Below are 249,544 nucleotides of genomic sequence, written 5' to 3' on the forward strand. Positions count from 1 at the left end.
AGCTGTGGTTAAGGTGGTTCTTGAGTGCAGTCTTTGTCCAAGTAATTCAAAAAGAAACATGTAAACTTACACCTGCAAGAAGCACATTCGTGTGGGTCTGAGTCAAACCCCGTGGAAGTCGGGAGGAATCTTTCCACTGACTTCAGTGGGCTTTGAGTCCAGGTCCCCAGTGATTGGTTTGAAGTGACACATAGGCTATTTTTGTCTGTCAATTTTTTTTCCTCTCTGTATTTTCCAAGAGTACCAGAAGAGCAAGTAAAAACTTCATCTGTTTTGCTAAGGAAGAACTGAAGGCTCTATTATTCACCAGTATCCCAGGGCTGTCTGAAGAGATCATGGGCGGCATAGCTGCAAAATTGAGAGGTCTCTCTTTTTTTCTTTTAATGAGATAAGTAATCTAAGCTATTTACATTCTTGTTCTACAGATTGAACCAATGGAATGGAAAGATCTCTGGGAACATAACAAATGTGGTGTTTACTTGCTTTAGTGCGTTACTGATTGCAGTAGGAGTATGAGATTTTTCTTTTTCTAAATTTGTAGAAACAGCTAACAAATTCTGCAGTGATTTATGAAATAGGACGCTGGCCAGAAGTAGTCTAACACAATAACTGGCTGTATAGGCCTCACTGTGCCTTTTGGTTCTGTTTCCTTGAAGTTTCCTTTATCTTTTCTTCTCCACCCATATGTGGTGTTGGCTCTTCTGCGGCCATCAGGAATATGGATTAGCAAAGGCCTCCAATTCCATGATTGAGGCATTAAACATCAAATTCTTCTCTACTGCCTCTGTGTAGGAGTTTCAGAGGAGTTCAGTCATTCTTTTGTGGATTGATGTAGTTCTAATGGATTTTACAGTTGAATAGCTAGAGATGGGTTGGTATACAGACTTTCCTGTTGATATAAAAGGAATATATAAGAAAGCATTGACTGATGCATCTCTGGAGACATCATGCAAGAGCTTAAATTAGTCCTCTTTTTTAAGAGAAACTTGGATCTCAAGCACTAATTTTGTGTAATGACAGACCAAAGGAAAAACTAACAGGCTTGCTTTCTTTAGAAATCCTTCAGTAGGCTTTGAAGAGGGGCCTTGCTAACAGCACCATGTACAAGGGCAAAAAGATGACCAAAATGCTGCTGAAAAATGTTTTAAATTCAGAGCAATGGGATAGATGAGTAAGCTGGGACTGGCAGCCTTTCCAAGCAGTATGTGAGGCTGTTTTCTTATGTCTAATTATTGGAAGTGCTTTTCTCAGAGACATGGTGATCTGAATGACCAGTTAGAGACAGTGGCTCCCCTTGAGTCTGGAGGGGTGTCAGTGGGAGCTTCAACCCCTCTCTTTCGTTCTGGTCTCCTAACCCCGCTTCAGCTGCTGTGTGTCCACCTGCATGCAGACCTGGTGCTGGTGCCCACAGTATGTGGACCCCTGTAGCAGGGCACACCAGTGACAGCCCTCTCACAGGACAGCAGGTCCCAAACCTTTCCTGCACATACTACTTCTAGCAGAAGATTGGCTTTTAGAGCCTGTAGCTGCACCCTTAGCATTTTTGCTAAATCATGCTCTTCCAGTGTATAGTTTACACTCTCACAATGCTTTGCAACTCTATCCACAAGATACGTCTCTACATTGAATGTGTTTTGTCCTTTGATCAAAGCTTCTGCTGACAGCATGCTTGGCTAGGGACACACCAGCTCACAGACCAGGGTATATGATGGCAAAAGCAGTGTGTTTTGCTCTGAAAGAGCTATTATTACTGCTTGCATTTCCAATCACAGAGCTGGACTTCTGCTTGCTACTTTGGATTCCAAAACCATAATTACTGGCTGCTGCCTCTGCTGTGAAACACTTCATTAAGTCTTTAGAGTCATTAAGGATTTTCAGGAAATTTATGGGAGCTCAGGTCATGTTGCCTGTTTGTTTATGTAGCCCAGGATCTGCCAAAAATGTGGCCTGTAGTGTTTCTGTAGTGAAGCCTGCGCTCACCCCCATCTGTTTTAAGAGACTGATGGAAATGGCCTGTACCATCTTATCTTGCCTTCTCTTTGCATGAGCTGTTGTAGGCAGTGGAGTGAGCCCTGTATCAAAGAGCAGAGAATGATCCCAGCAAAATTAAATGAAGCTGTTGGATTTCTTGCTGGAGACATTGACCTCTAGGAGTAGGCAAAGTCTGGACACTGGTGCTATAAAGCTCAGCTATAAAGCTGCCGCTGCTTGCAGAGGGAATAAGGATTGAGCTCAGAAGTAAGTTTCTTACTTACTCAGATTGAGTAACTAAGAAAAACTTACTAAGGATTGAGTAAGAAACTTGGGAGTTGGTAATCCAACCATGACACAAGTGTTTTTAGGGACCATTGTTTTCTCCTGCCTTGGATCTGAGGGAGGCAAGGGGAGTTTGGGGCTCAATGGTTGTGTGAGTCACACAAGGTACACCTTTATGTGGATTCCCGCCTGACTGAGGAGCATTAGTATTCAGCAGGATGGCTCAAAGCTGCAATTCATGACCTAAATCTCATAATTTAATTTATCTGCTCCTTGTTTTTCTTTTTTAAGACAAAATATACACTTTGGGCTTTGCAAATGCTCTGTTGTGTCCCAAACATGTGGCATCAAACATGACTTGCCCAGTTGTCACACAGACATGTCTGCCATGCTGAGCCAGCTAAGCAATGGAAGTCAACCTACCAATATATTGTACTGTGATGATAGCATTTAGGGGCAAGTTTGCAGTCCATTTGTAAGGTAGGTGTTATTACAGATCTCAGGGCTACCTTTTTACTCTGCTGTTAGAGACCTATATCTTTAAAGCTGGAATCAGGTGTCCAAACTGGCAACATTCAATGTAAAATAATTGTGTCTTGGTCTGTAGAACATTCATTTATTACAGGATTAAAAGCACTCATACTGAGGAAGGCCAGTTTCAATTACAGTCTCTCTATAATCATGTGCAGCACAGTCTGAAGATAGCTTTACAGCTACTGGCTCACTTCTTCTGACACCAGTCCTGTATGGTCAGTACTAATGTCAAAGTGCAGGGACTGAAGGCTATCCCTACAGAAAAGGCTTTTGGAACAGAAAATCCCAGTGTTTCTGCAAGCAAGCCAGACTAGTGTGTCTGCATCTACACTGCTGTGTGGCTTTGCAGCCAAACTGCATTATTTATCTCTGGGTGCTCCCTGGGATAGAGTTGTGGGCCTGCCCTCTGATTTTAAGTGCCCTTAGCAGCATAGATACCTGCTGCAGGCTGGTTCTCCAGCTGACTTGGAGCCGATAACCTCTGTCTCTCCCATTTGGACATGCAGTGACAGCACATGTACAGCATCAGACAGATGCAGTGGTCTGGGGTCTTTCCCAGTGCTTCTTGGGATTGCCTGCCAGGTCAACAGCCTGAGCTCAGCTAGATACGGAAACGCTAGCATCCACCTCTGGATCCTGGTTCTGCCTCAAGGTGCTCCAGAGACTCCAAAGGTAAGTACAAGATTGGCACTTGTCCAGTAATACAGACACATTTTCCAGTATTCTTGTGTTAATGATAATTATAGCCAGCTATGGCCCAGAGCCTATAAAGCTTTCCATCCTCATTTGTCTTTACAGATCAATAGGTGTGTAGTGTAGGCTAGTAATGATGCTATTATCTGTGAATTTCAAGGATGTAAAAACCCATGCCAGCACAGGATTACATAGCTCCTGACTCTCAAACCTTTAACAGGCCACTAGTTTCTCTTTCTCACCAGTGTTAATCAGCACAACTTTGCTGACACAATGGAAGTGTCTGCAAAAGCAAAGGCGGCTCTGCCTTGGCAGCGTGCCTCAAAGAGCTCCAGGCAGGGGAGGATGAGATATACCATACGCCTCCGTTTCCTGATTTGCAGTATATCAAGATATAGACAGATCTTTATTTTTTGATGTGAAAGCAGAATGAAAAACTAGGTTAAATCAGTCTTGAGGGATATTAAGCCAGTTCTCAGGAAGCCTATGCAATTATTATGCCTCATCCCAGCCTTCTTGATTGGGAACATGCCTTTAAGAACATGATCAGCCCCAGGAGATCTCCCCCGTAGCCTGGGAATTCCATCCTGTCTGCTGACGAGGAGGGAGGCTGGGCCACAGAAACTCTCCATTCAGAAGGGAAAGTTTTCCTTCCTAATTTTTTTTCCCTTTCCCTCTCTCACTTTTTTTTTCTTTTTCTTTTTTTTTTTTTGGCAAATTACAAATGCGCACGTTGGATTCTTTTGTCAACCAAATCTAATGGGACTGGCCTGAGCTGAATGGCTGGTCTGTGTGATGCTCAGACTTGGTTTCTTTTCAGGTGCTCATTGCGTGTTTCCATGAGATGACGGTTAGCATCTGCCTTTGGGCTTAGAGCAGCTGTGGGCACTGAGCTGTGTCCCTGGCTGGAGGGTGCTTGTGGGAGATGTAATGTCTCTTGTTAGACTGGCTGTGGTTTGGGTCTGGGGAGGTACCTCTTCAGCCCCTGTGTTACCACAAGGCTGTGAAAATAGCGTAGGCTCAGCAGTGAGGGCTTTTTTCTCTTTTAAAAGGAGTGGAAGGCCTTCAAGGCTTGGCTTTCACGTCTGTTCTCTTTTTTCCCTGCAAAGAATTAAGCTCCCAGTTCAGATAGGATGAACCGGTTGTGGGGGTGATGAGGGGAATAAAAAAGTTAATCAAATCTCAAGCAGTACCGCAATTTTCAAGGCCAACATGCCTCTGATTTCCTTTGCTTCCTCATGAAACTCCTGGGCTACCTGGTCCCAGGCTAGCTGGGGACCAGCTCCTGGAGTCTGAAGTTTTTTTTCCATTTTGAGGACAGGTTCCCAGGTGAAACATTTTATTGATTTGATATTCTGATAAAATCCACCCAGATCTGAAATTAAAGTGGGGAAAAATAACTCCAGCCACTACAACTGAAAGAATGTGAAACCTTCAACTGGGCAACTGCTGGACTGGGCTTTGCTCCCGTCTCCCTTGTCTGCCCAGCAGCCCCCAGCCCCAGGGAAACATGTGGTTCACACACACACACGCAGCCTGTTCCGTTGGGAAATTTACAGTGTGCCTTTGGGAGTGACCATCCATTACGGTTCAGTGCAGCTGTTCACGTGAAGACAGCTTTAAACGTTTCCAGAAATTGCTGGCACACATCTGTGGATGTCTCTCCCTCCACCCCTTGCTTGCTCCATCGGGACAGGAGTGCAGTGCTGCTGTTCCCTCCACCCTTGGGGGCCACAAGGGAAGTCTGGTGGCTCTGCACACATCCCACCTGCACACCCGCTTTTGTTGGCCACTTTAATGCCAGTTCTTCTGTAAATGTAGTATTATGCACGCACATCTCCATGCCCTCATTGCTGAACAAGGCAGAGATCTGCCCCTTGTTATAAACCTCTTGTGCATCTTACAATGTTTAACTTTGAAATATCAGCTTTCTGCAGCTCTGCTCTGATGCATCCATCTCTGGATCAGCTATTGTATCAGGTGTTGAGATGACATCAATTTTTAGTTCACGCTGCAAGCTCTCAGCTCAGGATCTGTAGTCCTCCATATGTCCAGGGCATATAGACATCTCTGCACCATTATCCTGTGTATCATCATTCACCCACCTTCTTTTTACCACTGCATGAAGATATGAGTCTTCCTAAGCCTGTTTCAATGGGGCCTTCTTGCCTAAGTCACCAGATGGTACAAATATCCAAAGAGGGCACGTTAGCATCTGTGTTCTCCAGGAATAATCTTGTGCCCATGTAGTCATTCCTCCACCCCATAACTTCAGGAGGAAGGAGAAGACACTTACGCTCAGCTTACTGAATAATGTTTCCCTTCCCACACTGATTTTGTCCAAATGAAGTTATTGACATGGCAGTGAGTTCTCTTTGTCACCCTTGCCCTGACTGGGTGACAGGACACCCACCCATTGGGCTGCAGGGATTGCTGCAGTGCCAGCAGGGTATACACGGCTGTGGCAGACCTAGGCAGCATCAAATTGCTTTTAATCCTTGGTGACACTCCCTTCTCCCCAAGGGCAGTGCAAGGATGCATGTGAATTCAGAATTAAGGCTCTGCAAGGGGCGTGAAGTCAGGAATTACATTAGCACATCTCTCAATTCCATGGGCAGTAACCTGTGTAGGCACATGCATGGCCCAAAGGCCATTTGGGTTGCTGTGGCTGGTGGGAGACAGGGTACACAGGAGCATCTTTCTCCCTGCATTGCAGGGTTTGGATGGCTCTGATCAATATGCACAGCCCATAGGAGAACCCCTGAGGCTGTGCTCAGCTCCACATGTTGAGCAGTCCAAGGCCAGCTTGTAGTCTCTGCAGAGAGCTGAGCCTCCTCTGATGGTTGGCAAGGTGGCACTGGTGTGAGACGGTGGCAAGGGCAGGATTACTGCAGCCCATTGAGAGCAGTCGGAATCCCAGAGTGGAAGAAAAATGGACACCATATAGCCAAGAACTATACTTTAAAATGCAAAGCAATCCAGTCGTTTCCCACCAGCGGCTTTTCCCCAGCTGTTCGTTTCCAATAGAGTATTATGATCAGTAATTGATACTCTCAGATGTCTCTGTGCAATCCCCAGAGAAGAATGGCCAGGGCAATATATTTTTTTTTTCCCAACTCACTGGAAAATTGAGCCCCAGCTGGGGCTAATAAGTGCTTTCATTAAAATACTGATCTTAATCCAAAGCTGAGAATAATGTCTCCTCTGTGTTGCAGCTCTCCTCAGCTCTGACATGGGCTATGCTTTTTAACAAGAAATGAAAGGAGGATAAATAGACACTTCTCGCCCCAACATCATAATAACACCAATGTTAGGTCCCAATGAGGTCAATGTTTTTTTGATTGCAGCAGTGGAATGTGTTCTTGTTTTTTCCATGTGAGGAGCTGTTTCCAGTGACGGAGGTGGGGTTTACGGCCGGCATACCCCTCCATCCTTCTCCTAAATCCAACCTGCTCCACTGACATAGGTGGTCTCATCAAGAATTAAATGGGGAGCAAGAGTGCCTTTCTGGGTGCTGTGTGCATGCCAAGATGTGTGCGTTGGACTGCAAGGCAGAGGCAAAATGGTTCCATGATTTCAGTGCAAGGGTTTATTTTGTCCTCCCACTTCTTCTTTTACTTCTAGCCAAGACAGAGAGATTATTACTAATGTTTACTCATCCAGAGCTTCTTAGATGGAGAGATGATTTGCAAACCACATCTTGAAAGATTGAAGGATTTTTCCCCTATTGTCATATTATCTTCATGCAAAGAAAGAAGAGAGAGCTCCCATTTTTTTCTAGGAATAGGGCCTGTAAATGTCCAAGTTCGGTAAGCAGATGTGAGTGACAAGAGCCTAGTTTCATGGTTTTGGATGCTGTCCTGTTTCCAAGGCTGGATATGAGTTGTGTTCTGATCAAGAGCAGGATCATAAGACGTGTTAAGTGTTCATGTTGTTTGACAAGCAAGTGTAACATAAGACACAACTCCTCTTCTTTACTTCCCTTGCTCCCATTCATCCTGTTATCTCTCCATTCTAGCTTTAGCTTGAAGATGGTCCTGTCTCTGTTCATATCTTTTTTACTTGTGTTGTTCTGCACCAGAGGCCACAGCAGAGATGCTCTGTGAGAAGCCTCAGATGTTGTGGGAAGAGAGAATCCTGAGAATTTTTGCAAGTCTGGAAATCCCAGGAGAATCTCCTACACGTGCATCAGGTTTAATACGTATGAAGCTGGTGGCTATTTGAGGTTGAACTACTGTGACTCATTGCTGGAACAGGAACATGTATCCTGGTGTTCCTGTGAAGAATGCTCTAGGCATGTACAGTTAGATGAAGTCCTGATAGTTGAGGTACAATATGAGGAACAACTGTACTGTTGGATGCTTCCCTGAAATGAGCCCTCTTTTTTCCATCCATTCCCTCCTAGCCTCTTCTGTCCAGCCTTTTGACTACAGTTTTTCTTGGGGTGGGCAAGGGGAGTAGGAGGGGAAAGGACATTCTGGGTAGCAGAGTTACAAAGCAAAGTGAACAAACCCAGAGAATTCATCATATCCCTCTGAAAACGTGATCATTTGCTCTCTGAGAAGTCATACAGCTCTGGGAAAGGCTTTTAACTTCTTTAATGAATGGCTGCTGTGTGCTTTATTCTTTTCCCTACTGAATCTAGGATATCCTCTTTGAACATCAGCACCATTTTTTTGTGCTTGCTTGCAAATGAAAGTGAAGGGCCAGGCTTTGAGAGTTTCAGTGACCTCAGATTGCTGTTATTTCTCAAGAGCTGCCATTCACTTCATTAACAGCAGCCATAACTAGTGCTCAGCACAGGTAGGGATTTCAGAGTCTAGGTGTCATCCATCTATAAAGCAGTGTAATGCCACAGTTCATACCTGATAGAAGAGGCCTCACGCAGCACGGGGTGCACCTTGTAATATGAAGGACCAGTTCTTCCTGTCCTGCTCATCTTACTGAAGTAGGTTATCTAATCTCAGTGCAGGTCACAGATCCTTTTTTGAAATCCTCTTGCTTTATGAAGTCTTCAATGTAAGAATATGGATGACATCCTGTGTGTTGGTTTTAGCTCTTTTTCTGTGGATCTATGGAGCTGGCAATGCTTTATGTTTTCCCACTGAACCCTCACAAATCCACTGGATTTGTGCTACACTGGCTATTCTCAGGTAAGTGAGATAAAGGTCAGGCCTGTTTGACAAAGACAATGGTAGAACCGTAGTTAAAAATGAAGCATTAGGGATGTTCCATGTGGATTTATGAAAACACAGAAACAGATTTTACAGCGAATCTCAAACATTGCACTGCTTCATCAAAACTAAAGTTAAGAGCTGGGCTCAGATGTCATGTCTGGAAACTGCTTTCTTGAATTGCAGTCAGAGACAGACTGCCACAGAGAGCTACCACCCCTGCTTCCAGGACTTCCACGTGCTGCAGGACTTCCACTGTACCCAGGTCTGGCTTCGTAACAGCCCTCTAGCTCACAACATCCTATCCAGATGTTCATCCTACTACTTTAAAATAAGTCTGCACATTTATCTTTGCCTGTAGCATCATCTTTCATTTAGTCTGCAGGGTCTTCAAGGGCAGACACTGCCTTGGTTGGTGTTTTTTTTGTGGAGCATCTGACCCTTCTAAACCTGCTCTGCAGTGCTGCAGCACCACTCTGCACTTGCTTGAATCCTGTTTGGGAAGGCATAGGATGTCTTCCGTTACCGTTAAAGGGTAACCTGCAGTATCTGCAGCACAGCTCTGCCCCCATGCCAGCTGAAATCTGTTCAGCTTCTCAACCAGCCTGAGAAGGACAAGCCATTCATTTAGATTGCACATAACCCTTTCTAAGCCAGGAAGCTGAGAATAGCAGGAAAGGTTGGCAGACTCCCCTGTGGGTTAAGAAGGAGCTATTTGTTCTCATAATTACTTGTCTAGGAGAGGGGTCTGTTTGACAGTGCTTTCCTGCAAAGCATCATGTTTGCTCTGAAGCCAAATAAAACCTTGGTGTAAACTTCTGCCCTACAAGAAGAAAAGGCAACTCAGAGGGAGTTTATGTGAATAAAAAGGCTGTAGCTGTTTGAAAGCATTTCTTCTGCATCAAGCTAGTGTGATCCCTAATATCGCAGATGCCTGAAAGGCTCTTTAATATCCAGGAATAGACATGAACATGGGCTCGTTACCCGTCCCCTTCACTAAGGATTTTTAATTCCACTTATGTCAGACTGCTCTCCCACCTTGCTCCACTGCTCTCTTGGGTTTCCTGACATCTATTTCAAAAGATGCCAGTGTTGAAAACCTGTGTATTCCTTTCCCTGGACAGAGCCAGCCAGGAGACAGTCTTCTGGGGTAGCTGGGGGCCGCGGGGGGGGGCGTCAGGTACTCTCTGCCTGGTGTTTCCCACAAATACAATGGCTGGGATGGCTGAGAGCAATTTGGGCAGTGTGGCTGCTGCTTGGCTGGTAATTGTGGCTTTTGGGTTTTGTGTTACCCACTGCCTAATCCTGGGCAATCTTCTCAGGTTTCCAAAGCTTAGTTCAAGTCAGACTGTCCATCCTGCTGCTCTCTTCAGGCTGTGATGATGACATTTGTCTTTTGTATGGGAGGGAGCATTTCACTGCAGACCTGACCTCTGCTAAACTAAGGGCATGGCATCTGCAGTGCTCACACTGCAGAAATGAGGGCTGGGAAAATGGCTTTTGATTTCAGAGGTTTTCTTTTCCAAGCTTTGGAGACCGGAAAGGAAAAGATGCTTGGTGATGTGATAGTTGTCTCAAGGTGATATAACTACTGCTTTCCTTGGCTTCTGTGAAATGGTCGGTGGAAAAATGATGACTGGGCCAAATCCTTTTATTTTACATCAGCATAATCAAAGTCATTGCTTCACTGGCTATTTCCTCTCTGAATAAGGCAGTTTGACCTCCAGTTTCTCTCCTGTTTGACAAGCAAGTGGGTTGGTGGCTGCATGTCCAGATAAAGTACCTTCAAATTAAGCTGGGCATAGATTTCTGAAGACGTTTGGCTGTGTAAGACTTCATTGTGTATGTGCCGAAGTCAAAGCAATACCAGCAAGTCATTAAAAGGAGAGCATGAGGGGAGGACAGTGGAACTGAAATAAAATGATGGACCTCAAACTGATAGCAAAATGATGGACCTCTGAAGGATGTTTCAAATAGGCATTTTTAAGTTTGGGTTAACATTTTGGCCATTGACTGTTGTTTAAAGCTGATGAAATGCCTCTGGTTATCAGTTTACTGTTTCTACAATATTTTAATCAGCTTTTCTGTTTAGATGTGTGAGCTTTTATCGATGGTAAGTTATGAACTTTGTATTTCCATGTCCAAAAAGCTTTGGCTCCCTTAAGGATGAGTTTTTGCCTTTTCTCCAGGAAAGGTTATAATTTCCCTGCTGAGGAGACCTTTGTTGCACAAGAGCGATTAGGTTTCCATGCTGATTTAGTCAAAGGATTGTATTTTCAGACAGTAATCATAAGATTTTTGTGCCTCAATTTCCTTTTCTGTGTATTAGTTCTCCCTGTTGCAGTTGGACAGAAATGCTTAGCTCTCATAAAGTGCTTTGGGATTTATTAATGGGTCATTACATCTGAGATGGAAGTAATCTTTGACATATCTTGTTGTTAGGCTCTCTTTTTTATAAGAGGATATTATGATTTTTCTTACCTTGATATAGGATTCTAAAAAGGTGGGAGTACAGTCCTCTCTGCCTCTTACTAGAGACCTATAATGTAACTCATCTGCATTACCTAGGCTAAAAGAAAGACAAGAATGCATCTTTAATATTGTGTTAAAAGATTTCTAGTATAGCTGTCCCTGGTCTCCTCTAGCCTGTAAGAAAAACCCCCTTGCATGGAACAGCCATTTTTTTGACTGAGGTCTGTGCTTTAAAACCCACAGTTAATCAGAGTTTCAGAAGCCGCATCTGGACAGCACCCCAGCCTTTCAGAGCTAGGGTGTGCTTAGGTGCATCTTCAGCTCCTTATGCAACTGAAGCCCTTCAATGGTACACCTTCTTCATCCCAATAGGTGCTATGCTATGAATAGTATCAGTCTATACAGATGGAATTTGGCTTTTTGTCAAGATTAATATAATAAAGACAGTTGGAAGATTTTGGAGGGAGATTTTGCTCTGTGCTGGGCACAGATGGTGGCTTGTTGCAGTGAGGAGACAGTAAAGAATGAAGAGGTGGGGCGGGTGGTTCAGCAGCAAGTTACTGCACTTGTTTGTGTAAGAGTTGCTGTTAAGAGGTTCGCCATCCCTCTTTGGTGAAAACACCCAGTGTCCTTGCCTTTCACAAGGACTGGTCCTTAAAAGACCCTCTTCTGCTTTTCGTGGCTGTGGTCAGATATCCAGCAGTGACGAGCTGGTTGTCTGTGTTTGCTTTCTTTCTCACGTTGAGCTGGCTGCGTTGAGTGCTGCGATTGACTGAGCAGCCGAGCTGGCAGCGGAAATGTCCAGACAGCCCGTGAACAACAGCTTAACGCATGTGCAGGTACGGTATGTATTTATAGCTGAATGCATCGTCTGTGTGTGCACACATGTGTTCCTGGGAAAGTTTCTGAGTGAGTGGCTAATGCATCTCAATTACACCCCAGTCTGGAGCAACAGCCTTGGTGAGGAATTGGAAATCTGTGAAGAATCCACACAAGTTAAAAACACCATTTGGTTTCCTTCGCCAGAGGGACAGTCATCAATATCTCTTTTTGTTAATATCAGAGGGTTAAAGCCTTGGCAATGTTCTCAGCTGCCAGATGCAGGCAGAGTTCAGATGCAGGCAGAGTTTTTTGTAAAAGGCAATTTCATTGCTGCTGGATTAGAGCTCCAATTCTGCCTGATGCTGCAAGTTTCTTAGCAGCAATAAAGTGATTGATATATAGACTGCTGGCTTCTTTCCTTTTGTATGTCTTGTCAATGGACTGGCCTCTTGTTCCACCTGCATCAGGATGGATTTCCTTACAATTAATTCCCCGCTTGGGATCAGGTGAAATCTTGGGTTCCCTGAAGTGAGCCACTGGTGCTTGGGTGTTTATGCTGCATCTCTGGATAATGCACGGCACTTTGTGAGCAGCAGTGATTGCTGTGTCAGAGGACCTGACAAACAGGGAGAAGTTCCTAAATTAATCTTTGTCAGTTCATACATGGTGCAGGAGCAGGGGTCCTAACTCAGACTTCAGCTTTTTCCTGCTTCAGCCTTAGATACAACCTCAGCAGTGCTGAATCCTGTTTCTTTCTCTAACATATCTCTAATAAGAAATCATATTTTCCTTCCCTGTCTGACAAAGGGCATTCCCTCCCAGAGCCAGCAATACAGTGGTTTTCTTCAGAGACCTGCTGCCTCTTAAAAATTGAAGCCACTTACCCAAGGTTACACAGCAACTCTTTGGCTTCACGCTAAGTGACTGAAATGCCCCCAATAGCATGCTGGTTGTATTCCAATTTCCAGGGTGAGGAATTTCCTCTGGTGCTTCTCAGTTCATTAGCATGCTGCTGTCTGACACCAGCTGCCTCCAGCCCGTGCTGCTGCAGGGGCTGTGCTGCACAGATGGGGACATCTGGCCAGTGCAAGGCCCCTGCTCCTCAGGGGCTCTGCACCCAACCACGGACATCTGCTCTGAGCTGAGAGCTGCACTAGAAGGGTTTTGGTCTTCGAAGGAATATATTTACTTTGTACAGCTTTTCAGTAAAGAAGCATCAGACGGAGAAGCCCAACAATCTATTTAGTCTAGCAACAGCAGAGCATGCCAGTGCTTGTGGAAGAAACCCCCCCCACCAGCACAGCCTGTCATTTGTATAATACTTCCCTATAGGAGGGAAAAAGAATACTTTATTCCTCCCTCTTTTTCATCCTTTCCCCACAGCAGTAGGGCACTGTAATTTTGTTTGGCTTGGTGAAGTATCTTGCAGGTTGGGGTACAGGGAAAGAACAGAACCTTTTGGTTCTGAAGAAACAATGATATTTTTATTCAGTTTGGGAGAAAGCTCTCTCTTTGGGATAAATTCTATTCTGAACAGGATCTGCTGCACAAATCTCTCAAATGTTACTGCTACTGTCAGTCATGGCTAAACTTGATGGCATCCTGCTCCAGGCTTTGCTTTTATAGAGTGACTTTCAGCCAACTAGTTATGATAGCAGAGCAAAGGTTTACTTGTTGGGATCAAGTGTGAGAATGAAAAGCAAATTCATTTTAATACAGAAAAAACATAGCTGCGACTGTTGTGTGAATGAACCTGACAATAGGAACATGCCTGTGTTAGGATGCTGGAGCCAGAATGGGTGTGTGTGATGCCTCATCAGACTGGGAAGGACCAGACCACAGCTACTCCTTGGAGTTGGAGCCTCCATCCTCTGTCTTGAGCCCAGAGCTAATCTCCCAGGATTTTATGAAGTCAAGGTCCCAGGTTATCTCAAAGAAACCACTGATTCCTGAAGGAATTGCTGGCCTGTGCTGTGGCAGAGCAAAGAGGACACGAGGAAGGTGCCTGAACTAGGAAGAGGGACTGTGGGGAGAGGGAATGGAGAACAGAACATCCCTGAATAGGGAACATAGGGCCAGAGGGGTGCCCTGGGGAGATACCGTTAGGAGAGAGAGCTTGGAGCTTTGAAAGAGCACAGCCAATGGGAGCAGGGAGGAAAGAGAGGCAGGGATGAGAGGCGCTGTCTGGCTGATCCCATGACAGTGAATCCTTATGATAGCTGGAGGGTGGTGTGGAGGAGAGGTGTGTGTGGGGGGTTTAATTAGCCTTTTGCAAAGTATTTGTGTAGCAAGCTTCAGTTATCCCATATCCCTGAGAAGCAGATTTTCATCTTGGGGATATCATAAGGCTGGTGCCCTGGAAATGGGTACGCGTTGGCCTTGGAGAACAGGCATAAAAGCAGGATATGGGTGTCCTGCCAGGATGAGTGTGTGCCTTGAGGACAGGGTGCTGGCCAGACCCACGGGACACCTTGAGGCTGGCTGTATTTAGTCTCTCTGGATTCAGAAAGCCCAGAACACACATGCATGGCTTGGAAACCTGACTGCAGGCTGGTGAGGGTCCAGGAGAGGCTGTGACCCACCTAACGCTCTGACACCTCATTTAAACCCACCAGACGCAGCACGAGGGGTTTATCCTCTGCAGATGGGCACAGGCGTGAGGGCAGGAGCAGCTCTGCACTAGGCAGGGCTGTGCTGTCTGCAGGGGGGTGGCATGGGGCAGAGGGGACGTGTCTGGTGTTCATGGCATGGGGCCAGGAGGAGCGGCTTGGGGCTGTGCTGGCCCAGTGGGGAGCATGCAGTGCCTGCCTGTGTTGGGTTTGGCTCTGCACAGAGCTGACGTCTCCTGGTTTGTGTGACATGCATTATGTGATAATTATAAAAACGTGAACATAGGACTCAAAGTACCAAGCAGGCAGCACGGAGCTTCTAACAGTCCCATGTGCGTTTTCCTGCTTCCCCCCAGAGTATAACTGCCCCTTTAGAAAAAAGCCTCCTGCTTAGTGTAAGTTTCTCATTACTTTGTAGGGGTTCTTCCTTATAGGGCCCTTAAAGCAGGATTAACTGGCAATGGGTGGCATAGTTCCCTTAGAACATACTGATCTAGCTCTACATCCAAAAGGGCACAGGGCTATTGCAGTTGCTTATTTACTGCAAAGTGCCAAAGGGGGATTGATGTGAGCCACTGTAAATGCTTGGCCAATCTTGGAATGGATGTTACGGGCTAAGCTATGGTTTGCCATTTGTTTCTCCCTATTATCTATACAATGGCAGGTCCCCTCTGAGCCACCTCCTTAGGGAAATCGTTAATCTTCTCTTACTGGGTGGCATCAGTTTGGTTTTTAGAATGGGTTTCCTCTTTTTACTGGCAACTTCCAAAGCCAGCATGGAGTGGGAGAAGTGGATCAGGAATCCAGCTGGGATGTGCTGTGTGGCAGGATGAATATTTCTGTGGTCCCAGCAGACAACAGGACGTGCTGGTTTCTCTTGCCAAGGCAGAGAGGAAGTGGTAGCTGATTGCAGTGCTCCAGACATACCCCCAGTGCTCTGTGGGCTCCCCTCCTGACACTTAAATGCTTTCAGCATCAGGATGAGACCTCTGAGGGTGCTGGGTTCTTGCTCACAGATTTTGGACAGCAGATTTATCAAAGCATAGGCATGAGGTTTGCACTCATCTTTCTTCTAACTACTTTTTGATCTGGGGTTAAGAACCCAGATTCATCATGGGGGAAGATAAATCTACTCCAAGACTTGCAGAGATTTGGTGCATCAATATAAATTCTTACTGATGTAATATGGTGACTCTAAAATTTGCAGAAGGATCGGCAACCATGAGCTCAGGGCTGCAGCATATAATAGTGTGATTTGCTTGGGAAGTACAAACAACAGGTTTTCACACAGGAGAGGCAAACAACTGCAGTGTGCTGTCCTATCCTGAAAGAAGTGCTGTGCTTGGCAAAAAGGGTTAATGTTATAAATGAATCTTTGTCCATTATGCGCATAACAGGTGAGGGTCAGTCAGTTGTGCTTATTTCAAGGGACATTTAAATGGATGCATCTGGACTAGCCTGAGGGGATTATCAGAAGCAGAAAAAAAAAGAAGTGTATATGAGACAGAGCAATTCTGGGAAGCCATCCAAACAGGTAAGAAAAATGACCGAACGAAACTCCTCAGATGCTGCTTCTGACCTCAACTTCTTCCCCTTGGAGATATGCAAACTTCCAGTCATGGAAGAGATACAGCAGTAGTTTTCAGCTCCTATTTTCCCATCAATTTCTGTCCTGGCCTGTCAGTCCCTATTACAATATCATCACTTCTAACCCTTTTCTAATAGAATATATTGATGCTTGTACTGTGAGCTATATAATGAGGAACATAGCCCGATTATCTGGTTTCTTGAGGAATATTGACCTGTACAATGCTAGGAGAGTTTTCATTTAGTACCTGTACCTCTGTGTCAAAAAATACAGGTTTTGGCTGTGAGCTCTCTTCTGGATAAATTCAGGATAGTCCTTAGTGAGCTGAAAGTGCTCTATGGAGCTGTAAGTAAAGAAGGGGTTGATGTTCCTTGCTCTTGAAAGCAGTAGCCCTTTCTGGGTGGGAATGGCTAGTGTTGCAGTACTGAGAACAGGACTGTGCACTGCTTGGCTCTTTCAGGGTGAGAAGGGATCCCCTATATTGAAAGGGAGAAGGAGAAACTGGAAGGAGGTGTGTCTGGTTACTGCTAACAGGATCCCCTATTGCTGTAGTCAGAGGATCTCTTTACAGAGAAAACATTTCTGGCTGTGCTGGAGGTTGTGTTATGGACATGGGACATCCCTCCTTTCTGAGCTGGGTCGGATTTCTGTTGGCACAAGTTCCCAGCTGTCCCAGATAAAACCTTGTCATGAATTGTACTGGCACTGAGCAGAGCCTCAGGATACTGGTTGGGAGCTGAAAGGGCTTCTGAGCCTTTTCAGTGCCCACCTGCAAGATGGGGGTTTGACTCCCTGCCAGCAGATTGTGTTGCAATGGAGCAAGGAGGAGCTTGGTGTTAACCTGCTTTTGAATGGGATGGACAGTCATGCTGTGGCTGTTGTATAGCATAGAAAGGGAGAACCACAGCATTCAGCTCCCAGGTTGCTCTGACCATTTCAGACCACCATGTTTCTGAGAGATGGCCTCAGAAGAGCTCTTCTAGAGACCTTGAGAAAACATGGCCAACTGTGCCCCATCCTCATACCCATTCCAGCACTCCTGTCCCAGTTCCCTGATTCTGGACAGAAACATGGCTGAATCAAGAAGATTCGAGGATTACATGTCAAGTGTTAAGACTGAAGAAGGCACAACTAATTATGTCTTGAATGCCAGCCTGTGATACACATCCTTCCAAGGACAGTGCCTGTGCAGTGTTGGGTGGTTGTGGGGAGAAAGACCAGGAGTTCTGAGGGAGTCACAAGACTTTGTATAGGTTTGTGGCCATTCAAAGCAGCTGAGCTGCAGTCATTTCTGCCTCCTGAGAACCAAGTGCTAACCTGTTCCATTCTAAGACTGACTGAAAAGAACCCCTTATGTTTTTCTTCAAGAACAGCAGCGATGAGGAGAGGAGAAGGGCTGCTGCCGTTCAGGCTCTTGTGCCTTTGGGATCTCCACCTGCTCTTTGCTTCTCTCATTAGCAGTTCCCATGCTCTGTGGACTCTTTCTTTCATAGGGAGCATGCTGCATCCATCTTAGGTCCTGAATCCCATCCTGAAGGCAAACAGCTTTTCCATGGGCAAAGCTACCTAAAGAGGTTTTGGGTAGGAGGAGCGGTCCTTGAGTGTCATAATACAGCTTCTTCCAAAAACTGGAAAAAATTTGCCCCTTACCCTGCATCTCACTTTGTGTTGTTAGGTTTCTGCTCAACACAGACACCGTGCAGCTTTGCAGTATCAAGAGAAGGATTCCAGGTACAGATCTGTTCACTTCAGTAAATATACCCCCTGATTTTTTTTAGCATTCCTAAAATAACAGCAATAAGTCATTGTCAGGAGACAACGATTTTCTTTAGCTCCGTGGGCAGACTCTGATTACCTGAAAGGTTTGTTTTGGAAGAAATTATTTGAGAGAAGGAGAAGCAGCATTATGAAGGATTATAAAGCAGGTTCGATCTTCCTACCCACTGATGTAGGAAGCTAATATGTCATGTGTGTGAAAACAAATGAGAACTTAACAAGAGGAGGCTATAATGACTCAAGAGAAGTTTTCATTTTTACACAACCAGAAGTCCCAGGACCTCCAAAATGTGCTATAGCATAATATTTTCCCCTGTTCTTTCAAACAATAAGCACAGTCTCCCTTTTAACATCCAATTCAGAGGTAATCCAGCACTGTCTTGCAGTTCGGAACTGCAGTTTGTATGTTATATGGTCTTACATAGTTGTCTGTTGCACAATTTTCAAGCTAATTGAGGGAAAGGAAATAAAATGCTGAGATTTTTTTTTTTAAGAAATATTATTCCCTTGCAGTGTGTGTAGTCTTTGCCCTTTCTGATTTGTTGCCAACCTTGAGACGTGAGGTCAAGGAAATATGGTATTGGGACTTTGTGATGGGTAAAAGGTGTCATTATCTTATTCCTAATGGAAAGACCAGTCCTGAGACCTTTGTCCAAGCTTCCTAAAATGAGTTCAAGTGATAAAGAATGGAAAAGTGAATTGAGAAAGTGTTGTTATGCACTTGCACACTATCCTTTAAAGGGATACAGCAATACCATTGTGACAGCATGCAGAGAAGGGATGGGATAATTTCTTTTCAGAATGATGATAACTTTTGTTTAAATAAATGAATGCCATCCCAAAGGTGGTGGATCCTTGATAAGGACCTGTGGGCAGTGAAGCTGCTGAAAGTGACAGTTCAGGGCAGTGCCAGACCTGATAGTGAGCAGGGTTTGAGGCACGTCTCCACTTGCTTCTGGGTGAAACCCTTTGGCCAGGTGCAAGGATGATGAGGTCTCACTTCCAGAGACAGCTGAGTGTGGTCGCTGAAGCTGTCATCAGATGTGGACCTGCAGACAGCAGGTCAGGCAGCAGGTCTCTAAGCCATTGCTGGAGCTGCTGACTCCAAGAGCATGGAGCGATATGGTAGCACAAGATATTTGCTTTGTGGTGTTGCAAGTCAAGTTATGTTTAGCCTCTTGGAAAAATTCCCAGCCCACCAGGAGTCATTTCTGACTAACAGGCACCCCTTAATCTGTCTTAATCCCCTTTATAATTTTACACTTATTTATCCTCATCCAATTAAAAACCTTCAATTGCTTAAGTAACAATTGATAAGGCTTCCCATTGCTGCTGGGAAATAAATATTATAATCTCCTTTTCTAAACAAGCAAACTGTCCTTTGATAAGACAAATTAACTTCGCAAGTGAAGGAATACTAGGTCTGATAACAGATGCACTGCCAGTGCCTCCAACCAGTCATAAAACCCCCAGTGAGGACAGGCATGATCACTTCCCCACAGAGCTCATGCCGATGGGCTGGTTGCAGCGCAGGGAGCCAACTGTGGAAGGGGACAAACCACCCCTGATCCCTGATGGCGTAAATGTGAACAGTTCTTGTGCATTCCTGGTGGTGTGTTGGGAAATGCTTGTAAAAACAGAATACTCCAGAGATGCCACTGAGTGCAGACTGTAATATCTGCAGAATCCAGCATTGTCAGCAAGCTATAAAACATCCCTGGTAGTTTGCTAGCAGCTGCTCCCCATTTAAAATTTGCCAAAGGTACACAAACATTGGAGCTGATTGCATGGGACCTTGTGCTGCCACTCGCTCTTGTTCAAACCAGACAGCAGGATGGCAAAGCTGGGATGCTGTGATCAAACAGAAAGACTCTGCTCAGGAACTTTTCCAAGTATTTCTCTTTTTCAGCATCAGATAATCACAATGTGACCACTTTCCCTTGGTGCTAGGAAAATAGAGCTTGTATTCTTCATCTGATGCTCTGCAGTGCTCCTGAAATGAGGGCTCTGCCATGCTCTTGTGGGACTAGACTGTACTGTCCTGAACTGGGTTGAGCTTGCATGGGCTTCCAGAGAAGCTGGGCCCATTTTCCACCCATTGTGAAAAATATCAAGAAAAGTTGCAAGAGAAGTTGTTTGTATTGTGTTTCCTGATGATTACAGAGTAGCAGCCTCGGAAGGAAAGGAGTGAAGCCAGCTGTGCTCTGCAGGCGCTCACCAAGAATAGATGGGAGCAGCAGAAGCAGCATCCATGTGGAGCACAGGATTCTGTTGCAGATAGTCATCAGGAGATTTGCTATTCCCAAATCCTAACCATAATGATGTTAAAGATAGCTGAGCTTTTAGAAATGTCCCCCGGAGAGGACTCACTGCTGTACATTCGCATATTATTTGCCTTGATTACACAGCAAAACAAATAGCATTGCTTGGGGAAGCATGGAAAAGGTTTGGACTCTGTCACATAGACAACACCTGAATCAAGTTCTCCCTCCTAGTTTTATCACCTGAATCCTTAAGTGATAAAGTTGCTTATGTACAGCTGAGAGAGGAATTCAGCCTCATTGTGCAAAAGTCTTTCCTGGTGTGGTGGCTTTCTGCAGCACAGAAAGGATGGCAGATTAAACAGGTACTAAGTCAATGGCAGTGGCTGACAAACTTGTGCTCTGGCCTTCTGGTGTGAGTAGAGTCTCCTGCCATTACTCCCACCTGGGCAAAGATATCACGATTGACCTGAAAGATTTTCATGCTGATGGAGAGTGGAGCTCAGGGCCCCTGTAGGTGACACATCCCTGCTGGGTCTCACTGCCTTTGGAGGGGGTCACCTTGCTGGTTGAAAGCTCAAGGGGACAATGGGATCCTCCACCAGGCAGGATGCTTTCACAGTATCAATTTTCCTGAAGCCCACGAGCTCTGCTTCAGACACAAATCTGCTCATGCCCTTTGCCAGGCTACTGTCCCTCTTTGATAAAGGTGGCATCTCACTTACTAGAGGAATGTTTTATTGGCTTTTTTATAACAGGGAAAATGGCTTTTAGACAAAAAAAAGGTAATTTTATAAGAACATTTTTTCACTCCCCAAAATGTTGCTTTTTATAAAAGTTGTCAAATGAAAATATGAATACAACTGGAAAATATTTGTTTTGTTAGGAACTTTTCATGGAGAAAAACAAAAGATGGTTTTTTTTTTGTTTGGTTTGTTTTGTTTTAGCAGCCTTAGAAAACATGGGAATTCGTGGGATTTGAGTTGGGAGATCACCTTTCTTCATGTGTTTGTTCTAAAACATTAGACCTGGTTTTGTTTGCTATCTCCTAACCTGAAAACTCATGGCTCTGGTAGTTAGAACTATTTAGAAAGCATGAAGAGGACTAGGAATGACCGTGTGAATTTGTTCTACATCCTTCTGGCTGAAGACACAGGCATGAAGTCTTGCCCGAAAGAAAACTAGCTGCAGGCTGCACTTGTGGATGACACAGAAGACATGGCTGTGCAGCTCTGTCCATGAACCTCAGCTATGAATGCAGCTTCTAAGTCACTGCATCCAACATGTGCAGCAGAGTATTGGTCACAGTCTGGATGCAGCCCTTGGCTGAAAAATTTGAAAGGAAAGTAGTTAAAGCGGAAGAAGCTGCTTCATATGAATGTCTGGAAGACCGAAATCTAATACTGGCCTTAATCTCTTACATCCCCGTCGCAGTGTCTGGGCTGGCTCTGGCTGCCGCGTGCCGTGCTAGACAGCCATCTAGAGGTATGGCTGTGCTGGCAGAGGGGAAGAGTTTTGGGTTGCTCGGATGTGGTGCAGGACAGAGCAAGAGCAGGAAGGGACCTTGAGAGCATCAGGAGACGTGGCTGAGAAGGGAACCAGCTAATGGCACAGGAGCATCCACTGCCAGTGGTGAAACTCAGTAAGTGTCAACAAAGAGAAGACCAAAGATGCTCTGAGGCATAGACTGGGGTCTTCAGAGTTACAGGGCCAAGAACTGGCCTGACCAAGGTATAAAAGTTGTTCTTGTATAGAGCTGATGCTGCTTTTAGGATGTGTCTTTTTCTTAGGTAAATGCCAAGTGTGGTGTATGTGTTAGAGCTCATACAAGATTACGGTTGGGCTAATAATATGTTTAAAAGCTAAGGCCAAAATTTTAAGTCTTGGACAAAAGTAGGAAAACGTATATGGGATATTCCGCAAAATGTAATAGCTGGCAGAAATGCTTTCAGAAAAGAAAACTTACTCTGGATGGTGAGTCCTGGACCTCACCTAGTGTCCACCAGGAGTTAGCTTTTCTTCCTTGAAGGGAACTTCACTGATCTATCCCAGAGTCCAGCTCTGATGCTATAGCCTGGCTTTTCCCTTTTGCTGTTTGTAAACCAAGTATGTTTGGGAAGTTTAAGAGAGTAGTGCAAGCCCTAGGTATTACTGTCATCCATCTGAAGGGCCAAGTTAGTGCTGACAAGTGCAGTCAGACTGGAGGTTTTCTAATATGTTGCAGAGCTTGCAAAATAACGGGAATTGGAGCCACCTAAATCCCAGGGCTGACCTGGCACTTGATGTGATTCCATGAACACACTGGGGCTCCTGTTAGTTCTTACAGTTGCCAGCGGACTCAAGGGAGTGATGTGACAGTGGGGAAATGCTGAGAGGCAGGTACAACAGGGCTCAGTCTCCAGCTGCTGTAACATGGGTTAGTAGCTTTGTTCCTTACTTTTTTTGATGAAGCCATTTTGGGGATTTTTTTTCCTTCAAAAAAATCTTTGAGATACTGCATATTTTTCAGCATTCACTTGTTTTTTACTTTGTTTAAAAATGCTTTAGCTGCAAGTATATTTAAAAAATGATAACTTGGGACTAGCCTGGGGTCAGGAGCAGTTATGTGTCCCATTAGTGAGCTGAGCATTTTGCCTTTTCAGTGATATAAAATTTCCTGGAGATAGCTGCCTTATGAGTCAAGGCCAAGCATCATCTGCAGATCATCAAACCTGTCAGCCCAGTGCTGCTTTGTGCAGAAGGAACTGGTGACTGCCTGGGAGGTGTTAACAGATGAGTGAAAGATGGTTGTCCCAGCCTGCTCATGGGGTGACTTCAGGAGGGCAGTGGCTCCTCAGGCAGATGACATGGTGAAATATGCGCTCAGTGTGCATCACAAGATACAACTTTAGTCACATTTCAACCCCATGGAGATGAGGTGTGCGTCAGTGCTGCTGTTTATGCAGCCACTAAAAGTTTCCATCGAAGAGTCTGAGTGCATGAGTGAGCGGCATGCTGGAAAGGCTCTGCAAGCAACTGCAGAGACCCAGCTGGTCAATTAGTTACTGTGTTAACGAAGTAGGTTCAGGATTCAGACAGTGTGTCATGGACCTTAAATGAACTGCCTAAAGTCACCCATCAGCTTCCAGATACCCTCTCTTGCGCAGAACGTGATCTAACATCAGTATCTGGGGATCTGCTGGTTGGCACTGCTGTGGGATGCTCTTGACCCTCAGAAAATATAGCGAAGTTGATATAACTCCCCAAACAGGGGCACAATTACAGAAGTTCTACCCTGGCTTGGGGAGAAACTGTTTCTCCTCTTTGAAATACTCTTACCATTGAGGTTATGAGAAAAAAACAGATGTAGGCTTGCCCCCAGGCATGCAGGGTTGGAATTAATACAGGAACTAAATTTCAGGGGCGTTATGTTAGTCTCTCCACTATTCAGAAGAGGTTGTCTGTTTACTCACTGACTTTCAGTGATTTATAGAGGGTTAGTTAAATGTCCGTTAAAGTCAATAGGAGCCTTTTGATGTCAGTGGACTTCAGTTAGGCCCACAGTCTGCCCATTCTTGTAGCATCTGGGTACATGGCAAGGGAAAAGCATGAATGATAAATCAGGCAGTAAAGTAAGGGAGGGCTGAAAGAAAAAAGCCTTCACTTGAACAAAAGCTTGTCTCAAAGGTACAATGTTTCTCAGAGCTCTCAAATGCACAAACTGTAGCTTTCTTTTTTTGGCTTTTCAATGTTCTATTCTGTTTTTTAACGGACAGTCTGTTCTTGTGGCTGTTAATGCTTTCAAGTACTGCAGCCTCCATTGGTTTGGGGTGTTGTAAAAATGACTTCATTAGCATTTATTTGGTTGTCTGTCTTAGGAAGCAGCCATGATTGATGTGCTCATTGTCCGGACTTTCCAAATGACTTATCTCCATTGTGCCATTCAGTTTTAAGCAACTGTGATGTTTTTTGGGTGTGTGTGGGGCTGGATTTAATCTTCAAAACATTCTTCGAACCTTAATTCTCACAAAGCCAATTTGGGGGGCAGGTTGTTGATGCATTTCCTGTTTTATAAACTGGGGTAATGGGTGCAGAGAGGTGTTACCCCGAGTCAAGCATGACATCCCAGCTGGAGCTGGGATCGGAACAGAGGAGATCCTGGATCTATCCTTGGTGTTGAGGATGTTTTACTTTTGTACACTTCTAGCCTAATGAGGCACAGATTCTAGATGCCATGTGGACAAATGAGCTTAGATAAAAAACTGCTATCTGACACTCTCATCCACACCATTGCAAAGGCAAAAAAACCCCACTTCTCCATCATCAGCATGTGAATGTCTGGATCATCTACATCTACAGTCCAGTAACAACCACTTTGACTAAGCTGTGTCCCTACACAGTGGATGCTGAGAAGGTAGACCAGACGTCTGTGAAATGTGGGTCATTTAGGGGCAAAAGGCCATTCAAGGGTGGCTTCATGCAGAAGCCAGGCTTATTTTGGCATCTGCAGAAACTCTGAGGGAGTTTATCACCTCTGAGTTGCTGGAGCCTGAAAAGACTAGTCCTTTTTTCTATGCTGATAACAGCAGTAATAACTCTATGCCCAAATACCTTTCTTTATTTTCAAGACCCTTTGGTCATTAAAAATAACCCCCTGCTTGAAAACAGTACATGGCAGGGAAATAAACTTGAAAGGCTTTTTCCTACACAAAAATTTTGTTGCCTCTCCTAAAGCCAGTGGAGCTCTGTACTTGGTCTTTTGTAGTCAGCAGAATTAGAAAACACAAGGATAACAGATGGGGGGGGGGGGATCAATTCCTAACTGCCCTGAGTTTGATATCAGCAATAATGTCTCTGTTTCACAGGTAGTTCTTCGCAGCACACTGAAGTGGATATTAAAGAGGCACAGGCATAGCAGTGCTTACACAGGAGTGAGTCTGCCATGGAAATCTTGCTGCTCTAGGAAGCGATGTCGCTGGGTGGTGGCAGTAAATGGCTTAGGAGAGGTTACCAGCCATCCATTGCCCAAATTAGCAAGTCTTAGGGCTAGCTAGTGAGGTCTGTGGGCTAACACTCTGCATGGTTTACCATGGAAGATCCTGCTTTTCCAATGAGATGTACAACTGAGGTGCCAACATTATAAAACAATGAAGACCCCACATTTTGTGTGTATTGGGCTATTGCTGGGTTGGGTTTTTTTAATTATTATTTTTTTCCCCTTTTAATTCCATGCTTAATTCCAGTTCCTGTTCACACTCCCTCCTAAATTGTTATGATTTATTTGTGTTTTATGCCTGCCCTTCTCTCTTCCCAGTGGTGTCTGGATTTCAGGGAAGGATGAAGCAAATTCCACAAATGAAGTCTGATTCTGCAGAATACTACATGTCTGCAGGCAGCTTTGATTTCAGTGAACAGGGTTATCAGCTGTTTGGCACCTTGCAAGTCTGGAGCCCATGTGGGGTGTTGGCTGTAAAAGATGCTATGAAAAAGGGAAAGTACATTGTGCTTGCAAGAACTAAATTTATCACAGTATATTACGTGGCTATTAGTAGAAATTAGTGCAGGATTAGTACCTAGAGAAGAAAAGAGGAGAAAGCAAGTGGATAAGGGACACCTTACATTAGGCACATGTAGCACAGACTGGTTCACAGGGACAGCTGAAAATTCTCGCTCTTTCCTGTTGTTGGATCAGATTCCATTGGTAGAAAGAGGGCAGAGTGCCCCGGGGAAATATCTCAATAGCCCATGGCCCCCTCTGACATCAGGTCAAATATTCCGGGTCACATAACTGAAGGCTGCCTGATGAAACTCAATATTACAATGGATGAAGTGCTTCTGCCACATGGAGCTGATGGGCTCCTGCCCTAACAGACTCAGTACGCTCAGCAGACGCTCAGGGAGAACAGAGGTTTCAGCCCTGGCTGAGCACAGGGCTCGAGCAGGAATGATGGATGAATAAACCTGTCTGGACTTAGGTTAGCGCTGGTGGTCAACAACTGCCAATGGAAGAACAGTGGTGGCAGATGAAAATGTGGCTCTGCTGGGATGGAAGGGAAACAGGGAAGCAATGTTGTGGTTTGGGGAATAGTTTGTACAGAACAAGGAAAAAAAGCTTGAAAAAAATGGGAGCCCTGATGTGCCCAAAAGAGGAAGTGCCACCCTCATCTTGCCCAATGCCACAGTAAATTAAAGCCTGTTAAATGGCTAGGTCCAAAGAGTGAAAAAAGCCAATATTGCACATACTTGAATATGGCCTACAGGCATTCCAGTGAAGAGACTGATCTTGCACCAAGAATATGAAGTGGTCTCCTTTTCCAGTAAAACAAAGCCTAATGTTGCCTCCAAACCCCATTTTCAAAGCTCAAATCACTGTAAATCAATTTCTGCTGCAGATGTCCAAATAAGCCCCATTTCTATCATTTTTTTTTTCAGTAAAAATAGCTTATCCTCTGACATCTGGGAAAGGTGAAGGTGTTGCCAAGTACTGAGCTGTCATAATTGCTGTCATAATTTGCTTTCTGATTGTTTAAAGTCCCGTTAGATTTTCTTCTATTATGCTTATTACCATCTTCTTCTAGAAATAAGAGAGTGTGGCTGATGGGAAGGACTCCCATATTCTGCAGAACTGGCACATACTGTTTTACAAACTTATTCCCTGCCTGCAGCCCGAAGCGCATTGCAGGCTGAACTCTTTAACATCTTGAAAGCTCAAAGTAATGTGGAAAAGTAAGATTGAACAGCAAAACCCAAAGCTATTTTTACTGCAGAATTGCTAGTTCAGCTAATAAAACACTCAGAATTTCTAGAACTTTTGAGACCTTCTGAGACTTCATTGCTGCTTAGCTTGCCCCCGATTTTCGTAGAAATAAGTCAGATCTTCATGATGATACGGTGTCAGCAGTATTAATGTGTGTTATTTTGCAGAATGAGACAAATGCTGGTGGAAAGTGCAGGATGTGAACGGACTGGTCACAGGCAAGGTGCTGCTACAGCACAGGCGATTTCAATCTTCTCATTTTCAGTCTCCTCCTCCCCATATTCCCCAGCCTTTTTTCTCAAGAACCTTGTTTAGGGGTCTCTGTGCCTATTCAGGCTCAATTCCCTCCAATGAAACTGGTAAAAGCCTCTCCAGTTATTTCTGATGAAAGTCCTGGGATTTTGAGCAATTCCTTGCTATATATCACTTAGCTGCTTTTCAGTGAGAGTGATTTAATTACTATTATGAGCCAGTATCTTGTAAACTTGTTTCTTTTGGATCCCTTTTCCCATCCCCAAGAACATTATTTCCATGCCTTTATTTCTTTTGGATGGGCTTTCACATTGCAACTGCCCTGGGTTAATGCTTGCAGAAGTCTGAACTGATGGTTTGGCTGGGAATATTCTCCATCGATCACTTTCCAGTAACTCCCAGTGACTCAGTGTCCTGCAGGCTGGTATCTGAGCTCTGCCTTCACTTCAGCCCCGTTTCATTAGTATGCTTTTGATTTCACTCTCTGCAGTTAAGTAGAAAGCTCTCGCAGAGGTAAGGGATGACATACATATTACAGCTGCAAAAAATACAAATTATTCATCACAGCTAGATTCAAAGCCATAAAGGCAGCTCTGTCATCTGTCCTACCGCTTCTCAGAGCTGCTCTCTTCGAGATCCTCAAGCCTCCAGAGTAAAGCTGTTCTTCTGGCTGGAACAGGTTTTTCTTCTAGGCATAACAGAAGGAGCTGAGCTTGAGAGGGACAGACTGGCAGGTTTTTATCTGTCCTGGTTAAGACTAATGATTAAGGTGGCTAATCATCTCACAAATGCTTCTAACGGTGAGATGAGTGATAATCAAAGCAAAACCCAGATTTTTCCTTAGGCTTGGAATAATCTGGCTCAGGAAATGCTACAGGGCCACGTTTCTTTATTATGAGGTTGGAAGATTTCCCTGACTTTGGGATAAGTGAGAACTTGTCTCAAATGGCTGCTCACGGGGGACTGATAGTCTGCAGAGGGACCTAATACTTAATTGAAAACATACTCAAATGCATGCTTCCCTGAATTTCTTGTGTCTGCAGTATTGGCCAAGAAATCAGTTGCCTCTTTATACAGGTGCTTTCATGGCCTTCATATAGGCTTCCATCTGCTCTCTGTAGTGGTGCAGACCTGACAGTCCTTGCCCTAACGATACCATGGCATGGATATGGTTCTTCCACCACGTGGCAGAACCCCATTCACTTTCCTCCTCAGTTTTCATGCACAAATTCCCACTCCAGCTTACTTCAGGCAGCTATGCAGGGCAGTGAGGCCGTGGTAGGGATGTGTGATCCCCCCCAGGGTCTGCATGCCAGCCCCAGTGGTTCCATGAAACCCTGACAGTAAAGCCTGCATTGAAACAAAACCTATTAAAAACTGGCTTGACCAAAGGGACCATGGTGAGCTTTACCCACCAAGCCTCCACTTTGTTCTGCAGAGGAGACTGGCTTGCCAAAACACATGACTTGTGAGAAAATTTGATTTGAGAGTCAGCAAGTCTCTTACCCAGATAAATGTTTTACTTCTCACCTAAAAAGCACTGCAGCTTTTGGGATAGCTGTGCCCTGAGGCAACCAACCCTGTTTCAGCCCTGTGGTGAGAGGATGGTGCCAAGTGACAAAATAGCAGCATCTTGGGGATGGAGTTTGGTTTTGATTTGAAAAACTGTGATTTTACGTTCCTCCAACAAAACAAACCACCCCAAACCCATCATGTTTCGAATAATGTATTTTCCCTAAACCCCTTCCTCACCTGTTTGCCCTGCCCTTTGCAGAGGGCAGCCTGCAAAGGGGAAGCTTTGCAAACCCACCACCCGAGAGCCAGCACCTAAATCCTGCGGCTGCCAAATCCCACCCGACAGCCGCGGTACCCCCGGCCGTGCACGTCAGCAGTGGCGGCTTGGGGGGTGGCAAGATGGGTTAAATAACAGTGGAATAAGGCACGCTGCCTCCTCAGCACCGTCCCCCCCAGCACGCTGGAGCGGGTGTCTGCTGGACCCCTGTGGCTCTCTGGTGGCAGCTGGAAAGCTGATGTAAAGCTCTTCAAGATGGAGCAATGTACCCGCTGGTACAGTGCCAGTACCCCAGAGAAACGATGCTGGGCTTGGCCCTGTTTAAAAAGGGAAAAGAAATCTGCCCCTATAATAACCACTGAGGGTGGCTGCTGGACACCCCCACTCCTTGTACCTCCGTGACATCCCTGGAGGAAAGGGGTGGGATATTTTGGGGAGCAGAATTAGCCTTGGGGACCTGCCAATTCTGTGTTCCCAAGCCAGTGGCAACATGGAACCTTCAGGTATAACCTATGCAGCCAGCTGGTGCCAAATTCCACTTTTCCGTGCCATTTCAGGAAAGATGAGCTTTTGCAGCAGATTATGGCGAAGTCCAGGTTCCCCTGAAGGAAGTGGAAACTGAGGCAGGGTTGCAGATAGCTGGTTGCCCTTTTTGCAGGTGAAGCAGGGTGGCTTTTACTCTGGGAGGTGTTTGGGGTGGGGTGGGAAGGGAAGATAATGGCTCAGGTGTGCCCTGGGTGAAGGTGAGATCAATTGCTTAGCAGAATCCCTGCAGCAGACAGATGGGGAGCACAGTGTGTGCGCCAGTGTCTGGGGAGTGAAGCAGATGGCTCTCCAGAGCAAGGTAGGTTTGAATTGGACTTTATTTGGGTTTCCTATGTTAGTAGGGTGCTTTTTGCAAAGTCTTGCATTTGTAACATGGTTTTTGCTAGCTGGAGAAGCCATTGAATGGAAGGTGCGGAGGTCAGGCTGGTGCTGGAGACCAGTCAGGAGCTGGTGTTGGAGACCTCTGAGCCTGGTTCTCTTAGTTGAAGCAGTCCCTGTTTTACTGTGTTTTGATGGTAGAAGTTGAAGAAAACTGCGTGGAGGAATAAGTCTTAGCAGGAGGAGCTGGTGGAGGTGAATGCTGTTACATGAGGGTAAGGAGGGGGGTGATTAACGTGTTGGTGTCTCACAGGGAGTGCTGTGGAGGAAGAGTTATGGCTGGGTTTTCCTTTCTTTTGCTGCAGTTGTGCTGCCCCCTTGTTGAAAATGTGAAATTTGATGAGTGTTCTCTGAAGCAGGATTGTTTTATCTCCCTTTTGCAGAGTTGCAATGGAATATGGAACTCACAGGTATCATGGCTTTCTAATTCTGCTACAAATCCCTTCCAAAATGGATGCATTTACTTTATGAAGTTGTTTGGACTTCCCAAAGGTCCCAACTCTGCAAAGTAAACTGCAGCCATCTGATTCTTTGTAGGGCCAAGACCTGGTTTGGGGATTTTCTTTTCTAAGTGATCAGGTTTCTGTTATCAGTGCACAAGGCACTGATTTCCTGGGATGAGAATCAGCATGATACCGTCAGTGAAACATGAGGTCCTCACAGTCCTTTAGCCTGGTCGGGTGGGTTGGACTTGTTGCATTTTGCTGTGGTGCCTTTCCCTGGGCCTGGTCCAGTGCTGGAGGGAATTTCTGGTGGAGGCAGCTCCCAGTCTGATGGCTGAGGTAGCACATTTCTCTGTGCCGTGGCTTCTGACGGTGTCTAGACAAGGGCAGTTACTGCTGGGCTGGTTACTGCCCAGTCATGTTTCCGAGGCTGACTTGGCGCTGATGTGGGCTCAGCCCTTGAATCACAAAAATGCAAGAGCTGAAGCTATGATTCCGATACCATCTCATGGCACTACCATTTGCACCCTCAGGCACTGCTACTACTGCTATGGCCTCAGTCTTGTTCACGCTGGACCAGATCAGTGAATTACTGATTGGGGCAGGTCAGAATTTACAATTTCACATCCTAAATCTGTGTTCTCATCCATGATCACTTAGGCTGTTCACTTTTCTCCCCAGGCTCTCCCTAATCCCAATTGATACTTGTCTCTGACTATTAATCCACTTGAGAAGTTACAATACCTGTTGTGTGATTTGCTTTAGACAAGTACAGTCAGAGTTCATGGAAGTGCTTTGTGAGAGCTGCCTCCACACCTTGCAGAGCTGATTCACTCCGGAGTCAGCAAAGGCTTTGGAGTCCTGTATCTGCTCAGGTTTTGTAAGAAGGCATCAAGGCTGAGAAATGAAGTAATGGTTTATCTCCCTCTTATGGCCAGATTCAGAATGGCTACGCTACAGAAGCTTTTTGGTAGGGAGGAAAGGGAGCAGGGAGTACCTGCACTTGTGAGCTTTGGTGGTGTGGACATGGGGAACCCTGACTGCTCGCAAGGAGTTAAACTGACCTCTCTTTAAGAAACCTGATAAAATATATTTTTCACTACAGTATAAACAGGAAAATATCTGTGAAAGAGTTAAACTGCTCCAGTACCTTCTGAGTTTGAACTGGTTTCCAGTTAGCAAAAAGCTCAGCAGAGATTGTAGCTATACCTTGTATGTTGAAAAAGAAGGTGCTGTTAGAAAACTTGGCTGGTAACCAGTGATGCCCAAGGTCCCAGAGTAGTGGTGCTCTTGAAGCAGGTGGCTTATGAGCAGCCTTGAGACCATGGGTGCTGCTCTTTCTCTTCCTACTGATGTGGTGAAAAGAGAGTAAAATGGTCCATTAAATATTCCAAGTATGGTTTCTAACCCTCCTTGTGCCCCTTCCTTTGGCCAAGATCAAAATGATATATTCAGAGCCCTCTCTTCCTGGCGTACTGGCTGTGCCTCATTAAAACCAGTCATGCTTGTCCTAAAACCAGGAGAGGAAGTGGAGCTGGATGCGGTTTGGGTTCAAGGCCTCTATGTTGTTTCCAGCATGGGTTCAGACTACTTTGGCAATGACTAGCTTGGTATCTGGGGCAGGGGTTGTTCTGACCCGCTGCCCTGACAGGGGCCAAGTTTGATATTTCTCTGTGCCAAGGATTCAGAGTTGTGGTTTGGACATGCCTTCGATAGGTCAGGATTATTCCCCTTTCCTGGAGAGGGGTTTTGTTGCCTGACCTGAAGGCTGGGAATCTGGGAATGTGTCACTCACTCATCTGGTGTCAAGATTCAAAACTGGTCTGGTTCCAAAATCTGTAATAAATTTTGAACTTGGAACTGCATTTCCATGATGTGGCAGTACTTGAGGGATGAGTAAGGCCTATGTACCACTGAGTGAAGGCAGCAAAGATGAGTGATCTAACATGTTACTCTTTCTCATTTGGCTGTTCTCCTTCACCAGATACACTTGAATTTAGGTGTTCAGTTACAGAGGTCTGATCTAACAAACCTGCTTGTGGTTCTTCAGGGATGGATTTGGAGACTTGGGTTGGGTTCACCTCTGCCAGAAGGAGACATCATGCTACTTCTAAGATGGGATGTGGTTATAAACATCAGAACTGTTGCTGGAAAATATAGGCTGGTTTAGACAAAAGCTAAATATATAATGGCAGTTCTGATTCTACTTCTTTTAGTGAAGTCTGCTTGAGTCAGTGTCTGACTTGCCAATGGACTAGATACTACTCAAATAGCTGATGAGGGCAGGGAACTGGTTGGGCTTGAATTGCTCTGTTGCTAATCTGTTTCAGGTAAAACTGGAAAAAGCATCTCTGGAGTTGTCACAGAAGAGCTACATAGATGTAGGGGTACCCTGCTCTTCCTTATTCTTCCCCCAACTTAAGATCAGGGTGGACTTTTTGCTTTACTGTATTTTAATCATATGGAATGTGGGATAATTCCTTTTATAGCCAAGCAACAGCTAGAATTTGACACATTACCTTTATATGCCCCTTGGTTGTGATTGATAAGTGCCAGGATGATTGACATGGCAACACAATCCTTCTAGGTACGTTTGTGGCTTTGGGTGGGCATTTTTCCCCCTTCATAGGGCTAGTGATGAAACTGGATTCAATCCATCTGCTTCCAGTTCTGGAGTCAATCAAACACTAAATGGCATAACAAAAAGCTAGTCTGGCCAACAAGATGTGAGTTTCAAGATTATTCTGTGGGACTTCAGCTGTAGTATCTAATCCTTAAAACTTGTATGGTAAATCGCACCTTACTGGTCTGTGTATCTATATTGACATGTGTATTCCTTTCATTCCATTTTCATAATATTGGACCTAAATACAGCATCTTACTCCCTCCCCACTCCAGAACTTACATAGGAGGGTAAAGTTGGCTTCCATTTACAGGCAAGCAAATAGGTAAAACAACAGCCACAGACGTGGCTGTAGACCAGCAGGACTCTGCAGAGAACTTGTACTCCCTAGTTCCTAGTCTAGTGTCTACCTGCTGAGCTAGGCTGGCTCCTGGGGGTCTGGACTCTGACGTTTCCATAGGGCAGAGCAGCCATGCTCAGGCTCATGTTCATGCTCGTGCTCATGCAAGGCTGGTTTTCCAAGAATGCAACACAAACTCTCTGCATGTTTTCTTTAAACTTCAGCTGGTCTCTTGTGACTGGGCAGAAGCAAATGCACAGGACTGGGGCCGGCAGAGCCAAGGAGGCAGAGAATCTTTACAGCTCCTTCACATTAATACTGTATCTGATGAAGAAATGCTGCAGTCTCTTGAAACTTATAAAAAGCATGAACCTATTCATCTGAGAAAGCAAATTCAAAGTACTAAATGACTGTCCAGGAAACAGGAACAGCCAATTTCAATGTGAGAAGGACTCTTGAGATCAAAGGGAAGGCCCATTTGATCCACTGAGGCTCACTCTCCTAATATACTGCCCTGCCCCTTCAGGTCCACAAAGGCAACTAATTGCTTCCTGAATTGCTCAAGTGTCTTAGACCTGTGTGCCTCACAAGGCTCTTCAGACTTTATTTACCATATCCAGTGTAGGGATGTAAACTGACTGATATGCTAACTTTAGCCCAACATCCTACTACACAAATGAACAATTTGAATTCTACAGTAGGTACAAACTTGTTCTTTTGTTCTGGTATAAAGATGTCTCTAGTATCATTTAAGGCTGGAATCCAGTTTCTATCAGTTGCCAGAAACGTTTGTATATAATCAAAAGGCACTACCTACTGTTTCTTCATCATTATAAGGACTTTGTGGCTTTTTTCACTGCCCCATTAGATGTAAGGCATGCACCCAAAGCTTGTTACTTCCAAGGCTCTGATCCAAACCAAGAACTTCAGAGCCCAAACATCAAAGACTATGATCCCAAATGTGGTTTGGCTGTCTAATATCATTAGGTGCCTCAGTTCTGATCTGAAAGTTCCCATAGTCACTGCAGTCATGCACTGTGCCTAGGCTGAGACCAACAAAGGCACAGCCCTACACACAGAGCAGTGGCACAGCATTAGTGTTTAGTTCAGAGTTTAACACAGAGTTTTCACATTCAGAGAGAGAACAACAGAAAAACCTCTCAACTACAGTGACTGAATCTTTTCTCCTTCACTCATCTGTTACAGCAGTTCTCAGAGGTAGAACACACAGGTTCAGATTCCTTCTTCACTGCAGTAAATCAAGCTCCACTCCCTACTTTTTAATGTCTCTGCTCCCTAAGTACTGCTGCTGTAATGCAGAATTTGTTCTCGGAACCCTTTTCACTTGCTCTTTCTAGACTCTTGGAACTTCTTTTTCTCCCTACTGCATAAATGGCTCAGTTTCAAAACAGTGGTCGAGACAAGCTACCAGGAGGTAAAAGACAGATCTTTTCCTGCCAAGAGCTGCCCTTAAGGCTCCAAGAGAAAATACCTACTACTGATTTGGAGAGCAGTCTTTAACCACCAAATCAACATGCAGTTGAGAGCCTTTTCCTCACATACCCCTCATCCTGTTTTATAGCAGGAACACAGACTATGAAAAAAGATTCAAGCCACACATCCCGAGTTTTTCAAACTATATCAGGAAGGTTATAGCCAGTACGTTACTGAAAAGTACAGGCATTTAAGTTCCCATTTTGACAGGAATGGAATAAAAATATTGATGGAAAAATCATGTGTCAGCAGGACTACACAGCACTGTGCAGAGTACAATCTTACTGCAGTGAAGTTCTCAGAGCTCTCTTGTGAAGGGTTTAAAGTACCAGGTGTTCTTGTCTCCATTTCTGCATGTAACTGTGTTGAGACGAGGTACTAAGCAAAGTAAGTTAGCTACTGAATTGAACCACAGCATTGATCTTCCCTACAAATTACCTGGTCTGAAAGGAAGCAGAGTATAGCAGGAATTGCATCTATTTGCATACAAGGTCTATGGGTAAGGCCACAGCTAAGGTATGTAACCCATCAATAGCAAGGATTCAGACATTGCTGTGTTATTCAATGACAGAAGCACATATTAGTTTCTTAAAAGACTGCTGTCTGAACAGAAAAAAGAATAGCTCTAGCCTATTGCCAAGACTGTTTTCTTTTCAAAAGGCAGAACATGCTATTACCATCACTAGCACAAGATTGAACTTACTCAAGATTTATATACATCATTAATGATGTGAGATAAAGTCAGTTCATTTCTTTGATACTTTGTATTTTTTTCAGAGACACCTTATCTGGATAGTAATACCAGTATCCATCTTATTTCATAATAACTTCTACTAATAACCCCATGTTGTCAGATGTGGATTCATCTATGAGCTGTGTAAAGCCACATTTCCACCAGGTTTCCAGCAATCAGGACTCCTGGATTTCTATAGTTTTTTCCTTGAGAATAAAAACCAAAACCAAAAACCACTCTGGAAAAGCTAGGAGTCAGAGATGGGTTTTGAAGTCTTTTATTGCAAAAGGTATGGACATTTGCTGGCAGAATACTTGATCACATTCTCTATTTGACTGTCATCCAGAGGACACTGCATGCATTCAAGCTGAAAGCATAGGACAGTTTCCACTAGGCACCTGAGAAATTTCACAGGAAAGAAAAGTCTTTCAAGTTGAAAGAGAGAAGTTTCAAACTGATCACCTACCCTGGTGCCCTTTGCTCCCCCCCCAGTTACCTGGGAAATAAGAATTAAATCAGCTATAGTCATAGCCAACTGTAAACATTTCCCTGCAATGCAACAGAAATTATTTACATAATTGATCCTGAAGTGTTCTTTCCAGTTTCAAACAGGAAATGTCTTTATTAAAGCAGGCAGTGCAATGAGTTGCACCTAACTTGGCACCTACTACTCAATGCTGCGCTATGCAGCAGAGGTGTATGATGCTTCCTCTTACCTGGCTTATATCAAAGCAAATCTGACAGCTCTTACTTGGTGTCTAAGAGACTATGCCACCCCAAAACATCTTTCTTCCCGCTCCCAAGTCTAGTATCATCTCAAGCCACTTCCCAACCCTCTTCAGACACCAACTCCCTTTCTCTTCCCACACCCTTGCCTGAAGGCATGATTAACAAGAATACATGCTGCTCTCTGTACTGCAGTTAATAACAAAAGTATCTTCACGCTTTGTCTACCCCTCCACATGCAGAACTCCAAGTGCATCTGAACTTCACTGATTTCAGTGCCTTCCCACAGGTCTGATAAAGGTTATTCATCTTTGGCAGACAGCATTCCTGCACCAAATGGAACAAGTAATCCATTGCCAATCTAACAGGACACGCATTTTGCAACGGCAGCTGCTTAGTAACAGGAACTCGCTGCAAGAAAAAAAGAGAGTTTAGAGGATGGTGCCTTCACAAATAAATGCATTTGAATAAAGAATAAATTAGAGTATATTAATTAACAGCTGCACTTAGCTGTAGGTTATAATGGACTTCAAATAACTTAAACCAAACAAGGTTCAAGGTACTAAGGCTGCAAGTCACAGATAACAATTCACAATTAACTTCCTTTCATGCAGCATGATTTTACATTCTCCAGCAAAGCTGCGGATTGTAATTTTCCATCAAGACAGTGGTTCCTCAGTAATAAGCATGTGGGCCTCAAATCAACACTATGATACAGGGCCTTAGCAGAGATGGGTGCATAGTCATTTGTGTTAAGACAGAGTAGCAGTTATAGCCCCCTGAGGTCCCTTGAGTTATTTTAAAGCCACAATGAACTTGTTTTCAACAAAGGCATCTGGAAAGACATAGGTTGATCTATTTAAATCAGTCAGCTTGGAACAAACAGTTATTCACTTCCAGAGATATTACCCTTAGTCCAGCAATGACAATTCAACACTCCAGTGTATGTTCTGAAGAACAGCTACCTAAAACTTTCAATGCGAAAGCACAATAACTCATCACCTCTACTTTCAGTTGTATTTCAGTATATATATTTTTAATCCATTTGATATTGTTCTAAATGTTATCCAGCCAATTCCATGAAAATTACTGCTGGATATGCTTTTAGTGGAATAAATGGCCTTTTGGCCTGATCCAAAATTGACACTGGAAGAGTCTAGTGTTCCTTGACAGCTGTTTTACATCATACCTATGTCTTCAGTCCTAATCTGTTTTTAGCAGACACTTCAGTGGAAGCAGCTCAGAATGACTGTGACATTGACAACATGCTGATGATTAAAGTGTTGTATTTTTCCTGGTTTGACAGGGAGGACATCTCTATCTTGCATTCTGCAAACTACAGAGATGAGGTACATGAAAGATGTGAGTAATAAATGCAGGGATACAAGACCTTTAGGAGGCATCCTGAGATGGAGCAGGAGGATCCTTGTTCTCAGGCTCTGGAGGAGGAGCTGGCACACTTTCCTCTTTCTTTTGTGCAGCCAAAAATTCATGAATTGCCCTCTCTATCTGGGGCCTGAAGATGTGGTTTAGTTTTGGATCCACCACCTGAGAAATAATTCTGTCCACTCCAGCTTCCAGCATTCCTGACCTTGAACAAAGACAAAGGAGTCATTCAGCTGCTCTGAAAAACTTCTCCCCAAACTCCTCCAGTAATTCTCCAGAGCCCTCCAGTCAACTGCAATTAGCATTAACATGGTGAGAACTGCAGCCCACTCAGTAGATCCTTAACAGGGGGCTGTTTCAAGCACCTATTTTCCACCCAACCCCCTCTGACTTCTCCCTACAGAATTAACAACTGACATCTGGTCCCCCAGGTACTCAAATGGCACGTTGGACAAGAGCCACTTTAATAGGGCTCATGTAGAAATGAGGTCAACATGAAAGCAAACAAACATATTTTGGCACAAACAAGGGAAACAAGCTATTCTGAGGAGGAGGGCAGGTGAAAGTGCAGTCTTTTTTTTTTTTTTTGGCTGTCTGGAGGGAGAAAAGGCCTGCCCCCTAATAACATTGCTGTCACTCATTCCTTATAACTGTTAGTCTAGACAGATGGGTATTAATTATAAAAACAAGCACATGTAGCATACAGAAAAGTTTCTGGAACTGAAAACTAGTAACTGAAGTGACTTATTACTTCAGGGGCTGCGTCAGACTCTTGGATTGTGGGGCACAGGCTGCCTAGCAGGCTTAAGTCATGTCTGCAAGGGAGCAGGGGACAGGAAATGGAGATGTTGCCTGCTGCTTGGAAAAGCAGCCACAAGACTAATAAGGCCATGAATGTTGTGAGTGAGTGGGTACAGGGTCACGGCACATCATGTCACCTCCAAGTAACAGCACACCTGTATGTATGCATGCAACGAAGGACATACACATCTGGACAGCCTAAGCACTCAGCCGTGCAACTACAGGAGTGATAGGGACCCTCCAAACTCCCTAATACTGTCTGCCTATGGCCTACTTAAAGGGAGCATGCTACATTCTTCTCATTACAGGCTCCCTGATTTAACATTTTTCAGTTGTCCACTTCATTCTAGTGGTAGCCTAACATGAAATAAAAGGAAGCATTTAGTGACAAATATGTCTCAAGGACAGGAAATTCTGTACTTCCAGTGAACACCCCCTTCTCTAATTACAGATTAAACAAACTAATAGTGATTTACAGATTCCATCAAGTACTCTGAAATATGGTTTCTTCTGTGTGTGAGACAATCTAATAACATTTCCTTATAAGCATAAAGTTCCATTATCAAGTTCCCTACTGCCCCTCTACCCACAACTTTTACTATTTATCTTTTATCTACGATTTTTAGTTAAAGAAGCTAAGGCTCCTACTTCAGGCTGCAGTGAATTAGTAGCAAGAGATAATAACCCTAAGTCTCTAAGCAGCATAGTTTAAGCTGGCTTTCCTGTAATGCTGGAAATGTAACATCTTGAATAGCTGTACAGAAGCTATCCTCTGCTGCATGAAATCAGCCTAGCCCAGTGCGATTACTGCCTGCTAGTGGTCAGAGTCTACCTAAACAAGCTTTGGCACTTCAGGATTTTTTCTTTAAGTGATGTAGGCTCTTTTCTGAAGATAAAGGTCATTCAGGTCGGTACAGTTTTGCCAGCAGGCACAGTGATGGCTATTTGCAGTAATAACTTGGCTAGATAGCTAAGTATTTCATCATGCTACTCGAACTCATCAACATACAGATTTCGGGTAAAGCAGTACTATAAGCATTTTAATGAGGCTTAAGACTGCACCCACAATTACAATGAAATTTGTGAAAGCACAAGAGAAACTGTCGTGAAAAACTTAAATCTGTACATTCTTACTTGACTTAGATATTTAGACATTATTTATGAAATAGCATCATTATTTTACAGAATGTTGCTTACTTACTGAATCACACTCTGCCTTAGCCCATTTCGTAACTGGTTTTTGTTCATTGCTGGATTCCATTCCTGTTTGTCCAGGTGGGTCGATACAAAGTTGTCTACTTTCTGCCTCAAATTTTGATAGGCTGGCTAAAAAAAAAGGAACAGGCCAGTTAAACAGCTTAATGATCTCAAAGAATCCCCTGCCAGAGTCCTTCATAATACACCTTTTGTCATGTACACTACTGTTCTCTGTCTGTATTCCCCAGCCTTTCAAGTTCTGAACAAAGGTAACCTTGTTTTACCTAAGAACACAACTAGTAACTGCAAAGAACAGTCAGTGTGCTATCATAATAATTCAAACAGCTGGGTAGACTGCCTTTAAAATTTTGTCTACTTGTAGTATTACTTGGTGAAATGCAAACAGCCCGTGCAGACAGGAATTTAACGTTACAGCAGAGTTCTTGTTGTCTGGAAATGCTCCATCACAGAATTCCAGGAAACTGGGCAAGTAATACTGTCACTAACAAAGAACTTGATTATTTGTTTCTGTGATACTAATAAAAAGATGATCAGAATTATGCGAGTTCTATCAGTGGAGACTTAATTCTAGTGAACAGGAAATGAACTAACAAACATATATAAATACATAGGAACCTGGTGCTGTGCCAGGAAAGGCCAATAAAGTGGCAACATTTGTATTTCAGAATTTGAGATGTATATGGGATGATGAATGAAAGGGCTGGTAACAGAGGTGCAGTATCTGCCCTGGGCAGTGTATATCTACCCTGGCAAAGCTGCTCAGTTATGGCTGCTCTGTGCAGGTGACCTGACAGCTTCAGGAATGCCTTTGCAATGGCCACTGGTGAGGCCTAGAATGATAATTGCAGGTCCCAGGAGTTTTGTTGGAAGTTTAAAGATTTTGGACAGCAAAACACCTGTGTTCACTTTTGATAGGGCAGTCATGAACAGCCCAACTTCAGTACTGCCAACAAATGCTCAGGAGCTCATGCTGTGACTGAGGAAGAAATTAGTTTAAAACAACAGCCTGAGAACATCATGAAAGAAAAGTTAAATGTTTTGGAAATGTGGGAATTATGCTCAAGAGGAGGGGTGTTCTTAAGGGAAACCTAATGAGGACTGGGCTAGAAAAGGAAGTCTGAGCCTATGCTCTGGTCTGTTTCTCCTCTGGGGTGCTGCTACCACCTCAAGCCAGGAGCCGCTCCATAGAGGCCTAATAAGCACCGACCGCAGGGCGGGTGTGCAGCCCCACCGCACAGCAGCTTCTGCCCGCCACCCTGGCGGCCTTCCCCGTCTCGGGGGCGGGACACCGTGCGCAAAGGGGAAGGGACGTGGATGTTCCTTCGGCCAACGGGAGCCGGGTTCCAGCGGTGCTGCCCTGGGAGGACACCCAGGGCTCCCTGGGGGCCGGCAGGCCCGCCCGGTCCGGCCGCGGTACCTTTGTGTCCACGTCGGCCAGGCAGTCCCTGCGGAAGCCGTCGAAGAGGCCGCGGCTCTTGAGCTGCTCCACGATGATGGCGATGAGCTGCGCGTCGCCGGGGGGCAGGGAGGCCGGGTCGGTGGCGCCAGGCCCTGAGCCTGAGGCCGCTCCTCCCGCTCCCCCTCCGCCGCCCGCTCCTCCGCCTCCCCCGCCGGGGGCTGCCCCGCCGGCGCCGCCGCTGTCGGACATGGCCCACGGCCTGCGCCCAGGGCCCGCCAGCGGCTGCGGCCCGCTCCCTCGCGGTCCCCGGTACTGCGACCGTCGCCTGCGGCGCGCTGAGTTCTGCGTAATCCTGACGGCGCGCTGCATCAAGGGGAGGCGAGTCCTCCCAAGGAGGTGCAGTTACAGGCCACAGGGCCGCTGAGCTCGCATAGCCACGGCCCAGGAGAACTACAAATCCCAGGGTGCAGCGCGACCGCACACCCACAATGCGGCGCAAGGGTGGCCGCGCTGGTTTCGTGACGCATCTTGGGAATTGTAGTTCGACAGGGTGCGTGCCGCTCCGGGTTGTGCCGCAGCGCAGTCGGTCAGGCTCCGCCGCACGGGTGCTGTCTGCGCGGAAGGGGGTTCCGGGAGATGCGGCTCGGTGGTTCGGGTTCCCCGTCCTCGGGAGGCTCTCAGGTTCCTCAGAGGATACCTGTCAGGCTGTGGCTCCGGTGGCGTAGTTAGCACTAGGTGTAAATACAGAATAGAGTTCAGTGGCATCATCCTGGATTTCCGCCGGGATCCGAGTTTCGCTCATCGCACTGCTGGCAAAAGGGAGGGCAGAATCAAAAGCCTGCCCAGTACCAGACCCTGCAGAGGGAATAAACAACGGCTTCTGTTAATGGGGCTTTCTCTGTTGTGTGTGCATAGACTAGGGGTGTCATTTATTGTTCTGTTTACATCTGCAAGCTACAGCTAGTGCATTAGTTTTATTTCTTTCCTACTCACACTGTAAAGAAGAACTGAACTCATCAGGATACTCCCATCCTAACACAGGCGGATAAGCCGTGTGCAAATGTAATAATACAGTCCTCCACAAAGGTGCACTGCGTGGGTGCATCCTCACTTTTTTTTCTGTATACTATTCAATGAGCAGAAGGATGGCAACAGTTTGCCTGCCACGCATTGTCCTCCTCTACCTGATTAAAATTCAGCAGCTCTCAGAAGCGGTTTAAGCTGTCCCTTTCCATCTGGCAGCTTTGAGGACAGAAGAGAGTTAAAAACGGTAGTGTGTACAGAGCCTGAGCTTCCTGCTGCAGTAGAAAGACTGTCCTTCCAGCCAGACACCTTGTCACTGTCACTAGTCCGCACTGGCTATCTCAAAGTGGGGTACAAAACCCCCACAACTCATCCAGGCACTAGGAAACATCCATGGAATCACATTCCTGCCGGACAGCTGCCAGCAGTGCTTCCTCCCCGCCACTTGTGACCAGCTCACCAGCACGGGTTTGCTGGCATCGCGCTGGCGCAGGCATTGCCCTTTCACATGGAGATAACTCCGTATAGGAATGCATTAATCTCGCTGTCCTGACCCCCCACCGAGATCCACAGGGACACTTGAGGGGCCGTGGGACGTGTCGCCTGGGGTTTGTTCCAACCCTGTGCTGGTGCAGGAGGCTCTGGTTGCTTCCCCAGCCAGCACGTAAACGCTTTACGAGATAAAACCATCGCATGAGCCTAGGGTTCCTCGTTCTGGAGTTCTCGGGGACACGGCCCTGGCTTCCTCCGCAGGCTGGGGACCCCGGGAGGGATCTGACGGCAGGGTCGGGGCAGGAGCCTGCTGACAGGAGCCAGCCCCGTGTCCCCGGAGGGGGAAGGCAGCGGCGGCCCCAGCAGAGGGCAGCGGGCGGCACCGGCACGTCCCGGCGTCTCCGCGGGGAAGGGACGTAATTAATCGATTTGCCTCATTAGGGAGCAAGCAGCAGAAGCCAGGGGATGGCCTCTCTCTGCTTGCGCACAACGCAGCCACTTAGGGTGCAGCAGCAGCAGCAAGGGAGCCAAGGGAAAGTTGGCTATTTTTTGAGCGAGTTTCCTGCTGTCCTGGGAAAGGCTCCTTCCCTCTGCAGCACTGGGAGAGGGCACCCCGAAGGCAAAACCAGCCTCTTGGTAGTGCCCCGCGTTCAGAAGAATCCAGCCCAGGGTTTACTGGGACTGCCACAAGTGAAAATTCCTCCCAGTTAACAAATCACTGAAAGAGACTCTGAGCATCCACATTGCAGGAGAGGTAAAGCCTCAGTGCAAACCTCTCATAGCCAGGATGTTTTCCGGCTGCAGCACTCAGAGCAGCTTCTTGCTTCAGTTAAATGCTGTCACTGTCCCCAGCCATGGCAGCTTGTCTGGAACCACCTCCTTGATAGTGCTAAGGTGAAGGACAGTGCTGATCCTGCCACGTTAGAGAAGCACTGCTCACGGTGCCTGTGTTAAGCCTCTTCCATTACTTGTAGGTGGATGCAGTGATCTGTTGCTCAGGATGGCACAAAGGAATGTGCATTTGATGTTTCAGGGCAGGGGGAAGGGGTAAACCTGGCAGTTAGCAGGGATAATGAGGATTCATCGGTTTCTCTTACAAGTTGGCTGGATATGTGATCTAAGGCAAGCAGTATTTCATAGTTTTGAGATCTGTAGCTGGGGTGTGAGAAGAACGTAGCATTTAATCTAATCTATCTGGGTATTTTTGCCCAGCATCATAGCACACAGGCAAACATGAAACTGTAGTGTCTTAGATGAAGCAGCCTATCCCCCAGGGAGGAGAACTGTGGACCTCTCCAAGCATCAGATCTCTAGTACAAAATTCATGATATCTGTGAATTCTCTCTATATTCGTGCCCTCAAGGAAAGCTTTAGGCAGTTTGCACAGTTCAGGTCAGTAGGACAGTCAGGAAGGGCGAAAACTTACCTGTTTGTTGCTGCTTTTGAAGACACAGTTCTGATGGTGGAATAAATGGTTAGGCTGTGGGGGAAACAGACTTGTAAACCTTAGGGAGAAAAGTTATTTGAGAAGAAATAAACGTGCTTAGAAAGTTGTTTGTATCAAAGTGACGATCAAAGCAATGATTTTTAGTCTTATTTTCTTATGTTACAATCCCTCTGAAACCTGTTCATTTGGTTGACCAGGGGGATGAGGATACTTAATCATAATTTCATTTTGTGAAGGACCACCCTTATGGAGTCACACTTTCTATCACAAATGACCAGAGCCAGAAGTCAGTCCTTTTTTTGTCGTCAGTGTTTGCCACCACAGCCTTTCAGGGTTCCTCTTTTCTCAGCCCTTGGTCTCAATTCCCCCTCCCTTTGCCGTTATCACAAGAGCTGTAACCCAGCACCTCTTTCCATGGAAATTCTGATATCGCAGGGAAAAAGTTACCCTCTGCTACAGCTGCCTACAAAGAGTTCATGGACACTGCAATTGGCTGAGGAAACCAAATTGTTCCCTAAAAGTGGTGTGAATGAAATCTGTTTTCATGGGTGCTCGATCCTTTCTGCTCCTTAAGGCTATCGCTAAAGACTGCACCGTTGTGTGTATGATCCTGTGGTGCAAGGGGTGGTGTGGTTGGCAGCCTGATGCTCACTATGCAGAATACACAGCAGTGGAGTCCTCTGTGATGACACCCATTTATGTCCCTGTGCACCCAGCTTCTAATTTTTGTTAAGTCTGTAGTAATGGAAATAATGTTGAGGGATCTGTTCTGGGGTATTTGATCTCTGCAGATGTGAGATTGTTCCCTTCCTTGGCAGTAGAGATGAGCTTTCTGCCTTTGTTCATGCTTTGGCCTGACACCAGGCCTGTTATAATCTGCCCATCTCCAGTGCTCAGGAACAGGTCAGCTGCTAGAGAGGCAGAAAAAGCCAACACACCACAGTATATCATAAACCCTCTTTCGTGCAGCATTGTTGGCTTTTGCATGTTTGACAAGGTTTCTGCCTTAGACAACATGTGCAGCTTTATCCTATAGGACCATTTGAGATACAAGCCCCTGATGGTGAGGATTTGGGGTGAGGGCAATCACTGGGGCTGGGCAGAGGGGAAGGTTCATTTTCCTCTCTTGAGGTTTTGCTGTATCGTTAAAAGACACAGACTGTATGGAAGAGACATAGTTGGCAGTTTTCTCTTCTTTGTCCTGACAACCTCTGGCCAAAAAATTAGAAGCCAGTTACTGAATCTAGTTTCTAGCAGCTTTGCCCTTGCCAATGATTAGACAGAGAAACCTGGAATATGCGGCTGTGGCCAGGCACTGTGTGTGCTGAAACACAGATTGAATTACCATGGGGACGAGAAGCAGAAGGTGAACCTACATATTCACAGACTCCCACTGCTTCTCTCACGTACACACATGCAGATTGCCAGCAACAAAAGGATTGAACTCTAGCCATTTTAACTGTAAAATTGTAGTGTTCAAGTAACAGTGCTGGGTTTCTTAGACTGGGCCACAAAGCATTGAAGGAGGACTATGATTTTCCATTACTTGTGTGGTTTGGGTATAGGGTAAGCAGCTCAGTGTATCTGGGAAAAATTCAATGTTAAAACTGTAATAGTAAATTACAAGGTGTATCAGTAATTTGGGAGTGGTGACTGTGAGCAGAGGCTGCCTGGGATGCATCTGGAATTGCAGACAGTGTTCTCAGTGTAAGGCTCAGATGCTTCTGTGTCCGTGCACTGAACTCTCAGTGCTCCAAGATGTCCCTTCTTACCAGTTTGCAAAACTAAATGCTGGGGAAGGATCTGGGGCAAAGAGAGACAAATCTCCTCTTCTGAAATGAGAAATCAGTGGAGTGTGAAAGAAAGTCTGGGTTAACCCCAAGAGAAGATTAGGAAAAGCTCAGTAGGTATGCAGGCTTTTCTTTCTCTGAGTGGAATTCTACCCCTGTAAATGTAACTGATTTCTATAATACAAAAAATAAAACTAATTTTAAAGATTGCTTTTCTAATATTAATGTAGGAGAAACCCCCTAGGAATCTTGCCATGCTATCAAAATATAAAGGGAAACCATTTCAAGGCCTGCTGGAATTGTGCTTTTAGCTCTGTTGCCCCAGCTTTGCATGCTCAAAACAAACATCTGACAGATGTGTATTTTTGCCACGGCAAGTAATGTCAGTACTAGTTTTCACCACCACCTTCTTCCATTTCCTCTGCAGGAAAAGCTTTCTGGATCGGAAAGGAGGTTACAGGAGGTGGAGAAGACAATGAATGGGGCACACTTATGCTCCACAATTCTGGGTCCTTGTAAAATGCTGCTGAAGCTGGAGTTTGTATCAAGGCAGCCTTAGCTTGTGCAATGCAAAAAAACAGCTGCTTCTGGGTAGAAGCTGTATGAAGCTGCCTCCCTTTCTCCCTGAGCTGGGACCTCCAGCAGTACAGACCCAAATCTGCTTTGCTGTTATTAGCAGGTGAGCTTTTTCCCTGGTGTGTTTGCAACCTAGATATTGCCCGATATTTCTGTGCATGAGAGCTATAGCGTGTGATTTAGTACGAGTTGACTATAAATCAAGGTGAATCCAGCAGTGGTGTCAGTGAGGCTAAATTTGCTCTTCTTCATTAGGAGCATACAATAAATGCCTGCTGGCTTTGGGCCACATTTGCCTACTTTTTGTAGGATTGTATCATTTTGCAGAAGTTCATATTCTGTTCCTTTCCTGTGGTAGGATGGAATACAGACCTAGTCCTCTGCACTGTGGTGGTAACTAGAGAGCAGTGCAGAAACCTCTGAAGTAGAGAAAATAACTTGCGTGAAAGTTTGGTGCATTCTGTGTCATCAGTTCCAAACTTGCTGTTTAATCTTTGCATCAAACTTTGAGCTAGTTAATGCAGCATTCGCTGGGTGTTTGCATGGATTGGGGTCAGTGCTGCAATGAACTTTCTTTGGCAGGCAGAGGAAGTGCCAGGGTTATTAGATCCCATAGATTTACAGAATGAACAGCTTGGCTACACAGGTGGCAAATTATTGCAAGAGTTGAGAAGTTGCAGGAATGTTCCCCAGCCCATAATTCTCCCCTGAAGAATGTGCACCATGCACCCAGCCTGCCAGCCTTTCACAGGATCCAGAACCTTGAAGAAAACATGTATTCCCTGCATGTTTGCCATTCGTGCCTGGCAATGTATTATCCATGGAACGTATGCTGTATGTACGACACACGTTCTCAACTCAGACTAAGGCCCAATGCTGCAAGTATGCTAATGGTAATGGCTCCAGTACAACAGATTCGCTCTTGAGGTTCAGATTTTATGTATTGCTTCCAAGACTGGGCCCTATGGCATTATAAATATTATTGGTGCAAAACACTATATTGCAATTTACATTTACATGTAGAGTAAACATATATATAGACACACGTGTGTGCATGCCTATGCATGATATACCTTTAGAAGTATCTCTGTATTAGAATAGCAGGTATATAAAGATTTAGACAGAATTTGTATATGACATGCCCATCTCCAGAATGCTGTTTTATTCTCTTTTTTGTGGTTTCTATCTTGTAACTGCAACAACTTGGAACTCAAAGTACTGTATCTTTAAGTATCTAAGGAAAATATATTTGTAAAGCAGAGCTGCTGCAGAACTTTTCAGAGACGCATGCTGTGTCCTCAAACAGAAATCTCAGTTGTTCATTCTTCTATCATTGTTTCCACTATTATGAAAGACTAAAAGCATGTGGGAAAAAATAATATAAATATTATTGCCATATATGCAGAAGGGGGTAATTTTCCACACTAGATCATCAAATGAAACCTTGTAGTGTATCTGTGTAATATAATACATTGGAGTAATTGTCTTTCATTTGGGGTTTTAACATGTTTTATAAATGTTTACAAAAAGTGCCAATTAAGCTGATGAATTCAGTAACTGTTCCGCTTATGCAGTGAAATATAGGCTTTTTGGTGGTAAAATGATTTGCTTGTGATGGCTCTGGAATGTAGTGTCAGAGATGGGAGTAAAACCAAAACCCTAGGCTATCTGTGCAAACTGCTGGACAAAACCATGTTTCTCAAAGTGCAGTATTTATCTTACCTCTCAGGCTCAGAAAGAATCTCACTTTCCATACCCCAGATTTTACTATTGAGGGCAGTACTGCTATAAAAAACGCTAAGAGGAGTGATGTGTGTGGGATTAAGTGCTGCTTATATCTGATTTTTCCATTTCAGTATCTGTGGCAGGATAACATACTATGGTAGGCAGTGGTCCCTTGCTTTTCTACAGCATCGTTTTTCCAGATTTTCTTCCCTGGACTTCTCTATAGTTTTCAACCTGAATAGGGTTTGACTGCTTTCTTCTTCTCCTTGCCCTATACTACCCCAAACTAGGGAATGAAGCCCCATATGTAGAGTTTCTGAACAGGAGGAAAGCATGACAGGCTGCAAGCATTTAGGGACCTAATGCTGCCTGACAGCTGATTGGAAATACTGTGGTGTCAGAAAAGAAACCAGCTGTTCACTTACCTTCTGGAGAAAGGCAAAGACTAGACTGTCACATCCAGGAGTAGAGGAGCAGTTACCCTGACACTGGAGAATGAAAAGATGAAAAAAGTAGGCTGAAAATTAATTTCTTTTGCCCCTCTGTTTCATGCATCCATCAGCAGTACATCTGGGCATCATGGATCTAATTTAAAAGTGTAATTTCTATCCCAAAAGATCACATTTGCTGTACTTCCTGCTCTCAAGTTCAAGGGGGAGCAAACATGGAGTAGAGGTTATTTCTGCCTCTGTATGCTAGTTCTGGAGCTCTGTTTTAGCTTATTTCTTTGTCGATATGTGCATATGCATATCTGTGTGTAGCCTCATACCATGTTTTATGCTCCACATAAGTTACTTGTCCCTTATTTACAGCTTGCAGTTTTCTTCCCTTCTCTAAGGACCTGCAGCTCTTGACCTTTTAGCCTAGTAAATTATTTACACATGAGACAGTGAATCAAAATGATGAGTCTCAGGAAGACACTGCTTGTTCTCAAGGAACGAAACACATTTCTGCATGAAATCTCCTTCCTGAGGCTTTCATTTTAGGCTTGTATGTCCTATCCTCCTCATCCCTTCCCATTATGAGAAGGAGAGGCACTCCTTTTTCACACAGCCATTTCATTTGCACAGGGAAATGTTTTGCTGCCTCTAATTTTAAAACAGCCCCTTGATATTTTGGGGAGGGGGTGAGAGGACATTAGTTTGATATCTTTCTGGAACTGGAAAACAATGAAAGAATGCAAAGAAAAGGTGTGTGTATCAGCCCAAGTTGCTACGGAAATCCCACACTGAGGTTGTTACCAACAGAGTTAGAAATGCTGGAAGTTCTAACCTAAAAGCTGTCTGCTCAGTGGAGCTCCTGGCTGTGCAAATGTTCTTTCTTTGTCTGAACAACTCCTGGCACAAAGGCTGGTTGTGGTGCCACATTGTGTCTGGAGAGCATGGCCGTGGCTTGACACCCTTGCCTGTGCACTCCTCCGGGGTTTGAAAGGCCATGCCTACTCCTGTATTTATTCATTGTGGGGCCTAAGACACCTTGCAAAGGAAACACTTTCCAACATGTTTGCTTTTTAGGCACATCAGTGTCTGGCTGCCCAGGTGATGTTACTTTGGGGTTAATCTTAAAATTGTCCAAAGCTCCCCAGTCCATGTCTGTAACTTAGGTAACTTTCCACTTTTAAAATCTGAAACAAAAATGCTTCATACTGGATATGAAAGGAAAAAAAAAGTTATTTCACATCAAGGGCTTCTAGAAAAGGTTCTTTTTAATTCACTGGAAAGTGCACATAACTGCTGCTCAGTAAAGCTCTTGCAGATTCTTTGATGAAAGGTGCTACTGTGAGACAATTGTGCACATGGGTAATGAAACTGAGAACGTGGTGTTACAGTTCTTGTAGCAGATACCTCCTTGATACTCATGCAGTTTTATCTGTGGTACAGAGAAAACATACACAGAGAAATGTGAACCCGAGAAACAAAGTGGATTGAAAACAGAAAGTTATTTAAATACTGTGATATCTTGCCACAGAATGTTGCCCATTAAAGTAACGTGGGAAAATAAACAAGAACCACATTTGAAAAGCAAAGATTTGGTTTGGAATTATCTCTATCAACTTTTTGGTTTTTCTTTTTTCCTTTTTTTTCCCTTTTTTTTTCTTCTTTTTCTGTTTTTTTTTTTAAATTTCTTAAACAGTGTTTACCTTCTTTTCTGAAGCTGTCCTGGTTCTGAGTCAAAAAAAGGAAAAAAAATCATTCTGACATTATAAAATGGAGCATTTTCTCAGATTAAAGTGGTTTATTTTGTCAAGAGCATAAGGAATTCTCTAATTCATGCATATTTCATGAGGGAAGTGGGCAGTTTGTGGATATTTCATGAGAAATGAATTTTCTACATCATTAAGTGGCCAGAGAATAAATTGCAAAGAAACATGTATAATTTTTATGAGACCTTTTAAATTCAGTTCTTGTAGTTTTAGAAACTGAGATGTGAATTGATAGTGCTGCTATAGCTTCCACTCATGGAAGGGTGAGTTACACCTATCAGGTAGTGACGTACAGGCCCCCAAATTTCATATCAAGGGAAAGAAAGTCTTGTGTAAAGGGTTTTTTCATCAGCGTGGCTCTGAAAGGAATATCAGGTTGGTAATTGTCTCCTATAGATTTTACATTTCAGGGGAAAAAAAAGAAAGCTGTGCTTGATCATGAAATCCTTGGAGTGAAAAATATCTTATTTCTTCCTCCCTATACATGACTGCATAAAATTGCCTTCTTCTGAGCTTTCTGCAATGCTCAGCGCTCATCATTTGACTAAGGCAAAGTAGCCAAACACACTGCAGCTGGTATTTGAGATCCTTTTATCCATCTTTCTTCATACACATACACACACACACTCTGAGACAAAAGTTAGTTTCCTTTAGGCAATGCAGAGCCCTGGGAGAGTGGCAATTTCTTTGATTGCCTATTGTAGCTGTAGCACTGGAGATAAAAGTTTAATGCATTCTTATTGTCTCAGTGCTTTTAAGTATTCAGCTGCACTGAGCAATGCATCTTCATCCATGTAACCAACTGAATGTAGAGGTTTAAGATTAACAGATACAATGTCGGTGCTCTTACCTTTTTTGTTGGTGCTCAAGAAATCATTTGCATCTGAGGTGAGCATAGCTTTCATAGTGTCTGGCAGATGGGGAATGTAGAGCTCAGGTACAAGACAATGCAAAGGACCCAGTTAATAGTGGCAATAGCAGCAATTCACAAATATGATATTGCTTAACAAATGATGGGCAAATTGGCTTGGAAAAATCGGAGGCTGATCCAAAATTCACATATGGAAATCTGCTGCTGTTGAGCTGCTGGGCAAGGCATGTTTATTGTGGGTGAGCATGAGCTTCTGAGAGTGGAAGCACGACTAAGACAGATCCCTTGTCTTCACCATTCCCTCAGTTTTCCTGGAGGGAAGTGAGGGAATTGTCTTATCCAAGGCAGAAATTTAAAAGCTGCTCTCTTTAGATAGAAACAGAAGAAGACAGAGGCCAAGTTTTAGGCTGTCCTAATTTTAGGCTGACATTTTAACTATTTCTCTTGCCTTTTGTCACAGCACTGGTTTCTCTTTGGAAGATGCTTATTGTGCTGTTTTCCTGGCATTTCCTCTCTCCCCTCCTAACCACCATTCAGCTCTTGTTGCAAAAGGGAGGTCAGGAGAATAATGCCCTTTTGCTGACACACAGGTAACCCAATCCTCTGCCCTGTTGGTCTTCTGTGCTGAATTCCAACTCATCTGATTGCACTGAGGGCTATTGTACCATCCTTGCCATCAGAGCTGGGTAATTGATATGCTTGAAGGGACTTTAATGAGGAAGAAAGCTAATTAGTTAATGTAAGGAGTGAAAAATAAGTCTGACAACCTTGTAGTCCATTTTGTTCCATTGCAGCTTCCCACAGTGCTTAGCATGGAGCCTAATTTTGAGCAGAGCATGACTGAATGGAAAGCTTGGTAAATCCCAGCAGCAACTGCAATGCAGAACTGGGGTTGAGTTCAGGGTCTTGGTCTTAGCTGCGCTTGGAGAGATGGGGTGTGTGCTGGCACACAGCAGGGAGTCTGCTTTGGTGAGTGTACGATGTGGGGAAGGCTGCAGGGGAGCTGCTATGCAGACTGAAATTAGCAGTCTCCTCTGCAGTGGCTGCTGAAGACAAAGGTCCTGATGTTGGCCAACCGGGCTGACAGCAGCAGGGGGGAAAGTGCCACTGTGGAGGTGTGGTACCTCAACATACATAGGTAAATGCTTTCAGTAACTTCTGCTATCCTCAGGCATGTCCATGTAGTTTACTGGGATAAAACCTTACCTCTCCCATGAGGAATGGAAGGGGATATGGAGGGGGAGAGCAGAGCTGTAGAAGTTGTACAAGTGAGCAAAGGGGATTAAAAGAAAAAAGGCAGAGAATGAAAAAGCATACAAACCAGATGCTGAATCTGAACCTCGCATTCCAGGTGTTTGTAGATGTTAGCTAAACCTGGATGAGTGACAAAGCTTCTGGTGGACTGGTCGAGGCTGGAAATTGTGTCTTTTGGGTAAGGGGGAATAGAGGTGTCATGGTGTCAGGATTCTAAGTGTCACTGGTGTCCACCACTGTTCATTTCACTGTCATCTGCTTTTATTTGGAAGTTGACATTAAAAATATTACAGTCAGAACAGTCCATCCTCTCCATCAAGTCAAGTGAAAAGAATAAGCTCATTTTTGTTTCCCTAAAGCCTCCCTAAATCCATCCAGGCATAGCACAGTCCTCACTTTTTTGTCCCTGGGAAAAATAAGTTTGAACTGGATGAGAGATATTGGCCTAGATAATGTCTCATGCCCTTCAGTTTGTTCACTGGTTTAATGTTCTCCTCATACTTGAACACAGCGAAACTGAGGTGATTTGCTGCCCAGGGAGGAGAGGTCAGAGGGTTTGAAAGGCTTCAAAGACCACTGAAGTCTGTGGAAGTTTCCTCCCTGACTTTAGTAGATGCTGACTGTCCTTAAGAGAGGAAAAGACAATGAGGAAAGAGAGAAAGAAAGGGAAAGAAGAAATAAAAAAGGAATAGGAATATGACTGCAAAGAGATACATAATCAAACAGAGCTGAATAGTGTTTGCTCTGAATAAGGTATGTTTCCCAGTGTGACCTTCACATCTTTATTCTTCATGCAGAAATAGAGTTTCTTCCAGCAAGTCCTGTAAACACCACCTGCTTCTGGTGCTTTAGATAATGAGATGGGCTGGAACTAGACCAGACCTTGGGCACAACTGGGGCTGAGGTTGAGCAAAGTGGGATGGCAATAAGAGCTTATCAATTATTTGAGAGAAGAGAGTCAATAAAAAGCCTTCTTCAATAGAAATATAATCTTCTTGAATGTGGTGGGACCCTGGGGAGTGAGCTGTTCACATGAGATGAAACTCTTCTAGTTGCTGATGATAAGTAATGTTTGAAGACATCTTTGAGATACTGATCTATAGCTGCTGCTTTGTCCTTGCTTAATTCTGTCCTGTGTTTGACAGCTGTGGAGTGGTGCACAGCTATGCTCTGTAGGCCGGTGCCTTTCAAGGTCCTGATTCCTTTTCCCTTTTCCCTGTCACCAAATTCCTCCTTCCCAGAGGCTGTTCATCCTAGAGTCACATTGGAGCCGAAAGGCAGTGAGAAGGAAGGCTCCAGATTTAGAAAGGAGGTATTCACAAAACCAAATGCCTGCCACTCTGCAGGTGGTACTGTCTCCCTTAACAGTCCCTGAAGCACTCTGTATTTGTGCTCATAAGCATGCCTATTGTGTACAGTTATGGGCTCTCCAGGACAAGAGAGATGTGGAGCTACTGGAGAAAGTCCAGTGAAGGGCCACTAAGAACATTAAGGGACTTGAGCACTTCTCCTAGGAGAAGAAGCTGAGAGCTGGGACTGTTCAACCTCGAGAAGTCTCAGAGAGGATCTCATCAAAGTATACAAATACCTGAAAAGAGGGTGCAAAGAAGGCAGCCAGGCTTTGTCAGTGGTACCCAGTGGCAGGACAAGAGGGAATGGGTGCACACTGAAACATGACAGGGTCTGTCTGAACATCAGGAAACTCTTTGTTGTGCGGGTGACCGATCACTGTAACAGGTTGTTGCCTAGAGATTCTGTAGACTTTCCATCCTTATAGATACCGAAGAGCTGTCTGGACGTGGTCTTGGGCAACTGGCTGTGGGTGGCCCTGCTTGAGCAGGGGCTTGGACCAGGTAACTTCCAGAGGTCTGTGCCAAGCTCATCCAGTCTGATTCTGTGACTTGATGTGTGTTTGCATAGGCCTGATGTCTCCCGAGTACGCTTGCTTCCACACTTAATCACATGCTCTGTAGCAAAGGTGACCAGATGACCTCGTTGCCTGTGCCTCTGTGTACCCACATGCGTTATCCTTTGCTCAAAAACACTTGTTAGCACACCTGCACGAGTGCAGTATGTTCACAGGTGCATCGCGCCTACGCTCTCCCTGTGTTGCTAGTGCTGGGGAGAGGAATGTTTGTTAGCAACCATGAGAAATTTTCCCAAAAGGACCCTTTTGAAAGGAAAGCTTGAGAAACTGAGAGCTGCTTAACTCCTGTCTTGTAGAAGAGGTGCAAAGCTGCCGTTAACAAGTGGCCAGCTTCAAGGCTTGGGGTTCTCAGACCTTTTCCATTTGCTTTTGCACTCTGGACCCTGGCATTTTAATGGTATCTGTGTCATCTAAATTGCTACATCCTGAGTGTGAATCTTCATCACATCAGTGTTCTGACAGTCACACTTGCCAGGTCTTAGGTGTGTTCATCGAACTGTCTGTGTCAGAAGAATCATTATTGGATACAGCTACAAATAGGATACTGAGTAAGTATGAGAACTTAATGGTTTGGTTTTTTTTCCCTGCGTATCTGGTTGCAAAATCTTGGTAGTTCCTCACTGTCTGTGCTTTCAGCCTGATTTCCAGATTGTGCAGCTTGACTGCCTGCTCCCTCTTCCCCTCAGAAAAAAGCTTTTGGCCAAATTTCAGCTGGACTCATCAAATCACAAAGAGAATGAAGTTCCTACAGATTTTATGAAAACTGATGACTAGATAGTAGAGAAAGTCCAAAATTAGACCCCAGTGAAAGCAAAATAGGCAGAATTTAGTAATCGGCCACTGTTGGTAGCTCCCAGCCAGCCAACAACCCAGCCAAGTTCATAGTTGTGACCCAGCTATTGCTTCTGCTCTCTCTTGCTGTGCCAAGCAGAACTGAGATGTGGGAAGGAGATGCTGTCTTTTGGGAGAGGGAGGGGACATTGCGCTGGGAAAAAAACGTTTTCGGGGACAAAGGACGTAAAGCTGTAGGGAGCCAGGCTTCATTCCTTCTGGTGAGCGTGGAATAACTTGTTTCCATAAGTCATTCAGAGGCCTTAAAAAAATAAACTAGTAATAGTAACCAGTGCTCCCTAGCAACCCCGCAAACACAAAGCAGTCTGAGCAGCTTCGTTTTCGTGAGCAACAATATCTACTTCAGTTTGAGGCTTGCAAGTGGTTCTCAGTGAGCAGAGAGATTGGGAAGGATACTGGCCTGGTCCTGTATGATGGTGTCCAATCTCACATTCCTTGCATAGAGAAGTTAATAGAAGAATTGGGTGTACAGGGAGCTCTGACTTAGGGTTTGTGTTTTATTTAAGGACTGAGCAGCAGCAGCAGTCATGTGTGTGGACATGAGACAATTATAAAGCTCCTCTGTTTCCTTGCCTTGCCTTGTACTTTGTCTGTGGAGTACAAAGGATACAGGAACTTTATCTCATATTAAACTACTTCTTATATAATAATTACCATGAGTGTGCCCATGGGATGTTCTAGTTAGGATTCAGTTCAGGTTGCTTGTCTGAGCACAGTGCTCTCAAAATCCTTCTCCTAAGGCTGAGCCTTTCTCAATGGCATTTACTTGGGGACAGATTTATCACTTTTAGGAAAACAAGTTTAGTGAGTCAAAGGAGCAGGGTTTGATGATGGACCCCATGCAGTGCAGAAGGGAGAAGGGCAGAATCTCTTCTGCAGCATTTAGTTTGTACCTGGGTGGAAGCAGCAGCAGTTTGTGTATCCTGCAGGGCAGGGGTACTCTGACATTTATGCTGTAAACAGTCTTCATGCCTTCTGTGACCTGGCATCTGTGCCCATCCTACATATGGGTGAGGTTAATGCCAGTTTGTTTCTAATAAGGTGACACCCGGTAGAGAAGTGTCAGCCTCCTCCCTTCAGTCCTCTGGAGCTCAGGTCAGTGCTGGCTGACTGAAGAGGCACCCTTTCCCTTTCCCAAGAAGTAAACTGCTAGCTTTTAGCTCCTTTCTGGAAAATGAGAGCAGTGTGTGCCACAGCAAGGCACTCCTGCATGGAGGACTGGCCCGTGGCACGCAGAAAGGAGCTGCAACAAGTGCTGAGCCTGAATTTCCCCTGGCCCTCCCCCCTGGAGGTTTCTCGTGGCATTTGGGAACATGAGGCAAAAGGCAGAGCCCTTGGAGCGGGAGCACTGAAATTGCAGAACCAGAGATTTCCCCTGTGGCAAAGGTAGCAAATACACATGGGTCTTCACCCCTCTGCCTTGCTTGGAGTTAGGGTTAAGATGTTACTGCACAGGACGGACCTGTTGATGTTCCCACAGCATGTGTGTGACTCGCACGGTTGGCTCCTGTCTTGCCTTCCTCTTGCTAGCACTGCCTCTTGCAGCTCACCCAACAACTCTCCCCTTCCATGACCCCACACTCGAGACACTGCCCAGCTGCCTCTGGCATGTGGGATGTGCAGAAGCAGAGTCAAGTGCGTTGTGCTGCAAATAGCTGGAGAGCTGTTTGGCACCCTCAGATCGCAGTGGGACACACTCCTACTCCAGCTCACCCCTGGGGTCCCCTGCTACATCTCAGCATTGACTTAGAAACACAGCCTCTCTCTTTTTGCATCGGAGAAAAAGAAACTTCCCTGGTCTGACACACTGATCGTACATGCTGTCTTGAAAGAGAGTTTGTTAATATTACTAACTTTTGTAATGACCTCTGGGATCTCTGAACAGATTTGGGCAAACCATATGAGGCTTCTTTTTTGGCTGAGATCTATTGTACACAGAGCAGATTCAAATCCCAGCTCAAGGGAGTTTGCAGAGTGGGGTAGAATTGAGCAACCCACAAGGAGACCCTCCAGTCCTTTGCAGAAGGAAACAGATGAATTTCACATGCACTGAGTGGCTGCCGTTGTGGGCTGCGAAGGGTCCCTTGAGTTGTAAAACCTGCAAATCCCATCCCTTTACCCCAGCATGACTTTTCAGTGCCATATAAAGATGCTGCGTCACAGCATGCCTATGTGCCGCTGTCACGCTACAACATAAGCATTGCCAGGCTCCGGCTTCGTAACCTTCTTCCAGCAGGCGAAATCCCAAGAGGAGGCATCCCCAGAACACACTCCAAAACAGGCAGCCGGGAACAGAAAGTTCAGCGCAAGCGTCGAGAGCCTTCAAGTTCTGCTGCAGTGTCCTTGAGTGCCCTCCCTCTGCCCCGAGCCTTTGCCTCTAATGCTTTCGGCTCCTACAGCTTAATCCATTTTACAAGACATTCCCTTCTTGTTTCTCTCCACCTTGTCAGCTCTCCAGCTCTGCTCCAGCCCCATCTCATACAGCTTTCCCCTTCTGCTTTGCCTCTGCCTTTTGAGATCATTCTTTCCTATGAGGACTTTGGATCCAAAGCACAGATCTATTCCTTGCGTTGCGGCTCTGCATCACAGTTTTCCCTCATTTTGCTCCCTTGATTGCTTTGACATGCAAAGCATTTGGGACAGTGTGGTTGTAAGATGTGATTAAAAATAGTGTTTGATCTATCTCAGTAGGCACACAGAGCTATCAATCCTCGCTAAAGCTTGGAGCTGTGTGTAGGTTTGAAGGTGAGGATATTCCAGTTCAAAGGTACATGAAGCCAATTGCATTTTAAACTGTTTTTCCCTAATGCTTCCCTCTGGAGTAATAGGGTGCTGGTTGCTTGAGTACTTCCTGCAGTATTTATATTTCCCATTGTTAAAATGCAAGGAAGTCAGCGTAGCTTTCAAGGTGAGGATTTCTAGGTACGTCTCCTTAGTGGTCACTGTATCAGGTCCTCACAGACTGAGACAGAAACTTAGAGCCTGAGAGCTGATTTTATCAAGAGGCAGTGCAAAATGAGCAGTAGCAGATATTGGGGAATGCTGCTTAATGAAGTGTTTAAAACGGGCAAAGTGGAACCTCTGTGTTGCAGTGGTCAGGAGCTCTGTGTGTCCCTTTTAGGGAATACTGGGTTCTGGGGGCTGCGTGCAATACAAATGGAAGCAGTGTGACCTGGAACAGTGTCCTTTCAAAAGTTCCCCAAAGTTGTTACTAGGAAACCTCATAGCTGGAGCTTTTCCATGAAGGTGGAGGTGTGCCAAGCTCTTATGGATTTTCCTCTCTTCTGTATTAAAATTAAGCCAGATTTTGATTGTATTTGCACCAGTGGAAGTAATGAAAGCTGTTAATTCTTCATACTTAGAAAGTTTTCAAATAGCAAGTTGGCAGTTCTATAAATTAATACTCTTAAGAACTCAATTCCAGTGCAGTTACACAGGTACAAGCAACAAAAGATTTGGCCCTTACTCAGGCAACATTGTTATGTCTTCGTAGTACACATGGTGAGAAGAATCAGTCTAGTGGATTGGAAATAATTCTTTTCCAGGGCTTCCCTAGGTGGGTTTCAGTGCACTCACCCCAATCCAGTTGCACCTGAAGTGGGAGTAGTGGAGATGAATGGTGTTATGACAAGAAGAGGAGTGAGAATATCAATATGACATTTTCTCTTTTATTGCACCTTAAGCATCTGATCCACAGTTGCCATCTGGACACATAAACTCTGAGGAGCTCCAGTGTCACTGCCTTGGGCTGTGCAGACTTGGAGAATTCCCATCATAGGAATGTTCCTTACCTCCCCTTGTGCCTCACCAATTCTGCAACCAAGAATGCTGTAGCTGCTTGGGAGAGGTGCCAAAGAACCCCTACAATATATGGAGAGCTGACCTTGGGCTGTTTGGCTGTGTGCCACAGGCCAAGACACCATCTTCCTGTAAAATAAACACCTCCTTGTCCTTAGCACTGCAACATCTGTGAAGGATAAAGACCAATCTGACTGCTGATGCTGCCAAACTGTCACCCCATTACAGTGCTGGGGGAATCTCAGCCACTCATCCCAGGCCTGAATGATGTCTCCCAGGCTGGGTAATGCGATGCACAGGCTTTGATTTGCACGCCTGAAGCAGACAGCCTCGTCCCAGTGGAGCAGCCATATGTGCAAACTTCAGGTGTCCTCGCCTGGGCTGCGTATGCTTTAACGTGATTTATGCTTTTGGAACTCTGTTGCCTTTGCTGCCAGACCATATAATGTCTTTTCAGATTGTCCCCTGGCATACCTAGATTCTATTTTAATGGAGTTTATCTAGTTGGCCTATAAAATGGGATGTCAGTGGATGTCTCCTCACTTCTGTTAATGGAACAGATAGTGACTTCCCTTGCCAGCCTGCAGAATGTCCTGGCAATGCTGGCTGTAGGTTCCTAGGGTAGTAGGTAGGATTCAGCTTCTAAAACCTGGTCCTGCTGGTTTGGATTGAGGAAACACCTGTACTTTGATTTGATTCAGATCCATGTCAGTATGTTCTGTAGCAGCCTTCAAAAGCTGTACTGGGTGCCTGTAACCCCTTAGAATGGGCATGGGGGGCAGTTCAGGGTGAAGTGGCACTGTGTGAAAGTGGCTGTACCATGAATGTTTTGGTGAATAGAAGATTTCATTAAAGCCAGTAACATCTGAGGAATCTTCAGTCTTTATGGTTTGAGGAAGGTCTTCTACAGTTGAACCAATGAAGGGTGGTGTTGTTAATCTAACTAAAGCAACAGCTTGAATTGGCCCTTCCGCAATAGCAGGGTATAAGTGTCCTGCAACTACTCTGGCTTTTGTGTGCATTCATGTGTGGCAGGACTCGGGAGCTCTGGAGCTGCTGGGTTTGCTAGCACAGGGACCGGCAGACACGTGGCACTCAGCATTCCCAGGCGATAGTGAAAGGTCACAGGTTGGAGAAGGGTCAGATTGTGCATAACCACTCCAAACCTGGGCACGGGGCCTGGGTACTGAACGCCTTTTCCTCAGGTCCTCTAAGACAAATCTTCCATGTGATACCCGTGTATTTTCTGGTTTTACAGGACAGCTTTAAAATCATGACATGTGACAGCAGCATTGAAATTTCTGTAGGTTCACTGCTGCTGATCCTCCTTTCATGTGGCTGTTCTTTGAATAAAGGGTGTTTTATGAATGGTGATGTAAAATGGCAGTCACTGTTGACATTACAGAATGTTACATCTTTTTGAAGAGTAAAACTTGTGACCTGGTGATCTTTCCACAAATTTCAGTTTACCATTTTGTGTGGGTTGCTGTATCCTTTAAGTAGGTGTTCTGTGAAAGGTGCTGCTATTTTGGAGGACAAAAGAGTCACGTATAAAATTAGCATATTTATAGATTATGTAAATATTAATATAATTTATTCCAAAGCATTGTGTGCTGCACAAATATGATCTCTGCTCCCCTATCACACCTCATGTAACCCCTATGCACTTCACAAATTACCTGAGGCTTTACTGTGCCCTCAGATATTCCAATCTATCACTAAAAGGATTTGGAGTGCAAAAGAAGACACTGAGCATCAATCAGAAAAAAATCACATTTCCCGTCTTGTGTTTTTCCTAAACAAAAACCTCCCCAAACTTGTAAGCTATGTCAAAATAACACCCATAGAAATGTTTTCTGCATGTGGGTGTGCTCATGTGAAGTTTCTATCTGCCTGCCATCCATTTATGAAATTAATACAGGGGCTTGTATCCCGGTAAAGGGCACAGAAAGCTTATGCCTTACATGTGCGTGCACACCATTTACACCGCGTTCATTTCCAGCTGTTGTATTTGCAGGGCAGGATGCCGAGGGAGGCAAGTACAAATAGTGACAGCTATGCAACATGTAGCTGGACATGTCTTTGGGCTTATTTTCTGCTGTGCTGGGGCTGTTGGCTTTGCTTTTCTCAGCTATGTCTGTGCAAGCTTAAACTATGCTCCTGGCCAGTTAATTTAGCTCCACTAGCCCCAGCCTGGGCTTTGACTTCTGACTGGGGAGCCGTTTGAGCAGACCTGGGGTCTGTTTAGTGGAGCTGCTGTTATCCACTTCCCAGGGATAGAATAAGTGTGAGTGATGCATGTTTTGGGCAATCACGGGAACTTTTAAGTCTGTTGATAGACTGTGGATGGTACAGTTCTGCTTCAGATAAGTGAGGGTCACCAAGTAAGTACTATGTGATCAAATGTATAAACAACTCAAATGTTTGACGGGCCTAAATTAAGGGCACATCATCTTCCAGAGGGACTATTCTGTGGGATGTCTGAACACAGAGGGCTTTCTGTCCTGGCTTGTTTAGTTAGGTGGAATAAAACTAGTTAATGAAATCTGACTGCATATTTAAATCACCCCTTAAATGGCACATTCTGCTGCCATCTGAAACTGTGGATACTAATCTCACTGGAACTAGGCAGGCTGGTTTCCTACTATCTGCTGTTACTGCAGTTGACAGCAGTAATGTACGGAGTAGGGAGCAGCCTACAGTTTGATTATGTTTTTCAGGGAATTGGGCTCTTATGGCTGGCAGCCGAACACACAGTGCTTCAGATGTGCCAAGACATGTGACAGGCCAGTCACACGGGCAGAAAGCTATTTGCTGCCGTGTTTCCATGCTTCCAAGGTACAAAGATCAAATTCATGGAGGCTTTTTTAAAAGCCGGGTTACCCGAGGGATGCATTTGGCCCAGGGAGGAGGCTATAAAGTGACAAGAAACAACACAGAGGGGGGAAATGAGAGCAATTAAAAAAATGAACCTGCTTGACCCTAATTTTGCAAATCTCTAGCTGTCAAAGAACGTACCTCAACTAATTATGTTTGGATGTGAAATTATGGAATCATTATAGCTCTGATTACACAGGTCCCCCAGCTCTTGCCTGTCATGGTGTGTGGGCTGTGTGTGCTTTCTAATGCACTCTTTCATTTTATGTTTGCTCGCTTCTTTTAGCTGTCCACTTCTCCAGCAGCATCCAGAAATAGGCCTCCAAAAAAGAAATAACTGTATCCCACATCTGAAATGTGCTATCCTCAACTGTCCTCCCACCTCCTTCCTTTCTCTTTCTCCTTTTAGCCTTTGGAGACCGGAGTCACTGCTGTAGTTGGGCAAATACGCTTCAAAGCTGAGAACTGCACCGAGCTTTGCCAAAACCTGCTCAAGCAGGTGAAGCACTCTGGCTTTGAATGTGTCGTGTGGAAGTGCAATCGCTTCCCAGAGAGGTGCTCTTGGGGTAAAAGCAGGGCAGCTAGATCCGAAATACTAAGCTAATATGAATGCTGGGTGGTTGAGAAACTTTGAAATCTGGTAGCAAATGAAGTGCAGTCTCTCTGACGCAAAATGCGCCTTTGGTTCCAGGATAAGGTTTGAGGTATACAGATTTGGGATTTCTGGGTGTTTTTGAAAAAAGCATTTTCAAATTTTGCCAGCTTAAAATATACTCCCTGTTTTATTTTTATTTTACTTTCCCATTCTCTAACACTGCTGCTGGCAAAGTCCAGGCTCTTTTTCCTTTAATAGTCAGACTGCCAAGATGCTCATGCATAGTATAAGAATAATCCAAAGGTTTATCAAGGACCTTGCTCTAAGAAATCAATATGACCTGCCATCCCTAAGCAACTCTGAAAACAAACCCTTGCCTGCAGCTCTGATAATCAGCAGCAACTCTGCAGCAACAAATTAATAGGCATAGCCTTGCACTTGTCGTTCTGAGCCTCTGTGTCCCTGTTCCAGAAAGGACACTTGAGCAAGGTGAGACTGTCAGGACACAGGATCTGTAACCCCGTCCTTGACAACAGCTTTATGATAATGAATCAACTTTCTATGTCTGCAACAGATCAGTTGGGAACAGCAAACAAAACAGCCCTCTGCTGCAAAGCACCACTCCTGAAATAGATTTTGGAGAGATTATTATATGAAACAGCACAGAGAGGAAAGGATGATTTGGAAAATAGCTTGCAACAGTCCTTTAAGCAGCTTGGGATTGTATGGTAAATAATGCAGGAAGGAAGGGAAACTGCAGACTCTAAATGGATGTGCTGGAAGGTCTCATCAGCACCTGAAATATCTTTGGAGATCTTCCAAACACAGCACAGACACAACTTATTTTTCTAACACCCCCCCTTGGCCTCGTTGGCTCCTTGGAGAAACTGAGTTTCTGAGCATTTAGGGGGGGATCAGGGCTGAGCCACAAGCTTGAGGGAAACCCTGAGCTTCAGTTCAGTGAACTCACCGGCCACAAGCACAAATGCAAAGGGAAGGCTTGGATATCTGTGCAATTCCCACTGCAGATAGCAGAGGTGCACAGAGAGGAGCAGAGGGCAGGATTTGTTCATTCAAGACTCAGAGGTGAGAAGTTCAAATGCTTCCCTGTTCACACAGACCAGGATCCTTTATAGCTCTCTTATACTTCCTGACCTTTACAGCACTCTCAGGAATATCCTTTGCAGGTCGGCTGCAAAGGGTATTCCTGAGATTGCTATTAGCTTTCCAGGATTTTGCCTTCTTGGCCTCCCCAGCTGAGTAATCATATCTGTGTCCCAAAATGATGTGATCTGGCAGCACAGTTAATTGAGTTAAGTGAACTGATATAGAACAGGTATCCTGTAGTGTAACCACCCCCTCCAAGATGTTGCTGCTTCTAGCTCTTGTTTGTTGGCTGGTTTAGATGTTTTTTTCTCTTTTAATTTTATGGCTGTGATTTAAAAAAAAATGAATTTTGATCAGGAAGGAGAGGAAGACCCAAAGGTTGAGTGTTACGTGCTAAGAACAGAGTTAGGAATAGGACCATATGCCCCTGACCTCTTGTCACCTAGTGTGATGACACTGGAACATGAAAGCACCCCTTCACTTGCAATGACAAGATGTCTGAAAAGCAGTTAAAACTTTTCTTTCAAGGCCTCTTTGTCTTTCATTTGCCCCCTTCTAGAAGGTGGTTTTAAAGCAGTGCTCGCATGAGCCTGGAGACCTGCTGTGTGCCGTTCCAGAAAGAATTTGTGCTCATTACAGAAATGGGCAGCAGATTATTTCATGTATATATTTTCTGCATACTGAAAAGTGTTGATGGGGGCAGGGTGTGTGCTTCATCATCCTTCCAAACAGACACTTGCAAATGTATCCTCACTGAGACATTTATGTGTGTCAATGCGCGTGTATAAGCAGCAGCATTTGCATGCTTAATCGGGCACGTGGCCTTTGTTAATTAGACAGTCAGTTAATGCTTTATGTCTGTGGGTTTGCATGTGCAATCGTTTGCCCAGAACCTCATTAATTTTACTGGCTGCCCCTCCTGTTGGAGTTCACAAATCAAGCTGAGAATGCACACAAATCCCTTTGAGTAGGTTTCTTTAATAAAGCAAATCAGGCATCAGAGGAAACTCTCAAAGAATATTGAAAGCAACAAAGCTGTAAGGGCCGACCTGATGATTTTTCAAAGTGGCTTTGTGCTACCAACTGAGAGCTGCAAAGATCAGTTGAGAATTCCCCTTAGCATCTTGGGGCAAGCAGGACTCTTCTGTCTCCTAGTTACTTGCTGTGAGTGTTTACGTATATACACCTATACACAAACATGCAGTCATTGTCACTGTGAATTTTGTACTCAGTGTAGATATCCTCTCTGAGATCTCTGCCTCTAGGACGCAGCATCTGCCAATTACCACATCTAAAGAAATGGCCTCAGTTAACAATAACCTAGGTAGCACAGACTTGATGTGCTACTGTGGATGTAGATTGTGTATATACAAGGGCAAATTGCTTCCACATGCTCATTCTCAGCCCAGAAGAAAGGAGAGCAGGCAAGGGGCTTTCTTGAGAATGGGATTAGAGAAATAACATTATCACTCTCTGTTCTAGACTATGGCCAAATGCAGCAATGAGGCCCCTGGGACTGACGGTGGCTCTGGACATTTGCAAGGGATGATTTTCCTTCTTAGTGATCAACAGATCACTAGAATGGAGGTGTAGGAAATTCTTGCTTGCTTTTCTCCATGTGTTCTCTCAACTACGAAGCAAGAAGCATCCCTGAAGCACAGCCTGGCAGTGAAACCCTCATTCCTGTAGACTGCAGCACAGACAGTATTTCACTTAGCATCTTCTGGACATCATTCCATGTTGTTGTTACCCCAGATAGCCTCTTCTATAGATAGAAAGGTGAAAACGCTTCAGGAATAGCAGCGTCTCTTCCTCTCCTCACTGATGGTGTGTTATGCTTCTCTGAGCCGCTCTGCTTGCATCATATACCCCTATTGGCTAAGGCACAGCACGAGTTGTGACTGTGCTTTTGTCGTCTGCACTGCAGTCCCCATTACGGAAGCAGCACTGAGCGGCTTATTTCACAACTGACTGAAGACAAGAGTATGAACGTGTGCGTGTAGATGAGGTTATGACTTTAATCATTCAAAACTGATTTGGGGGTTGGCAAGGTAGAGGGTTCAAACTGGGAAAAGCTGCTCACGTAAATGTTCTCTGCAAAAATAAAAAGGAGTAGTTATCATTTCTGAAGGACCAACCTTCAGCACAGATAGGGAAGTGATTAAAAAAAAGGCTTAGACCTGCACTGTGTAAAAGCCCAGCTGCATGTTTTAGCCACATTCCTAAATTGAACTGTTTGTCTGGACTAACCCTGTGCTGTGGGAATGTTATTTCAGTATTGCAAATACACAAGAATATATGTGGAAATGTGGTAATTACATGGCTCTGTTCCACCTGTATCTCCAAACCGGACTGTGTTATTACTGTGCTAAGTGATAACTGTGATGTAGCAAGGGAGAAGTGACAGTGAAACTGAGATCTTATAATAGAGGAGCTATTTTGATTCCCCCCCCAACCCCCAGCTGTGCTTGCATAAATCCAGACTTAGTTCAGATGCTACAGGAGTTCCAATTCCTTTAGAAAAAAACAAAACAGTTGTTGTGAAATATATGTCTGTGCCCTGGCTGGGTGGCTGGGGTGAGCAAGAGAGGCTGATGTGTCTTTAGCTGCCCTGAAACTGCTCCAGAAGTAATGTTTAATCAAAGCAAGCTGACATTTGTCTACTGAATTGTTATCAGAATTGCTTAGTCATTCATGTGCCATTGTGTTTCAGAATGGAGAGCAAGGGATTTACTCAGCTTGACATGAGCTGCTCCCAGCCATTAGCATTTCCACAACATCCGACCGATATCTTCATTGCACACTGCTAAACAAGTCACCTTGAGGCCAAAGTACTGCTGACCCCTCTGCATGAGGTTTCTTGTTAGAGCATTCCTGGGAGATGGTTTCTCCTTTATTGTCACTCAGCAAGCCAGCTCTACAGCCTCTTGTGAGCAGCTTGGGGGACGAAAGGGTCTGCCTGCTCTTTGCATGCTGCTTTGGTTTCATGTCACCATAAATAACACTAAAGATCTTCAGTAAACACTACTGGCTCCACCTTTGCTGTAAAAGGAGAGGCTTGGAGGCTCATGAGCCTGGCTGTGGGATTGCTGGCATTTGAAAACAGCCTGGATCAGAAGTGTTTGCCCCCTCTTCTGCTGGGTCTCCGGAAACAGCCACCCTGAATTTTTAAGCTGTGTGAGGGAGGAAGAGCAGAGGTGTTATTTGGAGTGGAGAGGGGATGGCTGAGTGAGGAAAGAAGGATGTCTGGTTTGTGTGCGTGTACGTGTGAGGGAGAGACAGACAGACAAAGTGAATGTGTTGCTGAGTGCAGGAGTGAAAGCCAGGGAAGGTGTAGCCATAGAAACACTGTGTGCTCAGTAGTGATGGTTCAGAGCAATACAGCCCATTTCTTCAGCCTGGGGGAACCAGAATATTTCAGTGATATTTAGGTTTGTGCTTGCGTGCATCTGCCCTGGACATGCACACACATAACTTAACACGTGTCTGTGGCTGCTGAGTGTCCCAATGCATGAATGTCCATGAGGACAGAAAGTACCTGAGTAAGTGGCAAGGTACTGTTTAAAAACCAGATAAACTGATATGAGAGGAAGGCTGGAGTAGAGCTCAGGGCTTTATCAAAATGCTGAGGAGAAGGGGCAGCAGAGCAGTGCAAGGGACATGCAAGTGGAGCAGGTAGAGCTGGTAGCTGGTGTCTCAGCGCTACCCAAAACATGCCTGTTCCCCTCTGGAGCTGAACAGTACTGTGGAAAAAGCCTCCTTCCTTCTGCAGACAAAGGATCTTTGCACAGGTGGGTACAGGGTGGGTCATGGGTGTTCTCTGCAGGCCTAGGTTTATGCTTGGTTTTAGCTGATCTAAATCCATGCTGTGGGGTGATGTGCTCTCTCTGGTGCCAAAACCAGCTCTCGAGTGATCTGCCAGATTAGGAATCTGATCCCTCTGAAAACTAACCCAGCAGAAAGGGAAAAGACAAACAGGTAGGTTCCAGCTGGATCAGTTCCCTGGCTCGGCCGGTACTCAAGCCAGCAGAAGTACAAAGGTAGGGACAGGAGTGGGGAGAAAGTGAAAATACCCCTTTTCTTGGCAGATTGAACTAAAATCTGCTTAGTTACAAAACCACTTCTCTCTGAGTCTCTTCTGCCTGCACCAAAACAGCTGGGAGCTGGGATGAGGAGCTTAGGGAGCAAACTTTCCACCTGCTGAAATATTGCTGTGTTTGCTGGGAGCTTAGTGGTGATGTTGGAAAGGACAGCCAGCCAGCAATGGTGCAATCCCTTACCTCTGATTTTAGGCATGGTTTGCATGAAGCTTATTAGTTAAGGGGTCAATGTCTATGAGTCTCCACTGATTGCTTCATAGCCCTGCATTCCCAGTGAGTCTGGGGAGGAAGCAGGGTAGTGGTGAATGTCTGTACATTGGGTGAAAAAACATAAAGCTTAATCTGGACAAGAGAGAAAGAAATGATAGCATCTCTCACACAACACACAACATGCTCCAGGTTGCATCATTTAAATTTAAATGGCAAGATGAGAATTCAGGGTCTTCTTGGGTGTGCCTTTCCAGGGAAAAAAAACATATTGGAGTTTGCTCTTTTTAATACAATTCCTGTTTAGACATTGCCATGTCTCTCTGCTCTCTAGTGACCATGCAGCATTGATAGGTGCCTGTGCAAATCAAATGATCTTGCGTGAGCGTGTCACAAACATCAGCGTCTCACGAACGGTTGTGCTGGTACAGCTGAGCTAAAGGGGCAGTGAGGAGCAATGAAGGGTGAGAGAATAGCTGCAGAGAGCATCACTGCCTCGTGCCTTGCATCCTGAAACCATGGCCTGTGGTTGGACAGAGGCTCCTGTGGCCGTGATTGCTTTCGGCTTCTTTCCCGCACCCTCTGTGTTTTTTGTTCCTCCCCTCCCTGCACGCTGCAGCCAAAACCCAAAACAATAACTAGAGGAAACCTCTGGCTGCATAGTTCTCATTCCTGAGCTGAGTTGCATATGGCTTTGCTTCGGGTGGAGACGTGCTTGGTTCAAGCTTGGTTTTACTCCTATTGTTTCTAACCTGAGTGAAGCATAACTGTCATACTCCTGCGCCCCACTGAGTCCTGACCCTAACAGCAGCACTGGTGCCAGTGGTGGTGAAATGCTCCCAGCCCTGAAATCTGTGAGACTGTGTGCTGGCCTCCAACCCCAAGCCCCAGCGCCTGTGAGACGGGAGCGTGGGCTGCGTTCAGCCTCAGATGTGTCTGTACAGACAGAGAGGTAGATAGGTAACATCAGTACCTCTGTTCTAATAAGTTATTAGCCAACCCCAGTGCATGCACTTGTGCAGTAATATCTGTTATGAGAAGATATGCTTGTATATGAAGATTAAACATATGTAATGTCAAAGCCTTTTGCATCTGTGCTCAAGATGTCACATTGGAGAGCCTGCTTGGTTTAATGGTATGTATGAGAAAATAATGGACGTGACCCGGCAACTCTGACTTAGGCAAAACTGCTGTTGGGGAATGAATATAATCGGAGATAGGATCTGTGATTCCAGCCTCCGGTATTTAATGGCAGGTTTTCTTTTGCATGGCCTTGCTTTGAAATAATTCATGTCTTTGTGCTTCTGTGAAATCAGATTTACTTTTTTAAATGCCACAATCTCGGGAGGTGCTTTCTGAGGGAAAGTGCATAGACAGGACCTTAATTTCTCCTGAGCAAGAATACAGCAAATGTTCTGCTTTGAAATGTCACTGGTTCGCCTATCAGGAAAAAAAATGACACAAAACCAGAGCGGATGACCAAAAAACCCCAAACTTCAAACTCTGGTCTTCTCTAAATAAAAAATGAGGGTGCCTGCAGAACCTAGTGTAAGGGATAATAAAGCTGTGCTTGACACAGCCAGGCAAGAAACACTGATGATTTAGTGGGCGACAGGAAATCCTTTTTCCTGCTGCTGGGAAAAAATGTGGAGTGTGAAGCAGATAACTTTGCTGTGTGCACCTCTCTCTAATTGGGATGTTGCAGGAACTTCACATCCTCTTTCAGGCAATGGGATTTATCCAGATTTAATCCCCCTCATTGTGTGCTCCCTGGTAATAGCAATGGGCAGAGAGCAGAGGGAACCATCCTGCTCCACCAGCCACAGCTGGGCCTTATGGGAGGTTCACTGTGGGAAATGAGAGGCTCTGACCCACCAATCCCTTCCCTGGTGCCAGCGTGGCCTGGCCAAAACCACTCCTGCCTTCAGCCCTGCCCTCTTGGAGATGTCCAGCCTGCTGAGGGGAGGTCTGTGCAGCCACTTCCTACACTGCGAGGGTTTATGGCATTTTGAGGTAAACTGTCATCTAATTTATGTTAATCTTTGAATGCTGGCTGTAAACTGCTCATCAGACACAGCTCCCAAGGGTAGAGTGGATGGGCCCAGGTTTACCCTGCTCATTCTCCATCTGCTTAAATGAGGCTGGCTGTGATATTGGCCTTACAGGCACAACAGTGTGGCAAAATCATAACTGTGACTATAACTGAGATACTGTCTATATTTCCACTGCTTCCATGCTATAGAAGAAACAGCAGTACATTTTCTATTGCTTTGTTTGTTGTATTTATTTCAGCTCTAAGCCTTTACCACAAATTACTATATTATATGCCATGTCCCTGCAGCAGTGTGGCAATAGCCATGAAGTCCTGGGCTTCTGTAATCCCAGGAAAGATCATCCCTGCACACTGGATGTCAGACTTGGTGCAGGGGAGGGCTCAAAGGGAAGGTGCTGGGGTAGGAGATGTACACCCAAAGAGGAGCCCAGCCTTCCCTCTGAGGCCCATGAGCTGCTCAAGGATGCTCACTTTCAAAATCCCCTGGAAGGGGAAGGTATCACGTGGCACCGTGGCTGGGTTATTCCTCACAGATACGCTGCTTCTTGTCAGTGGGCTTGCAACAAATCATGCCCTGCCTGAAGGCACAGGAAGCCAAAGAAAGGTTTTGTTATCTCACAAACCCGATGGCTGAAGTCTGGGTAGGATCCTATCATGTGGGCCCTCTGGCAGCTCTTGGGGTGGAAGATAGTTGGGATGTGCTGTTGCACAAGAAATAAAAAACAACTATATTTCCCCCGCCCCCCTCAAACAAGTAAAAAAGAATCAGTGCATGTATTCTCAGAATTGGGGAACACGTCCTTTGCTTTATGTCTCTTATGGGAAAAATGTATATGGGAAAGGCAGCTCTCTTCTGCTGTCCCTTAAAGCCCATGCTTGAGCATGAGCTTGTTGTGTACAGAGGGTTACAAAGGACAAGGTTTCTGCGTGCGCAGCAAAGAGCAGCAAACGCTGCCAAAAGTTCTGCATCTACAAATCGAGATGTTCCCTTGCTTTTTCATTGATTACCCAGCCTGTGCGGGTCTGGGAGGCTTGGGCTGGATGCTTGATGGGAACAGATGTTCTTCCAAAATTTCCAGTACGCTTTGTTTCAGATCAAATCAGACACAAAAACAATCTTTTGTAGTAGCTGGCATCTCCTGGCCCTGGCCCCAGCCACAGTGCAGGCATACTGAGGCTGATGCTGCAGTGAAACATGCTGAATAGAGCACCCCGGAATCTTCTGGACCTTGAAAATAAGGCTTTAAACCACATGCCAGAGTTTGTACTGGTTCTGTCAGTAATTCTCCATCCTGGCTTTTAGGGTTCCAGTTGGGGTGTGTTTTTTAAGAAGACACTGGTTACTAGTGAGGTCTGGCTCAGGATGGGTATGTTTTCTTGGACTGAGATCTTGGTGTATATTTTCCTATTGGGCTCATCTGAATGTAATGTGTTGAATGCACCCCTTTGTTCCAAGTGCACCTCCGTGCTCTGGAGAAATATCGTGGTTTTGCCACTTGAGCCCAGCTTTTCCCCAGTTCTGACTTCCTCCAGTCCTTTCCTGCATCAAGACATGCAGCAATTTTCTCTTCATCTTCTTGTTCACATCTGGTGTCGGCAGTATGTAGTTGTCTTGTGGAACTGTTTCAGGTCAGTAGGTAGCTAACAGCTGAGGTAGCTTCAGCGGGTAGACACTGCTGACAGAAATTCCCCTTTAGGAGGAAGGTGGTTATTTAAAATTCAGCGTAAGTGGAAAAAAATCCAAACCTTAAATGCAAACAACAGACCTCCTCTAGAGAAAGCTGCTAAGCACTGAACCATCCGGTTCATTTGTGTGGTCCACCACAGCTGACAGCTACTTAGGACAGTCTGTATCTTCAAATCCTCTGGTTTCTGAGCTCAGTGCCTTGGTCCTGGGCACAGCTCAGTCTTTTGGAAATGCTTGAAAGCTAAATACAACGATAATCTCCATAACTGAGGGAATACAACAAACCAAAAATTTGAAGTGACCATGCATTCCTGTGTACGTAAGCTTTAAGCTGGCAGCCTAGGGTATCTCCATGCTTTGTACTCTAAGCAGCATGCCTAGTTGCAGCAAGGTGAAAGCCAAATTGGGCTGCCACCTCCTTGGAAACTTGGAAACTCTCATATTCCTTGTTCACTTTAGCTTCTACACGACTGCAGATCAGCTTTAAAACCCAGCTAAAAGTTACATTATTGGCATGAGCCGTAATGTCTGTCATGTAGATATGCCCACACTTAAGCCTTTTCTTCGCAAGATTTTGATGACCCCAGTAAACATGGGTTACCTTTATGTATGCAAGATGCAATACAATATTTGTCCTGCTCTTTAGACTATGGATTTTGCCTCAAAGTGGGGTGGGATATCATTATTGCATCAGGATGTGGTCCGTAACAGCCAAGCATTTAACAGCCTACCAAAAGCCATCCAGACTGAGACATCACAGTTGGTCTTTTTCCCATGTTTTTGCAATCACATATATATATATACGGCTGAGCCAGATTCATGCTGGCAGGTGGAGGGAGGTACATTCATTTCTCTGAGCCACAGAAGCTACTTCCCTTGCTAAGGGAGAAGCTGGCTGTGTTTCCAGCCACCTTCTCCCTGGGGCCCCTGGCAGAGCGGTTCATGGGATAGTCCTTCCACCCTGGCCATGCCCACTCCAGTCCGCTCCATCTGCTCTGGGACCACGCACATGGCTGGTCCTCACCGGAGGGTAGGTTAAAACTGCCACGTACTGTTATTTTTGGCATCTTTTCTCCCCCTCCCCTTTGTTAGTGCCATGAGCCCTGCACCCTGGCTCCCATTAGCAGAAGCTGGCAGAGATTAAAAACAAATTTAGCCTTGGTGTCTGTGCTCTCAGTGAATTTCACCTCAGCTGCTTATTTTTATGGCTTGTTGACAAAATGGTACGTGTGCGCGGGGAGCCTATTGCAGGTCCCTGGAAAATGCCAAATGAGTCACTTTGGGAATGCTAAAAGACATCCCTCCACATGGAACATGCACATGTGCCTGCGTTCAGGAGACAGCGGGGCGAGAACAGGGCATCCACCGCAGTTATTTGTGTCACTAAATGATTTTTTCCCTTTTTCTGGTGCGTGTGCTGTAGCTGCTTTGTCGTGATAACTGCATCTGCTGTTTAAGGCTCATCATAATCAAACCTCCCCCCTCTCCCCCATCTCCGAGTTGCCAGGCAGCGGACTGATGGCTTCAACGCCCATTGGGAACCCATTACTCAACTCATCTTGTGCTCGGGATTATTCACATTCTGCTGATGATATTTACGGTCACAGCTGCTAAAACGGTGTTTGCAAATTTATGCTGATTTGATTAGCTAGTTTAGTCATCATAGCTTCTAAGAGCAGGATCTGGCCATAAAATTGCTTTCTGCTGCATGTGACTCACTAATGGTGTGTCACATGAGAGCACGAGCCTCGGTGCAGAGCAAGGGCTGGAAGAGACCATATGGTGCATCGAGAGTCCCCTCCACCATCTCACAAAATTTTATACCCTCTGCAACTGCACTGTGGGCAAAGGATTATGAGCTCTGTTGAATCATGAAACCATTCATACACCTTAATGATATACCAGTAAGTTAACAGGGTTTGTGATAAAACTAGCTCTAAATCAGCCGTGCCACTGAAAGCACATGGTTTCCCTACTCTGTGTCACCTTTTGTCCCATAGGCTGGTCAGAGGCTTCTCTGCCACTTGCAGAGCTGCAGGGAGTACACGGCAGCAGCCTGTGAATTTGTGCTACCGTGGTTATAGCCAACCTACTCTGGTTTCATTTCCGTTGGCTGCCCCTTGAATGAGAGATGCAATCCCCAGTTATACTTTGAACCTCTTCTTGAGGCCTCTGCCTGATGGATTTGGGCACGGCTCACCATCTGGCATTATCTGTGGGTGATGGAGGTTTCTCTGCAGCAGCCACGACAGAAATAAACTCACTCCACCTTAAAATCCAGCTCACTGCCATTTAAAAGAAAAAAAGGCTAAAACCTTGTTTTACCCCAGAGAAATTTCTAAATTACTATCACTACTATAGATATGTTTTAACCATCTGTGTAATTCTGAAGTCTCTCTGGATGAAAAGGAAACATTCGTTTAATAGAATAAGTACTACATAAGAAATGGTGTGCTCTTAATATTTTTAGGTTTACTTTTGCACTGGTAACGTGTCAATTCAACCTTTCCTTGTAGTGGTTAGTGCAGCCTTGACAGCACTGTGGTAAATCTGCAGACATATCCTCCAGCTGAACTCCCTCCTTTCAACAGTGTTGGGTCTGTAGCCTGCCATTTACTGTTTCCCTGCCATTGCTACCATTTCAAAGAATCCTTTCAGAGACAGTTTCCTCATTTCCCTCGAAATTACCTTTTTTTTAGGTCTTCTCAGACAGGAGCCCTCACATGCTGCCATGCCTCGGGTTTTTCCTTGGTTTCTTTGAGCTGGTCCTCTTCTTTCCCTGATCCCCCAGGCCTTTCAATTACTTTTTAATGTTCTTCTGGCCTTCTTCCTGAACAGTGCTGTATGCATTTCCCCGCCTGTGGCCCTATCTAGACAGTCTCTGGGCAGGTTATAAAGCAGTTGCTCATCCAGGATGTCAAAATCGGAGTCTCTCTGACTGTAAGACATCAGTAACACCACCCTGCTCCTCTCATGTTGACTGTAAATGTGAAGGGACTAAATTCAACATCTGGTTATGCTGTAGGTAAAGTTGGCTTCCTTTACTGTTATTGCAAAGGGGGACATGGCCCCTGCAAAACGGTTCTGTGATGGGTAGAGGTGAGGTAGTAGCTGGGTGAAGCTGGTCCCAGCTCTCTGTTAAGGGCAACATATGGGAGAACTGGGGAATGGTGGAGGCTGGGGAGAACAAGTGCCTGATAAAATTTTGGGAGAGGTCAGCAGATGAAAGTGAAACCAGCATTTGTAGTGGACATGAGCTCATTTGCAGTTGATGTTTGGTTTTAGGAGGACTGTTCTGAAGAGAATGAAGCTGTTGTAATAAATCTGTATTTCTTTAAATGCTGAATTATTTAGTTTTGAAAAGTTTAATATTCCGAGGTGGTTATTCAACTTGTGAAAATTAGAAATTTCTCAGAGGTTTAGGATATTATTTAACCCTGATGGTTGTCATTTCATTAATATGACAACTGTTGTCTTCATCCCTACAATACGGTGAGGACATCAGTGCTGCTGATTCAGCCCTGGCCCTGGAGGTCCTGTGGAGCGGTGTCCCCACTGTACCCAGCCGAGGTTCCCTATGTCAAGGCTCTCCAGTCCTGAAAATGGTGGAATGGCTGAAGGAGATGGCTTGGAGGAGGGAAAGGTTTGATAGAACCGTATTAAGCAGGAGGAAATGCAAAGTGCAGTTTAAGTGAAGTCCAGGCACCCAGGTGCTTCTGCTTTGGAAAACGTTGTTGGCAGATTTAATGACAAAAATCCCCACAGTCAGTATGGTAGCTTCTGCACTTGTTCAGCCCCTCAACTGTGTATCAACATGGAGGTCCAACCCCAAACCACTTACTCCAAGCTACAGTTTCCTCTCCTGGGATCTGTGTGGCAGTGGCTGAGTTGTTTTTAGAAAAGCCCTGTTGGATGCTTTCCTTTTTGTTTCATTCCAACAAACTGTTTTGTTGTTTTTTTGCCATAAGGATGTAACACCTTAATCAGGGCTTTGCGTTTTCTGTCTTGAACCTCAAACTGGGGGCAGAGGGCAGATTTTGGAGAAGCATGCCCAGATTTTACCAGGTTTTGATTGCGCTTATCCCTTCTGCACAGATTGCTTGCCCATATGAAGCAATTCCCCACCTTGCCCACATTAACATTTCCTGATGAGCCAGTGTGTTAATTTTGTGCTCCATGGTTCTCTGCTCACGGGCTTCTGCTGGCAGAGCTGCTGGCTTTCCTTCTGTTAAACCATCCTGCACTACCATGCCCTCAGCTCTCACAGGGCTCTGCTGGGTTTGTGAATCCATCCCCCCTTTCCCTTCAAATCAGGTAGCATGTTTCCTCCCCCAGATTTTATCCAAGAGGAGCCTTTTGTATTATCATCTCTTTCATTAAATAGACATGCTGATTTGAGACATAAAAAGCATTGTGCGGAAGCTTGCTGGCACACCATCAAGCGGTGTCCCCCATTTGAGCTGATAAACTCAAGGAGAAGCTGCCCTTTCAAGCCTCTGGAAGACTAAATACCAAGCCAAAATGTGATACTGCAAGGCCATGATAAGAAGGGACTAAACCACAAATGCTGATTGCATGGGAAGAATAAAGACAGAAGGGAAGTCCTGTGCTCCAGCAATAGTGGTGCCCCATGTGCACCTTTTATATAGAAATCCTTGCAGGGAATCAGGTGGGACCAACAGTCTTTACACATCCCAGTATGAGCACTGCTTCCCCTCCAGTATCCACCATAAGAGTGGAGATACTGAAGCCAGCAGAGGGAAATGACAGGGAAAGATGCACACAATTAAAATTAGAGAGAAAGTCCCTAAAGCTCTGACACGGTTTTGTCAGACAGGACTTGCAACAGATGATTCTTGTGAGGATTTCTCACTCTTGGGAAATGCTTCACGGTTTGTCATCACTGGGGAGCGGGCAGCAGGAAAGAACAGAACAGGCCCAGGAGGAGTGGGCATAAACAGAGCCATGACTGAAAAATCAACATGGAAATTATATTAAAAGTGTTTGCTCTTGATGTTCGCAACCCGGACACTGCAGCAGTTGGATGTGGGAAGTGGAAACTGTTTCAGTGCAGCCAATTCCAGGAGCTTGGATCCTGTGACTCAGCCCTTCCTCCCCCCAAAATCAGGGGAACAGTGCTAGAACATCCTCCCTCCCCTCAAACAAGGACACTCTGGATTTCCTGAGCCTTCGAGCTTTGCTCTGCAACCAGGGCGGCTATATGCATTGTATAAGAAAAAGGTGAAGTGCGACATTTGCCTTCCCTTGATTCCAGGATCTGGTGCTTTAAGAAACACCTCTCCCACCCACTTGCCCCCTTCACTGCACCCAAAATGTCAGGAGTGTTTCAGTAAACCCACGGGGACTGGCAAAATTGCTGAACAGAAGCGGCACTGTGATACCATGGTGATGGTTGCTACCGAAAATCCTTCACTAGGTAGGAGCTAGTGTGGAGGGGAGCCTGCTCTGGTGATGGGCTGGGGAGCCATGCCCACGGTGAGCAGCCCAAGTGCTAGCTGCTAAATTTAGATTTTCCAGCTCTTGTTCTCCCCCCTGCCCTGGTTTAGGATAATGTGCTGCTCTGTGATGTGTACTCGCTAATGGCTTTTGTTTTCATGTGAACACCTCCAGCAAAAGAGCCAAATGTATCATCAAAAGGAGCCAAGGAGCCATAATCAATATAGAAGTACCTCTGCTCTCGGTGGGGTTAGATTAAGCACTGTGAGTGGAAGCCTGAGATTCGTCTGCTGCCTGCTCTGGTGTCCCTCTCACCCCAGCCCTAACCTTCTTATTTCCATGGGGTGAGCCCAGCATTTCCATCTAAAAACCATGCAGTCTGGCACGAGGGGCCACATCAACACACATTCTAATATGGGTCTTGCTTCCCCATCACCCAGTCACACTGAAGGGCCACATTTGAGTCCTGTAATAAAGGCTGGCTTGCGTCCAATCAGTCACTCCCTCCTCTAGGTGAAGTGTTTTTACTTTGCCCATTGTGCTGCTATGAAAATGCTGAGCTTAAGCAAAATATACTTCTCTATTACTTTATACCACAATTCAGTGAGTTGATGACTCCATTTTTGGATCACCTCATTCAAACTGTTTTTCCTCTGCTTCTCAATGCAAATGATGTCTCTTCTCTGGGTAATGACAAGCTTTTAGTGAAAGATGCTATTATGCTACGTATTCTTCGCAGTGCATCAGGACATATTGTTACAGCAGCCTTGTTTCTTATTAACACTTGACTTAAGCCATCCAGACTTGCATGCTGGGGGAAATGAGGGGGCTGTTATTTATTCTGACCTATTTGTCTATTAGTTGCAATGACTATCTGGGAATGCATGGGAAGAAGAAAGCTTCAGATCTTCCTCTGCAGACATGTTGGAGCAATGCGCTGTTATCAGATCAGCGGAGCTCAGATGCTCAGACAGAAAGATAGGGTTGCTTTGCTCTCAGCTTCTTTGCATATCCTAATGAATCTCATTTGCTCAGCCCTGAAGGCAGGTCATCAAAGGAGTCTGTCCCACCACCCCCAACCTCAGAGGGAGCTGCATGGTGAGGCTAATAAATGAGCTTGGAGAAGGACTGCTGCACTCCGGCCTCGAGCCGCTGGAGGATGCGGGATGGCGCAGACTGGCGTTGCCAGCAAAGGCACCTCACCATGTACAAAGGACGGGCTGGGCACTTGGTGTTAGTAATTAGGGTTTCTGGTCAGCTTGAGTGAGTCAGCCAAGGCTTGTGTATATGTATGGTTGTGTGTACCTGCCCCAGGAGCAGGGCCTGGGACGAGGAGGCTGTGCTATGAAACAACTGTTTCATTCTTGCAAGCTTTTCTGTAAAATCTGGGGAGTGGGGAAAAAGAAAAAGCCTCCTTCCCTTACATTTGCTCATGCCTGCAGGATTTAAAATACAGACAAGATAACAGATCAGACAGGAGGCTTGGCAGGATTTGTGCTACACTTCCAGAGCTTGCACAAGCTTTACATTAATCTCTTCAGTTTCTGTGCAGTGTTACCAGTGTCCTCACCTCATGTACAAGATGACAGTGGGGAGGATTGTGCTGACCAGAGCAAACAATGCCGAGCAAGCGCTCGCCTTCCTCAGAGTTGGGGTCACAGCTTTGGACTTACCTCAGCCCTCCTTCTTGTGCTGAGCACAGTGAACCCTCAGGCAGCTATCTGGTCTGTTTGCACATCTCAAAGCCAGCTCAGTTTCCTGGCCTCTGAGACTCCGAGAGCACAAAGGTGATCAAACTCCCTAACTTTGTGGTTGCCTGTTTTGTTTACACCTTTGAGAGTCCACCTCTGGGCACATATAGGCGGTGGGGAAGCCTGCAGTTTGATTTTGAGGGGTCACAGCTTATATCACACAGTTCTCAAGCTTGTTTTCTATTTTTAGGCATGCTAAAATTACATATGTACCACAGAGCTCATGGGGCGTTTGGGCTATCCGCGCAACAGGCAATTTGCTGTGCCAGTGCCAGCTCTGTGTGAACTCCGAGCCCAGTCAATTAATGTCATCTCCATAGTGAAGGAAGAAGAGTCACATCTATTGTAGTCTGTCAGCTTCCCTAACCACTCCAAGCCATTAGCTCTGAAGACTTTTCAACTCCATCTATATAAAATGCATCCTGCCGTTCTATTCCTGGTGATATGCTTTAGACTGGTCTTTTTTTTTTTTAATGCTGCTTTCAAAGTTCACAGGCAATATAATGATATCAGAGACACACTGTCCATTTATTGGGCACTCTGGGAAATGTCTGAGGACAGCATGTGCCTGATTTCCCCTGTAACTCACCAGAGATTTATGTACCAGTGTATTGAGACTGAACATTGAGCAGCAAATGGACATCCAAGATGTATAGCTCTGCCTATATTTGGAAGAGCGTGACCTCTGCCTTCTTGGGTTGTGCTTTAAATAGGTGGATGAGGAGAAAATAACTAGGTAGAAGCAATCTGAAAAGCAACAGCACAGCTCTGAAAGTGAAATAGGAAGTTCGGGTCATTTATAAGACGGGAGGTAACTGATGATGAAGTGGTTTGCATGTATCAGTGCAGCTTCTGGGACTGACTTCCATGTGAATAAGGAATGATTAGGGGATGTTTCAGCCTGGGACTTCAGTGCTGGCCACCTTGGAGACCCATGGGGTGTGCTGTGAAATGCCAGGAGTGATCGCAATTGCTGTAAGCATGCTAGAGGTGAGGTAAGGCACTTTGGGGAATTTGATAAGAGATTGAGTTATTTAGCTAAACAGAACTTCTTTCTCTCTCCTGATTGTTCTGAGCATTTGGGTTTGAATCTGGAAGTACTATCTTTGCTGTATCACTTGCCTTTGTAATGAACTTTCCAGGTGAATGCATGTACAGGAGAGAGTAGAGGACTCCTCGTGTATTGTACATTTGTTATAGTGCAGCACAAGCACTACTCATAGCCCAGAAACCAGTGTCAGCCAAGTGTGAATGATGCCAGGGATAAGCATTAAAGCAAATTCTGCTACAAGGGGAAGCTATTCAACCTGAAATATTTTTTCCATGATATTTGAAGATGGAGCATGTGTGTGCCTCCAGGCATATAATGGAGAACATAATTCCACACTGGACCTTGCTACCACTTACCAAAGCTTTTAAATAGATTTAAAGGTTCCAAAGTGGACCCTAGCTACAGTTAGTTATACTGCCAGCATTGCCAGTACACCCACCACCTGGCATTTGTGCTGTTGCACACGAGGGATGTACACTGGTTCTGTCCTGTGGACTTACACACACCCCTATTTGAACTTTACTTAAAAATGCCTTAGGAAACCATTAAATGCAAATCCTGGTCTTCTCACAGCAGTTCTGTGCCTAGGTAGTAGATGCCACAAAGCATCAGAAGATAGGGTATAATTTTAGCTTCCTAAGTTGATTTCTGAGTTGGAAATAGTCTCTGAAAAGCCTGTGCGTAATAAGACATCTGGGACTTACTCATCTGTGGTCTTGCATGGGTCCTTTTGGTGCTGTGCTTCCTTTCTAGAGTGATAAAGCAGAAGTCATGGGTGTTAATTTAATGGAAAGTCCCAGCACCCTCTTCCAGATGTATAAACTATGATATACTAAAGGAGGCAAAAACCAGAGCTGTAATATTCAAATGTAGAAACATAGGCCATATGTGTACGTTGCTAACTGCAGCCTCCACTAGCCATATCCCGTAGGTAATGGTATACCCCTTGGCATAATTAGCGATTACGGCTTTGTGCATCTCTAACAGATGATGTGGCTATGCATGATTTATGCAGCATGGAGACAGCTTTGCATGCGGCTGGGATGTGACGTTGGTGGCTCTTTATGTGCCTCAATAGCACAAGGCAGAAGCTTAATGAGGATGTTATTCATGTCTTGTCTGCACTGCTGATTTTGCTGCTGCAGGTATCTGCAGGCCTATAGAAATGCTCCTGGCCCTATGTGTGGTGTGAGCTCTCTGTGGGGGTTCCTCTATGAAAGGGAGGATGAGGAGGCAGCCAGTGGTACAGTCTGCACCCTCCATCCTGCCACTTCCAGATACATTTATTTCTCCGTTCCTACTCAAGGTATTTGCCTTGGGGCTTGACTTGCCTGTTGCTTGGCTGCTCCTCCTCACCGTCACAGCAAAGAGTTGCAAGACATGTCCTTACTGCCACATACTGGCTCTGTAAATGTGCAGTGCTCTTCAGAGGGTCCTCATTTAAATGTTCTCCAATCCTTCCAGGTGTTCAGCACATCTGACTTCTGTGCTATTACAGTTACTATAGTGCTGACTGTAGCAGACTGATACAGATAGAGTTCACCTTGGCATATATGTGAGTTCTTCAAAAATCCTCATCACCTGGATGGGTACAACAGACTCTGTGGGCAGCCCTCTTCAGCAGCACCATCTGTGACCTGTTTTCCAGCTGTATGGGTCCTGAGCATCATAGAGAAAATAGGCAACCCCAGAAGAGAAAATGCAAAGAAAATGTAGAGATTACATCTATGTATGTATGGATCCCTATTTAGAGGGAAATACAGGGAATAGTGTCTTGGACTCATGGTAAGGGTGGTTAATGTTTTATAAGTATTGAGAATGTTATTTTAAACTACAGTTAGGTTATCCTGATGCAAGCTCAATTGGAAACATGCACAGAGACACATAGAAGGTGATAAACTGGAAGGCATTAGGGCAAATCCTCAGTGAAGACAGAATTTGGTCCAGTAAATGTTATCATCCCATTTTAAAAATGAATGAGTAAATATGGTGCTTGCAGAACTGAGGATGAAATGAGTCTGGTGTGCACCAGATACCACACAGCAACCAGTAGAGTCCATGTCCCAGTAGACACCCCTTTGCCTGAGGACTTAATGGCCAAGCCTCTGGCATGGGTAGTCACTCTCCATAGCATCCAGCATTCACACCCTGTGCCATGGTAACAGGAAAACCTCCAGTAACAGCAAAACTGAGAGAGTCCCAACAAAAACCATTTTGCCCTGTGCTGGAGGAAGGAGGCACCTGGGGCTGTTGGGCAGGTCTTGATGTGGCAGATGCAATTGAGAGAGCTGCCTTGGCTGCCTTTGGATGAAGGCTTCCATCTCCGGACAGACAGGGATCAGGGGTACTGACACATCCATCACTGCAGTGCAGCACTGCGGGAGAATGGGCCCCTTTGTGCATTGCCAGTGCGTCCTGCCAGAGACACACCGGGGATCAGATCTCATCTCAGCTTCCCCTTCCTGCCGTGCCCCCTCCACGAGGCTCAGACTCTCACCCCCAGCTCTTGCTCACTCTGTGCCAGCAGTGTCAGGTCTATGCTCTTTGTGGCTGGGGAGAGGTTTGCAACTGGCTTGGAAGAGCTGGGATTAGTGACACTGGTGAGCCCCATGGCCAGGTAAGGCTGCTCCTGGTGCTTTACCTGGCCTTGCTCTGCTCTGGGGAGCCAAAAGAGAACCCACCTGGAACAGTTACAGGTTAAATAGTCAGTGAGGAGTGGGCATAAGCTGTTACCCTAAGGCAGAGAATAGGCTGACACCATAACACACTAGGTTTGGACATGGCGCTGAGTGCCTTGGTACCCTTGGATGCACATGGGCTGGGGAGGGGGCTGTGATGCAGGTAGTCTCACATTTGGTGCAAAGCAGGAGTGATGCTGGAGACCCCCATGGCTGCAAGCGTGTTACCCCAGCTCTCTCCTTTCTGTGTGCCTGCTGAATGAAAACATTTCCACATCTCCTTTCCCTGTTTTCCTGTTTACTGAGGTCCCAACACAGGTGCTTCACCTCCCCAGCAGCTGCCAGGCTGCCTCCTACATGCTTCTCCTTGAGGAATTTCACAAATAGGTGGTCTGGGTTTGTGCCCAAGGAACCAGCAGTGTCTGGCTGCTGTGCTGGGCCTGTTGTTTTTACCTGCTGATTTCATTCCTTGGTGTGTGTTTGGGGAGGTTGCTTGGGTTTGGGTTTGGGTTTGGGCTGGGTTTTTTGACACTGCTTAAAAATAAACTCCAATCTGCTAAAAATTTGGCATTTCACTCCCACTGGCTGTGCACTGATGCGTGCCTCTAAAAGGGTTTTGAATTCAGGAATCTGGGGTTTGGGAGGCAGCTTTTGATCAGGCAAGAGAGCCTGGCTTTAGTTTGTAGCTGCTGGAGGGTGCACTTGGGTATTGCACCCCACTCTGTGAGCATCACTCAGAACATCCTTGTTCTGTGGGAGAGCAGGGACCCACCATGCTGTGGTGCTGGGGCTGGCTGAAGGTGCCTTGCAGAAGGGCTGTTGGGCATACAGCGAATGCTTTTCTACAGGGATAGGAGCAGAGATTAGCCTCCCAAACCTCTGTGAATGTCAGATCAGAGTGGGTTTCCCCAGCTCTGGGCCACAGGTTGGAACTGCAGGAAAGAAACTCTGTGCCTGCTGCTTTCATGGAGGTGGCAGTGAGAAGCACACGTCCTGTGGACTGGGGTTGTGTTCATGGATATGCTCAAGGTACAGCTGTGGCAGGAATAAGTGGATCTGGGCTTGCTTTTATCTGCTTAGTGTGACTATCTCTAGAGATGAAGCACCGATATGATCTTGTCTTGCTGCTCTGGTAAATACGTAGAGCCTTGTGAGGACCTTTGGGTCAGTGTAGGATACCTGCAGACTTCATGCTGGGCAGTGAGCCTGCAGCATTACAGGATGGAAAAGCTCTTGGGTGAAATTTTGGCTCCCAGTCATCTAATACCTCCTGAACCATCCAGTGAACCAGGCTTTCACCCCTGCTTCTTCATTTGGCAGCCTGGGATGGAGATGCAGTGACAGTGACATTTTGGTCCAGCTGACATGCTGGCAGCAGTGGGGCAGCTTGGCTGGTATCTGCCAGATCCTGTTCTCTCTGGGGTGGAATTGCTGGAAAGGCAACTTTGGTAGAGCTCTTCAACAGCCATTTACGTTTCCTTGTCTCATCTCTGAAGGTGTATTTCACCCTGCCTGTTCCTCCTTGCAAGTGACCCCAGGACCATATGCAAACACCTCTGTGCTTGCTTTTTCTCTCTCATGCTTTCCCTGTCCCAGCACCGGGCCAAAACAAGCAGTCCCTTGCCTGAATCCCCTGGCCCTGCTCTCACTGCCTTGCTCCGCAGCATGCATTGCACTGAAGCTCACCGTGTTCTTGCTGTGGCACAAATGCAAAATCTATCCCAGATGAGATCATCTCCTTGGGACAGGGCAAACTATCTCCTTATTGTTTAACCATTGCATCAACAAAGGGAGCTGACCTGCTATGAGGAATAAATGTGACTTTGGCAATGCGGCCTTTAAACCTTTTCTGCACAGAAGGGGGTAGTTTCCTGGTGCACATGGAGCAGTGGGATGTGCCAATGGGTACGGGCATTGGGGTGGCATTGTCACCCCAAGAATCCCATTGGTGATGGAGCAGGAGGAGTGCCAGCGAGGGCTGGAGATAGTCAGCAGTTTGAAAGCCATGTTGCCATGGCTATCAGGAGTGCGCCAGGAAAATAACGCTGCTTGGCACAGGAATGCTGCTGTCTGACTGGTTTTATGCAGCTCGGTGTGGAGTGGGGGTCAGAGGCAGTAATCTCACACAAGGACTAAAACAATATCGAGTGAATGTGCTGACAGGGTGAGAGAGATTGCAACAAAGGAAATTACTGAATCATATCGTGCTAATCTAAGCATTGGGGGAGAGCTTATGGTTTAGCCTTTGTGAACAGACACCTTGTATCAGGAGGAGACTGGTTTGGGAATCATCGGATAGAGCACAAAGAGGATTTTGCAGTGAAGAGAGGTGCCGTATTAACAGCTACGAAACACAAACTCTTCCATCTATCTTCAAGAGGGAAGTTACATGTGAATAATAACAAAAGGCTCCTCTATACCATCCTATCTCAACACAGACTGGGGACTGAAAAGCGAGGCTGTTCCCCTGACACATTCCATACATGGCCCTGGGTAGGAGTGCCAACCAAGATGACAGTAAATGCCAAATGTCACGGTGTTCCTGAGATGGAGACAATTGCCCAATGGAAACTGGATTGCAGCCAAACTCATTTAGCATAAGCCATCAAACAGTCATGAATTAATTGTAATCTTTGACAGGTGCATTAGGAATACTTTTGGAGAGACTGCTCTTTGCCCTGGGTGCATCTGGAGGTCTGTGCTCACAGCAACAGCAAGGAAATATTATCACACAGTATGCAAAGGCACCTAAACAAACAAAAGTTTCTAGGAAGTGACTCGAATGCTTGAATCCCCTTCTAGCCAGCCATTTGTGCTGCACCTAAATATACATATGCATGCACACATGCAAGATCACTTCCATGGCACCTGTCCTTTGCTGGCCATGGGGTGACTTCCCAGTCTAAACCTCATTCCACAATAGCTGGCTTCATGGCTGAGGGAACTGAGCAAAGTGATGGCAGCAAGGTGACACAGGAAGCCTGTCGAGAGCCAAGTATAAACCCAACCTCTCCCTGTGCTCAGACAGGAGCTTTAACCACGAGACTCCTTCCTGCTAAATGTGTCAGCTGGCACTGTCAGCAAATGCAGCACTATAATTCTTTGCCCTTTTAGGCATGTGCAATATTTATGAATGGTACACATACGAATTGTAAACGCAAGTATTAGCAATATGCAAAAGGTTTTACGTTAATGTTATTACTGCACATGTCTAAGCAAATGTCTGTGCATTGTGGTTTTGCTCTCTTCGTGTTCTCTTATACTCAGCTCCTCCTAGGGAGGTGTCTGTTGGTGTATTTGGAAAACTGATGCCTGTGAACAGGCTGTTGCTCAGCTTTTGCAGGCAGATCTGAATTGAGTTGGTTTAGTACTTGATGGGAAACAGCGTTTGCATGACCATACTGGAAAAATATTGACACTGACTGATGGAAAGGGCTCTGTAAGTCTGGTGACAGTGGCCCGGCTACAACCTACTGTGTGTTTGCACTGCGGTGGTTGCTAAATCTACCATCTGTGGAACGTGACCACGTGCCCCAGGTGCTGCAGTTACACAGAACATGAAGATGCTTCCTAACCTAGACCCCACACCATATACAGTTAAGCCAAGAAACAGCACTTGTGGGCAGAGTGAAGGCTTGCTGGGATCATGCAGGAGCAGAAGGGGATGGATTCAGGGAAGTTTATGCTACCCTTTCAGGGAGTTCAGCTGCAGTCCTCAAAGCCACTTCGGAGCTGCTCCAATGCATGGTGGAGTTCAGAGCCAGGATCTGAGGAAAGCAGGCACATTTGCAGGGCCCTCCCCTGGAGCAGACACCTGCTCCTGGGATGGGTGTAGGGCATGCTTGGAAAATGGAGAAGGAAACAGCAGCAAAGACTGCCAGCACCCAGGCTTGCTCATCAGCTGCAGACTAAACAGCATCCAGCAACTGCTAGAGAGAAAGGAAGCATGTCAACAGCACTGCCACCGGATCCCCAGCGTTAACTAGAGGAAACTGAAGCCCTATTTCCACTGGGCTCAGACTGATGACTGGAAAAATGTTTCTCTGTTTACAGGAATCTGAAACCTTGTAATTCTCCTCTTCTCCTTGCCCTTGCTCTCTCCCCTGCAGCCAGCCAATTGGACACATTTGGAAAGGAAGTTTTATTCCAACTTGAAACCTCTGTAATTTAATAAGAAAAAAAAAACAGTTTAGGAACAATAGGAACCACAGAAGCAAGATAAACAAAACACTTAAAAAGTCTGGGGCTAGAAAAGTTTGGAGAAAGCGCCCTGAAATCAGAGATGCTGGTGTCCCTGGGGACCTGTAATGAGAGCACAATCATCTGATACCACCAAGGGAAACCAGCATGTAGGAAACCAGCATCTGGAAGACAGAGCAGAGCTGGGTGCTTTCCTGCAGTTGTCTGTCTTGGATGTGCCAGCAACAGAACCTTCAGATATTCCCTTGATCCTAAAATCTGGTTAATTTCAGAGCCGGAACGTGGGCACCGTATTGCTCCTGACTACAGCTCCTGGGCTGAAATGTAGCATACTGCTGTTTGCATTTGGATGGTACAAAGGCTGTGACTTTGTGTATACTTTCCCTGTGATGAGCACAAGCAGGCAGTGAAACATTCAGGTATTATTAGAACAGAATTCATATGAAATGCAGTCTGGAGTCAAGAAAAATTCAGATACTACAAAAAAAAAAACCCATAGGCCTCTCCTTGTCTTTACTAATTAATTTCCCACATCGCTGTTGACTCTCTTGGGCCCTTTCTGTGTTGCCTCCTTTCTCAATTCTTTGGTTTCAGGTAGCTGAGTCTCCACTCTGACGAGAGGAATATTCCTAAAATTGCCATATCAACCAGAGGAACAGCTTGTTCTTTTCTTTGTAGCTGTAAATCCAGCAGTGTTCATGGGGTAGAATAGAAATGTTCAATAAAACAGGAGGAGGACGTTTGGAAAGGCTTCTGCAACTCCATCTTAGGCCTGCTGTGCTGTGCATTAATTCACCTTGCTTTGAGTTCAGGTAAAGTAGGAGCTGGATTCACAGTTTGGATCCAGGAGGCATTTTGTCTAGACCAGTAAATTCCAGTAGTTCAAATGAAAGTCTTCGCCTTGCCCCCTCTCTATGTGATGTGCATTATCTTTATTGCTACTTACCCATCTTGCATCTTAGATGTCATCATTATTTAATGTCTCAATGCAAACATTTGCTTCTTAGCCACATATAGGTTACTATTGTTTCGTGTTTTGGACCAAAGTTCACAGGTGCTGAATGCAAAGGTCTGCTACAGAAGTCCTGGTCATGCTCTGGTGGTTGTTTAAAGTCTTTTCCCAGTGTCTCTGAAGTTATGCTCCTGCAAGGGGAAGTGGATGGGCCAGAAGCATGGCAGCTGCTGAGGCTGTAGGTCTTGCCCTATTACTGCCATGGACTGGGATGAGGTTAAGAGCTGTGGCTCTGGGGTAACCCATTGCCCAAAGCACCCAGTTTGTTCCAGGGGGCTTGTGCCAGCAGCAGGACACAACAGCAGACATTCCCCTGTGCAGAAATGGAAGCTCAAAATGCTGCACAATGATGCACCCTTATTTTCCCTTATTTTTATTCCCCTTGCTGAATCCTATTGTGAATTATTTTGTAGGCTAATGCTGAAACGTGTGAATATGGCAACTGCAGGAGAGGCCAGCGATTTTGGCACCTAAAGGTAAAGGTGAAAATGGGAAGGACAGAAGGCCCAGGCAGCTCAGTAGGAATTTGCCTTCCACAGAGCTCCCCCTATTTCAAAATCAGCAGTGTTAAGTGTCTAGTATTAGTTGGAGATCATGTGTATTTGAACACTAGAGATGCATTATTTACCAGCAGAAAATTCTGGCAGGTCTGAAAATACCCTGAGATGCTAAGTGAAGCAGGAACCTTTTGAATTATTCAGAGCTTGGATAGACAGCAATCATTGCTGCTCTTGTAACAAGTTTATTATTTTGAAGTATTATTTTCTGGTACTCTCTCGTGTGCACACCACTCCTTTGGCTCTATGTCTTCTTTCTTTTTACCCCCCTTATATTCAGCAGTGACTTATAAACTTTCACAGGTGTAAGCATTGCCAGAGCCCCCTTTCCCCCCCCCCCGATAGTTTGCTCATGAGGAGTAATTGGTTTTCATATAATATTTTATTGCCATCTGACTTATGCAATTCCTCATGGTTGGCATGGGCAAAGTACCAAGAAGTACATGCACCTTCAAACATGCTGAGCCTCTCCCAGGGAGTGAGCCGCCCCTTTTCAGTTCATTTTGTATATTGAGGTCCAGGTGCTGGAAGTTTTCTTCTAAGAGATTTTCTTTCTTCTTTCCCTTTAAATCTTGTAAATAGGCTCCTCTGCTTCTTGGGTAATTACAGTTATTTTTGGAACAGTGAATTCTCATTAGGCAGACAGTATTTATTGCAAAAAGCATAAATGCAGGTGGAGATGTTCCTGCACTATGGAGAATGTTGCATGGAGAACTGTGCTGTGCCCCGTGGCGCATGTGAAGCTAGCCAGGGTTGTCCCATGCCCATCCATGCAGGACATGTGGCTCCTCTGTGCAGTGACAAAGCCTTGGGTACCTGAAAAAAGAGCCATGCTGTTGATTTCTGTGAGCTCTGCTTCAAGGAAAATCAGTTATAAAGTGCAAGGAGTGGCCAAGGGGATGTTGACTGGTACGTGTCCATCATCATATCTTACATTCTTCTGGTGCCAAGGGACCAGAATTACCCAGGAAACAAGTGCCAGTGGGGGTCAGCGTATCTCCAGAGCTTGGGGGCTTGAAAAGGAGAAATGGTCCTTCCAGGTAACCTTGTCTCTTTCCAAAGCACTGTGATCCCCCCAATAGCCTGTTCTTCCCTCCCAGCCTCACTATAGAAACAGATTTACTTTGGTCCTGCTTTTGTACAGAGATATCCCTCCATAATCTCTTGTCTCCATTTTTCATGGCTTTTAAAAAGTGAATTTGACAGGGGGAAACGCTGCTGTTGTGATAGCTCTGCAGACTGAACCCTTGCAAGAAAAAAACCCTATTGTCATTAGAGAAGAGCTGAGGGAGCACTGTTTGGATTGAGTTGGATCAGTCTGGGTGATAGGATTCAGCACTCAGGGCTGAATTAGGGCTGAGCCTCTTTTTTGCTGCCATACAGTCCCACGAGCTGTTCCCCTGAGGATTCAGCTATGGATACCAGACACCTTATCAGGATTGCTATAGCCTCCCGAGAGCTGCATTTTTAGCTGAATCTTTCAAAGAAGTGCTTTTAAGATAGCTTCTGTATTTGAGCTTTTTCCAGAAAATCATGGAAAAATTTAGGTTGGAAGAGACCCCTGGAGGTCACCTAGTCCAACCTCCTGTTCAAAGCAAGGTCAGCTTCGAAGTAAGATCGAATTACTCAGGACTTTGCCCAGTCATGTTCTGAATATCTCCAAGGATGGAGACTGAACAGACTCTTTGGGCAATGCAAACCCCATATGATTTTTTTCCTGTATCATGTCTGAATTGTCCTTGCTGCAACTTATGGCCATTGCCTCTCATCTCTTTACTGTGCATCTCTGAGAGGAGACAGGCTCTGTTTTTCTATGTAGGTTTTAGGAGACTGAAATTAAACACCCCTTGAATGTTAAAAATCTTTGGTTCTCTCAGCCCATGCTTGTGTGTTTTGTGTCCTGGCTCCCTGATGTCTCAGTGCCCCTGTGCTGCAGTCTCATCTGTCTGTCTGTCTCCTCTCTATCCTGGGGAACCCCAAACTACACCCAGTACCCCAGACACAGCCTCCCAAGTACTGAGGAGAGTGGGATAATCCCTTCTTTTAGCTGGCTATGTTCTTGCTAATAGAGCCCAACAAGGTTAGCCTTTATTGCTGCAAGGGCACACAGCTAATTTATGTTTAACCTGATATCCATCAGGATGCCAAATCCTCTTCCGCAGAGCTGTCATGTAGCCAGGCTGAAATAACTGCTGAAATAACCCTTTACCAGTGTTAGACTGGTCATGTACATGCTGTGATGGGATTCTGGATTCAAGACTGCATGCCCAATATATCTTGGAAGTTCACATTTGGGGTTCAGCTCCAAGGGTTCATGTGACAACCACATCATGTAGCTAGGATGAGAGATTTTTCTCCACTTCCTGTAAAGTCTGTAGAGAGATACAGTCACTGGAGAAGAAATGGGAAACTTCAGGCTGAGGCCAGAGGCACTGTTGTGGCTGCTGCTGTCTGGCTAAGAGGTTGCCGTCCCTTTTGATGTGCCAGCATAACTGCAAGTTTAATTGTTTCTCAGCCCAGTTCTGCCATAACATTTGTGGTTGGTTTAAACACAGGGAGGGATATGGTGATGTTTGTGGAGAAAAGATAGGAAGGCGACAAACAGACTGCAGTTGGCTTGGGAATGGTAACATCCCTGGCGCTGCAGGCAAGAAAAACTGCAGCTTTTTGGGAGTTTCTGGCATGCTTGAGTTGCTGCATTGAGACAGATCTGGAGGTCCCCAAAGGAGCTGCTGACCAGGTACCTTCACACAGCTTCCCCAGTATAATCTGGTCTGATGTGAAATGAAGCAGCCCTCCAGAGCACACCCATAACTATGTGGCACTGTGGGGAGAGGATGCTGGTTCCACACTGACCCAGAGGGACCTTGAACGGGAGTTTCAGCATGAAGGACCAAGTCAACCCAAAGTCTTTGAGAGCACCAGCCCACAGCCCTGGTGGTGTGGCAGGGCCTTCCGCTTCAAAATATGGCAGCACTGGGAAAGACAGAATGCAAGGCATCAGCAATGCCATGGGAAGTCTCTTGTGCATCCCAGCTACGCATAGGCCGCGCTCCTTCCCACGTGGGTGCTTTGAAGAGGCTAGTCAAAAGCACAGATGGTGGGTGAAGCTGATTCTCACTGATTTTTGAAGGGCACAGAATTCCCTTGGGCATCTTTGAAAAACGTGCTTAATTAAATTAGACCTTCTCTAGAACTGAGTAGAATGAAAGATTGTTGTGGGTAGATGGGTGAACTCTTTATTGCACAAAAATGGTCATTTTGCGTAGCTATTTCATGTGGACTTGGAGTGGAAGGGGTGCATTTGTGTGTCTGAAACACCAGCTTCCGATCCCTTTATTGGTCTGTGGTTATTGTGGGATTACAGTGTATTTGGGATGCTGTGAATAGAAGGCAGCTCAGGGCAGTGTTTTATGTAAGGTAGCACTCTGCACTATTTTTAAATTTTTATGATATGGCAGGCTTGTTCTAGTATTTTAATAAAATGAGACATGCTCGTCCTTTCCTACAACAGCAGCAAAATCTAGTCTAGGGCTGCCCTGCTTGACAGCTTGTGGCAGGATTATAAAAGAGAGTTTATTCTGGGGCTATATATAAATGTTATATGTGGGTGGAGGCTGGAGGGAATTGTCTCATGGGTCAGATTCAGCATGCAGAGCACCCTTTGCCCAACTTTCTTCTGTAGATGCTGGCTGCCGGTAGCAGGGATTTGTTCTTTCTTTATGTATTTTTTAATTTCACAAACCCAGGGCTGGAGCAACCTAAAGCCTGGCACCTGGCAGACATGCACTGCACACCTTGTGGGGTGGATATCTGTATCTCAGCATCCCTTCTGCCTCATGGCACATGTCAGGTATTTCCTGAGAAAAGCCTGGCTGATTTATTTACCTGACAGAGGTGAAGGCAGATGGAGATAGGTGGTGATGGTTTCTGCCTTCCTGTCCCCAACACTGCTGTCTTCCTCATCCCACACAGACCATGGTGATTATCTGGAACAGGCTACATGCTCTTCAAACGCAAGGAACATTTGTGCTTGAGGCTGAAACTGTGCTTCATGTGTTATGGGCATTGGTGTTGCCATCTCACTACTTCTGTCCTCAAAATAAACCCAATTTCTTGCCAAAGGAAGCAACCCCCTTCGCTTGAGCTGCTGATGTCAATGCAGCACATTTTTCCTCTGGCACTTCTCCAAAAAATGTTTCTTTTGGGACATTTTCCCCCCAATTCTGCCTTCATTGTGTCTCCATTCGGCATGCTTACAGGCCTGATTCTCCATAGGTTCTAAGTCCAGAGCCACTCTGTTAAAGTTAAAATAAAGATGTGCTTGCTTTATTTGAGCTCATGTGAGCTCAAATAAACACGTGTAAACTTCTTAAAAGTTAACTAGGACTCACTCAGGTTTTGATAGTTTAACTGTAGTTAAATGGATTTTATCAGATTTCCATGAATGGCTCACCCCTGGCTAAAAATACAACAGGAGGCACTTCGGGTAATTTACAAAAGAAGCATACATGAAAGCAGGGGTTTGGAATCAAAGCTTCTTCCCTGGCATAGTCAGAGTATTGCACGACAGCACTGATAATTCTGGGTAAACAGTCTGATGCGGGAGGAACAGGGAGATGAGAAAAACAATGAGGAGCAAATTTGGCAGATTCATGGGTTTTACTCTGTAATTTTACCGTAGGAGCTGATGATAAGAATTTACCCACCAGGGTTTTGAAAATTCAATAATGATTTAAAAAACCCTCATGATGTAGGGAAGGACAAGGGAAAAAAAGAAGACCTAAAGACAAGATAAGTCATTAGAGATGCAAGGAAGTGCTGCTGTTGTCTTCAGGCTAAATCTATTGGAACAGAACACCATAAATTGAAGATTCATTGCTCCCTCTGCTCATTAGCTGTGTGAAACTGTGACTAAGCTTGAAGGTTAGTTGGTGTAGTGCAGTATTATTGTTCTTACTGCCTTGCTCTGAATCAGGCGCATCGGCAGGCAGCCATGATTCACACATACTGCCTGCCTTGCTATATGCCAGATTTCCACTATTTTTTTCCATGAGGGGGAAGATTCTGCAGCCTTGCGTGTCATCTGGCTTCATTAATTTTTGCCTGGACAAAGGCAAAATTATTTGAGTGTATCCCTTATTTATTAAAGGAGTTGAATTTGTTCACTAGATTAGACTCAGAATGTATCAGGCAGCAATGTAAAGCATGAAGGGTACAAGCCCAGTGGACATTTTTAATTTTAACAATGAAAATATACAATCTGTCTCAGAAAAATACAGCTGCTGAGCAAATTAACTTGTGTTGAATGCTTATTGGGGGCCCACAGCTCGTTCTTTTGTTCTTCCTGTTCAGCAAATGTGTTTTTCTGACTAAGAAATAATAGATTGTGGTTCTATAGAGCCTTTCATCAGATGATCTCAAAGTACTTGGCAAACATTAGTAATTTGCTTGGGAGAGACTAAACCTTATAGTATATCCAGTTGATGGTACCTAGAGAGCAGGGTGAAAAGTCCATTGCAGCTACTAGAGAGGGCTGCAAAATGTTAGGCTAATATGACTAACAAATACCAGGTGGTGTTCTCTGACTGGATGTTTGGTATTCAAGCTAAGGATACTTCTTGTATTTATGACATCAATAAGAGGATATAACAATGAGGTTTTAATTTATTTACTTTTTTTCCCAAGCTAAGGTGCATGTGCTTACCCAAATATCCACGTAACTTTATTGTAGTGTCCATGTCCTGGCTCCCATCCAGGTCTTTGTTCCCATTTCCCTGTGCTGCTCCTATGGAAAGTAGCCCATCCCACCTACCAGCTGGGAATTTCCCTGACACATGGGCATTCTCTGGGTAATATGAGATTGGCAAATGGTGGTGTGTTGTGAAACCCCCCTCATCTAAGCAATGAAGTATGTTAGGAGTGCCTGAATATTCAGTATCAAAAGACTTTGAGCGGCAACCTCTCTGTGAGCTGTCTCATCTGGATTGCAGTCTGCAGGCATTATAGGAAGTTAATTAGGAAAACCCTGGAGTTTTTGTAATTTGAGGACTGGTGTGATCTCCAGTAAAGTCCAGAATTAGAGCAGAGACAATTTTCTCACGTCTTCTTTTCTGCTCCTGCTTTGCTGTCTTGACTTAAAGACTGTAGAAGGCTCAAGTGACATTGCCCTTCCTTGCAATTGTTAGACTCCTGTTGCTGTTATGCTGTTCTTTCCATCTACCATTCAAACCCAAGTTTACAGAATTTCAGCGTGAAATGAAGTATCTGCTCAAATGTATGCGTTGTACACAGGCTTGGACAGAGTTCTGTGTTCGGAGCTAGACTGGAGATAGAGCTGCAAACCTGATGCTCCATATCCAGCTGTCTGAAATTCATAGAGGGGGAAAATACAGACTTCTGGCTTGAAAAAATGACTGACATAGTCACTAACTGCTGAGAGCACTCTTCTGATGCAGGAAGTAGAATCCTTAAATAGACAGTAGTGAAAATACCACCAAAGAGTCACTTTGGAAATTACGGCCTTAATGAGAACACCTCTGAACTGTGTTAACATTGGACCTAAGCATGTGTTCTCTTTTAGACCCAAGCTTGAATTCATTTGTAATGTAATGTTGTTATGAAGATCTGAGAAATCTGCACACCATCATCTTTGACCCAGCTCCAGACAAACCCTTTTTCTTACATAATTTCATGTGGTGCTAATATAACCCAATGGAGCAGAGTGATGAGAACAGAGTAGGACTGAGAGGAAGCCACTGAGTGCAGCTCCTGAGAGAAAAAGAAGACTTCAACTCTACGAAAAGATGTACATAAATGTCAGGAAAAGTGATTTAAATGCAAATAGCCTGGCAAGATTGTTAGAAATTTTGCAGTGGCTCTGGCAGCCAGGTGTATCATAAAGAGAATAAGAGCTAAACAAATGTTTCCTTCCCTCTTTGAGTTCATTTATTCACAACCCAGGTTCATTTCTTTGGCAGGTGTATTTTCCCCTTCATCTGAAGAAACCCAAACCAAACCAAAACCCCAAAGAAGTCCGGCTACCCCCCTTTCCTAAACACACACCTTTTGCATTATAGCAAAACACACACCCAGCTGCAGGCAATGAAAGTCCTCTCCAGGCACTACGTAATACAGATATTTATTGAACTTGCCATCAAGTTCTATAAAGGGAGGCAGATATCAGTATTTTAAAACAATTTCTCTTCTACCTCTTTCTTTGTATCATTTGCTACAAACAAGTTCAGGTATTTGGGGAAATTAACAAATACCTTTTTAACTCTGCCTGTTTTGAAGACTTCACAAACTTTATTAAACTTGCAGCAGAAGTTCAGGATTTGCCCTTCTGAAATGGCCTTTCAGGAAGCAAACCAAAGCTGTGGCGTGGGCTGCAGGGGAAATGCCCCCTGTGGTCCATGTGTGCAGTCAGAGGGGGTGCAGTAAAAGCCTGAGATACATCTCAGATTGTTGGTGAACTCTGAAAGCAAAGGGGGCTTTTCGTTTTTCCATTAGCAAACTTCCTGGTGGGATTCTCTCATTGTGAAAAAAAGAAACTGAATAAGCAGAAGGTAACATTATTTTCCCCATCAGGCTTATGGGCGCATGTTTTGGATTAGGCATCTTTGCATTTTCAGTGTTTAGCTTTGGAAGAAGCTAATATACTCAGATGGAAAGTAGGGACGATCTGATGCGACACTGCCGATCTTGCAGCTACAGCTTTCTAGAGGTCACAGGTTCACTCTGTTAAGACTTTGGGAAGGTCATTTAAAACTCCTAAGGGTAAACCTTGGCTGCACTGAGATTCAAAGATCTTTTTGCCATTGATCAGCACCAGCTAATGTCTTGATGCCTCAATTTCCCTTGCTGTAAAATGAAGATACAAATGATTGCTAGAAGTCTTCAAGGATCTATTTGTTTGCTGCTGGTACAACTGCGATTTGACAATTAATCCCTAAAAAAACAGGAAAGGAAGAAGGATACTATTTGTATTAATTAGTTACCATTCACTATCAAAGCAGTACTAGGTGTTCTGTTACCTTCCTGCTGCAGTTGCTGTAGAGGATGTTTGCAATGGACCCTGTTAGCAGACAGCTGGTATGAATCCCTACACATCAAACATTTCATCTGCTAGACCACTCTCTTCGTAACGTTGCTAAATGTGAAGATGTCTGAAGATAAGGAGTTAAACCTCCACCTCACTGATGACTGCATTTACCCTTAACAGTCTTTGGAGCCGCACATCCCTTTCCTCTCCCTCCCTGTAGATCTCAGCTAGATTTTTCCCAGTCAGTCCTACTGCCCCCCTAGGATGAGAAAAAATATCCATGAGATCCACAATATAATATGTGAGCACTAATCTAATCTAGCAATTATCTTTACTTGTGAGGGCAGATGAAATTACTCATCATGAGAAAGGTCATAATAACAGAGATCAGCCATCATGTGGTGTTTACACACACTGATTGTTGGCTTATTGCAAGATACTAAGACACAGGAGAAAGAGTTATCACAAAGCTGATGTGATTATAGGTATCTGATTATTGTAATTGGATTTCTCCTGGTTAACAGAAGAGTGTTTGTTAAGGAATCCACACTTGACGCTCCACTTTTGCATGCTCCATATAGTCATATACTTGCTTTGATCTCCAATGAAACTATGATACTAAAAGTAGTAGTTTGACCTTTGTTAGCTCTCAAATTGAAATAGATTGAATTAATGATCTCATCTAAAATCTTGAGACAAGAGGAACATAAAATCTTGCAGAAAGAAGATCCTAAATTTTCTATTTTTAAGCATTAACATAGTTTCTGTCGCTAGGATTTGAGTGCTCAATAGGATTTTATAGTATTTTGTGTGCTTGTGGCTGGATCTGCTCCCTCAGTTAGGGAGAAGGGGAGTGACATACTTTTCTTGGTAGTAATCTTTATAAATTTTATATGCTTAAATCTACACAGAGATTATCAAGCAAACTCTAAAACTCCAGGCTACATATTGGAGAATCATCCTGTGTTTAAAAAAAGAGAAGAGGACAAGTAAAAAATTAGTCAGGAGCAAATCGAAGAGGTAAGTTACCATCTAGGAGAAAGGTCTTCCTACCATGCTGAGTGAACTTCTATAGGTATAGTGCTGCTGGCTGAGAATGAACAAAAATACAATATCTTTAGAAAGCAACAGTCACTCACTCGTAATAAAGGATGTTCTGCTACTTCTAACCCTCCTAACTTGCTGTCAAATAGGTTCTAAAGCTTTGCTTTCTTTCATTTTCTTCTCTCTAATTCATTGTTGCTTCCTTCAGACGGGTTGATCAATACTCTGAAGTCTATTTTATATACAGTGACAAGTTGACTACACCCTCAAGGCAAAGTGAAAACCTTCCGGGTCTCTCTCAGCCCTTGGTTAGTTTTCCGAATGGCTTTGTAGGAGAGGGAAAGTGAGATCTTCCAGTAGCACAATGCTTTTAATCTTGGTTTGCTACTAATAAGCTGTGTTCCAGCCTGGCTGCGCCTTGGTTGCCCACCTACTGCTGCCCTGCAGCTCCAGCTGCCCACAGGCTCATCCTGGTCCCAGCCTCCTCTGTGCTCTCCAGGCTGACCAGGATGCCTGCTGTGAATCCAGCTCTGACTGGGGCACAATAGGGTACCATTGTGGTTCTCCAAAACCTAACCTATCTGCTATTTTCACTCCATGGTATCAGATGATAGGATGCAGGTCCAAAGTGTTGTTGCTGTAAAAGACGGGATCAGCATGTGGCCGTGCTGCCTGTGCTGTGCCTCTTCAGTATCTGCAGCCACAAGTTTGGCAACTCTGCAGTTTCTTTTGTCTTTAACCTCTACCTGTTTGCTTGGCTGGGATTTGAACAGATCACTGCATCCTTGTGCTAATTACAGTTTAATAATTAGTTCTTATCAAAACACTGCCTTTCAACTGCCATTCATTTAGCTCTTTGCTTGCCAAATAACTTCACCTTTTCCTCGCTGCAGCCACTGTGTTCAAGGGTGTCAGTGTTAGCATTTCTTAATTTCACATCCAGTTCCTTCTCTATTCTGTATTCCAGCCCCTCAGTGTTTTCAGTTTTACTGCCCAAGCTAAAAGATATAAATCACTTTCAGCATGCTTGTAAAGAGCAGAAAACACGCTGCAAATAAACTGAGCCCCCAGTTTGTCTGTTACAGCTACGTAGTTGATCTTCCAGCAGAACAAAAGCAAAAGAGATGGCAGTCTGGCTCTTCAGTGCCATTTTAGGTTGTAGAGATTCATTCAGGTTTAACCTGGTTTTGTAGGAATTACAGAGAGTCAAATGTGCAAGAGGCTAAAGGGAGCCAGTTCTCTATTCCCAGGATTTTAGATGCACTAAGATGGAAGAAAGTGGCTAAGGAATTGTAAAGTCAGAGGAAAATTATTTCCTGACCTTTAGCCCAATGAGTAAATTGGTTGGCAAACCCAAGAAGTATTTGGCACATGAGCTAGTAGCTTGGTGACTTTGAAGCATGGATGACTGTCCATTCCCATCTATTTGAATGTCAGTAGCAAGGTTCCTACATTGCTGCCTCTGCAGCAAAATGCAGTTGCTGCTGAACAACAGCGTGCGTGTATTGAGGAGGGACTGTGCACCACCAGGAGCTGGAGAGAGAACTGATTTGGCTAGCAATGTAAGTAATGGATCAGAAAGAAGCTGCAACTTTATTTGAACAGTTCTCAAGGATTTTTATGCTACATCTCATTAGTGTTAATTACAAGCTTATGCCGGTGATTAATCAAACATTAGAAATGCTACAGACCAGAATCTATGTCATGTGAGCTTTGAACACCTTCATCACTTCTTGCTAGGGGATATTTGATCAGTTCCTCTTCATTTTACTTTGTTTTAATCAGCACAATCAGCCCGTCACTGACTGTAATGCTGTAAAAGCCCCTTTATACTTCCAGCAGTGGATCAACACATGTTTGTCTCTCCCTGCTTTCTGCCCATTCATACATTTGTCCTCCAGAACTGAAGATGTCAGGACTTCTCCCCAGGGCTGCTGAAGTCACAGCAGCCCAAAGTCGTGTCTGCCCTGTCAGTGATAAACATCCAGAAGAGCTGCAAATAGTTACTGTGCTGTCACTTTCTGTACAGTTCTTAGGTTAAAAAAAGATTTAAAAGATGTTCCAGCAGTCATTAGAAAAAGACAGCGTCAGTGGTGTTGCAGCAGTAACGTGGATATGTCAGATATAAAGCCAAGAACTGAGTGGGTGCCTGAGGCAGCATCTGCCTCCCTTTCAGGCTTCGATGGGCAGTGGGGCTGGATAGGCTGGGCATGCCATGCTCTGCCCTTGCCCCGCTGGTCCCATGGGAAAATGGGACTCGATCCTTCAGGTTTGTCTTTCACCAGCACTTGAAGCTACAGAGCTCACCCACCTTGGTGTAACTTATAGCAGATCCTACCCACAGGGCATGAAAAGGCTAGAAATAAAGGCTGGATTGACCAGGCTTTCTTGCAGCTGAAAAGCAGCACGTGATATAGATGTGGAAGGGGCTGGTGGTTGACCCAAGCTTTGCGACATCTCCTTCCTATCTGAGGCAAGGAGCTGTATAAATTGTTCATGGACCCATCTCTGGGGGCTTGCTTTCTCTTTGCTGCTTTTGCAGTCAAATGAGATTTCCTACTGAAATGGATATAGTTCAGGTTAAAAATGTAATGCCTCCTCAAAAGGTTCGTACCTTTGACATACATATGCTAATCTGATCCCTCTGCTCTCTTCAACCACCATCATGAACATGGGAAGCTTAAAAAAAAGAAAAAGATGTGTTCAGATCTCAGTCTGAGACAGGGCATTAACCAATTAACCGCTTGCTCTTATCAACAGGGGGTCACTCAGCTCCTGCCTGGTCAGAGCTGCTGTCCTGACTAAGTTGGATGGAGAAAGGGCAGGCCTAACAAAATACAAATTATATATATCTAAATAATCACACCACTAAATACTAAGATGATAGCTTAAGAAGCTCCCTGCTTCCTGGAGATACCACACTGCATTAATGGAGCAGGGCAGATAAGAAAGAGCTGTGAAGGGAAGCAGGAAGCTCTCGAGGGCTGGTACCCCACATCAGCTCAGCAGCTGTGTGATCTGGTGCCTCCATGCAGCACGTTGGCACCTGACCTGATGCCTTCTCTTTCCCTGCAGCTCTGATGGGGCTCCCTTCTATCTCAGACACTAAAGAGCATGGAGGGACAGAGAGAAGAGAGTCCCCAGCAAACCCAGGCTGTTCCGCAGAAGGGAACAGGCTTGGGGGCAACACACATGTACTTTTATAATCCTATTTTTTCCTGCAATGTTTGTTCTCACATTAGCATCAACAAACAGGCTCTGACCTTGCCTGTTGATGCTTTAAATGCCCTGTTACACAGCAAGCATGGGAATGAGTTAGTCACATGGAAAGTACTTAGTCTCACATGGGCTGTTCATGTGCAAAGAGGAAAAAAAACCCAGTCTCACAAATACAATAATCTCTGCAGGAATCTCTCTCTCCCCCCTCTTTCCCCCTTTCTATAATGATGAAATACAGGCTGGATTTTTGCTTTAAGGCAGAATCAGATCACTGTTTCAAGTCATTATAAAACACAGACAAATCGATACTTTATTCTTCTTAACAACCACGGCATTAACTTTGTCACACAGGCCTGTCTTTTAAGAAGCTACCTTTAAGAAGCTACCTTACGGTAGGGTGAGTCTAAAAGATGAAAAACCCAAAAGACCCTGAAGGGAGGAATGGGTAGAAAACAGCCCAATGCATTTCTCCTCCTGGCTGGCTGTTCCCAGGCCAGAGGTGAGCTGCCAATGCATCTGGAATTCATGGAAATGTGAGAAAGAGGTGGGTTTTCTGGCTGTAATGCCTCATTCCCAGAAACACACACTCAGCACAGACCCAAGCCAAAGCCACTGTAGTGCTCTGAAACGTGCTCTGCTATCCTCTCAGACCCTTTCCTCACTCATCTTTACCAAACAGACCTGAATTTTCCCAGAGATGAGGCACTTTAACCATAAATCTACCTTAAACCATAAAAATCTGCATGAAGCAGATCTGGGTTTGGGTGTAGGTTGCACAGATGCTATTGCTGCATGGATCACTCTGTAAAGCTCAATCAGTTCTCAGGGATTTCATTCACGTGTGACAGCTCTGCCAGGTAGCAAATTCACTGGTGACACCCAAAAAATTCTTTCCATGTTTTGGGGAAACCGCAGCAGGTGTAGGGACAACATAACCTTTCCCCAGCCAGAAACCCTTCATGAACAACTGCAGAGGTATTCAGTTGTGTGGTGAGAGGATACTCTCTTTTGTTCCACCTCCCAGAATAGCCTCTTGCAGTGGGACTTGGCAGCTGAGGCACACGTGTGGTGTTACCCCTGTGTGATGCTGCACTTCATGGTCAGGGCCGTGCCAGCCACCCCTGAGCTTGGCTTTGGGTTTGCTCCTTCACCTCCATGCTTGTACCTGTCTGAGCAAAGCCATGAGGCTGAATTAGCCTTGGTCTGATAACAGCCCCTGTGCACAGGGTACGTACGTCCCTGCAGCTCAGCTGGTGCCATATGTCCGTGTGCTTCTGAGTTACAAGAGTCCCACATTGTTATTCATTCAGCTGCATGGCTGCAGCCCTCCTGCTGGTGATAGATTAGTTGACCGATCTTCCCCAGCCGGGTTGGAGCCCATCAACTCCAGCAGCTCTGGGCACTAGTGAAGTTATTGCTCACAGCCAAGCACCAACATCAGTTGTCCCTGTGGGATTTCATGGTAACCTTTTGTTTGGCTGCTGTCTCTATGCCTCATTGCTACTGCCAAAGGGACTCCTATTTATGACTTCTGCATGTATGTGTGTGCCTCTTCCCTCCCCCTTTCCCATTGCTGCACCTCTGAGAAAGCCCCAGTGCTTTTTTTCTGCCTGAACATGTACCCCCTGTTGCCAGGGAGCTGGTGGGGGAAGAGGGAAGCAGTAAATCCACAGCCCTACTTCCATTTAATGAGAGTTTTGCAAGACTTCCTGAGCTATGTGTCCTTGCAATGTCTGTGTTTTAAATCCCTGGAAGAGTAACTTCCTTGGAAATGTGTAGTTTGAAAGTGCCTTAACCTGCAATTCTTGGTGCTGATTTTTCTTTCTGGAGCAGAGAACCACAAAACCACATTAAGCAGTGCAGTGGCTGACACAGTTCAATGCTGCAGTGCATCAGAGAACTGTCAGTAGCTCTTGCTTTCCTATTCTGCCTAATGCCAGCTGGCCTACAATGTTGATTTTCTTTTTTTTATGGTGATAGAATATGATTTTATGTGGGTGTAGGGCTTGCTCCTGCTCCTCGGTGCAGATCGTCGTTGATGAGATGTGTGTGGAGAGTGTACACAGGCATGCATGCAGGTTTTGGCTCTGTAATGGCTGGGCTCACATCGAAGGCAGCAGAGCTGTGATACCATTATCTGCTAGAGCAGTCTGGATACTTGCATGTGCTTTTTTGGGAGCTGCTGGGTCAGAATTTCAGCCTTGCCTTCACAAGCATTTATTCAGAGATTGTCTCTTTCCATGCCAGCACTTGGACTGATTACACCATGCAGCAGAAGTGAGGCCTGATCAGTTTTGACAGTCCTCTAAAAGTGGTTCTGACTGTTATTTCCCTTAGCAAAGGGTTTTCCCCTACACAGGCTTCTTCAAAGAGGTAGATGGTTTGAAAAAATGAAAAGGGAAATCTAATCCTTTATTATCAATGCTGCTCAAAAGTGACGTGCAACTCCCCTTCCTCAACGTGTATTTATACAACATAATAGAGCAAATGCTGAAAATACACCTGGGACCCCATGAAGAAAGCATGACAACTGTTGCTCATCACATTCATCTATTCTCAGGACAGTTGCCATTCAAGCAAAGAGAATCCAAAGGGTACTTTCTGCCCTTTAAAAAAAAAATTCAACATTCTGGTACAATTGCTGTAAAATCAGACTATTTTCTATACTGAACTTGCAGGGTACCACAAAATAATGAGCTCATATAAATGTGTTGCCTTTCATACATGGCACTCCATGTACTCAGAGAGGATAATCTAAACATTAACAAAACAGGTATTCACCAAATGGGAAGAAGCAAAAAGCTCTTTTTATTCTGGGAACATACAATGCCAATATACTCTACAATGAAAGAAATCTTCACTTTTCATTTAAGAAGGAACAGTTTTCTGATTACCCACAGGAACTGAACCCAGTTTCTGACCCTCTGCCAGCTATCTGTAATCCACAGACAGCATTGTGTCATTCCTCATTATACCGTTCAGGGCATAGATGTTGCTTTCTGTGTAATTACTGATGAACATAATGTGAAGCTATACGTGGCTTTTCCTGCTCGTGGACTGCAGAGGTAGCACAGTTCTGCTCACGTGTGCAATGCTGCTCAGTTGCTGTTAGCCAGTCTTGACATTTAGCGTCGCCTTGGTGATTTTCTGGGCTCTGCAAAGTTAGCCTGAGCTTCTAAAACATTGCCTTGGAAGTGGAAAAATAAATTTTGTTGGAAACCACCTGCTAAATAAACCTTCATCCCTTCTTGTTGCTCTCTCCTGATCCAATCTGCTTTCCAGATTCAGCTGCTAGGCAGAAGTGTTTCCTGAATAGCAGCAAATACATTTCAGCCTATGAATTGTTTACAAATTGGGTGCTTTGATGATCTGTGGTGGGTGATGGGCTGACAGAATCTCAATGCTGCTCCCAGAAAAAGCATCTAGAGGCTTTAAACTGGAGAATCCTATTGGACTATAGGAGGTGACTGATGCAGAGGGTAAGTCTGTCTCAAACATATGAAGGGTATTGGGTTTTGATAGTTACCTGTGTTATATTTTGTGCTACACTAGGTCCCAACAAGCCCAGAGGCTGGAATTTGTGAGTATCAGCACTATATGAAGAAGTAGCTAAAGATAATACCTGTGCTTGGGAAGGATATATATGTATGGTTAGAGAAAGAAGAGGTGCAGCCCAAGAACCAAGTGGTCCAGGTAGTACCTGAAACTTCACCAGTAAGCTCGAAATTAAGTGTTGGACAGTAAAAAGCACCCTAAAAGCTGGTGTTTCAGAGGAGCAAAAGCTCTGTGCTATTTGGCTCAGCCCCACAGAAGCCTCTGTGAAGCCAGCAGGTACTTGTCTGACCAGTGCCTGTCACGGGGACCACCAGGAGGTAAAAGAGCTTCTCTTGGATCTTTTCCTTTTATCCTCCAACCTGTCATGCCCGATTATCAAAACAACTCATTATGTGGACCCTCCAGTTTGCTCTGAGCTGCACTAGCAGCCTTGAAAGGGCCAAGGCCAACACCCCTGAGTGAGCTATAGTGTCAGGAATTAGGGAAGACCGGTGCCCCTGGAGTCATGCTTTAGCTGCGCAGAGCAAATCTGGTGACTTGCCACATGAAAAAAAACCCCACAGTATTTCTTTGTCTGTTAAATAATGTATATTAATTAAGAAGCTTTTGGTAATGAAATCACCATCCCCGTCTTCTTCCCATAAACCAGTTCTCTGTGCCTTGCCCCCCACCAGGCAGAGCTCCCCAACTTGGAGCACGCTTAATTTCCCAAGGAACCTTTTGTACACATCCTAATCACATGCGTTAGTGGAAGAATAAAAACTGCTGTTAGCCTGTTTCAGAGGCTGTTGGCATCCAGAGCAAACTCCCCAGCATGCTGCAGAACAAACAACAGGGTCCTCAGTAACACTGATGTGATTCTCTGGCTGTTCAGTGGGATTTTACCTCAACGGAACCATTCACATGCTATCTCCTGGCCATGTTTACATTAAGTGACTGTCCCTCCAGCCCCCTCATCCCTTCTCAGAGAATCTTATTCACTCCTTAGGCTTTTCACTTGGAACCATTCAACCTTGTTGCTTTGATTTTGTAACAGGACAAACTCCAAGTCCTAGCAGGATAAACAAGATTGCATGGCTAATGATTTGTGAGCTTAGCCTGAATACAATTTACCGCACAAATTCCAGCCTATGAGACTTTGTGACCTGCTAATAAAGCACTTTTGGCAGAGGCTGTACAAATACAAAGGATTTCATAGCCTTTGATTCTGGGTTTGTATCAGTCTCCCAGCTTGCAGAAATGCTGGTTTAATGTATGGCTTAAAATCTAGTGACAACTGTTGGAATGAGGCAGGGTTTGACCCCAGTTTGATTTCACTTCTGAGGTGTAAGGGATGTTCATTTCTTTAGCTTACAAATTGTCTGCTTGTAGCCAGAGTCCACAGATGCCTCACTAGTGAAATTGGATCCTGCCCTTATCAAGCAAAAGGTAATAATAAGCATCATTACATAGTAATGCTGGACTAATCAATGTTAGGAACTGTGACTCAGCTTCATCTCAGTTTGGTTCCCTGGCCAAGGAACATGGGGCACCAGTGCAGTGTGTCACATGAAGGTAATCTGCTGGGGCAGCCTGTTGGATTAGGCATTTCCTTCAGTCTGGATTTGTAACTGTGGCTCTGTCCATTTGGATTTGACCTTGGACATGTCAGTATGCATGGAAAGAGGAGATAATCATTCTTCTTTGTGAAGAGGAGAGCCTCGAGAGTCTCATAGTCATTACTTTAAGTGGCAGTCCGTCTCCTGACCTCCTTGTCTGGTGAAGTTCCCACAGGTGCCAGGATTAAGAAGCAGCCCTACAGCCAAACACTGCAAATCATCAGCCTGTCTTCTCTGCTTCTTTATAATGTGAAAATCTGAGGGCTGACCTGGGATCACGGCTTTGTTTGTTTGCTGAGATTGAGAGGCCAGCTTCATTTTATTGATTGCAGAGTCTCTCCTCTCATTCATGAATGCCGTCCACTCCCAGATTTTTAGATGGGATGATGAGGAAATGTCTGGTTATCCATTTCTTTGTCAGAGTCAGAAACCTCTTCCAAACACAGCATTAGCTGACACAGGCAGACTGCTAGCTAGACAAACACTGGTCTGTGTGTCGCGTTCGAGTAAATACCTGCATTTGATTCCAAAGGGCTCCATTGATTAAAACTGGCTCCCCCCACAGACCCAGGGAACAATCATTACAATAGGACACTGAGCCATTAAACATTACTACACAAAAATGCTGCTGGATCCTTTCATGTTTGTTGCTGTTCTTATTATTGTTGCGATCTGGAAAATTACCCATCAATCACTTCTTAAGCTGCTTATGGAAGTTTTGCTGAATGCAGGGTCTGGGTTTGCTGCTGAATTTGTTAATACTTGCTTCTGAAAAAGAAATAAAGCCATGGGAAGCCTATTAGGTTGTCTCAATAGCTGTTATTACCAGCCTGTTTCAAATGCACTGATACTGGCATATAAGGCACATGATTTTGGATTCTTTATTATAAGATTTCCTACAATGCAAATTTTTCAGCACTTTGGGTAGATTTGCGCTATGTCAGTATTGGTTAACTTTTTCAGCCTTTTATCGCTAGCTCATATAACAAATACCTTTATAAAAACCTGAGAATAGAGTGCAGTTTGGATCAGACCAGGTGTTTATCTAGGCTAGTATTTTTTCAGCAGTGGTTCAGAATGGGTGTAATGTACAGAGAAAAGTATATGAACAATGCAAACAGCAGCGATACCTCCATGGTATATTCTTTTAGCCTCAAGCAATTTGTAGCCTAAACATAAATCCACTGCAGTTGAGATGGTTTTAGTCTATAAAACTGAAAACCAGAACAAAGTGGAAAGACATCTATCCTTGAAGTAATAGGTTTATTAAAGCTTTTATTTAGCCTGTATCATGCATGGCATGTAACACCTGTGGAACTCAGCAGAAAAGTAGTCAGGGAGTCTATCTGGCAAACAAAATGCCATTGGGATAAGGCAGTTAACTTCAGAGCCAGATCTAAGGCACTGGAGTGCTGATCTTTTAGGACTTAATCTTGTAGTGGGTGGCAGGTAAGATAATTATTGGTAATGACAGTTGATGCTAAAGGAGACTCCACCTGCTGATTGCAGAATGATAAACTGGACTGAAGTCCCTGCTGGTGTACAAAACCCAGGGAGGCTATCTTGGAGAGCCAGGGAAAGGAGGGCTTGGCCACACAAGGACAACAGTCATGCTCAGGAGAGGATGAATGAAACCGGCCAGAAGAAACTAAAAAAGATTGAAGGGAATAGGGAGACAGTGGCAAGAGGGTTGGCACTCATTTTCCTAGGCAGTTTTATGCACATGGCTCTTCTCACTCCAGCATTCACGATGACCTGAATAGTGCTGGAGCGGCTGAACAGTTAAATCCGGAGATGGAAACAGCCCTGCAGTTGCTGGAGTTTGGATCAAAGGGAGACATTTGCTTTATAGTCTTGAGATTTGATTTTCTCAGTTCTGAGTTAAATCCCAAAGCAGAAGCTGCTTATTTCCTTGTTTAGTGTGGCCAAAACCTTGTAATAACAGCCACTCCTGCAAGAGTTTTATGTACGATATTGTGGGACTTAGGAGAGCAGTGACTTGTGAGATTTCCATCATTCTTTGGAAGGAGCTCTTAGATCAACTTTTATGATAATAACAGCGTTGAATCTGAACATGAATTTTATGCTAGATTCGGTTCCAGATCTTTTAGTCATTCTAAAATTAACTTCCCTTTTTAGCTCACATGAACGTGCAGAGAGTAAAGCAGAGGAATAAAACCCCATCATAAAATGTTTGCTAATGAAGGGAATGAAGCACCTGTGATCTCACACGTATTATTTCTATTTTCAAAGACGAATGCAAAGTCCATTGGGTGGAATTTAAACCGCTGTCGCTGAGCTAACTGTAGGAACATGGTGTTACTATGGAAAATTCCCGATTAAAGTCTGCACAGAATTTCCTATGCAGAGGCTGTTTATTAATAGGTGTCTCAGCCTTGCATCTGACATTGACAGTTTTGCCCTTTAAATGCATCATTTTGCAAGCAGCCTGATAAAATGCTGCACTACTATTTTTTGGGGGATGAAGAGAGAGCCTGTCCCAGCCCTCCTTCTCAGGCCTTTGCCAGCTGTAACTGCTACAGTTTGCTTTGCTAAGCACAGGAACAAAAACTGCAACCATTAAATTATTTTAACAAGACCATAAGAAAAAAAAAAAAGAAAAAAAAAAAAAGCAACAACAATTTGCCCAAGTGATGCTTGGAAAAAAAATAAACTCCTCTCTCTAAACTAATTAAACTGTACTATGTGTCCTTGCGCAGTTCCTGGCAGTTTTCTGGTTCACTCAGTTTCAATAGATGCACAAGGACCGGAGCCAGAGCTCCTGAGTGACTAGCTCAGAACAAAAGCAGGTCTCCTGAGTATTCTTGAGCAGCCAGCAAATTGAGGCAAAGTTATTTTGGGTTAATCAATGTACTTCAGTTGCAATCACATTTAGCTTCTAACAGAGGAGCCTGCAAACAAGGAATTACTGTTCTGAGCTCAGCTATGGATGGGACTGGAAAGTGTTACTGGCTAGACTGTGATCTTCTCAATGCCTGTTTTTTTTCCTCTCCCCTCCCCTCCTTTTTCCTTTTGCGCCCTGGATTTGGTTGGCAGTTTTACGTGTCCTCTCCATTTGCATTTCCCCCCCTGTTTATTTATTTATTTATTATTGGCACCAGGAGCATGGGAAATCATTGGCGGTTGCTTAAAAGTCCCCGCAGGGGAGAATTCTTACCATGTTCTAGCCAGGCCTACCTTATGGAGCTAGAGCAATTGTGATCAATGCTCAGCTTCCCGGCAGTAAATCCCTGATTTATGCAGGTTTACGAGGGCTGGCAATCGGAATCACTGAGGTGTGGCAAAGCAGGGGGATGGGAGCCTCCAGCATCCTGGAGGACAGGCAGGGTGCAGTAGAAGCTCTTTTGATCAGGCTCCCAGGTGAGTTTAACAGCCTATATTTAGGTGTGTAAATATAAAATTATTTGACAATCACTCCTCTGGAGGATCCTGAATGTTGGAAAATGACTCCCTTCCCCTACCTACTTTTGCAAATCTGGATACTGGTTATGAGGTGTGAAGTGTCTGCATGGAGCACCTGGGTGAGGGACCCAATGTAAGGTGTGCTGCAGGGCACTGCAATCTCGCCTGTCCTCCGCACCAGTTTTGGGGCATCAGTGCGCCTGGAGCAGCCCTACTGAGACTTTCTGGCTCTGTGACCAGAAGCTTTCATAGGTATTTACAACCCTGAAAGCCATCGTCTTGTTAAATGGACTCCTGAATTACTGCTCCTGCTGCAGTGTTTTATACATTCAGCCACTCCTTACTATTCATGTATGTGCTATTACGCTACAAAAATGCCAGGAGTCCAGGCACTCAGGCTGTGCTGGAAGAACCAGTTCAATAGATCTGTATCTATCAGTTCAAGCAGAGCCATTGCTCTTGGTGCAATCCCTAAATCCAACTCTTGCTCCCTTTCAGATTCCAGACTCTCATACACTCAGTGAGGATCCTGCCCGTTCACATGCCAGTGAGCCCCCATTATTGATGTTTCATTCACCTTCTCAGAACTTGGCTGGTAAAAAGGTTGAGAAGCCCAGACCCCCTGAATTCATGCAGGAGTTCGGGGTTCCTAAAGCACAAGCAAAAGGTCTGCCTGTTACCTCATCTCTTGCTAGTAAAGATTTACCTGGACAGACAAAAAACCGGGCAGCTTCCCAGACAAGTCTGAATGTTTCACATCCCATCTGCTCTCCTGGTAAGATACACAGCAGTATGTATCGCCTTAAAGTATTCACTTCACAAGGTTGCTCTTCAGGTCAAAAGAATGCTGTTACTGGGGAGCCTTCTTGAACTAAAACATGTTTTCTTTCTGGTGTGCACAAGCCTGAGCCCTAGTACAGCGTTATTGTGCAACAACACAGTGTTCAGACACCTGGCTGTGTCTCTTTCCTAACCTATGCATCCCCAAACAGCTCAGTGGGCTGTCTAGCAATGGTCTGGTTCTCTCTGAATGGAAGAGGTGATTTCACCTCCAAATACCAATGAACTCTGGATCTAAATCCCAGTTTTGCAGCTTTATGTACCAAGGTGACAGAGGCACAGTGCGCAGAGTCCCACTGACCATGACCATGGTCAGGACAGGATCCCCCAGTAGGCATGTGGTCCTGCAGAAGGCCTTTAATCTGACTGCAGTCAGGTTTACGTGATGTACTGTATCACAACCACAGATCTGCACGCCTGGCAACGCTCAACCCAAAGAGAGTTAAGCCTCCCAATTTGTGCAATGAGACTCGTAGTCTCATAGAGGTAAGCAAGCACAAGCACATCCAGATCTATAAACGCTGCTTTTGTTGTTGCTCGTCCTCTTAAGGATGGGTAGGAACTTCTGTGGGTGAGACCTTCTGTTTCAGAGACTTACAGTCCATCTGCTCTGGAATTACATGTGAACATTTTCTAGTTCAGCTCCTTCTGTTAATTTTTTGTTTTGAGGGGCTGTTTAAAAATGTCTTTATCTGGGTTTGCTTGTGCCATGCTTACAGGATTCTTGGGTGGAAGCCATGTGTTGGAATCCCATAACTTTCTCAGGCATGTTTTTCAGTGCTTACCGTGCTCAGTAAGGGTTGTCTCTGCTGCTGTCAAATTTTTGGCTTTGAAATAAGTATTTTTGTCTTTTTTTCCATCCTTTTCCTTTAGCATCTTTCCTTAGAGCAGTTTTTTTCTAGCGCCCTCAATTAAATACGTACCGAGACGTCCAGCTTTCTGGAGCTGCATCTGAACCAGGAGCGTAGACCTGAGTGCGCAGCATCAGGCTGACACAAAACACTGCTTTGTCTTTGGCATTCACATTTTCTGAGACTGTTTTGTTGAGACCACATCAAAATGCAAAACAGAGATCTGGACCTGTAAGTGTGAAAACTTGCTTACTTAATTGCAGGTGGTTTTGAAGGGCTGTTTATAAACACTTGAAAATTGAGTGTTACAAAAGTTGCTCTGATTTGTTGTGCCAAGTAACAGCTGAACTTTGAAAAGTCTCAGTGATTGAGAGAAACTAAGGGTTTTGGCATGGAGATCAAGCTTTAGTACCTCTAGGCAACTATATAAGACCAAATCTGTTTGGCCTGAAATTCACCCCCTTGGTTTGGGGTTTTTTTCACTACTTGCACTGAAATACTTGGTCTGCCAAAGCAGTATCAAGCCTTAAACATTCAAGGCATTTTATGGGGTGTTAACCACACCAGCCTGTCTCTTTTACACAGCAGGAAATAAACACAACCAACCCCAAATACTGTACATACAGATCTGAAAGCAGGAAGACTTGAAAGTCTAATTTGAACTGTGAGATGAGAGGAACTGACGGCAGAGAGCAGTTGCATGTGTTCAAATGCTGCCTCCTAAGCCAGCACATGTTGTGCTGGTTGGAGCAATGTGCCAGTGTCAGGAGGGACTCTGCTCCCACTTCTGCCAGTGACTCACTGGGTGATGGTCGAACAAGTCACTTCACCTCTTTGAGCTACAGCTTTTCTAACCTTAACGTCCTAGTGTGAACCTTAAATAATCAATGCCAACAAAGCTCTCCTAGAGCCTCAGTGAAAAATGCTTCCCGAATGTGAGCTGTTATTACTGCTGTGTGGAGTGGTTTTGTGCGTGGTCCAAGAGGCAGGAATAGCGAGCAGAGGTGTCTGTCCTGCCTGTGACCTTGCCGTTTCTCGCTTTTAGCAGTTTAAGTCAGCTCCCTCTTTTCCTCTTCTTTACATTATCTTCACACAGTTGTCTGTGAGTCTTACTACAATGGGCATTTATTTTATTCCAATAAGTAACTCTAATTTAATTAAGCTGCTTCTATGACCAACGGGTCAAATTTCTCAACTACAATTGACATTTACATTCTTACTGTGTCTTCATTATTGGATTAAGTGTTGATGAAGGAAAGCCATGTATAGGGGCAGCATTCACTGAGGGGCAAATAAGCATTCTGCAGCCTGTTCACTGCTTGTGTGGTTCGAGAGGCACCATGAACTGTAGGGTGTTACAGGGCTGTTTTCTGCAGCTGTTTGCCAACTTGCTGGCCAGTGGTTAACAACGATTTTTCTTGACTGAGAGCTGTTAGCATTCAGGTATATTTATTTATTGGCTTGTATGTTCTGACTGTGTCATGTTTATGAATTTAGCTCCTCTGTTCTCTCCCAGAATGTCCTATTTTGTTGGCAGTTTTCACAGAGGCCAAGGGGAGACCGTGTCTTGACAATAAATTCTCTTCATAAACTAGGAGGGACTTGCAAGGTCGAGCTTAAATATATATTATCTTACATTGTATTATTTTTACGTGCAATACATATATATTGTCAGTGTTGAAAAATCAAGACTTGGTTCTGCAGTCCCCAGCTTCTCCCTGCAAAAAAAAAGAAGAGTTCTGCTTAAAAAAGATGCCATGAGCTCCTGCTTCTCTCTCTTTTCTTTTTTTTTTCTCTAATAGGGATGTTTGGGCTGAGTTTAAGAAAGAAATTATTTAACTTCTGATTTATGAGGCTTAAGGGTCATGTTTTTAAGCTTTTCTTTGCAGTCATGAGACCTAGGAAAAAATGAAAGCTAAGACTTTCAGTTAATGAGAAGAGTCCAGGAGTTTGGACTTCTTAAAAAATACCAAATTCCACAACGCTTGCAGGAAAATTGCTAGTGTTGTCAACCCCAGCCATCCCCTGGGGAGGGTTGTTAGGAAACACAGCCTGGGCTTCTACTCATAATAAGTGAGGATCTTTTAGGGGAACAAAGTGAGCAGACTTCATAACTCCCAGGGCAGGAATACACCCCAAAGCTTTCTGTCTCTGTAAATGAGGCTGTATTACTCACTGCAGCGTCAGTATTCCATCTGAAGGAGCATGCAGGTTCTCAATGAGGTTATAGGCTGGCACCAGTCCAGAGGCAAATCTTTCTTATACCAAGGGAGGAATTTAAAGCTCTCGACCCCGCTGTGCACATCCACTGTCTGACAAGGTGCGTTTATCTGTCAGTCTCCCCACAACCCTTCTCTATCCCCTGGCGCTGTGGCAGGAAGCAGGACTGGTGCCCCAGCAGCAGCGCTGAAGCCTGTTTCCTAGATGGCACCTGAGAGATCACTCTTGCTCCTCCACTAAAACTTTTCTGACCGTTATCAGAGTTCAGTATCAGTTCTCCCAAATGGCACCAGGAAATAACTCTGAGCAGATGAACACCTGCACACCCAAAGGCACCACCACCCTCATCACAGCTTGAGGGCTGAAGCAGCACCCGTGGCAGGGATGCTGATGTGACAAATGATGCCTGCGCAGGCAGCTCTTCATTTCTATGGTAACGCTGTTCCTCCTCCTGCTTATGTTCATCCGCTTGTGCACACACAAGTCTGAGTTGTTTATCCCCATCCACAGCAACAATTGCACCATTCTCAGCCCTTCACCAGTTAGTCCAAGGAATTAAGTGTGCCCCTCTCTTGCCATGTTTTAAAGTCCTGTACAAAGGGAAAACATGAACACCTGGGACATGGGATTGCTTTGAATTATTAATTGTGGGAACAAAGGAGCAGGATGTTTCCTTGCCGGGAGTAGGGCAAGCAGAGCATGGCTTCTCCTTGGGACTATGCAGGAGGAAAAGGTGATGGCTCTGCTACTAATGGACTGGTTTAGCCAGCTTTTGATTGTTTTGGATACACTCACGGATGCTGCAATGACTCAGACAAAATTGCTGCTTTGTCTGAGAGACACGTTTACTTCTCAGGGTAATGAGTTGATCTCCGCTCTGATTAGATTTCACTGCAGTACTCGTTACCAGTGGGTGTTGGCAGGCATGGGAGTGGTGGAAGGTTTAACTCAAAGGAGAGAACAGAGAGGAACCTGCTCTGCAAAGGGATATTGAAAAAAAAATAAAAGGGGAAAAAAAGCATTAATTGCAGCATAAGCTGATCATGCACAATAGCAACGGCTTCCCACCTTCGTTCGGCCTCTTCAGCTTGCAGCAGACTGATCTCTGGCAGCTCTGGAGATCATCAGGAAGCAAAGGTGATTTACAGCCCTACCAACACCTCCTTCCGCCCTCCCACTCCAGCTGTGCCGGGAAGATGCATGGGTCCTACTGGGTGGTGAAATTCCCAGCACAGAGGGTGCAGAAAGCTCTCCCTTTTGCAAAGGCGGTGCGTGGGGTGCCTGCCTGCCTCTGAGCACAGAAAGGCCTCAGGAAGCTTAGGACAGGGTCAAGTTGAAGCACATCCAGCTGCAGCTGGGAGAGGAGCCCGGCGGAGCTCACCCTGAGCTCCAGCCGCTGCAAGCCCCGGTGAATGTCAATGCTGCTCTGTATTCATCTTAAATATTATGATTCATTACAGTACATGGGAGCACTTTGTCTCAGGCAAACATGACATAAGAGTATGGCTGGGTGAATAATACCAGTGACATTTTCTACAGCAATTAATTAAAACTGAAATTCCAGTTTGCTCCGGTCCTCTTCAAAGACCTCCAGGCATTCCCACACAGCTAAGTAGTCCTTGCACTGGTAAGGGTGGAAATACTGAGCTTACATACGCAAGTGCTTGTGGAGAAACGAACTTTGTATGGACTCACCATGAGTTTTCATGGTGGGAAAACTCTCCAGCAGTTTTATTTCTCATATTACAAAGAAGGAATGAATTCCAGCTGGATACATGAATATCAAATAATGATTAGAGGGTAAAAAATAAATAGGTTGTCAAATGATTTTGAATAATAGGCAAAAACTCTGCCTACTCATGGGCTGTTTCAAACAGAGGGAGAAAAGAACTTTGCTTGACAAGGTCTCTTGCAGCCCATGTGCAACATGCCAGCACTTCTGTAGGTGCTCATAGTTGGGTTTGCTGGCTCGGGAAGAAACCACCATGGCCTGATCAGACCCTAGCACTGGGGCCAGAATTGTTGGTCAGTGCCAACTCCCATGTGACACCCAAATTACCTCCCCCTTGGCCTACATATATTGCAAGTTCCTCCCCTCTCTCCTGAACCCTTCACACCATAGTCAGGTTGTTCATCCTTCCCTGCCCGTGTGCTGGGCCGGGCTGCTATTCCCCACTGTGTGCAGAAGGGAAGAAGATAGGAGTGGAGCAGGAGGGTGCTGAACTCCATTCCCTGCTGTGGTGGTGCCCATCTCTATCAAGGAGTCCGTCTGGTCCTTCCTCAGGGCTCTGGACTGGGGCTGTGGCTTGTTCTAGCAGCAGCATATCCACATGGGCACGCAGCGTTCCTGCCACCTGTCCCAAACTTGCCAGATGAATAATTGATCGCAAATGCTTTGCAAAGCAGCCTTGTGCCTCTGGTGCTCCTCACCCCGGCACGCATCCCCTGAAAAGGGTCCGCTTCCCATCCCTTACAGAAAACATCTGGTGGCAGCACTTTTCTTTTCCAGGCCCTCAGGTAACTTCTGGTCAAGGCGGTTGGTGTCTCCTTCTTTGTTCCCCAAAGTGGCAGGTCTGTTCTGTGCTCTGTGATACTTTCCACGCCAACCTCCACAGCCTCTGAGAGGTCAGACGCCATCACTTCACATTGGAAATGATTTTTAGTCTCTTGAGCTTTCTGAAGTGCACGTATTTTAGTGGCAAACCCTGCAAGATACAGGGGTTTGTTTTCTGGCTCATCACCTGGACTGGAGCATCTCTCACCCTGTGTGTCCGTCCCCCTCCCCTTCGCCCCCAGGGTATCCCAGAGAAATGACTGCCTTCATACACTATCCCAGTCCTACCTGTCATATCTGCTGGGCTGTAGAGTGCTTAGATCCCTTCCATGTTTTGCCTTCCTCTTCCATTTTTAAAACATTTCTACCTACACCCCCATCTTTACCCAGAGCATCTCCTGTGCTGGTGCCCTCTCCCCTTCCACATTCTTCCTCAAAATCTTCCTCAGCCCAGGAGTGCACTGAAAACCTCAGCAGTGGTTTGGCAGCTGACATGCTGATAACCCAGCTTGTTTCCATGTGGTCTTTGCAGGGCACATGGTGAGATGGTTTGTCTCCAGCTCTGCCATTCCTTCTGGCAAGAACAGAAGATTTGGCAAAAGAATATCTAAAGATCCATTTTGGTTTCATGTTGGGAAAGGCACAGCGATGTCCAAACCCCATTTCACCTGACATTTCAAACAAGGCATTTTTCTATATTCAGTCCTTCTGATTCAAGCTAACTCTTCATTTAAAATGTTCTGGAGTTTGGTTATTACAAAGTCCAGTGGGAAGCATTTCTGTCCAGTGCCAAGCTGCCTCTTTTTCACTTCTAAAATCTTGGACAAACAAAATCACTCATTCATGTTCACAGAATTGTCAGCAAACTGAAAACTCATTTGCGCTCATGCTCCCTTGCCTGGTGGGTCTGTATCCGCTTGTTCCTCTCACTTGTACCAGCCACATTTTTGTTGGGCAGTGCTGCTACACAGCTTAGTGCAACAGAGCCTCTTTCATTGCTAAGGCCTGTTGGGCACTTCTGTATTGCAATAATAATATTAAATGGTTTGATCCACTTCCCTCTGAAGTCAGTGCATGTCCAGCGTAGTGTTTCTTTCCAGTCACACAATAAAAGACATCAGAAATCCTCTCTTTACTGGGGCTTTTCTACACCTGTGCTGCCCAGTGCTTCAGCACAGAGCTCATTAGCTGCTACCAGAGAGAGGAATGCTGACCAGGGAAAGGGCTCAGTGCCAACGTGTCAGATGGAAATGGTTTCCAATAATTCTCCAGAGGGTATTTTCTGGGAGCATGCGGTTGTTTGCACAGTGGTACACTCATTTCAGCCTGTATCTGGAATAGTACATTACCATGCCAAACCTTGCTTCTGGCTCCCCTGTGCCAATGGGAATTTCTTCTTTAGCATTTATTTAAGAGCTCGAGCCTTGAAGCCAATGAGAAAGAAAACAAGAAGTTCTACTAGGGTCAGGGCGGCAGAGATGATCCCTTTCTATCACAAAACACATGTAAGTTAGGGTGTTCCCCCAAGCTCAGTATTGCTATGCCTGGGTAAGCTGGATGAGCCTAAAATGGGAGAACCGCTAAGAGCATGTTTCTCATGGTAGGGAAAGTGTTTTCTCCCTCTCCTCCTCTCTCTGCATGTTCTCCCTCAGCAGTGACAAACCCAACCACCAGCCCTTCCCAAGCGAGTTTTGTGTGCTAGCACAGGGGATGTGTTTATTCGCCTGCGGAGTAACAAATCTGTGACTTAATCAGGCTTCTATTTCTTTCATTGCCTGAGGAAAACTGCAAACTTTAAATAGCTTTTCTGGTCTTGTTCTTTACATTCTAGAAGGGATTTTCACAAATCACTGAGCATTTTGCTTTGGTGGGCAGGTTAGTTCATGTTGCAGTATTACTGGCTATTACTCTTATGGCAAAGGATCAATAGCATTTTCCACTGTGAATGTGCCGCCCCTCTTTCTTCCCTGGCCTCCCCCAGCCTTTTTGACTTTGTGGACTTTGGCTGCAAAGCAAGTGGCTCCCTTCACATTAGGAAGCAGCATCTTCTCCCACATAGAAAATTAACTTAGCTTGGGATTTTCAGTGTAGCCTAAGATATGTAGGTGCACAAACCCCAAAATTAGATTAATCTAAATTCCAAAGCAGCTTTGAAAAACCTCTGTCAAGGTCCCTTTTAGTACTAAGGGACTTAAAAGCAAATTAAATTGGTGATGACTTCAGATGACTGGTTTAATGTCTAGAATATTATAGTCGCTTAATTTTTTATGTATTTTGGTGGAGTGGATTGATGATGCCTCAGTAACAACTGGGTTAACCACGCAGTCTGCCAAGACAGCTGACAGCAGCGTTCAGACCTATGCGGATGTTGGGACAACAGTGTGAGAATTCGGTGGCACTGGTGTTTGGTGGAGTTGGCATTGAGGGTTGGGTCTGCAAAAAAGAAAAACTGAGGGAGAACAGGCAAAGTGTCTCACCTGGTTCTCTTTCACATTACCATGTCCTCAGGCAGATGGGAGACATGACAGATGCTGCCACTGCCCCTCTTCTGCTCGACACAGACAAGAGTGGGTCAGACCCCTGCCAGACTGGGGCTGTGCAGTGGTCTTGTGGGAACCTGAGTCAGATGCAGAAGTACAAAGCAGCAGGAGATGTTCTATGGAAGGCCATAGAAGCTTATTACATGGGTATGGCCAGAGGCATGTGAGGGAGAGCATTACTATCCCTGGCAGAAGTGTTTTGGCACTGTGGGAGCTGGGAACTGGAAGAGCAGGTGGAGCCATGCAGGAGCTCAGGTACCTCGGGAGGGCTGAGCCAGCCCCTGCTGCCAGCAGTTCTGGGTTTTACTGCCCAAAAAGTCCTACCCAGCACCCTGGCCTCACCCTGCGTCTTTCACCTTCTTTTCCATAAGCACTGCATGCAAAGGGGAGGGATGTGAGGGTGTAATCAGTGGGAGGCTGTGGAGCAACAGGAGGAACAGTCTGAGTGGCTTTGAACTGGTAATACCGGCAGCGTTGTGGCAGAAAGGAGAAGTTTGCTACAGGCAAGTCACAAGGCGATTTGTATTTGGGTTGTTTTTTAAAGTGTGGGAATAGAAGAAAGGCTAAAACTGAACATAGAGCAGAAGAAATGACAAGCCTTTGACATAAACTTGAGTCAAAGACTGAGTCAAGGAGGAAGCCAAGGCTCAGACTGGTAGAGGAGGGACATTAGTACTTTCTGGAAAAGAGAATGTGAGAAGAGGAGGTCTAGGGGAAAAGACCAAGCCCATACTTAGTTGCATGATATATGGACAATTGTCCCGTGCTACAACTGTGTGTCACTCGGTGAGGTGAGCCCTGGTCTGGCTCAGGGTAAGAGGTACATGTTGTTGAGATGAGTAAAAACCATCGATGTCCTAACATGGCGCCCACAGCTCAGAACTGAGAGAGGCAAAACCAGAACCTCACCACTGAGCATCTCCAAACACAGTCACTCACAAAGAGCCTTCCAAGAAGCTCAGAAAGTGATTCCCAAAGGCAATATTCCTCAGGGGACTGTCACAACACACACTCACTCACCAAATTTGCTTGCACATAGTAACGGGTAAGGAATGCACGGAGTAATGTTGTTTTCTGAAGATAGCTGAGAAAAGGTGAGTTTTTCAGTGGGGATCCGCGGTTTTTCAGCCAAACCAACAAAGCCAACAACAGGACCTGAATCAGGACCATCCTGTTTTGAAAGATGGGCCCTGGGAACAGAAACAGGTACATAACCAAACTAGAAATCATTACAGTACAGGGTTGCATGCATATGGCTTAAAGAAGGCATTCAGGTCAGTCTCCACCCAGGAGCGATCCAAGCACACTCTGTACTGGGAAGGGAAAAGTCTGAGCCAAGTATGTAATCATTCTCCACCTTATCATTGCCCCAACATGACTAATGAGCTAGGGACAGTCTGAGGGAATGAGGAACATGGAAGCAGCAGCAAAAACAAAGTAGGTGTTTGCAACACCTTGTTCTGAACAAGTGCACTGAAATTATGCAGCAGTCCTTCCTGCAAAGCACAGAAAATGGCTCTAGATTATGTGTTAGATGACTTTTTAAATTTCTCCCCCAAATTAGCAGGTTTGGTTTTGTTTGTTTGCCAGTTTTGGCAAGGGTTTTGTGTGTGTTTGTTTTTTCTTCAGTTGGGGGAGTGAGACTGGAGAGTTTTTATTTTCTATTTCTACTTTGATCAGATTTTCCTGTCTCCAGGCTTCATTGCAGATTCTCATAGCAGGCCCTAGAAGTCAAAATGAGATTAGTTTTATAGCCAGAGTGGCAAGTACATCATGTGCTTACTACATACACATGGCCCGATTGCTTATTGCTTTGAAGACCAGGTCTGAACTAGGTAGATTTGTGTGAGCAATCTGCAGGGCAGGGACTGCCAGGCATCAGTGCTCATCATCTTTCTTTTCAAGTGGTAGATTCCACAGGTCAGGGGTGAAGATCCTCCTATCCAGTTACTTATAAAGTGTCTTTTGACAGAGCTGTGAGGGAGAACTTGGCTGTATTGTCAGTGACCAAAGCAAAAAAGCACTTGCTTTCAGGAACACTAAATTAACTGCTAAATAAATAAATAAAATGAAGAGGTTTTTCTCGTTATTGTGCGGCAGGCATCATTTATTAGATGCTGCTGTACTGTGGAGTCCTTATCTCTCCCTCCAGATAGTGTAAATCAGAACAACTGTTGCTGACACCCTGAGAGTGTTCTCATCTGTCAGAGATTTAGCTGCCCTTTTCTTGTATGTTTTCCTAGAGAGTGATTTTTTATTTTTACTTTAACTCTCAGCATACTCATCATTCATGGCTTACACACTCAGGAAATAAAGGGCTAAGGAGAGATGCTCCAAGGTCTTTTGTTGCTGTTGATGAACGTTTCTTTCTGTCCTTAGTGAGAGGATCTCTGTCAAAGGCAGATGCTTTAGCCATGCTAAATACGTGGTGCTTTGTGCAGTGTTAAGAGTCAGGGCTCACAGGCTGGTTTCTCCCTCTCTTCCCCATCCAGCTGCAGTCACCAGGCTTCACCCACCCCCCCTTGCACCATTGCTTTTGGTATTATTTCTTTAACTGGCTTAATGATTTTTCCGCTTCTGAAACATGAATTAAATATGCAAATTACTCTTGAAGGTCCTCGGAAAAAGCTGTGATTTTATTTAACTCCAGTGACTTCTCCCAGTGGTACCTCAGCCAGATGCTGCAGAAGCAGTGGAGGGCTGATCCCTCTCATAGGGAGAAGATTTGGTGATTCATCATTGCTTTGCCTTATTTAAATGCACTTTCCATTCGTCCTGATGACTTACTGTGGAGATGGGGCCAAAACCCATACTTTTAATTAGTTAGTGGCTCTCAGACTACAGTAGGACTCTAGGAAATATGCTGTTGTCCCTGCCCAGTGGATCCCTCCCCAGTGTTAAAGGACTTTGTGCAAAGAAGTCCCTTACTTAATAGGGCATGGACTTTATGTGGTAACTATGCTTTTTCGGTAATATTATTTGAATACTTGTGTAGATATATAATTTCATGACCATTCTCACCCTTCTTCCCTTGTGTCTCTCTAGTTAGTGGGTCTCTTGTGCTTATTAAACTTTATGTCTTTCTCTGAAGTCACTCCAGCACTCTTCCCTCCCTTAACCATCATGCTTGTATCATTCATAACTTATCTGTGGAAACTCTCAACAAGGAAACAGTTGAGTTCTGAGGAAAAAAATAGTGCCTTGTCTCCAATAAGACTGTATGTTAACTGGTTGGGTACACCCCCCCATTTCGCAGCAAACACATGGGTTTAGTTTTATTCTTATTTTCAACAAAGGTCCCAAGTAAACCAAATGGCTATAACTATTTTTACCCATTTTCAGTCTGTCAGTGAAACAAGAGTTGCCCTTAGGTTCTACTGTCCAGTCAGAAGAATAGAAAGAAGCTTTCTGAAGGGCTCAAACAAATTAAAATAAATGTAACATGTCGACAAACAATCTGAGTTGTGGTACAGACATTTGAAAGTGTAAACTGATTGTACGGTTTTGGGCTGGCGATCAAGGACTGTGAAAACTTAAATGGTACCTAGCTCTATTACAAGTGTTATGACAGCTAAATGTGGTATGTACATTCTGGACTGAGATATTCTGCTCCAGTCTTAGTACAAATGAACAGTATCAAACCCCCCAGGTTTTCATTCTTGAATCTTTCAGAAACAGATTCAAACAGCTGGTTTGTGCCCAGAAAATATCAGTCTCAGGAAACAGAGGGTCACCAAATCCAATTCCCTTTTATGGTGATTTTGATCCAGCTGTACTTAGCTTTCAAAGGTTCTTACAAATCCAAACAAAGCACTTGTCATTTTAGGAGAACTTCAGAAAGCAGCTCTGAAGCCTCCTAGCAACAACTGCTTAATTATCTCTGCAGGTTCATGTTCTTGTTTTACGCATAGGTAAAGCAATCTGTCACCAGCCTGAACACTCAGTGCTGTAATTCCTGGACCAGTTTCTGGTGCTCAGCAGGAGTTGACTGTTGCGACACATTTTGTACAGAGAGCAGAGTTTGGCTTGAAGATCTATAGAACCTTGGACGAATTTCAGCCTGCAGCCTACAGTAGTAACTGACTCTGGGAAAAGTCACATACACCTCAGGAAAGCTGCCAGAATTAAGTCAAGGCTGCACAAGTGGAAATAAGCTGGTGGGTTTTTACTTGCTTGACAGTTCAAATCAAGCCAGTAAAAGTACCACTTTTACTATCCTGAAGACCCATTTATTATGATGCCTAAACCATCACAGCAGAAAGATAGCTTATTATTTCAGGTGCTAGCAGATGACCTGGGGACACCTGAATTGCTTTGCTACAGATTTATTGGGTGAACTGTGTCCAAGTCAATTGGGTCAAGGTACTAAAGATGTTTAGATGCTTGAAGACTGTTGATACCAAGACAAATTAGATTCCCAGCTCTTGTTTAGGTGCCCACCTCGTCTGCCTCCACTCCTACTTGTCAGATGTGTCCTGCTCCATTTCCCTGTTCATTTTTCAAACGGTGCCAGGGATAAAAGACTGCAAAGCACCTGCTTCAGTGATAAACAGCCATTTAGAAGATGTATGTACTTTCCCTCATAGGTCTAAACTGATATAGCGGGAGATCACAAAACCACAGGTTAAATTGGGCTGTCTTATAGTAGATTGGTACGTAGCTACCTTTCCTTACTAATTTTGTCTTGTACTGTAGAATCTGTTTTCGTTTTTCTTTATCTTTCTCCCTTTTTGTTTTTTCTTTTTAAATTATGCCTTTAATGCTATGATTAAAAGATTATTTTCAGAATGCAGATTAATTACATGCAGTAGAGTTGGAGTGGGTATGGTGAGGACTTGAAAACCATCTCAGAGCCATGCTTATAGTATACAGTATACATATACTGTATATATATAGTATATATACATATACATATACTGTATATATATAGTATACAGTATACAGTATACATACAGAAAGTATCATGACACCAACTCTGAGGATGGTGCAAGTACAGTGCAAGAGAAGACCTGCCTCCACTATATAAAACTGTGTTGACACTGAAGCTTAGCAAGGTATTTGTAAACCTGTCGGCATGGTCTGGCTCGTATGATTAAATACTAGTTGGTGTGTCCTGCTGTCACCTCATTAAACTTCAGCAGTTACTGATAATTGATTTCCAGATGTTGTTGAATTAGGTATATTCTGGAGTTGAAAACATGGATTAAAGTGGAGGAATGATTCAGACGCAAGAAGTCAGCAGAGTCAGCTGCCTGTAATATAACCTGGAAACACAATATGGCTTTAGAAATGGGCTTGTGTGGCCTGAAGGATATAGATAGAATCTTTTATCTCTGTCAGATATAGGCCAGAGCAGTAAAGTTCAGATCTAGTTTTGGATCACTGAACTAGTTCAATCATATCCAGCAGGAACCTGACCCTGCCACCACCACCCTGTCTGTTTTAGGGGTTTTGGAGATCTGCTTCTCTTGCTCACTTTTACTCCCATTAAACCAAGTTACACCCACGTAAAATGTAGAACTGGGTCTAGATCTACCATCCACAAAACTGGGGAACACAGGAAAACCACAGAGAACATCATCTGCCTTTTTAGTAGGTGGAGTTCAGACTGCAGCAATGGAAGATTCAGTTCTGTTACTGAAAGATTTAATTACTGTATTTATTGTTATTACTAATGGCTTTTAGGCCACCAATATGCTGTGGGGTACTGTACAAACACAGGGGAAGAAATGGTCAGAAGAAACCAGAGGGGAGAGAAGGGTTAGAATGAGCTGAGAGATCCTCCAAGGTAGAGAGGATATGGAGGTATGCAGGATAGGAGACTAGTTAAACGGAGCAATGCAGAAGGCTGTGGCAGAGGACACTTGAAATTCCAAACTGTAGGACTACAGATACTGGACATTTCACATTGCTGATGGGGTTTCTTTGCTCTCCCCCCTTTACATGGCATCCTTTCTATTTGTTTTTCAGGATTTCAATTATAAACTTCAAATTCTCCTCCTCATCCTGACTTATTTACATCCAGGAGATTCTGTGCCTCTCTGAGGGCTGGCATGCCCTGGCTTAAACTGGAGCTGCACTGAGGATGATTTTATATTTAGTAGCTCCTTATGAGCTGCTCTAATTTGAAGCAGCTCAGACTGCCCACTCCAATATTTACTGCAGAAATCTTTCTTGCCTCTCCTGATCACAGTGTAATGATAAGGCTGAGCTTGAAGGGGCCAGGGCCTTACCCACAGTGTGCCTGGGTAGCAGAGCCTTGAAGGGCACAGTCTGTAGCCCCTTTTTGACATCAGAGTAACCCATAGGGTCTGTGGTAAGGGATGAAATTCTGTCCCATAAAATCTGTTGTCAGGAGAGCACAGTTATAGGCTTGTATTATTCAGAACACACCTGCATAAAAGGCCTAACCTCTGACTTTCCTGCCTCATTTGGAGGGAAATATGAGGGAGGACATGGGAGTAATCTCCCTCATATATGGGGGGGTGTGTGTGTGTGTGTGTGCCTGCATTTATTACAAGTTTGCCCCTTCTTAGAGGGGGGTATTGATTTGAAGGGCTTAAGAGAAAGAGTTCTGCTGCAGGTGTGATACAAATGCAAAATCACCTGGCTTCTCCCACTCTCTGGGTGCCATTTTTTTAACAGGGAGCTTTCAGGAATCCACTTCTCAGTTTTTATATAAAGCTCCTGGCTCTGGTATCCAGGTGCTCTGATGTGACCAGTGTGCCCTATGCCAAGTCCTTGTGATAGCAGAAGGGTGAAGCTCTGACCTGCAGCCAAAGGAAAAGCCAGCAGTGAAGGCTCGTGGACTCTGAAAGACCCACAGCTCTCCCTCCGAACACCCCAGTGGGCTCCAGCCTGCAGCAGACAGGCTGGTCCCTTTTAAAATGGTCCCTATTTCAAGCCTGTGATGCTTTTAAGTGTGACAGCATGTGGGTGGGAAGTGGTGTATCAGATGGAGCACTGCCTCAGCTCCCAGCATCGTGAGCCTGCAGAATAAAGAAATGGCACAATATTGCCTCTGTGGAGAGCAACCTTTCCTGGAACATGAGTGAAGTGGCAACGTGGTAACACAGGCTCTGGTCTCTCTAGATTGTGTTCCTGGAAAAGCTGTTCAATTATTGATAAGGGCCACGCTGACATCACCAGAAAACAATGAGGCTCTTGCTTGCCTTTAATAATTTCTTACTCAGCAGATCTTTCACTTACAGCTCAGCAGAATCGGCATTGCAGGCTGAAATACAGTATGTGTGCTGGAAAGACAGACAGGCGACTGCCCAGCTTTTTATTTGCAAACTAGAGAGGAATATAGAGCCGGCGCCCCAGGTCGATTCTGCTCTGCAAAATGCTAACTGCCATTATGGAGTTGGCACTAGCAGAATTTCTTTCCTGCTGATAACATTTGGTCCTTGTTCATTGTTCAGAGCTGCTCTTGAGTTCCTCCTCCCCCACTTATCACATATGCTGGAAAGCAGGATTTCCCAATAAAGGTAAAGAGAAGGGACTGATACTAGTGCTCCAGATTTAATTCAATTTAACAAGCACTACTCTAGCTAGTAAAGCTGCTGCTGTTTTGTTCAAAGTATAGCGCTGACAGCTTATGCAGGGAAGAGCGTTAACCCTATGTGTTCCTGTTTGAGGTTTAGCATTCCAAAACAATTTTTTTATTAGACAGAAAGCTTCAAGCCTAAATGTCCCTTTGAGGCCTGGACTGTCTTGGGTTTTTCTGTGAACATGCCCTAGAGAATCCAGTGGGAAGCAGGATGAAGTTCTGAAGGACCCTCATGAGATTCTGGCACTCTTACACCTGAACCCATGGCCAGTTTGGGCCAGAAGTTGAACTGTTACCTAAAATAAATGCATATGAAAAGTCCCTTTTTTAGCCTGTTCTACTGTTCATTGACATTTCTGAGTCTCCTGGTAGCGGCTGCCATTCACCTAATAGGATCACTAGCCGCTAATGATTAAGACTCATTAGAAAATGGAAGAGAGAGACTCTTGTATCAGCAGATCTGAATGTCAGGCAGGGCTTCCCATCTATTTGAAAATGGGAGACCTTTAACTTCCCAGAAATTCCACTGGTACTGCAAAATCACACCCATGCACCAGTATCACCCCTGGGGAAGGGTCAGCCTGCTCATGGAGTTTCACTTCAGCACTTCCATTTTGTCTGAGGTTTCCGCAGCAGCCTCAGCAGCTGTCAAACCAACTGCTTTTCCACTTCCATGCAGGTTTAACAGCAAGAGCTATGTGTGTGCTTAAGGAACCTGTTTACTGTGCAAAGGTGAACAGCCAGGTTCCATTCTCACAATTACTTCTGTGTTAGAGGTAGATGCAAACATTGGGTTGCCAGCACTACTGTGTCACAGATGCAAACAATTTTCATCAGGGTGAAAGCCCGGATGATACCACCATGGCAACCAATTTTAAATAGAAGTAATAGGCCAGCTCCTTTGCTGAAATAAAGGCACAGGACGTGAGGATCTGGTTCCATATTCCTGCAGTAGATAATATGATTTTGAGCAGTCATATTTCCTGTGTTTTTATTGCTCCTTTCCTAACAGCATCTCAACATGCTGGTTGCAATTTATGGGCAGTAAATACTAACGGAATGAAACCATCTCTCGGGGGCTAGCAGCAGTCAGAAAACAGCATGGTGGATAGTTCTTGCCAACTTCTTCATCTTTCCAGTTATAGAATCCTTAAGTCCCATGCAGAGAAGTCAGTCCAGTTTTTCCCTTGCAAATCGCTAAAAAATAAACAACAAATCATTAACATTGGAAAGATGAAATGCTGACTCATGCCTCCCACGTTTTAGAACTTGTGTCCCACTAAGTCTAATTATTTCACACTTGATACATAAATCCTTGATCAGTCTCTTCCAAGAATATTCATGGTGAGGGCTGAAAAACAGGAAGTTCTGATGAAGTCTAACATGGGGACAATAGTTCTGGTCAAGCTCACTGCAATGTAATGTTAACGTATCCCATAGGAATGGGATTTTCTTTGGCCCTAAACAACCTGAAGTGAACTTGGAATTGCCATGAGAACAGTACAGTCAATGTGCAGCTGACTGAGCATATAGAAACCACAAGATAATGTTGAATATTCTTAAGCATTTTAGACAGTGTCTTTTGTGTATCTGAAACAAGGTGAAAACATGTTTAAATCCTACCAGATCTCTCTCTCCCTTGTTGCAGCCAGCATGAACTTAACAGAGTCAGTGTGTGTAGAAATAGGAAACTACTTTTTGCTTTTGCTTGGCTGTTGGGGATGGGGAGTTACTACTAAAAAGTTATGAACCTACAGCAAGTTCAGGAAAGGAATGTATCAAGTACTCCACAGCTCTTAATTCTGCGAAGAAACTTCGATGCTCTGTGATTGTTTTCCCCTGTGCCATTCTTATCTGACAGGTAGTATCAGTTGCCAGAAATTATGTGGGTTCATTCTGTACTTTATATTCTAATATAAATGGAGCTGAATACTTGTCATAGTCCTTTGGGCAGGGCTCCTTACTGCTGCAGATTTTAATATTGAGATTGGCAACACTAGGTTAGCTGATGTAATCTGTTCCATTAAAGATATTTACGGCACGCCACATTACAATACAAAGGCAGAGGTTTAGACACTAGAAAGATGTGACAAGCCAAAAAAGCCAACCCATTCAAAACTGAGGCTGACACCGCAGGGGTTTATTCCCCTCACTGTACATTAACAAAAATGCCTTTTAATGCCATTAGGAGCATACGCAAAATTCAGATCAGGCATAAAGCAAATGGCAACTCCACTGATGGCAAACAATGTCACTGTTATACACACCACATCTGACTGTAGGTCTGTCTTTAACATTAGCCAGTGACTCATGATCACCAGCATGTATTGTCCAAAATCACTCCTAGGTTTCCCCATTCTTTGGCGAAACATCACAAGCCTTGGCTTATTGTAATGCAGGGGGAGGGAGCAGCATAGAGGAGTGTTTGTTCCTCTTTCTAGCAGCCTCTTTATACTCCTGCAGTAGCCCAGGAGTTATTACAAGTCAGAAAACTATGTGCAGCTTCCTTATGCTATCACAGCCCTGGATATTTCCTTCTTGAATTTCTTGCTTCCATCTAAGTCTCATCAAGCCTCATCAAGCAGCTCTTTCAGATTTGAGGGTAGAAGCTGAGTGACTCCCTACCTGTTTAAGAGTCCATTTCTTTCCTACAGCTCTCCTGGAGGATCTGTGGCATCTGTTGTGCAGAATCAGCATTTTCATTAGTCTTAATGGAGCCTCTTCTTGTGGAAGGCACTGGAGAGGTTTTGCATGTAACTGAGACATTTCTATTATAGAGATATACACACCACACTGCCTGCTGCTTGTGATTTGAAGTGAAAAAAATACTGATAACACGGTATAAATGCAGTGCTGTGTTTCTGATACAGATAGGCCCAACCCAAGCTCTTGTTCCCCTGAATTTCTCGAAGTTCAAGGGAGGCTGGAGCTAAAGTGCTTAGCTGAACAGCCTAATTTTGTGTTTAGTTTTATTTGTCACGTAAGTGGCAAAATTGGCTTTATGGAACAAATGTTGTTTGCCATACCATTAAATCAGCTTCTTGCCTTCTGCAATGGCTTCTCACTGCTGCTGGTAAAAATAATGTTGTTTTTCCAGTATATCATGTAAAGTGATTTCAGCTGTGCTTTTTTCCATTCCTGACCTCTGCAATGCTTGCATTTTAGACAGTTTTATACACTTATTGATTACCTGATGTACTGTTCTAATTTCTAGGAAGTAAGAACATAGCCCTTAAATCATCCACTCTTTGAAATGTTTTAATTTCCTCAAGTAAATAGAGTGTATTTTGCCAGGAATCTTAAATGTACGATACATGGATCTGATTCCACTTTTACACAGGTCTTGTATAACTCCCTTCCCTTCACTGAAATTACTCTTGATTAGCATTGAGAATCAGGTCCAGAATCAGGAGAGGAGAGTGGGTTAATGCCATTTTTTCTGACACTGAGTGCTTTAAAAGCACTCTGAGACTGTAAACCATTACCATTCCTCAGTAAGTGCCCTCAGAGAGGATTGGGAAGGACTGAAGAGTTTTTAACCAGTAAGTCACTTCAGGTCTTCCACACAACAATAAAGATTTAGCCATTTCTAGCTCCTGGCTATTTTGTGATTATGTATTGTCAGTAATCTGGTGGTCTCAGCCACCACTGGACAAGTGTCCATACCACAACTGCTGCTATTGAATTAAATCACTTGCTGGAAATCTGGAAAGTGGGAGAATGGAGCATGGGTCTGGTTCTCTTTCCAGGCTTCACAAGTTTTCCTGTCAACCAGGAAGGAAAGTGTTTTATAGAAATGCTTTACAAAAGTGTATTATTTGCTTCATCTAGAATTGTCACGCTCCAGCGCCTAAATACGAAGGCTGATGTTCTCTAACAACCCCGTCAGACTCCCACAACGTGGATGACTACTACAAGTTATAAGCACTCCCAAAATAGGGCTGGATTTTCAGAGTGATAATTGAAAGCCATAACTTTCCACCAGAGAGGCTGTGTAGGTGGGAGCAACAGCAGAGACAGCAGTATCAACGGAGCTGAGGCTTTTTACCACAGTGTTATCTAATTTTATTATATACCATAATCCTATCAATGTACAGTCTTTCTTTAGTGACTGCCTCCTGTACACAGTCACAGGCCCATCTTTTACCAGTGTGAGAAGAATCCTAGGGGAGCTAAGAAAAAGACTTTGTCCTTATGACTGCTCTAAGCTCCGGTTCAGGAAAATGTTCATATTCAGGACTGTGCTTATGCTTTGTGGACATTGTTGAATTGTGCTGACTTCAGTGAACGAAGAAGTAGAAAAATAATGTTCATGCAGGGCTTTGTTTTCTTTCAAAAGAACTGAAAATGTTACTTAGAGCTACCACTAATACAGAAAACAACTCATTAGCTCAGTTCTGATGTAAATATCAGAACATTTAAATGCAAGCTAAATAAGGAAAAACTAAACACAGCAATGTTCTCAGTCACTGTAAACAGCAATTGTTCTTTTGGAGCTAGATGACCAGAAAGACTGAATCAAAGAACACCATACTCTTATCTGGTACATTGTCACCTCAATCAAGTAACGCCAGAGTTGCACTGCAGCCATTGCTGTTGAGATCAGAATCTGCACATAGACATTCTGCCTCTCAAGTTCTAAAAGTACTCTTACATTTCAAGTCAAAGAGAAAAGAGAGAACAAATAACACAATTTATTGCTGCAGATTATTTTTATGCCTGTGTGCTCCATTTAAGAGAATAATCTGTAAATGACTTATTATCAAAAGTTATTTGTTTGCACTAATCAAGCCTTAAACTTAGGAGCATAATATGAAACTAATTATTTTTAACTAACTAATCAACATGTTTCATTCATAAGTTGGGATTTATCAATATAGCACATGAAAGGAGAGAACATATTATTATTTCAATTTAGATAATATGCAAAAAGCACTGTGTTTGTAATGACCTGCTTTCACTGAATATAATCAAGCTCCAAAGCTCTATTACAGGCTGGAAATAGCAGCAGCTTACTTTAATGAGATTTCTGGCTCTGGGCCCCAGCTGTTCTACGCAAGGCTCTCCCTTTGCTCTATGACCTACCAATATGTGCTGTCACCAGTAATGAGACAGGACCTACTTCCTAACATGGGGAAAAATTGGAAAGCATGAGTTCATTCTACTCTGTTGCTGGAAACACACCCTCTTTCCCCTGCAAGGCAAAAGGAGGGGAACACTGAATATGCAACAGTCACCCCTCTAGCCCCTTGCCAGTGGAAATATGACATGAAACCCATAAGGTAGGGAACTCAAAGGTAAAACTGAAACTCTTCTTAACTCATCCCCTTAGCAATAGAAAACCAATATTCATTAGGTATATGCAGAATATGTCCCTCCTCTGTGAAGTATCCCAACAGAGGACTTTACATTACCTGCAAGGCATGGGGAAGGGGGAACAGCAGCAGTCTTGTGCTCTGAATTTTATGGATTTTGTGGAATTATGCTCCTCTCAGAGCCGTGTTGGGAACATGCCAGGAGCCAAAGAGCTGCACTTGATTTGCCTATAATGGAGCAGATTACCACTGCTCTCCTTGTTAATAATGGAGATGCAGCCTGGAGACTACAGATTCCAACAAGCAAAGCTCCAAAAGGAGCCAAGCAGCCCAGGCACTGTGCTGGAGGCTGACCACTGCACACTGGTACCCAGCCCCACAGATCAGGACCTGAAATGCTCCAGTAAGGGGGGCTGTGACCCCTGGGTGGAAGAAAACCCCACAATCTCATTTTGGCCACTCTGAATTAGACTTTTAATATTGTTCTCTTTGCTTTTTTATTATATCCCAACACTTTCCAGAAATTCTGTTCTGGAAAATCTTTGATTAGGTCATATTTAGGGGGGTTCATGCTACTTCTATCCTTAAGCTGTCAGCTGGATTCATTAATACTTTGCATGTGAATCTGTTTTATTTAGGACAAGAAGAAAGTATTTTTTCCCCTGAATAGCATTGTTAAGTATTTCAGGAATCTAAAATCCACAAACTGTTTCTGTGCCCTGGATACAAACCTCTTTGGAAAAAGCTGATGAACATTTTAGTCAGAAAATTGGAAGGTGTGTGCTTAATGCACTTTGAAATTAAATGATTTGGTGCTTTTCAATTTGTCTTTTTGCCCTTCCCAAATACCCAAAGGCACTAGCCCACTTTGTAAATGAATAGGCTATGAAATCTTACTTTGAGAAATGAAGGTGTCACTGAGTTGTAGTAAAAATTATACTCAGCGCTAGTGTACTTTGTAAGCCCTAACTGGCCCTTGCAACAGTCCTGATGCACTCCCCCTTCATGAACAGGAATTAAATAACCAGTTACTTTAATTTAGAAGTGGGAAAAAAACTCCCCAAACCCAAGAGATTGAGAAGCTAAATCTCCAAAGCATGAACACACTGGATGACCACTGCCTTTCAGATGCCTCTTGGACAACTGGTGGGTGCCTGAGGACAGGCTGTCCCAGCACGTTTAGCGCTGGCTCACCCACTGCACTCAGGATCAGCTTCCCAAATACTTGGCAAAAGGCGCCCTGGCTGTGCCCAAGGCCCTGCTTGCAGGCTAACTGCCTTCATGGAAGACAAGTCTGTCTGGAAAGGGGTTTTGGGCATACAGACCAGCATACAGAGGTATCTCCTTCCTGCTTTCCCATGGATGCAATGCTGTTATGTCGTGGTGATCACAATTTAGGAACCCTCAGCTTCAGAAATCCCACCTAAGCATAGATAAGCAAGGGTCTCTGCAAAAGCCTGAAGTGGGCAAATACCTCTTGTGTGCTTTTTTCCTTCTACAATTTCAGAAATAAAATTACAAAGTTAGTTTCCAAATTTGCATTTTAAAGCTCCATACCTGTGTGGAATTTTTTTTTTCCAGCTTGAAGAAGCAGAATCCTAAAATGAAAAAGAAAAACACATTTCCAAAGGCCACATCGCCAGATTTTGAAGTACAGTGGTAAGAATACCAGCACCTTTGCAACACTACCTATTTCCTCCTCTAAATTATTTATGTATTTATTGTATTTTACATGGGCCATGGAAGCTAGAGGCATTTTTGCAGTGTCAGGTCATTCTAAAGTACATTCCATACAAAGAATGGGCTGGAAAATACAGTTGTACATAATATTGCTCATTAATATTACATAATTACTGCACACAAAATAGTTCTCTGGGCAGTGATAGGGACTTTTTTCATAAAGACTAAAGACTCCAAGGCAATATATTCCATTAAGGAGTTGCTTAACCTATGAGGGTATATCAGTATATAGTGCTTACGTCCAGCTGCAGAAAAATGACGAAGCCAGCTTAGCCAAATGAAGCCATTAGCATGTATAATGTGTTTTACACAAGAGTTAAATGGTTTACCGGGTTTATAAAATCATACTTTGATATTGCAATGACCAAGCTGAGATATGATCTAGCAAACAGCACTTGCAGCTGCATCAGCACAAAAATGATCTGTTGGATTTTCTCTGTGGCCTAGAGAATATTTTCTGCAGTCTTTGAAAATTGCTTTGAAATAATAAAGGAAAAAAAGTAATTCTCTACCTGTAGGCTAATATTAGCTACTGACAGCTTGCCTAGAGTTTTAGCTCAGCCTTCCTGCAGTAACTGTTTAGGATAAAATGTTGATTCAGCTTTTCAGGACTGTTAGTTGCCTTTATTACCACTGAACATGTGCAAGTTGTGCATCTAATGTGATACATTAGATAGAGTAATGTGGAGGAATATCTGAGCGACTAGTAATCACATAAATGATCCCTCTGAATTTTAGTACAACCCAGTGTAAAATTTTTAAAGTCCCTGTGCTGTCAGTATAGTGTTAATTTTGACTTTGATTTACCAAATTGTGTTAATATGCTGTAGACTGATGTATGGACAAGATACAACAATTATCAGTGTAAAACTGGAGATCTAGACATCTTGACAGGGCTTTTGACATTTGAGAAAACATTAAGAAAACTACAGAAAACATACAGAAAACTGTAACATTCAGGCCTTGTTACAGTTTTTGATACATAAGATGCAGTTGATAATTCAGCTTCTAGAAAAGAGATTCTTATCCTCTTTCTGCACCTTGTTGATTTTAAGGCAGATGACTTTGAATGTACAACGAACCTTGAATTCTTATTTTCCCCACCAACAGTGCGCCAGCCTGATGTTTCTGTAATTGGCAATGTGTGCTGTGCTAACATTTGAAGTTTGTGTGTTGAGTCACAAGGGTTCACCTTTCTTTCCAGATGACACCATGACAGCTGCAATCAGCAGATGCATGAGAGCTGACAGTCCTTTGATTTAAAAAAAAAGAGGGTTGCTGGCAAGGCATTTTCCATAAGGAGTTCCTTCTGAGCTCTGTAAGTCATTTCACTTCATAGCTCAATAGGACCTTGATTTGATAACACTCAGGGCATATCACAAACCACACATCTGCTCTCCCGGAGTCTCCCAGGATGAGGGGTGTGACTGAGCTGGAGAGGCTTCTTGGGATTCCATTTCCTTCAGGTTTAGCTTAGCTGTGAGCCAGATCTATGCAATTATTGTTAACAATTCACATCTGATGTGTCATATGACCTTACCAAGGCTTTGTGGTCCATTGGACAAAACTGCTCCATTTTGCCTTGAAGATTTTCTTCTGTGTTTCACGGGGTGTGTAACACTGAAGGGCTGAATGGGCTCAACACCAGACCCAAGCAAACCACAGATCTCAAGATTGTGTCTGAGTAAAAGTGAGCGAACCGATTTTTCTACACCAGTTCAGCCATCCCAAATTTTTAAGTCAAGCACTTACTGGGTGACATATTTTGGTGAGTCTGAGGGAATAAAAGTGGGCTAAGAAATCTAATCCTCAGAGAGCAATATGTTTCCACTTGTGATTCAGTCTCAGAGTGAAGAGGTTGTCACGGGGTTTGTGATCCTGAAGAATAATTTGGGGCGGGGGGGGAGCCTGCTTAGTGCACAGTGCAGTGCACAGTGCAGTCATTAGCTCAAGCTGCCTAATGATGTCGGATGGCTAGGGGAATCCTCTCCTGTAAGGTAACCAGAAGAGTTAAAGTGCTTCCAGAAATTAATCAATTTGATGCTGATAGTGATTAGTGGAAGGTACCATGATGACTAAAAGTACTTCAAGTGTAATTCAGTCTCAAATCCCTTTCAGGTGAAAGGTGTCTGATACATCACAACTGACCTGCAGGTACCTGTTTGGTGGATGTGGCAGCAAATCTGAGCACCGAACCTCACCACTGCGAGCAAATGCTATTAAGAAAACCTTCCCATCGAAAATATTATTGGATATTCATTTTGGGGTAGAGGGAAATTTAGAATGTAATTTCTAAATTAGCTAGATTCACATTATTTTGATGCTCAAAGGTCTGGTTGTTTGGGGGGGTTTTTTTTTGGTTTTGTTTTGGGTTTTTTTTTCATTTATTTGGATATAATGTTTCAAGTTTTATCCAAAAGTTGGATCACGGCATAAGCTACAAGGAAATCAGTGTACAACTCACTACATGATAAAGCATTAATTTGACTGTATAAGGATTTGAGCTTGTAGCTTGAATGATTTAAAAGATCTTCCTTATTCTGTTAGCTATCTGTTGAATTAGAGCAGTAAGAAAGTTTTTAGGAATGTTTGTCCTGATTTTAGTGTGTCTGTAATGAAAAGCAACAACAATATCTTCATTGCTCCATGGAAACCAGCTTGTTTTTGCAGTGTTAGACAGCTGGGAAAGGAAGATGCTCTCCCATAAAAGAAGGCTGTAAACAAAATCTGACTGTTATGAGAAGTAACTAATTTTAAAATGTTGGACAATTTTTTAAACTAATCATGTAGTTGATTTGATTATTACTTTCTGCAAAACTTACATGGCAAATGAAAGAAATCCTGTTGGACTTCCAAATAGAGCTCAGATATATTACAGAATCACAGAATTGTTTCAGGTCAGAAGGGACCTTAAAGATCATCTAGTTCCAAATCCCTGTCACGGGCAGGGACACCTTCCACTAGAGCTCCAAGCCCTGTCCAACCTGGCCTTGAACACTGCCGGGGATGGGGCAATCACAGCTTCTCTGGGCACCCTGTGCCAGCACCTCAGCACCTCCACAGGGAAGAACTTCTGCCTAAAAGCTCATCTCGGTCTCCCCTCTGTCAGTTTAAAGCCATTCTCCCGTGTCCTGTCTCTACAGGCCCTTGTCAAAAGCCACTCTCCAGGTTTCTTGTAGGCCCCTGTGAGGCACTGGAAGCTTCTCTAAGGTCTCCCTGGAGCGTTCTCTTTTCAAGGCTGAACAAGTCCAAGCCTCTCTCTCGTGTCTTCATAGGAGAGCTGCTCCAGCCCTCTGATCACCCTTATGGCCTCCTCTGGACTCACTCCAACAGGTCCATGTCCTTTACATGTTGGAGGCCCCAGAGCTGAACACAGTATTCCAGGTGGCGTCACAAGAGAGTGGAGGTAGAGGGGGAGAATCTCCCCTCTAAACCTGTTGGCCACACTCCTGATGCAAACCAGCATATGGTGGGCTTTCAGAGCTGCAAGCTGAGGGTGCACTCAATCCTATGGTCCATGTTGCTGTCAAAGAACGTTGAACACCATGAGTCTCAATACCAACCCCGAGGAGCTCCACTTGTCGCTGGTCTCCACTGACATCAGAGTCACTGATGTGCAACAGACATTGAGCTATTGACTGCAACTCTGAAAGCTACCATTCAGCCAATTCCTTATCCACTGAGCGGACCATCTGTCAAATCCATGTCTCTCCCTTTTAGAGGCAAGGATGTCGTGTGGGACAGTGTTAAATGCTTTTCATTATTTGAGACCCTCTTCACATCATCCAGCCATCCAAGTGGCAACTTCCTCACAGGCTGCTAAATATAGATTATACTCACTTTCTTCAGAGATTTATTCTCCTTTTGCAACTAATGTAATGACTGCAATCCCTGCATATTGTTCAGGCATTTTTCCTCAATGGGATTGAATAAGATGACACAAATTCTATTGCGCAGTTGATATCATCAAAATGCTAGGTTAAGAAACCTCCATGGTTTCAGCAAACCATGTTTGTCAAGCAAAGTGATTAAAGTCAGATTTTGGAAGTTCTGTTCATATCACTCTAGGTGACCTGCATCTACCCTAATGCACTGCAAGGGTGTGCCTGAAATTAAATTCAGGCCATCTACTCAGTCTTTCCCAAACTATTCATGTAATAGCAATCTATTGCTGGAGCCAGGTTCATAGCTTCCTGACAGAAGTGCTTGTTAACCCTGGACCTGATGATGATGATGATGATAATAACAGTATGACTAGAAAAATTACAGAGGAAAATAATACTTAGTATCAGTTGTGCTCACACAGGTTGAACAGTAAATAAAGGGAGAAATTATAACCCAGTAATTACATGTTCACAAAGATGTTTTCTCCATACGCAAACAAGTCCATTTTCACACATGGAAACAAGGTATACATGACTGCAAAGAAAACTGATTTAATAAAATTGTTAAGAAATGCTGGGTTTGCTGAAAGAATCCGTATCAAACAAATTTGCCATCAGGTGACTGCGTAGTATTGGATGAAGTAGTAGTGGACACCCCACTACTAAATAAAAATTATTCAGGAAATGTGTCTGCATGTTTCCTTTTCCACTTGATTTTTCTACTAGTGTATCCACATATAGCTATTTCACAGGGGTTTGTTATTTACTTTTGAACTATAATTTTATTTGCACATTTTAATTAGTAGATGTGCAAAAGGGCACCCATCCCAGAAATGAACTGTTTTACAAAATGGAACTGTAGTAGACAAACATTTTGATGCTTGCCCCTGAACAAGCCACATTCATGTGCGAGAATAAATTCTGCAGTGAACATCAGTTTGGACCTATGGTTGTGCCCCTTGTGCCCATAGACCACATACATAACTGAATATCTGAAAAGAAATCAGATGTGTAATGTGTAGTGTTACCCATCTGGTAACCGCAGCTGAAGTAAAACTGGAATTTCACTTCATATGCCTGGCAGCTGGGTACAACAAAGCCCATCACTTTTATACAGATTTGCTATGCGTGATGAAGTAATAATCACTAAATGTTTAATAAATAACAGAGCTATATAAAATACATGCCGAATGAAAAGTTTATGCTGTGATACGCATTCCCTTTCAATCCAGAACTTCCTAAAGCATGCTATAAACCTTAATTTTTTGCTGAGGCAATCCTGTCCCAAGGTACCACGTTTGAGACAGTTGCACAAATGCATCTCTGTAATCCCCCTCCCCATAAACACCTCTATTTATAGTGCTTAAAATGTTGTAATGGCCTCATCCATCATCCTGAAAGATGAGACTTGCTGGCTGTCACAGCTCAAACCTCTTGTCCCTTCATTGGCAAATATGTCTGAAAATCAGTGAAAACCTCCCTTTAACCCATGCAATAGGAATCAATTTCCCTCGTGCCGGATGGGGAGTACCTGGCCAGCACAGCGTGGGCCCTGCAGCAGAAACCAACCGTGAATAACTCCCATTTCAATTTCCAATATGACAGTCTGTCACTGTGTCACAGTTCCATGTTTCAAGAGTTAAAACCCAAACAGAAGTCAGGTGCTGTGGTATTTTCTCCACAGAAGTTGCCTTCCAAACATTTTGTTACATTATTTTGCTGACTTTCCGCTCCATGTGGAAAACGGCTCTAATGCATCTCCCTCAGGCCCAGGGTAAGGTTCACTAGAGGAGCTCCAGCCCTTCGGTGCTAAAGGGTGTTATAAACCTACAGTGTTTGGGGTACGATTTTGAGGTATTACCGATGATATTATAGCAACGAATGCCTGCCAAAGGACACTGGCTTGGGGTGCCCCCAGCCTGCCCCACCAGCCCTGCATTGAGGAGGACGACCTGCCCTCCACAAAGATGGCGGCCCGCAGGGGGAACTACACTCCTCAGACCAAGATGGCCACCCCGCCGGTACTCATAGGCCCTCTTGCCCATACTTATGATGGCTGCCAAGCTGCGGGCTACGTGCCAAACACAAAGGTGGCCGCCCCAGCCGGGGTGTTCCCTGCCCTTACCAAACATGGCGGCGCGGAGCAGCAGCCGGCAGGCGGGGCGGGGCGCGCTCGGGGGCGGGACAGGGGCGCGCCCGCCGCCGAACCGGAAGCGCCGCGCTGCCTCCTCCAGCTGGTTGTCATTTCGTGCGGCAGCTTGGTCCTGAGGAGACGGGGCTCGGCAGCGGCCGGGTGGGGAGGAGGAGGGAGGCACCGGCTGCGGCACCGAGGCAGGAAGCGGCGGCCGCTGGGGGGGTGGGGGGGAGGGGAAGGAGACAGGAAAAAAGGAGAAAGACAAAACAACAAAAAGAGGTAAAATAAGGCAGCGGCGGCAGCAGCGGAGGTTTCGCGCGGAGGACCCGTCGCAGCCAGGCTCGCGGCTACCGGAGCGCCTCCCGACTTCCCGGAGCCGGTGTCGTGGCAGGCGGCCTCCCCCGCTCTCCGTTCTCCCGTCGCTCTCTCCCGCGGAGCCTCCCCGCTCCTTACATCGCCGGCAGCAGCGTCCCCCGCGGCGACCCTCCCGGCGCCCGGCCGGTTTACATGAGGGGGAAGGAATCGCGCCTGGAGCCGAGAAGACGCGCAGCAGGGGAAGGACTGCTCCGAGGAGCCGCCGCCGCCGGACCCCGCGCCCCGGTTAGTCCGCCGGGCCCCCCCTCCGCTGCACCCAGCTGCCGAGACCCCGTCCCGTAATCTCCGGGAGATTTGGGAGAACCGGTTAAACACCTTCCATGGGGGAGAGAGGAGCCCGACCCCCCGCCGCCGGTACCTTCCCCTCCCTGCTGGAGGCTGCTCCTCTCCTGAGGTAAAAAAAAAAACCCTCCTGCCTTCCCCGACACCAGGACTCTTGTGAGGGAGGGGGGATACCGCGGGGGCACCCCACAGAGAGCCGGGGCCTGGCGAGCCGAGCCCGCCCGCCTCTGCCCCGCTGGATGCCGAGTCCTTGAGGAGAAGGAGGCACAACACACGCTCGCACATCCACTGGCCTTTCAGCCCGGGGCTCGCTGTCTGCGGGGAACGCGCGTTATCTCGGGCGAAAGAAACGAGCCCCGCACCAGAACCCACCCTTCCAGCAGCAGTGAGAGCAAGAAAATCTCCTTCCCCTTCCTCCTGCACAACTCGCTGTCCCCTCCCTTCCCTTTTCCCGAACTGTGAATGCTGATTTCTGAGATGAAAATCTTCCTCATCGGACAGCCAGGACTCATATGAAGGACACGCAAATACTGGATCATAAATAAGAAGCGAGTCTGGCGAGCTCAGAAACCCAGCCCAAAAGGAGCAGCATCAAGAATCCACCCTTCTCCTGCACAACTCACTCCCCACCCAACACACATAGAATACTAATTTCCTGAGATAAGATCTTGCCCCTTTAAACAACCACACACACGCGCATACACACACAGTGTATATTATTACTAAATATAATACGTTAAACCCAACAGCACGGGGGAAAAAGCCTCTTCTGCAACTTGCTGCCCCTTTTCACCCTTCTGAATGCTGAGATCCTGAGGTAAATTTTTCCCTTACCCACAGCAAAGACTCTTTTTGAACAGGACACAAATATATATTAGATTATAGAGATGTATTAAATTATTCCAGATTTAAATCTATTTTTTTGCTGCCAAGGGGTCGGGGGACCAGACGTCATTGTATTTTCTTTTTTTTTCCCTTCCCTCTTAACTCATTTATGGGTGAGTCGAGGCTGCTGAGGAGGAAGAAAACAGGATAGTTACAATCTCTTTATTCTTATTCCCCAGAAGCTTTTTCTCTTACTGCTGTGCATTTCCTTTAGAAAAAGGAAACCTCTTATTTTGTGAACCAAAGATTTATTTTTCCCTTCCTCCTGGCCAAAGGAAGGAAAGAGACAAAATTGACACATTTAAATAGTTGGAGAGAGCTAGCTTTTGCAAAAAAAGCAGGTATCTTTATCCAAATCTGAAATAGCGTGGAGGGAGAAACTGGAAAATCTAGCTAAAACCAGGATACTAATCTCGCCTCAGAAGAGGACGAGGTAAACACTAAACATCAACTTGTTCTTAAAGGGAGGATTCAAACCCTAAATATAATAAATGGGGGATTACGGGTTTGGAGTGTTAGTGCAAAACAACACTGGAAATAAGTCAGCTTTTCCAGTCAGATTTCATCCACATCTGCAGCCCCCACACCATCATCAAAATGCAACCCCCAGTCCTGCTGCTTTTATAAATAATAACACAGCTGCCAATGGCAGTAGTGCTGGGTCAGCTTGGCTCTTTCCTGCTCCAGCTGCCCATAATATTCAGGATGAGATTCTGGGGTCAGAAAAATCTAAAACTCAGCAACAGGAAAAGCAAGAGTCCCTAGAAAAACAGCAGCTTTCCCCTGGTCAAAGTCAGGAAGCAGGCATGCTCTCTGAACCTGAGAAAGCTAAAACTGAAGAAAATCAGGGCGATAATTCTTCAGAGAACGGCAATGGAAAGGAGAAAATAAGAATAGAATCGCCGGTGTTAACAGGATTCGATTATCAAGAGGCTTCAGGGCTAGGTACTTCGACGCAGCCCTTGACGTCCACTGCATCTTCTCTGACTGGTTTTAGTAACTGGTCTGCAGCTATAGCTCCTTCTTCTTCTACAATAATCAATGAAGATGCAAGTTTTTTTCACCAGGGAGGGGTCCCTACTGCCTCAGCTAATAATGGTGCTCTGCTGTTTCAGAATTTTCCACACCACGTCAGCCCTGGCTTTGGTGGTAGCTTCTCCCCCCAAATTGGACCCCTCTCTCAACACCACCCTCATCACCCCCATTTTCAGCATCATCACAATCAGCATCAGCAACAGAGGAGGTCTCCTGCAAGTCCTCATCCACCTCCGTTCACACATAGAAATGCTGCTTTTAATCAGTTGCCTCATTTAGCTAATAATCTTAACAAGCCACCTTCTCCATGGAGCAGCTACCAAAGTCCATCGCCTACACCATCTTCATGGAGCCCTGGTGGAGGTGGATACGGTGGGTGGGGTGGGTCCCAAGGTCGAGACCATCGCAGAGGACTGAACGGAGGGATAACACCCTTGAACTCCATCTCGCCCTTAAAGAAGAATTTTGCAAGTAATCATATCCAGTTGCAGAAATATGCTCGACCCAGCTCAGCCTTTGCTCCAAAATCGTGGATGGAAGACAGTTTGAATAGAGCTGACAACATTTTTCCTTTTCAGGTGAGCACACTCTCTTATATCCGTAAGGAAAATAACATGTAAGTGTATTAAAATGGCCTAGAAAGGGTCGGGGGTTTGAACAGCACCAACTGATTGTATGACTTACGTGCTTGCAACTAAAAATATATACATAACTTGAAATGTAATCGTGTGAATTATGCTGTGAACTGTGAGTCATGTGGTTTATGTTTTATTGTGTTGTGTTTTGTTTTTTTTAATAGTGGTGATCATGTAAGTATCTTTTGCCCACCAGACATATGTATTAGCCAGTTTCCTTCAGTTTAATACTTACATTCAGAAATAGCTGATGAACAAATTCAGTTGCAAGTAGTGAGTATATTTACCAAAAAGAGAAAGGAATAAAGTGCTGCCAGATGAAGTATGAAGATATGAACCCTTTTTAAGTACTCAAGAATGTACCACATCTGAGAAAAAGTATGAAGTGTTTGTATTTTCCTTTATAGTGTCAGATGGACTTCTAGTGCAACATCATTTTGTAGCAATTTTTGGAAACTTTTTTTTTTTTGTTACATGATGGTAATCAATGCAGTTTGCTTTCCTCAGGAATAGCAGCAAATTTTACTTACAAGCCATTAAATCGTCATCAAAAATAGATCTAGATAAGTGGTCTCCCATATTTTAATGTGGCCTTATCCTGGCAGGAGCAGGTTGTTTAACAGTTCAGTCTTTCCTCCAAGCTGATGTTTTATGAATTTGGAAAGAACTGTATAATGTTGAACCTAATTTGCAGTAAAAATTATGCTAGAAGTACTCTTCCTTTCACCTGACCCCTAGTTAAATCTAGCTTTTATGTTTGTCTGTTCTTTTTGTAAACTCCTTTAGGGTGACCCAAAAAAACCAAGAGTTCTTTTACGTTTAGAGGGTTGTTTTTCAGGATCTTCAAATGGGGGCAAAAGTAAAAATGTCAGAGTGATTGCAGTATTTCTAGCCATGCTGTAAGAACCAGGGTGACCTACTTTAAAACAATTTGAAAGATCTGAAGATAAAAACCAATATGTTTCATGTTGTAAACAACCCTAAAGAAACAGAAATCTATTTAATAATGACTTTGTGGATTTAGACCCAGGAATAGTTCAGTTCTGCTTCCTCTAGTGTTCAGTTTCTGTTTGGTTTGCAGGGTCTGCCTGTGCAGCCTTTTGACAACAGAGCAGCTGCTGGCAATAACTTTCCATTAGAGACCTTTATTCTACTGCAGAGCTACTAGCTGGTTCAGTGTCAGGTAGAGCTCTTATAAATTTAGAATGCATAGTAATAATTGATTTTAATGTCAGGATTTGTAATTAATATAATGAACCTGTGTTCAGCATACCAAATTTATACATTGAAACCATTAGAAAAAGGGACACAGCTGGAGTTGGTCTTTTTTCAGCCTCACTGCAGCGAGACTTGGCTCGCAGTTTAATTCATTCTCTACCCTGACACATAGCTGATGTTCAGAGTGACAGAATGAGATCAAGTGTGTCCTTGCTGCTGTGTATACAGCCCAAATACATACACAGCGATAGAAATGTGCTTGGTTTGACATCAAGGAAATTTCAGGAAATTGGCAAAGTCAACCTTGACTTCTGGGTTGTGTTCCAAACATAAAATAGCAGCCCCATGTATTTTGATCATGGTAAAGAAATAGTTTTTGTGTAGCATGTTGGTATCTGTTTACATAAACACTAAGATGAAGCTGTACATGTCAAGACCAAGTCTGACACTCCTTCATGCCAAGAAAAGGAAAGTGTTGGAGCGAACTGCTTTCCAGTCTGTTACTATCACTTCTGCAAAGAAAAGGGCAGGGCAGCAAAACAGGACTTCAGCATTGCAGACCTACAAAGATGCTGATTGATTTTGAAGCCATCTTGGACAACTGCTTTTTATAACCTTCTTTTTGTATAAAATCTTTAGCTCCTTTGGCCCCTCAGTCATTTGTGTGTCGAAAGCACACAGAATTTTTGAATCGCTGGAAACAAATGATGTAAAATTGGACCTTTGATGTCTTTTTGGTTTGTTTTTTTTTGCTAATGCTGATTGTATGCCTGACTTCAAACAGAAATAAGGACTTCTGCTTATTATATATTTGTATTCATGGTATATATTTGAAGTATCCTTGGTGATGCAGTCATGTACTGGATAAGGCTATTTTGTTACTGGAATCTTCTTAGATTCCTGTTTAGGAAATAATTGAAAGCTGTCTTTGCTGCAGCAACATAATGGAGTAATTTGATACAACTATCCCTTTCATTTAATATTTATGTTTTGCTGCTTAAATCATTAACAAGTGTTGCTGCAATCTAGTGAAAATTAGTTTCTTTAGAAGGCAAGATATAAACCAGCAATTGCAAATATTTGGGGATCACTTTTTCCTCAAAGGTTGCCTCTGCTTCAGCACTTGGTGAAACACAGAACTCTTATGTTTTGATGAAAATCTTAGGGTAACCAAGTCTAAGTGCTCGTTTCCTCTTCAGAGAGAGCGACATTGCATAATGTCCCTATAAGCCACTAATGTGAACTACTGCTCACTTCAGATATTTCTGCCCATGGCCCTTAGATGCTTGCAATGAAGTGGACATTCCAAATGGCACAGCTGAAAGGAAAATAATGTGGTGATCTCTTTGATAATCTTGCAATCTGATGATTGCTTGCTCAGTATTCAGAGCTGCATGAAAAACATTGTGCTTTTTGTTCCAAGTGTTTTTCCTTTGGAATTCTGTCTCCTAGCATTTCAGAAGTAGCATGTCTGTAGGAACCTCTTGTTGCAGAGATGGAACTGGAAGCAAGGTCAGAGAAGACTGTTACCAGATCTGCTAATGAAATTAAGTTTTGATATTGTGCTTTAGCCACTGGGCAGGCTTCCCCCTTCAGATCTTTTGAAAAGAGAAAAGCCATTGTTCTTTGTGCATTCAGTTGAAAAGGAAATGGTCTCCAAAAGAAAAAATGGTTTCTGAATTAAAAAAAAACGTGTCTTTTGGATAGAAGAGCCTTCCCTGAGAATTAATAAATGAAAATGCTTTGACTGTGACTATTGCGTCTTAAAAAGTTACTGATTTTTAAAAATAATTCCTTCTACTTCTCTCCCAGCAGCACTGACAAAGTAAGTGCTCAGTAATTGCATTTTACTGCAGCAATGCCCTCAAGATTGTTTTGGCTTTCCTTTTGCTATGTACTTGCACTTCCTCATGAGAGTGGAACATCCTGCCTGTTATGCAATGAATAAATCTTGCTTTGATAGGCATTTCCAGGTTTCCAGATCTCGTCTTCAAATGCATGATGATGTTTTTCGTGTTGGTCTTTGAAGGCACAAGCAAGTTAAGCAATAGTGTTCAGCTTTCTGTAAAAATGCTTAAAAATAATTTGTGTTTCTTCCTGGAATCAGCCTTGAAAATAACTGCCCATTTCAAAGAATTCTGTCCATGAGAGCAGTTCATTTTATCCACTTGTTCAAAATGTTTTTTCCTTTCTTCTGCAGTGGCTAGTTTCCAGATATATCACCCCTTCAAGTCCATTGAGGGGCTGTGCCAGGGAGACTTTCTCTTTCCCCAGGCAGATATGGAATGTTTAAGAAAACACATACGTGATTACAGAATGTGTTTGAATTCTGAGCCGTACATCATGATTTGTTTGCCCATAGAAACGGGTTGATTTAATAAGTGTGTTAAACAAATGCACAGAGTACTAGAAGTAAAAAATAACCTCTTGAATGCATTTGCTGATCTTTCCTCTTGAGGGAATTTTGCAAATAGATTTCTTTACCATGCCTCTATTTTACTATTTATTCTTTGTTTCTGAAGAACCTTTTTGGGAATCGTGATGGCTGGTTGTATAAAACCAGGCTATTTATTTTGCAGCAAGTTTTGCAGAATTTTATTCTAGCAGCAGCAATCATTCCAAGAAATTTCAAGCTATCATTTTAAAGGAGAATAAACACTTGAAGCTGGATTTTTAAATGTCTGTTCACCCTTTTTTCTGTAACTACATCAGCTGTGTAGTTAATTAGTGTTTTGTGTGCTGTTCCCCACAGCTACTGATCTATGGAATTAGAAGCAGTCTAATGTGGTATGACATGCACAAGTTAAGTACTGTGGAAGTTAACACTGTTCTTGTTTTATAAACTTACTACTGACGTTAATACTTCGGCTTTGGCCCTCCTGTGTGTTTTTGACCTCAGGGTTTCTTTTTAAAAAGAGCTTTTGTTAGAAGCTATTTGAATTATGTTTGTATTTTTCTAAGATTAAAAGGAGTACTCTTATTAAGCATTTTGCTTTGAAAATTGCATACTTAGCAGCCCAGCTAAAGATTGAGAACACAAGATATTGTGGAAAATAAAGATACATAAGAAACTTAGTATGTGGCTAAAATAGCATCAGACATGTTACTGGAAGTTTTTATAAAGGTCTATAATTTCTAACACTTAAAAAAAAAAAAAGTTCAAGTTTACTAAACCAGAAGTGCTCCCTCCCAAAACAACTCCTATTCTATGCGTCATTTAACTTTTCCAGCTTTTTCTTATTGTTCCCTGGTGAAGCTATAAAAGATGATCAGGGCAGCATACAGCAACATCCTTTCAGGAAAAACCTGTTTATTCAAAGCCTTTAATTCACTGGATACTGGACTGGAAGCTGGAATACAGCATTTGCAGTGTGGTGGGAAGGAGGAGAAGCTTACCCAAAAGCAGAATCAAGTCCAAATTTGCTTTGCAATTAAAAGAAAAACATGGAACTTGTGTTTAGTACCTACAATACCACCTCTCCCTACATGGTTTGCTTTGCCTGAGACACAAGGCATTTGAATTGTGGGAAATGTTCACAAGGTTTCAGAAAGTTTCAGGCTTCCCAAGCTATAATGAGGGTAGCAAACGTAGTTGTGAGTTTTCTAATTTTCACAAGTATTCTGGTTTGACAAGATTTAAATACATAAAATAAGCCCCAGTTTTACAACTACACCTACTCCATAATACATATTGCTTAATCGCCTGAAATAAATTACTTAACGTGATGGCATGTTTTGCATGATTACTGATGCCTCAGTCTTCAGAGAAATCAGATTGTATAAGATCATGCATACCCTTAGCTACCAGCCAGTGTTCATACCTTGCCAGGCTTTACTTGTACAGTGTGGGGTTTTAGCACTGGGAGGCCTATGCTGGGAGGCATGGAATAGAAACTCTTGGGTTCTGGACTTGTAATTGTTCAGGTGATGACAGTGCTGTGGGTGCAGATTAACTATAATGAATCTGCACTTTAATACTTAAGTTAGATGTATATTTTTCTAATGTGCAGTAGAATTTAGGTATATAATTTTTAAGTGTAAAGTATGATCATCCAGTGCATGAAAAATTCATGTTTAATTTCTTCTGTAGATGAGGATGTCTCCGTATATACAGCTTATATGCTTAGCACCAACTGACTTTGGTTTTGGAATGACATGTGTTTGGACTTTGAAAAATAAAATTGGAATAGGATTCAGAATTTAATGATTTCCTGTTACAAGTGGCTTCATTGTTTTACAAGAACTCTGATCTGTCTGGGTGCTAGTGGGGAAACCAGAGCAGTCCCAGAGGTAAAGTGGTTTGCCCATGCTGTCTGGATCCAACGACAAAGTTGTGACATAAGTCCTGAGGTCTTCTCTCCATGCTGTAACGATGAGATTGCATTATTATGAGCACTGAACATACTCACAAATGATTTCTATGCGGTCGGAGAATCAGAATAATTTTATTTTTCTCTAGACAGGGGTGGCCAGTGTATAGTTCAAAACTTTTGTGCTTGCTGATGTAGAATATTTAGTCTTGACAGCTTTCTCTTAACCAGATGGGCTGTCGCTTCTTGTATATTATTGCAAAAACAGTACTGCTTATTCAACATTATGGTTGATGAATGTCTTTTGAAATGTTGGCTGACATTTTCAACATAGTCATGTATTAAGACTGCAGGTTGATTTCTTTCTTTTTGGTTTATTTATTTGTTTGGGTTTTGTGGCCTTGTGTTCAACCTGATGTCTTTCTACCCGACTTCTATTTCCCCAGGATAAATGTGTGTGCCCTTTGGGCCCTCTGATAAAGCAAACTTTGAGATGCTCTAAACAAACTTGCATGAAGCCAAGTTCTTGTGATTAACCTGGGTAAATAACAGCAGGCTGTAATTTACCAATTTTGTTCCTGAAGTGTACATACTCTGCTTTAGTCCAGTCTGTCATTACCCCTGTATCTTTTCTTTATAAATAAATCAAAAAGTAAGCATTTACAGTAAGGAATCCAGCTCCATGCAAAGCACTGCAAGCCTGTGAATTGATCCATTAAAAAAGCACCACTATAGTGTTACTAATTCTATCTACGTGAAGTCTTTTGAAGAAAACATTACTTTTTTTCCCCAAGTACAGTGTGGCTTATGTGCTTTACAACTCGTAACTAACATCTATCTCACCTTAGTTGCCAGTTAATGATCAGTATCTTGACTGTTACAGCTTTTCTGATGTTATGGAATTAAATGTAGAGTTACAAGTTTGTTCAACAATATGGCCACTACCACTAGCCTGTCATCAGTCTATGTTGCTTATATAATACATATATATGCATTTCAGATATAAGATGTGTTTCTGATAAAATGTACAGGTCAATTTGGAAGTTAAGACAGGCACAATTTGTGCTACTTTTTTCAAAGCAGTCTCACTATCAAAGGCCTTTAAGTAACATAAAATACTCCGAAATTCAGACTACCAGTGGTGACTTTCTCTAGTAGCATGAACCCTTTCGGCACTGGGGCAAGTAGTCAACTCCATTAATGGAGTTCTTTTAGAAGAAGCACTGTGCAAGCCTCTGAACCAGATAGGCACAGCATTTTGGCTGGTCTTTATTTCGGATATACATGACTGACATCTTTTCATAGGATAAGAGGTATTTTGTTTATTTATATACCAAGTTCTTGAATTATGCTGCATTTCCAGAGATGTGGATTGCTGCATTAATTTCATATATTAATATATCCAAATTCAATGTAACAGTAATAGTGGCTCTTAGTGTTGTGCTTAGCATGATTTGCCAACTTCTAATTGATAAGCAGAGACATAGAGGAGCAAACTGTTTCAAACAACCCAGGAAAAAGGGGTCTTCCCAAGGGTGCTGAGGCTGGGGCAATTCAGCACCATGAACTGACAAAGATGATTAAATATGCTGTAAGCACAGAGACCTTTTGTTGGAAAGACAGGCAAGAAATGGATAGTAGCATACCAGTATGTTGAGGATGCTCTATCCTATGGCAGTCTTCTCTATTGCTGTACAAGTTATGGGAACCACTGGAGGGCCCGATTATGAATGTGGGCCACAGTTCAGCCAGTCCTCCTTTTTGTGTGATTGCTGATAGCTGCAGGTAGGAATATGACCGATTAAACTTTTGAATCAGTGTGCAGGGTTGTGTTTTAAAATGTTTGGAGTACTAGTAGAATCTTAGTGACCTTATACTACAAAAGTGACAACTAGCTGGTGCACTCAGAAGGGGAAAACCATAAACTCCTCACCAGAAAAAGCTTCCATTGGAGATGCGGTGTTCCTATCAGCAAACCAGTTCAATTCAAATTTCTTTTTCAAATGTTTGAACTCTCTGTTCTCAAAATCAGAAACTTACCACTGTAGCAAACCTCCCTGTTCATTACTATAGCTCATCCTATACGAGTATGTTACAGACAAGGGGCTATCTTTGGGCTCATCATACTGCAGTGTGTATACAGCACAACGAACTAGAAATGACTTGGACTCGGTTTCTTCCTTCGCGTCTCTTGCACAACTGAAATGTTAAGTGCCACAAATTCAGCAAAGACTTGCTAGTACCAAGGTTCTGCACTTTGTGAAATAACAGTTTTGTAGCTGTTCATGGCTTGGACTGGAGGTCAGTTACACACAGAGAAACACAATACACCTATGACAGTCGGAATGGAAGAAGGACTAGCTACTGAGGGATGTCACGTTTTCAGAAAATGCTCCTACCTGTGTTTTAGGCTATTTTTGTCATGCTGTGAGGACTGCTGAAAATGTAGCGATTGTTTTCTAGTATCCATTCCTGAGTTACACAGCTGCTGGATCCTAATGGGCCTAGGATGCAGACCCAAGGATTTTTACTCCATCTTGCTAAGTTATTTAAGTGTAAATAGAGTTTGAAAGAGTTATGAACTAGTAATATATAAACCAAAACAATAAACTAAGTTTTACTGGGAAAGGAAGAAACCAGTAGGAAATGTGTGAAAGTAAAACACAGAATTTAAATGCTTGTGGTAAGTTTCTTTAAGGTGTGGCACAGAGATTTGTAATATAAATGACCAAGGAAAGAAATGCTGTGCAGAGACAGGGCAGCACTATGCTTTTTATAGCAAATTTGATATTGGGCTGGACTAATAAAGCAAATGGTTCCAAACTCTGGTCTTTCTAATGCTATTTGAAATGCAGCATATCTGGGTAGAAAGAGTTCACCTCTTCTGTATCAGTAATAAACTGTTCTGAAGAGAGGAAAAAAATGTTAGAAAATGTAATTGAAGAATAGCATTTTAGGTCAGAATGTAACTTATGAATTTGGAAATGGACCAGAACTCAAGAGTTAGTGGGTTCCTGCCCTTAAAATTGTATTAGGTATTTAAAGTCTGAGGTGACTGATCATTGTCTGATATAAAGAATACTTCTTGCAACACTGCGATCAATACTGCTTTAGCATGTCATCACTGGAAGTAAAGGGCTTTATAACTTGATACACAACAGTCTTTGTGTAATACAGTTTTTTACTTCACCACTGGTTTAAAAATGCTCAAAGCTGGGTGTGTGTGCTCTGGAGAAATTTCAGCTTCACAGCTAGAGTTAAGGACAAAAAACATACATTCACTGCTGTAATAACAACAGTCATGGAGAAACAGTTTAGAGCAAATGTCTGTCTTAAATTGCTCACATTTTGCCTTCTTAATTTGAACAGATACTTTCCATGCTTGCCCTTAGTTAAGAGATTAATCTGCCAGAACAGGAATGAAGTAAAATCTTTGGATCTATTGTTAGAGTTCTTCTTTCAAGGTTGATTAATATAAATGTATAAAATTCTGTCCAAGTGTTTCCACAAATGTCTAAATGTATAAATATGTAGATAACATGGATAGGTGAATAATTTAGGGAATGATTTTTTTCCCTCCGTTAGTGACCTTTTATGATACTGTAAAGGTTTCAAAGTTTATATATGATATCTGTTATTTGGAAATTGCTAATTAAAATAATGCAGTGCTAGGATATTTTACGTTGTCTTACACTACATAATGTCAGATTTATAAGACATGGAATTTATTGTTTTAATTGGGAAAGTCTGAACCATGCATGTGTTAAATGATGGCTTTGGTTAAAATGAAGGAAAAATATTTGGTAAGTATACATCAAATGGCTTGAGATAATGAACCAGTAAAGTACATGAGACATCTTGCCTCCCATTTGTTGGGTCCTCCTTCAATTCTAGCAATGTTTGGAATACCAAACTTGTGAATTCAATAAATTAAAAATGAGAGCAAAGTTATCACCTAGTAAACCAAGCTATTCGGAGCAGTACTAATTGTGTGGAATATTTAGAACTGGCTGTGCAAAATTTGATTATTTCAGTTGTTGAGGTAGTAGTTGAGGTGAAGGAGATTCTATGTGCTTCTGGAATTTAGATTTTTTTCAATTTGGGCTGAAATAGCTAATTTATGATTTTTCCTTGCAATTCTGTCTCCTGGGACATGATCCTTACTTCTTAACTGTGAAATTATTTTTAAGAAAGTTTAACTGTAAAGCACAGAATCCAAACTAAGTATTGAATTGGGGTTCTTGAATGACTGGATATGATAGCTGTAGATCAGATTCATATTTCAGAATGTCCTAATTTTTAATATTCCTACATCAGACTGACTTCAGTGGTGTATTTGTTTATATTTATGCTGTAGTAGTGTAGAACAAACCTTAAGGTTTTATGTTTCAGGTGGTCTTGTTTAACAATGTGTGTTGCCTAAACTGGCTCTGTCTGTATTTGTTTGCAGGATCGCACAAGGACTTTTGACATGCATTCACTGGAGAACTCCCTAATTGACATAATGAGAGCTGAAAACGATTCACTGAAAGGTAAATTTAGAAAGAGACTATTTCCTGCAGTAAATAATTGGGAAGACCTGCTTACTTAGAATAAGAAACTTCAGTTTGGGGTAGGAAAAGTAAAGGGTAGGCCTCCCCTTTTTTTTTCTTTTTCAGTTGTCTACATGAAGCTATTGCAACACTTGAGCACTTGAGTGTGGTTTGTCTTTATGCAAAACAATGGGAAACAAGCATAAGCTGATCTTTTGTGTAAGTTGCCAGTGTTGTTTCTAATAGATGCAATGTATGCAGCCTGTAAAAATGATCAACTTCAGGCATCTCGAGCAGCGCAGTGAGATGTAACTTCTTGCTTAATAGTGTTTTCCTGCTGAAGTCATAGTTCTTTCTGCCTTGGGGAAGCATGAGTTTTGTCTATGTCATTTTGAGAAGAACACAGAGAATTTCATCACTTTTGTTTTTTTTAGTCCTTTGCCTCTCTTTTTGTTGTGGCCTTGAATTGCAGAATTCTTTATAGCATTGGGAAAGGGAGGTTCAACTGACCTGCAGTTAGGATTTATCCTTCTTTTTTTTTTGGCAAAGGTAATCTTTCTCTGAAAATATGTCAACTTACAAAGTATTCAAAGCATTGTCTACATGTTTTATCTAAACCTGAATAGAAACTGCTTATGGTATAAAATTGAGAAGTCTAGTTTTATATAATGAGTAATCTATTTCAGTTCAGTGGTTACTTGTATAAGTAAACACTTAGGCTCATTATCTAAGCAGTCAGTTTTGTTACCAGTCATGAGACCACTAAAAAAACAAACCTGCATTTGTGGTTTCTTAAAGTATATTTCTTTTCAAGATATCAAGGCTTGTAGTGTTAATGTAATCTGACTTGTTTTAATAGCGACCAACCTTTGATAAACTGCCAATACCCTGCATTTGTTGCATTCACCGTTGTCTGAAATGCAGCTTGCATTTCACATCCCCAGTATACCAAGAAATACACTTTCCTACTGAAATGACAAGGAGAGCTTGAGATAGGTAACAGCAATGCCAAATGAAATAAAATCAAAAATACATTCTCTGCTTATGTACTGGGGACAAGGCTTTTATTAACAACAAGTAGTAATTGCTTTCTTTTGTTTTATATGCTGTCTGGCAACATCCTATGCCCCAGCATTGTATCTCAAACCAAGAATTGGGTGCCCTTCCTTGACTGCAGCACCTGGGATTTGTCCAGAGACCTTCTATTCAACAGTCAGGCAGCCCAAACCCAGCTTTTAGCTGATGAAATCTGGCAAGATAACAACCCAAGGTGACATGGCTGTAGAACAAACAGAATTTCCCTTTAAATATTAATTCAGCAGAGTCAGGTTCATATGTATTTATGCTCAGTAACTAAACAAGGGTAGTTCTGCTCAGTAATAAGACTTTTAGTTTAAATGCTTTGAAAAGATTCTTTGCAATTGAAATATATTTTACGTGCTTACCATGTTTAAAGAATGATGGAATAAGTGTGTCAGCAAAGAAGATGTATAGTTGTGATACACGTTAATTCCTGCTTAAGCTTGATTGTTAATCCCCTCTGCAGAGCCACTTAGGGTTTATCTAAAGTTTTGTATGTGTTGTATCCTACTGATCAAAACACAGTAATATCAATCAGGTATTGCTCTGGGAATTATTTCTTAAGTTCTTTATAAATTATTCTGTTTATAGTTAATAGTTATAAAACTATAAAGAAAAACCCTTAAAACTGAGATGAAAATTTTATGTGGTCCTACATGAAGCACTCTGTTGCGAAGTCTCATTTTTCAAGGATTTCCTTGGCAAAACCATTAAGTTTGCTTATAATGAAATGTGCAGTTTACTGGATTTGCTGCTTATCTGGCATAGCATACAGTAACTTAGCTGCTGCAATATACTTAGGAATGGATCTTTACTCAAACTAGCATCTGCTGTGTTGTGGTAATGTGGCAGCGATCGTCCGTAAGTAGGGCAGGATTTGGAAGGAGAGGAAATAACTTTAGTTAAAGCAACTTAGAGCTGGAAAAAAATCAAAACTTGGTGGTAGAAAACATATCACAAGTCAAGTCTGAGGAAATGTCTGTGATCACAAACCTATTGGTTTTTATTCATCTGGTGAATCCTGGTGTAGGATTATGTCAACACAGATTCTCTCCTGTTTTCACTTTTCTTGTCTCATCTTTATTTAAACTGATTGAAAGGAATCTTTAAAAACCTTGGACCTAGAAATATGACAAATTATGGTTGTCATTTCAAATCTTTCATGCCATTTCAAACACCTGCAGCTAAATAAGCTGATCTATAAGATGGTTTTTTGTTGTGCTTTTTAAATGGGTTCACCAGTGCATACAGTGCTTTTAAACTAAAGTTGGAAGCTCTCAGAAAGGAAAAGCTTCTGGGTTTGAGACTTCAAAAATAGCCTGGGCAAGACACTAATAAAACATACTGTAGAGAGCAATCTCAGAATGGCATGGAAATAATTTAGATGATCTAATAGGTCTCACTCCTATCTTGTGAGTCTTTGAGAGGCTTTAATATTGACTCAACATTAGTTTAGTATGTAACACTAACACCACCCCCTTTCATATTGTAATAGATTTCAAGAGAAAGAAATACGATGTTAAAATACACCTTCAAAACAAAGTATGGATATGATAATAGATACCAGTTACAGTTTGGAACATGTTGTCTCTTAGAAATAATTTCCATCTTTAAATGCTATGTTCAGAGCAGCAGGTTTTGGATCCCATAATAAAATTTTAAGTAGGAAGTCTTCAAAATTTAACGAAATCCTTTCACAGTGTGTACTTCTTGACTGAGCTGATTAGGTTCTGCTAGTTTTGATTTGTTTAAGAGAGTAATAATTATGGTCTTGAGTTGTCTTGCTATATGAAATAGTGTTTCCTGCTTGAGGTTCAAAGGTGATTCTTAAGTATCATCGATTCAGTACATTCAGTTTTACCTTTTAATGCTTTTGGTAGGCATTTTACCTCCTCCCCCCCTCCTCTTTTTAAGGTATATTTTTATCCCTGTTTAAATCCTCTTCCTTTGCTGAGCAGCTGCCATTTCAATATGTTATTTTTATCCACACGAGTGAGTGTGCTGCATGGTGCACAGCCAATGACAGCCTGCAGAAGCCTTTCCCTGGAGACTAATTGCATCTTCTTTACAATGTATTCGGCCTTCGTGAGCTGAGCCTGGGATCCAGAGACTGATTTCTGAATCTGGGTCTTCCACATGGCAATTTGAGCATAAAACTGTAATAGTAGTAGATTGACTAAATATTTCCTTGTTAAGTGACACTGAACTGTCTTTAAATACTTTATAACCACAGACTGTTTTATTACTGAAATATCCTATGGTTCAGTTCAGAATATAAGGTTATTGCCTGGAAATTATGCAAAGTGAAATGGATTAAAGAACCAGGCCAGTACATCTGCTTCTGGCACTGCAAAGCACTCCTGCAAAATTTGGGTGTGAATAGCTCAGTATTTGCATGAATGCTGTGAACTGAAATAGTCTCTAACGAAATGTACTTGCACACAAAAAGGAAGGTTTTGGAAGTAGCACAAGGTCAGAGTATACATGCAAACACTGGGAGAGACAGTCGAACAGCAGCTCTAAATTTTATGGCTGCAAAGGTAGAATGATGATAACTGGCACCATTTAGGATTTCTCTGAGCAAGTGGATCTACTTAACTATTTTTAAAGCAGTCATCAGCTTTTTCATATTGATCTGAAAAACTGTCATCTCAGCTGTGAAGAACGTATGTAAACCTCATAAAGTGTTCTTTGATGAAAGGGACCAAAATAGTTTTGACAGTGTTTTCTGACTATCAGATAAGAAATTGAACAAGTTGTTTCTTTTCTAGCTGTACGAATTATGTAACATGTTTGTGTTAATTGAGTAGAATGGGCCATTTGGTTTCCTATATGAGCCAGAAAATTAATGAGAATCTGGTGAGAATCAGTTCCAATTTTGCCAAGGGCTAAATAACAAAGGCTGCGTTTCCTTTTAGGGAAGTGGTCCTGTATCTATCAACATGAGCTATTTGAAAGTGTAAAATAATAGATTTTGAGTTTTTTTCTTATATTTTAAACCCAGCTTTGTTTTCATAGCAATGAAGAATTGACAGCAAAGATTCAGGTTGGTGGCCAAGTTCAACCTTTCTTCCCTGCTATTGGTCTGTATGAGGTTATGTGATGTAGTTACTGAGTTCTGAAAGTCAAAGGCCCCTGGCAAGCGTGTACACAGACCTGTAATGGCACTGCCTCATCTTCATGCCTCTGGTGCCTTGTGCATGTGAGTGAACTTTCACAGAACTGTGCTGATCCCACCTCAATCTCCTGAGAAGAGCATTAGTAGCTGATTTTGTTTGGCTGCCTTGTCTCAGAACGAGCTTCTCTAAGGATTATCATAGAATCATAGAAGGGTTCGAAAGGACCTTACAATCATCAAGTTTCAACCCCCCTGCCATGGGCAGGGGCAGCTCACACTAAACCATGTCACCCAAGGCTCTGTTCAGCCTGGCCTTGAGCACCGCCAGGGATGGAGCATTCACAACTTCCTTGGGCAACCATTTTACTCATTACTCATTTGTAAGTTTTTAATGTATCCAGTTTACGGTAAAATGCACAGAAACTCTTGCTTCTGCTGCACCAAGCTGTAGACAAATTTTTTGTAGACAATTCAGATTTGCCCTATTTGTTTTTGGAAGCTGTCATGAATTACTGTCTTGAATGGTTCCTACTCAGGATCTGCTTGAATTTTACCTCCTATGCAGTAACCAGGAAAGGCTAATGGGATTTACAGACTTGAGTGCATATTAATTAAGAGGAAAACCAATTGTTCTACTGTCTCATAATATTGCTGAACTGGGTCTAATAGCAATAAACTACAACTCATGCTGGCGGAGCTGTGATGGGGAAAACGCAATCTATATGAGGCTTATTTGAAATCAGCAGCTCCCATTCCTTTTACAATCCACTATTTCCAGTTGGGTTAGAGTACTGCTAACAAGTGAGGGTATGCTTTCTTTCCAAATGCAGCCAATATTCAACATTTTGGGGTAATGTTCAGTATTTTTAGTCTTTTGGTACGCTTTCCTCCCTAGTTCCTCTCTTGGCAGAGTGTTTGTTGATTTAGCTCTGATGTTTTGTGTTTGCCAGAGCCTTTGTTTGGAAACAAACAACCTAGTAAAATGGAATCACCTGGGCAGCAGGAAGAGAAATTTTGTACTAATACATACTGCAACCAGATCATTACTTAGAAGTAACACAACCATACACAATGTACGATTTTACATCCGTTGGCAATGATCTGGTTAAACTCCCAGCTTTCTCTTTTAAATTGACATTTGTTTTTTGTGGCTTGAAATAAGTGCTTCTTTAAGAGATGCCTAATGTGATGGGGCTTAGAAAGGCAAAACTTGATGTGGAAGGAAAAAACTCCATCCCCCAAACTTGCAAAGAGTATGAGGAGGTGAACACTGCCCATACATAGTGAGAAGACAAAATACACACAGCACACGGTCTCCGTCCTGCGGAGCCCCGTTCCGGGGCGGCCCGGGCACCGTCAGCCGTCCCGCCCGGCGCTACCAAATGCTCCCCGCGGAGGTAAGCGCTTTGTGCATCGCTGGCACGGATGAAGGGCAATGTTTCTAAGGTGGCAGCCCACTGACACATAGATCAAAGCAGTGCGGCTCAACAGTCAGCCTTCTCTGCACTGCCGAGCTCTGGCTTAGACGGGCCCGTGGAACAGAGGGGGATTGGAATTCCCCCTGCAATTGCTGCCTGCGTGGACTATCCCGAATACTGTCTCTGTGCCCCTTCGGCCGAGCTGCAGCTCTGGCTCCTCTTCTTCCTGCTCCTCCTCCTGCTCCTCTTCCTCCTCCTCCTCCTCCCTGGCGCGCCGGGCCCGGGGCGGTGTGCGCTGGCAGATGACGGTTCAGCACCGCGAGGTACCTCTACTCTCTTAGCGGGGTTTAGCTGTGCTCAGCGATAGGCGTTGCTGCTTCGTGACTGTGGCCGAACCTCTGTTGTGTTTTCAAGCTGGTGCGAGTTGACCAGAGTTGTCGGAGGGGGGGGGAACACTGCAGAGCATGGCCCGCAGCGGCAGGTTTCAGTGTCTGTTTGGAGCGGGCTCTTCCGTGAGCTCAGATTTAAAGGTCATCGTTTGTCCTGTGCTTCCTGGAGGCACTGCTGAAGTCTGCCTGCTCGTCTCTTGTTTGTGTAGTACCGGGATTAAACAACAATGGGGGGTTTTAATATGGCTGTGGTCTTAAAGTCACAGGCAGGCCCTCTCTTCCCCCCCACAAGACTCTCCATAATTCAGGATTTTGATTCCTTACCTACACACCCCACCAGGCTGTAAGCAGTGGGAATGCCCTGGGTCTGGTTTGTTGTGTAGCAAGAGGAAGAACACGGGTGTATACATTATGTTTTTGACAGTTGAGGCCTTGAAACTAGACTGATTGCTAACTCATAAAATGCTTGCCTGGCTTTGCGGCACCGTGTATCGTAAGAAAATGGAGTCAATTAAAAAAACAAGAGAAAGGTTTTTAATTTATAGCAGTTGGATTGGCAGCGTTTTGACGGGTGTAAATGCAATGAGGATTTGCCCGTTCTGTGGAAAAACGTGTGGACTGGAACACAGGTTGCCCTGAGGCAATGTAGGTTAAGATTTTTACTTTGGCACCTTCATTTTCTGTTACGAATTGGGAAAAGCCAAGACCCATTTGTACTGACTCAGGAAACATTGTATATTATTTAATAATACATTTGGATCCATGTACACTGATGCATATGATTTAAAAAATAAAGCAGTAGTTACTGCTGTGCATCTTACTATTTGCTGCAGAAGCTCATATTACAATGAAAGCTACAAAAATCCCAGGACAGGGATGCAACATTAAGATTGAATAATAAACATTTTTGCAATCATCTGGAATAATTTAGGAAATTGTAGCACAATCCAACTGATGTACCCAGATGTGGCAGTTTTTTGTTTTCAGTGATGGAAAAAACCTCATGGAAGAAGTGAATTACTGTTGGCATTAAATTAATTCCATTGGATTTATTGATATACTTAATTTTCAGTGTGTGGGAAGTAGTTTTAGGTTAATGGTGCTGTTCAGAGTTAGGGGAGTATTTAAAAACTTTGACATTTATGTGCCTTTGGAACTGCATGCAGAACTTGAGATTGACTTATGTTAAATATGCATGCTATAGTAGCAGAAGAAAATAAGGTAAGGAAATGGGTACTGTTGGCTACCTCTGCTAGTGCTACTTTGACACAAGAATTACTGAGGAGTTTAAACTTTCTAATGATACCTGCGTTTTTATAGAAATACAGGCCTTGACAATGCAGATATCAAGCAACTGGATGCTTGTTCTTCACTAGTGGAGGATTTTGAGGTAGGGTATTAATTCAGCTGAAGAAGAGCAACACCTTGATTTATGCTGTCTGTCTAAAACGGAGCCATTGAGCAATGAGCAAGAGTGTATTAATGTAACCACCCTTTGAGGCCAGGAAATTCCTTCCCCTGCCACCACAGAGCAGTACAAATATCCCAGGGTTTTCTGATCCTGGTCCAGCTTTGAAATCAGTTAGGATTCCTGTTCACTTCATTGGAGTATGAGACCTACGTTTTTTTTGTCCAGTCTTAAAACATTTCTTGCAGGCCCCTTGCCATGCTGTCCCATCTCCAGAGCCTGTATGGAAAATTAAATGCCTTTCATACTCCTTAGACAAAATGCTTCCTAGGAATGTATGCTGCAAATTATGTGGCAGAGATTTTTAAAACACAACAAAGCACTGAAATACTGCTAAAACTTTCAATGTCTAAGTCAGTGATTTGATCTTCAAAAGTATTACAGCCAACAGAGCCATGCTGAATTCCAGGACAGCTGCCTTGCTGATCTGATTAAAACCTTTCTAAGTTTTCTTGCTTTCCTTTTCTTTTGTCTTTGTTAAAATAATTCCATCCCTTTTTGCAGAAGTGTGTTTAATCTTCTGCTTTGTTTAGTATCATTGTCCACCAAGTGGGTTTGGGTTTGGTGTTTTTTTTTTCCTTTTTTGAATTCTTGCTTTGATAATCTCTGGCCATTCTGGATCATCTTCAAAGCACTCTTTAATTTGGAACTGTATTCCATGAGTAGTGTCTGTTCCTTATTTTAGAAGACAGAGAGCTTGCCAGCCTCCCCTCCCAGACTGCATAAACTACCTGTATTTGGTCTTTTTGCTCACTTTGTTCACTTTTTTCCTTGACGTTAAATTGTTAAGTCTTTTGTTAGCCCCGGTTTGCATATTCCCGTCGTGTTTATCAGGCTAGAGATGGCATGAAAGGAGCAGAAGGAAAAGCCTGAAGTGCTTTTCTTAAACTTGGAGATAAAGAAGAAATGGGAGAATGGGGATGAGTTTGGAGAAAAGATAAGGAGGTGACAGATGAGGTGTAAGCATAAAAGATAAAAAACTCCTAGGAAAGTCCTACAGAGACAGTTTTTAGTAGTGGGCAGACTTTGCATATGCCCAAGAGTGACTGTGCAGAAGCCTGAAATTTGCATCAATTACTTAAGATGTTTTGAGATCAAAATGTGATGTCTATAGGGTTTGTGTATGCAGTCTACTTATGTCTACTTATTTTAATTCAGAATTAGGTAGAACAATGAGCACTATTGATGAGGCAAATCTGAAAATACACCTTGCAATAGATTTAGCCATACTTGGCTTAATGTATTGTTTTTTGGGACACAGATTGGTGATGCTAGTTTTTTGTTTGTTAGTTTTTCTTCACCACTGTAATGTTGATAGTTGGACTTCCAGGTGAGTGGAACAGCCATGTACTGTCTCTAAATATGTAAATGGCAAGCGTCTTTAGAGGCAGTGGTATCCCTTCAGCTTTAATTAGAAATCCTATTAACAGGAATCCCAGCTCAGCAGTCAGATTGGATAGGTATTAGAAAAAAGTAAATTTTGTGGGTAGAATGTGGGGATAAATACATAAACCAATTTGTGATACATTAATAAATTCCCAGTAACTTACAGTAGCATTACTTACAATTCTTCATGTTGTCAATTGTGTCATTGCACAAATGCTGTGGGAGGTGGGGATAGCTTTCTGAAGGAATTCTAAAAAATGTCTTGGTTGTTTGTGTGTCATTTGAAATTGCTAGAAAATCCTGTTGGTGGCTGACCCCATATAGCATTTTGAATCTAGGCAGAGGAAATGAAATGCTGACTCTTCTAAAACACAGTTTTCTGTTTCTCCTTCCGTTTGGATTTGGTGTGGGGAAGTGTATAATACTGGGGTTTTTACATATATTACTGGGAAAATTAATGTCTTTTCTGTGCTCTTTTCATGTAAAAATGAAAAATGGGGAAATGCTACACTGCAGAGACTTGAGGTTGCTTGATGTTAATATTTCCTTATTGTTTGGGAGTGAAGCCAGAGGATGCTTAAACAGGAACAAAGCCCTCATGTTGCATTCCAGGCTGTCTTGTGATCATTCCTTCCACAGACAAAAATAAGTTGCTTTGAACCTATTATTGTACTTAAGGAACTCTGGGTTTAAATCTTGCAGCATGGGAGTATATGCCAGTGTAAATCCAGCTCTTGGAAGTCACATGCAGGAATTGCATTTTGGGTTATTTCATTAACCATTTCATTATTCATTAAAGCATGGGCAGAATTCATGGTATAGATACGATGGTATAAGCAGATACCAGCATCTCTTGAGATTAAATACTGTGTATAAAGAGTCCAGGAGCACAGGGTGTATGAGCTGTGACTGGGAATGGCAGGTTTGTGAAGTTCTTGCTGTTTTTTCAGATGTTTTCAGAAGTTGCTCAGTAAGTTCTGTAATAGGCTCAATAAATTGTTCTTGTCACTTAAAAAGCCCATCTAGGAATATGTAGCAATGACATTCCATTCTTTCCTCCTGTCAGAAGGTCCATCATTAGTATCTATTTGGAACTTACTGAAGTTGCCACATTTGAAATAGTTTTGTGGCTGAGAACCTGATCTGCTCTTCGCATGTAAAGCTGTGTCATGTTTTTCCTTCTCCCAGTTGCAAACTCTGCCTTTCTTTTTTTATTTTTAAAATTAATATAGTAATAGTTTAAGTGTTCAAAAGATCAATGCTGCCAATTATCCCATAGCATAAACTGGAAGATGTATTGATGGAAAAGGCTGAATGTTTTTGTAACTTCTGTCTATTCTCCACTGGTCATACATTAGCGTCAAGTAAAACTCCATGCCACCAGCAGTAGGGTGCCCGCTTTTCCAAAATACACGTATAATTCCAACTAACATCCGTTCTCCAGCAGAGGGTTGTGCTTCGTTATTTGCTCTTCTGCTTTTGGTTTCTTACCTCTGACCTGTGGGGGTTCCTAGAGGAGGAAAAAGAGTTATATTCAAATAGGTATGATTTTGAAGGGTTCCACTTCAGTGGATTTGCAGTGAGCCAGTGTAACATCATTGGAATTACGGAAGAAGTACTGATACCTTGTAGATAAAGCTATGGCTATGTTTAGGTTCTATAGCGGCTTTGTTTAGGAGATTTCTCTGTATTCTGTTTGATAGCGAAGAATACTTCAAAGTCAGCTTTGAAGCTTCTGTGTTTTTCAAAGGAGTGAGGCTGGGTTTGGTTTGTCACCTTTCACAGGTAGTTAAGTGGCTGCTGAAATGTATGAAAGAGCATCTCTTGGGGTTCAGTCTGCCTGGCACTGTGTTAGTGTGCCAGGCAGACTACCTGAGAGCATCAGCAGGGAAGGAATAATGATGGTGGTGGTTTTTAAAGCTCTCACACAAACTAAACTGCAGTCTTTTCATAGGTAGCCTTTTTTTTTTTCCCCCTTTTTTTCTGTTTCCCCTTCAGTCTCGGGCTTAAACAGCTCGCTGGAAGCGGGTCTGGGACTTTTTGTCTCTGTTTCCCAATCTGGAAGGTTAAGCTTGAGCTTCTCACATACGTAGATTTGAACCGTTGCTGGGCTGGCTGAGCTGGAAGCACGTTTGCCTTTCTGCCCTGGTTGTACAGTGGTGCCGCTACAGCTGGGTTTGTGCAGTGCATTGAAATGAGAACCATTACTGCATTTTCTGCGTATAACCGCGTAGTCTCTTCAGGTAGGCAGTTTTGCTTTGGGCAGATTAAAGCCCTAAGAACCTGGAGCTCATTGCACAAGCCTTGGAAACAGTAGCTTTCGCTTTCACTGTTTCTCAGCTTCTTTCCCCCTCTGTCCTCCCTGGTTGTTTGATGTATGAAGTTGTCAACAATCAAACTATTAGAAGTTGTTATGCTGATAATCTGCTTTGTGCAATGTGTAGGGTGTACGTTTTTACCATGTGAACCCAATTAATTCAACATAATCACAGGTAAAACACAGTTACCATCAGAAGAGCCAGAGCTAAAAGGCTTTTATACATAGATTCTCCTCAGGGTTTTTAGAAGAAACCAAAGAAACCTAATTAGTTTTTTATATGTTGGCTGTAGTTTGTGGCGGTGACCTAGAATTTAAAATGACAGATTCTAGTCAGATCTGCACTCAAATGCTACAGAATACCAGAAACTGCATTTTGTTAGTGTTCTCGACAGAAGGAATGGGTAAATACTTGTCTTCAGGCATCTGGTTTTATTTGAAATAAAGCATAATACTTCCATTTACAATAGTACTCTTGTTTTTCAGCATTTGTTTGGACATTTTGAACACAAACTAGCGCTATATTTCTCATAAGTAGACTTTTTTTTTAACATTGTGCTGCTTTTAAAATAGGAGGAAAAAATGCAGATTTTTGCATCTCTGTGGCTTAATTTTGCAGAATCAGTACTTCCAAATGTGTTAATCCTTGATTTTACTGTGCAGCCAAATGTAGTCTGCTTTTCTGTTTTCACGCTGACTTTGACATTGCTAAAAGTGTGACAAATACACATTCTCCAGATGTGTATATAGAGGTGTTTAATTTTGTAAGATTATTTTAGATTAAGAAAATACTATTTGAATGCTTTAAATTTTGATCAATTTATTCTGTATTGGCAGAATTTATCCTGGATCAGGTATCACATATCTGCCATTCTGCCGTGCAGTGACTGTTGTTCCACAGTCAACGTATCATGTGCTGGGGATAATTTAGCAGAAATAGGATTATGTGCTTGAAATGGGCAAACGTTTTGCACACATGGACGTGTCTTATCTTAGCAATCATGGAACTGTAGCCTGATCCTTTTGTCCTCAGTATTTTAGAACTAAAATCAAGGAATGCATAAAATACTACTTTCTTTGCCTGTCATGCAACATTTTATGGTGCTATATGCTTTCCTGTGGAAAATGCCATATAAGACTTAAGTTTTAAGGCTCTATTAAATAGGAAGTAATACCTTTGTGTACAATACATATAGGTAAATACAATTTCTATGTTGTAATTTGAGAAAGTCTATGTTGTAATTTGAGAAAGTATATATATACTTCTCTGAAAATACCTGCCTTGGTTTCTGAGTTGCTCCTCCATGCACAGATATAATTTAACCAAAGGTAGGTTTGGTTATAGATGTTCTTTATCATTTTAATTTTTCTGCTTTTGATTTGGTTAAGGATACAATCAGATTCTTCACTAGTGATGACCTTACAGGACTTCTTGTGAAATATACTGTTACCTGTGGTAGAAACACTTGGTCCATGCATTCCATTTGCAGTACATTGTGAAACATGAAGTGATGATAAAATCTAACTCTGGAGTTATAATCAACCCTGCTGGCCCTCAGGGAATAGTATGGGGAAAAAGGTAGTATTTTAATGGCCTTGTGCACAGCATTGTCAGTCTTGCTACAGTTACAAAATATGGTTTAGTGCAGAATAATTTAGAATAGTTTTACTGGTTTTGCTGTTGGAATGGCAAAACCAGATTGTACTTCTATTATTTTTTTATAACTTATAAATAAAACTCATGAAAGCATACATGTTTCCTGTAATAGATTCAAGGATATCTAGCTCACATTTAGAAATAAACCTGTGAAATCTTGGTACTTCACATCTCTAAAAGTTAAGTTCTTCTAAGTGAAATAGAAGACAAACTAGCACCAAATTACCTCCTGTCTTGTGTTTATGAGAAGAAAATTACTATCGTCAGAGTAAACAGTTTCTGTGTTTGTGTATTGATTGTATTTGCCTTCCACCATAAGAAACTGGCTACTGTGGAACCTCACTGATGAAGCTGGTTTGGTTTGGTCTTTGAGAGGAAATACATGAGAACATATCCATGACTAATATAAAAGATGGCAGTATGTTGTTATATTCACCTCTGTGCCAAGGTAAAGACCAGAATCCCTGTCTTGAGGAGCTCTTGGAGTAAAGACATGAATTAGGTACAGAACTGGACAGGTATTACGCCAATCTAGGTTTGTGTGCCAAAAAACAACTATAGTAAGGTAGTGAGAATGGAGGTACAACTGTAATTTAACTTTGAGCATTCTGTTCCTCTGTCCATTCCAGGGTTCTGTGATGTTTCTATTAACTATGGATGCTCTTATAATTCTCCTAGTTGTAATGTGGTCTTAGAAAGCTGGAATGACATTCACTGGAGATACAGATCTTCTTGCTTGCTGGTCCCTTTAAACAGTCTGCTCTTGAGCTGACCTTTTTATGTAAATCTTCCACAGTTAATGGCACAAAATACACCTGAAATTGCTGCTACCATCCTGCAAACTGGAAAGCAGCAAGAACAGTTAAAGAGCATTTCCAGGACAAGCTTCTTGTAAGTTTGGGTTTTGAGTGGTTTAGGACTCCTGCATACATTTTTCCTGCTTCTCCAGCAGAGTATCATTGTCATTGGGAACTGTGTACTTTATAGAATGGCACATGTGATTTACACAATGTGCTGACAGTCTTTTTGATGCTTCCTATAGAGGAAGAAAGCTCAACACATTTAATTGGAGCTATGTTGAGCACAAAAGATGTGATTTTTTAAAACAGAGAGAGGGAGATGGCCAGGAGCCCATTATATGTCTCAAATGAAGAGAAGGCACAAGAATTTGAGTGGGTTGCTTATTCACTACGTTCCTTAAAATGAAAGACAGCAAAAGCAGCAGATTTTTGCAGATCATTAGCTTTCTGTATGGATTTTTTTTTTTACCATTGAAACGAGTGTTGCAGGGAGGGCTGAGGTGACAAAATAATTGAAGCAGCTGCTAACAGCATTTTAAATTTCAGACTGATTTTATTGGGAAATCTCTCTCCATAGGTTATTAGTGAGCTGTTGAACTGATTGCATAAACTCTTTGTGTTCTTTAGGTTCTGTAACATAACAGTTACCTTAAGACTACATTTATGTTGCAGCTTAGCTGGGGTACTTCTATAGCAAAGATGTCTCTTAATATGAAAGTATGAAAGCCAGAGACAGGATTGGTAAGTCACAGTCAGCTGTCCTTCTGGCCTGCCAAAAGAACATTCTTTAGTTTCCATGTTGTGTATTACATTGTGTGAAATTAATGGTGTGTGATGAGCTCTGAATTCAGTGAGCAGAGAAAGTTTGTATCTGTGCTGTACTGGGGTAGTTTATAAACTGTGGCTTCTGAGAAATGTTTTGAAATGTCAAATGTTGGTATTTTGTGGGTTAGATGAAGCAAATGCAGAAAAACAAGCAAATTAGGAAGAAAAAAAAATCTTAGTATTTAGTTCTCAAAACCTCTTCTGTAGTATTTGGCACTCAAAATACTTCCTAGCTGGTGGCTGAGCTTTTTTTGTCATTTTCTGCACTGGTAAAGGAGAAAAATCCTATTGCCTTGGGTGACACAGGTGGCAAAGCAGTGAGGAGCCTGCTGACCTAAATTGTGGTCACAGATCTGCAGTGGGAACCGTATCTGTGCTGCATGCTTTGTTGCCAAGAATGGGTATACCAAGTGAAGGCGTTTGTGTGGTTTTGTTAGTAATTTAGAAACCACAAGCAAGTTTTTTATGGCTTTATAGGGAGAGCTGTTTTTGAAATGCTTAATGTTTTCTAAACCATGCCTGCAAAGGCTTCTGGGCTTTGTCAGAAGTGCAGTGAGATTTGCTGATTGCTTTGTGTGAGACAAGTTCTTTAAAACTTTGTACTTTGAGGACTGTATGTGCATCTCAAATTTACAAATCAAAATTACCCTGGAAAAATTATTGTAAAGGCCTTTGGCTGTTAATATTCTCCCATATAGCCAGTGCCTGTGTGAAAACTCAAGTTCATATGCTCCAGTCTGAAGACTAGGGCTTTGTTATTTTGTATTCTTGGTGTTAATTGTAAGTATCTCTATCAGCAAAAGATAGAGAATAAAATGGATGTGTAGATGTTAAATAATCATTAAGCAAATTGGATTGATATAATATTTATTTTGAAAGAGGAAATTACTCCTTTCTTCTTGTGGTTTACTAATGTTGAAATGCTTAAGCCAATTGTCAGTCTCAGTTTTGAATGAGGAAGCAAAATAAAATGCACGATATGCGCAGAGTTTCTCATAGCACTTGCCAGGAGAACCCAAGTTTTGAAAACAGTTGGCCTGCTTTCAGACACAGATTTTAATGAGATTAAAAGAGAAAGAATGTGCAAGGTTGACTAGAAAGCTTGGACATATTCTGACAATGGGTTCTGGAAGCCATCAAAGAAAAATGTGTTTTTCAGTGGTAGAACTCATTTGTTTTGGAAAACGAAAAGTCAGAAGCAGTGGGTAGCTGTTGAATAGTTACAGCAAAGTGTACTAAGTTAGCATGAGAGAATCTACTGTCGTACACAGATTGCAGGAGGGCTGAAAGGCAGTTTTGGTGGCCCAGACTTTTTCTCCTTGACTTTTAAGTTTTTTTGGCTAATTAATTTGCCAGTAATAATTTCACCAAGGATTTTGTGCGTTGTGCAAAGCTTTTATAGCAGCCTAATTTCAAAGCAGAAAGTAAGACAATAGTCCTTATGTTAGGGCTTTTCCTATGGTTCAGGGGAAGATCAGTGTTAAGAGAATGCTTGAACTTGGCAGAGTGTGGTGCCTTGCAGAATGAGTCAGGAGGCCTGGTGCATGAGAAAAGATCCATTTACTTCTATGCCCAGCAGACGGTTAAGGAATAGATTGAAAAATAAATGTGCAAGTTAAGAACTAAAATTGTTTTTAAAAAAGTCTCTTCGACTGTATGTGTATACTTTGTCATCCATGTGTTTTATCAGTAGCAGAGATGGTTCGAGGATGGCATGGTTCTGTGGGTGGTGGGGAGGTCAGCTTGTGAACACCATTTTAAATGACCTGAAGTATGAAAAGGCTTGAGAATCACGGAGTTAGTATAAAGGCAATAAAACAAGGTCTTTTGGTCCTTATAACAATGATTGAAAGGCTGTTTTCTTTCTCATTTAACATGCAGCAAGGACATATGGGAGAAGGCGAGGTAACAATATTCCTATTTAATTTTCTAATGTTGACAATGTCTCATGGGAGAAATAACATTAAGTTGTTACTAGAGGGCAAACTCCAAAAGTTTAAGATTATAAAGGATCAGTTTCACATACATTGTCATAGTTTGCATGCTATAAATAAACATTTCAACTGAATTAGGTAGTACTCCACAGTAACACTATTGAGGCTGCAATGATTACAATCTTTACAGTGGACATCATCTATGTGATTTGTTACACTGGAGGGCTGCGTTGTGTTTGTGTGTATGTTATGAATGTCAATGCTGGAGTTTATTTTGGTTCTTTTGGGTGATGTTGGTTTTCTTGATGAAGCATAGACTCTAGTGAATATATTTTCTGGCCTGCTAGGTTAAAGAACGAGATCCTGCAAGCATGCATGTTGAATCATCTAACAGCAGTGGTAATGCTGGTGAACCTGAAAAGGCTGCTTAGGTGTGGAGAATTGCTCCCTTCCAACAATACCTGCAGGATTGGGGTCTTAAAGAGATGTAACAAAAGACATGGGCATCAGTTCAGTAGGGGAAACCAAAATGACATTTAAGTCTATATTACGATATGTTGATCATGGTAGGAACCAGGTTTGCCTCGCTACAGAAATAGGCCCGATTATAGTTGATTTTAATTTTAATTAAAGGTGTATAAAGATTGTTGAAATTTCAAACAAAGCAAGCTGACCAAGCCTTCCTTTTTTTTATTTGCATAAATGATATGGACTATGGATTTTATCGTTTTGGTGGGGGGGGATTCAACTTGTTAGCTGCTTGATTTTGGGTGTTTTTTTTGTTTTTTTTTGTTTGTTTGTTTGTTTTGTTTTCATGGAAAATGTCTGGATATTGGAATGGATCCAATTTTCTGTTTTCTAGATTTTATCTTTTTATCAATTTATTTCAAAGGAAGGAAGCAAGAGCAGGATAAATTAACCTTGCCAGTGCATTACTCTGATAGATTGTAGTGAATGCTGAAAAAGCAAACATAGTGTATCACATCATAGACAAAAGGAAATGTATCCTAAAACTTGTAGCACACCTCAGTTACTTGCTTACTTTCCCTATATATATTTATTTATTCCAAAAATGCTCCTTAAATGAGTAGAAGTCTGTTCAGTTTGTTGTCTAGATGCTGAATGCTGTAACCAAAGTGTGAATTAATGGAAGAGATCAGCTTGTGTGCTCTTTATTATATTGTACAGTTGCATTTATAAATCAAAAATTATTTAAAATATTATTAAGGAAATGTATGATAAAGGATTATCATAGGAGACTATTGGGTTGTGAGGGGAAGTATGCTTACAACATTTTGGCTTAGAGTGAGTCCATTAACGAAACTCTGTTGTAACATCTAAGTAAACTTGCTTCTAGGAATGACCCAGTATTGCCTAGTTTTCAGTCTACATTTGCAGTAAATTACAGTGGATCTGTCTGGTTTTATCAGATTATTTTTGTTAATAGCAAGTGGGTGGTTTATGATATGTTTTGATACCAGGTAATTTAAATGTGTAATACATTTAGCTGTTAGAATTCTTGTTTTCCCATCTTCACCGTGAAATTGTATCTGCCTATTGTGAGAAGCTGTTCACTGGAAAATTACATGTACAGTTTAAGTTTTAGTGATGTCTGCTGTTGGGAAAGTCCCAGGGAAGAAAAAGGCTTATATCCTCTTCTATTCTTACACCTTATTAAAAGAAATGTAATTGGAAACATGAAATGTTATAGAAAATGCTCAACTTGAGCAATCAATAGAAATACTGTTTTGTTTCAAATCTTCATTAGTTGTAGTGCAGTTATGAAGCAAGTAGCAACCTTTTCTCTGAAATAATGCGTTTGAGTTACTGAGTGACGATGAAAACTAGAAGGGTCATATGAAATTGGGAACATAACTGTTCATTGAAAAGGAAGATTGCAAACAGTTCTAATGCGGCAACTAGTGCATTTTAAAGTATTACTTAAGCAGTGTGTGCTTTGTTCTGTTAGTATGTTTTTTTCCTTTTTTTTTTTTTAACCCCCTCTTCAGGTCAGTCTTCACTGTTTCCAATGGAAGACGGGTTCTTGGATGATGGACGTGGGGATCAGACTCTTCACAGTGGTTTAGGATCACCTCACTGCTTCTCCCATCAGAATGGAGAAAGAGTGGAACGGTATTCCCGTAAAGTCTTTGTTGGGGGACTGCCACCAGATATTGATGAAGGTATGCCCAGAAAATCTTCTGCAGAAAAGCTTCTTCTGGCCTCTTGACAAAACTGGTGTGAAACCTTTTCTTTGTTAACTCCTGAATGATTGTTTTCCAAACTCTGTGGAAAGGTTTTGATATGTAAATGGATCTTCTGATACTAGCACCTTCGGTCCATGGCAAACGTGAGATAATTCAAGCTAGTTTAGGCTATTGTTCTGCTTTGAATAACAAAAACATATGTTACCACACATTTAACTGACTCCTACAGTATATGGGGCAAATACAACCAACATCACCTCTTGAAGCTTATAGCTATGCTGCAATCACTGTATAGGCACTAGAAGCCACTAGTAGGAAAAGTATTGCTAGCAGTTTTCTGAAGTTTCTGTAGCATAGTAAGTCAGTATGGTGGATTGTCAGTTGCTGTCACATTAGCAATGCCATCAGAGAGTGTAAGCAAACCAAAAAAGACATACTTAGCAACACCTTTTCAGATTTCTAACTGAATTTGAGGATTGGGAAAGTCTTCTAAGTTGCGTATTAGGAACCCCCAACAGCATCCTAGCATTGAAAGCTCTGTTAACACCAGGAACAGAGTACAGCTGAGCACTGTACCAATATAGGTGCTGCTTCACAATGTGAAGTTTGTTCTTTTGTTTCAATTTCTTAATGAAAAGTTCTTGCCCAGAGAATTTCAGCTAGTAACAGTTCACATGTATGTGTAGAGAAGGAAAAGAATGCTCACTCAATTCCAAGAACAGAATTACAGCTAGGAGACTTCTATGGGACTAGCATACGCAAATTTATGCCAGCAATTGGAGGGCAGAGGCAAAATTGAAATAGATGCAAGAATTTCTTCTTGATGCAGTAATATGTTCTTGCCATCTTTCCTACAAAATTATGTAACTGTCCTGCAAGTTTGTTCTATGTTAGTTTGAGGTCAAGGTCACATTGTGTTTGAGCATGTGGTACTAGCATGTGATATGAACAGGCATGGCTGTGTCTTGTGATAGGCCATTCTTTTTTTTCCCACTGTTTCTGCAATTATAAGATACTGACAGAGCAGATTGCTTACTAGCAAATCAGCAAATTGTCTCTCAACTTCTTGTGAGAGAATAGTTGAAGCTGGGTTTGGCATTAGCTGTAGAGATACAGTGACTCCATTTCTGTGAATTAGTGGGTTATGAGTTATTTGTAATACTTGGTAGAAAGAAAACCTTGATCTTTGACCTGTTGTGTTTTCTAATTTGTGTTCTGACTTGTCATAAAAATGCCCCATCAGCTAGTAAGCATTGCTATGAGCTGCTGAACGTCTGCTGGTCACAGAGTGTTAATTTATAGGATGAAGCTACCCAAAATCAAGTGTTCTTCAAATGTCTTCCATACAATTTATTTTAATTCAGTTTGTGCCTTTTCCTTTCTCTCCTCACAGATGAGATCACTGCTAGTTTTCGTCGCTTTGGACCTTTGATTGTAGACTGGCCGCACAAGGCAGAGAGCAAATCCTATTTTCCTCCTAAAGGTAAATATCTGATAACCAGTAATATATGAGCATTTTAGAATAATTTTTCTTGATAAGACTTCATTTTAGACAAACTTTTTGTGACAATGACTCAGTGTTTAGGAGAAAAAAAGTTGAATCCTTGGGGTTGTTATGAAATGGTGCAATTTAGAATGTTGCTTTGCAGTTGTTCAGCACCACAAGAACAATTCCTTATTCCTTATAAGGTTTTTACCTTATTCTGATGTCCTTTTACTCCCCGTGTTGTTCTTAATTTTTGTAATAATAGTCAAGACTAGTCTTTCAAGGGACTAAATGACCTCCACAGAAGTTTGGAAGGATTTGTGCCTTATATTAGCAACCAACATGGCAGGTTTGTGTCCACAGCTGTGGCTTTTGTTCAGTCCATCCTGCTGGTTTATGCTTTTCAAAGGGAATGGGAGAAAGAGCCGAGCAGGCTTTTCCTCATGTCTCTGCAGAGGACTTGCAGGAGGCTGGGTTGGAAATGTGTGAGGGCACCTTAAATTTTGTGCCTTACTGTATGGTCGCATGATGACATGGTGTCAAGCGTAATTCTGGGTTCAATTATTATCCTATAGGCAAATAGACAGAATAAGTTACGTGCTTGTTTTCCTTTTTGTAGGATATGCATTTTTGCTCTTCCAAGATGAAAGCTCTGTACAGGCACTGATTGATGCATGTATTGAAGAAGATGGAAAGCTCTATCTTTGTGTTTCCAGCCCCACTATCAAAGACAAACCGGTAGGTAGAATTGTCAGGGCCTGCAGAATAATCAGAAATTGTTCTTTTCAAATGCCTTTTTTCCTTCTTTTCTGTCTTCAGATTGCTAATGTTTAAATTCCTTTAAGATGTCAAATTAAGTTCTCAAAGAGAAGACCAAGTTATTTTTAAGCTAGACATGATGAAATTTTTTAGTCTAATTACAATTCATACCTCTGTTAGAAAAAGGGTTGCTGAATTTCGGCATTGCTGATGTCTGGAAATACATTTATTACAAGTATTTTATGCTTATTATTGATTAAAATACAGAATTCATATTGCCTGAGTAATGTATGTAACATGTTTTGACAGAGACAAATCCATCACGTGACATTGAACTGTAAATTATAAGTATGAATGGTTTTGGGGCTGATGCAAGTCTGTTAACAGTTGGAGAGACCTGCTCTATACCTGTAGCTTAAATTTGGCCAGCTGTAGGCAAATATAAAGCAGCTAGTTTTGCACAGTAAATAAACACACCACTTCGTGCACTGGAGTCTGTTGCATTGAGATAACGCTAGTCTAGTGCTCACACTTGGCTAGAACAACGCAAGTAGCGTAGATATGAATACGCCAGTGTAGTTCATACAGGACAGTTCAGTCATGATTAAGAAAATGTGTAAGTAGAGGGCAAGTTTTTTTTTCCCCAGAAATTTGGGTAACAAGGAAGTGGTGAAATTCAGCATGATCAAGTAGTCTGTCTTAACAGAGCTTATTACCATCTCATTTCAAGAAATGATTGCTGAACGAGTAGAAAACAAGTTTGGAAAGCACATCCGTTTAGGAAGTTTTCTTCTTTGTAGGATACTGTTTTAATTTATATTACTGAGATACTTTGAATTGTGAATGGTTAAAAAAAAAAGGCTTTTTGTCCATAGGTTCAGATCCGGCCTTGGAACCTTAGTGATAGTGATTTTGTTATGGATGGTTCACAGCCTCTTGACCCACGAAAAACCATTTTTGTTGGTGGTGTTCCTCGGCCTTTACGAGCAGGTACACTGCGTGTTCCGCAGCGCTGGGCATGTTGAATATGCAGTCTGATTTGGGGAGCAGTGGGGGAAACAAGTTATTTCAGCAAGGGAAGTATTAAGTGTTCTTGACACTTACAGTGGGGGACATGAATACAACTGGACTGTTACTTGATGCTTTTACTAAAAATTACCAAGCCTACACCCCTGTTTGATTTTCCTTTCTGGTTTAGTGGAACTTGCAATGATAATGGATCGGCTGTATGGAGGGGTGTGCTATGCTGGAATTGACACAGACCCTGAGCTGAAGTACCCAAAAGGAGCTGGGCGGGTTGCGTTTTCTAATCAACAGAGTTACATAGCTGCTATCAGTGCTCGCTTTGTTCAGCTGCAGCATGGAGAGATAGATAAACGGGTAAGGTCTTCAAGCATGTCCTACTTTTGTTCAGTGCTTTCTCTAGAAATGCTTTTCCATGTAAATGTGTGTCATTGTGAAGACTGTAAATGTTATGTCAGATAATTGCATACTTAGGCCTGGATTGTGCCACTTAGATACAGCACAGAATAAAAATGAAGGAGTGGTACTTCTGGAATGTGGGAGGCACCTGTGAAGCCGACTTGCTGAAATTGCTTAGCGTAATGGGAAGCATGTCAGCTGCCTTGCCCTGTTATAAGAATACTGTGCTCATCATATACTCCCGCTGCAAGTATTTGCACTTGTAGTGTTTGTATAACGTGAGGGAGTAAGGTATCAGCCAAGGATGGAGCAGTTCTACTCCTGTTCTGCATCTTTTGAGAATGGGCAGAATCTGTTAAACATTGTGTGCTGAGTTTTCTTAAAGAGCATCATAGTAATGCATCGTTAACTCATTAGTGCGCATTACAGCTTCACAGTCATGTTCTGTGGCTTACGCAAAGGCTGTGTCTGGTTATTTTATTCCTTTATTATCATAAATTAAAGAATATGCCAAATGGATCTGCAGCTTGCTTCACTCTGCACTCTCATTTATATAAAATGTGACTTTGCCAGTAACAGTGATCTTTGGCCCACAGTTTGGAGAAACTCAGATCCTTAAATCTGCCATTGTAATTCATGCTTTGTCTCTGGATTTCTCTTCCGTGATTGTCATTATTAATCTTAATTTTGTAATTACTACAGAGGAAAATCCCCAAACCTAGCTGATTATCATTTCCCTTCTGCTTTGGCTATAAAGCTTTGGTAGAAAAATTGTAACAACAATTTGACTGTGGGCCTGTGAATTGGAATGTCTTTGTTCTCATCTTGGCTCTGAAATAAGTTCTGTACAGCTTTGAACAAATAATTTGGGCCGCCCTTGTGCAACTTCTGCTTGCATAAGCAGACACTTGGGTGAATAGGTCTATTGAAGCTGGTGGGACTACAAATTTGAGTAAGTACTTGTGAACTCTAGCAAAGATTTTGCAATCTATTTCCCCTTCCTTCTCTCCTTCCAACTCATTTCCCCATTTTGTGTGAAGTTCAGAAGAAATGTGGGGAGGTAAGTGCTTAGGGGGATTCATTGTAGGAGGGGTTGGGTGCATGAGGGAAATAAAAGTACAACAGTGGCAATACTACTTTTTATTAATAAGTTACTATTAATAATTTTTCTAATAAAGTTTTTCTGCAAAAATAAAACTAAAAGTAGTACCAAGAAGGGATTTCCTGTAAAATTAGGCAAGGGGGTGCTGCTGAAGGGTGTGCCCTGCAAAGAGATAATGTAAATTAAATGCTCTGCGCCCTGCTGCACCCATCACTGCAGAGCTGATGAGTGCTGCCACCCTAAGCATGCCTGATGAAGTTTCTGTAATTCAAGTTTTTTCTCTGTAGCTGGGAAATCCTTCTGTACCTAGCACAAGTAACAGTTGCAGGCCGTATTTGGCACACGCATTTCAGCACACGCTGAATAAATGCGCTGAGGACTCTGACTAATATCTTGCACAAAACCCAGTGCTGCAGTAACAGGCTAAAGCAAGCAGAGGTATAATTACCTGTGCTATAGTTCAGCCTGTGAATGTGTCTGAGTAAACATAATAGAGCAGCAGAATTGCCACATTAAGGAGCCCTGCATAGCATTCTTATAGATTCTCCTCTTAGCACTTACAGAAGACACTCATCAATAAATATCCAGCCTTAAACTAGATAGAAAACTAGGTGATGAAAGCAGAATGTTAGTGTTAGGAATATATGTCTGCCTCTGCTCATTTACAAATCCATTTCTCTGAGCTGGCATGGAGGAGGGTGTTTGAAAAACACAACTCCAGCAGTGGAGGAGGAGAAAAATTGATTTAAAAAAGAAAAAGGCTGCTGTACTGTCTCCAAGTAGTTTATATGTACTGTGAGCATGACATCGAACAACTTCAGTGCTCTGGCTGAACTTTGATAAAATTGGGTAAGTTTAAAATCACAGGAGCCTGTGAGTGTCCTTAGTTGAATGAGCTGGCCTGGCATACCTCTGAGGCTGTGGGATACAGAAAGGAGCGTCCCTAAGCCAGATGCAGGTTGAACAGTGGAGATACAACTTGCAGTCTGGGTATTTGGAAATGTCTGTGAAAACATGATTAAATGAGCTTCAGAGAACGCCCATAAGCACTTCTAGAAGAGGAACTTGTACTTGTGTTTTTTAACATGAAGCTTGGTATTGTGCTTCTGATGTGTCACACAGACCTTTCATAGTTCTGTGGAGCTAGGGAATGGAGGTGATTACTGGTTTGGAGGTGAATCTGAGCCTTTAGGGGATAACAGTGCTGCAGTTGTGATTTAAACATGTAGGCATGTCTAAACGAGCTGTACTGTAGCCAGCTTGGATACTGCAAGCAGTAAGCTTTGCTTTAAAGCTGTCACAGAGAAAGCGCTCTGGAGTGCTGTGAGCAGTGGTTGTAGCTGACAGTACAGCAGGCTTGGTTTTGGTATGCAAATTCCTAGATTAAAAGCTAGTATCCTGCAGATGTTGCAGTGTAGATGTATGGTTGGAGCACCAGCTGGTAAGTTCCTGTGAGTCATGATCAGTTAAGAACTTGAAGAGATTTTTCCTCTCCTTTCTTGTCTGCTGTACTGAATTACTGCTCATCATCTGGCCATTAATGCCAGCAGCGTAGGTGGGCGCTGGTCCCATCTTCAGCTGCTCATTTGATCCCGTCAAGATTAGGTGGGTTTCCTTTTGCTGAGGAGACTAAGCCACATAAAAAGAAACCATAAGTGTGCTGTTTATTAAGGTAATAAATGACTTTTTTTTTTCTTTAAGCTGGAAATTCAGAGATTGAAATTTGCAGACCACATGCATATTTAATCTGCAGTTGGTGTTGTGTAAACAGTTTACATTCCTAACTGAAAAAGCAGGAGCTTAATTGTGCATCGCCATACTTGCAAAGAAATGCCCAGGGTTTTGATGTGAGTCTGTGTATCAGTTCTGTAACAATAGGTTGATTGGTCCTTTCTGTAAATAAGTGGCAGTATGATGATCAGCATTGGTTTCTGTTTTTTGTTTTAAGAATCAGGGAGGACGGTGGGAGCAGGATTATTCTCAAGTGCTGTAGTTTTGGTTGTTTAATGGTGATGATCATGTGTAATGAGAGGGAAAATTCTCAAGTGTGATATGTCCTCCTACAGAACTGTGATCACAGTCCTGCTAGAACACAGACAGTAAATAGTGTGGAATTGTCATTATCTGCATTGTCATTAAGAATTATAAACTTTCTTCTCATTTTCTGAATACAGGTGGAAGTTAAGCCATATGTCTTGGATGATCAGCTTTGTGATGAATGTCAGGGGGCCCGTTGTGGTGGAAAATTTGCTCCATTTTTCTGTGCTAATGTTACCTGTCTGCAGTATTACTGTGAATATTGCTGGGCTGCTATCCATTCACGCGCTGGCAGGGAATTCCACAAGCCCCTGGTGAAGGAGGGAGGAGATCGCCCAAGACATATTTCATTCCGCTGGAACTAGATGATCACTGCAGTGCTCATATGCAGGCCTCAAATTAAGTGCACTCTTCTGTTATCCTGATTGTCCCTACCCCTCCCTACCCCTTCTCTTATTCAAGATAGCATGCCCTTTTGTAGTAGTCTGTAATTTAACAATAGTATAATGAAAGAATGACCTATAATATGGGTATTTTGTAGAATCTTGTCATTGAAAACTGTATTGGGAACTCCTTTTCGTATTGATAACGTTGCAAGTGAGTTGCATTCTCTTGTCTTTACTACCAAGAGAACACTTAATTTCATGCAACATTTTCTTAGAGGAGAGAAAAATATTAAGAAAAGAGAATTGAAACAATAGAGTATTTTGGTTTTTTAATTAAATTATTGTTAATAAAGTACATAAGAATACTTTTATTAAAATAACCGTGTAACAATAACACTATCAGTCTGTTCTGACACTTTTCCCCCAGGGAAGCCTGTTTTTGCCTCTCTTTTTGTTTCGACTTCGGATTTTTCCAGCAACAGATGAAGTTAGCATTTACCTACCAACGGGAAAGAGCATGTTTAAAGCAACAAAAATGCATGAGCAAAGTTGAAGCAGCATTATAACAATGATTTTTTTTTTCTTTATTTAATCTGTTAAGGGTTTTGAGGCTGAAATTCTAGCTCAGTATGTATCTGACTGTGCCTCTGACTACCACCCACATCCAAATTACTAATGAGATAGGCAGAGCTTACTATATTTTCATCAAAAATTATTACATTTTAAGAATTCCTGAATGTAAAAGTTGAGTAAAGTTACTACTGAGGGGGGAGTGCACTTTTTTTTCTTTAAGAGAACTCAATTGTCTGGTGACAGCCCTAGAAATCCTACCAAAGCTAGAGTAATGACAACTAGTTAACTGGCATTTCCTCTCCTGAAGGATAAATATATAGATTTTATTTTTGATGGCTATATATAACTCTATATCCTAATCTACTAAGATTCATCAGGGGCCAGCCTTTGCTCTCCATTTTGACGTGAAAAAATAGAAAACCTAAAAATACCTCAAGGATATCACTGATTTTTCTGAAGTTTTGATATTCCATTCTGTCACACAAATTAAAATTGGCTGCTTATTTGTTTCCCATCTCGGATGTAAAGTTAGTTTTAAATACCCTCTAGCTTAGTTGTAACAGAAGGCATGAACCTAAGTAGTTTCCAAGTCTTGGTTTGCACTGTTTTCTGAGTTTGTGCATGAAATGGTGCAAGTGCGCATATGCCTTTCTTACTCTTCCTGTAGAAAGAATCCTATGATTCCACCTCTTCAGAACTTAATATGGAGAAAAAAAGAAACACAGGTATTTGAAGTGCCAACATTGCTAAGTTAATGCCTGCTTTATTATAAATAAGTTCTACCTTGAGAAGCATTAACACAGTACATGTTAATTGAATGGTCAAGAGTGGGTGCAGGGGTTTAGTTTGAAATAGTTGAATGAAGGAGTAGTTCTGAAAATTTATTTTTTATTACTTTTTGAACTAATGCCCTGGCCAACTTCTCAAATGATTATTTAGCAGTGTGCAAACAAACACATTCAGTGGCAATCTTCTGAAGTGCCCAAGTGGCATGGTACCATCATAGAATCTCTCAAACCAAAGACTTGCCTCAGCACTGCTTGGAAAACATCTGCTCAGTTAAAAGCCTTTGCCGGCCCCCCTCATCCCGTTTCCCCAGCCCAGATTATCTTTATGAGAAGCAGTTTTTATTTTCAATACAGGCTTTAATGAACTATACCTTACCAAGTTCCAAAGGTCAAAATGGAGACATTTGCTGTCTACTAGTCAAGTATAGAAAGGGAGCTGCTTTTAATGAAATCCCTGAAAATATTGACAACAGTAATGCAAATGCAGAGTGCTCTTGTGTAGATTGTCAGGGACTTTTTTTTCTCTGAAGTACATAATTATAGTTGGAATGTTCCTTTAATTTTTTTAATGCTTGTAGGTGGCTTGGGGTGTGCTATTGTGCCGATCCTACCCAGTAAACAGGTGAGATGGGTTACCATTACAAGAAATAACACTGTTTGAGAACTAGCTTTGAATAATAATTTTCCCTTTGTACATGACCTGCTGAATTTCGGTACAGTGTTTTTGTAGCTAACTTATTTTGTCATGCACATAATGTATATTTGTTATGCACTACTTTTGTATATCTTGTTTTTCCAACAGTGAGCATTTTTAGGCACACTTTTCACTGACGGGATATCTCTTTATGCAATACCTCAATTTTTCATATTGCAAAGAGTAGCTTTTTGTACTTTTATTACTGAGAGATCTTCATATACTTCATTTTTTAATATAAATAATTTTAATAAATTTTATTTTCTTATATTCTGCTTTTTATACATTTCAGTGCTCTGCATACATTTTGAATTATGGATGTTGTGCACTGGCAATGCTATTTTAGAATCTGCAGAGAAAAGAAAGCATGTTGCTTAAACATCTTAGCCCAGCACCAGGTATTTGGTGTACGTATAATTTAAGAAAAATAGTATATGTAAAGTTGAGAATTAAAGAAGAAAAAGCATGAAAGTGACAAATGACACTGTCTTTAGACCCATGAAATTTAAATGCATAAATATAGTGTAGAAATTTAAAAGTAAAGAAACATCAGAATTGTCTACCGCTTCTTACTAAGTTTTTAAAGATTATACACAAATGCAGACGTTTTTGGTGAATGTTTAGCCATTTTTATTATTAATAACAAATTGATGTTAGGTGTTTGATGCAGAAATGTGTCTGCTCTTTTAAATTATATTTAAAGAAAAAAGAGAGCCTGCTAGGTGGCAGGCATGTAATGTTAGTATGCATGACTAATGTAAGAAATTGTTATTCTACTAATATTCACTTGTGATTGTGTGACAAGCGTGTTTACAGATTATTTGGTTACACTTCGATTTACAGGGCATAAACAATTATATACATTACTCTGTACTTAACTAGTGAATACATGTCCTTCTGATTACATGGGATTTGTAGTTGGGGTTACCATGTAGCTCCAAACATAATTAACATGTAATTAGGTTACCAGTTTTAGGGTATCACTTCAATTTGCAAAGGGGTTAATACGCATGTAGTTTTATCACACTAGCATGGCACCGGCCATGTACTTACAATGTAGTTACAGAGTAATTACATGGTTATTTTTGCAATGTAAAATAAAGTGTTTCTGATTATTTTATATGTAAAGGAACCCCACTGCCCCGTGCTTTTTGGTATAGTATATACTTCTCCATACACAGACCTCTGCAGAATGCAAATTTAAAACTTGCAGTGAATGAATTTAGCGTTTTTCTAAGGATACTGTTGGAAAGACTTGATAATTCACCCCTTGTGTTTTTGAAGAGTTAAAACCTTCTGTTAAAAGGTGATTTAAAACTTGAATGTGATGAATTGTGGCAAGTTAACTTCAAGTTATGTGCAATACCTATTTCAGACTTCTGGAAGATCTTTGCAGTGTAATTCTTTGTTTTTAATTGCAGACATTTAAAAATGTCATTTTCTACTGTTCTAGTAAATCCTCTTTCTTGCTGGTGTTTCTAAAGAAAAGAATCAGAAATCAATCTTTCTACTAATGTAAATTTGAGATTATTTTTAAAAAAAATGGAATAAAAGGTTTTGGTCATTTGCTTTATTTTATTATCTTATTTTAAAGCTACTGTGATAGCATTGTAAGAATTGGGACAATATTGTATTCAACTGTTTTATTTTTTATATTTTTAAATTTTAAAGTATAATTAGTTTTTATAATTTTCATCAGATTTTTTTGTTATATTTTTTGGAAGTGAAACTTTTAGCAAGTGGGTGTCTAGTTTTTACTAATCCCTAATATGTTTTTCCCCCAATGTATTGCTCATATTATCAGAAGGAAAAGTTATTTAAGTATGTCAGTTAATTGTACTACTTGGCTGAATTTCCATATAGTTTTTACTGTGTATGGGGAGGTTGTAGTATTTATTATAGCATTTTAAATAAGGGTAATTCATTTTTTATTAAAGTCATTTTCACGTTTAAGTTCATATTTTTGTATGTTCTACTCTAAGTTATATAACACAAGTTACTTTTTTTAAAGAGTTCATTTGTTGAAGTGCTAGTGAAAATTAATGTTATTAAATAGTTTGCAAATGACTATTTATACCAGTATGCATATAATTTTTAAATATTTGTAATGTGAGATGTTGAATGAATAAAACTTTTAACTCAATGTTTCTTCTTAACCTTTTTATTTAAAGCTTGCTGTAGAAATGTGTTCCTTTGTGGCTGAAGCTCATGGGGCTCAGGGAAGTGATTGTGATGAAGTGTACGGCGCACGTCTGGCTGTATGATGTGTAAAGTGCTTTAGACTAAGTTCTGCTGTCTTGCTCTGGTCCAGATGTTGAGCATGGTTTTGTAGGGAGTGTGTGAGGAAGGGTATAACCACTTGAGGGATGCCGAGTACCCTGCATCCAGTTGGTACAAAATCAATGTGCAATGCTGCAGAAATGGACAGGACAATGTTCAGAGGACTGTAGAACTTCTCTCTGTTCAGTCAGGCTGTGAGAGCCACTTTTTTTACTGCTTGTGTCCAGGTGTTGTCCTTAGGGCCCGTTGAATGCTAACTACTTAATTCTGTGAGTTTGGTTCTTGTTAGAAATCCTGTGTAGCTTTGGAAAAGCCTTTCAGCAGTTTCAGCACTACCATTTCTATTTTTTGCACAGCCTTAAGCACATCAGCTTAGCCGAAGAGTTGTAGTTGGATCACTTGTTCCTTCTCAGTGCTCTCTGCAGCTAATTTGTAGGGACAAAGATGAAAACCAGTGCACAGCTGTGAAATCAAGTGAACCGGGCAGGTGACATGTTCAGTGAGAAGAATACCACTAAGTATGCACATGTAAGTCCTGCATCATCTAAGTCAGAAAGCACTGTGCAGCTGGGCCAAGAAGATAACTAGACTAGGGCCAGAGTAGAGCCAAGCAAGGCGTGGACAGACAAGGATTCTTTTCTGATTGTCTCATGGCTGTAATCTGATACTAACAGAAGGAAGAAGTCTGACATTTTAAAGAGCTTGCTGCTATCAGCCCTTAATTCAAAATACCCAAACTTAAAATGTCTAAAAAGTCTTGTGAAGTATTAGACACGTATGTATCTGCCCTTCCAAGGACTATTCAACAAGACCCGTGCAGAAAGAATTCAGAGAGTTTTGAATCCTCACTAGGTAGGAATTCTGTAAACTTTTCTTCATTTAGTTACCTTGGTGCAAGCAGGTAAGCTTCAGTGAAGTAGAATTTGGATTTGTCTGGAAGGTGCTCTGCTAAGTGGAACTGTGAGTTGGAATATACACATGTACCTTGTGAGAGAAAACTGCTGCCCAAAACACAGTATTGCTGCAGGAATCAGCCTGTGCTCACTGTGCTGACCAGCACTTTGCTGTTGATGTCTGAGCGCTAACATCTTGTGCCATCATCTAACGAATGTTGTTGCAAATGTTAAGTGGCTGTAGAGTATCATTATTTTCTGTGGGTGCTTCAGGAAATGCAGATCAAACAGAACTGAGCTATGATGGGATAAATTCTGCAGGATGCTAATCACTTCAATTGCCTTTGGCTTCAGATGATGCAAATTTAGAAACTGGTGCAAACTTAGAAGCTAATGCCTTTAGAAACTAGTTTTTAACACGAATTAAAAGTTTCACGGGTGACTCCATGCAGATAGTTCCAATCCCTTAAAATGGCCGTTTAAAAATAAGCAGAAAATGCTGGTGTTCCTTGGATCAAAAATAGAGATGGGTTGTCTGACCACTGCTTAATGAACTGCTCAGTGTTGGGTTTTGTGCCAGCCAAACAGCACCAGACTGTTGACCAGTTTTAGCATGTGACTTGGCTGGCAAGGGAAGCTTATCTCTGTGTCCTCTGCATTGGTGGTGTTTGGAAACAGGTGTAGTTCAGCCCCTCTCAATGTGCTAATAAGGTCTTGACATCGTTTTCAAGTGCAAATGGTCTTTCTGAAAGCCTGTGCTTATCAGTTGTTTATCTGATAATGTTTTTTAACAAGTGTGGTAGTCTTGAAATTTGGTCCTGGTACATGGAGGGTTTAAGTGTTTTCATGCCATGGTGGTGGAATCACTGATGCCCTTCACAAATATGGCGCTCCCTAATTGATTTAAATTTAAAATGCTATGAACTTGGAGTTGCTCATCGGGATACAGCATCTAATTTACAGCTGAGATGTGGATATTCAGTATAAAATTTTCCGAAGATTGCAGAATACTTTGTGAATGTTTAATAAATGACATTTTGTTACAGAGAGTCTAAAAAATTCAGCTCAGTAAGATCAAATGCCAAAAGTCTGGACTGTCTGAAACTGAAAATGATCACTCTTGGTAGTGATGGCCTTGGCTGCTCTCTGAATTGCTGAGAAGTAACTTTCTAGGAAAGATGATACAACAGATCCCTTTCGGGTTTCAGTTTGTCCTAAAACTATAAATAAATACTGCAGGCAGACACCAGAAGATGGAGGTATGCCTGCTGGGTGGAATTTCAGATTTTCCTCAGTGTGTGAATCTCAACTCTTTTCTTTCGGCACAAACTGTTCGTCAAGCACAGTCAGCCACCAGCTTTCTCTTGGGTGCTACTTTCACTATATGAACTGTTACATTCCACATCAGTGAAGAAACCCACTTTGGGTGGAGATCGATATAACCCATCCAGTACAGATTTAAAGGGTAAGGTATAGTTGAAAGAGAGTCTCTTAGATGTCAGGTTGTTGTTGGACAGCTTCTACTGTCTGTCCTGATGCTCCAGCTGCTGTTTATTCAGTGCTCTGAAAGCCTGCTCAGCCATGGTCCAAAATGAACATTGCATGCCTACAGGAAATCTAGGACAAATAATAGCCTCAGAAAGGATAGATGAGGAAAAAAAAACTGACATCTCTTCCTCTGTGTAAAATAAGCTGATTCAGTCTGTCAGTATGAAAAACAGCCTCTGGGATAAGAATATACTTGCAGCTGTCTTTACAGTCAGAAATTGAAGGGGGTTGAATCAGAGCTCTAAAGATATTACTGAGCTCCCCATTTAAGATGGGGAGAAAGTCTTTCTGAAACTAGATGCTCTGATTAATGCCATCAGATATCACCTGTTTTCAGGGCACAGGAACTGCAATTTGCTGACTTTTTGTAGAGCTTTTCAGAGAGATAGTTTCATAACAAATGTTAATTTATTTGAATGTATCGCTACGGGAAGCTCCCTCAGTCACCTTGTATAGGGTGCTTCAGAAACCGTAACTATTCTGTTAAGGTTCCTTCACAAAATTTGCCAGTCAAAAGTTCTCAGTCCTCCTGGTATTATATACAATATGGAAATACATAAGGTCTGTGTTGGATTGTGTTTTTCTTGCTGAAATTTTAATTTTGGTGAGTCATGAAAGCTGAGATTAAACCCACGATGCAGGTAAAGTGAAACTGTGAGAGCACATTTTTGGTCTTGCATTAATCTTAATGTTTAAAATGGACTTGTTTTTATCACTCTTAGCTATGCGGCATTTTTTTATTCCAAAACTGTATAGCAGCTTATGTTGCTTGGCTTTTTGTGTGAGTAAAGAACATTGCTTTTACTTAAATACTTAAACGGCAGACTGATGGTGTAGGTGCAGTTGACACATGCTGAGTGCAGCTCCTAACACAGTTTTGTAACCTGTGGAGGGGCAGCAATTCACACATAGAGCAATGCATTAAAATAAAGTCTCCTCCAAACTTCTCCAACCCAAAGGCTGAGAAAATGTTTGCTCAATCTAAGTCGTGATCTCACACTGCTGCTGACTCATGAACCAGGATCAGTTTGCTTAGTGATCATTTATGCCTTGCTATGCATGTGAAAGCATTAAGTTGTCAATTTAGCCAAGTGTCATTTTTCAAGACAGTGCTTGTCGCTTTAAGCACATGCCCAGCACTGGTTTGTGTATGGAGTACATTCGTGCCAAGTGTTTCTGAATTTTCTTTTAGTGAGTAAGATGTGATTTTTTTAGGGTTCCGAGGAGCATTCTCATTGTAAGCAGCAGGCAGTAGCCCCCAGCTCTGCTCCAGCAAGGCCAGCTGTTCACAGGCAGATGTTGCTCTGTACACAGTGATGGAATCAGCTCTTCAGTCCGTAGCAAGAAAATTTGCTCAAGTGTTGCTTTTACAGGGGGATGTCTTCAGAGGAATGTGATAGAAGAACAAAGCAGTAACTGCTTCCGTTTTCCCAGAAGAGCTAGCAATCCTTGGAGACAGAAACCCTGCTCTGTTCCTTTTCTGGCAGCATCCTCACATCTCTGGGGGCAGGGAGAGGGTAAATATTAAGTATCTGGAACAGTTCTGCAAAGACCCTAGTGCCATTACAAAGTGGGCTTACTGCTGAGGAATGAGTATGTTCAGTGGTATTTATACTGCAGTGAAATGGACTGTCTTGTATATGCAGACAGACGCATTGGTGACTATGTTAGCCTGCAGGCACACTTTGGCCTGAGATCGTGTTAGATTTCTGAGGAGAGGCTATGAAAACGTGGGCTTTCCATGCTGGGACAGATGGTCTCAGAAGATCTACATTACTGGTGAATGCTGGGGGTGATTTAGTGATTTTTGCTTTTTATGTTCTCCCAGGATCTGAGAGACAATATCTGGAGGTTTATTGTAGGTAGGACTGAACTTCGTCATCTGTGTGTTCATGTAAGGTCTAACTGCACATTTCCTGGAACAGCAGTAGTAACATTTAAGATCATAGTCTCTGCAACCTAAAATTTGATAAAGTTTTACTATTTCTGATATGGAAACAAGGGATGTCATTGTTAAGTACCAGCAACTTGCACATGTGTGTGGAAAAGTGAAATCGGAGAAACTGAAGTCCTTGCCTGCCTTTTGCTGTATCCACTTGATAAAAATCTTTCCAGGAAATAAGGTTGTTTAATTCCCATGTTATCTTCAGTGCGCATTTTGCCTCTTCGATTTTTCCCCATAGCTTTATTTGGGATTGTCAATCTCTATTTAAGTACTGTAACATGAAGTTCTTCCAAGACAAGGGTTTCACTCTCCTCGGTTTGGGTTTTGATTATGAAGTCTGTGGATCTTCTCAGTGATTTGAAAATCTCTCACGGGGAGGCTGAGGCTCTTATGTCACAAACTTAGTTTTTAGTCTGCTAAATATTTTTATGTGCAGCATGGAGAAATGGGAAGATATGCCTCTCCTTACGACTGGTGTGGATAAAGCGATTCCCACAAGTATGGTTTGTAAAACAATCTGAGATATGCAGGTTCATTAATATGAAATGCAGGTGTGTTAAAATGGCAGCTGGCCATTTTATCTCTCTGCTGCACTGTGTTATTGCTTCCATAATTAACTGTGAGAGCCATTGTAAACGATGAAATTTTACAAGTAAGCAAAAGCTGAAGGCACAATGCATCGCTTCCATTTACCAGAAGCGGTGAGTTTTGTTTTTTATAATGATTCCTAGTTACACTAATAAATGGTCCCCAGTGTCTTCTGTAAAGTAACCCCATTCTAATAAAATACCTCACTCCAGCGACTCTTATTAAACATTCTGTGAAAAAGAAGGAGATACAATAATTGTTTGTGCTACTGCTGAGGGTCTAATTAACAAGGTTTGACTGTAGCTGTTGTCGGAATTAGCATACTTTCCAGGTAAAAATCCCTGTTAACAGTGTTAAGATTCATATTTCAGGTGTATTCACAATTTGCATTTGATCAAGATAATGTAGCACTTAATAAGCAATATGCCTTGCCTGAATTATGTTGAATCATGCGAGTACTTTGTTTTTTAACTCCACTGCAAAGAATTCTCATAGAAGAGCAAATCTCCAGCAGTAGAAGGAGTTTTGTTTTTGCAGGGAATCACTAAATATGCATCCAGCAGTGTCCTGTTGGCTTCTTTCTTCTCCTTGGCATAAGCTGTAGGCTTGCTACCACCAAAACCTACCTTATTTTAAAATGATAGTCAAGGTAAATAGATGGTGGTGCATGCTTGGCTAAAGTAAAACTGAAACAATAAAATTCAGGAAACAATGCAAGTTCTGAGCTGGAGAAGCTGACATTTGAATACAAAACAAACAGCGTGATGAGGCACAGGCTGAAAGCTAGAATCTGGTCTATTTTTAACTAGACAGTTGAAGATGTGAAAAGCTGAGATGTTTGTTCCAAGTGATAAATACAAAGATAGTGGCTGGCTGGTAGTCCACACATGTGGAAAGGAGGATGAACAGTGTGCAGCTAAAATAGCTGAATTTTCCAGATCTGCAGACCACTCATAGGTTTTGGGTGACATTGATTTTTCTCAGTAGATTCTTAAAGGGATCTGAGCTGAATTTGCATTTGAAATCAAAGTCCTGGCAATGTGCTGTTGGGAGAAGTGGAAAAAATTGTGCCACACAAAGCATGTGTATTTGTATTAGCAGGGTGGAAGCCTATTCCATAAATACAGACGCTGAGAAAACCACTGATTTGGCAGCCCTGCTGCCCCGCTGAGGCCACAGGAAGGGAGCAGTCTGCCAGTTGGCAAAAGGAACTCTGGGTCAGGAAGATGCAGCAGCAAGTGTTCACACACAATGGGAAGACAGGCATGGAATGAAAATGGTGCTGTTTAGGTTTGTGTGCATGTGTTCAGTGATGCTTTTTTGTCATGCGGACCGAGACCTCTGTATTTGAGCAAAAGGGGTGCTTTCATTACCAGGGCATTGTGATTAATATGCGTGACAAAGTTTGCACACCAGGATCAGTTTTTAATGAAGCTATTTGGTTGCCTCTCCCTGGGTTTAATACCCCCACACTGAACTCTCTGGCTGCTGCCTCACTGGGACCATTTGTTAGCTCAGGTCTTTGCAGAGGAGGAGGGAGTCTCTGGTGTTTGAATGGTTTTGAGATCACATTCGATCTTAAGCCCAGTGCCTCGATGGTTGTATCTTATCTGTGACCTCCTTTTTAGTCCATACACTTTAGGGCCTGCAGTAGATGCCCTTTTATTGGGAAATAACGATTTCCTCTGGCAAACCGTCGGGCTGTGCCTCTGGAAGCTGTTTTCCTCTTTTTCAGCTGCGTACGCGGAATGCCTTTTTCTTTCCTCCCCCCGACAGTGTATGAAATAGCTGGAAATCCTGGGACACTGGCCAGTGTGGGTCTTTTGCCTGCCCCGAGCTCCGGGTCTGCGGCCAGGGAGCGGGGCCGCGGGCTGGTTCCGTAGGTAAGGCTGCCACCTCGCGGGGTCCGCATGTGCAGCACCCGGCCCTGCCTAGGGACCCCGGCGGGGGGACCAGGGGACAGCAGCCCCGAGACCTCACTCAGCCTCCTCACAGGCTGGCGGAAGCCTCCAGTTTGCTTCGTGCTCTTCCCACCAGGACGACATCGTTCATATGGCTGGTGCTGCTAAAACAATTAGAAACGGGTCTTTTCATAGCATTTATTCTGACTCTTAATAATTTCCCTCCTCTGAGCAGCGCAGTGTGCTGAAACTCTGAAATAATATGGAGTATTTCAGTGCCAAAGCAAAAAAAAAAAAAAAAAATCAATGGGACTTGTGCTTTTAAATGGCTTGAGACATCCCACTCGTCACTGGCCATATCTCATGATCCTGCTGCTGCTACGGGGCTCATCTCTGCAGGAAACCATGGGAAGGACTGACTGATCCTGACTGCGGTGGGCATCCCCTGGTTATCACACAATGCCCCGTGTGCCTGCTGTTGCTTGAAGGACAGAATGACAACAGGTATTAGATGTTTCATGAGCACTGTTCAGCGGGTTGCTGGAGCCACCCACCCGGCACAAGCAGGTAAGCTGCTGCGAGTATGTGGTGTGGAAACTTGGTGTATCAATGCAGCAGCAGTGTTCCAGTGCGGAAGCACCCCACCACCAGAGATGCTGCTTGTTCTCCTTTTGTAAGTCACGGCAAAGACAAACAATGCATCATTACCTTCAGCCTGGAGTCCCCTATATCGCTTCATCAATAACTTGCATGAAGTAGATCAATATATGACTTCAGGCCGCATACTCTGCACCAAACCCTAATCAGACAGGATAGGTCAGGATGGGAGCTCTGCAGGTCCCCTCTGTGCCTGCACAGAGGAAGGGGCCGCCGCCGCAGTGCTCCTCACAGTGCAGCAGCCACCACGCACGCCTCAGAGCCCCTGTCTCCCCTCAGCGCCCTGCCTCAGCAGGGCCTCGCCGCCACCCTGCCCTGCCACACATGGCGCCCGGCCGCAGCCAGGGGAGGCCGCGTGTGCCGCTCGTCTATGTCAACAGCTTCGGCTCCCACCGCTGTGGCTCTGTCATCCGCTATGGCAGCAGCTGCCCGGAGGCTGAGGCAGGCCGGGATGGGCCCCTGATTTCCAAGCTGAGCCCCAGAGGGAAGGCCAGGAGACAGAGGGCTGCCCTGCTGCCAGGGCACAAGACCAGCCCTGTGCCTGCTGCAGGTGGCAGGAGGCAGGTGGTGGGGAGCTGTGGTGTGGAGGAGCCTGTCAGCCGCCCTCACGGTATGTGGAGCTGGACCCTGGAACCTCTGAGCCCCTGGGCGCGGGAGGGCAGAGCCAGCACCATGTCTTCTTTTTGGGTGGGAAATGGTTTATTTCGGTGTGGTGCATGGCTGATACTGCCTCACTGGGTTCTTCCCTCAGGCAGAGACTGCACACTGAGGGCTGAAGGTGGCACAATGTTTTTCTTGTTACGCCTGGTACAATTAGACTGGTACTGAGGCAGGAGGAGGAGCATGGTGTTAAACTTACATGAGTGAAAAATGCTATATTTTGCCCCAAACTCTTAATGCTGTCCAGCTACAGTGTCTCCATCCTGTGAGGTGAGATGAGGTGAGGTGAGGTGGCTGCCTGCAGTGCAGCCTTCCCCGTCCTTCCTTGTGGAAGCGATAAGGCCAGAATTAAGGTATGTCCAACAGGGCTGCTGTATTTCACACTGAACTTTGGGATCTTTCCTGCCTCTCCTCAGGAGATTCCCACCTAACCAGAGAGCCGCTGGGCTGCTGGGCCCCTTGCTGCTGTGACAGCTCAAAGATGTTTCTTAATGTTCTTTCTTTGTGGCTGGAACCAAAGAAAGTTGGGATGGGCATGGGTGTGGGTGCCTTTTTTTATAAAAGCAAACAACAAAAGTAGGCAGTTTTCCACTGTTTGTGATCCATTATGAAACAGCTCTGCTGCATGGGATGAAATGGGTGAAAATGGGGAACATGACATGGCTTCTGGAGAAGAAGCTGAGATGTGAGCTGGAAGTGAAGGGTGACACGGTTAGGGTGGGCCTGAGTTTTGTTAACATTGCTCTTGAGATGTTTTCATTTTCTTCTATTTTTTTTTTCCTCCTCCTAAAAGCCATTTTTCTGAAGATGGCAAAGTGAAATGTTGCATTAGTCTGCAATTAAAAGCACCAATTCTGAGGGTTATTATCTAAGTGATGCTAACCTGTAGCTCAGAGGCAGCCTGTGATTGTGGGTAGCTCAAAGCTCTGTGGCTGCCTTGGACTCCTGGTGGTGGGGCTGTGCTGCCCTGGAGGAAGCTGGTTTGCCTGAAGTCCTGCTGTGGCAAGTGATGAGCCCATGGCTGTGACCTTGTTCAACATCCCCACATGGGTCACCCTTTTCCTCAGCTCATGCCATGCCTGTCTAGCAGCTACTTGGGTAGCTGGAACTCACCTGAGTCCTTCCTCCTTCTATGTCTGGTTTGAGTCCACAAGATCAACCTGTCCTTCTTGCTTCTGTTTTTTAGTGCTTTGTTTGATTTCTTGCCTCAGTGTACTCACCTCCTCTTAAAGCCCAGGCAGAATTTTAGTAGCTGCCATAGGAAGGGGAAAAAGAGGGGATTAAATGCTAGTTTGTATTGCCCAGAAACCTGCTGTTTTAATTTCTGGTTGCTGTACAGTTTTGAAATCTGTTTTGTGGAGTTTGAGACACCCACTTTCCCCACAGTATAATGGAGAAAATAAGCAAGGTGATAGTTAACACAATGAAAGGTCTGATATCCTGTAACCTGCTGGGACCAGGAAAAAGTATCCCTCTGGAAGATCTACAGCTTCCTCAGGAATATGTTGTAAACACTCACAATATGCTTTCTAAACTCTCTTCCTAGGTGACCTTCAAGAGGCCAAGGCTGACACCTTTGACTTCCCCTTCCCTTCAAGAAATGTTGATAAAGTAATTAAACGAAAGAAGCAAAAGGTATAAAATATGAGAGCTGAATTAGCTGCCTTTGCATTTGAGAAAATTGCTTCCTGCTTATTCTGTCTATGTGAGAGCATGAAGGAGATTAAAAGATTGAATTGGTAGTCTGTTACTGAAAACCTTACTTACAGAAAAGAAAAATGGTGTTATTTTCCCTCTCTGGAGGTTTTAAAATTCTGGCTCTCATTCAATAAAGCACTTAAGTGTGTGCTTACCTTGAAAAATGAGAGTGTGCTGTTGACTTAATGCCTGTACTGAAATGCTTTGCTGGATTTGGGCCAGGGTGCTGCACACCTTGCTGGGTCAAACCCAGCTGAGAAAAGCTGTGCAGCTCCTCTTCTTTTTATGTTTTAAGCAAAGAAACCCTACAGGTTACAAATAAGTGAAGGCAAGAATGAGAGGTAATAACACCATACTAGTAGCAATTCAAAATTACTTTCTGATTCACAAATGTATTTGTTCCTGTTCAGTAGTTCAACAAATGCTTGACATTTTAAAAGACACCTTTATTAAAACAGTAAGTCATTAGGAGATTTTGCAATGCTTGAAGTACAAGTAATCAGCTAGACAATAATATAGTAATGTCACAGATACTTGATTTAAAAACAGCAAAGTACTACTGACTTCAGGGGAACAACTAATAACATACTATAATATCACTCTTCTAGTACATTAAATAGTCTTCAAAAAGAATGAGGAATATGTATTATGTATTATGTTTGAGCAATAAATGTCCATGGGAAAGGAATTATCTTTAGATTTAAACTAGTTTCATGGATAGGGTCTAGTAAAAGTCATAACGTTAGCATTTTATCAGTCATTTACGTTTGTTAGTCTGCCTCTCTGTCTGAATGCCTTTGTCAATAGTTCCAATTTAATATTTTCAGTGCACAAGTCTGAAATGTAGCCATTATAGACAGACCTTTATGCCTCTAAAATAAAGGCCATCAACATCTATAAAACAGATGAATATGGATTTGATATGAAATAGGCAAGGCCATTGCTATTCTGGAGTCTGAGCATGGGGTCTGAATTACAGTGTTGTTGAAGGATTACATGGAAAGTTTTGCTCCTGGAAAAATAAGCAATCTTCGTATCCCCCCCCCCCCCCCCCCCCCCCGCCTTACTCCCCCTTCATTTTGGATGACTTTGAAGAGATTTAAAGGCTCTACACAGGTTTTTTAAGATGTTCTTATCTAGAAGGGCACTTCACAAGTCCTGGATAAACAAGCGTTTCAGACAAGACAGGAGGAGATCTTGTGGAAAATCATGGAGTAATTTACGTCTTTTGATTTTTGAATAGAGATGATTCTTTCAGTATACCCCCCATATATCCCTACTCCACAGCTCCCCCTTCTCAATCCTCAGCAAAAAAACAGCTGGACTTCAAAATCATGCTGGAGAATTCAAAGTTCTGCCCTATAAATGGTTTAATGCAAACTTTTTGTGTGCTTCACTGAGAAAGTTCAGTTTTATCTTTCAGTCTAAAGTCTGGCCTAAGGTCTGGAAAGTCATTTCAAAAATGCTTGCAGAAAATGAAGAGTTCAGAAGTCGACTCTTGACTTGCAAACAGTTTAATGGAGAAGGTAGGCAATGAACTGATAATGGTTTCCTTTACAAGAGAAGATAAACTATTATCGCAAGCTGTTGACTTAAGATCTCTAGGTTTAAGGCCCATTCAGCTGTTTGTTTTGAGTAGTAGGTTTTACAGCTCACAAATTACGGGATTCATTGCATACTTCAGACATTTCTAGCCACATCTGAAAAACCCTTGTGTTTCATGAGGTTCTTGTATGTATTAATTTGGAGGAAGGATGGCAGGTGTTTTTGCTGCTGCAGACTAATGTTAAAGAAGACATGAACATAAAATATCTGCTAGTTTTTCTGAACACATAAAAAATATAATTAACCTACTATTCACACATGTGTCTAAGGCAGTACTTTTATGAATAATAACTTGTTTTTTTTTCACATAGGAAAATAGCGGTTGGTTTCATGCAATTAGATGCTTCCCAAAGGTAGCTGTAGCACAATTTAACATAACCATCAAACATGTTCTCACACTGTGCCCTGAATACAGCTATTTCATTACTGGAAAATGACTCAGGAATTAAAACTGATGCTCTACGTTGAGCCAACTTCAATTAGAGACATTGTAGTTGCTGCACAATTGAAGATAATGCAGTATATGCTTACAAATGTAATTGGAATTTCTGGCTTCACTGTCTGGTGAGTTTTTAGGAAAAAGAATATACTAATCCATGAAGAGTTACTAGGCAAGTTAAAAATGGCATATTCACCCACAACACTTCAGCTTACATTTTTGTTGATGGAAGTTTTCCACATGTTGGAGTACATGCAGAGAAGTACACCCATTGTTGCCAGTATCTTATTTTTTGTTGAATGTTGTATGTGTCACACTGATTAGATTTCCACGTGTGTGACAGGAAAATACTCCCTCAAAATGTTTTTTTTCATGAGAACAGAAGAATTGCAATTCTGGTTCAAAACAGAAATCTGTCCCTGTGAATGTCCCCTATGACCTGCAGTGGATGTTACTGGAATACTAAAAGAAATCCCACAGTACACTGCAGCAACATATTCTGCATATATTCTGCAAATATTCTGCATTATGTGGAAAAGAACTTCTGTTTGTCTTAAAACCAACTCCTCATTAATTCTGGTATTATGAGATGCTGGGTATTAATTATGTACTATTCATATTCTTTAAGCCAATCAAGATTCCATTGGCCTCTGTCATATTTCTATGCTGAGAAGTTCCAGTGTACTAAATCTCTCCTCATATAGAAACTGTTTTTTGGCTCTGATAATCCTTATTCTCTTATTTTTGCCATCATTTAAAATGCTGTCCACTTCAATATTGGTGCATGCTTCATCCATGTTACTGCTCATTTGTTTGTTTGCAGTAATCACAGAATGGTTTGGGTCAGAGGGACCTTAAAAGACGATCCAGTTCCAATCCCCTTACTATGGGCAGGGACATCTTCCAGTAGACCAGGTTGCTCCAAGCCCTGTCCAACCTGGCCATGAACATTTCCAGGGAATGGGACATACACAGTTTCTCTGGGCAACCTGTTCCAGTGCCTCACCACCCTCACAATATCACAATAATAGAGTGAGTGATTATTTGCCTGTATGAGTACCTGTGATATGTAAGAATTACACAGCATTAGGCATGGGCACCCTTCCTCCTGACTCACCCTTTCCTGCTAGCCAGGAGGAGTTTGGTGCTGGGGGTGCGTCTTCAAGATCAGTAGTGTTTTAGGGATTTTTCTGCTATAAGCCTGCTGCAGAAGCCACTGTAACACTCTGCTTCTCTATCAAATCTAAAGGTTTTGATCTAGCAGCTTCCACATACTTTCTCTTACAGCTTAGCTCACTGCAGAAGTTTTTCTGAGTAGCTATTAATGTGTATGTTGGATGTATATGTAGGACATATATATCAATGTGTATGTAGGATAAATGAAGAAAAATAAAAGTCTTCCAGGATTTTTGTTTGCTTGCTTTCAAGAAAAAGAGACAAGGAAAAAGAAGTAGAAATCTATAATAGGTGATTGCCTCCAAAATTGCAAGTTATTGTTAAACCCCCACCCCAATTTTCTGTTGATATAGAATATCCTTGGTAGAGTTACCATCTCAGCATAATGGCTGCTAATTTGCTTTCTGTTTGTTATAGATATGCAACAGGCTGCTTTGTCAAGCTTGTCTTTCTGGACAAGGCCCGTTCTCTTTTCAAATACTAATTTCTCTTTGTCATCTGAAGGGAGAACATTATCTTTATATGTAATTTCCAGTGACTTAAAAAAGCCCAACCCAACCAACCCCTCCTTCCCAACTTTTACTCTATTCTCAACTGTAATTGTACCTCACTTTTCAGAAGCTTTGAGAATCTGCTATTAAGCTCTATTTAGGTGAAAACCACCAATTCTAATACCTTCTTTCTAATTAGCAGGTGTTATAAAACATCAAATCAAGGAGATAAGTCTTCTATTGGTCCAAATTTTTCATTCAACAAAAAGCAAATAGAATAATTCTAGCAGGCATTTAGATAAAGATCAACAAATCTGAGTAAACAGGGTTCATTTTTCTCTTTTTTATTTAAACTAGATTAATAAAGTTAAAAAAATTCATTCTGCATTTTATTGCCTTTATAAATATTTTTCTTGAGAAAATGAAGATCTGTTTGAATTCTAATACTACCTATTTACTCCTTGGAATGTTGCAATTAAGATTAGATTTGGTGTGACCGAAAATGATGATGTGTCTCCACATAATATTTTCCCACAGGCAATGATATGAGCCAAAGTTCACAGAATGAGCCATCCTCCCTGGACAGGGTATGTATGTAGAGCATTAGTTGCCAAGCAAGCTTAAACAAAATAATCACATTCTAAAGACACACTGATATTGTTGTTTAGTGTTATCAATAAGCACTGGTTGTATATTTCAATATTCCTGACATTGGGCTCAAATGTTTTCAAGATTTCAGTCGTATTTGGAAAGTAGAACAGCTCTGTCCTCGCCAGAATTGCCAAGGCTGGGAGGTGGAGTTTGCCTTTTTATTCAGCCAAGCCCTTCTATGAGGGTCCAAAGTAAAACCTCAGGAATCTGAACAGAGTATTTGTTTGGCATGCTTTATATTTGACTTCTTAACATTAAAGGGAATGCACCATTTCACTTTTTTCACCTTTTTTCTCTAGGAGGAGTGCATCTTTGGCTGGGTATAGTAAGAAATTAAAGGAACGAAGACTCAATCCAAAAGGAAATATAAAAGCAGTGAAAGTTTTTACTTTGATCTAGTTCTTACTGAAGTCGGTGGCAAGGCTGTGAGAGATTTCAGTGCACACAGGTTCCCTGTTTGTGTGGTGCATGTGCTTCTACTGTTTAAGGGATTTGTTTTTACAATGGCTTAAACAGTTCTGTTGCAAGATATTTATGTCAAGTCATTAAGTCGAGTGTTTCACTTAGCTATTAGTTTTCAAAAGCTTTGCAATGAGCATAATATTGTGACAGTTTGCTTGCAAAAGAATAGAGATACAATTTAGCATTGACGGTATTTGTATCTACTTTTTGCAGCTTGTCAGAATCATAAGCAAACACAAATTCAGTAAGGCAGAACTCCACACAACATACAAAGAAACACATTTTTTTCCTTACCAATTTGAATAAATTTGACTTTATTATATTAAAATAATACACAATTACCCTTCTGTTCATTCATCCATTTATACATGAATCTCAGCAGCTACTTTGAATATGAAGCCAGGTGAATGTTTTCTGTCTTGCTGTTCATCGTGAAGCACATAATGATATCATCATAATCAGAAAGTATTGTTTATCTAGATGACTTCAGTAACACAATATAATTTTCATATGTTATGAAGTTTCATACTTGAACTCTTGATTGACTGTAAAAGCCTTTTAAACTAGCAAATTGTGTAAATGGAACATGAGCATTGCATAAAAATAGTATGTGTATGGATTTCATCTCTGTAGCTAAAACATTCACCTGTCACAATTAGACATCCTTGGTTTCAATAAAAGGATTGTTTTCTCATTGCATAATGTCTTAGTGTTCGCAGATATAATGACTGGGATGTCAGAGTGTTGAGCTTTAATAATATGCTAGTGATTGTGTCATTAAGCAGCAAAGCATTTGGAAGGGTTTCATCTTTGTTTTCTCAATAGTAAAACTGCAAGTATATAACTGGAATGTGCCTTTTTGATGACAGCTCTGGCATCAAAGTTTCTTTTTCTGGTTTGTGGTTGAGAATATTCTGATTTTACTTAAAATAGTTGACATTTCAGCTTGGAAAAGGAAGTGAGAAAGCAAAATAATCAATCAAGATGTGATCATTTTTCTGGCATAGCAAAAATGTCATCGTTCTTTCGTATTCTCAAAATACATGTTTGGAGTCAGAAGTTTGGGTGTTTTTTTTTTGTTTGTTTTTTTTTTGGTACTAAATAAGATGATCTCCCTCTTCCCACAGTTTTGTGAATGAAATGTTTTCATGGGGAATATTTAATTCATAATCCTGGGTTGTAAATTGTGGAGTTGTTGCTGTAATGTCTCTTTTCTTGTAAACTGCACCTGCAGTTGGTACCTTTACTGGCATAGGTAAGGGGGCCTGGAAACCAAGCTTTGCTTCCAGGTGCATGATTGCTATTTTTACAGGATAGATGAGGTGCATTAACCTAAATCTCTGAATGGAATTCAGCCAACTCGCCAAGGTCCCCTGGATAAATATAGACCTATCTGTGGGACTATGCTAAATCATCTTAAAAGGAAGCATTATTAAAGATAAATATAGCCTTAGACCATTCTTGTCCACATACCTCTTACAATGTGAAAAGTCTGTATAGGCTGGTTGTCAGTAGCTGCCGGGGCTACCTGGTAGTATTTTACCTGCTTGCTGCATATGTGTAAATGACTAGATGGTGCAAGGGAAAGCTTTGGCCCAGGAAAACAGATTTGATGCATTGTTGGTACACATGTGGGAATGGAAGAGTGCCAGCTCCCCCTTTGTGTTCAGGGACCGCTGAGGTGCAATAGTCTTGCCCCAGCATTGCTCCGCCTTGCTGGCTTTGCTAGATTTTGTGGGGATTCAGCATAGCCTGGACTTACATGCTGTGCTGCTCTGTTTTCATGCAGGTGTGATTTCAGGGGAAGGGCCAGGCGTTGCTGTATGGTTTTATGCATGTTAATACCCTGCTAATCAGGAGAAAGAAGTAACTAGTGCCTTCCTTATTAATCCCAGCAATTCTATCTTCTTGCCTACTTGTCTTAGACCTTGTCTAGCATGTCTCTGTTCTGCTTTCACCTCACTTCCCGCTCACTCCAGAATGTAGTTTGTGTCCGGAGCAGAGGCTGGTGAGCAGCAATGATTTCTCACCCTACAACACGTGTGAAGCCACAGGTAAGAGCCAGCAGCCTCTTTCCCAGAACCCCCGTGGTGGTGGTGATAGAATTACTTGGTTGGGATCTACTAACAGAAAAGAACTTTCAGTTGGCAGTACTTTGAAAAGACTCTTACATTTCAAATCACCTTGGGCCAGAATGCCCAAGCCAATGCATGGGGACAAAAAGATACATGCTGATTCAGGTTCAATTTCTAACTCTTTGGGTGATGAAGCCTAGCTTTCTACTATAGTAACCAAGTTTCAAAGGCTCTGTTGTGAACCAGGGTAGTCAGAGAAGTTAAAATGCTGAAAAAAGAGTCTAAGGAACCTTGCCCAAGATATACAAACCAGAGTAGCTGACACATACACCATCACCATCTGCTCAGACTCCTGCAGTAATGTATTCTTTTCTTTAAGTCATATAGCCATCTAAGTGTATACTGCAGACGAGAAAGTAGTTGTAGTGTTGCATTAAAATATGCTTCTGTGATCTGATAACAAACACATTCAACAAGAAAAAAAGGGATTGGTTTCTACAGGAAAACTTGATTTAATCTCTCTTTGTTAAAAGGAGTCATAAATAAATCAGGGAACCTCAGGGCACTAGATCATATACTTGAGATTCCGCAAACAACTGATCCTCCTCTGAAGTCCTGAATTATCAGTGCAGAACCAAAAGCAAGTGTTACACTGTCCTGCTGTGCTTCCTGGGAAGCAGTGTTGTTCTTTCACATTCTTCAAAATGCATATCAGTTACCTGAAGTTTTTAATAACAAATCTCACTTGGAGTGTGAACTGAAGCAGATGTGCAAATATAGAGGTCACACTTTGTCTTTGCTTTGCCTTGTTCTCAGTACATTATTTGCCTTTCTATACAGAACAAAAACTCTATCTTATTCCAAAAATTTGAAAATTTTTCATCTCAACCCTGTGAACAGTTGCCAAGAGATCTGAGGAGGTACCTTGTGGTGTAGAAGTGGGAGGGAGCAGCCAGAGCACACAGAGTAGCTGGAGGCATTGCTGCTGAATTCTTGGTACCCATAAATAATAGTGTCAGCTTCTTGTCTCAAGATCTTAAAGTTGGTCTGAATAAGTGCTTTTTTGTACTGTGTTTCATAAATACAAATGAATCTGTATGAGGGCAAGCACTGGAGAGTAAGGCCTTTGAGTTTTATATTTCTGTTCCATGCTACAGATTTATTGGTGAAACAAAGTTTAGCTGGAAATAGCACATCTTCTGGCCCTGAAATGTTTTGATTGGAGTTATCCCATTTGGTGTTCTTGCCAAATTGAGCTCTCCTTGTTCCTGGGGCATTTCTTGGTAGGTCGTCCCAGGCAATGCAACCACCTCTGTCATGGAGTCGCCTGTCCAATGGCACTGAGGACTGTCTAGGGCTTGAGGGCTTGATACTACAGCCAGTGGTCTTGGGCTACCACTTCCAACCTGCTGTAAAGCTAAAAACAGGAATATCCTGGAAGCTCCATTTTGAAATCCATGTCTGGAAGTGATGAGTCTTGGCTGAGGCTGGACTGCTGAAGCTCCTGCATTCCCTAACATGAAGCTGTGACTTTGGACAGGCTTCCTGGGATAGCCCACAGGATCAAGGCTGCACTGGAGCCCCAGGTTTTTTGTGAGCTCCCACAGCTACTGTGTTGAGCTGGTGTTCGCAGATGCCATTGCCATTGCCATAGATCATGTCACTGATCAGCCACAGGACTGGGAACTTGGGATCTGTGTTTTGGAAGTGGTTTGATGTTTCTGAAGTGACCTTTCTCGGAATTTCCAGTTTGTAGACATTTTCAAAAGAGTTTTTTCCCTGATTGATTTGGACCAAAGCCACCAATTCAGATAAAACATCATTTCCTGCAAACTGAAGGCTTAGCTTGCCATGCAGCTCTTCTGCTCATGCCTGATCTGCCCTGGTGATGTGATGAATCAGACTGCTCTGCCCTAACAGAAGAGGTTCTACAGTCCCGTGAGGTTATCATAACTTGACCATTACAACATAATTAATCACCAAGGTTAGTAATATTTCATTGCTGATTACTCCCAGGAAAAGATTTCAGCTCTTAAGCAAACCTTTAGAACAGGATGTGGAGTTTTTTACATGGTCAGATTTCAGGAAAGTATATCTATATTGAGGTGACCTTTGCCTTCACTGGACATTTACATTGAGTAAATGTCTTTGTCTTTAGGGCCCTCTCTGGTAGTCAATGTTCACATTTTAACTTCAAAGTTTCTAATACAATTTTGCATGGACTTTGACTCAAGAATAGCCTTCAGCAGGCAGTTCAATTCTGTTGGCTTTTTTTGGGTGCAGTGACTGTAAGCAAATTTTGGGCATATATGACATTTTGTATGCAGTAGGTCCTTAAATGTAAACCAAAACAGGATGCAACCTTGATTTATAGCTCTTGTAAATAATTCTCAGTGACATGGGCGGGTTTGCATATTATGTATATTTTCATTGCATAACCACTTATGTAACGACGATGATTGCAATTTGCATATAAACCAAAGCAGCCATACTTTGATGGTTTTAACATTACAGGCTTTCCAGCAAACTGAAGTAGCAGGGGAAAAGAGCAAAATTTATTGAAGTCTATTAAGGCCACAGTGAATTTTTAATAAATATTCACAGGAAGTTGCTCACTTGTTAGTGACAGCATCAAGGCCGTCTGAAAAAATCACATTTGAGCATTTCTGCCTGCCTTGTAGCTAGTGAAAATCAATGTGGGTAGCTGCAGTTTCATTTTATTAGAAGCAAAAGATATGAAGGCCCCTAAGGAAGAAATGGAGTATTCCTTGATCCTGAGAGAGGTAGAATACCTCCTGAAAGATGCTGAGTACTTTCACTTCCCATTGACTGTGGTACCTCTTGAATGGGCTGTCTTGTGTTTTCTGTGCTGTAGGTATGGAGCAGATTAATGAGAGGATTTCTTCTTCCTTCTCTAAATTGTGAACCCACACGTGTGTCTCATCGGATTAAACTGTGGATGTTGCTGGGCTGCTTGGGAACATGTCTGATTTGTGTAGTGTCCCAGAGGTCATGGCAAGGATATATTTATGCTGTGAACGTGTGAAATTTATTGCACGCCTGGCATTCTTGCATAGGCAAGAAACAGGCAGATTAAAAGAGCTATGCAGAAGTTTCACTCAGACACTGACAAATGCTCCTTCTCTTCCAGGATCTTTGTAATCTCTTGTATGGATTTTTTTTTTCCTGTTCTGCTCTATGCTTATTTTCTTGTTCTCAATGTGTGTGTGACAAAAAGTCTGTGGCACCAATGTAATTCTGTATAATGGATGAGCTCCTCCACAGCAATGACTACAAGTGGTTAACCCCAACTTAAAATGTACACAATCATGTTTTACACCTCTTGGTATTTTAAATACCTTCAACTACATGGAGGGTAAAAATTCTTGACTATGGTGTTAATTTGTCTGTGGGGTGATCTCCTAAGGAAAAGAAGATAAATGCCCACCTCACTTGACTCTGTTGTCCTAGACTGAGCAAAACAACAGGAGATGAGCAGTGAGAAGTGGTTTGGAGCATGGTCAGGGAACAGGGAATTGTCCTTTTATAATCTCTACAGGTCTGCATTTCCCTCAGAGAATTTTAGCAGCAATGGTCCCCTACTTTGGGTTTAGGTTGAGGTTGTGAAATTCTCATGTTGATGTGCTCTGTATAAATGTTACTTTCCATCCACATCATGGTGTTTTCTCCAGGAAAACACAGATCTGAATTCTGCCTATATATTTGTTAAGTCACAAGACTCAGATCAGGGTTGGGTTTTGCCTAAACTGTCTCCTGAGATTCTGCACTGGTTTTTATTGTTGTGTTAGTCTAATTTTGAAAAGAATTAAAGTGAGTGTTTGAGAAACAAAAGTGATGCTTTGGTAGAAGAATTAGAGGTGGATGATGTTACTCCTAGCATTGCCCTATCTTGACTACTGTGACTTGTCTGATTTTCCGAGACTGTCCTCACTTTGTGCCTTTGGGTTTTGTAGTTTTTCTTCTTAGTAATTCCTACTGCCTGTTCACATGTTTCCAAATACTTTAATTGAAAGCCTGATCCCATCTTCTGAATATATGAAAACAGATAAAAATTATATTACTTATCATAATAATGAGCAAGAAAACTATAGGGAAAAGTGCATGGTGTGCAGGAAATGAAATGTATTTTATGAAGAGAGGCAGTGAGCATAAGAATTTCACAGATCAAGGAGCAAGTAAGTAAAATAATGCTCATTAACATTAAAGAGATGTTGATTTATATGTTCAGTTGATTTATATGTTCAGGCTTGAAGTGTAGAGGTTGAACTACTCTGTAACTGACATTTTGTTTACAAGTTGCAGAATTTACACTACAGAGAAATGTTATACCCAAGCCCTATTGCAAATATTATGCCTCATAACAAGAGCTAGTAATTTGCAGTGCAAACATAGTAAAAACAATGATTCTGCTCTGATTTGTTTAACTGGAGCTAGAAAATAATTGTGGTGGGTTGACCCCGGCTGAACACTAGGTGCCCATTCAAGCTGCCCCATCACCCCCCTCCTCAGCTGGACAGGGGAGAGAAAATATAACAAAAGGATTGCAGGATGAAATAAGGGCAGGGAGAGATCACTCACCAATTACCATCATGGGCAAAATACATTTGACTTGGGGAAAATTAATTTAATTTATTACCAATCAAATCAGAGTGGGATAATAAGAAACAAAACCTAAATCTTAAATTACCTTCTCCCCCATCCCTCCCTTCTTCCCAGGCTTAACTTTATTCCTGATTTTCTCTACCACCTCTCTCTCAGTGGTGCAGGGGACAGGGAATGAGGGTAGTGGTCAGTTCATCACACCTTGTCTCTGCTGTTCCTTCCTCCTCAGGGAAAGACTCCACATTCTCTTCCCCTGCTCCAGCTTGGGGTCTCCCCTGTGGGACATTTCTTCATGAACTGCTGCAGTGTGGGTCCTTTCCAAGGCCTGCAGGTGGATATCCACTCCACCATGGACCTCCATGTGCTGCAGGAGCCTGCCTCACCATAATCTTCACCACAGGCTGCAGGGGAATCTCTGCTCTAGCACCTGGAGCACCTCATCCCCCTCTTTCTTCACTGACCTTGGTGTCTCCAGAGCTGCTGGTCTCACATATTTTAACTCTTCTGACTGCTGTTGCACAGCCATTTTTCCCCTTTCTTAAATATGTTATCACAGAGGCTCTACCGCCATGATGGGCTTGAGCTTGGTCAGCAGTGTGTCTGTCTTGACATTACCTCTGTCAGACATAGGGGAAGCTTCTAGCAGCTTCTTTGGTAGCCCCCTGCTAGCAAAACCTTGCCATGTAAACCCAATACATTAACATACTGTGGGAGACATTAAAAAAATAGAAGGAGGCGTATATTCTTGTTGACAGAAGAAATGTATTGTTTATTCCTCCTGAGTCCCATGATGCTCATATTGCTGCTTTGTCTTACTGCCTGTCACTGAACTGCTCTGTGTGGGTGGATTTTTCAGAGTTTGTATTTGCTCCATAAGAAAATCAGTGTATTATTCTTTGATTTCTCATATTCAGTTAGGTTTGCTTTAATGTTGTCCCTAGAGAATATTCACTTTTAGGATATTACTGGCAATTTTAGACATATGTTTTTTTTATAAAAACATCCTGCTGTGTAAATTTACTCCTAGTAGTTTGTTGGTTTGTGAAAGTGGCATTTTGCAAAGAGGTATTTCCAAACTGAAATGCAGCATAGTGACCTCAGGTAGTTACAGGGATACTTCAGTCTCATGGCAGAAATGGAGGTTAATGGATGCAATGCCAAGAAGGGCTTTGAGAGATTCAGTATCTCTCTGCACATCTCCCTCCACCACCCCGTAAAAATCTTCAGATGGTGCCACTGAAAGACGTTTAAAATGTGTTTCTACATAGAAAAGTCATAAGGTAAAAGCAGCATCTATTTACTTAGCACAGGGTCTTGCAGGTGGTACTCACAACTGAAAGACTTCTAGTGAAAAAGTGGCTCTATCTACCAGTGCTCAAGTGCTGGCAACGTCGAGCTGTGTTCTCTAGGTTATATGGAATATCTTCAGCAGAGTTTAGTTCTGTTTACTTATCACTAGATTTGCAGCTACATGAAATGTATTTTACAGCGGTAATAATGCACAAAAAGGAATGGGATTCACCTCGCTGCCTCTATGCCGTGTTATTCTGAAGAGTATTCAAGTATAACCAACTAAAGTCAATATATTAAACTCTGCAAATGTATCGGTGTGTTCAAGTGAGTAGACATGCTGAGCAAGCAGATAACCTTATTTGCAACCTTATTTTTCACTGTGTCACCACACTTCCCATGGGTTTGCACAAGTGATTCTGGAGATTTAACGTCAGTGTGTTTGTCAAGTTGCTTCAGACATCTCTTAAGTCAGAGGATCTGCCTAGTCCTCGCTAAGGTAGTATTTTGGCTAGCAGGATATTCACTGCCAATGTAGATGTGCACGAAAATGATTTTGTTTTCAGATCACGGAATGCATTTGCAAGCTATAAAAGGCATCATTTTGCTTTTCAACAAAGCATTCTCTTGTCCCTTGGTAATTACCAGATAAAGGTGGAAAACCCCAATGCCATTTCTATGGAGTTACAATGCAATATTCCCTTTGTATTTTTTAATAATATTTCCTAGACATTCAGTTGAAAATAGCCATTTTGCTGACAGAGGAGCTAGAGTAGTTCAGATATATGCGTTCAGTGGGAGATAACCATAGAGTCTCTGAATCTTTTTGGATGGTCAAATAATTTCAGGTGATAGAATCTGTAATGTATTGGAAGTTCGGGAAAGAGTTGCTGCAATCGCACTTTCTTGCTTGGAGCACCTGTCACTTGGGGAGAAGCTGATGAAGTTGGGATTGTTCAGCCTGGAAGAGGCTCAGAGACAGGCTCTGCTCAGCAGTGCCTGGTGACAGGGCAAGGAACAACGGGCCCAAACTGAGACACAGGAAAGTGTCATTCACTGGCTCTGGCAGGAGCCTGGTGCAGTACTCCTGCAGGCTTTGGCTCTGCATCTACCAAGTTGGCAACGTCTGGGACAAGACTGGGCTTTTGTCATCATTTGTGAAGGCTGTGCTTGGGGATTTTCTTGCAGCCACCACATTATGAAAGTCCTAATTCTCATCCTGAGCCAACACATCACAGTGACATTCATCTCTGCATGGAGCATGAGAAAAGGACTTTGCTGGGCTTATAACTTGCTATATATTTGCACAGATGCATATATATATATTTGTGTCAAGGGTCGATTTCTGGTATTACTACAATACTAAACCTTTAAGTTGTAGTAATTTAATAATCTTTAGTGAGTATTTTTTATGTGCTTCTTCAGATCTTTAGAGCTGGGATGCAACCTGCCAGCTTTCTTTGTAGGAATCTATTTCTGGTCTAGTCTGCAGCAATCTGAAGTTGCAGTTACCATTAAAGTTTTGTTGAATCTTGAGCTGAACATGCCTCTGATGAATGGGTTCTGAGGTGACTTTCTCCTACTCAGCTTAAGAAATCTTTCCTGAATTTCCTGAATACGAACTCCTAAAACCTTATGATGTGATTGATTTATTTTTTTTTTCAGATGGTTCTGAGGACGTCAAAAAGCTACCTGCCAACAATTTTTAACACTCTGAGCAAAAGTTATTCCCAGTTAAGTTTCATATATAACAGAACCTTATTCTTAAAACCAAAGAACTCTCTTGGATGAAATTCACTGTTGAAGTTTGGCCTTACGTGTGATACAGAAAATTCCAACCAAGCATTAAACCCAGGCTCTTTAATGGGCCGTGTGAGGTGATGTCAGCAGCAGGTAGTTTCAGCTGCCTCATTTCTAACCCCTGCCCCATGTCACTTCTTGCTCTAGACGCTGACCCGCTGCACCAGGGCCAGGCTCGTACCAACACATTCCTTTGTTGTGTTTAAATGAATTTTCACAAGTGAGCTGAGAAAGGCTTTAGTATGGAAACAGTTCACGCCTTTTAGGAGTATATTTAGGTCTTGCAGGAGATGCCCGGTTGCAAGCTCCGGAGGCAGATTCCATGCCTAAAACCGAATCAAGCTGAATTCACCCGGAGACCCCATTCCCTGCAGCGCCCTCAGCGCCGCCGCCCGCCCCACTCGCGGCCTGCAGGGGGCGCCGCCGCCCGCCGGGGTGCGCGGCCGTGCGCGGCGGGGACGCCAGGGGGTGCCCGAGGCCGCGCTGCGGGCGGGCGGCGGCGGCGGGAGGCGGAGGGGGGGAGCTGCCGCCCGCGCCCGCCCTCAGTCGCGCTTGCGGAGCCGCAGCCGAGCGCAGGGCGCAGCGCTGTCCCTTCAGCACCGCGCCCGGCCCGCAGGCACACGGTAACGGCAACCTCCGAACCTCCCGCGCCGAGCCGAGACGCCGCCGCTGACCGCGTGGTTTGCAGTAAGTAGGGGCGCGGGAGCGGCCCCCCCAGCATCCACCCTGCGGAGCTGGGAGAAGGGTCTCAACCCCCGGGTGTGGGGCTGGCAAGGCAGGGGCTGTGCGCCCTCAGGGGGCTGCAAACAGAATGGGGGGGGGCGGGTGTCAAAAGCAGCTGTGGGGCCAGCGGGTGACATGCTCCATCCCCATGGAGGTTTGGGGGATGCCGTTGGCTATGTCGGTGTGTTGGGAGCAGCTTGGGCACACAATGGGGAGTTTAAGGGTGTCTGCGTAATGGTGGGGTATCTGCATAAGGCACGTCCAAATGTGTGTGTGGAGTCGTGGTGTGTTTGTGGTGTGTTCAGACACCCAGGTGGAAAAGCCCCGGTAACCACTACGCCAAGTCGAACGGAGCAGGGTGAGGCAGGAATCCTCCCCTTCCCGCTCCCCCTGTGACATTGATCATCTTGCTGGTTTTAGGTCTGGAAAATAAGGTCCAAGAATGGTGAAGCTGGGGAGTAATTTGAACGACAAGAACAACAAACAACCATCCAACGAAGATGGTTTTCAGACAGTTCCTTTGATCACACCTTTGGAAGTAAATCACCTGCAGTTCCCGGCTCCGGAAAAGGTAAAATCAGCCGGTGCTCCTGCATGATTATGCACACATACATGCCCCTTGGCTTTCACTGCCTTGGTGACTTACTGCTCTCTGATGGTACGAACAGTGGCATTGTTGTTTATTCAATAAATAAAAAGGGGTTACATTTCATAGTGTGTTTATCTGTTTTAATATGGCAAATAAACAGGCAGCTGCCTCCCAACTCCTTCCCTCCTCCCCCCCCCTTCCCAAATATTCACCACCACCCTTCATTAAATACAACTGGAGAAAGCTTAGTGTGTTTCTCTTGTAAGCACTGGAGAAACCGAGGGGCAGTTTACAATGCATTATCAGTGAGATTAATTGCCTGTGTTGCAAGTAATGCAGCAACTCTTCCAAAATAAGCAGCTATTTTAATTATCTCAGTTAAGGTTTGTTTTCTCCATGGCTCTGCAAAGCTTGTTTGCGTTGAGGACACTGATTTCTCTGGAGAGAGCAGCTGCGCTCCCCCAGGCCTGGGACGGCAGTGGAGCAATCCAGGGATTCATCTCCCGGATTGGCTCCATCCATGGGGCAGCTCTCTCCCCTGCCCACTCAACATTCTGAGAACTGAATGTAGCACTAAAATGCCCACATATGTGCATCAGCGATTGGCTGTGCTTTTGTGTCCGGGACCTTTTAGATGCAGAATGTGCCTGGGAATCTTTTGTCTGTACCGATGCGGTGATGATGCATATCGATACAACCTGGTGCCAACATGATGAGACTGTAAAAATCTGTATGCCCAACAGTCCTTACAGAAACAAAGCTTGTCTGCAGTGTAGTTCCCAGATACCACAGAGATGGAGCCAACTCACCCAGAAGTACAGACAGAATGATTAGATCTCATAGGATAATGGAATAATAGGAAAATTAACACTGATGATTTTTGAACATATATCCTGCTTTTACTGTAGTACATGAACTTTAAATGCATTAGGAAAACATGATGGATGTGATAAAACTGTCTAGATAGGCGAACTATGTTTATTTTGAGGTAGAGCTGAGTCAACTGCCTTTACATCCTGGGAACCAGAGCTATGCCAGACAAAAGAACTAGCTTCACTCTCCATGTGCCTCATGGAGCAACTTTGCTGCATTCAGGAGAGTTACGCTTCCATGAATTGTTGTGAATGAGAGGCTAAACCAGCCCTTATCTATAAATAACATTAAGCAAAAAAAATCAAGCAAAGCAGTGTGATTTATGATAAATGTCTGAAAAGCTCCGAGGAAATTACAGATGTGTAAAAGTGAGCTCATTTAATGCTAGTACAATGGCTCATTAAGATCACGCAGTGTCACAGGATGTGAAATTTAAATGACTCATGGAGCAGGTGAGGCACGGATAACTTAGCAAAAATCCTTTCAAGCTAATAAAGTGGTAATGCGTGTTCTCAGGACCAGCACCTTCTAATTGCCTGTTGGTGAACAAATACTGGAGTGTATTGGTCTGGTGTGATTCCTTGCTGATTTTTCTGCTTAAACATGCCTACATCAATAATTCACATGTTGTTAGGTTACATTACCTTCATTAGCATACATTACTGCCAATGCATCTACTGACTTCCATATTTTTCTTTGCTGGAAGCATGGGATGTATCTCCAGGAGTGCTAAGAATGATTCAGAACTCATTAGAGTCAATGGTATTGATTTCTGCAGACTGCTTCAGCTCCTGTGTGCAGTAGGCCTGTAGTTAACAGTGGCTGGCAGTCCGTTCTCAAGAAGGAGAGGTTATTTATGATAAAAGCAAAATAATTCATAACCTCTTTCCTTTGCTCATAGTGGAGCAGATTATGTTGGGGTGAGTTCACTCTGAGGCAGAGGGTCCCTTTAAAGACCTGCTAATAAGGAGTTGAGACTCAGGTGAAAAGCTTGGGCAAAGGTTAAGTGATGGGGGAAATTCCAGCTTTGTACCCAGTAAAGCAAAGCTGTTATTGAATGCAGTCAGACTGTGAGCCTGAGGAAGAGCAGACGTGGATTTCAAGTCTTTCAGAGTGTATTCGTATTTGGACTTGCCTTGCAGTCAGGAGGTAGGGTTAAAAAACCCCTGAACAATGAAAATCGATTTGACTTTTTTTCTGTCCATTCCTAAAACCTGCCAGCTGTTGACTTTTAGCTTGGGAGAATGCAAATATAAGCCAAGGTGGTTTCTGTGCTTCTTGCATGGGATGCTGCATAAATGACCAGAGCCAAACCAGCTTTGGTGGAGGGTTTGCGTTCAACAGCTCCGAGGCGGTTTGCTCACTTGTTTTTAAAGTCAAGCCCATCTCTCCTCGCTGTTAACCACAAGGCGGCAATGCTCCCAGCCCTGCTCCTGGCCTTCCCGCCTGCTCCTGCCGATCACAGCGCCTTTGCCATCGCAACAAAGAGCTGCTAGTGTGCCCGGGCATTGTCCTGTGAGTGAAACCTGGGGAAAGAATGCAACCAATCTGCTAAATACTCCCTTGTCTGGGCTTCCCTTTGCCATTAGAGGGTATCGTCATTTAAGAAACTGCGAGCCCTTGACCTGCATCTAACCTTGGGTCCAGGGCATCCAGGGTGCATCAGAACCAGAGCAAGGAGGTTTGACTGCAGCCTGGGGCTCTGTACTTGCCCTAGCTTCAGTCTGTCTGAAGGAGGAGTAGTGTCAGCTTTGGCTCGTGATTCGAGAGTGTATGAGGTCTGTGCTGGGTAATCCAACTGCTGTTACTGCCAGTGTGCAGTAATACCTTCACTCCGTGTATGTATATTGCATGGCAAGGGTTTGCAAGCTCTGTTAATATATAGGCTTTTTTCCAGTTGAGTCTTAGACACCTGCATGCACATTGGAGGAAAAACAAGCCTGTTTGTCCATAAACTTACCTTTGCAGATCCTTAAATGCACCCCACAAAGCCTATGGAATCTACAGACTAAAAAATACGTTTTTAAGGCTTTAAATACCTGACTTTTTCTTCATCTAAAGATGTTTTTATAGCAGGATCACTTGAAAGTCACTCAAAGTGACTGTCAGTATTAATCTCTGTAGGTGTTTCACCATGGATTCATCTCTTTCAGATGTTTTCAGTGTCTGGCTCCCCTTTTAGAGAAAGAATACAGAGAAAGAATATAAAATGGAGCTTTTGCTCATGTGATTAATCCCTGGAGCACATCTCTTTTCAGATAGCTCCTTGATTATAAGAAATGATGTAGGGGTAGTAGGAGGAAACACTTTCTTAAAGGTATTCTTAAACTTACTGGCTGTCCTTTTGGGCATGCTTTCCTAACAGGCTTTGCGAAGGGCTGTGTGCTTAGCAGCTCCCTCTGACTTCCACCTTGATGCTGTTGGGAAAATGCAGGCAGGAATTCAGGAGGTTTGAATTTGGCAATCTTTATTTAAAATTATTGACCACTGAACCGACTGTTTCTTTTTCCACCAAACGGGGATGATTCCTCCCAAGGCTCATGCTATTCCTTCTGCAGCATCAGCATTCTCATTGTTCTGCCAGCAGCTGTATGGCTGCAAGGGGAGAAACGTACCCGGGACAGTAATTTCTTCCCTAGGGTGCTAAGCCTGCTTAGTTAGTGTATTTGTATTTATTGACTACCTTCAAGCATTTCCCTCATCCTCTGATTCTCTTGCTGGGGCGGCATTTGCAGAAGGCAGCCAGATGCTTTTAAAGCATTTTTCCATGGCTTTTTTGCTGGAATCCATCCACGTAAGAGGAACAATAGCCATCACCAATGACAAGCCTTTGACCTGGCTTTTTATGTCTCTGAATTTCATTTCTTCTTACTCAAAAAGCCAAAAAAAAAAAAAAAAGAGAAGTCTTTTTTCTTTTAGGACCAAAGGGGAAAAGGCTGTCTGTTCACTTGTTTTCCTCGGCACAGACAAAGTGCTTTGGCTGTAATTGTTACGTGTCTCTGCAATGATAATGTTAGAAGATACGCAGCTTTCCAGGGACCATACTGCTTCACTGAAATTTTAAATGAGACCAACGACTGGGGACCCTTTGGTCTCATAGGCTTGCTTCAGTTTGCTCCAGCAGGAAATGCCTCTGTTCTGGCAGTAAAAATCCCAATTTTACATAATACAAAAGTGCATAAAAGCCATTGTCAGGGCTGAAAAAAAAACATCCGGCATCTCTTTTGTGGTGAAGGCTGCAGAAGGCTTGTCATGTGGTCCATTGTTCTCTACTTTGAATGCATCTGGAGGCTTGAGAAATAATTTCTCTGGTGACAAATTCCTGCCATCCAGTCCAAGAAAGAAAAACAGACGTAACTGCTTTCTTCAAATGCTTTTCCCAACCCATGTGCCTGCCTTTCTCCCTCCCTGGCCTCACCTCTCTCTGAGTAGCCGTGGCCACGCGTGTACACAGGGTAATCAAGAGTTCCTGAAAATCAGGAGGGTCCCTTGTGTTCACAGCCTGTCCCTATCGGTTTAACAGAAAAGAATGTTTTGTCCTGGCCAGCTGAGCAGGCATAATTAATAGTATGCTGGATGAGTGCTTTTGTACCTAGGGGACTACTTGCAGCTCCATGCTGAAATACCTATGTCAGCCTTCCCTCCGCGAAGCCCAGCAGCACATGGTGGCTGCAGCCAGCCTGAAGGCACATGCTGTTAAGGCAACATGGAGGTGGTTTGGGGGTGCTGCTACACGTGGTGGGGCCAGAGGCAGCTCAGCCTCCCCTACTTCTGTCTGGGGGGCTGCTGAGGCAGCTGGGGTAGGTGGCTGTGCTCCTGTTCATGCTGCTGGTGAATGTGGTGGGATGGAGCAAACAGCAAAAGGAGAGATGGGGAAGGGCTAGTAATTGTGACAGTTGAAGGGAGGAAGAGTAAAAGGGGAGGAGGATGCAAAGAGAAAAAAAGCATGCATAAAAGAAAGGAAGGAAACAAGAAGAAAGCATTACAAATATGAAGGGGTGGGCAGGTTTTCTTGCCTTTCCCCATCCTTTCCTTTCTCCCCTTGGGATACTCTGCCTAATCTCTACGAATACTGAAGTCTGAGACTTCCTCTCCTGTGGCATTGTCCCCCTCCTGCACTGTGCAAATCCATTTGTCCTCTAAATGTGTATTTGAATATAAACATCGCCTCTGCTCATTAAGCTGTAATAAATACTTGCAGCAGCACGCCCTCTGGCAGTATGGAGTTTCTGGGGTAGCCTTTCTGATTTTGTTTGCGTGCTTTGGACAGCCCTGCTCAAGGGTCTTGGCAGTTCATGCTCCTCTTTGGGTATAGCTGCTGTGGGACCATCCTTCTCCTAGCACACTGAGCACCTCCATCCACAGGCTATCCGCTCACAGCAAGGACTGCACTGCAACCCAAGCATGTGCCCGCAGCCTTTGCAGGCACCTGGGGTGGCATTCAACTGCCTTCCTTGCATACTGATAACGCGTGGCTGCTGCAGATCTTCACCAGAGAAAATCTTGTGATTTGTGTAGCCTGTGGAGAAATTTTCTCTTCTTTATTTCACTGCTATCAGTGACTGAATTAGCTGGTTTTAAAGCTAGCTTGTGCCTGGTTTTGTGAGCTCCCTCTCTTAACCCCAGTATTGTCTGCACTGGAATTAGAGCTGTGTTCTGCAGAAACAGCAGAAATGGACACAGGAAAAGTCTATTAGGATATAGATGTTTGGTTAAGTCTGTTGTAATCTATTCTTTTTTGTTTGTTTGTTTTCTAACATAAAAGCCCATTGCTGCAAGTAGAAGTTGCTTCAGTAAGATCATGAAGTGAACCCCATCTACCAGTTACTTACTGGTCTGGAAAGTAAGACTGCCCAGGATTCTTGTCTAGTGTAAATCAGTGTAGTTTAGATCAGTGGAGCTCTGCTAATTTACCCTGGCCAATTTACCATCACTACAGCTGTGAGATTGATTCTTTTGTCTGCTTTGCTGTACTCTCTGCTGGCTGAACCTACTGAAATCCATTTCTGTCACCCCTTCAAAGCCTCCTGTGGGTTCCTAATGGTTATGGTCACCTAGGGATTTGTAGGGAGACTTAGCAGGATAATTTTCAAGCTCATTTTGTGCTTGTGAGCTATGCCTTTCTCTCCTCAGCTGCTTTCAGCTTCCAGTGCAGCCCTTATATTCTGCGCTGCCTTTCATTGGTGATGCCAGGGCTGATTATATTTGCTGTCTTTGTCCTTTTATGATGTTCCTTCTGCCTGGAATACCCTCTTGGCACTCACTCAGGAGACCACTTTTTTCCTACCACCCTCTGTGAAACTCATTTCCAGCACAACACCCATTAGATGAGCTAAAACAGGGGGGAAAACAGCAGAGTGTTTCTGACTGTGGCTTTCTCCATTGACTATGGATTTGATCCCAGGGCATCCTTTTCTTGAATTTTCCTTTTTGTTTTCTTTTTGCTGCTTAATATTTCAGGCATTTTATGTATTCAAATGGTGACTAGGATTCCATGGGGACCACCATTACATACACCTCAAATGTTTATTTTAATATTAATCTCTGAGAAGTCTGCCTGTTGAGATGTGGTCATCCTATAGATTTGGAAGCATAGCTGCCTCTCCCCTGGAATGGGACATAGTCATAATTGTTTCGGAAAGTTCTAAAAGACCTAATTGTCTAAAAACCTGAGCATTTGCAGCATGGTGATGGCCAGGTAGTCTGAGATTACTGGTCCACCCTGTCCAGTGTGTCCTGTTTCTAGCAGGAGCTAGTGCAAGAGTTAGAAGGAGGTGCAGGAGATGCTACAGTAGGTATGGGGATGCTACAGTAGGCATGGAGATGCTCATGTCTGTCAGTGTTTCATCCTAAGCCTGCAAAGAAAGAGATTGTTTTAAGCCCTAAACCATGATTTTTTCCATCTCTTTTTCTATACTCTTTTACTGCTGTGTATTTTCACTTCAGCTATTGTTGGCAATGTGCACATCTCATTTGCTCTTTGAAGCTGGCAGTGTAGGAGGATTAGAGCTTGTAGGTCACTGGAGAATTTTGTGTGTGAGCAGGTGGTAAATTTTAGCCATCCCTTGGCTTGCAGCACGTAAGCATAGAAACCAGCTCAGTCACAGCAGATTTAGTGCCAAGTCTGAGGGTCACCATCTTGGTACCACCAGTAACCTGGACAGCATGCTACAGCTGGGACATGGTCTAAGGTCTTTCTCAGCTCTTGATGCTCAGTTGGGTGATGAAGGCAAAGGAAATCATGATGTGTAAGTGTCTATTTTCTGTTCTCTCTCTGCAAGGAATGAAGAAAGGCATGGAAACGAGTTAAACCCAGAGTCTCATTTTCATTTAAAAGTGAGCATGACTAATTTACATGGAAACTGCTGGGGTGTTACAACCATTTTGTGGGACTACAAAGTCCATCTTTGAACCTGGAAGAAACCTTTATCCTTAGTAGGAGAAACACATTTTGTTTATCTCTTCTGTCAATCTGACAGCCACTCCGAGTGAGAGACTCTTCATTATTAATAATCCTGGGAAGTAGTATTTTAAATTTTTATGGTTTGCACTTTGCAGCACCTGAACCACAATATATTACATACACCATGGCAGTGAAGTGGGAATTACAGCAGGGCTGCATGTCCTTTGCTAAATGAATAATTTATAGCTTTCACAATGCCAGTTACGTTAAATATTATTACTCATTTCTTCAGGGAAAACCATAGAGCTCAAACGCAAATATAAAGTGGCAATAAATGATGTTACATTTAGCCAGTTGGAGACAAGACTCAGAATTCATATCAGTTCATTTTCTGAAACACTTACTTCATCCCACTGCAGGAAAATCCTTTTTAAGGTTCCATGCTTAATGTGATATTTTTCCATTTGTCACATTTCACGTCTACTCTGATCCTTCCTTCTCAAAGCAAATGCTTTTAATATAATCCACTTGGTTAAAAGCTTGCTTTCTTTTTTCTTTCAGCATCCAAAATCTCTAGTTTTCCCAGCACTCCCCTACTGTTTACTTTCTCAAGGTTGCTGAGGATGGATTTCCCACTGGTGTGCACAGACTCTTATCTGTTGTTTCTCACCTCAGCACACCTATAATTTTCCAAAGCATCACTACAGAAAAGGTGCCTGGTCCTGCATTCATTAGAGCCGAGGAAAGCTTTCCTATTGATTCCAGTGGTGTCACTAGCAATAAGCCAAGAATAATAAGTGCATTTAGGTTTAGGACTCGATAAATGTATTAGCAAACAGCACCATTAGAAAAATCTTGTTTGTGTGGAGCAGCATGATAAATATGGCTTGTTGTCCCATTGTGTTTGGGTTTTTAGAACTTTTACAAGCCATTCGCTATTGGCTGCTACTGAGCTTTTGCAGGAAAGTATTTGAGGGATTGGAATGAGGAACCAGAAGATGCAACAAGGAATAAAAAGTAAACCCTTTCAAGACATGGAGAGTGTTGTTGTTACAAGTGCTAACCTAGGATCACTGAGGACATCAGTTCTGCAGAAAGCTGCTTTTTTCTATGCAGCATCTGACTTACTACCCACCCCAGCCATATCTTGCTGTCCCTTAATCCCAAGAATATTACATTTGTATGGAGGATGTCCTGGGGATACTATTAGCATTCAGTTAATGAAAACCTGAGAAAACCTGGTGCACTGTGAGTAGTAGCAAGCAGTGGTCTGTCTTCGTGACACAACCAATTGCTGATGTGACTCAGCACATTACTAAACCTCTTTTTAATAGTATATTCCCATAGTACTCCACCAGTATTATGGAATACTGGGGTCATGCTGGTCTGTAAAGTGCTTTGAGGCATCTTGCAGAAGAATGTCACAGGAGCCCTAAGCATCAGGGTTATAACTGGCTGTGAGAAGGTGATTGAAGCCAGTTTAAGCTCTGATCTGTCCAAAGCACTTAAATGCACACTTCAAATATCTGACTAACATCCCCTCGATGTTAATAGGACTACTCACATGCTTAAGTGCTTTGCTGAACTGGAAGTTAACAAGTACAAATGCTAGATAAACTTGGTTACAGAAGGAGCTTCAAGGACTGCAGTGTGGATTCCTCTAATTATATGTCTTTCCTCTAATTATATGTCTTTTCACTGGTGCATGGAAGCCCTTTTATCTCTTCCTGTATTCTTACAATCAGTTTGCAAACTCCATCTAAGAAGCAACTTTCAAAGAATGTTTTTATGTCAGATATGAAATGAAGAAGGGTTATTTATTTGTGTCCCCTTTATTGCGTCTGCCATGAACAGCACAGTCTTTCTGCAAGTTAAAGGTGAAGGGTCTCTGGGAAATCACAGGATCATAGAATAGTTAGGGTTGGAAAGGACCTTAAGATCATCTAGCTCCAACTCCCCTGCCACGGGCAGGGACACGTCACACTAAACCATGTCACCCAAGAAGAGGTCACAGCAGCAACATAATTTGCATGGAGATCCCCCAAGCTAGTGTTCATCTAGCTCCATCTACAGTATAGACTTTAAAGGACTACAGATAGGCTGGCCTAAACTGGCAGGGAGATTGCTGTCTTTGGTGGACCATCACAACACACGAAGTGAGGCACAGGCGTAAGCTGGTGCTGGATCAGGGATGATGGAACACAAAGGCTGACTAATGTCCAAAAAAGTTCAAAGGGTATTTATCCAGCAACTGCAAAGGCTCAAACAATCCAAAAAGCTGATGGGGCTGTTCTTGCTTTTAAGTATTCATTTTGTAGGTGTGCAGGTCGCTTCATGAGACGAATAATAATAATAATAACAATCCCCTGCTCTTGCAAGTTCGTGTTTGGGGATGCCAACCTAAAACAGCCAGACCCTTCTCACCGTGAGGAGTGTGAGTTAGGGAGCATGCAGGAGGAGGTGAGAGCTCAAGGAGGCAAGTGCAGAGAATAGGCAGAATGGTGTTTCTGCAGTGGGGGTAGAGAGGGGGTGAATTGTTTTCCTTTTAGGAGTATGCAAGAGACTATTTGTCCATTTAAGCACTGGTTCGATTGTCTGCATTTATTGTCTGAACTCAGGAGGCACAGCTAAGAATTGCTGCCAGCTCTGGGAGTTACAGCAGTTCATTTCCACCTTAACAGCATTGCAGAGAAGGGAATGAGGAGATGGGCATTTCTTTCACTTGAGCTTGCTTGGAATTGCAGTCTGCACAGGACCCCAGTTTTACACTCCCTTTTGCTGTTTCAATCAAGAATAACTCTACTGAAGTCAGCAAAGCTGCAAAACGAACAAGAAGAGAGAATGGGGATCATTCTGCTGGCTGTGGTTTGTAATAAACGCCAGTAGCTCTCCCAGGAAACCTGTCATGGTGTGAGATGAATGTACCTTGTTTGCATTGAAACAGTGGGATCCTGGGCTCTGATCGAATTGCTCTGGGGCAGCCGGTGATAAATGAATGCTGATCATTGCACTGACTGTGGAGCCAGTGGGGTTTTTATTACTGTACATCCAACAGCGATTTGGTTAGAATTTCTGGAAGATTTTACTGCCAGGAATTTTTTCGCAGTGACAAAGTGGAAAGAAAAGGTGTAATTGGACTGATGGCAGGGAATGTTGGGTGGCGAGGGAGGAGGCAAATCTGCATTCCCAAATCAGAAAACTGGAAAATGAAAACAGAACAACCAACCAAAATAGCAAACACCCAATAATGATACATATATAAGATTAACAATTCCTTTTCTAAATTTGCACTTAGATTAATACTTTGTATTTTGAAAAGTTCTTTTGATAGCTCTCATTTAAACCTGTTTAGAGACACATCTGACACATGCATGGGAGGCTGTCAATGTAGCAAATGCTCTGCTAAAAGCCCTGTGTGTGGGGTGTGGTGTATCCCTGTATTACCATCTGACAATGCTCGCTCCTGTCCCTGGGTACTGCCAGGGGTGGTCTCACTAGTGCAGGAGGCTCGAGGGTTGTGATGAGCACAACTCAATTTCCAGAAGCCTTTGCGTGGGCATCCTGATGGCAGCTTGTTGGATGGAGAGGGGGTGAATGGCTGCAAAAGTGGGATCCGTGTGCAGGCTTATTTATTTAGACTGTAGGGAACTGAACTGTAGTTCTCTTCTTCTGCATGTGCACGCCGTGCCCTCAGCAAAATAGCATTTTTTATCGTTACAGCCACAATATTGAATGCTACCCACACACTATGGTTTTCTGTCTGTCCATTGTCATTTTATTTCTGTGCTCTCTTTCAAAGAGGAGACCTTACTGACTGCCCTGGCTTTCTTCTGCCAAGTAATTCCACCAGGTGCCTGACAAAGATACTTCTGGAGAGCAGATATTTAGCTTTTGCGATGTCAAAAGGCATTTAGCAAGGTATTCCTTACCTGCTCTACTAAAGCTTTTTGATACCACTGCAGGTTTCTTTGCAAAACACTGACCAGCAGGATGACCATGGCTCTGTGCACACACATCTCGCTGCTGGCACTGCCAGCAAGTTGTGTTTCAGTAGCTTCTGATCTGGCTGGGGACTGAGCTTACTTATTTATTCACAGACATGATAGACATTGCTACTGGACTTGAATCTGATGCCTTCTGGTTTATTTTCAGTCTCATGCTGTATCCCTGTAGACAGCATAAGTCAAACTTTCCAGCTTATAGGGTACTGGTTGAATGTAACAGCAGTTAAAAAATACCTGTAAGAAAGCTGGTGTTAATGACAAAGAATGGAAGAAAATTCAATTATATTTAGATACAAGTAAGGCTTGTAATTTATTTTTATTTTATTCTATTCTGGCTTCATGGTCCATCATTAAGAGGCAACATCAGAGCCTGTGGAAAAGCCCTCATATGCATGTAAAAATTTTGTCTGCAGCTAACATATCAAGCAGGAAGCATGAATTTGGGAGAATTGGATGCTGCAACTGGTCAGTTTGAAAGGAGAATGAGTGGAATTTCTGAACACTGGTTGGCAAGTGTTGAGGGCTGACACTCTACAATTTGCTGTACAGGGTTTACAAAAGGGCAGCGAGAAGATTGGGGGCCAGCTGCATGGAGGCCTGAGTGCATTTGCCTCCTTTTGAGTGAGAAAATGAGGTTACTCCTTGTTTGTAACTCAGAGCTGAGCCGGTTTGTCGTGGCTGGAGAGAGAGCTTTGCTTTATTTGTCGTCTCAGAGCACAGTGGGGCTTGATTCAATACCAGATTCAGAGTAGGATTAGGGTTCATCCCAAGCCCTCTCAAACAAGCTTGTCCCTATGTGTCATTTCCCATCATCTATGTCGTGTCATCAGAAATCCTGAGTTCCGAAATGCTAATACAAATAAATATATTTGGGTGGCTTTTTGTCCCCTCTTCTTCCCAAGTCTTAATGTTGCAAATGCTACTGTAATAAATATTGCTGAGAGGGATTTGCTGAAGGATGTAAATATTCATCAGTCTTTAATGATTTGCATTTGAATCCAGAAAATTGGCTTATGACTCCTCGCTGGTTTTCTCACTTGGATTTTCACATGGCATTAAGCGCAGCAGGATTAAATACCTGGGGTTTTCTGTGGTCCAAACCAGACTTTGCTATCTTCATTTGGAAATAGGTTCTTCATTAGCTGGCAACTCAGCCTTGTGCATCGCTTAATCTTTTTCAATCCCTCATGACTTTTTGTTTCTGACAAAGAGCTTTAGGATCACTCTTGTCGCTCTCACATGAACCAGTCACCACTCCCGGAGTGTTTAATTTTCACCTTGGCAAGGCTGAGGCTGTCAAAATGGGAGGCCAGCAAGATGAAGTGTTGACCCTGGAGTGGAGAACTTCAATGTTCTATCTTTTTGTGTTTAACATATCAGAACCTTGCAAACCACACCAAACCATTGTGTGCTTTGTGGACCTTATTCTTGGTTGGGAATCCTGTGCAGAAGCACAGTGTGTGCTCACAGCCACAGGCCTCCTTTCTAGGAATGAGCTCCAGCTCTTGGCTGGGGCCATTTTGTCTTCTCGTGCATTCTCCAGCTAGAGTACAATAGTGTGGCTACACTGGCAAGCTCTCACAATGCTCTTTAGCTATATAGGCTCATGGGTGGGTAGTCTTTTAAGAGTCTTATGTATAATGAGGTGGATACACTCACTCCTCTGAAGGGCTGTTAGTTTCAGAGCACAGCCCCAATGCTTACCCCCCTGGTGGCAGTTGGCATTGTGTTACCTTCTCTGTTTGGTGCGCATTTTACCCACAGTATTTAGGGTCATTCTAGATTACAGATAAATTCAATGCAAATTGACAATGCAATATTGGGAATTTGACCTTACCCTTTTAAAAGCCATTTTAAAAGTGTAAGACACCTTGTTTTTATAAGATTAGTAGGACCTGGATTAGTCAGCAAATGAAACTGAGGACAACCCAAATGGTTTTCTTCTGGGGAAAACCCAAGCTGATAGTAGAAGATTCATATGGATAATCTGGAGCCTGAATAAATGAGACATCAAATGGCCAAAATTTAAATTTGTGTAAGTGGAAGTTTTTAGGATGGGGCTATAGTAAGCAAGGGCTCTTCTTTAGGATGGGCTGTTACTCTGCATGTTCTGCCTGTGGAATATGATATAAACATTATATGCCTACTCCTAAACAAAATAGGTGTCAAACATTTTGTTGTCAGCTATTTTAGGACTCAGTGTGCTAAGCTCACTGTCCTAGATCTTTGGGTTTGCCTGGCTATTTATTTGTCTCTCTTAGTTCCTGAGGGTATAATGAGTTTCTGATAATTTGTGTTTCTAAGATACTTTTGTAGGTCCAGGGAATGGTTTGTATAGACAAGCTTACATAACAAAAAGATGTGTGGAGAAACCTTATAAGTGTTACTATTTTCCAGGTAATTGTGAAAACAAGAACAGAGTATCAGCCTGACCAGAAGAACAAAGGAAAACTCAGAGTGCCCAAAATTGCTGAATTCACAGTCAGTTTCACTGATGGAGTAACAGAAAGGCTAAAGGTAAGAAATGGTTATTCTGCTGCCTTGTGATGCAAATGCCATTCACTTTGCAATAACTGAATCAAAGTGACAGTAAAGACATAACAAATTTAACACTCCACTCATCACTAGGGTCAAAGAGAGGTTTATCTGCATGAGTAAAAAGCTTTTTTCTTTAGGACAGGCATGAAAATACGTTCATAACTAAATCTCAAGTAGGAAATGTTTTCCTTTTCCTACTTAGGAAAAATGAGGAAAATATTTTCCAGCCCAGGTGGAAAGTAAACCAGGATTGAATCCTTTTGCTTCTCAAACATTTGTGTTTAAAAAGAACAAAAAAAATCACAGGGAAGGTTGATTGAAAGTTTGTTTTGACTTTAAAAAGTTCTTTTGTCTTCTAGTCAAACAACCCTTTTTGTATTTAAGATATTTTATTGGTATATAACTACATCATTATAGATTAAAAGCTATTTCAAACTGTATTAAAAAAAAGAGATATTGGACAAGTACCCAAGCATATCCTGTCCTGTAAGCAGGTTTGGTTCACAGGAATTGGAATTTTCTGATGAAAAATATTTCCTGGAGAAATTTTTGTCAGGTTCTACTCAAACATAAAAAGAAACTCAGGAATTATTGAGTGTCACCCAGTTCCTGTTGACTGCAGCATCTTAGTATGGCTCAGTTCCTCCTAAAATTAGACCCCAAGCATGTAGCTGCTAGTATTTTCTTCCTTTTCATTGAGAAAATACGCTGCTTTTCCTAAAACACAGAGCATGGGTGTGATAAAAATGTGAGATCTGATTTCACATTTCCAGTCAGAGGAAATATCAATGATTTGAGTAGGGAGGGAGTGGGCAGTGCCCAGATATAGTCCTGTTCCTTGAAAAGCTAGGATTGGGTTTATAAATTTTTGTGAAAGCATATCATAGAATCATCCTTAACAATTAAGGAATTGACTCAAGGAACTAATAATCTTTCATTTGGCCCAGCTGTTCTTAGTTTTGCAAGGAATAAAAAAGTGTATTATCAATCAGTATTTCTAATAATTTAGAAGAAAAATACACTTTTAAAATTGGAATTCTATCCAGGAAAAATTGTTGCCATTTATTCTTGAGAGACTTCACAATAAAGCCTGTTCAACTTGGAAGGAGAAATGTTTAGCTACTCTTTTATGCAGCAGTACCGAACGGCACTGTTTCTGTTCTTTCCAGAAAATACCTAACGTATGTTTCACAAGAACAATTCTGCTTCTTTTGTCCAGGATATTTAAAGCCATCATTTACTCTTAAGAGGTCTGTGAATAAATGTTTATAGCTTCTTGGTGGCTTTTTTTTTCCAGTGGACATCATATGTTTTGATCTAGGTTACTTACCAGGGGCTTACACGCTGCTGATTTGACTGAATTCTTCACTGATGTTATTGCATGTGTACTACCTATTTACCACCAATAGTGACTCTCTGTTGGTACCACTTGTAAAGTAAACAGTGAATTAGCCACAGTTAAATCCCCAGTCTTGGAAACCGCAGCAGACGTTTTCCAGTGTGAGCAATGTACAAATCAGAAACAGACACAATGTGCCTGAGAAACAACAGTAAATGTAGAGTTTTCTGGCAGTGATGTGTTGGCTTGTGACATGCAATAAATGGCATTGTTGATATTTTAGGTAATGGTGCTTCACTGGGTATTTAGAACTTAATTCTGCAGCCCTGAACAGTGGTAATGTTAGTGTAACACCAAGTTTTAATCCCATCAAAAGATCTGGCCTTGTTACTTAAAAAAGCAATCAAGAGCATCTCACCCTTACACACTGGGTATGCTGGAGACCCATAAGGTACAGTTATAGCTCATCCACTGCCATGAATAAATCTCATTCCATCTACTCCTTCTATAGCGTGCCTTATTTTTCCCATTCTTCAAAGACCCAACTTGCTGTTGCATTCAAACCTTTCATTTCAATGAATTTTTTTCCTCTCCTCTTCCTATTTTTGATGTGGTTCTGCCACTGGTCCCACCCATGTGTGCCCAAGGACCGCACAGCAGCAGGCTCAAGGGGGCTGGAGCTCCAGCTATGTGCACAGTGCTGACAGAGGCTTAAGCTGCTTTCCCCTTCGCTGCGTGGTGGGGATGGCTGTGGGATGCCTCTTCCTATGCAGCCTGGCAGCATGACAGTTTCATTTTTAAGCTATTTCCTTTCCCTAAGGTCCATATGGTTTCCATTCTCTGCTCTTCAATGTCAACTTATTAATCACTCAGCCTCTCGTCTAATACTGGATAAGACTATAAGCCTCTCCCTGCCTGCTTTTCATAAGGCTTCCATGTATCATATTAAGTTTGTAGTGTTATTTCCTGACAAAAATGAGCTGAGATAATAGGTAATATTTCATTACCTTTTGTAAATTTTTTTTATTGCACCACATTTTTGTACCACTGCATATTTTTAGTGAAGTTATTAAAAACACTGCCCTCTGGTTATGAGCAGGACTATTATCTGGTACTGATGAAATCATTGTGCATTTGTTTTTTGTAAGAGGAAAACATAGGATACTTAACTATTATTATCTCAGTTTGGCTACACTTTCAAAAGCTTAAATAAATATATATATATATAAATGAGATCATCAGATTTTATTTTGCTGGCTGGTTGCTTTGTATAGCCTTCCAGTATGTGGTGTATTGAAAGCATCATCCACAACTTCTTGCTAACACGCTGATTAAAATTACAGGTATTCATCTATATTTGCGACAGGCTCTTGGTACTTCTACACTGTAAATAATCTCATTGATTTCTGCAAGAGAAATGATGAAGGGAAAGGTCAATAGTCCATCCAAGCGTAGATGGTCCATTGGTTTAGTGCTTTCAAATACAAGAGCCATATGGGAAATGCATGTACAACTAGTGTGAGTCAACAGCAGTGTTTGAATTCAAGGGTTTTCATAGGAAGCCATTTTGCTACTACAGCTCTACTAATCTGTGTACAAGGAGCAATTCTCCTCCGCGCTAATAACTTCTCTGCAAGGTTTCAAAGTTTTGTTTCAGTCTATGATGTTCTTTTCTCTCCACTCTACTTCTGGTCACTTGGTATGGGAATGTTCTCAGGGGAGAAAGAAACTCTTCCCAAGTTCTTGGGTTTTTTTTCCTGAGTCATGTAGCTGCATTATACAGAAGAGCGAAATCCCTGGGGAAATCCTGGGACCGTATGAACATGGCAGTCAAATCCACAGATGCCCTTTGCTCTGCCTTTTGGGTATCTTTTATTGAAGAGGCTAATGAATTATTAGACAACTTTCTCGCATGAGCAAGCCAGACCCAGAATTTAAGCTTATGCATGCATATTTTTCATCCATCCAGAATAGCACAGATCTGAGCTCTTTAATTACCGTATAGAAGAGACTGTCCCTAGGCAACGGTTCTTATTTCACACTACCTCTTCCAGGAATTTTAGATAGCTTCTGCAACTTGTCGCATCTCCTAATAGACGACATTATGATTTCTTATAGCTCAGCACGCAGTGTCCTGGAAGTCTGACCAATTAGGCTTATTCTTCAGCTGGATGAGTCACCCCATACATACTTTATAGCGAATGTTCAAATGGTTGTGTGTAGATGGGTTACAAGGAAATGGTGTTAAAATAATACTATGGTAGAGCCATCCATACATAACAGAAATTTCTTCCATCGTTTTACTCCTCCACAGAGAAGCAATGACAGCAGTTTTTTGAAGCTGACTGGCAGTGATTTATAGTCCTTGCCTCCTCCATACAGTTTATGCCTTTGGAGTGTGTCCCTCTAAGAAGTTTTTGAACTCCAGAGATCTTATTTTGCAGTAATGATGTATACCAAGGTTTCTGAGTCTGGAAGGGAATGGTGTCTGCTGTTTGCTTTGAAGGTAGCTCATGTTACCATGCTTGCCATCCAGTGGTGACAGCAAGGTGCATTAGAAAAGGTATGCAAATGTAATGACTCTATTTGTCATGTTCCTATGTGGGACAACAGATCTAACCCTTTGCATTTGAGGTAGGCCTTACTGCTTCTTTTTCCTATGTTTTCCTATGTTACAGCTTTTAAGAACAATCTCTCTTATGTAAGCATCATAATTCCCTTGAGTTTCTGCCCTTATTTCTTTCTGTCAGTACTGAAATGATATCAAATGCTCCTTTGCTTTTCAAGCAGACTATCCATTGAATGAAGTCCTGTTACTTCTTGGGGGATAGGATTTCCAGTGATTCCTTTTGTCTTCCAACCAGTCAAGATAATACAGAAACCAACAAGAAGCATTTTTAAGGTGGAGTGGATTTCTACCCATTTTCTTGACTGTCACTTAGCTGAGCTTGTGTTCAAGACATCAGCACCCTGCTTAAGAAGAGACAAGCTGGAGAGCAGTGCTGATGGCTTTTGAGCTTCATGCAATCAGACCCAGTGAGTTCAAGTAGACTTGTTCTAGCCCTGAGTTTGCCCAGCGTTTTCTAGCTCCAAATAGCACCAGAATAGGTACTAGAGTGGCCTTTCAGTGCAGTTGTACAACACGGAGCATCGGGTTGACACTCATTACCGAGTTGTGCAAATTGCTCTCTTTATTACAGTTAAGTTCATGTGCAACCAGTTTGATCTCTGTTATCACTAAATGCCATAGAGCTACTTGTTACTGCCTTTTCAGATAGACAATGATTTAATGAGTATGAGTTAGGTAATAGTTGCCTACCATGGTTATCTGACTTCTCAAGTCTTCCACAGTTCTTCCTTTTTCATGGATCATTTTCTTGAGAAAGTTGAAGCTCGGTCTTTCAGAGCTGGGGTAATTAAACCATGTTCTTTTCTTTAACAGAACAAGTTGGGAGTGGGTGTATGGGGGAGAAACTGAGATATTTCAGATGTTTCCTTAGGAGCAATTTATCTACCTGGGAAAATCATTTTCAAGTATTGAGCATTACTTCACTGAAGAAGACTGGGAGCTTTTGCTACAAGTTGGCAAGATCCATTTTCAGAGTCACTGGCTGTGTATTCCATTCCTCTTGAGTATGCAGTGACAATATATTTCTTATCATTAGATCAGCCCTCTCATCCCTCCGCCCTGAAACTGCTCTGAGACATGCAGATCCAGTAACTAGTGGATGTAATTATTCACCACATTTTTCATCAGGTTCTTAAAATATAGTGGAACCCGTTCAAATGTTTCTGTTATTGAAATGCTCATATTGAAACGATTATTTTCCTCTGTCCTAATGTGAAAGACTTTGAACAAAATCAGTCTTCAGCCACACCCTACAAAACAGGCATTGATGCAACAATTGTTCATTATCTAAAGCCAATATCTGAAATGCTTGGCTCCCAGTTAAGGAAGATTTTGTCTGGGGTAGGGCCAGGGCTTGATTTCCTGTTGGTGACAGCTTTGCTGAAATGGAAGATGCTTCCCCTGCTTACACCACTAGAATCTGACCCATTGAACCCCCAGGGTACTCTTGTAGTGAAAGGATCTTCACGTGACGGGCATTGCCATTTAGAGGAAAGTCCTGGGCTATATACTTGTGGAGGTAGGTGGTTAGCAGGTCTTGATCAGTTTCTTTCTGCAGGTAAGAGCTGCGGATGTGGAGGCTTATTCACCCCCTTTGGGAGTTTTCAGCTACTATCAGGCAATCTCCTTCCCCAGTGGGCTCAGATGCAGAGGGCAAGTTCTTCTTGCAGGGGTGTCAGGCAGCTCTCGCTACACCTGTCTTCTCCCTACAGAGATGCAGTGACTTGTTTGTGGAGCCCAAGCTTTGCCTTGTCTTTGGAAATTGAATGTTTTCCACTGCAATGTGGAGGGTCACAGTTTCTCCTTTCTCAAAAACCCACTGCCCAGCCCTGCCTGGGTTTGAGTCTACTTATATCTGATGCAGACTAGCACCTGCATGGATTCAGACTCTTACGTTTGGTATGCATGAAAGGAATTGAGAAATGTTGCTCATCATCTTTCTGCCTGAGCTCAGAAATCATTCTTCTCCTCCTCTGGCTGTAAATGGGGAGAGAAGAGGATTGGTCATACCTGTCCTAGCTGGTCTCACAGCTTGCATGAAGGTAGATTGATGGAGCCATTTGTGATCATCAGTGACAATTCGGAGCTTTGAGGATGAATCAAATGTGGCTTTGTGGTTCAGCTGCCAGAAAACAGGTATCTCTGATCTCATCCCCAGGTATGGTGCTATAAACTGCGCAAGGTTTCCCCTGTCTAGGTAAAAGTCTGTGGGCTTTGTGAGTTCCCTGCTAATACCTGGCTTTCTGGTAAAGTCACAAAGAGTTTCCACGCCTAAAACACACAGAGGAAAAGCATGTTTTGATTTAACTAGAATGCTCTGTATAACTGGCTTAGGGCCCACCTAACAAAGCAAAAAAGCCCCAAACAAATGACATGGCTTTTATATGAAATGGATTATTCTGTAAAGTATATTTTTTTTTATATTCCTTTTTTACAGAAGCACACACACATACTCTTTTGCAAAGTCAGAAACCCCACCTCAAGTATATTTTGTTTTTGCCATCTGTGAGCAATGACAGAGCAATCAGCTGTGGAGATTTGTTCAGGGTTATTTTTTTCCTTTAACTGATATTTGGAGAGAAGAAGAAAGTTAATTGCTATGCAGAAAATGTCTAAAAATGGAAGTCACAGAGAATATTCACGTCTAAGGGTTTGTGGGATAGACCTGCTGAATCCTAAACCATGATATATGGGAGGAAGAAAGGAGTTAAAGGGTAGAAAGCTCAACAGACTCTTTGCTTTGGTACAAAATGCTTGAAAAAGACTTTTAGAAATGACTGCATGGAGATACCCATTCTGCTAATTACAGAATGTAATTGAAGTTTACATTTAGTCTGAATGATTTCTTACACTGCATCTTTGTCTCCAGCAACACAATGCATGTTTCGTTCTGGCACCTCTGTCACCCCACAGTAAACCCTATTTGTTGGGTAATTTTCTTGTCAGCAGGTGAAGTGGAATGAAATATGCTTAATGCTAGTTTGGTTCTTATAGCAAAAGGGACCAAATGGGATGGGGGAGAAAAGGGTTTTCAGCTGACCAAAGATAAGGCAAAGTTTATGGACTGTCATGAAGTGCATTTTGAGTCTTGTAGCCAAACCACAGAATGCTAAAGAAAAAAATAATAACCAGGGAAGTGAAATGCTTCACTCATACTTTTTTTTTTTCCATGTAATGTTTCATTCTATCTATTTATAAAGCAGCGTAAGCCACTGATTGAATGTTAAATAGACCTGAGCTCCCTCTTGTTAGTACTTGCAGATGTATTAAGCCTGTTGGGTCAGATCCACAGCTAATGGAACTGGCCTCATGCCTTTGAAGGCATCATAATCAGCTAGATTATTCATTTTTGTTGTTTGTTTTTTAAAGAGTAGCATTTGTAAGTCGTTTGCAGCAATAAAGCTTCCCATTTCTAATTTAAAATGTAAAGGCTTTTAATTCTTAAGTTACCCAGGGGACGCTTTGTTCACCAAATCCTCCCTTTGTCCTTGTATGAAGCACCCACATAATAAGAACAAGTTTTTTTAAGATAAATGGGTGTACTGGACCATGAATACTGCCATCTTACTAGCTTTATTTCCTGACCCGTGGTGGTAAACACTGATGCTGAAATGCATGTGAATATGTTGACCTTCCTGAAGGAACAAACTTCCAATTTAATTCATTCTGTTAGGGGTTTTTTCAACCACAAGGGTGCACTGATCAAAGGTGTTTTAATTTGTGCAAGCTTGACCTTCAGTTTCATTTTACCTAAGAATTCCGTAGGACTGGGGAGCGGAAGGGAAAAGATATCTTGTGCCCTGGCATACACACAGCTTAATTTGTTCTGGGCATTCTTTAATCCAGTCTTCTGTTGTTGATGGTTGACAAGGAAAATGATAGCGTCATATGTAAAATGAACATATAAGAAAGCAATGTCTGAGGCAAACACACATGAAAACGTGCCTGGAGGAATGCCGTTTTGTGCCTTAGCCCAGTACATCAGTGCTCAAGTCTGAAAGATCTGCTTTGAAAATTGCCTTGCCTGTGTAAGAAAGTAATTTCATAAAGCAAACAGACCTCAGCTTTTCCTTAGCACCGGCCTGATCCTTGGCAGTGGGATGGTGTTGGTGCTGGAGTGGTTTTGCATACAATGGGTCCAGAGAAGTTCAAGCTTTTGGGGACTTAGATGCTTCCAGGTTTGGGTGGATCTTGCTGGAGTTCCTGTGAATAGCACTGGGGAGCAAGCTGTGGAGCTGGACCTGAGTCAAAGAAGGCCAGTAGCAGAGCAAGGAACACAAACCTACATTTCACATTGCCATTTGGCAATTCCTGAACCCGTCCTTACTCAGGGCTCCTAATGCTTTCCTTACACCAAGTCCAAATGAGGGATCAAGAAGAAGAGAAGATTTTGCATGTCTGAGACTCTTCAGAGGTTGAGTCTTGGCAGGCAAAGGGTAGGCAATGACACATTTTATTGATGACTTGAATTATCTTGTATTCATGTTAATGCATTTTAAAAGAGCCCTTGATGAGCTGAGGCATCCATTGTCACGTCCTACGTGAAGTGGCTGGAGAAAATGTCACTGCCAAGGCTTTGCATGATGCAATGGAAGATGGCAGCATGTTGCTGATGAAGGCTTAGCTGTGGAGAAGATGTGTCTGACTGCTGCAATCCCACTTACTGAAAAACCATCTCAAATTAGTCATCTGAAAGGAAGCCTCTTTTCAGCATTGCCTATGGAATAGTATGTCATGTGTCATTAGAAACATGGGTTTGGGAAGAAAAGCACCTTTATAAGCAGTGTTTCTGAGTCACCCCACTTGTTTTATTTTGGGGATTTGCTTCTTTTCTTTTAAAGGTAGCAGAGTCACAGAAAGAAGGAGGGAAGGCTTATGATAGTTGAGAAAGGAAGAAAATATCCTTATAGGAGGAAAGGGAAAAGACCTTCAAATACCTGCATGGTCTGTCAAAAAGGCTGTGTATTTATTTGGTATTCCTAGGAACAATGTTGTAGCATCTCAACATACAAGCCTATTGCGATGAAGGATTTTTGGTTTATGTTATTAAATGGCAAAAAAGCAAAAGCAAACCAAACAGAGCTTTTTATTTACTTAAGTGGAAATTCACTGATATTCAGTGGTGGAGGCATCCTTATGGAAAATGGCATTTTAGAACTTCCACAAGGAATAGGGGCTTGGAAACCGAGCCATGAATTTTCCATTCAAGGGGTTTGACTTGGCACAGAAAGATGTCATGCAGACCGCAGCTGGCATCAGACACCGTTAAAAAGATCTGAGGCTATTAGTGCCTAAACAGCCACTAGAAATTATATTACGTGATGGAGACTGGCTAATATAATTGAGCCAGCTAGTTATTGTGTGCATAATTTAATTATTTGACAAATTGCTTAGAAACACGGTGTTCTTGTTCCGCACTCGTGCTGCACTCACAGTATTACGAGGCACAGAGCAGAGAATTGTTGGTGGGTACGTGGTCATCTTGGAAGGTAGATATTTCTTTTTAAGCTTTGCAATGTTGGAGAAGTTCACTGGTGTAGTGGTGATGGGGTGATGTATGCAGAGATGGGTAGAGCCACGGGGACATGGCTGGGATAGCAAACTGACTCAGAGACAGCTAATTTTGTTTCAGGTGGATACCTTTGAGGCTTTAGGGTAGTTGCAGAAATAACCCTTTCTTTTCTCTACTCTGTGAGTCTTTTGGACTTCGACTGCTGGGCTGGGTGGGCTGAAAGGAGCCCACGAAATAGTGGAGCAGGTGTGAGGTGTTTTTGGACCCCAAAATTATGCAGTCCTCACGGATGGTGTTCAGTGTTCTTAGTAGAACTGGGGCCAAATTGGATTATGGCTATGAATTCTAAGGAAAAGGACCAAAAACCCCCTAACCCTTCATGTAAGAAGCCATGCAGCACTAAGAAATATTTTCCCATAGCTCTGAAGATTTCAATACATGGCTAAGGACATTTCCCTCTCCTATGAGATGCTGCTTAAGAATCTGGACACCACCTGGAATAAAGCTGTGTTGTAATAATGAAGGACAAATCTTACATCTTCTTGAACAGTACCAAGCAAATATGAAGACCCAATTGTGTCTCTTTTTTGCCCATTAGCCTTCCAACATTTCAGAGACTAAGCTGTTGCCGTAAGATCAGCAAAATCAGGAACTTATTAGAAAAAGATTTGTAACAATCAGGAGTGAGATGACATTTTTGAAGAAGTACAGCCAAACAATTTTTACTTGCAAAACAGATCAGGCTGTATGAGCAATGCACCACACCATTTTTTTGGCTGAATCTAAGCAGGGGAGCAGCTCTTCCTGGGTGTGTTTCAGACTCCTCATCCCCCTGGTTGATCCATCTGAGTCTCCTGTCATCCTGTGGCTCCCTCCCTGCCTACATGCCTGCGTTTTCTTACAATAGCAACATGGATTCAAACGATGGGGTGGTTCACACTTGGATTTCATCCTGACATACAGGTGCGAGGTAGCCAGGATAGATGGCTAGATCCAGGATCTGGGAAGGGCTCCTGAGTCTTTCACTTTAGCTATAGCTTTCATGCAGGGATTTAACATTGTCAATCTCATGTCTAATTATCAGCTGGAAGAAGTTACAGGATGAAGGGGAAAAAATTACCCACTTGACTTTATCACTATAAGCAGAAATCCTTGTAATGAGATCATGAGTGTATGAACATATACCAAGGTGCCCTTACAGCTGAAACCTTTCTACTGTGCGGCAGGACCTCTGGGGCTGGTCCTGTGGCAAATGGATTGATGACTTGTGATATTTTTCTCTCTTGCATGCAGGTTAACTAGGATGCCAATGGAGATAGGTTTCCAGGTGTAACGGCATGGCCATAAACTGTGGAAAGAGCCTTGTTGCCTATCCAAGCATAGCTCTTACGCTCTTCTGTGCAAATAATCTTGAAGAATTCTTGACAGAAATTCAATTTTGTTTATAACGTGTTTTGCCTCATTCAGAGTCTTTCTTCTTCTACAAAGAGAAAATTAAACCCAAGGGAATTTCTTCAACTGAACTGACTATTAAAGGTCACAAAATTTCCCAATACCCAGCAACACTGAAGGTATCTTGTAAACCAGACATGGCAGTGGCAGTGGCATCCTTTCCTGACAAATGTGAAGAAGGTGAAGCTGCAGTGCCAGAACAGACACAGGCATCTGGGTTCTGAGGTCCCTTATTGACATCCCAGCTGCTAAGACTAGTGCAGAATTTTGTAGGGACTTTTCCATGGTAAGTGATCTTTACCTGGCAATTAAAGTGATCTCTATAGTAACACACAACCGCATTCTGAGAGCATTAACTCTTCTCTTGGCACTGCTTCTCTGTCTGGTTTTCCTATAGACAGCAGCGCTTTTCTTGTTATGGTGTCTTCTTTGCTGTGCTCCTCTTTTGAGCATATATAAGCATATATATTGCATGATCTGAGCAGTGAGAAAGGTGTCCAGAGTCAAGCATCTATTTGCCAGGTTTAGAAGAAAAATCATGCTTGATAGCTAAGAAGTACCACCCATGCTGATGAAACCCCTGTGTGCTGGCCTCTTACAAGAGCTGCATGAGCACGGAAGAGAAATTCTGTGCTGTTTTCATCAGGCAGATTGATAGAGATCACATCGCCTGTTTACATCCTGAGAATTGCTCCACTTAGGTGGCAAATGGAGGGTAGTTTCAAGTGCCTGGGTACCTGGGGCTTGTGCCTGATCCAAAACTGCATGTGGTACATATCGTGTTCCTCCAAAGCTGGGCTGAGTGCAGCTGTTACCCCCTCAAAGAAAGAGCAGCACAGTGATTTTCCAGATGAATTTTAGACAGCAGATGATAATGCCTGAGTATGAACAGTGATGAGTCTGAGCTTTAGTAGTGGAGCACGAGGATTGCAGTGCTGGACCAGTGTAGCTGACCATCTCATTTGGAAATCCATTTTAGTGACCCAGAGGCAGATGTGTCAAGGCAATGTGTGAAAACCCAAAATGGACAATTTTTCACCCTTCTGAAGAAACCAGAGCCTGCAGAAGGTGCCTACTGATTCTGGTGTACTGTAGGAAACTTAGGAGATTTAGACACCTGGCTGCCTTTGTGGGTCTGTGTCTAAATGTTTGGTTCATGCCATCAAATACGAGAACTTGGTGGAGGTAGAAGGGGCTGTCCCCTTTGTTTTAAGCCCTGCTTCAAGCCATGTGGAGGCTCTCTATATGAATGTCTCATCTTTTTGGAACCTTACTGAACTGCTTTTGTCAACCCTATCGTACAGAGTAGATTTGTTAGATTGTCATTTATTTATCAGACTAATTGTGGTTTGAGTTAGAAAAAACACCACTTCTTCAAAAAGTGTGGCTTCAGTTTTGTAGGATGTCTTCTGCTGTGGTTTCACTGTTGCATTTGAATGCCCTTGTTATTTTCTCTCCCTATCCATTTTTCTTGTTACCATTTTTATACTGAGTCCTTGCAGTCTGTGACACCATCAGCAGAGCCTGGGAACAAAGCATAAAGGTGGAACAACAAGCCCTGACACCAGGGCCGTGATTATAGGTTATGTTCCTCCAGCTGCTAATGCGAGTAATATGTGACTTTAAGTGGGAACAAACCCACACCCCCCACATCTCACCAGCACAGTTTGGACGCTGAATATTAATAGAGAGCCGTCTGCATCCAGTCCCCACTGGGAAAAAAAATATTTGTCAACTGAGTTCAAACAGTGCATAAATTTGAGGGATCTGCCATCTGCTGACAGACCCTTCCCCCACTGCACCGCCTGTAAGTCCTTCCTTATGAATATCTGCTCTGTGAGGAGTGTTCCCATCAACCTCTGTTCAGGATCCACCTTTCCCCTCTTCCTTCTTCCCCCTAGGTATTTCCAGAGAGTTCAGGTTTCCCAGGACTCTAAGGCACCAGAATACCTCACTGGTTTGTATGGCAGTCAGTACCAGCCCAGTGCACTGAGCCTGCAGACTCTGTGGTACGTTATCAGTATTGCTGTCAAAGCCCCTAACCTTGATTTTTGGAGTGACATGCATCTCCCTACTCTTCTTCCATGGGGAATGATGGGTGCACATCCTCTCTGTGTAAGGCACAAATTTTTGCCAAGGAAAACAATAAGGAATAAAAATGTAGAAACCTTGCAGTGGAAAGGGCTATTAAAAGAATGCCCTGCTGTTTGGATGTGGCATTGTTCTCTGGTTTGCTTTTAAATAAGGCTTTTCATTGTAGCTAGAGAGGGAATAAGGGTTTTTTTGATGGGAAAAAAAGTCATGGGCAGCTGTTGAAATCAAAGAGAGTGGGAGGGATACTTAGATGGACAGCATGAAAGCCAGGTTAACTGGAATACCATTGCAATTAGATGTCATCTCACTGGAGCAAAACCTCCTGACAACTGATGTCCTGTTGCTTGATGAAGACACATCCTTTTTTTTTATCTGTGCTGTGAAAATGCAACAGGTACTTCATCTATGGGGAAGGTGGGGAGGAACCAAGCCAAGCACGCTGTTGTTGATGGGAGGTTGACATCATCTTTCAGGGATGTAAGGGCCTCTTTCCATGCTGTGTGGAGGATGGGGAATTTTTTGGTGTGGTAAGGCTGTTGTCTCTTCTCCATTCCAGCAGACACTCCCCTCTTAAGGGAACCTTTGGGAATCTTATGAGACTTTGGGGAAAGGGCAGGCAAATATCTCCCCTTCTTCTACCCACTCGAGCAGTCACACGTGACAGATTCATGCCTGCAGCACTTCCAGGTTTTATCTGCTTGCTAAATTTTATTTCCCCTCTGTGAGTGTTTATATTGCTTAGAGACTGCCAAGGTTCATGTTAATCATAAAAAAAAGTGGAGGTTTATTAGGTATTGCAGCTCTGTGATTTTTTGGTGTTTGAATGTCAATGAAGCTCTGTCTGCGTGGATCTTAGCTCTGGCATGGCAAAATATCCAGGGATGAATTTTTCTTCCCTTTTCTCTGGGTTTTAACATCTTACATGACATTTCATCCCAAAACAATTTTACACTATGTATCATCATGTGTAATACTGTGTCACGATGTAATTTTGCAAGTGCATGAAAGGAGGAGCGAGGTGAGAATGGGCTCAATTACACCCCAGAGGGAGGAGAGAGCTCAGTGGAGTGACCCGCTCCTGGGAGGTAATGAATTGGGTGTCAGCACTTTGCTGAGCAGAGGAGGATTTATTATTTTTAGGGGTTCAGTGGGCAGACAAGAGGAAAGGAACCCGTCAAGTCACATTACTAATGGTCATTTCCATAGACTGTGCCTGTACGTGGGATTTAACAAAGGAAGGGACATTCATTCTTGCTCCAGGCAGCTTGGTTCTTCCTTTTCTGACAGCTAAAGGAGGAACTTGGCTGATTTAACTGGCTCAGGGTGAGAAACCTTCAAAGCAACTTAGATGTCAACTCTTGGGGAAGGCAGACACAGTGGTCCTGGGGCAGGGAGACAGCTCATAGTTCAGGGATGTTCCACTCTCACTGATGCAGAGGGGGAGAAAGGAACCAGGTAGGTATTAGAGCAGGAGGAATCATAGCACAGGGTGTATGCATCCTGCTGGTGCACAGCTCGTGCTAGCGCTGATGAGGAAGGTTGTATTTACTAAAGAAAGCTAGAGGATGAGTAGCTGCTTCTTTCTCAGGAAGAAGAGGTACTTCGTCACTGACTTACGCTCTGTGTACTCAGAGGTGGCATTTGGTATAATTTCATTACCCTTTGTCTCTTCCTTTGCCCTCAGCACAAGTTTATTCCTTCAGCTTATTCCAAGCAATATTTCCTTTTTTTTTTCAGTGTACATTGTATTTAGGGCAGAGAAGCAAACTGGAGAGCTGAACAGTTCTTATTTTCTGAATTTCTAGCCAGGGCTGCCCTATAGCGTTGGTTTGGTACAGCAAGATCTACATCTTGCTTCAGTGCCTTCAAGCTAACCTCGAAGGGGACTTGTGTCTGTTGGAAGAAGTAGAGAATGTTGGCATACTTAATCCAGGAGCTCTCTTCTTTTGACTATACTTTTTCAAAGGGACATTTTTCATTTTTTCAGGTGTATTGTAACTTCTTTTGGGGCAGAAATCATGGTAAATTCCATTTCCATCTCCATGAATCCGACCGAGACTTCTTCCTCTTCAGTACTGTGAAAAGGGATATGGCTTCCTTGGGTTGGGAACCCATGGGCTACCATAAAGCTGGTCTGAAATATTTCTACTCAAACTTGCAGGCAAATGTGCTTTAATGGAGAGGAGGTGGAGCCCATACTTTCTTGGTCAATTCATACAGCTGCAATTCATACAACTGTGCTCCTTTTCTACCAGCTACCTTTTGAGCACACCAGGACTCTTACGCATATTCTCTTATGAGATCCAGCAGTAAGTGCTTCTCCCTCTGCAGCTGCCTTTTGCTTAATTGACCCATTTTGCAGCAGATTAGGCCCCAAGGAGGAGGTTAATATGAGCAGTTATTGTAAAAGGCAGGTTGAGGCTTCAGTGAACTGTTCATCATTGGAAAAGCCTGTTAGCCTCAGTCTTCTTACCTTTTACACTTTATTCTAAAATATTCTGACTTAACAATGAACTTACGAGTATCTCCTGCTAGATACAGTCTCCACACCTCTCTCTTGCCTGAGTTTTGAAGTGAATGTATTCAATCAGATTTAACACCAGGCATGCAAATTTACCTTCACTCTTCCTTTTTGTTGTGAAACAGCAACGAAAACTGTAGCTCTGGATCTTCCAGCCCTGCAGGTAGCATTACCAGGGCTGCTTTAGCTTCTCTGAGTAACAGTCCCAATGTGCTGTGTGCAACGTAGGAATGCCTTTCAGCAGGCAATGCATCTTTCTGCAGGATTGGTGAGGGTGAGAAGTCTTTTTCTGCCCTGCAAGCAATTACAGTGGCCCTTTGAGACTATGCAGGGATTGCATATCATATGGGTTGTCAAAATTACAGCTGCAATGGAAACCAAAAGAGAGAATTAGAGCAAAATTTGGCATGAAACAATGAACATTAAGCAATTTGTATATCTTTATTGATATAACATTAGTACTATTACATAATATTATTGTTATATTAATATTATATTGATGAATTCTCTTTATAAGCTGATGTTCCTGACAAGGCTGTGCACTACCCAGTAGGAATTATCTCTGCATTTCCCTACTTCCCATCACCAGTCGCCTGTACATTTGTTAAGGGACAACTTCTGCCTGTACCTACTATTCAATTTCCTTACCCATACCAGAAATTAAAGAGGATTGTGACAGAAGCGTAACAACAAAATGGTGGATAAGCCCTGTATGACTAGATGGAGCTGGAAAAATTGTGGCTTTTCCTTGCTAGGGCAGTAAACAATAATGATCGATTGCCTTTAATACAGGTAGGTGCAGCCCTGATACGGGGATGGGGGCATGTTTTGGAGGATGGGCATGGTATGGTGGTAGCATGCCTGCAGGCAGGGGTGCTAGCCAGGGTCAGGCACACAACCTCAGCCACGTGCTGCTGTTGTGGCAGTCTCAGTGGATGGCTTTTGATGTGACCAGGCGAAATTTGCAGCCATGGGATCAGCTTCTGGTGCCAAGATTAGGAAGTGGGATTCAGAAGGAAACAGGTTGAGGTTGTGGGCAGGAAAAAGCCTACTGATGGCTGTCCCTGCTGTAAAACCCATGCCTGACCACAGATGTTTGCTGTAGGAACTTCCTTAGCGTGAGCCCTCACAGGCTCACCGAGCTCAGGAACATTGCAGCCCCTTCCCCGTGCAGGCAAACATCCTGCAAAAGGCATTGCTGCTGGTGCTCAGTGCCAGGGAGCCAGAGCAGGCTGGGAAGCCACCGCAGCTCTAAATGCTTCCCCTACTCCTGCTCCCACCCCCATCATCTCTGTAAGTGATTTCATTTGATCAGGAGCTCCAGTTTGCATGGTAACACTGGAGCCCCGGGGATTATGACATTTTTTTCATGCCAATCCAGATCAGTGTGAGACAGCAGTCTCAACAGGATGGGCTGCTGTAATTCAGGCAGTAGAAGTCCAGAGACATTTATGCGGCGTTTGTGAAATTACCAGCTGGGACCAAGAAAGGTTTTGGGAAGGGGAAAAGGAAGGTGTATTTGGGACCCTTGCTCAGTCCTTAGGGAGGGCACAGCTCAGCTAAAATCAAGGATCAGGGCCTCAGTACAGACATCTGAAGGGGGACAGGAGACTTGCTATTGAAGCAATTATTTAAGAGGGAACTGGAAGAGCTGGAGAGAAGGGAGCTAAAGCAGAGAAACAGAATGGTGCTGCAAAGTAACCTGCTTGGGAATGAGGAGAGAGCGAATATCTGAGCCTCAAAGAGGATATTGAGTCTGGTACCTCCAACACCAGCATCTGCTCTTGGATGTCCTGCAGGGTTTACATGCTGAGCTTGTTTGGTTCGGGGTGGTTGAGGTATTGACCTTTTACAGCTCTGATAGAGGATTCCCTTTTTTCCCACCCTCCTTTCTGCAAGGTACTTGATGCACAACTTATCCCTGTGGCATTGCCCAGAAGGCACAAAGACATGAATGCTACAAAGGCTTCATTCTTCCTACCAGCTCACCTACTGCTGCTATCAGAAAAGCAGGATCTCACCATGGTCATAAGGCAGTTTATCTGCACAGATTAGACCCTGAATGTGGGCTCCAGCTGCTGGTGGATCCTGCTGGGCCAGCAGATGATGCTGCTGATGGAACAGCTGAGAGTATGGGAGCACAAAGCCACCAAATGCTTCAGCAAAACCCATACATTTGCAAGGGGTTAAGCACAGGAATGTGTGCTCCCGAAGGTCTGTGGGGGGATGGAAATGATGTGAGAATTCAGGGCTGTTGGATCTAGCATTCATTCAATTACCATGCTTTGTTAAGTACTGCACAGTGAAGACTGCAGTCTGTTAGAATGGCTGTTGCTGTAAGTCATTTAATTATGAGGTTGCTCATATGCCATTTTAACATATGTAGAGTAACATTATCCCTCTTTTGTAGGTCACTATTCTCATAAGTCTGGCTCTTGCATTCCTTGCCTGCATAGTGTTTCTTGTGGTATACAAAGCCTTTACTTACGACCACAGTTGCCCAGATGGATTTGTTTATAAGGTAAGAAACTTCAGATGGATGAATTGCCTGAGATAATGATAGACTTTAATTGACTGCATGGTTACAGTTCTAGTCTGTTTTTTTGACCAGACCAAACAGAACATTTGGCAAGAATGTGTTGAAATGGGAAAAGTGTTATGGGAAATGTGGACTTGCATCTGCCTCCATCAGCTACTGTTACACTGTAATTGTTGGGATTAGCATGATGTTCAGGACAGATGCTCAGGAGCAGTCCCTCATATTTGTGAATGGATTTATTGCAGCTGGAATCCCACATTTGCTTCCCACACGTTCAAGTGATTGAGGTTTACTGGGATACATTTTAATGGAAAGCAAATTCCCAGAGTGCTGGGCACATGTGCCCTTTGTGCAAGAAATCCAGATTTGCCCATGTATTTTCTTTTTAGGTGCTTTTGAGGCGCTATCAGGAGCAAGACCATATAACTTCATTGCTAAAACCCCACTGCCCAGTGATTTTATAGTGAATATTCACAGGACTGTTTGCCTGGTCTGTTGAGATTTAAAGAAACACACTCAAACTGTTGCAAAATAGTTCTTACTGTGAATAAACTCATAAACTCACAGGAGTCCTGACCACGCTGGGGATACTCTGTGGGCTGGAAAATAGAGTAAGGATGTTGATTTATTAGTCATTGTGAATTATTCCCTTAGGTTATATAAAAATGAAGTTAGAGCCATGAATTTCAGCATCAGATCCAAACGTGAACTTCTGAAAAGATTAAAGGTTTTGGGCTCAGATTTCAGCTGGTCACATTGAACTGGGAGTTGGGGGAACTCAAAATAATAATTGTACCTGGAGCCCTTTCTGTCCTTGGTGCTACTTCAACTTCAGTGAATACCAACCAGACTGATTGCTCTTTTACAGCTGTTGCAAACCAAACTGTTTTATCTATGCAGTTGTTAGCAAATGAGTGTCCATACTAGCGCAGCAGAGTTGCATGGGCAGTGTCTGCCCAGACACCGAGCTCTGACAAGGACTGGCCCGTTGGGCTATGCTTCCTCCCATCTCTGACCAAGGTGGTCATCCTACAGGTCAGAGATAACACACTGCAACAGAGCAGCATGTAAGCAGCTTACTCTGCCTCTGCTTGTCCTCTACCTCTCTGAGGACTAATCCAGGATGTAGCTCTGCAGAGCTTTCAGTCCAGCATGTGGCAGGAGCTGCTCACCCAGCCTTGCTAGGACTGCAGCAAGGGGTCTTGGTCTCTGTGCATACCGGGAATGTACCAAACCAGTCAGACCTTCATTTTACAGTCCCCATTTCCCATCCATCCATGAAATGAGCTGCCATCAGGGTTGCCAATAGCAACAGGTTTTGAAGGCTGTGCCTGACTCTAAACTTTGTGCATTCCTGCGGCGCTGAAGGGCACTCAGGGCTGTCCAGCAGACGCTCTGGCTACAGCAAGTCTGAGTCAAATGTCATTCATGAGAACAGCTAACCCTGTGATTTTTAAAGTGAGAGCCTCAGGCCAATGGGATCATTCTTGATGTCATTTGCTTTCTCCCCCTTTCCAGCACAAGCGGTGCATCCCAGCCTCGCTGGATGCGTACTACTCCGCACAGGATTCCAACTCCCGGGGCAGGTTCTACACTGTCATCAGCCACTACAGCATGGCCAAGCAGACCAGCTCCCGGGCTGTATCACCCTGGCTGTCTTCAGGATCGGTAAACCACGAAGCCAAGGCTGCCAAGACAGAAGGTCACTAAAATTAACAAGTGGTGAAGGGCCAAGTGTTGGGGGGGGGACGGACACCACCATGTCTATACTGCATTGCTCTAAGCTGAGGGTGCTGTGCTAACAGCATGACAGGAATAAATAAAACCCAAGTGCAGGAGTCATCTTAATGGATATTTCTTTTCGTGCATTGTTCTCGTTGATTTGTTACTGAGTTGAGCTCTTGTACAAAGGCATGTTTGATGTTTGACTGTACCTTACGATGTAAAAATATTTTTAAATCATTGCTTAACTATTTGTTAGAAAAAGAAATTAAAAAACAAAAAAAGCAAATTAGATAAACAGCCAGAGAGCATAAAAGCAGCAAGGAGAATCCTGCAAAGCTGGAAAGCTGTGACAGAGGCTTAACATTCAGTGAAGGGAAAGCTGAAAGCCTTTTGAGAGAAGAGATAGAAAGAACCTGGTACAAAGACATTGTGATGTTGCTTAGCTTGCCACGGGGACAGGGGGGAAATATTGCTGTCAAATTGAATCTAGCATCAGTGTTCATTTGCTGATAAATAGAAGCATCCCCTCCTTCCTCAAACATACACACATGGAAACACATGTGTACACACACCCCTGCACAGTGGCCTAAGTAAATCCAGAAAGATCTGGGCATTCATAATGAGCCATCACTGTGCTGGTGATCTTGGCTGGGCTCTGAGGCTGAAATCCTGGTTGCTATTTGGATATGGAGCAGGATGGAAGCAGAGGCTGCTATAGTGATATCATGAATATGCTTCTTAATGCAGGACTAGGAGCCAGGAGATCAGGGCTTTATTTCTGCTTCTGGCACAAATTTCCTGCATGACTTTTGGCAGTTCTCATGAGGCTTCATCCTTTGGGACCTCTCTCCTGAGTGTCACCAGCAGACAAATGCCATTGTGAATTGAGGAGCCTCTCAAGAGTGGTGATAGTGTAGAGTAGTATTGAGCCTCTAACTTCTCAGCCCCTAATTTTCCCTCACACATGGAATGGGATACTCTTGCTTCCCTCCTTCAGTGTCAGGTACTTTAGTATTTAATGTCATTCTAAGTAAGTAGAGAGGGATGGCTGTAGCATGCTCTCAGAGTCCAAGAGTTCCATCAAACCTCTGCTTGCAAACACAGACCAGACCCCAAGCTTTATCCAGTCCTGGCTAATGTAGAGCATCCTCTCCCCACAAATGGCATGTGCAATTAGTGCAGTCTGGTGGGATTTAAAAAAGGATTCTCCTTTTTCAGAGCTGCAAGCCATTGCTGCAAGGCAGCTCTGCTCCTTGGTAGCGCAGGCAGGGCGAGAGTGAGCAGCAGGAGCAGAGTGCACAGGGAGGGCAAGGATCACATTTGACTAAGGCTGCTTTTTCAGATTTGTGCTAGACTGGGATGGAAATTAGGAACCGGCCCCTTCTTCCCCTGCATTGGGCAGTTTTGCGCTCCATTTTGCATACATAGACACTAGAGGGTGTTAAATGAGGGCAGAACTCCTCAGTCCTAACAGGCATCATGATAAATAACTGTATAGTGTAGCTAAAAATGTAGTGCCAAATGCCATTGTCTGATTTCCTATCCTTCCTTCCCCTTCCACCTGTAAATCCATTTCTCTCTCACAATGTACAAACCACCCCCTCCACCAACAATCAAAACTCCAGCAAACCACTGAACAGTTTATAATTTTGTGGTGTATTTTTTGTCAGTAGGTAGCAGAGACTGAAGTATTTTTTGGTGTAATTCTTGAACTTTTCTGACGGGATTAAAATAAAGCTAGATGTGACTGAGCGTCCCTGTGGCTCCGGCAGGTTTTCTTGGGGTGACTCGTGCCATGGGCTGGGAGGTGGTGGGAGGGATGTATGTGTGCCTGGTGCTGCCAGGAGGCTGCACCTCTGCATGGGACCTGGGGTGACTTATGGATTCCAAGAGGCTTTTTCAGAACTTGCTACTTTCCCATTTAATGGCTTCTGGGGCTAATTCTGTATGTTCCTGCCCATTTTTCAATTGTAAATAGAAAAATAGTAATTAAACCCAAGCTTATGTTCTACTGGTGACTCTAGACTTTACAGAGGGACCTCCATTCCCATTTTAAGGCCCATGAATGATAGAAACTTTGGCTGACAGCAGTGTCTCCTTTGCCATCTGCTCCGGATGCAAGTATTCACGTACGCTGGAGCAGGCTCTGGAAGAAGGGCTGTGGCAAAAAGGATCCCTGCAGAGAAATACCCTTGACAAACCAAGAGCCACGGCTGAACTTGGAAAAAGTTGAGCTCTGTACCTGAACTCTGCAGCTTGGTTTCTAACAAAACCACAACTATATTCATCTCACATTGTTCAAGCAGATTGTATTTCCTCAAATCCTTCAGCCCTTTCAAACGGAATGATACCCCGGCATTAAACTGGCTTATTCCCAAAGGCTAAAGAACATTTCATAAAAACCTTTGGATGGCTTTCGTTCAGAAAAAGGTGTATTCAGAATTGTGAAATTGAGCTACCGTAGGAGAGAAACCACTCTGGTGTTAGAGGTCACTGCCGAGTACTTGCGAAAGGTTTTAAAAGGATCCAGTGTGCTTCACAGAATTGAGCCACAGGATAATTTGACCGTGGTATTTCTATTCCCCAGTAATTCTCTAACTGTATGTTTACTTTAATCTAAAAAACCCAGGAATCAAATAATTTGAATTAAAAGGTTCGAGCTATTATTAGATAAGTGAGTCAGTGGGGATAACCATTCCTATTTAATGTAGGAAAGATCAAAATCTGTATGGAGCAAAAGAGAAAAAATTAGACCCAAAGAAGACTCATGGGAGAGTGAAAGAAACCAAGCAATTCAACTCCAGCTGCAAGTTCCATTACTGTTAATACATTGCTATGGTTTTTGTTCAAGCTGCAGCAGAGCTTCCATGCACATATTTTAATCACAGTAACAGAGAGAGACTAAATTGAAATTTTGGTGCGTGTTCTTATCTCAGTCTTTAAAAGCCTCCTTCAAGGTTGATCATACATTTTCAATGCTGATCTAAGAAGCGTATTGGTGATAGTACAGTCTCGTCCTGGCTGTCACCTCTCTGTGAAGTCTAAAGCTCCTGTCTGGCTCTGCAGAATAGTGTTTTCGTGAGCCAGTGTCTGGGCGAGGGCCCAGTCTCAGCTCTGCATGGTACCAATGAACAGGAGCCTTCCCTGTGCTTCTCCCAGCATTAATGTGGTGGCCAAGTTAAGTCAGTTCCAACCTCTTCGTCTGTAACTGACATGGATAAAGCATGACTCCCTTGGTGCACTCTTCTCCACTATAATGGACCTCTGCAGTAGGCTCGGATTTTGAATTATCCACCAGAATATGCTTGTGGACCCCTGGGACTGGAAGATTTGATTTCTCTTCTGAGACCATCATGCCGGAGATGGGTGTCTTGACTGTTTGTTTGTCCTAACTGGAGTAGTAGGAAGGGATGAACAAGAAGTGTGAGCACATGAATGAACTCATCTTGTGGGGACAAGGGCATCCTGAACAGGCAGCAATCCCATGGAATGACTGGCAGAACGTGGGGAAAAAAAAAGTTTTATTAAAGGTGTAATGATGCTGTGATGGGAACTCAGCTACCCCCAGTCTAGGCTCAGGAAGGCAAGGAAGAAATTGTGGCTGTTGGAGCCTGAGGAAGACCAAGAACAAGAGAAAAAGAGAGCATTAACAGCCAAGACATGGAAGCCAGCACTGCTTTTCTGTCATAACCCAGTGACCATAAAGCACTATATCCTGATTGACTAATACAGACTGTCTTGTTTGGGAAAAGCTGCCCATTGTTGCTACAAACATCTGCCGACTGCAGCGTGCCTTGAGGGGAGCTGCTCCAGCACTGATTCAAATCCTCTTGGACTGCCTGCAAAATCCACGTCAGAAAAGGAGGTGCAGATGGCAGGACCCTGTGGCTGGCAGGGCACACTGCTGGTGAAAACAGCCGTGTCTGTCCAGAGTCCTGGAGGTGACTTCATGCTTGGATCCATTCTAGAAGGGCACCTCAGGGCACTGCCAGTGCCTCTGTTATAAGACTGGGAAAGGAACAGTCCCTGTCCCTGTCTCTTTGCATGTGATTTCCTCCCCCCCACCCCTTTATCCTCCTCCATGCTTGCCAGCTGTTTCTGGTTTGTAATAATACCTTAAGTGATAAGTGTAAAGGTCGCGCACTGAGCTGTCTACAATCACATTTGATACGATTAGTCAGGGTTTTTTTAAGCACCCTAATTATTACAGTCAAACCGGATTAAGCTCTCCCTCTAATAGATTTTCAGTTCCTGTAAAACAGGCCAAATGACCTACAAGTGGGGATGGAGGAAGGGAAGGCTCTTCCCTTTTGTCTCTTAGGCCTTTGCTTTTTCAAATGCCAGCAGTGGCAAGAGCATTACAGGGATCCCACTGAGAGCACTGGATGAGTGCCCAGCTGTCAGGAGTCTCTGGTACCCAGCTCCACTTCTCACTGGAACAGTGCTCTTTGAGGGGCAAAAAAGGTAAAATCCTTTTGATTGAGAATACCACTTTACTTGGGAGGATGGATGACAAGTCTTTTGATGAGTTGTGGGTTGCTCCATCGTGGAAAATAATCCACAAAAAGTTAAAGTACAGGAAGGTGATAAATGCAGTGGCATTATGCCTGAACCACTCGTCACCAGGAAAGGCTGTTCAGGATCAGTGCTAAAGAGGCTTTTGTCCCGCAGTAGGCAGACTGTGAATGGTAAAAGTAGAGCAAGAGGAAATGGAAAAGCCTCTTAACAGCAGGTTACACAGTTCACCCTGGCATGGTCAGTGTCCTGCCCTGCTCTGACCTGATGGGATTGCCTGAGCTTGATCCCGTGGCCTTGGCAGGGAACGTGCATTGCTTCCCTCTGCTGAGGGCTCCTGCCTGCACCGAGGGGTGGCTGCAGCTGCTGGCAGATCCCATGAGCACAAGGGAGGGAGGTCGGGTACAAGGCGCCCCATGGCTTCCCGTGCTGGTAATACAAAGCGTTAGTACCTGTGGTGTGAGCAGTAATGAAAACGCTGCAAACTGAGGCAGCCATTAATAAAATATTTACACCACTCAGGCAGCGGCATTTTAGCTGAATCACATGCTGAGGCTTCCCCATGGCAATCGGTGATTGAAGGTGACATTATTACTTACTGCTCCCCTGCCCTCTTCCATTGCTCTGCTTATTGAAGTCCAGCATTTGCCAGCTGCAAACAGACACGGGAAATCGAGTCCTTCACAATCCCACGGCTTAAGAAGAGCTCAACTCTTGCTTACATGGGGCTGCAAAGTCACAGCAAGCCCCACTTCCATTTAGAGTCAGTAAGCCTGTGACAGCAGGTTGCTTTAAGCAGCAACACGGTGCAAATCCAAGGGAGGTACTGTCTGCTGCAGAAAGAGCAGTGATGCCCAGCGCCAGTGCAGCCTGTGGAGCAGCTTGCCATGCACTGATTGAAGGCAGTGGTGGCACCAGGTGACTGCAGGCTCCATCACTACCATCTCCTTTAGGACACCCCAAACCTCCAAGTTCCCAAGCCATTGCAGTCACTAGGTATCTCCTCCACAAGCTGCTTTGCAGGCCTGTGGGTGAACCCTGCTCGCCTGGACACCAGCCACTGCAGGTAATTAGCTCACCCTGTCACTCAAACGGAAGCATCACTGCAGCATTGCGCGGGTTTCTGCGAAGCAGTTGCTTATTCTCAACCCCTCCAGTCGTGGCTGCATTTCAATGGTGGGTAAATTGATTTCTGTGTGTGTTTTGTATGCCAGGTTATTACAATTACTCTTCAGGATCCTTTGGGATGAAAGCTATTACAGAGATGAAAGCTCATTAACAATAAATATAAAGGGTCAAAACTCCCCATAAAAATGTATTAGAAACAGATTCTAGTTTGGAAATGTAAATATAGCATTTGGCAGCAGTCCGGACTGGCTAGGCTGGTGTGCAAGACAGCTTAATCCACTGGGAAGATGTGGCTATTTTCATAGCAGCCAGTAGAATCACTATGGAGTTTTGGCTCACTAGAAACACGACTCCCCCCTTGTCGTCCAGAATAAAAGGAATTGGGGAGTGGAGTACGATCATTTCTCTGTTAAGAGCAGCATTTTTGTAGTGAAACTGAGCACCTTTGGGAATTTACAAGTGTAAATGTTAAAGAAAAACAAATGAATAAAGGTGAAGGGAATTTTGGAATTGTAGTGGTAGGAATAAAGTACATAAACAGTGAAAATAAATCCCACTTCTTTTTCAGCTGTGTTTTCATAAATTCACAAATGAAGAGGAACCCAAACCTTTCTTTTCCCAGAAGCATTTGACCTACCAACATTTACAATACTTTTCCGTTCAAGTACCTTGAGCAAACTCCAGGTACTTCTCACACACACGGGTGTAAATGAGATGACATCAAGTCGTCACCCCTGCAACACCCAGCTTATCGGAGGTGCATTTTGTCTTGCAGTCTCAGCTGTTGTTGTAGAGGGTCATGGTTGTTTCCATACTCTTACAACAGGAGAGGATCCCTGGGGACTCTGCAAGGAGGATGTAGTCAAACACATATGACAATGATTTGGTCATACAGGCATGGAGGTCCATGCATTTAAGCAGGACCAGCACTTCGAACACAACCTCATTAGATGTTGGGTGATAATGCCTACAAGGAGGTTGCACAAGCTCATTTGAGTACAGTTCTGGTTTGATGCTGCAAGTAATAGGAGTTTCAGAGGAACTGTTTTTCTCAATTTGATCCTCAGGCTGAAGGTCTAGAAGAGAAAGCAGAGGAAGAGGAGTGGATTTATGATTTTTGCTGGGGAAGAGCCAGTGTCAGCAGGAGTGGGCTCCCACAGGGCTCCAGCATCACTGCTCAGCTGGGCTGGCTCAGGCTCCAGTTCATGGAGGTGTTGCACTTACTTAACCTTTAAAGATTCAGCATTCCTTCCTTGCTCCACATTATCCCTTGAGAAGGCATTTTTCTGATAGTTTTGATCAATTGGCATAATCACTGAGACTTAAGATGAGTAATTAAGGTATGAGCATTTGGCTTATACAAATTACATTACTCTGTGCATGCTCCACATCCACGCTCTCATCATGTCCTGCAACCTGCCTCATTATCTGCTTACTTCTGCGTCTTGACCTTGCTTAAAAAACAGACAATGGAGCTCTTACCTTTTTTCTCTTTTTTTTTAAAGAAAAGAAATGACAGTTTAACCTCCTCAAACTAAATAAACAAAAAGGGGAGGAACAATCTATTCTGTTCCTTATTCAGCACCAGAGCTTTGTTGCTTTTCCCTGCCACAGTCAATCTGCATGGCACAGTGGTGACTGCCTACAAAAACGGGATGCCTGGTTGTCTCTTCAGCCCTTTTATTTCCAGTACTGTTTTGGCATGTATATGATGGGGAAGCTGTTGCTTTTTGCACAGACACATACTAAAAACCTGCCTGATGGAAGGGAATATGGAAGGGCACAGCCAGGCTGTTGACTGGCACCTCTGCAGCTGTGCTGTTGTGGGCGTGCATGGCAGGCATACGTCTAGTCATATACTTTAGTGCTCCCCACAAAAATCTACATATAAATAAAAAGAGGCAACTCTGGTAAGCCTTATGTATATTTTCAAGGAAACACGTCCTCCCATTGCCATTATTACTATAAGGGACATATAGCCATAATCCACCTGCTAGAACTCATTCTGATTCAATGTGAATTTATTGCTATTAAAGAAACAGTCTTAATACTGCTTTTTGTGGGACCCATACACGCTTTACTGCCGCACACCTGAAGGTCCTAGGTGAAGTCAGTGTTTCCCTGTGCTACAGCATCTGCAAACACTCTGCAAAAGAGGCAGTGCCTCGGAAAAATGCGATTGAAGAGATTGGTTGGGTGCCAAAG

At 43.1% G+C, this 249,544-nt stretch overlaps 4 protein-coding genes and 2 long non-coding RNA genes across 11 annotated transcripts; 3 read left to right on the forward strand and 3 right to left on the reverse strand.

The window, feature by feature from the left end:
- Positions 1–35,776: 35,776 nt before the first annotated feature.
- On the reverse strand, positions 35,777–41,436 carry BOD1 (biorientation of chromosomes in cell division 1). The gene is made up of 4 exons (XM_061456675.1): positions 41,071–41,436; positions 39,637–39,761; positions 37,639–37,839; positions 35,777–36,659 (listed from the first exon to the last, which is right to left on the reverse strand). Exons 1-3 carry the CDS (start codon positions 41,419–41,421, stop codon positions 37,641–37,643), a joined length of 675 nt encoding a protein of 224 aa, XP_061312659.1. The 5' UTR covers positions 41,422–41,436; the 3' UTR covers positions 35,777–36,659; positions 37,639–37,640.
- Positions 41,437–88,705: 47,269 nt separating this feature from the next.
- Positions 88,706–106,211, reverse strand: LOC133271299 (uncharacterized). The gene is made up of 2 exons (XR_009744072.1): positions 104,827–106,211; positions 88,706–89,158 (listed from the first exon to the last, which is right to left on the reverse strand). It is a non-coding gene; the product is annotated as an uncharacterized LOC133271299 (long non-coding RNA).
- An 18,820-nt stretch (positions 106,212–125,031) lies between these two features.
- Positions 125,032–134,568, reverse strand: LOC133270984 (uncharacterized). The gene is made up of 3 exons (XR_009743977.1): positions 132,655–134,568; positions 128,408–128,518; positions 125,032–126,979 (listed from the first exon to the last, which is right to left on the reverse strand). It is a non-coding gene; the product is annotated as an uncharacterized LOC133270984 (long non-coding RNA).
- Positions 134,569–139,004: 4,436 nt separating this feature from the next.
- On the forward strand, positions 139,005–182,116 carry CPEB4 (cytoplasmic polyadenylation element binding protein 4). 6 transcript variants are annotated; one of them, XM_061456676.1, is made up of 9 exons: positions 139,005–142,010; positions 152,046–152,127; positions 168,467–168,490; positions 170,529–170,702; positions 172,120–172,209; positions 172,832–172,950; positions 173,847–173,961; positions 174,170–174,351; positions 177,670–182,116. In XM_061456676.1, exons 1-9 carry the CDS (start codon positions 140,889–140,891, stop codon positions 177,895–177,897), a joined length of 2,136 nt encoding a protein of 711 aa, XP_061312660.1. In that variant the 5' UTR covers positions 139,005–140,888; the 3' UTR covers positions 177,898–182,116. The 6 variants fall into 6 exon arrangements, with proteins under 6 accessions (XP_061312660.1, XP_061312663.1, XP_061312661.1 ...); XM_061456679.1 differs by having other exon boundaries at positions 139,005–139,624; XM_061456678.1 differs by lacking the exon at positions 139,005–142,010 and adding an exon at positions 148,623–149,896.
- A 7,907-nt stretch (positions 182,117–190,023) lies between these two features.
- Positions 190,024–198,762, forward strand: CUNH5orf47 (chromosome unknown C5orf47 homolog). The gene is made up of 5 exons (XM_061456683.1): positions 190,024–190,395; positions 191,992–192,080; positions 193,567–193,669; positions 196,392–196,441; positions 196,805–198,762. Exons 1-5 carry the CDS (start codon positions 190,110–190,112, stop codon positions 196,829–196,831), a joined length of 555 nt encoding a protein of 184 aa, XP_061312667.1. The 5' UTR covers positions 190,024–190,109; the 3' UTR covers positions 196,832–198,762.
- An 8,502-nt stretch (positions 198,763–207,264) lies between these two features.
- Positions 207,265–243,448, forward strand: NSG2 (neuronal vesicle trafficking associated 2). The gene is made up of 5 exons (XM_061456684.1): positions 207,265–207,442; positions 207,899–208,049; positions 221,745–221,864; positions 239,843–239,953; positions 241,490–243,448. Exons 2-5 carry the CDS (start codon positions 207,921–207,923, stop codon positions 241,679–241,681), a joined length of 552 nt encoding a protein of 183 aa, XP_061312668.1. The 5' UTR covers positions 207,265–207,442; positions 207,899–207,920; the 3' UTR covers positions 241,682–243,448.
- The last annotated feature ends 6,096 nt before the right edge of the window (positions 243,449–249,544 follow it).

The sequence above is a fragment of the Pezoporus flaviventris genome, unplaced genomic scaffold (assembly GCF_033815535.1).
Source record: "Pezoporus flaviventris isolate CSIRO_AGI_PZ_B2104156 unplaced genomic scaffold, CSIRO_AGI_Pfla_v1 ptg000023l, whole genome shotgun sequence".
NCBI lineage: Eukaryota > Metazoa > Chordata > Aves > Psittaciformes > Psittacidae > Pezoporus > Pezoporus flaviventris.

Bases quoted from the DNA above. Each gene is read 5' to 3' on its own strand.
- BOD1 (XM_061456675.1), bottom strand. From the start codon at position 41,421: ATGCAGCGCGCCGTCAGGATTACGCAGAACTCAGCGCGCCGCAGGCGA. The intron at 39,762-41,070 runs GTACCGCGGCCG...CTTTTTTTTTAG, and splicing joins TGGCCGACGTGGACACAAAG to CCAGCCTATCAAAATTTGAG. The intron at 37,840-39,636 runs GTAAGTAAGCAA...TCTTTGTTCAAG, and splicing joins CTAAGGCAGAGTGTGATTCA to GTCAGGAATGCTGGAAGCTG.
- CPEB4 (XM_061456676.1), top strand. From the start codon at position 140,889: ATGGGGGATTACGGGTTTGGAGTGTTAGTGCAAAACAACACTGGAAAT. The intron at 168,491-170,528 runs GTAACAATATTC...CCCCCTCTTCAG, and splicing joins GACATATGGGAGAAGGCGAG to GTCAGTCTTCACTGTTTCCA. The intron at 173,962-174,169 runs GTACACTGCGTG...TTTCTGGTTTAG, and splicing joins TCCTCGGCCTTTACGAGCAG to TGGAACTTGCAATGATAATG.
- CUNH5orf47 (XM_061456683.1), top strand. From the start codon at position 190,110: ATGGCGCCCGGCCGCAGCCAGGGGAGGCCGCGTGTGCCGCTCGTCTAT. The intron at 190,396-191,991 runs GTATGTGGAGCT...CTCTCTTCCTAG, and splicing joins GCCTGTCAGCCGCCCTCACG to GTGACCTTCAAGAGGCCAAG. The intron at 196,442-196,804 runs GTATGTATGTAG...TTTTTTCTCTAG, and splicing joins AGCCATCCTCCCTGGACAGG to GAGGAGTGCATCTTTGGCTG.
- NSG2 (XM_061456684.1), top strand. From the start codon at position 207,921: ATGGTGAAGCTGGGGAGTAATTTGAACGACAAGAACAACAAACAACCA. The intron at 221,865-239,842 runs GTAAGAAATGGT...CCTCTTTTGTAG, and splicing joins GAGTAACAGAAAGGCTAAAG to GTCACTATTCTCATAAGTCT. The intron at 239,954-241,489 runs GTAAGAAACTTC...CCCCCTTTCCAG, and splicing joins CAGATGGATTTGTTTATAAG to CACAAGCGGTGCATCCCAGC.